Raw genomic sequence first — 270674 nt, forward strand, 5'->3', positions numbered from 1 at the left:
ACCTGTATCCCTAGGTCACCTGTCACCATCAATATGGCACTTTTAAATGTTCGTTCCCTTTTGAACAAATCGTTTATTATCAATGACCTGATTTTAGATAACAAGGTTGACTGTTTATTTTTAACTGAAACATGGCTGGGCACAGACGCGCCAATTATTCTCACTGAGGCCTCCCCACCTAATTTTAACTTCTCATTTTCTTTAAGAAGTGGTAGGAAAGGTGGTGGTACTGCATCTATAACTAATAACTCATTACAGACTAAATAAATCCCTTTTGATCAGTACACCACCTTTGAGCATCATGCAGTTGTTTTTAACAGTCCCTCAATTCTGTGCATCACTGTCTACAGACCACCAAAGCATGATGCTGCTTTTATCAGTGAATTTTCTGAATTTTTATCTATAATTCATGCCACTTATAATTTTATCATTATATCTGGTGATTTTAATCTGCATATTGATAATCCATCCGACTCCTTGGCAAAAGAATTTTTAAATCTACTAAGTTACTTGGACTTCACACAACATGTTACTCAGCCGACTCACAACAGAGGACACACTCTGGATTTAGTTCTTAGCTATGGCTTGTCAGCTACTGTGTCCTCTGTTGTTGATTTGGCTGTGTCGGACCATTACTGTGTGTTTTTTAATGTCACCAGTTTTATTCAGCGGGAGACTTCAGTGAGAACTGTCAGGAAACGCTATATTACCCCTGAAGTGGCTGCAAATTTTATTGACAATTTTGGTAAACATTCTCCAGCTACTCTACCTGCATCCTGTGATTTTATCGTTGAACATTTTATGTCAAATCTCAAATCTACACTTGATCTCGTAGCTCCACTATCTACAAAAAAGATACTGCCTAAGCGCACAGCCCCGTGGAGAAATGAAGAGATCAAAAAACTGAAAAGAAATTGCAGGGTAGCAGAACGGAAATGGAGAAAAAACAAATTAACAGTTAATTATGAACTGTACTGTGAACAATTAAAAAACTATAATAACGCTCTCAGGCATGCAAGAAATTCCTATTTTACCAGCATAATCACTAATCATAAAAATAATCCAAAAATACTCTTTAATACTATTGATCTGTTAATCAACCCTGTTTTTAACAGACATCAACACACTCCTACAGACTCCCTTTGCGAGGACTTTGCAGACCACTTCAGGGGTAAAACTGATTTTATAAGATCTTCTATTTTATCGAGTCAAAATACTGTTCTTAATACATTAGAAAGCTTGCTTTTACCCGAGGAAACACTGGACAGTTTTGTTCTGGTTGAAGCTGAGATGCTTGGTAGAGTTTTCTCCCAAGTAAAACCAACAACCTGCCTTTTAGACCCAATTCCAACATCACTTTTTAAAACGTTTTATGGATCCTTTGAAGTTGAGCTCTTGAATATTGTGAATTGTTCCCTTCAGACGGGCACTTTTCCTGCTGCCCTTAAAACGGCAGTAGTGAGGCCGCTTCTGAAGAAAAACAATTTGGACCCGGATGTTCTTAATAACTACAGACCAGTGTCCAACTTACCATTTTTAAGCAAAATTTTAGAAAAACTTGTTTTTATTCAGTTGAATGATTTTTTAAATAGTCGTTCTATCTTTGAGAAATTCCAATCTGGATTTAGAACAAACCACAGTACCGAGACAGCACTATTGAAGATCGTCAATGATCTTAGGTGCAACTTGGACTTAAACAAACTTACAGTCCTTGTGCTTCTTGACCTAAGTGCTGCTTTTGATACGGTAGATCACCCAATTCTTTTAAACAGACTAAAACATCTTGTTGGTGTCTCTGGTACTGCCCTTCAATGGTTTAGTTCTTATCTCAGGGATAGAAATTATCTGGTAAGTTTGGACACATGCTCCTCAAGGATACATGAAATTAAATGTGGTGTGCCCCAAGGCTCAATTTTAGGCCCCGTACTTTTTAACCTATACATGCTCCCACTGGGAAATGTCATCAAGAGGCATGGTGTCAATTTCCATAGCTATGCGGATGACACACAACTGTACATATCTATGTCTCCTGATGACACAGGGCCTATTGATGCCCTTTTTAAATGTATCTTAGACATCAAATCCTGGATGGCAGAAAATTTTTTACAGCTCAACCAGAGCAAGACTGAGGTTTTAATTATCGATCCTAAGGCCCAGGGAGAGAACCTTTTATCAAAACTGCAAACAATATCTTTAACTCCATCCAATCAGGTAAAGAATCTGGGCGTCATCTTCGACTCTGAGCTCAATTTTATTCCACACATTAAACAGGTTACAAAAACAGGATTTTATCATTTAAAAAACTTAGCCAGAGTCCGCCCCCTTCTCTCCCGTGCTAACACAGAGACGCTAATGCATGCTTTTATTTCCAGCCGTATTGACTACTGTAATGCCCTGCTTTCTGGTCTTCCAAAAAGAAACATCTTAAGTCTACAACTTTTACAGAACTCAGCAGCACGTGTTCTGACGAAGACCAGAAGGCGGGCTCATATTACACCGGTTTTAAAATCACTGCATTGGCTCCCTGTGTGTTTTAGGATCGATTTTAAGGTCCTTTTGATGGTTTTTAAATGTCTTAGGGGTTTGGGACCTTCTTATCTTTCAGAACTGCTTTTACCATATGAACCCTCGCGGACCCTGAGATCCTCCGGCACTGGCCTTTTGATAATCTCTAAAGCTAGAACACGAACGTACGGTGAGGCAGCTTTCCAGCACTACGGCCCCCGTCTGTGGAATAGCCTGCCGGAGGACCTGAGGGCCGCAGAGAATGTTAATATTTTTAAAAGCAGGCTCAAGACCCACCTATTTAACCTGGCTTTTAACTAATGTTTTATTCTCTTAGCCAATTTATATTTTAGTCCTCGCTATTTATTTACTTTTATTTATTTATTTATTTAGTTACTTTTACTGTTTACTTACTTATTTATTCTTATAGCAGAGCTGATTTGAGCTACTTTTAGTGTTTTATTTATTTAACTTTCTTATTCCATATAGTTTTATGTAGTTTTTAGGTAGTTTTATGTTTGATGTTTTATGCTTTTATTGTCTCTAGTTCTTTTATGCTCTTATTCAATATCTCCAGTGTTTCCTCGGTGGGGGCTGTCTGCGCTGGGGGCTGCTTTCGGCCGTGTCTGGGATGTCTCTGTCTCGTGGCGAAAATCATCTGGGCTTGGTGGGGGGCCTATGGCAGTGCTTAGCCGCGCTGCTGTGGGGCCCTCGCTGGCCTGTAGCTGGGTGGGCGCCCGAGTGGAGGTGTCCTGGCCTGGGCTGTGGGCGGCCCCTGGTGCAGACGGCCTCCTGTGACAGCGCTTCCTGACTTGGCTCCTCTGTGTTCAGCCACATGTTTTTAAGATCAATTTTATTTGTGTGTGTGTGTGTGTGTGTGTGCATGTGCATGTGTGCATGTGTGTACGTTTATATGTGCTGGGGTTGGGGCCTTGGGTGGGGTAGGGCGGGATGAGGGTTGTTTTTAAAACATGTAAAGCACTTTGTGCTACATTTTTAATGTATGAAAAGTGCTTTAAAAATAAAGTTATTATTAACATTAGCACCTGTGATGAGAAATTACAGGAGCTGACCCGATGACACTTGACGGCTATTTAGCACCACCAAGGGCCTGCTTGGTGGACACAGGTGCCCCACCCCAGCGTAGGGGGTCTCTTTTCAGCCGGACCACCATATGCTGTGACACTGTAATTCCACCCCAAAGGGAGCAGGGTTACCACTGTGTCTGGAACAGCATTACTGGTTCTGGACCCCATTCACAGCCGAGCTGTATGCACATTGCAGCTCGCGCCCGCTTCTTGAACGGACTTCATCCCCACCGTGAAGGGGGGATCACCGTTCTGATCGCTTTAGCGATATGAGGGACTCTAGCAGTTCAGATGAGTCAGACAGCACAGGTCCAACCTGGGAACATGGCCTGCACATTCATAAGATCGAGTCCCTCGCAAGAGACATTGAACGCTTTGACCCAGACAGCCCCGAGTCAAACATTGTTGACTATCTTCAGGAGGTTGAGCGTTGTCTCTTCAATCTTCCTCACGCCTCAACACATGAGAAACTTAAGCTGGTCTGGAAGACAACCAGGAGCGTCCATGTCTTCATGGAGACACTCCCACCAGGAGCCCGAGACCACTATTCTGCCTTTTGCCATGCTCTGTGGGATGAGTATTTCTTGTACACTGATCCTGCCTCTGCCACCATTCCTGCCTTAGACGTCATGCAAAAGAAGCATGAATCTCCCAAAGAATACTATAGGCGCCTGAGGGCCGCATATTTCCAGGGATATAATGCACCAGGACTGGAGGAGGAACCCGCTTTCAAGTCGTTGTTCCTACATAACCTCCACAAAACCGTACGCTATGGCGTCAATGTGCACTGCAAACCGAGAAACCTCAACATGCAGGAAATCCAAAAGTATGGGAGATACACGTGGGCTGGGCCAGAGAGCCTGTGGACAGCGCTAGAGTTTAGTGATTGAAACATTAGAAACTCAAACCAACCCCAGAGCAAAGTAAGACAAAGGCTACAGAACTGCTCTCATCCACAAAGGGGACACCTCCCCTCTTGTTCCACACAGTCTTCTTCCCCTCTTGACCGCTTTCTTGAAGTCAGCACCTGCCACACACCTCAGCAGTGGTAAGGGGGGTGCGCTAGCACCCTCATTCTTGATGTCAGTCTGCTAGTCCCAGACGGACCAGTCACCTTGCCCAGGAGTCCTGAGGACTCCCACCAAGGTCCTTGTCTCTTTCAGAGTCTGATTCCAGCTCTGATCTTTCTGTACTGTCTGTAAGCACACAGCCTCCACCGGCTGGCAGCCAGAAGTCTTTTGACCACTCCAGGTCTTTCTTGTGCTCTTTTCTAGAGCTGAACACTCGTTCAGCCTACTTCTTAACTGTGGATGTAATCTACAGTTTTCTGGACCATAACGGTCATCCCAACTTGTCAGCCCAGGCCGGCCTCCTCATTGGCAACTGCCAGTAACAACATGAGGATATCTGCATGCCAAGTCACCACATCGGCATGTACTAACACCCCTTTTCCTCCCTAGAATGATAGACTCTTTTTGCATGCCTAAGAGATCCAGTCAGCAGTTAGGAGAAGATGTAACTTGAGTGCAAGTAGCTTAGAGATCTTCTATAGGACCCCTTAGGAATACTAGCTTCTAGGTTAAAAACCTGAATAGGATTCAACTTGGTCCCTTTTGCCCCAATAGAGCAACCCTTAGATCTGCTACTACCACTATTTTACAATCTTCCGATACATCTGACATCAGGTCCTGGCAACGCAATAACAAACTCTGAAATCCTCAGAATTAACCCATCTATCAGACAGGTAAAAGGCACACAGACTTGCATGTCTGTTAGGTGTTAGTTTTGTTTTTGTTTTGTGTTTCTTTTGAGTCAGCACATGTGCATTTCACATTACAACATTGCACACGTTCTGCACACCAGTCCACAACCATATCAATGGCTAGCTCTAATCCTCTCGGGGATGAGGAGAAGCCTACTAAACCTTTCCTCTAACCACCCTCCTTTTCTTCTCTCTCTTTGTTTCTTTCCATTTAAATTTGATGTTTTTGTTTTGGTGGTTTTGAAAACAGCAAAGGAATGAACAAAGGTTAATGGTTGATAATGACTGTATGATGGTTGTAACTAGATGTAGTTAGTAATCATCTGCCCAGACGTGCCTCAATGTGAATGTTTAGTGCCCAGACACAAAAGCCCTTTTATTTCTTTGAACTGTTGAACTGTATGGACTTTTACAACCTTTCCTTTTCCTCAAGGACATGTGGATTATTCAACCTGCCCCCTGTTTTTAGGAACACAAATGGACTGTTTGAACACCTTCCCTGTTCAGAGAATACATGGACTGTGTAACCCCACAGGTTACCACCTACGTGTTCGACCCGTAGTTGCTCCAAAGACTGCGGACTGCACCTCACTCTTTGGACCAAAGGGGGGATGTTGGGACCGTCCACATGGTTCTGACATCGGATTGGCCTGCGTGCAGCTCAGTGCTTAAACATGGCTTTCCTTGCACCATAAAAGGCTGGTAAACAAAGGAAAGTGCAACGACCCTTATGTCCTGTAGGTGGCGCCTGCTTGTCACAGCCCCCAGGTTGGAAATTCCCATCTCCCATTGTCTGCGTGCGCACCTGAACGCGTCACATCTGCCGACACCGGAGGAGATAAATACAGCGACAGACCCTTTTCAACTCAGTGTTTTTCAAGTCTTATAGTCTTAGGAGTCCCAGAGTTACGAGTTGCGGGAAGCATCGGCTTCCCCTACGCAGCTATTACTGAGAAAGGGGCCTACAGATTTCTGGACTTATTTTTCCCGCCTAGGCCGCAGTCTTTCATCTCGCCGGACGAGCCAAAACTGCGCCCTTTTTTTACCGAACACGCTCCGGATCCTGAAAAGAGCCTCTCTTTACCTGCCTGCAGAGGGAGGATACTTTTATTTTTCCTCAGAAAACGCCCGCTTTTGCCCGTTTTCTTATTGTCCGTCGACTATGCTGTCTCAACAGCCAACGCAGAAACTGCAACCCGCCTTTAATCCACGCCGAGGAAGCGAGCTGGATTAAGGAAGACACGACTACAATTGAGGCTTAATTAGTGTCTGGGCAGATACTAGAAGCTAGCGTGTATTGTATGCTTGTGAGCTACATTGTTCTCTGTGAGTTTGTGGACCGCCATGTCCCTCTTTCTATTGCCGTTTGTTTTACGTTGTTGTTTGATTTCCCTTTTCGCTCATTACGAGCTGATTTGAGCCCCTCCACGCCGTGGAGCGCGAGTGTTAGCCTAGCCGCCGCTAAGGGCGTTGGCCCTTTGTCTTTGTCTCTCTCTCTCTCCCTCTTTTTAACTAACCCACATGTACACACATTAGGGGTTACGCATGCACACACATAATCTTATGAGCGACCTGTTGGAGACTTATGGTTGATGACCTCGCTATAACATAAGATAAGTGTGTCTTGTGATATCTCCCTTTTTATGACTTAAGAGACAGAAGCCTCGTGGTAGCACGTCCACCTTTTGTTTTCCAAATTTATCTCCTGTGCAATCAAAGTGCACACTAGTCCAACAGTGGTGTAACCATTGCCATTGTTCAAATCTCGCGCGTTCGTTCAATTGACTAGCTTTAGGTGACGTATTCACGTGCACCATTTTTGGAATTCCAGACATATGATTCAGCAAAATCTATTGTCCTTTTGAATTTGTATCCACGCGTTGTAATAACCTTATGATGACCGGGTGGTGTATATCTGGACACCGTAACTTCAGGCTCTGGTTTAACAACAGCAAGCTTTATTGTTGACTCGCATGACACTGCATACTGCCTAGTCGACTTCCACGTTCCAGTCACTCATAGACTTCCGGCCACACATACCTCACTCCGCTCCAGCCTCATCACACTAGTATAAGTGCGCGGCACTATATACTACATCCCTCTTTCTTAACATGAAAGCTATACTTCAGCACTGCAGAATGTAACTGCAAACTATGACTTAAGTTGTATCAACACTGTAATCTTACAGCTTGCACAATTACTTATAAACACAGACTCATGAACTTACTGTTCACTGGAATTACAAATTATATTTCAGTTCCCGTTCCTAATACCAACATGGCCCTGACTACGCAGCAGCATAAGAACACATTACCTTTTCTATGCTAAGAACAGACTAACTTGTTCAAGATGTTCAAACATTACATTTCAAATACCTCTGATTACAACGTATCATCCACATTCTTTTCTTTTTTTTTTTTTATACAACAGAACAGAACATCTCAAAATCTTCCATCATAACCGTCCACTATACTTCACTGTTGTGTCACAATGAAGTCTTTGAACCTCACAGGTGGTCGAACAATTCGACCACTCTTGGTTTGAACAGGTTTGGGTGTGGATGGCTGAATATCAGTGTCCACTACTGTATCCGCGCCAGGTGTGCTGGTGTGCTCATCATCCAGCATGTCTGATTGTGAGTCCATCTGGGTGACGAGTGGTATTTTCCTCAGATGGCGCCTGTTGCGTCTGTATTTCTGTCCAGAAGATGTCACTATGTCGTAGGAGCATGGTTTCTCTTTGTGTAGTGACAACAGCCGGACGCCACCCATGCGTCGTTTCCATGTGAACAGTGCTACCTGGTTGCAACACTGGAAGCGTCTTTGTTCCCCTGTTATAGTACTGTTGTTGCTTCTTGTGTAGAAGTTGTAGAGTCGAGTGTGCATCCTGTGGAACAGCTGGTTGCAGCATCGTGCTGGAACTTGGCAGAGTGCTTCTGAGGACTCTGCCCATGAGCAGTTGTGCCGGGGAATACTGCAAACCTGTCACAGGAGTGTTTCTCAAGGTGAGGAGTGCAAGATGAGGGTCAGTGTTTGTCAGTTGAGCTTTCTTTAGCATGTGTTTCACTGTCTTTACTGTTCTCTCGGCGAGTCCATTAGACTGTGCATAGCCTGGACTGGAGTGAGTGATTTTTATGCCCCATAATGATGCAAAGTTTCTCATTTCCTGACTTGCAAATGGAACATGGTCACACACAATCTCTTTTGGTATTCCAAATCTGGAAAACACTGCTTTCATCTTGTTGATGACCGTGTGTGATGATTTGTCCTTAATGTTCAGAACCTCTGGATATTTTGAGAGGTAGTCCACTATCAACAGGAACGACTGACCTTTAATTTCAAAGATGTCTGCGCCAACTTTGAGCCAAGGGATCTCAGGGATGTCGTGGGGAATCAGTGGCTCTTTCTGGTTTCTGGGCTGAAACTGTTGGCATGTTCCACAGGCTTCGACCATTTGTTCTATTTCTCTTGTCATCCCTGGCCAGTAAAAGTGCTTTCTGGCCAGTGCTTTGGTCCGCTGCATCCCTTGATGTGCTACGTGTAGCTTCTGTAGCATTTCTTCCCTCATTGTGCCTGGAAGTATAATCCTGTCCCCTGCAAACATCACTCCTTCTCTCACTGCCACTGTGTGTCTGATTGGCCAGTACTTCATCAGGCGCACATTAAACTGTTTCCTGTGTCGTGGCCAGCCGCGTCTGTGTGTGTCTTGTAATAGCTGTAGTACCTCATCTTTCTGTGTTTCATTCTTAAGTCTCTCAAGAGTCTCAGTGCTAAGGGTCTCTGTGGGCTCCAAAACATAAACAACCTTCTCATCAGTGACGTCATCTGCTGATGAGTGTTGTTCTTGTGTGACTGCTCGTGAGAGTGTGTCTGCAATCAGGAGTTCTTTACCTGGTGTGTAGATGACATTTAAATCATACCGCTGAAGCTGAAGTAGCATCCACTGCAATCTGGAGGGAGCTGCTCCAAGCGGCTTTCTGAGGATATTTTCCAGCGGCTTGTGATCTGACTGAACATCGACTCTCACACCATACACGTACTGATGAAACTTCCTGACAGAGAAGACTATGGCCAAAAGTTCTTTTTCAATTTGTGCATAGTTCTTTTCCGTCTCTGTCAATGCTCTCGAGGCATATGCTATTGGGCGGCCCTCCTGTAAAAGACACGCCCCCAAACCATCCTTGGATGCATCAGTCTGTATGACGAGTTGTTTCCCCGGATCAAAGAACCTGAGCACAAGTGCGTTTACGAGAGCATCCTTGAGTTTCCTCACTGCTTCATCATGCTCATGGTGCCATTGCCACACACTGTCCTTTCGTAGCAATTGTCTCAGTGGTGCTGTAATCGTGGCTACGCTGGGGATATACTGTGCTAGGTATTTTGTCATGCCCAGCATTCTCTGCAGCCCTGCTTTATCAGTGGGTGGGGGCATCTCAGCGATGGCTTTGACTTTTGAACTGTCAGCTTTGACACCCTCTGCGGTGACCACGTGCCCCATGTAGTTCACACTGCTGACCTTGTACTGTAGTTTTTCTCTGTTGAATTTGACGTTGGCCTCTTTTGCTCGAGCCATCACCTTCTGCAGTATCTCGTCATGCTCCATCTCCGTGGAGGCAGCGATGATCATGTCGTCAGCTATGATGTAAACACCTAAAAAGGCCCCAAAAGTCTCACAGTTGCGTTGCTGGAAAACCTTGCTTGCAGACCTGATCCCAAATGGCAGACGCTTGAGCCGGTATCTCCCCCATGGAGTGTTGAATGTGCAGAGCAGAGATGACTCCTTATCTAGCTTTATTTGCCAGTAGCCATCCTTTTCATCTAGCACAGTGAAAATCTTTTTACCAGCAAGTCTGCTCAAGACCTCATCTGTTGTAGGTATGGAGTAATGTTGTCTCAGAATGGCTTTATTTAGATCACTGGGATCCAAACAAACTCGTAGTTTCTTTTTATCCTTTTTTTCTGTTACAACCAAGCTGTTCACCCATGGCGTTGGTTCTGTCACTTTTGCTATCACATCAGCCTGTAGTAGGTCTTCAAGAGCAGTTTTAAGTCTGTCAGTTACAGCCAGGGGTATCTTCCTGCATCCATGAATGACTGGCGTGACAGTGGGGTCTGTGTGGATGTGATATTCACCAGCAAACTCACCTAGTCCTTCAAAAACTGTAGGGTGTTGAGCAATCAGCTCCTCTTTCGTTGTTGGACTGCTCACGTCCACTGTGTCCATGTCCATCCTCTTAACCAGACCCAGGACTTCACACGCCTCCTTCCCCAAGATAGGTACAGAAGAGTGCCTGGATACAAAGAATGTTAGATTTGCTTGGGCCTTAGGTGTGGAGCATTTGAGTGTAAGTGTGCCTTCTGGCTTTAGCTTCATCCCTCCATATGCTACCAACACTGTCTTTGTCGGTTCAAGCTGCAGACATGTTCTTGTGTTTTGTCTAGCTTTTCTTTTCATGGTCATGAAAATCTTCAGTGGCAGGACGTTCGCCTGTGCACCGGTGTCCAACTTGAACTCAACAGTCACATTGTTCACACATATCTTTGAGTACCAGGACTTTTCTTCTTTTGAGTCCAGCTGATCAATGTCTACTGTGCCCATAAACAGTGTATCTATTCCAAGATCCAACTCATGCACTTTTTTGTTTACTTGTGTTTTGTTTGATCTACACACCTTTGCGTAGTGGTTTAGCTTACCACAATTGTTGCAGGTTGCTCCATATGCTGGACACTGCTGCGGCTGGTGCGATTTTCCACACTTACAGCACGTGTTCTTTTGCCCGTTGCTTTGAGAATATTGAGGAGATTGTTTCCGTCCTTTACTCCACTGTTGACTGTCTTTTTGTCTCTGTTTGTGTACAGCATGTACAGCTCTCTCCTGGTTAGCTGCACCCATGGCTTGAATTTGAGCCTTGGCAGTCTCAGTAGCACGACATGTGTCTATGGCCTTTTCCAATGTGAGATTTGGTTCTCTTAAAAGTCTCTCTTTGAGTCGTTGGTCATACATGCTGAACACGATCTTGTCTCTAATCATGTCATTTTCATGAGATCCAAATTCACAGTCTTTGCTCTTTTGTCTGAGCTCAATCACATATTTCTCTATAGTGATGCATTCTGCCATTGGGTGGGCCCAAAACTGATATCTTTCAAAAACTGTATTTTTCTTAGGCAAACAATAGGATCTGAAAGCATCTAGGATGTCTTCTACTGTTGCTTCATCATCCTGTGAGATATCAAATGTATTGTACGCGTCGAGAGCATCTTCTCCCAGTGCGTGCAGCAGAATGGCTACTTGGACCTTCTCATCCTTACCATCTGCGCCACTCGCGGTCATGTAGATCTGGAAGCGCTGTTCCCATCGTCTCCAGTTCTCTCCCAAGTTGCCCGTCAGCACCAGAGGTGACGGCAATCTGAACTGATCCATGCTGAGCCGCGATAACTCCCCCGCCGATGTCCGCCGTAGCTTAGCTTTTGTTAGCTTTAGCACCGTGGCTAGCGGTAGCTCCGACGGTCGTCAGCTTCGGCAGAAAGATGAACCGGACCGACTTCTGACACCATGTAATAACCTTATGATGACCGGGTGGTGTATATCTGGACACCGTAACTTCAGCCTCTGGTTTAACAACAGCAAGCTTTATTGTTGACTCGCATGAAACTGCATACTGCCTAGTCAACTTCCACGTTCCAGTCACTCATAGACTTCCGGCCACACATACCTCACTCTGCTCCAGCCTCATCACACTAGTATAAGTGCGCGGCACTATATACTACACGCGTGACTTCTCCAAGTCACGTGTCGGCCATTTTTGTAGTCGAACGAACGTGAGTTCCCCATTTCCTGTTCGGCCATTTTTGTAGTCCTTTCAACGGAACACTCTGTGACGTCACCCTCCAAGGGAGCGTGACCACCATTTTGGCTTTCCGCCATCTTGTTTCTTTGACTACAACCGCCATCTTGGCTCCTCTTTCTTTGTCTCTGATTTGTGCTTGAGTTTGTCTTAGTTTAGTTTCATAGTTTAGCTGCTTTGGTTGAGTAATTGATTTGCATTTATTGAAAGTATTATTGATTTAATCAAGTCTATTATATTGTACATAGCAGTTTTCTGTGATTATTTTGTGCATATGTTTTGTAGCATTTATTGGTTGTGATGGTCAGTGCTCGGATTCATTTCCTTCACTGTTCCTTTAATTGTAAATATTTTACAAATATTTACATTTAAACTGAACCCTTCTTATGAGACTAATTTTGGTCTGGTTTTTGGTCCCTGATTTCAGGGTGGTGCCCCGTTTTTAACAATTTGAAAATTAATTTTATTAATTTTTATTTTATTAATTTTAATAATTATTTAGGGGCAGCTGTAGCTCAGTGGGTAGAGCAGGTGACCAGCCACCAGAAGGTCGCTGGTTCAAACCCTGGCTCCCCTGGGCGGAACTGAGCTACATGCCGAAGCATCCTTGAGCAAGATGCTGAACCCCTAAACTGCTCCTGATGCGCAGTTGGCACCTTGCAAGGCAGCCTCTGCCATCAGAGGGCCCTGGATGAACTGGCGTCTCATCCAGGGGTGTACCCTGGCCTTCGCCCTGTGAGAGCTGGATTTGGCCCCAGTAGCCCCGCAACCCCCCAAAAGGGGGGGATAAAAGCAGCAACACCCCGCGACCCCAATAGGGATATAGCGGAAAGACAATGAGATGAGATGAGATGAGATGAATAATTATTTTCAGTAATTATTAATTCCTAATAACCACACCTGCCCTACCATCCATTCCCAACAGTAGATGTGAAGGTGCTAGCAAAAATCCTGGCCCATAGGCTGGAGACTGTTATGCCTAGCATTATATCGGAGGATAATTCATCAAGAACCGCCATTCCTTTTCAAATGTACGCCGTCTCCTAAATGTTATGCTCTCCTCATCAACCTCTCCGGTCCCTGAAGCAGTTATATCATTGGACGCGGAGAAGGCTTTTGACCAAGTGGAATGGGACTCCCTTTTCACCTGCCTCAATAAATTTGGTTTTGGAGAGGTTTTCATTTCCTGGGTACGGTTACTATACACTTCCTCACAAGATCTCCCCAATCCTTTTTGCAATAGCCATTGAACCTCTATCGGTGGCATTAAAAGCCGAGGGGAATTCATCTGGTATTTGGAGGGGGGGGTCGAATATAAAGTTTCCCTGTATGCGGATGACCTATTGGTTTATGTTTCGGACCCAGTGAGGTCGCTACCACATATCCTAAAGACCCTGAACCTCTTCAGAATTTTCTCTGGATATAAACTTAATATCGATAAAAGTGTGTATTTCCCTATGAACCAGCTAGCAGAGAACTTACTGCAGTACAACTATCCATTAAATTTGTCCCCAGCCGGGTTTAAATATTTAGGGGTTAATATTGCTCGCACAATTTGCACGATAATAACTTCACTGTCTTGACAGCGAAAGTAAAAGAAGACCTTCAGAGGTGGAATAGCTTGCCTTTAGCAGGAAGGATACAATGCATCAAAATGAACATTGTCCCGAAGTATCTTTATCTGTTTCAATGTCTACCCCTTTTCCTTCCTAAATCCTTCTTTCGTAAGATTGACTCTGTGTTTTCTGCTTTTGTATGGGAAGGAAAACCAGGGTGTCCAGGGCACCTAACACTATAAATTTGTTTATATGGTGTTGTGTTGTATTAAACACATAGTTTATTTAGTATCCTTTAGATGTCAGTCTAGTGAGAAAAATAGTAATTCATAACATTTCTCACAATACAAACTGTGTAAAACTTTAAATGAATACAATAATATGGAAGATGGCGGAGTGAACCAATGAACTGTTTACTGATGAGCCGCAGTAAACACAGGTAGCCGAGCACTTCAGGTCATATCTCAAACAACACTTAATGCAACAAGGAGAAATATGCACCTGACCAATTTGTGTATTTTTTTGTGGTATAAATAATTATTTACAATACCAACCAAGAGAACAGGACTCTACATGCAGCTAGCTAATGTCACCGTAGCTGTAAGTATGAGGAATATATATTGCCTGTGATCTGTCTTCTGAGAAGAAGAAATATGAAATATGGCCGGAATTCATAGGTTGCTCCAAAAACCTACAGTGGGGGGCATCATATTACCACAGTAATCTACAACTGCTGCTCTTTGCCTTTATCAGGTGTAATTCTACTTAGCTAATGGCTGAATTAGCCGTGGAGCCAGAGTTAAGGGAGCTGATAAAACTAATGTACCTTTGAATGTATTGACTCTACCATCACTTTGTAGCCTTTTTCATGGCCCACAGTCAGTAACTCTGCAGCCTGATAAAAGTAATGACAGACACAATGTAACATTTACAGCTCATTATTTAGCTAGCTGACAGGGAACTGGGCATAGGCACAGCTGTTTCAATGAAAACAATGCAACATGGGCTCTTATCGCAAGTATATGATGTTTAAAAATGCAACTAATGAACCTGTAAACTATTAGTTTACATAGAAATGCTAAAAGCACAAATATGATGGTGAATGGGCTTTTTTTTTTTTCAAAAACACATACCTACAAACAATTACAATTAAACTTTAATTTCACCTTGATATTGTTTTTGTCCTTTTCGCCCAAAAATTCAAAATAATGTGAATATTTCCATGAAGTTAATGCTGTCCTCTCTGCCATCATGCTACACTGAATTAGCTAGCTACGCATGTACACTGACACAACTGAAGGTTGGCCACCTGCTGAGCAGCAGCAGAGAAACAAACAGAGACAATGCTTCAGGGACTTTATTTTATTTTTGTGGTGACAAAAGGAAAAGAGTTTTCTCCAGTAACCAAATGGCCTCGTCAGTTCAAGAGTGTTATGTTGTATGTGCCAGTCCTGAGCAGTGAACATGAGCCAGCCATGATGGATTGGAAATTGAAGACAGTTGAAGCTATATTTAATGATTTGATTTTTTTTATCTGCATTGTTGATAATTAAATACAAAGACTGCTGATGGAGTCCTATCATATGTAATGAACATATTATAGTAATGAGATTAGCTCCATCTTCAGCTGTCCATTTGTCCGTCCATCTGTCCATCTATCCATCTGCCAGTCACTCATCCATCCATCATCCCTCTCTCGCTCAGCCAATCGATACCTGATGTCAGGATGAGGTAAGTGATGACTTCAGAGTCATTAAGCGATATGATAGGCTGACACAGTACCATCAGCAGCCGCTGTTGGAAATGGACAGACCCCAGACACCCTGTGTCGTATTTCACTGGTCACACACAGACACACGCATACAAACACACACAGGCACACACACATGCACACACCCACACACCCTGACCCAGTGAGGATCACGTATCTCCTGCCACAGAAATGGATTTTTCCCCCTGTAGACCACAAAGGGCTGATTCATATCTCTATTGATTTAGGAGAGGAGATTAACTGAATGCGATAAATTGAGATCTGCCTCCAAAATAAATGAGAAATGAATCATATTAATCTATTCAAGATACACACATAGAAACAGTTACATATATAGCATTCAATTGTGACAGAGGGACATTGCAATAGCGTGAAGCTTTGATCTGAAATGAATTATGAGATAATACTATTGAAATTGTCATGAGTCACCTCAGAGAGCTGAAGGTCATCACAATAAAAACTGCAGTAATGCAGCAGCTGAATGTTTCCAGGAAAGCACTCAGCTGTGTCTGCTGCTGACTGGTTTGGCTGCTCATCTTTCCAGTCAGTTACTGGAATTTCAGGTTGCAGTTCAGGGAACACGAGGAAGAACACAAACTGTTCTGATCAAATTTAGAGTACAAAGCAGAACGAGACAGAAACACTGCTCTCTGGTGTCTGACATGTACCAAATTCAATTTAAAAAAAAATTCAAAGGGGGCTTTATTGGCATGAAAGTTTACCATCCATCCACCTACACCTCCACATGTTTTAACATCACGTTGGTATTGAATGTCAAATATGTAATAAAAACATTCTGGGGGTCCTTTCAACATTGTTTTGTACTGTAGCCTGTTTATTACAAATCATGTACATTATACTCTATATTAATGCACTGTTGTGTTTGTTTCAGATTTTTACATACATTTTCCTTTTCATGAAACCATTTGCAGCCATTCATACATGACTATCAATACAGCTAGAAGATATAATGTTTAACATATCTGCATTAAAATGTCTGAGCATTTTTGGAAACATATTGAGTTGCTCTCAAACACAGAAATATGTCATTTTATTCAAGGTAACGGTGCGTTTCATTTTGTCACCTGTCGCCAGTGTTCTGGGAGGTCAGAGAGTGAGAGAGGATGTTGGGAACGTTACTAAACGTAACGTGAATAAATCATTAGTACATTACCTTGTTCATTAACATTTCTGCTGGAGTCATGTAGATAAACTTTCATCAGCGATGGTGTTTTTTAACACTGAAGGCAACAACTCATCTCATTATTTACATCTTTTTTTTTATTGACAGACCCCTTGTGGTCAGTGTGTCAGAAGTTACATACTGTGTGTTTAATGCAAATTGAAATAAAGCCAAATCTTTACATTTCACTTAAAAAAGTTTCATAGCTTGGAGCTCCACTGTAGTGAGATCAGTGCTGGTTGGTCCACCACTTTCCTTCAGACTGACATGACATGAAATTTTAATTAATGATTCATGTTCCCAAAGCAATAACTTTGTTAATAACGTCAATTTTCCTCGAGTGCGCTCATTCGGTCAAGACCAAATACCTGTATCATTGTGACTTTATTAGCATGCTAACATTAGCATTTAGCTCAAATCACTGCACACCACAGTACTGCAGTTATTATGAGTGTTGGGGGCAACACATTACAAAAGTAACATGTTACAGTAATATATTTCTTTCAGCCGCAGCAGAGTAATATAACGCGTCGCTATTTCAGTAATATATCATGTATATATATCACTACAGTTATGTCATGTGACGCATTACAATCCAGCATTTATTGTTCATTTTCTAAGAACCCATCCACACCAACATCACCATGTTAATATAAGCTCTGTGTGTTTAATACAGCCGAGCCTATAAGTTCTGTGTTCAGTCTCCGTGTGTCTGAAATGAGCCTAATGATGAGCCCCTGATCCTCTGAGCGCATTTTAACTTGCATTGTTGAATCACACCATGTGTTCCTTGTTCTGTGGACTAAAATAAAAAGGCAGAGAAGAAGATATGTTTGTCTTGTCATGTCTTTATAAGCTACATTATAGAAGCTATAGGTCTGCTGTGTTTCATATGACTGAGCCTACAATTAAAAATATTCATTCCTATCGCATCATATATCAAACTGTGATCCTCTGTCTGCTCATCACTGAGTCCAAGACCATCATTTATTTAAACAGATCTCGGCTGTTACATTGTTTTATTGAGGTTATTTGGGCATTTTGTTGAAAGTAACTAAAAAGTAGTGTAATAAGTAATAAACAGCAGACAAAAAGTTACTGTGAAAGAGGAGACAGAGGTGCAGGAGACAGAGGTGCAGGTGGAGACAGAGTTGCAGGGGGCTGGAAACAGAGGTGCAGGCTGGAGACAGAGGTGCAGGAGGCTGGAGACAGAGGTGCAGGTGGCTGGAAACAGCGGTGCAGGTGGCTGGAGACAGAGGTGCAGGTGGCTGGAGACAGAGGTGCAGGGGGCTGGAGACAGAGGTGCAGGGGGCTGGAGCAGGCTGGAGACAGAGGTGCAGGTGGCTGGAGACGGAGGTGCAGGTGGCTGGAAACAGAGGTGCAGGGGGCTGGAGACAGAGGTGCAGGGGACTGGAGACAGAGGTGCAGGGGGCTGGAGCAGGCTGGAGACAGAGGTGCAGGTGGCTGGAGACAGGTGCAGGCTGGAGACAGAGGTGCAGGTGGCTGGAGACAGAGGTACAGGTGGCTGGAGACAGAGGTGCAGGTGGAGACAGAGGTGCAGGGGGCTGGAGACAGAGGTGCAGGGGGCTGGAGACAGAGGTGCAGGTGGCTGGAGACAGAGGTGCAGGGGGCTGGAGACAGAGGTGCAGGTGGCTGGAGACATAGGTGAAGGGGACTGGAGACAGAGGTGCAGGGGGCTGGAGACAGACGAGAAGGGGGCTGGAGACATAGGTGCAGGTGGTAGCAGGTTGGCTGAGCACTTTTCCAGGGAGCATGAGTTCACTGAAGGAGACACAAGATTAAGATAAAAAACGATTCACAGTTGCTAACGAGTATGCACGAGCTAACTGTGTGGACCATATAAACCATATATATACTACCTCAAACTGATGACATCATCTGTCCAGGAGTCGAGAGAGGACCCGGGTATTTCAGTCGGAGCTGATGACTACAATGCGCTGTAGGTCAGATCCCTTTAAGACTTGTTTTAACATTCTTTTTTAAAAATATTACTTTTCATGGGCACAGTGATATGACTCTCGAAATGTAAAGTGTTACTTCAGAACATAGGGCTTAGTTCTTGAGCATAATTTGAATCTTTTTCTTTTTTTGGCCTTTCATGGCTTTATTTGATAGGACAGCTGAGAGACGACAGGAGGCGGATGAGAGAGGGGGGTGTGTGGGAGCCAAATTGTGTTTTATATGTTTCAGTTAAATAAATAAGTACAGTTTGGATTGTGTTTAAAAGTTCATGTGAATGGAAATAAATAATTGATTTAATTGAATAATAAGTTAATTATAAATATGTAAAAGGTCAGCTAAATTCATTTGATTTAATTCATGTTTGGTAAGAATGATGTTTTTGGTAGGAAAACAGTATTTTTAAGGTTTCTGTTAGGAGAGTCATCTTACGTTACTGTCACTTTAAGAGAGTAGGTCTCTTGAGTGCACAGAGGTGTTTAGTGCAGTTGAGGCTCAATTGAGGACCGAGCCACACAGTTTTCTTACCGTAGTACCTTTGCTGATTAGAAAGGCTTAATTTGGATCACTCCTGTAATAAGACACCGCAAAACCTTGGAATAAATATATTTTGTTTTATCTTTTTACATCGGAGTCCTGTGGAAGTTTTTTCCTGCTCAAGCGAATGTACATGAGTCAAGTTAACACTATGGATGAGCTTCAGCTCCCAAATTTGTAAGAAAACTCTGCTCCCCTTGGATGAATGGACAAACAAAGGATTCGTAACCACAAGGGAAGAGGAATTACAACTAATACAGGATACAGTGGTCGTGAGTAAAGTGAAACTCTCAACTTTGCAAAGAAAATGTGCTGAGTCATATGCTAGTTAGCAGCCTAGCCGCAACATCATCGTTAAGGGACACATATGGGCAGTGTCAGCTATCTTTGTGTACTGTAATTATCAGACTTCAAGCAATAGACCCCATCCAAACTAGGTTGCTGAAAGAAACTTTACCTTTAATTAGCTCATCTCTACTAGAAATGATCAACCTGTCTCTATTAACAGGATACGTACCACAGTCCTTTAAACTAGCTGTAATTAGACCGCTTCTTAAAAAGCCTAATCTTGATCCAGAAGCTTTAGCCAACTATAGAACTATATCCAACCTCCCGTTCCTCTCCAAGATCCTTGAGAAAGCAGTCGCCAACCAGCTATGTGACTTTCTTCATAACAATAGTTTATATGAGGATTTTCAATCAGGTTTTAGAGCACATCATAGCACAGAGACGGCACTGGTGAAAGTTACAAATGACCTCCTAATCGCTTCTGACAAAGGACTTGTCTCTGTCCTGGTCTTGCTAGATCTTAGTGCTGCATTTGATACCATTGATCATCACATTCTACTACAGAGACTGGAACACTTAATTGGCATTAAAGGACCCTCATTAAACTGGTTTAAGTCCTATTTATCGGATCGATTTCAGTTTGTACATGTTAATGATGAGTCATCCCTGTATACCAAGGTTAGTCATGGTGTTCCTCAAGGCTCCGTGCTTGGACCCATACTATTCACCTTATATATGCTCCCTCTAGGAAATATAATTCGGGAACACTCCATAAACTTTCATTGTTACGCAGATGATACCCAGTTATACTTATCAATAAAGCCAGATGAAACTAATCAGCTAACTAAACTCCATGCATGTCTCAAGGACATTAAGACCTGGATGACCTGCAATTTTCTGCTGTTAAATTCAGATAAAACCAAAGTTATAGTACTTGGTCCTAAACACCTTAGAGATGCATTATCTAATGATATAGCTAGTTTAGATGGCATTAACTTGGCCTCCAGCACCACCGTCAGGAATCTGGGAGTTACCTTTGATCAAGATATGTCCTTCAACTCCCACATAAAACAAATTTCAAGGTCTGCATTTTTTCATCTACGTAACATTGCAAAAATCAGGCCCATCCTGTCTCAAAAAGACGCAGAAAAGCTAGTCCATGCATTTGTTACTTCCAGGCTGGACTATTGTAATTCTCTATTATCAGGCTGCCCGAACAAGTCTCTGAAGAGTCTCCAGCTGGTCCAGAATGCTGCAGCACGTGTACTGACAGGAACTAAGAAAAGAGATCATATTACTCCTGTATTGGCCTCTCTGCACTGGCTCCCTGTAAAATCAAGAATAGAGTTTAAAATCCTTCTCCTCACTTACAAAGCTGTTAATGGTCAGGCACCATCATATCTCAAGGAGCTCATACTACCCTATTACCCAACTAGAGCATTACGCTCCCAGAACGCAGGATTACTTGTAGTTCCTAAAGTCTCCAAAAGCAGAATGGGAGCCAGAGCCTTCAGTTACCAAGCTCCTCTTCTGTGGAACCATCTTCCTGTTTTGGTCCGGGAGGCGGACACCCTCTCTACCTTTAAGAGTAGACTTAAGACCTTCCTTTTTGATATAGCTTATAGTTAGGGCTGGCCCAGGCCTGTCTTGGACCAGCTCTTAGTTATGTTGCTATAGGCCCAGTCCGGGGGACAAATGATACACTGAGCTTCTCTCTCCTCCTCTCCTCTCCATCTGTATACATTATGCCTGTATACATGCCCCATCTCTGCACGTCACTGACTTCACTTCTTCCCCGGAGTCCTTGTGCTTTCTAGTCCTACAGGCTCTCATGGATCCTGGCCGCGCCCGGGTCGTGGATCGTGGATTACATACGTTTCACTACTATTATTGTAATGCATTACTACATACTATCCTTACCATTAACCACTACTACTGTTATTACTAGTAGTCACATTTCCATTATGTGCATTTCATTATTATTGCTGTAATACCTCTTTATGTACTTTCATTCCTGTCAACCATCTATTATAATTGTATACATTGTGATCTCGTTGATCTGCTCTGTACATGCGACATCTATTGCACGTCTGTCCGTCCTGGGAGAGGGATCCCTCCTCTGTGGCTCTTCCTGAGGTTTTTTCCGCATTTTTTCCCTGTTAAAAGGGTTTTTTTGGGGGCAAGTTTTTCCTCACTCGAATCGAGGGTCGAAGGACAGAGGGTGTCGTCTCTGTACAGATTGTAAAGCCCTCTGAGGCAAACTGTGATTTGTGAATTTGGGCTATACAAATAAAATTTGATTTGATTTGATTTGATTTGATTTGAATTCACATCGGCTAGTGTGTAGTTTTGCACATAAGGCATGGAGCACGGAGATGAGGATTTGGCTACAGTTGTGGATGCTAGGGCAGGGAAGGTCTCAGCTAAGGCAATGGAGGAAAGGCTGCAATGTGCCATTAGCACACGAAAGGCCAAGCTGGCTAAGCTAACAGGTAAAATGAACCAGATACGTCAAGCAATGGATGAAAGTGGTGATGGCTGCTTAACAGTAATTCAAACCAAAATGGTGGAGTTTAAAAAGCTACTTGGAGAGTTCTGTGACTTGAATATCAGTGCTAAGGAGATATTTCACCAACTTTCTGAAGAAGACATGATCAGGGATCAAGCTAACTGGTTTGAACCTAAGCTTTATGGCTTTAAAGATTTTGCAGAGAAGGCTGAGGCTTGGATTAAAGGAGCTCAGCTATGCATTGAAGAAGCTACAGAATACAATGAAGCGGTTCAGCCATCTGATAGCATATCTAGCGCATCCTTCCCATCATTGAAGCAAGGTTCCAAGGCGGCTTCTGGGCATTCTTCTCGTGCATCGTCTTCTGCTTCATCTACTCGTCTGAAGGCAGAATTGGAGAGAGCTACATTGTTAGCCAAGGCATCCACTCTGAAAAGGAAACAGAACTTGGAGGAGCAGGAAGCTAAGCTTAAAAGAGAAAAGGAGGAATTAGAGATTCAAACTGCTTTAGCAGCATCTGATGCTAAAATTAAGATCTTGGATGAGTTTGAAGGGTTGCGTATCTCATCCAGAGCATCAAGTCGTGATGGCATGGACTCCTACGTAGGTTTAAAGCCCCCCTCACACATAGACAGGCAAGCAGCGCAAGGTAAAGATATTCAACCCAATGTCCAAAGAACAGCCGCTGCAACTGCCCAGACACAACTACAGGCACCGGAAACATTGCAAGGTGTTGCTGAAATGCTAACGAAGCAGCAAAGACTTGCTACGCTGCCTCCTCAGAGCATTCCTGTGTTCAAAGGAGACCCCCTAGAATATCTGCTGTTCAAAAGAGCGTTTGAACATGGAGTGGAGAACAAGACAGAGAGCAGCAAAGATCGGCTCTATTTTATGGAGCAGTATACTGCAGGACAGCCTAGGGAGCTGGTAAGGAGTTGTCTCCATATGGAACCTGAACATGGCTACTGTGAAGCTTAGAGACTTCTGGAAGAACACTTCGGAAACGCCTACAAGATTTCAGTGGCATATATTAACAAAGCTTTGAACTGGCCTACTATCAAGTCTGATGACGGAGAAGCTCTTCAGTCTTTCGGCCTCTATCTCACAGGATGTCGTAATGCTATGACCGATGTGGAGTATATGGTGGAGCTGGATAGCGCAGTTAACATGCGCGCTATCATTGCCAAGCTCCCATATAAGCTGAGGGAAAGATGGAGAAGCGTGGTCTGTAGTATTCATGACCATGGAAATCACAGAGCCAAGTGTCTTGTGGATTTTATTAACAAGCAAGCGAAAGAAATGTTACACCCACTGTTCGATGACATTAAGGACTTCTCTACAAAGAGCTCAGCTAAAGGTCAACTGGATGAGAGGTTGCATAGGAAAAGTGATAACAAGAGAGGTTTCATCACAGCTGCAACTATCACAAGCAATGAAGCAAAGAGTCCCATGCTTAAGCCGGGAAGTAAGGCTACTGGCAGCCAAGTACATGCATTTTCCAAACCTTGTCTTTTCTGTCGTGGTGCAGAACATTCTATGGAACAGTGCAAGAAAATGAAGAAGTCTCTTCATAAGGAGAAGATTGACTTCCTACGAGCCAAAGGTCTGTGCTTCAACTGTCTTAAACAGGGCCACATGAGTAACTCATGTAACGAGAAGATGACCTGCCAAGTCTGCACACAGTTGCATCCTACAGTGTTACACATGAAGGCCAAAAGTGGCATTGTGAACAAAGACATAAGGCCTGAACATGAGTCATGCGAAGGCGAGGAAAGGCCATCAGAGTCAGTCATAAGTGGGTTTGTGGGCACCAGTGCTGTGACCTACGGAGCTACAAGTGCTGAGAACACAGAGAGCATTTTAGCTATAGTTCCAGTTCAAGTAAAGAGCAGCAAGGGCCAAAAGGTGACAACGACTTATGCTTTCCTTGACCCTGGCAGTACTGCCTGCTTTTGTACTGAGGGTCTAATGAAAGAGCTCAACCTCACAGGCAGAAAGACACACATCTTATTAAAGACCATGGGAGAGAAAAGGATTGTGAGCAGTCACATATTGTCTGAATTGGAAGTGAGCAGCTTGGACTGCAATGACTTTCTGGAGCTCCCAGATACATTTTCCCAGAAAACCATTCCTGCAACCAAAGGTAATATTCCTTTACAAGAGGACGTTGACAAGTGGCCACACCTACGGGAGGTGTTGCTTCCAAATATAGAGGCAGAGATAGGACTGCTTATTGGGACTAATGCACCCAAGGCCATTGAACCCTGGCAAGTTATTGCCAGTATAGAGGACGGTCCATATGCTGTAAGAACACGGCTTGGCTGGACAATCAATGGACCTCTCCGGGAAGACATTAGCCACAGCACAACACGTGGGCTGATACAGGTTCAGGCAAACCGAATTGCAGTTACTAGACTGGAGGAACTCTGGAATCAGCAGTTCCAGTGTGACTTTCCTGAGTGCAATCAGTATGAGAGGCTGGAGATGTCTAGGGAAAATTGTCAGTTCCTTGACATGGTTACACAGTCAGCTAGACTTGTGGATGGACATTACAGCATTGCCCTGCCACTAAGGAACAAGGACCTGAAGATGCCCAACAATCGAAAGGTAGCTGAACAACGTGCTCTGAACTTAAGGCGAAAGTTTGTAAAGAATCCAACATTCCACACAGAGTACTCAGCGTTCATGGACGGGATTATCGAAAAGGGCTACGCTGTGAGGGTACCCAGCAAAGATCTCAGCCGTGAAGATGGTAGAGTTTGGTACCTGCCGCATCATGGGGTTTATCACCCGAGGAAGAAAACGCTCAGAGTGGTTTTTGATTGCGGAGCATCATACCAGGGCATCACTCTGAATGAACAGCTGCTACAGGGACCAAATCTCAGCAGCACTCTTCTTGGTGTTATCACCAGGTTCAGACAAGAGGAAGTGGCAGTCATGGCCAATGTGGAAGCAATGTTCCACCAAGTGAAGGTGCCTGACAAAGACGCAGACCTTCTCCGGTTCCTTTGGTGGACATTAGGTGACACAAGTCAAGAGATGGTGGAGTATAAGATGATGGTGCACTTGTTCGGTGCTACCTCATCTCCAAGCTGCGCCAGTTTCGCCCTGCGGAAATGTGCAGAAGACAGCAGAACTCAGTCCAACACCCAAGTAGTCGACACAGTGCTCCACAACTTCTATGTGGACAACTGTCTCAAATCAGTCCATTCAGAAGAAGAGGCAGTGTCATTGTACAATAGCCTGCGAGCTGTATGTGAAAAGGGTGGATTCAGGATCAGTGGGTAAGCAACAACAGGGCCGTGCTGTCTGCTATTTCAGAAGAGGACAGGGCGACCGAGGTTAAAGACCTTGACCTGGATCAGGATGCACTTCCCATAGAGTGAGCTTTGGGAGTTCATTGGTGTATCGAGTCTGATAGCTTCAGGTTTAAGATCATCATGCCTGACAAAGCACCCACCAGGAGAAACATCCTATCCCTTGTAAGCTCAGTTTATGATCCATTGGGTATCTTGGCACCAGTGGTGCTCTCAGCTAAGAAAGTCCTGCAACAGCTCTGCAGACTAAAGATAGGCTGGGATGTCCTAATACCTGAATAGCTTGCTCATGAGTGGTCTGCTTAGAAGACTGCACTGAAACAGCTAGCGAATGTCAGTGTTCCTAGGTGTTTCAAGCCTGCAGGTTTTGGTGACGCAGTAATCAACCAACTGCATCATTTTGCTGATGCCAGTGAAGAAGGTTATGGGACGGTTAGCTACTTGTTAAAGAAGAACAGCAGCGACAAAGCCCACTGCGCGTTTGTCATGGGGAAAGCCAGAGTGGCTCCGCTTCAGCCCATGACTATCCCTCGCATGGAGCTCACCGCAGCCACCATGGCTGCCCACATGGACCAGATGTTGAGATCTGAATTGCAGCTGCAACTCCAAGAGTCTGTATTCTGGACAGACAGCACAACTGTACAGAAGTACATCAAAAACGGAACAAGCAGACTCTGCACCTTTGTCGCTAACCGTGTGGAGACCATCTTGAGGATCTCTGAACCTTGTCAGTGGAGGTACGTTAACACCTCACTGAACCCTGCAGATTACGCATCTAGGGGTCTCAAGGCAGAGAAATTCATCCAGAGCCATACTTGGTTACAGGGGCCGGAATTTCTCACCAAACCCACTGAAGATTGGCCCAAGAACCCAGAACACCCTGGGGATCTAACCACGGAGGACCCAGAGGTAAGGAATGCCGTGGTTGGTGCTACTGCAACTGAAGATCAAGGGGATGCAGTACTGGAGTTAATGCAGTATTTCTCTTCATGGATTCGTCTTAAGAAGGCCGTCACTTGGATGCTTAAGGTTAAGAGTACTCTGCTGAGTTTGTGTCAAAAGAGGAAGGAGTTGAACAATACTCTTGCTCCACCTGAAGTTGACAAGGAGATGAGGAACTTCAAAGCAGGTCTTTTGAGAGCAGATGTTTGTAAACTCACAGTGGAGAACCTTATGGAAGCAGAGCAAGAGATCATTTGCTATTGTCAAGGAAAGGCCTCTCGCCAAAGATGCCTGCTATGCCTGAGGAGTCGAAGCAGCCAGCAAATTTTACACAAAGACCATCATGTCGCAATGCTGATCCTCAGAGAAATCCATGAGAACCTGGGTCACAGTGGTCGCAATCATGTGCTCTCCAAGTTGCGGTCCAAGTATTGGATCCCTGGTGCAAACTCGGCTACAAGGAGAATCCTATCCAAGTGTCAGGTTTGTCGGCGCTCTCATGGAGCTGCAGGGCAACAACAGATGGCCGCTCTACCTCGAGACAGAGTTCTGCCAGATGAGCCTCCGTTTACTAACACTGGAGTGGACTACTTCGGCCCGTTCGAGGTAAAACGCGGAAGAAGTTTGGTGAAAAGGTATGGATCTCTGGATACAGATTCATTCATAGCTGCTCTTCGTCGATTCATCGCTAGAAGAGGCCAGGTGAAGATCCTCCGTTCAGACAATGGAACTAGCTTCGTTGGAGCCGAGCGTGAGTTAAAGAGAGCCATCCAGGAGTGGAATAGCTCCAAGATTGAAAACACTCTACTCCAGAGTGGCATCCAGTGGATATTCAATCCTCCTACTGGCTCCCACCATGGAGGAGTTTGGGAGAGGATGATCAAGTCCGTGAGGAAGATCCTGAACGTCACCTTGAGACTACAGAAACTTGATGAGGGGGCCTGCATACCCTGCTATGCAAAGCAGAGGCCATCATCAACAGTCGGCCTATAACCAAGGCGTCTAGTGATCCAAACGATCTGGAGGCGCTTACACCAAACCATCTCTTGCTCCTCAAGAGCAAGCCATCTCTACCCCCAGGTCTGTTTGACAACCAGGATCTCTACTCACGCAGGAGATGGAAACAGATCCAGTATATGGCAGACATATTCTGGAAGAGATGGACAAGAGAATATCTACCACAGCTTCAAGAGTGCCACAAGTAGTCGCACCCATCTCGCAACTTTGCCATAGGAGACATCGTGTTGGTCGTAGACGACTCTGCACCACGCAACTCCTGGGTAGTGGGAAAGGTCATCCAGACAGTCCCGGACAGGTTTGGACTGATACGTCAGGTTCGCATAAAGACCAAGACCAGCACGTTGGATAGGCCCATCACAAAGATTTGCCTCCTCCAGGAAGTTGAATGAGGCATATGGTAACTCATGCAATGAAAAAGAAGACTACTTATTTCGAAATACTTTAATTTCTTTGGCTCCACATGTTATATAATTTGGTAATTGTCTCCAGTCAAGAGTACAATTAGGGGCCGGTATGTGGGAGCCAAATTGTGTTTTATATGTTTCAGTTAAATAAATAAGTACAGTTTGGATTGTGTTTAAAAGTTCACGTGAATGGAAATAAATAATTGATTTAATTGAATAATAAGTTAATTATAAATATGTAAAAGGTCAGCTAAAGTCATTTGATTTAATTCATGTTTGGTAAGAATGATGTTTTTGGTAGGAAAACAGTATTTTTAAGGTTTCTGTTAGGAGAGTCATCTTACGTTACTGTCACTTTATGAGAGTAGGTCTCTTGAGTGCACAGAGGTGTTTAGTGCAGTTGAGGCTCAATTGAGGACCGAGCCACACAGTTTATTTACCGTAGTACCTTTGCTGATTAGAAAGGCTTAATTTAGATCACTCCTGTAATAAGACACCGCAAAACCTTGGAATAAATATATTTTGTTTTATCTTTTTACATCGGAGTCCTGTGTAAGTTTTTTCCTGCTCAAGCGAATGTACACGAGTCAAGTTAACACTATGGATGAGCTTCAGCTCCCACAGGGTGGCATGCAGTGAATGGCCGGGGGTCGGACTGGAGCCCTGGGCCTCTGCAGCAAGGACACAGCCTCTATCAACTGAGTCACTGTGGTACCCTTGTCCACTTCTGTGAATTTGTTTGTGATACTGTGCTTGTACATAGAAGTTTCATGAACGCAGTATTTTGTAAAGGTCTTGTACAAGACTACATTGTGTAAAATGTCTCCATTTTTCAAATATCCTCTGTGTACATTGTTACTAATAGCACTTGTTAATCCCAGTTCAAGATCAGTTCAGTCTGTCATAAATACTAAAAAATAATATATATTAATTTTATTAATAATAAGACCAAAGACAAATAAATGGCATAAGTAACTAACTGATGTCATGTGTTTTTTTCATTCTTGTGTCAGGACACATCTTGAATAGTGGCACAGATGAGCACTCTGCTACATAATCGAACCTGAGCACCAGGAGGAGGTGGTGTACACAGTGGAGTTCATTCAGAGGTAAGAACTGAAGAAGGACGTCTCAAACCACAGGATGCCTCCACTCTATAGACTGATGGACTACCAGGGGCACAAGAGTTTCTAAAATGGTAAGAAGAAGCATAGACACACACACACACACACACACACACACACGTGTGACATGTCCATCTCTTTCAAATCAAATCAAATCAAATCAAATTTTATTTGTATAGCCCAAATTCACAAATCACAGTTTGCCTCAGAGGGCTTTACAATCTGTACAGAGACGACACCCTCTGTCCTTCGACCCTCGATTCGAGTGAGGAAAAACTTGCCCCAAAAAAGGCCCTTTTAACAGGGAAAAAATGCGGAAGAAACCTCAGGGAGAGCCACAGAGGAGGGATCCCTCTCCCAGGACGGACAGACGTGCAATAGATGTCGCATGTACAGAGCAGATCAACGAGATCACAATGTATTCAATTATAAGCGATGGTTGACAGGAGTGAAAGTACACAAAGATGTATTACAGCAATAATGATGAAATGCACATGGAAATGTGATTACTAGTGATAACAGTAGTAATGATCAATGGCAAGGATGGTATGTAGCAATGCAGTACGATAATAGTAGTGGAACGTATGTAACAGAGATGTGACTAATATTAGCGACAGTAGTGGTGGGTGTCAGGCAGGGTCATGGCAGTAGGTGCATCCACGATCAGGCAGGGCCATAGCAGTAGGCGCATCCACGATCAGGCAGGGCCATAGCAGTGGGCGCGTCCACGATCAGGCAGGGCCATCTTTCACATCTATTGTTTTGTCAGCCCACTTTAGATGAAGCCACGCCCACTTCCATATGATGAAATCCCTAATAGCTGTGTCCTCATTAAGTCAGCATCACTGAGGCCATTGAACTGAATTCATTCCACAATTAGGAAATATCATGCTAGCTAGCTAATTCTTGTCTAATTTTTTTTATCTAATAAACAGTAAATTCAATAAATGTAGCTCCACATATCACTTATATATTTTCTAATATACTGTAGCGTTCATGTTTTACAGGAATGGTGTTAGCATAGTTTCCGAGGGAACACAGACGTCAAGGCCTTCATGGTATGGATATGGATCTAAAGTGGGTTGGAAAATACATATATATTAGAAATACATTTTACATTTGTATTATTTATTTATTTATTAGTTATTATTTATTTTTATTTTCTGCAATATATATGGACATGGACTTCACAACGTGATGTGATGCCGAGGTTAAAGTTGTCACATCTCTCCTCCACTGACCTAACATCACTGTCTGCTCTGTGACTCTCTCTCTGTGCAGTCAGAGCTTGAATGCTCACTTTAAATACTCTTAACTCTTAAATCAGAGTAGATGATGTTGAAGCAGACAGACTTCCCTCTTAGATGAGTAAAATGAAGCCGGACAATAAACTGGAGCAAGATATGTTTGTAGGATGTGTGATGCCAAGTTAGGCAAATGAACTCCTGTACTACTTACTGTACAGTATATGTGTACATTGGTGTGTTGGTGTTAGTGCCGTTGTGGGTAGGCGAGCCTAACACACCGTCCTCTCTGCTCTTTTAAATACATCTGGCTGCTCCTTGAAACCTGGACGCTGCTGGATCGGTATCTGGACCTGAGGTACTGTTCATGTTCAGAAGGTTAACAGAGACCCACTTGGTGCCTTGCTGTTTACTTAAGCCGTGTTGGCCAGTTCATGAAGTGTTGAAATATCTTCAGTGCCCCTGTGGCTTTGTGCTGTGTACGATCACGTCAGTCAACTGATGTAGTTAAAAAATAATATGCTTTGTGTATCCTTGTGTTGTTTCCTTCCTCAATGACATGCTTTTATTTCTTAACGTGTCGTATGAGGTTACAAGCAATTCAACCTCACTCAGTGTTTTCTTTTCTGTCAGACTCATTTTTATATGTGAATATACAGTATGAATATACAGTATGTATGTATGTGTGTACAGGATGTACATTTTAGAGATCTTTTGATTTGAACAGCTGTGACTGTAATTTCTATATTTAAATACACATTGAGCAGTTTGTTTAAGATATCCACATATTGCAATTGAGTTGTTGATATATGTTAAGTTAAAGGTCCCATATTATACTGTTTTTCATCAATGTCACACAGCTGTCAGAGGTCCAACAACACTGTATTTGAAATGTATTGCCCCAAACCCATCCGTGGTCCTGAATTTCAGCTGTCTAAAAGTTGCTCAAGTGAGCTCTGCTGAGAGCAGCTGTTTCAGTGCCTGCACCTTTAATGCTAATGAGCTCCGTCCTGCTACACGCCCCTCTCAGGGAGAGGATGCCGTTCACGCTAGCGGTAGCATGTGCTAATGTTTAGGTGGATGTATCACTATGGCTCGCCGAGATGCTGTCGTTCAACCACACCAGTTTGACCCAGAATCGGACCCAGAAGGAGAGGCTCAGAAAAATACAGACTCTGCGGCTGCAGCAGGACTCCCCAACACAACCACCCGGCTCCCACTGACCTGCAACAGGTAACATCTAAAAACAGCTAGCGAAAGCTGTGTTTTGTCTCTAACACAGTCTCCAAACTCTTGGACACTGTTTGCATAGTCTCTGTCTCCAGTCTGCACATGTTTCCAGACTTTTTACTGTGACAACCAAGCTCCCTCGTAATATTAATAACATTAAACTCGCTTCAAACGCCGTTGCATAGCGGACCGAAGCGGAGCTAACTAGTTAGGCGAGTAGTGAAAACGCTTTTCTGGTCCGAGTTTGATTCATGATAAATCCGTGGTATATTACTGAGATGATCAGTCGGTCTTCCTGTCAGCGTGAAGAGCAGTAGCTAATGGTGCCTTGTTGTAGGCCTAATGTTGGATGGTTGTCATGTTAATATGCTGCTTGACTCAGCAATAAAAAGGATTTGAAATTATTTTTCTGCCTTTAATTCTTTGTAGAAGTGTCTGAAAGGCTCAAAAGCAGCCATTTGTTAAAAAAAAAAAAAGTAAATATGTAGATATATTACTTAAATTAATAACATTTTAAAACTTTATAAAAGAAAAAAAATCGGCCGATTAATCGGTTATCGGATTTTTTCCCCCCTAATAATCGGTATCGGCATCGGCCCCAAAAAATCCATATTGGTCGGGCCCTAATAATAAGTGATGAATTGACTTATATGCATTATAAAACCTAGTTACAGTATTTTATTCATAATTAACTGTTACCTGCAAAATCAGCTAAATATACTGGATATGCAGTATTTCCTCCAAATACAGCAAATTCACACAACTGGGTAATTTACACATGTGCATCTGGTGAATTACTGTATTGTTAAAAAATACAGTATTTTTAGTTACAGTACTAGGAAATGACTGCATTTTATTTTACAGTTTAAATACTATTACCTCAGACAAAAATATGGCACTTTGAAATTACTGTATTTTATCTACCACTTTAACAAAAAAACATTACATACTAATTACTGTTTTATTTTACAATGACTTAATTGTTACTGTAAATGAAAATACAGTAATAATACTGTGATTTATTCTACAGTAAGTTACCTGTCAGTGGCTGCCAGTGAGTTACGAAAAGTAAATTTAAGTGAATTTCACGGTAAGTTTCTTACAGTGTAGGTTTTAACAGAACTGTCAAAAACAAAAAAGAAAAGAAAAACAACCTTTGCTTTGGCAGGTGTGATGTCTCCGGTGGTACAAATGAAAACTCTCAACTTCTGCATTAAAAGACAAACTGATTGCAGAACACTGATCAAAGCTCAGTGTTAGTTCACCCAAGTCATACTGTCAGCTGACAGCCTGCCCACTGAATCATCGTGACCAATCACAAGGTGGTCCTCACTCATAACTGCTCCTACTCAATGCTGCCACATACTACTGCTGCTACTGCTGCTGCTGCTGCTGCCTCCACCCTTTTTAGTAGAGTCCTTTAATGACTGCAGGTTAAAATCCTGGCTGCTTGGTGCTTGGCCAGTTCAGGGAGCATCAGCACCTAGCAGAACTGTTACATGTGTTAAAATAAATGGATAAACCTATGACGAACATGTTCCTGAATTAACTATTGTTACGTGTGCAGAACAGACATGTTGTGCACTAACTGCAAATTGCGACCATAATTTTAGCTTTTTAAAAATGGCAGCAGGTAAAACCATTGTGTGGTCAAATGACAGAGTAGAGACGCTCCTCTGAAATGATATCCACCATTGTTACTGTGTGCTAGTGACATGAGATGATGTCACAGTTGTTTCACCCAGCGTCACCATGACAGTTAACAGTCAAGAATCTGGTCTACATTAAAGGGGCACCTGCTGCAGTAATGGGTTGTTTTTTGTTTTGTTTTTTCAAAATTATGTCAAATCTGATCAGAAACTCCGTGGTGTGTGAAGTGTTCATTTGTTCTATCAAAGTCTTATTATGACAGGAACACACATCCTCCCCTCAGCCTGAAGAGGAGGAGCAGTCGCATGAATGACCATTATAGTCTGTGTGTGGGTGTGTGTGTGTGTGTGTGTGTGTGTGTGTGCGCACTGGCTCTCAATGTCATGTTTCCGCCATTTGTCTCCCTTGGAAACACGGAGAGACTTAAAACCCAGACAAACAGGAGGACATCTGGACCTGTCCTCTCTTCTTCCTCCTCCTCTCCTGCCTTATTCTCCTCCTTTATTCTCCTCTCCTTCAAACCTCCTCTGTCTTCCGCCTCTCTCCACCTCCTCTGTGCCTCCTTCGTTTCTCTCTAATCCCTTCTTATCATGCTCTCTCTGTCACTCTCTGGGGGCCATCCATCACGGCTGTCGTGACAGCGGCCGGGCTGTATGTGGTCATGCCGACGGCAGATGGCTCTTTATCGCTGGAGCCCTGGCCTCTCCATGACGACTGCAGAGACAGGTAGTGACACACCCAGCTGAGTGTAGAGAGATTCATCTGGACAGGAGACCTGCACACACACACACACACACACACACACACACACACACACACACACACACACACACACACACACACACACACACACACACACACACACAAAGAGTAACAGAGGGTGAGGAGAAGATGGAGGCGACAGAGCCTCCAGTGTTTGTTGTTGAAGATCGTCTAATTTCTCTTTTTTTTGTATTTTTCAGATTTATTGTGTTTGTTAATTTTCATGCTGCAGATTCACATCATTGGTTTTAAGTTTTCATTCAGCTCCAGTGTTTTGTCTAATTTTAATGGTTCTGTGTCTTGATTAAATAACTGCTTTGTATTCTGGTTTATACATCCTAAATCTGAAAATAATACAAAAAAAGAAATAGTTCACAATGTGACTATTTTTATGCTGAAGCTATAGTCACTCAACACAGGTTGTGTTTCTCTCTGCCATCAAGCTGTTAAGTGAAAGTTGAGTGAAATGCTACTTGGAGTTCTTCTCATGTCTCGTCTCATTTTTTCAGTTCTGTTTCCTGTTTTATTTTGATGTCTAATGCCTCTTTCCCACTGGTCAAAAATCCACTTAAACCCACTAAGATCAGGCTTTTGTGTGCAATGTGAATGTGTTACTCTGCATTGACACCCGGGTCAGTTGACTCTGCAGTAGACAGTTTTTATCACCTCGGCTCGGCTTGGCTCGTATCTAAATGTAAGACCCATGTGAAGTGATGACACGTTATCAACCATATTATTATCTTCCTGCCCACTTTTCCACCACTTTGATTGGCTGCCCTTCCCTGATGTGTTTCACCTGTGCCCAGTTATCCCTGCCTCCCTTGAAAATATTCAGTTTTTTGACCCTGTTTTTGCCTCAGCCTGGCCTTCTGTGTCTTACCTGACTGAACCTGCCTTCACTAAAGACTGCTTACTGAGTCGAGCGTTTGGGTCTACTCCTAGGGCTCTATCTTACGCTTGGCGCAAGGCGGCAAACAGCGCAGCACAAGTGTCACCAGCCATGTTTCCATGAAATGTCAAGTAAATTTTAAGCAAACTTAACATAAAGCGTCATTTCATCAGAGGAGACGCGGTGTAGGCTACATGGCTACGTCATGCGTGGATGTGGAAGTAAACAGAGGTCAACAAACCAGGGACAACATGGAGAGAGGTCTTCATATCAGGAATTACTTTAAATAGGGCGAGTTGTAATTGTTCTTGCATGTCAGTTAGCATCAGCCGTGTTGCACGCCGTCTGGAGACAACGAAGAAATGCAATGATTATAATGCAGACATGTTTGCAGACAGCTGAAGTCATGTGAGGTGAATGTTCACTATGTCAAAGTTTATTCAGCAAATCTGTTTCCATCAAACATTTTGTGCATTAACTCTGATTCTCAAAAGACAAAAAACACCTCGAGTATGGAGAGAATTTTGTTCCTTTATTATTCAATCAAATAGAATAGATTTGAAACCAAAAAAGAGATTTGAGAGCAAAAGAGAGTAAGTGGCAATCAAATTTTTTTTTTTGAGATCGAAAGAGAACAGGTTGCAATTGAAAAAAAAATATGAGAGAGCATATTTCTTCAACTTCAATCAAAACTAATGTTTGTAAGTAAAAACATACGACCATTTTGCTTATAAATCAGTCCTCTTTGCTTTCAAGTTAAAAACCTTTGCCTGCAAATCAGTCCTCTTTGGTTGCAAATTCTAAAGTTCTGCTTGTGAATTCAACTGCACTTGATGGGCGGGGCCTACGCTGGTGGATGAGTGAAGAGTTTCTATTGGCTGGTTTGACCTGGCTCCAGCGCCAGCTACGCCTTCCGCATTACACACACTTCCCCCTTGTGCTGTGCTGCTTGGAGGCAAGTTGATAGCCTGTTGCTCTTGAAACGTTTCCCATAAGTAATGAATTGCGCTATATATCGTTGGCTACAGCCTGCCGTACATTCACAACAACAACAACAACAACAACAACAATAACAAGTAATGAATTATAATGCCCTGCTGCTGTAAGCACACTGATTAGCAGCATCATGGTTGTCTCTGCTAGTCACGGCCTGAGCAGAGCAGCCTAATGAGTGAGTGAATTACAGGGAGGCGTATACAACGTAGGGCTGTGATTTAAACATTTAGTGTTGCATGGTACTCGCGGTGCCAAAACGTCACGGTTCCTACACAACAGTACTACCGTGGATTACTAAACTACCGCTGAACGCGGTGCCAGTTTCCACTGTGTAGCGGGCTGCTGCTACTCCTCCCGGCTCCGTTCTCACTACAGCTGTTCTAATGTCAACAAACACACGTGGCGAATAATTTAACAAATTCACGCACATATTTCTAACCAGCCAGCATTACTGGTCTATACAGGAGCAGCTGCGTCAGACGGTCCAACTTAAATGACACTGAATGATGCTTTTGACCTCCGAGATGTAGAATGTGTAGGCTACAGAAGAGAAACGCAAATTTCAACACCACTGTTTGTTGACATTAAATAGCTGTAGTGAGAACGGAGCCGGGAGGAGTTTAGTTGAGGTAGTTTAGTAATCCACGGTAGTACTGTTGTGTAGGAACCGTGACGTTTTGGCACCGCGAGTACCATGCAACACTAAATGTTTAAATCACAGCCCTACGTTGTATACGCCTCCCTGTAATTCACTCACTCATTAGGCTACTCTGCTCAGGCCGTGACTAGCAGAGACAACCATGATGCTGCTAATCAGTGTGCTTGCAGCAGCAGGGCATTATAATTCATTACTTGTTGTTGTTGTTGTTGTTGTGAATGTACAGCAGGCTGTAGCCAGCGATATATAGCGCAATTCATTACTTATGGGAAACGTTTCAAGAGCAACAGGCTATCAACTTACCTCCAAGTAGAGCTTAGATCAGGCCCAAAAATCAAGCCCGACCCTACCCGAGCCTGTTGTGTCCGAGCCCGGCCCGGCCCGACACATTAACTGTAATTATGAGCCCGAGCCCGATTTAAACCCGACAATTTTTTAATACGTGGTGTAACAGTCAGAGTTATTCAATGTAGCCTCCTTTTGTTTAGTGGGTGATGTAACCTGTACGATGAGGAAGAGCAGGTGTACTTCCGCTCCCCGTGAGAAAGGATACTGCTGACAGAGCGAAGACTCCCCATTTTATTTTGTCTATATTTAGTAAAGTGTTGGTGCAAGAACCTCGGCCTGGATCGTTTGCATGTATGCCTGTAACATCTAGTGCCGTAGAGACCTGGCATGGTGTGGTCAGTATTATGAATAAAAGTGCCGTGTGGAAACCCCCACATGTTGCCTGCCGTCTCTTGAGTAACCGGAGGCACCGCACTAAAGTGGACCATCACCTTCCCCTTCACCAGCCTACGTTACAGTGGGCTGTTATAACTGACGCTCTCGACTACAACTCCGAGTTGTTTGAACTACAGAAGTCTGTTTACAATTATCTTAATGAATAATGCAACAAGGACGAAGCATGTACACTGCGTTGTTTGTTTATTCAGAACGGAATGGATCGCAAACAAATAAAGTAATGATTAAAAAAAAAAAAACATACACAAATGCTTGATCAAGGGCCCAGCCCGAGGATAGTGGGCAGAGAATCTAAACTCTACCTCCAAGCAGCACAGCACAAGGGAGAAGTGGGTGTAATGCGGAAGGCGTAGCTGGCGCTGGAGCCAGGTCAAACCAGCCAATAGAAACTCTTCTCTCATCCACCAGCGTAGGCCCCGCCCATCAAGTGCAGTTGAATTCACAAGCAAAACTTTAGAACTTGCAACCAAAGAGGACTGATTTATAAGCAAAATGGTCGTATGTTTTTACTTACAAACATTAGTTTTGATTGAAGTTGAAGAAATATGCTCTCTCATATTTTTTTTTCAATTGCAACCTGTTCTCTTTCGATCTCAAAAAAAAAAATGTGATTGCCACTTACTCTCTTTTGCTCTCAAATCTCTTTTTTGGTTTCAAATCTATCTATTATTGATTGAATAATAAAGGAACAAAATTCTCTCCATACTCGAGCGAGCGTAGAAACCTTTTGTGCGAATTAAGGGAAGTTTTGCAAATTTTGCCGTTTCTATGGAATTTCTAATGTGATATTCTTCAAAATGCATATAAAAATTATTTATGGAAACACGGCAACTGCTAGCTTCAGACTGATGCAGTTGTCATTTTGATGCCCACATTGTGTAAATAGCAAATGTACCTGCACCCACTTGTGCTCCCCTGTGCATAGCATCCTACATGTCCTGCAATGCAACTTGATAGCTTCTATGATTGGACCCTCCCCTGCATCATCAACACCAACATCTTTCAAACCCAACACACTCAGTTTGTAATGTCGGCTCTCTATTGAACATATTAAGTCTCAAGCATGACAGGGTTCAATGAAGTCTACTTGTGAAAGTCAGTTTTAGCTTGTTCTATTTATTAGCAGTTATCAAGTAACAACAAAGACTAAAGTTAAAGGGGAACTACCGTTTTTTACAACCTGGACCTTAGATAATCTGTTATATAGAGGCTGCGCTTCAGTGCCTGGATCACTCGCATTATATGGATATACGCGGCGCTCCACTGGATCTAATTTTGTCCGAACGACTCCAAATGACACCAAAGTTATCTGGGTGAGTAAATGATCATATTTTATGCTAGAAATAAGGTCCAGGTTGTAAAAAACGGTAGTTCCCCTTTAAGTGTCATGTTTAATCTTTAATCTTTCATACTTGAGGCAAACTGCACAATATATAGTTGAAGTTCTGTCTGTATTTTCACAAGCTGGGTAAAACTCTTAATCCCCAGTTCACCACTGTGTTCACCACTGTGTTCACCACCGTGACTTGTTGAGGCAAACTGAGACAATTGATAAAGTATCAGCGGCATTAATCCACAGGAAAAACATTTGCTTGCTTCAGTGTATTTAAAATCAATAAAACTATTATAGTCAGAGCTTCAGATATCCTGTATGAAAGACATTCATAATTCATGTCTATGTAGATGCCCTGTGATGAACCAGTGACGTGTTCAGAGTGTACCCTGCCACTTACCCAATGTCTGCTGGGACCCCCCCCCCCCCAACCCTGTTATGGATAAGTGGTCAGAGTCGATGGATAGATGAACATGTATAAGGATATGTACTGTACATAACTGGACCAATCAGTTTTTCTTTTATAAATTCCTGGAAGGAGAAACGAGGGTAGAAGACGAGACACTGTATGCATGCGTGAGTCAGTTGTGTGGGGTGGCTGGTGGATTTCACGTCCCACTTCCTCCAACAAGGCGATTAGGCCAGACGTCTGTAACACGCACACGCACGCGCGCGCGCGCGCGCGCACACACGCACACACACACACACACACACACACAAAACCTCTACTGTCTGCTCGAGTAAACACACCCTCACTCACACACACACGTATGTTTGTAGTTCTATACATATGAGGACATTATATTCAGTACATGCTCTTGGGGGTGTGTGTGCGTGTGTGCGTGTGTGTGATCACCTCATTAGAATATTAAGAGACGTGATGTCTGGAAACAGATTATCACTCAGCAGACAGACGGCCTCGTCACTTAACTGTTCACATCTAAAATATTGTTGTTATAATTTTCATCCTTCACACTAATGTTGTTGGTTACTGACACAGTGAACGTCTCCTGACAGCACCATGCTTTGTTCTTTTGACATTCCTAAGGAGAAAAAAATGAATGAATTAGAAAATGAATGACAAAGTCCATGGGCTTATTTTCAAATGAATACTGTACATCATAATTAACATGATAAAACAGAACCTCAATTGATTTCACAAAGTAGCCAACCAGAAACTAGCTATCAAGCTAGCTACATCACCAAGTAGTAAGCTACCAAGCTAACCTGTTAGTTAGCTTAGTAAACTAAAACAAAACACAATTTTAAACCCACGAAGCTGCAGAGAGTTTTACAAACCAACCGCAAGAAACACACGAGTATCAACACCAGAGTGATGAAATGAGGCTGATCAGAGCGATCAGCTCGCCGTTATGACAGTACTTTTATTTGTGCGTTTTTCATTTTTGTGTTGACATAATTATAACCTGTGTGCCTTTATAAAGTGGTTGAATTCAAAATAAATATTTCACCGGGTCTTCACAAATGATAAAAATTGGACAGGTCATTAAAAATGATCAATAATTATCAATACTGACTGGCATCACTATCCTGGTAGGCTTTTTAGCCATATTAGCCGAGACAGGTCCCTCCTTCAGACACACACACACAGAGACACACAGAGACGCACACAGTGGAGTCTAGCTGTCAGTTTGTGTTTTGTCAGTAGCTCCAGTGGGAGAGGCCATTTCTGACAGCTGGCTAGTGCGCATGCACACACACACACACACTTCATCTTTCACCTCCATGTGACCTGACATGTTAGTTCACTCTCACTGTTCTCCTCTTCAATGCTGACACTTACTGTTCTATGACCACAGCATCCATATTGGACAACGTTGAATGCACAACTTAAAACCCAAAACAGAACATCAGATCTTCATGAACAAATTATTCAAGTTGAAAATCTTTGCTGATGTACATTGTTTAATTTGTTGAGAACAAAATGACGTTACAACGGTCAGTGGAAACCAAAATCATCAACCCACTGAGGGCTGGATTCAAAATAACACTGAAAATCAAAGTAAAAAATTGAAATCACAGTCTAACCATCCTGGAGGAGCTGGACTACCTGTGCAACCTGATTGGGCTGCAGGTACCACCTCATGCTACCAGAAGTGACAAGGACACTAGCAGAACAGAAAACTAGAGAAGAATCAGTCAAGAAGGATAAGGAAAGAGCAATTGTCTGTGGCCACCACATACAAAACCATTCCCTTTTTGAGGGTTGTCTAGAGAACTTATTAAGGACTTTGTGGACTGGTGCCAGCGGAACCACCTCCAGCTCAACGCCGGGGAGACCAAATAGCTGGTGGTGGATTTCCGCAGGCACAACCGGTACAACAGGTGAACATCCTGGAAATGGACATTGAGATGGTGACATCTTACAAGTACCTGGGAGTTCACCTGAACAATAAACTGGACTGGACTCATCACACTGCAGCAACATACAAGAAAGGTCAGAGCAGACCCCATCTGCTGAGGAAGCTCAGGTCCTTTGGAGTGCAGGTGGCACTCCTGACAACTTTCTATGACTCTGTGGTGGCATCAGCCATTTTCTATGGTGTAGTCTGCTGGAGCAGCATCATCCCGGCAGCAGGTAGGAAGAGACTTGATAAACTTATCAAGAAGGCCAGCTCCATCCTGGGATGCCCTCTTGACCCAGTGCAGGTGGTGGGAGAGAGCAGGATGATGGACAAGCTGTCATCGCTGCTGGTGAAGGAGTCCCACCCCCTGCAGGTCGCTATCACCGCACTGGTCAGCTCCTTCAGCAACAGACTGATACACCCTAAGTGTGTGAAGGAGAGGTATCGCAGGTCCTTCCTTCCTGCTGCTGTCCGACTGTACAACCAGCACTGCTCCCAGTAGACCTCACATGTGCACTCAAACTCCACACATATCCCATTCTCATTCTCACTTTCACTGGACAATTTTTAATACCCATATTTATTATTTGTAAATAAAAGTACACTGCCCACACCGTTTATAATTACACTGTTCATATTGAAAATATTATGTATATACAAGTCTATTCTATTTCTTATCTTTTTATTATATCGTTTATTTTTTACTTTTATTATTGTTTATTGTAATATTCCTGTCCTGACTGCTGTAACACAGAAATTTCCACATTTGCTGGATAAATAAAGGAATTCTGATTCTTGCTTTTGCCTCTCCATTGCACCTGTCATGTTGTCACTTTCATTTGCACCAAAGCAGGTGAAACTGATTCACAATCACTTGTGCTTCCTAAATGGACAGATTGATATCCTTGAAGTTGGTGAGTTGAGTTGGTGTAATACTGTAAGTGTTCCCTTAATGTTTTTGAGCAGTGTAGTTTACTCACAGCAGTCTGCTCTGGTCCAGTTTAACATAATGACTACTGAGGCCTATAGGGGCTGTAAACAAACTCCTGCAACATACATTTTTCTATGAACGCATCGTTCTTTATCATTCTCCTAAATAACTGAAGTAGATGGGGACTTGTTTTTAAAAGTTAAAGATCAACCGAAAAACCCCGTGGCTGCTGTGCTAAAAGTGTTCTTGTGTATCCAGTCTAAAGCTCGATCACATGTTGAGGGTGTAAATTACGTCTCTAATCACGGGCCGTCCGGAGACTTTTTTTTTCTCCAGATGTTTTTCCATTTTAAATCAAGTCTCCAGTTGCTCAGTTGTTTAGCAGAATGCTGCAACTCTGTTTTACTGTGAAGCTCCATGGAGGGAGGAGATGATGACTGGGTTTTCATTATTGGGTGAACTGATCCTCTCAACTCCTCCCTCACTTCAGGCCGTATTCCAGCTCCTTTCAAGACAGATACAGTAAAGCCACTCCTAAAGAAACCCACCCTAGACTTGGCTAACAGCCAAAACTACAGACTTGTATCTCTTCTCTCGTTCCTCTCTAAAACCCTGGAACATGCCGTCTACAACCAACTGTCCTCCTACCTTTCACGAAACGACCTCCTTGACCCTAATCAGTCAGGCTTCAGGACTGCTCACTCCACTGAGACAGCCCTCCTCAACCACCAAATCCTCCTCTCCACTTTGGCTGAACTTGGCATCGCTGACTCTGCTCTAACCTGGTTCACATCATACCTGACAAATCGCACCTCTCAAGTCATGTGGAATGGCTCCTTGTCCAAACCCTGCTCCCTGGAAACTGGTGTCCTTCAAGGCTCAGTACTAGGACCGCTTCTGTTTTCACTATACACTAGATCACTAGGCTCTGCAATCACATCACATGGATTCTCTTACCACTTTTATGCTGACGACACCCGACTGTTCCTCTCTTTCCCCCATCCTCCTCCAACACCCACGTTGCCATGCGCATCTCGGAATGTCTGGCAAACATCTCCGCTTGGACAACTGCGCATCATCTCAAGCTCAACCTTAGTAAAACTGAACTCCTCTTCATCCCGGGGAAAGATTGCTCTCACATGGACCTGTCGTTCACTGTCGAGGACGTCACGGTATCGCCTTTATCGACTGCAAGGAACCTGGGTGTAATCCTCGACGACGGACTATCCTGCACCCCCAACATCACCGCGGTGGCCCAATCCTGCAGATTTCCCCTCTACAACATCCGCAGGATCCGGTCTTTCCTCACAAAGGATGCAACGCAACTCCTGGTTCAATTGCTGGTCATCTCCCGCCTGGACTACTGCAATTCGCTCTTGGCTGGACTCCCAGCCTCTGCGACTAAACCGTTGCAACGTTCCAGAATGCTGCAGCGCGCCTTTTTTTCAATCTACCCAAATTCTCCCACGTGACCCCCCTCCTCCATGACCTCCACTGACTTCCTGTTGTGGCCCACATCAGATTCAAGACCATGGTGTTGGCCAATACTGACCGAGCACTTCGCTCTACTACATCAGCTGGCCGATGGTACTGCCATCGCTAAGAGACAACAAAGGTTGCTCAGCAAAGTCACGACTCTTCTCTGTTCTGGCGCCTCAGTGGTGGAACGAACTCCTGACCAATGTCAGGACGCGAAAGATGGCGAGTCACTCGCCATCTTTCCCAAAGACTCACTTGTTCAGACTTCACCTCGACCCCGCATAGCATGACTCCCTCCCCACCCCCAAAAAATAAATAAAAATCATATACACTTGTATGTTCCTACCTTAACACTTGCATCATAGCACTTATGTACTTAAGGTAACCTTGACACCACTGTGGGCTATGGGATGTTATGGTTGTTTTTCACCATTTTATAGACAGAACAGTTTGAGAAATTGGTTTGGTTTGATTGGTTTTAATGGAAATAATCTTTAGTTACAGCATTTATTTCTGTTAAAAACCAATAGTTGCAATTCAAATCTGACTCTAAACCAGAGTGAATCCCAGTAGGTGAGCTGTGAGCTACAACTTGAGCTCTGTCTTTTCGGTTTGCAAACATTTTGGCAGAATGGCATCATTAGAAGTAAATTGAATGAGCTATTAGCAATTTCTGATTCTCAGGCTAGTTCTGAATCTATTGAAGATAATATTCATGATAAGTGCAAGTTGCAAAACTAAAAATACACCTGGAGTGGGCTCCTATGTCGTTCACACATTCTGCTGTTCAAACGGTGGAGGTGATATTCAGTCCTGATAATGGAAGGAAATGTGGATTTCATATTCTCACATTTGTCAGGCCTCAGTGTCAAAGTGCTGACTGTGTTCATCTCCACAGGGAACCTCTGATTCTTAAGTCCACTTACCAGCTTTTTGGAGTTCTCATCTGGTTTTCACTCCAGCAGACTCAGTAAGTTGAGCTGCTTGAGTCGGATGTCATGGAAAGCAAATACTTCACAGAGTGGCATCAGAAAATGTTCCTAAAAGTGGGCTGAAGGTAAATAATGACATGCAGGCTGAGGTTTGGTTTCCTAGGCGAATATCATGATTCACTTTTATTAAAAGCATCATAGCTACAATTCATCATACATGATGTCTCCAAAAAACAAAACAAAACAATAAACACCAAAAAAAAAACAAAAACAAAAAAAAAAAGAGGGAAAAAAACAAAACATTTACATGGTATGTCTGTAAACTTCAAGGCTAGATAAGAATTTTGAGGTAATGCTCTTCAGCTTGCTGGCTAAAAGTAACAAAAAGTCCATTTTTTCAAGAAACGTAGCTAAGTAATAAAGGTACCTGATTATTTTAACTCTTTAACACCAGTGCATCAACAGGAACAGAGTGAGACAAAATTGATTGCAGTACTTATTTGTCATCATTTACAGTTTTAGTTTTGTTTTTCTATTCATACGACACTTGTGGTTATTCATATAGTGTGTGTGTGTGTGTGTGTGTGTGTGTGTGTGTGTGTGTGTGTGTGTGTGTGTTGGGAGAGTGATGTTGGAACATTCAAAAGCTGCCTTGGTTATTGCTGTCTCAGCATTAGAGAGGAGAATGAGGGGCTCTGACAGGGAGGGAGATCTCTCCCCCTCTCCCTCTCCCACTTCTCCCACTCTGCATCTGCTGGGCTGGCTGTGATAGCAAATGTTAATAAGACCTGGCCACAGTGTGTTCGAATGTACTTTCAAATGTTTTAGCTACTCGCGGCACTTGATTTATTTCAGACACTTGAACTGGCCTTTGAAATAGAAACGCATCAAGCACCACTCGCACTTTTCAAGTATTCAACACTTACTCAACGACCAGAGTTGAACTTCATATAGAAACTTGTGAATTTCCAACTCTGTTGAAAATGTGTGTCAGTCCTGTTTAGGCCAGGCCTGGTGTCAGTGTGTGTGACTAGAGAAACAGTCTTTAAAGAGAGGGTCACTAGGGAGCAGCACTTGGTCTGAAGCTACCGGGATATGAAGGAAAACAATACAAATAAAGATTAAAAAAAGGATTCAACGTGGCAGTGACCGGGAAAATCAACCATCTCATGTGCCCCCTTTAAAGAATAAACCTGAAACAACACATCCCTGTGTGGACCACAGCTCCAAACCCATTCACAGAAACCTCCAAACAGCGACGGCTGGTTCTGGTGGCATGAAGCGGACCAATCAGAAGGCCTGATTGGGGGCAGACCCAGCCCTCCTGCCACCCATGAGCCAAAACCAGCTGCCCCGCAAAGAGGGAGAGGGACAGGATTCAGATGTGGCAGTGGAAAGATTCAAGACTGGTATTCAAACAGTGTGGGACTGGGTTAACAGTATGGATTCAGCATGCATGCTCACACGCACAAGCACACACACATACCCTCAAAGGAAAACAGCTGCAGAGACGAGTCCACCCAGAAACAGTCACAAAACAGAGAGGGTTAGGGGGGTTAGTGTGTGTGGTGGTGGACTGGAAAAACTAAAGGTGTGAGTGTGTGTGTGCAGCTGATGATGGAGCATGTGTTGGGATATGCGTGTGTTGTGGTTGTCAGTGTGTGAGACTGAGTTTTAGGCCAGTCTGGTTTCATTTTCCTCCGTAGAGTCAACCTGGTCTGATATGTGAGAACTAAAAACCTGCTCTGAAACAGAACAGCTCAATCAACTCCATTACCCACAATCCCTTTTGCAGCAGCTTTGTCAGACAGACAGCTGGATTAGCTGTAATGCTGTTTTATGAGAACTGATGTTTGAAAAAAAGCTACTAGTGGGCATTTCTCCTCTTCAGATGAGATGCTGCCAATAACCAACAACAAAACAGTCCAGACGAAGAAGGAGGAAGCAGAAATATAAAATAAAGATCTGAGAGCTGAAAGCAGCAATAATAATAATAATAATAGTAGTAATAATAATAATAATAATAATAGCACTATTGGAACCTCGTGAAGTCCTATTTGAGGGATTGTGGGAGAGAAAAGTGAGGGTGCACGTTCACAGTGCACTCAGGCCAACCAGAGAGAAAGAAACAGTCTTTGAAGAGTTGAGGATTTTCCCTGACTACAGTTTCCATCAGAGAGATTTAACTTAACGCACACACCTCGTCCTCTGACTTAATATAGCTGGCCAAAAAAAACGAAACAAGAGTGAGAAAGAAATCACCAACAACAATGTAAAGGAAAGAAATTCATACTAGTTTGGATATTTGTGGTGGTGGTGTGTAAACGTGGTGAGGGGGAGGAGCGGGGGAGATCAGAGGTGAGGAAATGTCCAAGGCCAGTCAGTCCTGTGTTTGATTCAGTCACTCTTGTCCTTCTGTGGAGATGACGCTGCCTCCTCCTCCTCTCCTCCGTCCTCCAGGGCTGAAACCTCGCCTCTCATCTCCTCCGCTCCGCCCTCCTTTTCCTCAGCCAAGTCACTCTCTCCACCTTCCTCCTCCTCCTCGTCCTCCTCTTCCTCATCCTCTTCCTCCTCCTCCTCCTCTCCTGTAGCTTTCAGCCCTCCCTTCTTCTCCTCTTCTCTCTGGGGGTTCATGGTCACGATGTTGCCCCCCAGCGCTCCGGCCATGGCGCTTTGCAGCTCGGCGAGGGTGGCAGCGGTAGGGAAGCCAGGCAGACTGAGCCCCCCGAGGGCCGGAGGTAGGAACATGGAGGGGTATAGGAGGCCAGGAGCCATGGTGGAGAGGAGGAAGGGGTTGAACGCCAGAGAATTGGCGGACATGCCGGCTGCAGCTAACAGGGCTGCTGCGTCACCGTTGATGTTTGCCTCAGCTGACGAATCAGCAGTTGGGATCTGTGGAGCTGCAGCAGCATCATCATGAACTGCTTTCTCCATTTTCTCTGCTCTTCCCTCCTTCTTCTTCTTCTTTGACTTCTTCACTTCTCCCTCCTCCACAGCCTCCCCCTGCTCCTCCTCCTCCTCATTCAACACTTCCTCACAATTCTCTCCATCCTTTTTTTCTTCTCCCTCTCTCTTCCTCTTTGCCGTCACCGTCTCGTCACTCTCCCCCTCCATTGTTCCATTGGTGTTCCCTGATGCAATGGCGACAGCTGAGTTGGATGGCGCTGCAGCAGCCGTCGCCAAGCCACCACCAAACAGTCCGCCTAGGCTGAACATGCTGGGGAGGGCGGCGGCCATGTTAGGCAGGCCTCCCATGCCAGGCAGCATGAGAGGCAGCATGGAGGCGGCAGCGGCGGCACTGGCAGCAGCCTGCTTGGGGTCAGTGGGTGGAGGGAAGGCCATCAGACCAGCAGCCAACTGGAGAGACTGGAGGCTCTGAAGGGACGACAGGTCCATCCCTCCGAACAGACTGTTCAACAGCAGAGGGTTGATGCCTCCTACACACACACACACACACACACACACACACACACACAGTCAAAATTAAGCTTTTACAGCACAAACACAAACTGCTAGAAAATAGCCCCCATTTCATATTGTTATTATTATTATTGACTGTGTTTTCTTTAACAAAATAATATGGCATAAATAAAGTGACACACTCCTGACAGTACCAATTGTCCCTAATATTATTACTGTGTGATGACTTTGTACCTGCAGATGAAGCAGCAGAGGCCAGTGATGCCTGGGCAGCCTGAGCTGCTGCTGCCTGGGCAGCGGCCGCTGCCTTGGCAATCTCAGATTTGGGTCGTCGTCCCCGACGACGGACACCCTCCTCCCTTACTACAGGACCGGTCAGAAGGCGGTCGAACATGGCTTCTGGGAGGAAACCCTGTGGAGGAGGACTTCAGTTAGAAAACAAGTTCAAATCACAAGGGAACTATGAGCCCCAAGGAGCCGTGAGGAAGCAATGTGTAAGCACCAGTTCATTTAGAGAACAGGACAGTACAGGAGCAGTGATATGTATTAAAAACAAGTTGCAGACCTGCCAACCTTGAAGAAATTTTATGTGTACAGTTTTGTCTGTAGCAGTAATGGATTCGGGGAAGCGTTACGGTTAGCCTACTATTTGCAACACACACACACACACACAACATCGTTGAACGGTAACTTTGACGAGTGGTTAACAACACTGTCGGGTAAACTCAACGCATTAATTTTACCTTTTCAATGCTGTTTGCATTGGCTGAGAACTAAAGGGATGCAGGCGATTAGCAGTGACAGCAAGTGGGTGAAGAGGGATCAGTTATCCGGCCACCCTGACTTGCTTGAGGCACTGAATTGAATTGAACGTGCGAAGCATTTGGCTAGGAGGGGCAGGTGGGCGAGGGTGTTAAAATGTAGGGCTCTGATTGGCCAAAAGCTTTTCACTCCACTTACAAGCAGATTGTTGTGGCTCAGCGGCAGAATCAAAAACTTGCATAGAAACTGAAACTGGCGAACTGCGAGATGCAACAAAATGCGTATGTGGAGAGCAGCAATTCGTACAAGCGTACTTAAGGGTCAAAATGCATGCTGAGTATGAAAAATGCGTACATGTTGGCAGGTCTGAAGTTGTTACAAATGTCAGACTGTTCTTAGGATTTGCCTCGGCAACTAACCGACTGTTTGACGATATCTGTCCAATCAGGGGCAATAGAAAACTCTGGATTCTCCAGTAACCATCTGGGAAGCTCTTTCATTGGTGGAGCCATGGCCCCGCCCATCTGAGAAACAGGAAGATATAATTAGAATAAGTTTTATTGGAAAATCGATAGATGTAGAAAGACACAGTTTCAACATGTTGAGAGCCTCTTGTCCTTAGACGACGTCTACTACACACTGTGTACTACAGTGAATGGAGCTGTTACCTTGCGTCCGTTGCGTCTGTTGACCACAGGCACCCTCTCTTCTCCAGTCAGGGTGTTGATGTCAATCTTGTTGGGGTTTCGACAGCGGTGGCGCTTCTGTTTGGGCTTAGAAAACTGAGACAGCAGTAAGTCCTCGCTCTTCTGTAGAAGGAAGACAAAATGTAGAGAGGTTGTGAGAATAACTTGTGCCTCAGAGAGACTGATTACATAGATGAAGAAGAAAGAATGAATAAACTGGAGAAAAGCTCCTATAAGAGATCAGTCTGCTTGTGCTTTAGTAGTTCACACTAACAAGGGACTTAAGGTGAAGAGTAATATAATAAATAAATGACATACTGGTGCAAATCCAGCCATGTCCATGGTGTATGTCGGATGCCGTCTCAGCCACTCTCCCAGCTCTTTGTTAGAAACCGCTGCCCCGTCCTCCTCCACACTGCTGGAGGCCAGAGATCTGGCACTGGGGCTCTGCTCAGGGACGGTGAGGGGTCTCTGGGCACGGGCAGGACCCTGAACATGCCCCACCCCTGACATCTTTGTCTCCTCAGTATCATCCTGAATGTAGCACAGAATGGTGGAGAAGGGGAAACACATTTCATTTAGATACTCAGACAGTAAACACTGGTAACTTTCCTGCCCATGAAAACATAGGAACACACACTCCGTACCCCTCCTGCTCTCTTGTTGCCCATGAACAGCAGCTCCAGGCCCTCTACATTTTTCCTGCGGCCCCGCCTCCGCCTCATGATTGGCAGGTCAGCCTCCAATGAGCCGTTGGCTCTGTGTACGGAAGGCGGGGCTTGCTGCAGCAAGTCCATCTGAGCTTTGAGGGAGGGGCTTGCCACCAGGGCACTTGGGAAGCCAGTTAATGAGGGAGAGGCCTTGTGGTGATGATGCATACCCTAAACAACAAACCACATCAGTTTTTGTTAATAAACACATTTTTGGCTGTTTGTTATCACAATTTCTGATGAAGCATCCTACTACTGGAACGAGTATGTTAGGTGTGAGCACCTTGGTGAGGTCTATCGCCTGGCTCTGGGACTCTGTAGCAGCATGGGTCTCTCTCAGCTGAGCCACCATCTCCATCAAATTACGTCTCTTGGCTGCCCTCTCCGCCTCAATCTCAATCTTCCTCCTCCTCCTCCTCCTCTGTCGAGGCACCGTCAGGCTCAGAGCGTCCTCCTGCAACATCAGGTCACCAATTACACCTGTAAGTGCCCTAATGACACCAACTTACCAAGGAGCTTGTAACATTGTTATTTGTAACACATCGACAGTATCTTTATCTCCAAAAGCACAATGCTTACAGGCTAATGATAGGGTTTCAAGAGGTAAAACTGCAGTTTACCCAAAAATGCATTTCTAGAGCTTAAAACTAGATCTGTTTTTTGGACAACTGAATACTAATTACTAAATTACTTTCTGTCAGAAAAATGACCAAAAATCAACCATAGTGAAAACGTGTGTTTCTGTACAGAGACACTCACATGAACCTGTGGGGATAGTGTTTTATCTTCACTCCCACTGTACGGTGTATGGATGCCAGCCATCGTCAGCTCGGCCAGGCTCCGTCTCTGCAGCGGGCTCTCAGTCGCTGTGGCTACGGTCGCTGCGGTTACCGTGGAGCCATGTCCTGGCAACAAGTTGCTGGGGAAGTCAAAGATGTGGCGTCTGTTGACAGGCCACTTGCCCTTAAGGACGGCCTCGCAGATGTTATCCATCCTGTTGATCATCACTCGATCCTGGGGGGGGAGAAATGGAGAGAGGTGATGGACTCCTCGAAAGGTTTTTAGAAATATAAACCAGCGTCGGCTACTGATTGAGACTCACCTTAGGCCAGAAAGAGAAGCCATAGGAGCGCTCCTGTAAGGCCTGCAGTGTAGACGTTTCGGGCAGGTCGTCGGGGCAGAACCCATCTCTGGTTTCATTTTGGGCAGACGTGCTCACAGATGCCAAACTCTCCTCATCAAAGTTCTTCTGCTCCAATGCAGCACTCGCTGTGTGGAGAGAGGAAAGGTCATACGGCCACTCAGATTATTACAGAGGGATTCAAACTCATTATATTCTCTCGTCCCTTGAACATGACTCACACTGCTGAGTCATGAGGGGAAATAGCGGAAATAAGCCTGTGACCGAGTGCCATGTCAGCAATGATGATAACTGACAACCAGAACAAATATATAGTTAACAAGAAGGATTATAATAAACAAGAGCACAATTAAAGTATTGGGTAGAGTACATTTCATGTCATCGTCTCTCTGATAACAGTTTAATATCAAAGCAATAAGCACTTCTTACTTTCAGCCTGAGAAGATTTCTCTGATTTGTCATCTTCATCTATCCTCTCCTCGTCTTGCTCCTCTGGGCTTTTTTCTGTGTCAGCTGACTTGAGAGATTTGGGAGACTCAGGGTTCTCCTTCCCTTCTCCGTCTTCCTCCACTGTGGTCTTGTGGCCTGGCTGTGCTTTAGGAGAGGAGTCAGGATGTTCTGGGAGCTCAGTCTTTATCTCTTTCTGGTCCCCGAAAGACTCACCGGGAAAAGACTTCTCTTCAGTAAAGTCTTTGTCTTGGTCATCCGCTGGCTTGGAAGTCTTCTCTCCTTCTGTACTATGCTCCTCTTTATTTTCTTCCTGCTCCTCTTTTTCTACTTTGGGCTGGACCTCCTCCTCTGTCTTCACCTCCTCCTTCGGTGAAGAAGTGGTTTTGTCTTCCCCTTCTCTAACCTCTTCCTCGTTTGCCTCCGGTTCTTCAGGAGTTTCAGACTTGGTGCATGGAATGTCGTTGGCGTCTCCTCCTTCTGTATCCATTTTTTCCTCTATCTCTGGCTTCCCTTCCTCAGTTTTTACCTCCTTCCCTTCTCCCTCCTCCTCTTTAGCTGCTTTAACAGCAATCTTAGCAGCAGTGGCAGCACTCGCCAGCTCTGTGGGGGTGAGGAGGGCTGTAGCGGTACTTTCTGCTGCTCCCATCCCAGCTTTTCGGATCTCTCCCTGGGCTCCCATGCAAACCCCAGCCCCTCGCTGATTGGTAAAGCGCTGGTGGGCCTCCAGAAAGGCTAAGGTAGGGTCGTTTAAGATGTGATAATCTGTCCGGCTTACACCATGCTTAGAGGCTCCCAGGAGGAGGTCCTGGTCGTGGAGGCCACACTCCCACCACTCCGGGAGATCAGGGGAGGGCTGGCAGAGCTTGAGTCGCTCAGAGAGCTGCGGATGAGGGAGAACCTGCTCTCGGATGCGGCGGAGCAGCTCGATGCGGTACAGTGTACGAGAAGCACGCTCCTCCGTGATGGGGTCGATGATCAGAGTTGGGTCAGGAAGTTCTGATGAAGTAAAAGACAGGGACAGTCCTTAGTAAGAAAGTCAACAAAATGTCAGACACTCCCAGAGTTGTTACTTCAGCGACTGAACAACAGAACAATACATAATGATGAAAAGATGTCATTCTGCCATGCAGTGACCTCAAGCGACACACATTTGCTCTTACCTGTTTCAGTCTTGACCTGCATTCTGCACACACGTTTACACATGGCAATGAATGAGAAGTAATATTTCTCCAAGCTCTCATCCGTTTTCTTGTCAAGTCGAGCAAAGGCTCTAAACTGTGTCCAATCAAATTTCTGACGCTGGGTGTCAAAGACGACTCCGAAGGTTGACACCACACGGTAGAAATCAGCCTCCTCGCGACGAGTCCATCTGTCAGAGGAACAAACAAAAGTGAGTAGATTGAACTACCAACAGAACCATGATATCAGATCACGATAATGTCTGCTATATGTGAAGGCTGGTTTGTAGGATGGAGATACTGTAGGGTAAATCTTTAATCACATATTCCTCTGTTAAAGTGTTGGATAAACTTTGTGTGACGTTGAGTGCAATACTACCTTTGTCTTCTCTCCTTGTAGTACATGGCTCCATCAGCCATCAGAGAGCTGGCAGTAATCACTGGTGACGCCTCGGCCATGAACTGTCCACCTTTGGCAAAGTAAGCACCTCCTTTAGCCAGATATGGGTTTGCTTCTGCCATGAACACCCCTTGTCCATCTTGGATGTATGTTGCCCCTCCTCCTGTATCAGTAACCATGGTGATGGAGGGCAGGAACTCCCTGCGTCGTCGCCTGCGACCATCGGGCCGGTTGAGGGCCTCTTGACGGAGCTGCTCTCTGCGGTTGGAGCGCTGGTAGGCTGTGATGAGGCGACGCAGACGGGCAGTCAGAGCTGAGGCTGCTGGCCAATACAGACGCTCGTTGGAGCCTGAAGCTCCGTCCACAGCGGGACCACTCTGACCGTTTTCACCTGATTTAGCTACAAGGGAGGAGAGAGGGAAGGGAATGAGGAACAAAAGAGGAAGATATGTTATTTCACCTCTTGCTCCTTATATTGGAGTAAAGGTTTGAGGTGATTGTCAAGTATGTAGTATTTTACACACAGTCAGTAATGTCATGTAACTATACTGACGTTCTACATATTGGACCTTGTTGAGATTTTCACAACTGTAACAGACCTTTAGCACCGACAGTCTCCAAATTGTATCACTTGACATTTTTATGTCAGCTTTCATTTCATCTGTCATTCTTGTAAATTTCAACAGGTTTAGTTGGTTGGTGAGATTCTGCAGGGTTGTACAGGGCTATTGTTTTGGATGGTGCTTCCAGACTAAGACATATTTTCCCACAGAAGGGGGTTCACATTCAGTTAAATGGCTTTTAAATTAAATTCTACTTTTCAAGCACCTTTCAATTTGTGTGAATTTGAGTTTACCTTCGGCTTCACCTTCCACAGTTTCATCTTTGTCATCCAGTGGAGAGTTGGTGAAGTCGTCCATGTCATCTTTGAAAGGCATCCGCAGGGGTTTGTACTCTGGATCCTCATCCTCACTGTAGAGGTTGAAGGGACAGACAAGGAATTGAAGATTTTTATTTCATGAAGGTGCTAACAGATCGCAAACTGACCATTTTTCAGCTATAAAATTTAAAGAAGCAACAACATAATTCACAAAGAGATAAGAAGATTAAAAGAAGGTGAAAAGGAAGAAATTAAGAGACAAAACCAAGTAGAACAACTTTGATTCAAAGAGTTTTCACCATCACATTTTTTGTTGATATTAAATCACTTTAATTTGGCAGCGGTATAAACGATCAATAAAAGGTACATCAGATACACAAACATGTGGACCCATTTCAATTCACATCTTTTGGACAAACTGGACTGTTCATGGCATTTGCTTTATTTGCTTGAAATCACAGTCAGACTCGACAGAGCTCCATGAATTCTGAGCTCTGCTTGAATGAAGTGTTGACAGTAAAGAATGCAAATACAAAAAGGAAGAGAAATACAAGGTATTAAACTAAAAACAGCAAAATGCTACTAGAATAAATGGGGCAGCTGAGAACCTGCTTTTTGGTGAGTGACGCCTGCTTTCTTACCCCTCGACGCCATCTGCCATCATGTCAGAACCCCTCTGCTCAGCGGCGATAGCCTTGGCGTCCGGCATGCCCACCCTCTCCAAGAAACACAGGGTGGGGTCTGCTCGCATCGAGTTGTACTTCTCATAGCCTGCAGAGGAAGGAAAAAAGACATGAGAAATATACAAGCCATGTGTGGAGGTGTCGAGTGGATTTCAATCAGTAAAGAGTCAACGAAGCTTCAAACAGTACAACTAATTGGTCCACACACACACACACACACCTCGAAAGGTAAACTCCTAGAAAGAGTGGTGAGAAAAAGTTGTGCTTTCTTGCTTACTTTGAGACAGACTGCTCAATTTTACATACACATTAACATATGTGCACACACACACACACACACACACGCACACACACGCACACACACGCACACACACCAATATTAAAGGAGGGAATAGACAAAAACAGCAGCAGAAGGGCAGACCCCAGGAGCCAGCTGCTGACAAGACACACAGCCTGTGTGTGTGTGTGTGTGTACACACTCTCCTCCGTCCTGTATGTGTGTGTGGTTAGTGAAGTGAGCCTGCAGGTGCTCATTTGTGTCAGAGAGAGAGGGGAGAGAGAGAGACAGAGAGAGAGACACAGAGAGAGACAGAGAGAAAGAGAGTATATAATGTATACAATATAATATATATATATATATATATACACACACAATATGGAATTGGGGGTAAAATGTATGATTTAATCAAATCCAAATATTCTGACAACCAGTGCTGTGTTAAAATTGGAAACAAAAGAACAGAGTTCTTCAAACAAGGAAAAGGAGTGCATCAGGGCTGCAACCTGTCTCCCACTCTGTTCAACATTTACATCAATAAACTGGCCACTCTTCTTGAACAGTCCTCAAGCCCAGGATTACATCTACAAGGCAAAGACATCAAATTCCTCATGTATGCAGATGACCTGGTTCTACTGTCCCCAACAGAACAGGGCCTACAGCAGAACCTCTCTCTGCTGGAGACGTTCTGTCAAAACTGGGCGGTAGATATCAACCTTGACAAAACCAAAGTCATGGTATTCCAGAAAAAGGCAAGGCTACAGGAGTCCAAACATGTTTTCAGGGTAAGAGGGACCACACTTCAGCATACAGTGGAATATAATTACCTGGGCATCACCATCAGTTCATCAGGCAGCTTTGACAAAGCAATAAACTCCCTCACAGAAAAGGCACGCAGCGCGACTATAGCATCAAAAGCTCACTATATAAACTCAATCCTCCAGTTACAATTTGGCTAAAACTATTTAACAGTGTAATAAAACCGATCCTTATGTATGGAAGTGAAGTGTGGGGCCCTCTAATGACCCAGAGGCACACCTCATGGGACACAACACCCACTGAGAAACTCAACCTTCAATTCTGCAAGGAAATCCTCAAGGTCCACAGAAACTGTCCAAACCATGCACGTAGAGCAGAGCTGGGACACTTTCCTCTCTCTCTACACATGATCAAAAGGTCAATTAAGTTCCAGGTTCACTTAGCACAAGCTGATCCTGATTCCTATCACCACAGAGCCTTCCTCAGTAACAGCCTCTGTCCAGAGACAGACCCTCTGAGAAACACCAGAGAAACCTGCCACCTCAAAATCCAAGACCTCCAAACTCTCTCCAAAACTCACCTGATATCTATAGACAAAGAGAATAAAAAGACTTACATTGACAATTGGAAAAATCAAATCAAATCCATCAATAAATTGGAGTGCTATCGCTCACTGGACAGAGAGTATTCTCCAGCACAATATCTGGTCAGCATACATAACCCCAAACAAAGACAAACACTAACAATGTACAGACTCAGACCATCAGCTGCAGGTTGAAACAGGTCGGCATAAGAAAGAGTGGAAGCCCAGAGAATTAAGAATCTGTAAACACTGCTCTTCAGGAGAAATAGAAACTGAGGCCCATTTCCTCCTCTCCTGCCCCCTGTACCAAACAGAGAGAGGTTTTCCTCCAGCAGATCACTGCAGCAGATCCATCATATCAGGGAAAAACATGTGATGAGCTGTTAAAAGTCTGTCTGGGAGAAGATCCACCATTTGTAAAATTAGCTGCACAATACGTAACACTCTGCCATGAGACTAGAGAAACACACAAATGCTAACCACAACCATTATTGCTATGGTATAATATTGTTGTTGTTTTTCATTTCTTTATTTTATATATTATTATTATTATTATCATCATCATTTAATATGAACTGTATATATATTTTTTAATTATACATAAGAACTTGCAACTGTCTGATGACACCCAATCTGTGTATAAGAGAGAGACAGCACTTCATCAACACACACACACACACACACACACACACACACACACACACGGTATACAGTATAAATGTATATATATTTTTTTATTGTATTATATTTGTGTATATTTGATTCTGTGAGTTGTATTTGTTTTGTTTTCATTGACTCTTGATGCTTTGGCAACATAGTTCTTGTAACATTCATGCCAATAAAGCGAATTTGAATTTGAGAGAGAGGGGGGAGAGAGAGAGAGACAGAGGGAGGGAGAGAGGGAGGGAGAGAGACGGAGAGAGAACGAGAGAGAGAGCGGTCACTGTCACTTATTCATCTGTTTATTTTTATTATTTATTAATATTATTTTATTGTTATATGCTTTGGCAATATAAGCACTGTCTTGTCATGCCAATAAAGCTTTTGAAATTGAAAACTTGAAATTGAGAGGGGGGAGAGAGAGAGGGAGAGACAGAGAATATTGGTGTTGTGTTTGTGTTGTTATTTGTTATGTTCTGTCCGAAAGTGTGTGGACAAGTTGTGTTTTGATGCTTTGGCAACATTGTTGTAAAACTTTCATGCAAATAAAGCCCCTTTGAATTGAACTGAATTGAATTGAATTGACAGAGAGATAGGGGGAGAGAGAGAGAGAGGGAGGGAGGGAGGGAGGGGAAAAGTGTGTGTCATGGTGTGAAAGTGAAATAGTGGGTGTGAGAAACTCTTTGCATGTCTGTGTGTGTGTGTGTGTGTGTGTGTGTGTGTGTGTGTGTGTGTGTGTGTGTGTGTGTGTGTGTGTGTGTGTGCGTGCGTGCGTGCGTGTGTGTGCGTGTGCGTGTTTTTGTGTTTGTCCGTTAATGGCATTCAGGCAGAACAGATTAAAATGTGCAGATTCTACTGAGACACATCGGGAGGGCGAGAAGAGAGAAGGAAGGAAGGAAGGAAGGAGAGGACGAGAGGAGAGGAGAGCACAAGAGGAGAGGAGGGGAGAGGAGAGGAGAGGAGAGGAGGGGAGGGGAGAGGAGAGGAGAGGAGAGCACAAGAGGAGAGGAGAGGAGAGGAGAGGAGAGGAGGGGAGGGGAGAGGAGAGCACAAGAGGAGAGGAGAGGAGAGGAGAGCACAAGAGGAGAGGAGAGGAGAGGAGAGGAGAGGAGGGGAGGGGAGAGGAGAGCACAAGAGGAGAGGAGGGGAGAGCACAAGAGGAGAGGAGAGGAGGGGAGAGCACAAGAGGAGAGGAGGGGAGAGGAGAGCACAAGAGGAGAGGAGGGGAGGGGAGAGGAGAGCACGAGAGGAGAGGAGAGGAGAGGAGAGGAGAGGAGAGCACAAGAGGAGAGGAGAGGAGAGGAGAGCACGAGAGGAGAGGAGAGGAGAGGAGAGGAGAGGAGAGGAGAGGAGAGGAGAGGAGAGGAGAGCACGAGAGGAGAGGAGAGGAGAGGAGAGGAGAGCACGAGAAGAGGAGAGCACGAGAGGAGAGGAGAGGAGAGGAGAGGAGAGGAGAGGAGAGGAGAGCACGAGAGGAGAGGAGAGGAGAGCACGAGAGGAGAGGAGAGGAGAGCACGAGAGGAGAGGAGAGGAGAGGAGAGGAGAGCACGAGAGGAGAGGAGAGGAGAGCACGAGAGGAGAGGAGAGGAGAGCACGAGAGGAGAGGAGAGGAGAGCACGAGAGGAGAGGAGAGCACGAGAGGAGAGGAGAGCACGAGAGGAGAGGAGAGGAGAGGAGAGGAGAGGAGAGGAGAGGAGAGCACGAGAGGAGAGGAGAGGAGAGGAGTGAAGAGGAGAGGAGAGGAGAGCACGAGAGGAGAGGAGAGCACGAGAGGAGAGGAGAGGAGAGGAGAGGAGAGGAGAGCACGAGAGGAGAGGAGAGGAGAGGAGTGAAGAGGAGAGGAGAGGAGAGCACGAGAGGAGAGGAGAGGAGAGCACGAGAAGAGGAGAGCACGAGAGGAGAGGAGAGGAGAGGAGAGGAGAGGAGAGCACGAGAGGAGAGGAGAGGAGAGGAGAGGAGAGCACGAGAGGAGAGGAGAGCACGAGAGGAGAGGAGAGGAGAGGAGAGCACGAGAGGAGAGGAGAGGAGAGGAGAGGAGAGGAGAGCACGAGAGGAGAGGAGAGGAGAGGAGAGGAGAGCACGAGAGGAGAGGAGAGCACGAGAGGAGAGGAGAGGAGAGGAGAGGAGAGCACGAGAGGAGAGGAGAGGAGAGCACGAGAGGAGAGGAGAGGAGAGGAGAGCACGAGAGGAGAGGAGAGGAGAGGAGAGGAGAGGAGAGGAGAGGAGAGCACGAGAGGAGAGGAGAGGAGAGGAGAGGAGAGGAGAGCACGAGAGGAGAGGAGAGGAGAGCACGAGAGGAGAGGAGAGGAGAGGAGAGCACGAGAGGAGAGGAGAGGAGAGGAGAGGAGAGGAGAGGAGAGGAGAGGAGAGCACGAGAGGAGAGGAGAGGAGAGGAGAGGAGAGGAGAGGAGAGCACGAGAGGAGAGGAGAGGAGAGGAGAGCACGAGAGGAGAGGAGAGGAGAGGAGAGGAGAGCACGAGAGGAGAGGAGAGCACGAGAGGAGAGGAGAGGAGAGGAGAGGAGAGCACGAGAGGAGAGGAGAGGAGAGGAGAGGAGAGCACGAGAGGAGAGGAGAGGAGAGCACGAGAGGAGAGGAGAGGAGAGGAGAGGAGAGGAGAGCACGAGAGGAGAGGAGAGGAGAGCACGAGAGGAGAGGAGAGGAGAGGAGAGGAGAGGAGAGCACGAGAGGAGAGGAGAGGAGAGGAGAGGAGAGGAGAGCACGAGAGGAGAGGAGAGGAGAGCACGAGAGGAGAGGAGAGGAGAGGAGAGGAGAGGAGAGCACGAGAGGAGAGGAGAGGAGAGGAGAGGAGAGGAGAGGAGAGGAGAGGAGAGGAGAGCACGAGAGGAGAGGAGAGGAGAGGAGAGGAGAGCACGAGAGGAGAGGAGAGGAGAGGAGAGCACGAGAGGAGAGGAGAGGAGAGGAGAGGAGAGCACGAGAGGAGAGGAGAGGAGAGGAGAGGAGAGCACGAGAGGAGAGGAGAGGAGAGGAGAGGAGAGCACGAGAGGAGAGGAGAGGAGAGGAGAGGAGAGCACGAGAGGAGAGGAGAGGAGAGCACGAGAGGAGAGGAGAGGAGAGGAGAGCACGAGAGGAGAGGAGAGGAGAGGAGAGGAGAGGAGAGGAGAGGAGAGGAGAGGAGAGGAGAGGAGAGCACGAGAGGAGAGGAGAGGAGAGGAGAGGAGAGGAGAGGAGAGCACGAGAGGAGAGGAGAGGAGAGCACGAGAGGAGAGGAGAGGAGAGGAGAGCACGAGAGGAGAGGAGAGGAGAGGAGAGGAGAGGAGAGGAGAGGAGAGGAGAGCACGAGAGGAGAGGAGAGGAGAGGAGAGGAGAGGAGAGGAGAGCACCAGGAGAGGAGAGGAGAGGAGAGGAGAGGAGAGCACCAGGAGAGGAGAGGAGAGGAGAGGAGAGGAGAGGAGAGCACGAGAGGAGAGGAGAGGAGAGGAGAGGAGAGGAGAGGACAAGAGGAGAGGAGAGGAGAGGAGAGGAGAGGAGAGGAGAGCACGAGAGGAGAGGAGAGGAGAGGAGAGGAGAGGACAAGAGGAGAGGACAAGAGGAGAGGAGAGGAGAGGAGAGGAGAGGAGAGGAGAGGAGAGGAGATAACCATAACAGAACCACACCGCCTCTTCTTCAACCCTTCATTCATCACGCCTTCCCTCCTTCTCTCTCCGTCACATTTCAATCGTCTCTGTCACACACACACACACACACACACACACACACACACACACACACACACACACACACACACACACACACACACACACCATCATCATCATAAACGTTAATCATCAGGGCCTTTATAGGACATCACTTTTCAGTGTCTGTGTCTGACGCATTGTTTTGTCTGTGTGTGTGTGTGTGTGTGTGTGTGTGTGTGTGTCTCTCTACATACAAAGCTCACTGTGTGTATGTGTGTGTCAGTCCCCCCCAGGGCCTCCCTGGTGAATGAGGATTATGATTAACCATGGGAGAGCCCTTTTGTATTTGTGTGAGTGTGTGAGAGTGTGTGTATGTCCTAATTGAATGATAGAGGGTGGAAATGATGGAAAAATTATGACAATTATGCCAAATTAATATGAATGAGGGTCTCCATCCACAGCACACACAACCACACTGTGCCTCATCGGGCTGTCACTGTGAGTCACATTCAGTCAACCAGGCACTCAGAGGTGGGTCACTAGGAGATTAACACAACTACACCAAACAATAATCTAAAAAAGAAAGTTAACAGCTAAACAGAGAGAAAGATTTTGTGAATTTAACTCGGGGATCAGCTTTGTTTACAACATTAACACCAGCAACCCAATGCGCACACACACTACACACACACACACACTACACACATATGTAGCCAGTAGTGACACCAGCCATCAATCACACTCCCAATAGCACACTGAGCCTGTCAGCTGTGTGCCGCTATCGCCATAGCAACACCAATCAACCGGTGGCAGCAGTCGTGGGTGTTTGTGTGTGTATCTCAGCCCTCACCCAGTTTGGGTATGGTGTGTGTGTGTGTGTGTGTGTGTGTGTGTGTGTGTGTGTGTGCGTGCACGTCTGTGACGGCCTGATGCTTACTGGGTTGGAAACCGCTGGAATGTATCTGCGAGTGTGTCTGAAGGTGATGACATGTTATCTCTGTGTGTGTGATCTTCATTTTGTATTACTGTGTTTTGGCTGCGCAGGGAGTGTGAGGTGCTGGTGTGTGTTTGTTACCGTGTTTGAAGACACCGATGAGCAGGGCTTTGTCTGCGTCGCTGTCCCACCAGTCAGCTGGGACCTCGGCATGGAATGGCTGGGGGATCCAGATATCCAGCTCACTTTGGCAGAGAAACATACCAAATCAGTGATGATCAAAATACAACTGTTTGTGTTTAATCTACTTCAGTTCAGCATCAGTGTTGTATTTTAATTCAGAGCAGGAAAAAGAGAAAAGTAAATCAGATTATGAGCCATTTTTGTTGTAATATGATTGTAAGATGTCCAACCAGAGATAACAACAAATATCCCAAATATTAATGTGTAAGCAGTTGTGTTGTCTTCTTCTTATGTCTCTTATACTTCTTGTCTTCAATATCCTCCAAGTGTCTCCATGTTATGAATGAAGTAAGTTACGGAAACAGTAAAAAGGAATAATTAGCAAGAAATTTTGCATGAAAATGTCAATCTGGAATCTGGATCATTTTACAAAATAAAAACTGAAACTGATGAGAACATGAAATTGTTGTGTTTAAAAGTGGATACAAAATACTGCAAAAGTCAGTTTTAATGCCTCAAAATGGAATCGCTGACTAAAATAATTTCAGTAAATAACAATAGATTTTGGTTTCAAGCCATTAAGGCTCAGAACTGGCTAATGTCAGTGTGAACAAGTCATGACTTCATGACACAACAACACATTTAGAGGTGCTACATGGTAGGTGCTCCAGAGGAGGCTGTGCGAGTCTGATATGTTGCCTTAATAGACTTCTGCAGTGCTCTTCATGCAGCTCAAAGCTACATTAGCCTCTTCTAGTACAAATCTCTAACCGAATCGCCAGCAGTTGAGTTGCACTGTCGGTAATAGAGGCGTTTTGACAAGGAAGAGGAATGTGTGGCATCGAATATGATGCTTTTATTAAACTTCCCAAAGGTAATAGGAGCTAAATCAGTCCAATGCTCTTTTAAGTGCACCTACTTGTACATACTGACATTTTGTTTCAATCCCAGCCTTAAATTTAGTAACACTAATGGTCACGTACCTAAATTAAGACTATGGGAACTTAAGTGTTGCACCGAGCAATTTTTACGTTGGCAAGAGTCCAACCAAAACCAGTTATCTGGTTAAGAACAGAACTCTTTGTTCACATAAATGACAAGCTGAGAATAGTTTTATGGTTTAAGGTTTTTGCAGGTTCAATTCTGTGGTGCCACAACCCTCCACCCAAAATCCATTATGGAAAATAGAAGGTAGAAAATTGTGTTTGCAGCTAGTTATGGAGAAAAAGGGTTCAATAAACAATGGAAGCAGAAAGACAGAGGGTGACAGGAAGAAAGAAGAAACCAGGGAAACGGTCCCTTATCTCTGCAAACAGCAGCATGCCTGGCCTTGGCAACACACACACACATATGCGTGCGCGCCAAGACTGGCATGCTAAATCCCCCTGGCATATGTTGGCATGATGGCACCCCGTATGCCACACACACACACACACACACACACACACACACACACACACACACACACACACACACGAGAGAGGAGGGGAGGCAGTGGGAGAGATCAACATGAAGAGCACGTGCTCCACATTATAAATGCATCCACATCTGGGTGAAAGGATGATGAGAGGGGGATGGGACATGATAAGAGTCTAAAGTACACTGCAGAGAGAGAGGGAGAGGGAGAGATGGACAGATGGCAAGAAAAGTGTGGTGTGACAGAGTAAATGAAGGAGGAAGCGTGAGGGATTTGTCACAATGAGAAAAACAGTCAAGGTGAGCAGTACAGTTAACCTTCACATCAACAACCTGCACTGTGACGCTTCCAACTACAAGCTAGCAATCAGTGTCTTGTCAGAATGTTAAAAAACCTAACTGGGTCACATTTGTGCTAAAAAGCTAATTTTCCCCTGATAAAGTAAGTGTGTGTTGTATCTGTGAGAATAGGAAGAACTCTGCCAAAGAGGCCACTAGAACAGACAGAAATACACCCCAGTAATAATTCATCACACGTTCATCTAAATATCCATGTCTCAACTCTCTTTCATGATGCATCCAATACATGAAAGCCTTTCCATTGACTGCAAACACTCTCAAATACACAGGGTGTTGATGTGGCTTCTGGTGGTTTGGAGTCGGCTTGCTAAACCTATGGACATTTAAGGATGTTTCAAATTATGACCAGAAAAAGCCAGAGGGCAACCATTACGAGTTTACGATTATCATTTATCTAACAAGAAAAGGACTGTTGGAATCAGCCCTCTGTACGGTGGGAAGAATTGGTTAAAAAGACAATAAATAAAGACAGAAAGTTACTAACCTGGAGTCGGCTAATTCCAGGATGCGCTCAGCCTGGTCGCCGATGACTTCCTGTCGCAGATAATACAGCATCCTCACCCTCAGCAGCACCCTGCAAGACAAAATAATGTTAGTTACACTGTCCTTTGGAAGATTTGGCTAATTTATTTCAACACAGACAAAACATTACCAGGGCGACAATTATTAATAATTTTCTTTATGAATTAACTGAATATAATCAAACTATTTTTGTTTGTAATCAATTAAAAATTTACTCTATTAGAAATCAGAAATCAGATGCCTGTCAAAGACTCCCAGAGATGTGACAACGTGTTTGTTTTGTCTGAGCAGCAGTCAAAGACCCAAAGATGAAGACAAAGATTCAGCATTATAAAAAACTATCTGGTATTGTTGCTCCATAAATGTCTTGGATGATTTATCAATGACATTCATTGTAGCTGAATTATCTTCTGTTGAATGACTAATTGTTTCAGCTGTGAAGGTTACACTGACCCAGGCCGTTAAGGTTTTATTCACAGGATAGCTGAGAGAGGTGACAGGATTATGTCAACCATCTAATTCAATTCATTTGTAAAAACACATTGGAATATATATTCTGTTGTGTTCCTGTTGTTTGTGAAATACTTCTTACATCATATCTTCATTACCAGGGTGGAAATATTGACACTGGACTTATTCTACTGGAGAATATACTAGGAGTCAGGAATGAAAGGTGCTGAACAGGATTCTGATGTAAAACCCTTCAGATGGAAAAAGTCCAAAGGTTTTGTTCTGCTGAAACAGGGCTGGGTGAGATGGACACAATCACAATATTTTGGACTAAATACCTTGATATTAATATTTTGACAACATTGTAAGGGTGGCCATTTGTACTTTGACAAAATATTAACTACAAGATTTTTGATAAATAATTAGCAGTAATGTGTATATAATGAATAAGTGGGTAAAAGCAAGTATTGGAACGAGTAGAACAGTCTGCTCAGTTTAAAATAGTTAATCACTTTGTTATCATGATAATATAAAATCAATATATTGCCCAGCTTTGTTGAAATACTAGTCATTACTGTAACTCAGCATGGTCTACTAGAGTGTCAGAAACACTGTCGATGGTCATCTTCTCTGGATACAAATCACAGACTTTCATAGTCAGAATATTTTGTTCCAGCATTTCTTCCAGTAAAATGAATCACTTCAGTCACAGCTCAAGTAAAGATTTGATCTCCTGACATTAGAACTGCTGCTATCTGGGAGATCTGCTCCACTGTAAACATTTGTCACCAGGAATTTAATGCCAATAACAGCGTTTGGAGCAGAAGAGCGAGGGGGAGAGTTGGGGGTTAGGAGGAGGAGATGAGTGGGAGGAGCAGAGAGGAGAAGAACTGAAAAGACAGAGCTGTGCTGGTAGGGAGGAAACAAAGTTTGGAGAGGCTGCACAGAGGAGGGGGTGAGTGAGGGTATAAAGACAGTCATTTGCAACTCATCCTGCAGTGTGTGTGTTTATGCATCAATGGCATCGCAAGTTGCAGTATGTGTGTGTGTTTGTTGGCAGGCTGTGTGTGCTCATCCATCAATGTGCCAGGCCTGATTAGCCACACAACGCTGTGCTCCAGCCTAGCAGATGGCACAACATAATCACCCCCAAGTGTGTGTGTGTTGTGTTTGTGTGTATGTGTGCGTCTTTCACCCACTTCCAACAGGTCTGCCTGCCTAGCACCTGGCCTGGCACATAGCCAGCCAGCCAGCCAGACACAAACTTCCCCCTCAACAGGAAAGGAGGGCAAGGAAGCAAATCTCCCTGACAGGAGGGAGAGCTGACCACAAAGCAAACCAGTGAGTGTGTGTGTGTGTGTGTGTGTGTGTGTGTGTGTGTGTGTGTGTGTGTGTGTGTGTGTGTGTGTGCGTGCGTGCGTGCGTGCGCACGGAGAAAGACGGGGAGACTGCTGTGTCTGAGTGTCAGACTCAGAAACCATCACTCCTGACACTTCTATCCATGTCTGGGTTTTAAAGTCACATTTGTTTGGTGTCCATGAATTCCTTGATTTCCTGCATGTGATCACTAATTTAACCAATAAACTGTTAATGGCCCCTAAAATGTATAAAAGCAACTTGTTAGCCACTAGTCTAGATACCACGTTTCATGTGTGTGTGTGTGTGTGTGTGTGTGTGTGTGTGAGAATGAGAAGGTCTTACTTGTTACAGTGATGTTTCAGGTGTCTCTTGTAGCTATCCTCTTGCAGCAAGTGGTCGGGGTTGCAGCTGTGCAGCCAATCAGCTCGTGGAGTCTGTGGAGGTGGGGCCTGGGGCTTCCCCTTCTTGCCCTTCCTGCCTCGAGGGACTGGGGTAGAGAGACCTGGAGGGAGGGAGGTATGGGGGGGGGGGGAGAGAGAGAGAGAGAGAGAGAGAGAGAGAGGTGATGGTCAGGTGCTTCTACAGAAAACAGGTGCAAACCCTAATCAAACATTTCCAGGGACATTTTAACATTTTGTCAATTTATACAGCATCTAAAAATGAATTCAAAACGTTGCTGGCTTCAGTTATCTAAAGGTGCGTTCACACCGGACCTTTTATTTTTGTCGCTGTCGCTCATGTCGCTCCAAAAAAATCGCTCGGTTGCTCAGCTGCAGTCGCTCGTCGGCACAATTCAACAGATCGCTCTGATAACGTCATTCAAGCGATTCCAGTGAATTTCACGTCGCTCGGAGGCGCTCATTTCTTCCCGTTTTCAACGGTATACGCGGTTGACAACGGCCCAGTTTGACGAGCTGTTGGCGAGAATCGGAGGCAGGAATTGCCCGGTTGGACACCAACTACAGGCGCTCCATCCCAGAGCGCCTGGCCATTTGTCTCCGGTGTTTGTGTGTGTCAACGTAAAGCCGGCTTTGCTCTTCCGGACCGGTGGAGTTGTATTACGTTTACATGGTTTCAGTAGTTGTCATAATTAGGCCTACATATAGATTACGGCAGCCAGTCAGCGCTGAGCGACAAGCGACTGACAGCCAGAGAGTTGGGGTTTCTCAACTCGAGCGACAGAGCGTTTTTTCGCTCCGTCGCTATCGCTCAGAGCCCCAGCGACATTTCGCCTGAGCGATTAATCGCTCAGTCGCTCGTTTGCATTAACTTAATATGTAAACTTGTCGCCAGCGACAAAAATAAAAGGTCCGGTGTGAACGCACCTTTAGTGAGGCAGCACAGCCTGGAACTGAACCTCACCTGTGCCTGAGGTAGTACAGAGTGTTAGAAGATGTCAAGGACCCAAAATGTCTGGTCAGAATCAACTCTTGTTTAACCTGCATTTATATTGGCAAGGTCTTAGTGCAGCTTCTTATGTTACACATTTGACAACTTTGATTTCTCTAAAAAGCATCAAGAAGAGAGGCAGGCAGTTCAGTGTACAGGGCTCCTGTGTGATCATCTCACTGAAGCTGTGCATCACAGTAATTGTTTACTTTCAAATTCCCTCGAATACTGGACCCTATTCCTCTAATTGCCACTTATACCCCCGCAAGGCGACCTGATTTAATATAATAGCAAGTTAATATATTAAAATTAAGATTAATATCACTAATTAATTAGTCCATTACTTTTCAGATTCTCAAATCAAGTTACGTAAATGTAACATGTTCTGTTGGTACAGTCCCAGATAGTGTTAGTGATTATATGTTACAATGCTCATACAATATATAAAAGGTGTGTCTATAGTGTAATCGGGTGTGTGTGTTTTACCAGAGTGGTTTGTCAGCGTCTTGGTGGTCCCGTCTGCAGTCGGGGCGATCAGGTCCCAGATGAAGCTCTTGATGTTCTCATCACCACGGTAATGCAGCAGGCAGTAGGCCAGGAGGGCTCGGCAGATTGTTTCCACGTCAGCCTCCTTCAGGGGGCGTTTGAAGCGACCGTGAGCCAGGATGTCACTCCATCTACCCCACCTATAGACAGACATGGAGAAAACAGGTAGGGGCGACCCCGTCAGCCTCAAACATAATGTTACACATTTGTTTAACAGTACACAGCATTCTCCCTCTAGAAAATCTCTCCAAACTAATGTACTCTGTGCTGAAGTGTAAATTTGATGTTTAATCAAGGGAACATAAATACTGTAGCAAAAACTAGTAGCTCACTCCATGTCAACACTGTATATCATATGCTGAATTAACTGATATGACTGACAAGCACATTTTAAAGAAAAAAAATAAAAATAAATTGCAATATAACACTTTAATGTTCTTGATATAATGGACAAATTGTCAGCCCTACAAACCTGTCACAATATCGATGGAGGTATTCGGTCAAAAATAATGTGATATTTGATTTTGTTGCCAATCTGAGTATTTATGAAGCGCTTTAGAGGAGATTTTCAAATATCAAGAAATACAGCATTATGTTAAGGCCATATCACTCATCCCACAACTTAAACGTTTTCTTCACTAAAATGTCCATTGTCTTCAGATGCTTTCAAACACTAACCACACGAGACAGTTTGTTTCTGTGCTACTTTACTTTCATGGCTCAGATAAAACTGATATTATGACCACCCACCCACACCCACACACACCCACCCACCCACCCACACCCACACACACCCACACACACACACCCACACACACACCCACACACACACACCCACACCCACACCCACCCACCCACACACACACCCACACACACACACACACCCACACCCACCCACACACCCACACACCCACACACAAATCATTGTCTTGCAGTGAAGACATCTCACACACACAAACACCGGTGCGTGCCAGGCTCTCATTATACCATATACCAGCCTGTTGATCTAACCATTACTGTGGTCCTAACTAGTGCCACCCATGCATCCCTCTGTGTGTTTCACGGATCAAAGCCCGATGCCCCCAACCACTTCCAGAGAGTGAGCGGATGTGGTGGGCAGCATCTCTAACACTGTCTTGTTCTCCACCAAAATTATTACACTACTGCTTCCCAGTCTTCACTGAACCATGTGAACCAGTCTTACTCTGAATGATTTCAGACAGTGTAGAGTGGTGGACGAGGATGAGAGTGTGTGTGTGTGTGTGTGTGTGTGTGTGTGTGTGTGTGTGTGTGTGTGTGTGTGAGTGAGTGAGTGAGTGAGTGAGTGAGTGAGAGAGAGAGAGAGAGAGAGAGATGGATGATGGGAAAAGACAACAGAGCGCTGAGCAGAGAGGAGGCCAGTCAGACAGTGTGTTTTTGTGTCCTACAGCCTCGGGCCACGAGACGAGACTGTAACAATAACAACGCTGACATCTCACCACCACTATTCGTTCTTACACACACGCGCACACACACAGTCACGCCAAGTCAGCCATGAAAATGGACGGGCTCACCCGATCATCACTATCCGTGGTAAGTGTGTCAATTTGCCTTTCTGTGTGCAGTAAAAAGAACTCATCTTTGTGACTGTAAAGGCTGGTATTGTGTTCACGTAGAGGTCTGCAGACGTTCTGTCACAGTAATATATCTTTTTTATTTATTTTCAATAAATGGAAAAACATAGGTGCCTAAAGAGTGAATTTCAGATGAATTTGTTTTACAGAAGTGTGTGTGTGTAAGTATCTATCTATCAAAATTAGTAGCTAGGTGCTGATGGCCTTGAGAGCAACGATTGTTGTGTACTCTATCACTCTATCACAAGTTATTTATAAAAGGTTGTATGATCTCTACACAAGTATTACTTAAGAACACTTAAGAAGCTGAGATGATTGGTACCAATCTCATGTCTGTTTTGGCTACAAATATGAAGCAACTGCCAGCAGCCAGTTAGCTTAGCTTTGAATAAAGAATGAAAATAGGAGAAAATAAGCCAGATTGGCTCGACCCGATGGTAACAATACCTGCATCTCTTAAGCTAATTAATTAACACATTATATATTGTTTGTTTAAACTGTCCAAAATCTGTGTATATTCATCACTGTGAGGCTGCTAGGTGTCTACTGTAGGCTCCAGGAAGTCACTGCATCCAGACATCCAGTCTGACACATGAACATACTATGTGTTGTGAGTTTCAGAGGTGCTGATAAGTTAAATAACAGTTGAAGTTAGAGTCACAATACTGGAATTTCTAGCTTTGGCCAGCCACATTTGGGGCATAAAATAAGATTCTTATTAAAAGATAAATATAAGAAGGCTTCTGCACTGTGTTAATAACAGGAGGCTATGTAGGCACTGCAGCGGTGCATCTGTCAACTCTGACAATACTGCAAAAAATAAGTATTGAAAGCATTTCAAATTTTCAGTATTGATACGCATCGATATTTAGAAACTTTTGATAACGGTAGTTTGAGTCTGAATTGAATTATTGCATAACATTTTTTTTGTAAATAAGCCAGTGGTCAACATTAGCAGAAAACATGAATATGTGACTGACCCATAGACCAGCAGGTTCTTCTCCACTCTGAAGCACTCAGATCGGGGGTAGCCCTGGGCTTTGTCTTGGGGTCGTCGTGGTTTGGAGGAGGGTTTGCTTGGCTCGTCGTCGTCGCTCTCCAGCTCAGAGAACTCCAGCATCTCGTCCTCTTTGACGCTGCTGTAGTGCCGCGTCTGCTTCCTCACCCTCGGCGTGTCAATCACCAGTGTGTTCTGAGACAGATTCAATGAAAACGCTAGTCAGCATACTTTAATGGTCTACGATGGTATTTTATTCTGAAAGCTGATTTCCTATTTACTAAGAACCTGGTTTCAATTAGAGATGGCCTTCTATAACACTATGCAAAGCACCTTCTGCTTTACTCCAGTGAACTGGTCCATTTGTTTCTTGTATATTCTGACTCTCAGTATACAAAATGTGATTAATTGGATATCTGGCCCCATGTTTAAACCCTGATGCTGAGAAAATTGGTGCCCAGCTCAAACAGAAACTGGCATTAATTATGTTGTCTAATGAATTACATTTTTGTTCAATTAATTTGATTTTTTCCCCCTTGCAAACCTATTCATATGCGCAAACAGGGCAGTAGTTAGTTCCACAATTATTACAGAGCGCTGCAGCCATTTCCATTTTAATGTCACACAATAAGAAATCCCAGGGGAGAGGCCGTGTTTTCACCCGTCGAGCTGGATTAAGTGTTCCAGTGAAGGGCCCTCCGGAAGAGAGGCAGTGAGGGAGAGGAGCGATGAAGAAATCAGGAGGGCTGAATATACTCATGAAAAAGTAAACAAATATGGAGGGAAGGAACGCAAAAATATAAAGATGCCTGTCAGCAGAGTGCTCAGTGTGTGTGTAAGAATGAGACTGAGCTTGGGTGTGTGTGTCTGTGAGCACTAGCCTAAGTGATATCTCTGTACCCTCCAGGCATCTGCGCTGTTAAGTGGAGCTAAGCAGCTTACTCTCTCTCGCTCAAACACACACACGAGAGCAGGGAAACATGGGTAATTAAGGAAGAGAGGAGATTCCCAACTGTCAATATTAATCTCTCTCTCTCTCTCTCTCTCTCTCCTTCCCTCATGATATTCTGTCTCTCTCTCAGTCTGTCTCACTTTCCTCCTCCTAAACTTGTGGTGATAGTGATGACTAATTACAACCGCTAGTCCCCTCTCCATATGGAGACTCTACCGTATGTGTGCGTGTGTGTGTGTGTGTGTGTGTGTTAGTGTGAGTGAGTAAGACTACTTGGAAGCATAGTGTGATTGTTCTGTCTCTATGGCAGCATCATCTTCTGTGTTTGTTTTGTGGAGGGTTTTTAAGTTGCAGGTACTTATATTATACAGGTGTTTATATTATGAACGTGCAGTTGTACATGTGGTGTGTGTGTGTGTGTGTGTGTGTGTGTGTGTGTGTGTGTGTGTGTGTGTGTGTGTGTGTGTGTGTGTCTGTGCGCACTATCTAGTACCCGTCCATTGATGGCATCCAGGTCCAGCTCGGCCTTCTTGGCCCATTTCTGCCAGAAGTCTGGATCCTCAAGAGAAATGTCTGTCCGGTTACCTGTTGCAACAAAACTGGCCTGCAAACGAAGGCAAACACGGGGGTCTGGTGATTCCACTATTTCAAAGACTATTTTGACACACAATCAAGACTTTAAATACAATTTGAACAGACATTAAGTGAGTAAAGGAGAAGTTCTTAGAGTAACATTTGCACCTTAGCAAAGGTGGAGCCCTTGCCCTCAGACTCAATGGTGATGGTGTGTGTTCGTCTCTGGAGGATCTGGTCGATGTCCTCCTCACAGAATTTGGAGCCTTCGTCTTCCTCATCCATCAGAGCTCCGTATGCTCCCTTTCTTAGAAGGTCCTCGATCTCCTTTTTGGATAACTGTTGGACCTGGACCAGACGCAAAAACATTTGATTTCCATGACAAACATTTTGTGTTGTGAGTGTACAAATACTGTCTGAAAACACGTCAGAGCAATCATCAATGCTTTATGTTGTTTAAGATAATCTCCCTGATAGTGTGACCACAGGGCACCCAGACCCACTAACAAAAGGGATCGGGGATGTACCCAAAGAGGGGTCTGACAACATTGTGTTTGTGTTAACCATGAGGACTTACCCCGCTGTTGGCGTTCTCTCGTCCACTCATGCTCTGCAGGACAGCCTTGTCGAGCCCCAGCTTCAGACTGGCCTTGTCAAACATCTCCCTCTCATAGCTGTTCCTGGTGATCAGACGGTAGATCTTGACGGCCTTGGACTGGCCAATACGATGACACCTGGCCTGAGCCTGGAGAAGGATGCATTCGGACAGTCAGACACATTTCATTTACTTATCCGTTCAGTCCAATGGGCTACATTTAGCTGGAGATGTGAGTTAAAGCACAGGACTAATGATACGGCCCAGTGAACCAGAGCTAAATGCAGCCAGTAGAGTTCATCCAGCACACAGTCCCCACTCCAGGGCTTCCACCCTAAAGCTGATAGGAACGCTATAGTACAATGGCCTCAATAGTTACATGCTATAGTGAATCAAATGTCCTGTAAGTACTACTTGAATCATTATACACCAAAAACACTGCAGACAAAGCGTGGTGGGGTCTGTACCTGCAGGTCGTTCTGAGGATTCCAGTCAGAGTCAAAGATGATGCAGGTATCTGCTGCAGTCAGGTTGATGCCCAGTCCTCCAGCTCTCGTACACAGCAGGAAGACAAAGCGGTCTGAATCTGGTCTGGAGAAGCGGTCGATGGCTGCCTGCCGCAGGTTTCCACGAACTCTGCCGTCAATACGTTCATAGGGATATCTGGACACAGAGCGGTTAGACAGGTGTGAATGACTGTCAGTAACATAATGTTTCAACACTGTAGGAGAGATGTGAAAACTTGAAATGTCTCATTGTCCGAATTAATAATTCTTATAAATTATTATTAACTATATAATTTGAAATATTTGTTTAAAGTAGCTGTGAAATAAGGTGTGTCACGTTTAGTTTTTTTTTTTAATTCAGTGTGTCAGACATGTGTCAGTGAATCAATGTTGCACGTCTTCTGCTGCCAAGTAAATGTGTATTTTTAACATGTACGCTCACATTTACTAAATGAATCAACCATTTTGACAATCAATCAGTTTGAGTATTTTTTAAATTCTTTTTAAGTGTGAATTTATTTGGATTCCTCCACCCCTCAATCACAGTAAACTGGATATCTTTAGGTTGTGGACAGAACAAGACATTCAGCATCTTGTGGACATTTTTCACAATTTTCTGGCATTTTACAGACCAAACAAATAATTGATTACTTGAGAAAATGATTGCAAGATTAATCAACAATGAAAATAATCATTAATCTACACTAAGCAACTTTGGCACAAACAATGGCAGCTGTGCCATTCATGTCAAACATCATGTAAACATCACCACACCTCAAGAGGTGAAGTGATGTCTTCTCCTCTCACCGTTTCTGGATGAGGTAGTCCTCCAGGATGTCCAGACAGCGGACCATCTGACTGAACACCAGGACTCTGTGTCCGCCAGCCTTCAGTTTGGGCAGCAGCTTGTCAATGAGCACCAGCTTGCCAGCGGCCTGGATCATGGCTTGGAGTGCCATATCCGCTACGTCTGTCCCGTGGGAGTCCCTAAACTCCTCTGCGATCTTCTCCTCTGCTCCTGGGTGAGGAAAAACAATTCAAACATCAGGAAACCAAATGATTTTGGAACATTAAAGGTTTGTGGAATCATAATACTTTATTATCTAATTTTGGAAGTGTGTGTATACCATTAATGAGGTAGGGGTGGTTGCAGCATTTCCTCAGCTCCATCATGGTGTTGAGGAGGTTTGGGACACTGGATCCTCCACCTCCTCCTCCTCCTCCTCCTCCTCCTCCTCCTCCTGTACCTCCTTTGGACAGGAAGCTGAAATTCTTCTCCAGAATGGCCCGATAGTATTTCTTCTGGATGTTGGTCAGCTCCACCTGACAACAACAACAGATGATCCAGTTATTTTTCATTTCCTGAACCAGCACTACACACAGGAGGATGGGACATGACGTCAGTCCTACCTCAATGATGGTCTCTTCTTTAGGGGCCAGGTTCTTCTCCACATCCTCCTTCAGTCGTCTCAACATCATGGGCTTCAGAATGCCTTGCAGTTTCTGAACCTGAGACAGACACAATGTTAACACTTAATTCTGTGTGGAATTAAAATTACATGTTAGATGACACAGATGAGTCTCCCATTTACCTGTTCTTCAGTCTTTAGGTCTCCAAATTCAGTCATGAAAGTCTGCTCAGATGGGAACCGCTCAGGCTCCAGGAAGTTGAGTAAGCTGAAGAGCTCTTCCACCGTGTTCTGGAGAGGAGTTCCTGTCAACAGAACTTTGTGCTCCTGCAGGTGGAGGGAGAGACAGGAAAGATATATTTAGAGTCTCTAAAATGGAAAGCAGGATGTCTTCAGAACTTTAACCTTCTAAAGAGAGATATTGTAATAACATGGCACAGATACTAGGCAAGGTCCGACTCTCTATAAAGATCTTTGAAGAACTACAAACTCCTGCTAAATAAAACATGTTTATTTGCATCAAACTGTACTCAGTGTGTCAAGAAACTGCAAACATACCATAAACTCTTATTTTAGGCTTTTAAAAGCCTTGAGCACCACTCACCATGTCCATCATCTTGAGTCCTTCCAGTAGTTTGCAGTTTCGGTTTTTGAGGCGGTGGGCCTCATCTATCACCACACAGCGCCACGGCACGCTGCGAAGCTCTGGACAGTCAGTCAGAATCATCTCAAAGGTTGTTATGACCGCATGGAACCGATACACTCCCTTAATTATCTTACCCTGCAGGCACGAAGAGAGAAAGACAAAGAAAGAGGAAGAGAATGAAGGTCAGTAAGAATAATCCATGATGTCTTTGTTTTCCTCCCAGATCCACAGTGTAAGATGATGGAGTCAGAGACAGTTTTTACTTTTAGACCAAAAGTAAAAAAGGCATTGATTGTGGGCCACAACAGCTCTATACATTTATGAGAAAACGCTGTAGCTAAGAAATGGAGACCTAAAATGGCAGTACTGCCATCTATAGTGCTATGATATGTTCACCTCAGAAAGTGAGCCCCTTTTCTTTATTCAAACCAGGTCAAATACACCACATCACCTTATTATCAAAATCTGTAAGACATAGCAGAAATAAACAATGTAGACGGAGACACCATGTAGCTATTGTATGTCCTTTCTCTTTGTAGAGAAGCAGGCAGTCCAGGACAAAAGGACACAATGTCCATTGCAACCTTGAGGATTACTTCAGCCTGGATTAGAAACAAGCAGCTAACAAGGGCACTGCTACTACGGCTTATTTTCTTCACAGACTTGTTGTGGCAGGGTTACACTGAAAGATGTTAGCAGCATTGTACAATAAGAGCTTACAGTATATGGCTTACAGCTAGAGGACTGTAAAGAGCTTATACAGCAGAGGAGCACTGTCAATCCCCAGCTGGATGAGGAGGTGTTCAGATCTGCTGACTGTCTCCCAGCAGCATCTCATTTCTTCAGTCTACTGCGCAGCTACATCATCCACACATACTGGTTTGTTTCTCATTCAGCTGCTGAGAGGATGCAGCAAGTATGACAACAAGCCACATTCTGTTTGGGTCTTCAGTATATTTCATGAGTTGGCCCACTAGATATTTATAGCTTAACAAAAAAGAAAAGTTTTAAAAATGATAATACTTTTTTTAAAATATTTTGTTAAAATGCTCTTTAAATATGAAGGATCCCTGATCAATTATCATATTCATACTCTGAATTCCTGTGCAATGAGTCTCTACTCGCCATGCTCAGTCATTTTAAGAAACTTGGGGTCCTAGTACCATTTTGCATCTTAAGTATATAACACTACAGGCATTTGCTTTTGGCCCACAGCCAACCATTAGGTTTCAGTTCTGGCTCCCTGGCCTATTTCTAATGTAAACTTAACAAGCTCCTGTTGGCACTATTTAGGTTAAGCTACCATGTAGGCTGCAGAAATGCAAAAAAAACCTACTGATTGATGTTAACCGGGCAACTTTTTTGACTTAAAAAAAAAAAAAAGTGGACAACGGTAAATTCACTTATAGTGAAAGCCTGGATAAGACATTCTTAAGTTGGCAACATCCCCTACAGATGTGTTCTGGTAGCTCTAATCCAAGGGGGCCAAAATTAAAAACTGGGTCTACGTCGAGGGCAGAAGAGGGTCAATATTTATCAACAAACAGACTTAAATTGACCAAGTTTTTTCAGATATTATAACAAATTATTTAAGTTTAATACGTTTAACAATGTTTGGGCTTCTGAGCTGTGGAAACTCTCAGGATAGAGTGAAGGTGTGCATCAGTGAGACAACTCCTGTGTAATGTGTTGTTCATCACCATCACAGAGAAAAGCATTTGGGCAGCTTGTAGGTGGAGTCAGGGCATCGCTTCGGGGATGAAAAGTTGGAACTGTGCAGCGCTTTGCCTGGAGTGTGTCACTACATTAGAGTTAGATCAGCTCCATTTGCAGGTTTATAACCATGTGAACCATATTAGGGTTTTCAGCGACAACTATTATACTACTGATCATCTCCTCATTTACACTGTAACTATAAAATTCTTTTTTAAAGCAACACCAGCTAATAGAGTGCTGCAGGAATGATGTATTTTTGTATGCTAACCCAGCCTTGGTTCCATTGACGAAAAACCTGAGAAAGCTAACATTTGGCTTTAGCTTTAGATGAACTAGAACTCGGTCACACGACTTCGTCACCCTTATATATACACACTTTACTATAAATGTATCGGTGTGTAAGTTGGGAAGTTGGACCTTATTTCGGGCATCTGATTGAAAACCCATTTAAAAAAACAACTGACTTCAAGACAAGGGAACCAGAAATGTAAAAACACACTAAAACCCACGAAACTCTACATCATCTCATATAAGGACAGCTAGCAGCTCCGTCTTGTCCCATTTACCTGTGCCTCCCTGTAGTACATCTCGTAGGCCTGGATGGTCTTGCGGCTGGCCTGGCTGCCGTGGTAGACGACCGCATTGAGCTCGGTCCAGGTCCTGAACTCCCTCTCCCAGTTGGGGATGGTGGAGAGTGGGGCAATGACCAGGAATGGCCCCTCAATGCCCTTCATGTAAATCTCATAGAGGAATGTAATGGACTGGATGGTCTTTCCTAGACCCATCTCATCGGCCAAGATACAGTTACGTCTGTGGAGAACAAATGAGTGAATGAGAGGCTGAAAACAGGCAGACTGCATTTTACATGATTTGTATTTCAGTGTCACTGAATGGGTAAATGCCCACGTGCCATTTAGCAAAGACAACTCCCCACAGTGGCCCTGATGTAATCTTACATCTTAATAAGACTTTAACATGACTACGTCAATCTACTTCCATGATCTAAGCAGCTTTTCCCTTTTGATTTATTAAGGTTGCTTTTTAAAAAAAGGCCCCTTTTCCACTCCAGTGATCTGATGCAAAAAAATGTGCGAGATGACTTGGAAAATACTTGCTGGAAAAACAACCTGTCAAATTCAGAAGTTTGATCAGATCCTTTTCATTGACCCACAAACAGGAAGATTTGGGCCACATGCAAGCAAAACAAATGGAAAATGCACATGTACATGAAGTCAAATCTTCTTTTTGTGCTAATGAATGAAGCGGTTTGTACTATCGGAGCATACATTTCCTGAAGGGATGGCACCAGTGGGAAAACTTAAACCACGCTACACTACAGGGCCACTTAATGTCCACTTAAGACTATTAAATGAGGTGCTATCTCATGTTCAGGCTGGCAGCAGCAGTTAGGGACTCATTCTAATAAAATAAAGTTAATGGTGACTTACGAGTTGTACCAATTGAAGGTTAGCCAGTTGAGGCCTTCCAGCTGGTATTCCCTGAGTGCGTTGCTGTTCCTGTAATCCCTGGAGCCTTCCAGCTTTTTCCAGTCAGCTGCTGGAGGCCGATCCTAGACACAAATAATACCATTAGGGCTTATCAAACGACACTGAGGCTTACCAATCCTGATCTAATCATTAGTGATAAAGATGTCGATCACTGAAAGATTTCAAATGCCAGCCACATGTCGTTCCACATGAAAGACTCTTGACTCTGTGGTTTAGTTTTCAAGGAGCCTTGTAATGCATTAAACTGTTGACAGGCTGAATTGTTGACCAACAAGTCATCTGGATTCACCCTCCGGGGATATGAATCACAGCCACAAACGGCCCAAATGTTGTGGAGGTCTTAATCAAGCCACACTGCTAGCAAGGGATAAAATAAAAATCTCTCAAGATAAATCAGAAAAATCCAAATCCTGCCTCTGCATGATGGAGCATTTCTAAGATAGTCCTTAAGGAGAAACAGTAGGCAGTAGTTAAATAGATGGACACGGGGAGAAGGGAGTGATGAATGGAATGACCACAGCCAGTCAGCTGCTTCTGTTCAGCATTAAACACACTGTTAGTGGTTTGGCCGGGCCACAAGAGCAGCGCTTGTATGTGTGTGTGAGAGAGAGAGAGAGAATCGGTAAGACCACAAAAACGTGGCCCTGTGGAGAGCAGTTAAGGGAGCTGTAAATCTGGAGGAGGAAGGAGCAGGCAGCAAGCCAACACACACAAACACACACATGCACACAACTGCCTACTGGGAGACAGATTGCAACCGAGTATTCACAGACAGACAAACACGTGCGGAGCTACTTGCCACTCTCTTAGTGTTGGGTGTGCGTGCTGCGATGTGTTCGTATTCCTCTATCTTGGACTGGTCGATGTCGGCCTTCAGCTCCCAGGTGGAGTCTTCGTAAGGCAGACTGCACCATTTCACCAAATATAACGTCACCGTCTGCACACAAACCGACACACACACAGAAATAGGAGGGAGGGTTTGTTGACTGTGTGGAGAAGGAGAGGCTCAAACCCATGAAAGATGACCAGAAGATATCAAAGCACCTCTCCGTTTTCATCTGTGCTCTCTGAGACGTCCAGGACACGGTCAACCTCCACATAGTCCGGGTTAAAAGGCTCATCATCCATCTGGAGAGAAACAAAGTGGAGTTCTAGTGTCAGAAGCACGGAGAAGGTTTTACGATAAGTTGGCTTACAGCTAAGCTGTTATGAATCAAATTTAGTAAGACGATAAATAAGACTAGAAACACATGTCTATAAATGTTTGCTTATAGCATGAGAAAGATTTTCACACCTGCTGTGAGCAGTTTTAAATCCAGAACAATTACTGCTGGTCAGCTGGTTTGACCCTTGTATGTAGTTACAGAGCTGTGCAAGGTGAGTAGTAGTGGACTAATCGTAGTGTAGATGTCAGGGCTCACCTCAGTTATGAAGCTGTTGAGTTGTTGCTTGGCCCTAAACCTCTTGACCTTCTGGTGTATTCTCTTGTCCTTCTCCAGCTCCTCCAGATCTGCCCAGCGACAGTGGAGGTATGAACTGTGACACAAGAAACACAGTGAATTATATCACACATAGCAAAGCCTGGAGGAAATGCTACAAAAGACTCAACACAGGTCATCATTCTTTACTGGAGGTAAATGTTGGTTTTCAGTAATCTAAAGAGTGTGTTATGTGCAATATCAGGCTGCTTTCAAAATAAGGCTGTTGCAGAGATTTAGAAGACACTCTTGTAAAAAACAACTAAGAAGCAGTTCATAGTCCAGATCTAGTGCAGCAGCACTACTGTCTACAGGTCCCTCTACTAGATAGTGAATGAAACTCAAGAGTGTGTCTAAAGTCATTTTAAGACTTGAGGTCTCATAAAATGTCAGCAGGTCAAAATTTTGCCTTATATGTTCATTTGTACCATTGAATGATAATCATCCTCTATATAAAAAGAGCTAGTAGACTTTGTTGAGACTTCAAGCTAACGCCCTGGTTTCTCAGATATGTTAAGAATGTAAGCACACATTTATTTGCAAGTCATGTGGTCAAATTTGTGTATTTGACATGAAGCTTAAAACTCATTTGCTAAAGGCCTTTTCATGCCGTCCACACTTCAAACTCATTGGAATCCCTGGAGGCACAAAAATGAGATGTATGCAAGCTGAATAAATGACTTCTACAGTTAAAGCTGCACAAAAATTCCACATGTGTTTAGCAATATGACAGGATGTGGCTGTACTAATAACACAGTGTTAGTGATGTAAGAGTGGATCTACAGGACAGATCAATGAATCATCTCATGGTAAAACAAAGTGAAGACAGCTTTCAGGTTCAATAAACTGAGCTTTCCATACATATGGATCCACATATAGCATGGCGTGTGTGTTGAAAATAAATCTGAAAGAGGTTGCCCTGCTGTGAAAGACAAAAGAGGCGGAGAGGAAAAAAAACCTGCCGTGTTACTCACAAGCCCTTGAACTTGACGTAGAACTCCTCCACCTCCACTTCATTCCCCGACTCCAGCTGAAAAGGAAAAAAAAGGTTCGTAATCACTGCAAATATAGCAATTGTATGGTGAAAGTGCAGAAGTGGCTTGTGATTGTTATGCAACATGTTGTTGAATTAGTGAAGTGGCACAGAAGGAGCCTGAAAACCAGTTTCACACTGACATGTCAGCCAACACTGAATCTCTGCTTGACTTCCTCACAGCGAAGGAAACTATTGTTTGATTCAGAGCTCGGCAGCCTGTTGGTTCAGCTACCACATACAGGCCAAATGTGAATGAAGGTTCAGGAGACCGTATACATTTTAAAAAACATTTAAATTTATTTATTATTTTATTTTGGGAGGGGGGGTATGAACAAATTCAACTTTAAATCTAGAAACAGATTAACAGTCATATTGTTTACCATTACTACTGCAACACACACCCTCCACCATACTTCTACTACTACAGTAGTGCCATGAATCCACACACACACACACACACACACACACACACACACACACACACACACACACACACACACACACACACACACACACACACACACACACACACACACACACACACACACACACACACACACACACACACACACACACACACACACACACACACACACACACAGGAAACGCGAAGTTGGTGTCTGGCATAGCTAGCATTGTGGTTTTGGCTGTTTGCCAAGCCCAGGGTCAACTGTGAATGGATTTGAGGGGGTGTGTGTGTGGTACGTGGGGGGTAACCCATCGGCAGCTGGCTAGCAAAGGAAAGTTGGCTAGAGACGATATGTGCGTGCATGTGTTGGCTCATGGATAAGCTTTTTTTAGATGAGCCGTCAAAAACAAAGCCGGGTACACACACATACACACACACACCCTCTTGCATTCTCAGAGCTCCAAGCACACACTCATAATGGAAAAACAAGAACTCTTGTCTCAGCTTACCAAGTGAATACACGCCGTCTGAGCTGTGTGTGTGTGTGTGTGTGTGTGTGTGTGTGTGTATATATATAATCTGCTTAGGCCAGCTGTGGAGCGGCTAATCAGATGACGTAAACCATGACTCGGGCCAGTGTGTCCTTGTGTGTGTGTGTGTGTGTGTGTGTGTGTGTGTGTGCGCGTGTCTCACCTGCTTCTTTGCAGGGCGCATGCCCATGATCTTCTCCACAACAGGCCCCTCAGCCTCAGCCACATCCTGGAAACACACAGAACAAGTAAAGTGTTGGAGCTTCATGCAGCCTGATCCAGTGACTGTCACTGAATGTGCCTTTATAAAACCTGAGCACAAGCATGACTGACACTCTTCTGGTAAAAGTGACAATGGAAATGATCAGGTGACATAAAGGGCCGTCCTTTATCTACTAACATTCTTCTAAATGCAACCATATATGTTTATTAATCAGTTGTTTTTATATTGTTTTGCATTTTCATCATCATTGGATGTCAATGGACAAAGCAAAATGATGGTAAATCAGACTGTATCAACTGATTTTCTTTTAATATTTTTATATTGCAGAACACCAAACTAAATCTGACCAGAAATTTGATGCCAGCCTCTGGTCTTGACCGTGTTTGATGATTAGTGTTACAGACACATTTCAGTTGGTGCCAAAAAGGTATTAATTTAATCAGACTTGAAAAATGTGAGGACAACAACTATAACTAAGGTGAGGCAACCAAGGGCAGAAACAAAATGAAAGGTACACCACTACCATGTACCGTTTTTACTTCAGTACTTTTTATATTGTCACATTCATATACATTGTGATACAGTAAGTTATGTAGAAATTTTATTGAGGAAATATTAAGGATACAATTAACAGGAAGAAATGTCTGCAGGCAGAAATAAACACAAAATAGTTTAGAAGGTCAAGGTACCTCAGTCCTCAAAACAATCCAGCCTGATGTAACCACAGGTGGTTTAGAGAGCAGGTGTGTCACAATTTAACCTCTAAATCGAAAATCAAAAATAAAGCCCGATGGCAATCAATCATCAAAATCAAAAGTATGATTCTTTCCACCCCTGCCTACTTACTGGTAGCCTGCAGCTTGACTTCCAGACACTTGTTCTGTGTGCACCAAGGCCATCAACTAATTGGTACCAGAGGTTGTGTATAATTTATTTTTCAGATAACCTTTATTGATTTGTTTGGCAAGAGGGTTTCCTCTGGTCAGATTTGAGAAAACAAGCTGAATTCCATCTTTTGTTATGACTGTATCACCGACACAATACTGGTGGCATTTTTTGTTGTACTACTTTTTATTTTTGGTGAATATTATTTAAACTTCTCTAACCCTAACCTACAAAAAAACCATTAGGATAAAGTCAAGTTGTTGTTGTAAAATACCACTATCCTTTTAAAGAAGACTTTGAAAATGTAAATTACAGCTGTCAAGACATAAAAACAATGATCTGATGATCTCAATGATTTTTACAGATCCAGATGCAAGTCTAACAACGGCACACCTGTCAGTGTTGAAAAAAGAACATTTCTAAAGCAAGAATCAAATTGAATTGTGGAAACAGATAATCGGACACCCTATCAGAGATGAACATCAGTATGAGCTGTTTGGCAAAATCTGATGGACAAATTTAGGGCTTCTTTCTGTAAACATAATATTATTCAATTCTACCATGTCTTAAAATCTTTAATGTTGAACTTTGGCCATACACACTTATTACAGCTAAACCCATAACAGAAACCCAGCTATACCTGTTGGTGTGATGATGGGGACTTAGGTGCTGGTGAGTCATTGGCGCTGTCATCGTCCTCTGAGATCCTGAACTCCAGATCCTCTGTGTACCTCTTTCTCTTCACCTGACGGCTGGAACGACGCTTCTGTTGGCAGAGAGGTGGAGATGTTTTGTTCATTCGCTCTGTTAGTAGTTAGCTAGTTTGTAACCCTTACAGAAATTCTGAGCACAGCATGTGGACGACTTGTAACCATATCCTTGTCACTTCACTCAAAGAAATTGTATTATGTATAAATGTGTAGTGACACTTAATATCAAACTGCATATTATAATAGACTTTATTACAATCAGAGGAAACTACAGGACTGTGTATGCTTATCATTCCCCAGGCTGTCCTCTTCTAAGAAACAAACTTCATTTTCATTATTCTGCTCCATATGGTGCAGTGTGTTATCCATATTGACTTTGAAGAAAACATCACCCAATTTGTTTAGCTAAAAATGTTGCCAAAATAACAGAATAAGAAAGTGCTGCAGCAGGCTGTAGTGAGCAGGCTACAGAGGACTGCTGCTGAGGTGCTTTCCTGTTTGAATAAGAGCCACAAGTCTTTATGTAGCTAATAGCCAAATGCTAGTCTGTTCACTTGGCCCTCATAATTAAATTAAAAACGGATCTGTTTGAGTAGGGATACAATGGCGTTTTGCTTGTTCCTCCAAAAAGCACCTTTCTTACAAAACCAGCAATTATAAAAGTAAACATTTTCATGCAGACACTTCCTGCTAAATTACATGCTGCTAAAACACTTAAACTGTATAAATACAAAAAAGCATGAAGTAGCTGAAAAGTTGCTGATGGTGCATCAGGTGAATTTGGCAGTGGGACCTGTCTGGTTGGTCTGTCTACGAGGCTACTCTGCTCCAACACAATATTATCAAAGTTTTGATAATATTTTTCTTTAAACTGAATCAAGCTTCACAACTACCTCTTTTCTTATATGCAGCTCATACCTGTACACCATCATCATCTTCATCTTCAGGAGGTGAGGGGGGTGGAGACTTCACCTCCACCTCATCGCTGACAGAGGACTCTCTCTTCCTCTTGGGATCCTTCTTAGCAATGCTAGCCCCGCCCTCAGCCTCAACCTTCTTACTGCTGTAGGAAGAGAAAAGAGAAGGGGAAAACTTAATATTCACTAAAAAAACAACAGAAGACCAGATAGCATTTCCTTTTTAACAGTTTGCATACTATAAGGCATTTGTGTATATGTGAGAGATAAAGGGTGTGTGTGTGTGACAGTGTGTGCGAGTGTGCGCGCGCATGTGCTTGTCTGTCCCAGGGCAGTCGCCATGTTTGATTTATCCATTTAGAAATCATTAGTGTGCCTAAGGCTCTGGCACACAGGGGGTTAATATGATGAAAGACTGCAAGGGGTGGAGGGAGGGAGATAGACAGATACAGGCCCAGAGAAGGGGGGGGGGGAGAGAGAGAGACAGGCAGAGGGAGAAGGGGACAGAAAGAGAGAGGCCCCAGAGAGAGGAGGGGGAGGGGTTGAAAGGCCCCCAGGCTTCCTGTAATCTCTGGCATGGAATAAAAGAAAGGAGCGGGCTCTATTTGTGACTGGTGCAGCACACCACAGAGAGAAGCAAGAGGCTACCCAGCACCAGCACCCCCCTTCAGCCTCACACAGTCTCTGTCAGTACACGTTGATCCAGTAACAAGGGTCGCCTTACATTTTAATGCTACTTGCTCGAAATACCAAAAAGCCACAATACATAACTATTAAGTTGATAAGACACGCTGACAGATTTTAGTGGCCCTGGTCATGCACTGGACAAGAGGCAGGGAGATCAGTTGGACCCACGCATGGCCGAGTGCCTGTTCTCCAGTGTACACACCCGCCTGGGTGACCTGGTTGTACGATGTACATCCAGAGAGAGGGAGGGGGCTCAGTGGGCCACAATGAATGTAACGCTAATGTTTAATCAGACTACAAAAGAGACAAGAATTAGTTATCCAACGTGCCATTTTCTTACTGTATGTTAATTATTTGATGGGAATTAAATACAATTTAACTTTAAAATAAAACCGTTTCTCATCAATTAAATATATCTAATTTTAAAAAAATATTTCAATACATGGGAATTAAATGCTATTTAACTTTTAATATAAAACTATAACTCATTATTTAAATGTTTTTAATTTTAATTAATTTTTTTCATTGCATCATTTATGTTGATATATTGCAATCAAAACTTCATTCTGTGGACACTGTGGAGCTTTTATCTTAGTGCCTCGCAGTTCAATTCACCGTCATCTTCATTTAATAAGCTTTTTAAGCTATGGCAATACATTTTTTTTTTCTTTTTAATATAATCAAGTATGTGATAAGGAAAATAAGGAAAGGAAACTTCAGTTAAAATACACCAGAATACATGATACAACAAATACACTTTATACAAATACACAAAGATTTGGTAGAATTCTCCTGCCCTCATTCAAAATGCTTCTTACACCCATGTCTGGAGCTCCTTTCCACTGTCAACTGATATAAACCTAGCATAGAAGTAGCCATTGAGACAGATTTTGCTGTATTCTCCACTGTTCTCTGCCCACTTTTGGGAACAATTTTTTTGTTGCATTTTTTTTAACCTTTAACAAATGTCACCTGCTGGAATTGAACTAGCTATGTTGCAGAGGACATGAGCCATGTCAGTGCTCAAAAAATAAGATTCATCTGATTGCAGGTAATATTTACTCATGGTGGAAAAGAATGACATTCATTATTGTAAAGTAAAAAATTGGCTACGAGCAAGAAAACTTCTGACCCACTTACCCGACCTAGCAAGTAAAAGAATAAAAACCAAAAAAGCATCAACACAGAACCCAGGGTGTCTGTCCAGCATCTTACTTTTCCACTTTCTACTTTCAACATCTTCTATCTGAGACCTCTTCATTTGTCTAATACAAAGAAAACAGATGGCAAAACAGTGGTGTTACAATAGAGAGTGGTGTTTGCCCTGTGAAGTAAACACACCTGCTTTCATTGAAGTCATAAACCAGACAACAGAAAAGATTTGTAAAGGCCTTTGGTTACCTATATAGGCTACTTGAGGAATTAACACTGATCAGCTAAAGCTAAGCCACCAGTGATGTCACTCAAACAGGCGAAAATGATGGTCAGCTACAAATGAGAAGTTGCTACCTGAATGTTTTGTACACTGCACTTCCCTTAAAAAAAATAACAGAGATTAAGGAAGAGATTTGTAAGCATTGGAGCTTTACAAATCTTGGCATTTTGCAAACCTGGAACTGGATCCCAGATGGATGGGGCTATCCCAACCCAACTATACCGTTTACAAAATGTTTGCTTGTGTTTTTGTTTGTTTACAAAAAAACATCATATAATGATATGTGCTCTACTAAGTTAGGATACAACCGGATGTACAACAGTTGTATGTGTGCTGTGTTCTTTTCCTCGTCTTAGCTCGTGTGTGTTACCTCTTCCCCCATGTTGCCCTCTGCAGTACTGTATGCCTGGATCTCTCTCTCTCTCTCTCTCTCTCTGAGCCTATGCCGCTCAGCCTCTCTCTCCTGCTCTGTGCCTCTCTCCATCCTTCCCTCCTGCTTGCTTGCTCGCTCTCTCTCTCTCTCTCGCTCGCTCGCCCCCTCTCTGTCCCTGGGGCCCTTCTCCTTTCATCCTCACGCCAAGAGCAATCACCATCTCCGTGGTAACGGCTGGTCATGTGACCTGCACCTGTTCCTCTGGCTGGTCGCCACACGCTGGAGCCATCTGGCCACACACACACACACACACACACACACACACACACACACACACACACACACACTTAGCTGCCTTCTCCCCTCTCTTCCTACTAGCTTCTTCATGGCCTCACATTTCTCCTCCCCTTTCAACTTGACAACTCTTTTCCAACAATCTTTCCTTTTATTTTCTAGTTTCCCAAAATGCTTAAGACGTGTGAATGAATCAACTTTCTCCGAACAACTTTGTTGCCTTGTGTCAAAAACTGTTTTGACACACAGTTCTGCTCCTGTGTCATGGTAACACATTGTGTTCATTCTGAAAAAGCCATATGTACAAAATTTGCCAAAACTGTGGGTGTATAGAGTGGGTGGTTCCTGGGCAGGGTATCACTTCAAAGCGGCTCCAAATTGATATTTTCATAATAATCTATCTAATGCCAGTGTGAAAACAATGCAACAATGTGACAGAGGTTGCTTGTTGTAATGAATCTAAAGAGAATTACCACTGGAATCTGCAGCTTGAGTTCACCTAATGGTTTTGGTTCACCCTCAATGCTCTCATAGTGTTCAGTGTGTTTTTGAAGTTTTTTCTGTGAAAACCGCTGCCTGCTGTGGCTGAAAACAACGCTATCTGCTCAGCACCAAACAGCAGACAGACACAGGTAGAGACTCACAGGTGAACATTTAGCGGCTAAAGAGACAGATATTTTCCTCTGGAGTTGGCAGAGACCAAAAACGTAGCAAAAAGAGAATGAATGGTGGACACAAAGATGAGTCCAAAAATTTACAAATAGGCAACTACTGCTAACAAGTTCACAGTCCTCAACAAAAATAGACCTAAAAAGGACCTGTAGACAGTCATAGACATCACACCATCTGTATGAATGTCTGTAAATGTATCTGTAGAATATGTTACAGACATGAAGAATAAACACAACAGGTGAATGGCAGTTTTTTCCCCCCCTGTGCATTCTTTTTCTATCTCTCCCTCTCTTCTCCATCCCGTTTGCTCGCGCTTTCAATGGGGGTAAAGGAAGATCACATAATTTTTATTGATAATCAGCAAAGGCAAACTCAATGAAAAAAGATGGAGCTGGTAATAGCCGTGCTGCAGCAGCAAAGCTGCCTGTGTGGACACACAAGTTCAGCAACACAGAGGTCAATGCAGTACACAAGTAGGCAGTGTGTGCCACCGATTTGACTTCTCCTTATAAAGCTAGTCCTGCCCAGGTGTAGACATAAGCTCCTCCCCCGACATCCTCAATGTGTTATTCCCTCTGCTCCATACTCATGAGCTTATAACCTAGCACTGACACATCATGCTGTCCAATTGTGGTACACTGTGTGTGTGTGTCAGTGCAAGTGAGAGGAGATGATGCTCCTTTCAGATAGGTGGCAGCAGGGGCTGGAAGCAGAGCCGTGGAGAAAAATATGGGAAGAGAAAGGAAAAGGGGTAAAGAAGAAGACCAGAAAAGAAAACAACAGGGGAGGGTGGGGTGTAAGGGACACCTGCTTACGTGATGAGTCATACCACCGAGCCCCCGTGCACACGCTCGACCAATGGCAACAAAAAACCAACACCAGTGGCCAGAAGGCAACACACACACCTCCTGCGTGTGTTCAAAAAGTGCTGTATTTGCACACACATCTGCAGACAAAGCCAGGTGCCTGCATGCATGTCTGACTTCTTTGTGTGTACTGCAAACAAAATACACACACACACACACACACACACACACACACACACACACACACACACACACACACACACACACACACACACACACACACACACACACACACACACACACACACACACGGGTGTGGCAGCTGAGTGCTGGGTTATTTATAGATGTGCTTCCTCAGAGAGAGGTAGACGGAGCGAGGGAGCACAAGCTCAAGAGCGAAAGAAAGGAGAGAGAAAGCAAGGTCAAAGGAGAGGAGTGAGCTGACTGGACAAGTGAACCACCTGATTCTCTCCACAACACTCACACATGCACAACTTCATAGACAGCTGAAACTAACAGTGATGAATGCATCTGATTTTCATTTATTGTCACTTTATTAGGATCAAGTCAAGACGCACATACTATCCTTGTCTTTAATTCACACTGTAACCCTTTGAACCAGTCAAACCTTTTACTTTTTCTCAGAGTCAGAGCTCAAGTCAAAACATCTGCTGCTGGAATCAGATTCTTTCCTGTAGTATCTCCAGTGTCCATCACAAATACATATATGAATCAACTTAGAAGAAATCATATAAACTATACTCGATATAGCTTTAAGTATTACCTCATAATCACCAAAATCAGTGCCAACAGGAACTGCTAGAAGCTAATGCAGCTAAGAAAAACAGGCCAAAAAGCAGGCTAGCTCATGGTCAGGATCACTGCAACATTTTACTCGATGCTTACAACAACAAAAGCGTTATGGGAACCATGGGGGCAAAATATCTTCATATGTATCCCAAATTCAAATTAGATGAGAAAAAACAGAACAGAAAAACATGAATGGAAATGATACTACCGCTGATGATTTTGTTTTTTTAAAGAGAAGAAAGAAGAGGAGAGGGGAGGAGGAGTGGAACGGGCAGCGTTTTGGTCAGCCTATATCATTTTGCACTATGGATGCTTCATATCTAGGTCAATTACTACACCCGCCAGTAAAGCATATAAGCGGAGAGGAAAGGACGCCTTCTTACACACACACACACACACACACACACACACACACACACACACACACACACACACACACACACACACACACACACACACACACACACACACACACACACACACACACACACACACACACACACACACACACACACACACACACACACACACACACACACACCATTAAGCATATAAACGAGGAACTTAATGATTTAAAAACACAAGCACTGGGTAAATGTCAACACTGAAGCAAGCAATGCTGAACACACACTTTACAACACTTGTCACATTCACCCATTCATCACATACTGATGGCAGAGGCTGCCATGCATGGTGCTCATCAGGAGCAATTTGGGGTTCAGTATCTTGCTCAAGGATACTTCAACATGCATTTGGGGGAGTCAGGGATTCGAACGAGTGACCTTCCAATTACTGGATGACCCGCTCTACTTCTTGAGCTACAGCCAACTGCGAAATAAGCAACATCTGGTTGAACCATGTTGATACAAAGACAGTAGGTATTCCACATGATCTGACTGTTCCAGATCCTGGAGACCGTCCCACCATTGGCGAGGGGCACCGAGACGAGCAACAGTTGTCAATCAACAACAGTTGACAAATTCCCTCCAATATATTAATAGCAGGATTCATTAAAGATCGTCATAAATGTAAGTTATTTTATCACTGAAAATGTTGTTCAAGTAAATTAACAGTTTGATAATACTATATTGTGGTGATGCAAGTTAATTCTAGAGAGAAACAGTTGAATTACTGGAAAAAGGAATGACCGTTAGTTGCTAGCCAGAACCAAGTGGATAGAAACGGTCACCGAGTGGTTAATATGGGCCACACAAGCCAAAAGCTTGTTTGTCAAATCTCCAAAGGTGATTTTGACCCTGCATGTTTGAATTTTCAGATGAGTTTAAAAAACTGGCTCATCACACATCATATGTGCTTTATGTACTTAGAGCCCTTATGCTGCCGACAAGACACATAGAAACCTCCCGGACGGCTTGCTTTACGAATGAATAAAAAAAATTAATGCGCATGCGTGACACCTCTGCTGCTACAACTCAATCCTAGGGGAAACACTGCAGTTTGTTTAACGCGACTTGTAGTCACAATGCCACAAACCTGTGTATACAGGGAGTGAAGACTGAAAGAAAGCCTGTACTCAAAGGGGTAACAGCACATCCCAACAGACTGGCTGCACCATTTAAGCAAAGGCCTCAGTCTGTTCTGTTGTGGCTTATTTGTTCATACAGAGATGCAAATACACTGAATGACAATACTGTAGCCTGGTGTTGCACTTTGAGGATTATTTCCCCACCCACTAGTGGAAATCTCACAAATCCCCCCAAAATGCAATGCAACATATGCCCTTGAAGAGGATTTTTTCATAGAGAGGTTTTTCAAAGATCATTTCAAAGCTTTTAAAGTCAAGCATGTAGTCTAATAAATAAGAAAAGTAAAAAAAAAAAAAAAAAGGGATGAATGGGATAATGGGATAAAGTCTTCACTAGAAAAGCAGCAAACAGAAAATCAATACTGTTCACTGCATAAAGGCATACAGATATGGCATTAAAAGCAAACCCTTCATACAGACCAGATATACTATGTGACTTTTTACAGGGAATGAATCATGACAAATGAAGAGATTCATGAGTACCGTGCCAAACTTCATTTAAAAATGTGGCACCTTAATATGCTTATGTGCCAAAGACAACATAGGACAGGAGAAGAGAAAAGAAAAATGTCAATCCTCAACCCTGTGCTTCAGTCAGAATGTCAGAGAGGAAGAGGGATGATGGGGGGTGGAGGAGAGGAAAAGATGAAAGGATACACTCCTCTTCAGCAGGAAGAGGTTGGATTGGAGGGAGGGGAAAGGAAGAGAAAGAATGAAAGAGAAGATAGTTGGGTGATTGCAGTCGTCCACCATTTTAGATTAGCAAGTGAATGGCTGGCAGCCATTATTATGCGAAATTAACCTGTGAGCTCCAGGCTGCCACTCAAGATGGAGGAAAGCCTGACAACAGATAAGAGCTAGTTTACCCACACACACACACACACACACACACACACACACACACACACACACACACACACACACACACACACACACACACACACACAGGGTGAGAGAGGACTCCCCCCTCCCCCACATTTCCTCTGCCCTCACACAGGGTGGTGGCTGTGGAGTGGTCAGCAGTGTGGCCTTCATTATCATTAGACGGCATTTTCTGCCACAAAGATTACTAAAAACCCTCCCCCAACACTAACCACCCCCCACCCCCCCAACACAGCCCCCGACTTTTCCAGTGGACGGACACACACACACACACACACACACACACACACACACACACACACACCTCCCCCAGCAGTGACCCTGCCTGCTGCTCTGGCCCGCCCTCTTCCTCAGGATAAAAGGGGCCGAGGGGGAAGAGAGAGAGGGGGAAGAGAGACTGAAGCCTGGGACAGGGAGAGAGAGAGATGGGGGCCGTCCTGACACATTCCTCAGTCTGATCAGATTTCCACCTTCACAATGAAACCGCCTCCGACTCTCTCAGACACAAATGCTCTCAACTCTTTGCCTCTGCCCATCTCTCTGATCTGACAGTTTGCAAGAGAGAGTGTCCACATCAGGAAGCACTGCACACTACAGATGAAGAACATGGTAAGACCTGGACAAGTCTTGCAAAAAAATATTGAGAGAAAGCGAGAAGTGATAAAGCAAGCAAGAAAATAAGGGAGAGAAAGCGGAGTGATAAGACCAGAGCAGTGTAAACAAAGTAAACCAAGACTGATAGACAAACACTGATATGTGCTCAATGATTGATCTAGTAACAAAACAAGTTTGGGAGCAGGTAGACTAACTTGGTATAGAAAATAAGCAAAAATTATTTAATGAAAAAGAGGGTGCTAAATAGCCGAATTGTGAGGGATAGAGCTGACAATATTCTGTATCAAATCCCAAGAAAAGACTAAAACCAACCATGACTCCATCAGATTTGAGATATAGGGATATATTGTATTTAACAATCCATTTGATTTGATTTTGTAAAGCTTTATATTATAGTTATACAAAGAATAAGGTCTGTTTCTCTCAGTGAACTTACACACTAATGTGTTCACATGCCTAAAGCTTATTCTGGTAGAACACAAAGCTGTAGCCATGACAGCAGACAATGCTTCATGAATGTTGTATGGATGTTGCTGCAGCTTCTTACAGCTTCTAAAACATGGATGCTTCACACACATGTTGATCTCAGCAGTACAAAACATCTCATCGGCACAGTTTCAAGGTGAGCACCCAAGATTAGTGTCACCAATTCAGTATCTGACCAAATATGAAATATGACCACAATCTCCCCATCTGTTCCTGAGTTGAGGTGTTGTATAATCAGCCAAATTGTTTTTTACAGAACATTATAATACCACAGTGAAGTTGACCTTTTGGATAGAAAATGTCATCATGTAATCCTTCTATACATTTGTGTGAAATGTTGTGATAATTAGCTTCTGAATACTTCAGGTCACAGTGACTTTCGACCATCAAAATTTTGTCAGTTCATCCTTCAGCCCGAACAGACATTTATGACAAATTTGAAGAAATTCCACTGAGGTGTTCGCGAGAATGGGACAGACATACGGATGGACAACCTGAAAACATAATGCCTATAGCTGCAGCTGACGTGGAGGCATGGAAACTGGAGGACTAATCCTTTAAAGAAAAATATTCTCTTTTAATACCTGTATTACATCTTTGTATTACCTCACAGCAAAAAACATACTAACTGGCAAAAGCAGCTACTGTTTCTTGGAGGGAGAAACTCCTGTTTGACTTGGTTGATAAAAAAGATATTTGAAGTGTGTTAATGAGGAGCTGACTGAAGAGGGTGAATAATGTTACTTTCCACCTGACCTGCAAAACTAAGCTGACAGTAGTTTTAACCCTGCTGACCAGCATCTATAGAAGAAATGTGATTGATTCACAGATCTGCCTGTTCTCACAGACACACTGTCTGGTGTTTCACAGCTCAGAGGTTGTGACCCCTCAGTTCCCCCTGGTTGGTTGCTTGAGTGATAGATCTAGTGACTGTGCGTCTGTCTTTGTGTGCACGCCTGTTTTTTTGCATATACAGTCTCACCAGGAGTTCTTCAGTTACTGACATCAAAATGTAGGCTACACATTTAGTATATTTCATGCACCAAATAGATTGCAGTACTTGGAATATTTACGAGACATTGTACATATTGCTAAGAATGTGCAGTTGAGAGTCAACATATTCCCTTTGTTGTTATCCATCTGCTGGTGCCCACTCTTTACCACCTGACCAGCCTGCCTTTGGGGTTTGATGCGTTTCTGTTTCCATGTGTACATGTGGAACGGAGACCATCACACTTACAGGTTAATAGTGCCAAATGCATGTTTAGAACTTTATACAGAAATTGAGTGTACATATGTTTAGACAGCTTTTCACACTGGTACTTCAGAAAAAAACAAATGCATTCGGTATTGCACATGTAATGCTGCTCCTACCTGGTTTTCTTGGGGGTCTTGGTCTTTGAGCTCTTGGTTTTCTTCTCCTTGGGCTCTTTGGGGGTCCTGGGTGTTTTGGACGTCTTGGGGGTCTTGGGCTCCTTGGCCTCTGTCTTCTCCTTTGGTTTCTTTTTTCGTTTTTTCTTCTCCTCCACTGGCGGTGAACTCCCCTCTACAATTCCTGTGCCAGTAACCTGTTCACCTGCATCACTTCCTGTCCCAGGGAATTCAGACTTGTCTTCCTCTCCTTCAGCCTTCTTTCCTCCCTCTTCTTCCTCTTTGTCCACTACTTTCGCCTTCTTCTTCCTCTTCTTTTTTGGCTTGGTCTCCTGGTCGCTGGGCTGCTCTGTGCTGATAGGCTGGCCGGGGGCACCAGCGCCAACTGTCAGCCTGTCAGGAACCATCATTGAGGCATCGCCTGACGGGTCAGTGGGGGAATGCTGTGGATGTGGGGGAGAAAGACATCAGTTTAAGTTTTTCCAGCAGCTTTAAGTTTTGCTTAAACACATTCTATAATATTTATAAAATATGGAAAATACATTGACATCACCAATTTAAAGCCATCTTCCCCACAAACATAACAGTAGTCACTTGGCTTTCAGCAGGGAAACTTTTTAAAAGATTTGGTTTTATGGGCTGCGTTTGAGGAGATTTCAAAATATCAAAAGTTATATCAGCAGCTAGTGCTGCTTTAACAGTTCTGCAAAACTAGGCACCAAACCCTTTCAAATACACACTGATATGATATGGATCAACAAATGGATCAACAGAAAAATAGCAGCTAAAAATATTGTGATATTTTAGGGATTCATCATCCAGCCCTAATTTACAGCTCAAGATTTTTGTTCCAAAAAAAAAAAAAAAAAAAGCTAAATTGGTGAAGCTGGAACTTGAGATTTTTTGGATTTGCTTAAAAAATATGACAAATGATTTCTCAATATTCAAAATTACTGCTGATCAGTTTTGTATTGACCAACTAGTAAATTCAGTCATTTCAGCTTTAAAATGAATAACATCAAATATGGATCAGTGTGAGCACATGCGCCATGAAATGTTTTGCTTGCCATGTCAGCCTGTCAGTCAATACTGCCATATTTTTGCAGGGTAGGGGTTGAATTTTTCAGCAGTGGCAGACTACAGAGCAGCGGGGGAAAGAAGAGATCCATCCATGCATGCACACCTCCTACCACCTCCTCCCTCTCTTCGTCCTCTCTCCTCGACTCCCTGTTGCTACACCCCCCACCCCCCTCCTGCAGGGTAACCTTAGTAAACAAACTGGCTGACACCTCATTTTTCCTCCTACTTTGCTCTCCTGCAGACTAAACCTTCTCTTCTTTCTCCTTCTCCCTTCACCTCCTCCTCATTGCTCCCAAGTAAGCTTTCTGTGACAGGCAACTGGTTACCAGCTGTTGGGAGCCTCTCCAGCTGCCTCTCCTCCCTCTCCCTCTCTTCCATCTCTCCCTCATTCTCTCTCTCTCCAGCTGCTCAGGGTCCCAGTAGCAGATGGGAAATCAGGCATCATGACACGAATAAATTATCTCCATACTTCAAAAAGGCACAGCGAGGGAGTGTGTGTGTGTCATATGAGAGCAAGAGAGAGTATGCCTTTGAGAGAGTGTGTATGTGTAATGTACATGTGCACTTCGGTGTGTCTCAAAGTGTGTCAACGAGGTGTGTGTGTGTGTAAGCATCAGCAGGTTTATAGCAAAATGCCCCGGCAGCGCGCACACGCACGCGCACGCACGTGCACACAGGCGCACACACGGGTGTGTTCATGTGGAGGAGTTGGGGTGCAATCACTGGAAGTCCATTTCCATCAGGAGAATGTTAATGTACACACGCACATACAATTTCACACCAAACTACTGCAAGGTCACGCATCACACATATCTCTGCACACAAACACCTGCTGACACACACGTAAACTGAGCCATTAGACATGCAAAAAGGGGGAAGAGAGGAAAAGGGGGAGATAGCTGGGGGAGAGAAAGAAATAGCGAGACAACCACAAAGAGAAAGAGAGAGAGAGAGATGGGGGAACGCGGTGCCAAGAGATAAATCTGTCCTCCTGCCAAGCCTCCAAGATAATCAATCACACGAATGACAATGGAGACACAGACAGTACACACACACCCGCACACACACGAGTCCTGTGTCAGGTCTTGTGATCTGCAAGGTGAATTTAGCTTGCTGGTGTGCTGACTTGCACTGGTTTAAATCAAGTTCTCCATCAAGAATGGAAAAATCAGCCCTTTCTACTGAAGCACCATCATAATCCACTTCCAAAACAGGTTGGAACACTCAAAATAACTGAATTTAATAAAAAATATCCATGAAGAACTCAACGAATCACTCACACCAACAGAATGGCTGCAGCGCTAATATGACAGACTCAGGAGAGATGAAGAGGGTTGGGTTTCATCTCTCAGAGGACAGAGGGGAGGGATGGAGGGGGAAGGTGAGTGAAGAGGGGTAAGGAAGCTGAAGGGGGAAGGACAGACAGCTGTAAGAAGAGTGACATGAAGGGTTAAATCCAGCAGGCAGAAACACTTAAGATTCCCAAAGGACTGTAGTGAAAGGAAATCCTGTTCTCATCCTTCAGCCTCTCCCCTGACTCTGTCCATTCATCCATCCATTAACTTCACCCTCCATCGATACGAAACTGCGGTTAACTATCTCCCACCATTCAGCAAGTTTAGTGTGGTCAGTCACACTGTTAAAAGAGGAAAGACCCATCCAATAAAATCAGAGCAGTTTGCTTTGAGTTCTCTCTGCTCTGTATTTGTTTTGCCTTTTCCTATTGCATAAACACTCTGATGCAAGACCCATGATTCTTCCCACGATTCCTATCAAATCCTGATTTGATCAGGATCAGTTACTAGTCATGTTGAAAGAAAAAACACTTTGTTTCACAGCTGGTTCTCTGTTTGATATCTTGCGATTTTCTTGGTAAACAAAAGATTTGACTTTTCTTTCTTTCTGAAAATTCACTCATGACCATGCTGCTGTTAGACTTCCTCCTTGCATGAAATTATTTTTGCATAGTTTTTACATTACTGTATCATTACTGTTCTTTGTTAGGTGTGGCTGCACTTTTGAGCACTGGCTTTGGTTCAGTCATAGGCTGACGAATACAGAGCTGTCAATGTAGAGAAACTTCCATCTCTTTCTATAAATACAGTAGAAATCATAACAACATAGGACTATGGGCATGGTAGCATGATGTGGCCCTTATGTTCTCGATCAGCTCTTTACTATGAGTGATGGGTGCCTACATGAAGCAGTGCGGAGCTTAGCTGGAAAAAGATGATGTCAATTAGTTCTGAACATAAAATCAGGTTTTAGAAAAATTTAAATCTGATGAAAAATTTTGTATGAGTGCAATATTAACTTTTTGTCTACTGGCCAAATGGCTAACAGATGTGAAAATCTTACCAAATAATCTACCATCCATTTGCATATTTTACCAGCATTTGGTTGGTGGCTGATGCTAGTTTGGAGCCATGGATGTTGGGCTATTTGGTCACTGTCAATCAAAAATCACATCAAGATAATAATACCTAAACATGCGTTTTTACTTTGGTTGCTTCAGGAGTTTTAACAAATGTCCATTTCTCCATTTTCTTAAATGCACTGCCTTTATTTTGCCATCATCGCCACCTAGGCCTAACACCTGATTTGTAGGTGCACTGTACTGCAGTGTAGCTACATAGTATATATGAATATAGACTTAAACCTGCAGGGTGGGACTTTTAACAAAGGTTACATTCAAGCCCTTGCCAAACAAGTTCACACAAAGCTGATTAAGCCCATCACTGCTGATTAATCTCTCTGCATTTCCCAGTACGTCCCAGTTCATAAATCTGGAGTCTGTGGTGACTTTCCTGCGCTGGCACACTGGTAGTGATGTGTTTTACTTCAACCAGCAATGTTTGGTTTGTTGCAGCTGAAGGGAGGAGCAACCGTAGTGACAAAGTAGGCTAAAGCAACTAGGAGCATGGCGGAGACTATGGTGTCAAAAACATGTCGACAGTGTTTGTGTAATTACTGACTGCCAGAAGGGGGAGACGTCTTATTGTGACCTAAAGCACAAAACAATCTACATTTAAAAGTCTAAATTAAGGCCTAAAATTCATCAGTTAGTAGTAGTGGTAATTTTTGGATTTTGAGAACATGAACATTGGGTAGTACAAATACCTAAAACCCATTTGACAGCTCACAGTTAAAGGTTATGTAACTGTGCAATACCAAGAGTTGTGTTGTTTCATCTCTCGATGAGAAAAGATGCAAGAATCATTCAAAATATACAGAGAAGGAAGCACATCCTCTTGCATGTCCCACCTCTTCAAAAGTGAAATAGGTTTCCAATAAAATTCACTCAACTACCAAAACCAAGATGAATCGGCTCACAGAGAACTAGCTTGGCAAGGTGGCCGCACTCGTGCTCGTATTATCTTTCCTCAAAGAATATAAAGTGTGTCATCTTTCCAAACCAAGATGCAGCCAAACTGGTCTGCTGTGGCTCTCCATGGAGGATTTTCATATAATTTGCAATTAGGTGTCCATTGTTCTGACGGGACTGATTAGATGTCCACGTCAACAACATTTCTATACACCTGTTTTGATGGTCGAATCAGTCAAGTGGGCTAAAGTTGAACTTTACAAAAACAGCTTGGGAGAAAAAGATGGGCTAAAACAAGTCGCAATTGAGTGTTGAATATGTTTAGGGACACTCTTTTGAACAACGTTCTTATGAGTGAATGTTTTTTCTAATGAAAGCCACCAAGCATTCTGTCAACCAATAAAAAGCGGTTTCAATTTGCTGAAATCCACACAAGCAGAGAGACAAGTAAAAATTAGAGAAGCACTTCCTCGAAGCTACAGAGCCACGGTGAGCTCAATGGTATAGCAGCTTGCCGACAGCATGCATGAGCGGGGGAGGGGCGAGGCGAGACAGGCATGTTATATGTCAACTAGAGTGCTGCACGCAACACTGTGTGTGTGTGTGTGTGTGTGTGTGTGTGTGTGTGTGTGTGTGTGTGTGTGTGTGTGTGTGTGTGTGTGTGTGTGTGTGTGTGTGTGTGTGTGTGTGTGTGTGAGAGAGAGAGAGAGAGAGAGAGAGATGTAGAATAAAGGTCACAGCACAGCACTCTGATAGAGCTGTGACCTTGAGCTGCTGAAGGCAAGCGTGTGTGCGTGTGTGTGCATGTGTAATAACCATGCTTTGAGAACAGATGGAGCTTAGAGAACCAGACATACAGTCATCATGACTGACTGACCAGCTTGATGTGTGTGGCTCTTTCTAACAAGTCATCATGAGGCACTGAGAGAACTCCCTCCCTGTGCCGGACACACGCACCACTCTGAGTCGTCTTCTAGCTTAGGCAATCCTATTTCCCCAGGCACATTTGCCATCCCATACCAGACCACACTATCCCAAGCCACACTGTCTGTCTGAGTATGTCTTAGTGTGTAATGACAGGGGCTGCTGGACCTGCAGCCCAGGCAAGGACCAGGGCTCACCAGCCAACCTGGCAGCTAGGTGAGGAGTGCTGGATGAATTAAGTGTGATGGCTGAAATGTCAACCACAAAATGCAGTGACGCAGGCCTGGATATGGGGTGGGGGTGGGTGGTAGTAGGTGTGGAGAGGGGAGTAGTGTGAACGAAAATGGAAGGGGAAAAAAGGGACTAGATCTGTATGGGTGTGTGTTTGGCCACAGGGCTGCTATTGTGTGTGAATGGGTCAGTGGAGAAAGGGGGCTTTGAGCAACAAAACAAGCTAATGGAAGCCGAGGGCACGTGATGCAGGCAGCGGCAATGGTGCGCGAGCGTGCACACACAAACACACACACACACACACGGCCTTTTTCCACCAGCAATTTTGGTTGCGCTGAATCAAACCAAACTGCTTCAATTTGCTTTTCCATGCCAGTTTTACGGCGGAGCGTTATGCCGAGCTGTGCCCGCGATGGTCTTGCTCCAGAGTAGTGACAACCCACGCGTGACCGACCTCCAAGCTGACAGCAGTGATGTCTGGAGACTGCGGCCAACCCGTAAAATCTCCTGCGTCACCCTCAAACAATTGTGTTCCAATCGATACTCAACTCATGTCTGTGCTACAAACCTGAGAGAAAGATGTTTTGAAGAGTCAGTGTGTTCAGCTCTCAGTATTTTTGTAGCTTCTAACTTCTAACTATCTCTTTAGTTTCTCACGTCCTGTTTGTTTCAGCCATCTGCTGTGTTTTACTGTATAGTTCACAATAAACGCTTTTAAATGATTAAATGACAGGGAATTGTATTGTGAATAATTTATAGGACATAAAACGTGTTTGTAACTGAATTTAACAGAGCCACTTTGTGAGCGGCGATTCTTCAATAGTATTGGGTGATCAGGACAAGCGCATCATTAGTTTAAGACACACCTTCAAGCAGGTGGCCCAGTTGTGGTGAAAATGCAAATCCTTGCCTCATGGAGTCCAACAGTAGAGCTAGTCTGGCAGATGTAATGGAAAAACGCCACCAGAGATCCTTGACTCCCTCTCCTGAGATCTTTGCTTGTTTTCCCAACTTCTTTCCTCTTAGTGTTTTCCCCTCCCCCAGTCCCTTAATCAACCTCCAGCTTGTTTTCCTCCTCACTGTCTACCCCTTTTCAAAAAAGTCTGTCTCTCTGCACATCCGGCTACACAACATTAACTTAGAGATGACACCCCTGAAATGTATAAGACAAAAAGTGAGACAGACAGACAGGCAGAGTGAGAGCGGAAAGAGAGGAGACGGGGAGGAGGGAGAGACAGGAAGGGAAGTTTCCTCTACAGAGGAGGGGGACATGTGGGAGCAAGAGGGAGGACAGATTATGCTGGTGGCGCCTGTGTGTGAGCACTTGTGTGTGTATTGCGCACATGTCTCAGGATATGCAACTCACAGGAAACAAACAGCTGCAATAATCCACCCCCCCACAACACACACGGAAACAACCACACACAAGGCAGACAGCACAAGACATTAAAAGCAAAACACACATTGATATGAAGGCATACACACACACGCGCACACAAAACCCCACGGAACCAGTGCCCAATGCACCACTGTGTTCTCAAATGTCATGTACACACACTTACACACACACACACCGCACACTTCCCTTACACTCCAAACAAACACATTCCCCCACCCACATGAAAAATAAACACTCACATGAAATACACCCACACATGAAAACAAACGCACAGAGTCTTGATCTCTCTCACACTCACAGCACTGCTACCACATCAAAGCATCTGCTCCACGGAGACTCACCTGTATGTGAGGCACTTTCTGTGGGGTAAGAGGGGGTGAGGAGACTAGATGGGAGGCCGGCGGCGGAGGCGCCCATGGGTGGGAGGCCTGGTTTGGGGTAGGAGTGAGGTGTTGGGAGGGCAGGTGTGTATGCTGCGTCTGAGCATTCTGGGCCGGTGGTGCTAGGCCCTGGTTTGGGGCTGGAACACCATGTTGAGTTGCAGTTGGACCCTGGAAAACCATGGGAGTGGGCTGCTGGGGCTGCCCGCTTCGAGAGGCCTGCTGCTGGGCCTGGAGATGACGCTGTTCTCCCACCTGGCTGACTGGAGCTTCATGAGGCCCTGGGAGCAGAGACCAGCAGCATCATTACTGACTGTACGGATGTATGTTTTACCTCCTGTCCATCACAAAGACACTGAAATGAAGCCAATGCTATGCTTTTCTTGTTCTGTGTTGGTTTCAATCACCAAAACCATCAAAAACATTGCAGACTACAGTAATAGAGACTCATGTGCTACTTGGCTGCTGTAAGTCAGTTTATTGTAGAAGTACAAAGATTATAATGCTCTTTACAAGCATTGAAAAGTATTATTCAATCAGAAACAAATAGTAACGTCAGCTTGAAGCAGCTATGAAGTCATAGTGAGCCAATTTAGATATAATGACAGATATAAGTAAATAAAAGAATATTACAACTATCAAGTTGAATGTAGAGTTTTCTGAATCACTTAAATAATTTGCATATTTCAGTTGTGCACTAGCAACTGGGTGATTGCTGGTACTATATCTACGAGCCTATCATCTCTGCCACTGGGAAAGATCAACTTAAAACAGTTTTTAAAAAATGATTTTGTATATTTTTGTGATGTAGCACTGTTTCAAAAATGTTACTTGTAACTCTAAGATTCCACTGGATGCATGTGCGTTGCTGGCGTTTTGAGTCCGGCACGGTGCAGCACTGCCAGACAGCTGGAGTTTTGAGACCGAGGAGTTCCCGCAATAATTACATAATCAAGCGCGACCGCAGTTATACCTACGTGTTATAAACACAACAACACAAAGTGTTCCCAACCGAAGGATTAGAAGAAGCGCTTGTATTTGTCTCTTTTTTGAGGTTTTTGTGCTGGCGTCAACACGGACGTTTTATTTAGAAAATTAACGGGGGTGTTATGTTGTTGTTTCTGTGTGTGACTTCCTGCTCTGTGCTGAATTCGGCTGAATTGTTGCGCCGTGCTCCGGCATCCGGCAGAAATGGAAGCCCTGGGTATCTGCTGGGACGGAGTAGATACGTAACGCAGCGGAGCCAGTGAAAGTAAACACATAGACTAGATTGAAACCTATCAGATTTGCTGCCGTGGCAGAGCCATGACGGACCGGACACATATCTGGTGGAATCTAGCCATAAGATTCTGTATCAGTCCTGGAACTCAAACAACTTTGTGACACCCCAAAAAATACACATTTCAATAATTAAAATAAAATCAGAAGTGTACAAAGACTCGTTGGCTACTGGCTTGAACCAATTATGTAGTTGTCTAGGAAAATCTGTGGTTGGGGAAAGCCCTACTAGGGAATGTGTGTATTTCGTAAGGAAGAGGCATACAAGACAACTTTTTCGTCCCCAGATGTACTCTTACTTTGTACCCATTTCAACTGCTATGAAAATGTTGCAGAAACAGTGTTCAGACAAATTTACACTGGAAGCGACATGCTGGTGTTAGTTCACAACCATCTAACTCTAAGAAGAAGCTCGGTTCAGTATTTACACACTACATGTAGGGTATGAGCACAGCAAAGATTAAGAGAGCTATTCTTTGTTACAATATCTCAGTATTTGCTCACCCAATTTATAATTTGATTGTTATTTTAAAATGGTTATGGTGGGAGTACACAAAATACTTGAATGGGTACCAATAAAGCCAACGTCAAAGCAAAATGGGACAACACCATCAGTTCTGTGCTTACCTTGCTGCGGCTGGAGCTGAGGCCTGTTTGGACCCAATTGTGGACCACGCTGCAGCCCCATGCCAGGATACATCTGTCCTGCATTGGGGGGCAGGTTGTGGGGCTGCTGGTGTTGGGTAGACAGAGGAGCTTGGGGAGTTCTCTGTGGATGGGCCAAAGCATTGGGTGGAGACTGCATGGATGTGTATCCTGCAACCTCTGGGGGTCCAGCTAGTCCTGCGCTAGGAGGTCTGCCCTGTTGGGGAGGAGGAGTTTGGGTTCCCATAACCCGCATGGGGGACATGGATGAGGGGGAGGGGTAAGATCCCTGAGCTGGGGGGGCAAGGTGTGACGGGGGCTGGTTTTGAGGCTGGTTTAGGGGGTGCATAGGCTGGCCCTGCTGCCCTGCCTGCTGCTGCAGAGGGGCAGAATGGGTCTGATGCGACTGGGGTTGGTGTGGTGGTCCAGGGGGATATCGCTGCCCCTGTTGCCCAGCTCCCTGGCCTGATCCCTGGTTAAACCTCTGGCCAAGTTGCCCTGGTCCCATGGCCTGGCTGGTGTTAGCATTGACAGTCGCGTTAGCACCCTGGCCCATCCCAGGTCCCATGGCTGCATACTGGCCCTGATAGCCTGGGTATTGGCCGCCACCAAATCCCCCCATGCCCTGTTGGTGCTGGTGGGGGTGTGGAGGCTGTTGGGAAGGGGAGGGTGGGTATCTGGGTGTGTGGCCCATGTTGGGATAACCCTGGGGTTGCTGCTGTGGCTGTGGCTGTCTCATCTGGGCCCCCCCAATTCCAACATGCCCCAGGTAGTGAGATGCATCCTGAGCAGGGGGGGGTGCCATGCTCTGTGGAGGGTAGTGTTGGTTCATGCGAGCTGCATTGGATGTAGGTGGGCCTTGCATCCCACCATAGTTGCCTTGAGACATCTGGTAGCCCCCCATCTGGTTGGGGCCGCCTCCTGGTTGTGCTGGAGGCTGCTGATAAGCTGATCTGTTCTGCTGCTGCTGCTGGCCCCAAACGCCACCCCCACCCCCACTGCCTGCTCCTGCAGCATCACCTGGGTACCCATGGTGGGGGTTGCTAGAGTTAGCTGGGTTACTATGGTAGTGGGAAGCCATGCCATTCATGGCTGTGTTCACATTTGGCGACGCCTGGCTGGGACCATTCTGAGCCATCATGCGTCCTCCGGGGGCACCAGGTTGATCGTAGCCAGTGAAGGGGCCGTGATCGTACATTTGCCCCAATTTAGGCTGCCCTGGGCCAGGCCCAGTGCCATGGATCATCCCCTGGTGGAAACCCCGGTTTCCCTGGTGCTCGTGGTTCAGAGAGGGATTAGTCTGCTGGGCCAGAGGGTTGGACTGGGCAGGAGTAGGCTGCTGAGGAAAGCAGTCTCCTAAACCATCTAATCCATCTGAGAACAGCCCTGCATCGTCCCCAAATAAACTCAACATCCCAGGGTCCGCCATGGCTGGGTGGGAGGCCCACAGATGGAGGGGACTGGATGAAGGAAGGTATATTGTGCAGTGAGGAGCTAATCAGCTAGCTGCTAATTTTAAGCCTGCTACTCCATGGTCCTCATTAAGGTTCCTGGAGAGAAAGAGAGCGAGGGAGGAGGGAATAAAGAAAAGCGCAGGAAAGAGGGAGGGGGACAAGAAAGACAACCATTGTTATAGTGCAGGTAGACAGTGCAGGTAGACATAAAACCAAAAGGCTGCAGTACGCTTCAAATGAGGAGCTTTTCTAAAAGCTGCACTGTGTCGAATGAAGTTAGAATGCGCTGTGAAGACTGTTCCTCAATTACAACACATTTACCTTTCTGCAACTGTCCAAGTCTGCTTATTCCCTTCACAACTTCTGGAAACAAGTTCAAACAAAGCGTTTACTGTTAATTTGACAGAATTTTGTCTTAGGCATCCTTGCTTGAATAAGGGGTTGATAACATAATTGCGATGAATCTGTTAGAGTAATTTTACAGCTCAAACACAGCAATATGCCAAGTTTACCCACTGGCAAAAAATTGCTTTACTGTTACTGGCATGCATAGTAAAACCCTCTTAGTTGACTACATGAATGTCAGCAGTCTTGCCCAGTACTCGATTTTTGGGGCCATTGCCCATAGCGATATTGGGAAACAAACAATACCGATATTGATATATCAGTTGATATATACACATTTTTGGCAATGATCACACAGATGCATTTTTTCATAAGTTTTCATATCTGCACATATCGGGCACCTTAGATGTCGATACCAATTAGGGATGCAATAATATTCAATATTTTATCGAACCGTTCAATACGCCCTGTTAGGTTCAATACACAAAGGCAAACAATACAATACTACAATAATGTTTGCTGTTTAACTTGATTGGATACTGCATATGTTTTTTATGGAAGGGAATTAAGATAAGTGTTAAATTTTTACAATAAGGTTTGTGGTTTGACTATATCTGCTTTTAATTATTTTTACATGCAATATTGCCTTTGCTAGTGTGAGTAGTTTTATATTAAGATATCGAAACAGTACCGTTACCGTGGCCCAAAAACTGATGCATACAGAACTGTGGGAAAACTCTACCGTTGCGTCCCTAATAACAATACATCTGTGACGGGCCAATATTGGCTGATAATATTGGTCAGGCAATATATTAGTCAGGCTCTACTCAGCAGTACTGGTGGTGATTTGTCAAAGATCAAACCTGTTACTCTGTCAGATGTGATTAAGCAGCAGTTTGTCATTGTTATCTTATATGGTCAACCATGTAGCTATAGTACACCACTTCAAAATGGCTTTGTTATTTTGAAAACTGATTTAGTTTTGAGTCTTTATATTATGGAATATCTTACAATATGTCTCCTAATAATCCAAAGCTGGAACTAGTAGTTAAAGGTTGAGTGTGACCCAAACAGCTGGTTTAAAACCCCTGGGAAGCATCTCAACACCAAGCAACTAATTTATCTCAGTTCAGAACCACATTTCATGTAGATAAGAAGAGTCCATACATTTGATGTTATGCTACACAAGAAAAAGTTTGAACAATGTAAACCCCCAATACAGGCCTTCAAAAGGAAATTATTAGAATTTAAATTCCAATACTGGCCGTAAAGTATATAGTTTCCTCAAAGTAACCAGCCCTCTTTTTAACAGTGTTTCTGCAGGTTTGAACAAGTCAAATTTAAGACTTTTTAAAACCTTTTTGAACTACATTTAAGACCTACCCGAGGTACGAAACAGTAAGGAAAAATAAAGTCCCAGAATTACTTTCAAAAATAACTACATTTATCGCCATTCACAGAGCAACTCAAACAATCAGGAATGGAGTGAGTGTGTGCCAAGGTTATTATAGTTTTTAATTTTCATTAGTTTTTATTTTAATTTGGTTTTTCAGTTTGCTTTTTATTTCAGTTGAGTTTTAATTAATTTAAGAAGTGATTAATAGTTGTAACACACACAAACACACGCTTTCAACGTCGGAGTTGAAACGAAGATGATTAGAATGTTGCTCGACTGCGAGACGGCAGAGGCGGCGCAGGAGTTCGGGTCGAGCAGAACTGGACGAACTTGGACCGGGAACTGGTGACAAAGGCGTACAAAAGTGTGTGATAGCGTGACTTCGCTGGAGACTTTTGGAAGCTAACTTGTGTTTATCCGATATTGTGTGTGACACCAGCGCTTTTACACCAAATGTGCCCAATTTGAGGGTCCTCTTGCAGAGCGAACACTGCGCTTCAGATTCATTATTATGCAGCTTTTAACCAACGGAATTCTGGTTGTTCAAGCCAACACACTAAATTTACACTTTCCCATAGTTGTAGCGGATTCCGCCGTCGAAGTCGTTCTAGAACTGGCAAGTGTACGGCAATAAATTCTGACCGGGCTGTTGGCAAAATGCCACTTACGTTCCTGGATATTTCAAAAAGAAGTACAACACACGGAGCTAACTGTGAATCTCACCAACACGTTTCCCAAAAACGAAAAACAAAAAAGGCAATGACGGAAGCGGTAAATGACCGTTCATATTTAAGACCTAACTAAATGTAATTTAAGACCTATATGCAAAATATGGACGTATTTAAGACTTTTTAAGGCCTTAATTTTAGATCCATGAATTTAAGACTTTTTAAGGATGCGCGGACACCCTGTTTAATTGGTATAAACTCATTTGAGAATATGTATAAGCAGCATTATTACCTGCTGAGCAGAGGTGCAATTGATTAACTTGCAGGTTTAGCAGGTTAATCAGTTGTAACCACCCCAGAAAAAAAAAACAACATGCACTCATTGAAAAATAAAATCCTTCACATTCACACACCCGGAAACACACACACTTCACATTAGCAAAGCCCCAAAACCCTCCCCCGACTCCATTTTACTACCAAACAAAAGAACTTCTTTATTTTCCAACACACACTCAGAGTCATTGATAGTGTGTGTCAGTGAGTATTAGAACAAAAGGGCCCAGCAGATGCAACTCTGTTTGAACAGCAACAGCTGCCATCCAGCCAACAGGCCAGAGAGCTTTTCTGTACACCATGCAGTAGTTAGCTACGTGGTCCACAAGCAATTCAACTGGCTAACTAACCAGTCACTCCTGGCAGATGTGTGAAGACAAGGGTGTTGGCGACCTGCTAGTTTCTAGCCTCTGTGTGTGTCTTTTGATCTCCAAGGATATAAAAAGGAAAATAAAATTGCATAACAGTGTACTTTATTATCAACAAATGTGCCATATTTTTGTGTAGAAATCCGAAAACCCGAGGAGGTGTGTAAAAATAATTAACAACGGTGGATCTGGGTGGTCAAGGCAACAGTCCACTCTGCATGAGTGAGAGGATGAAGGTAGGTGGATCTAAGCATGCATGAATGAGTGTGTGCAGGCCATGTTGGAGGCCAGGACAGGGAGGAAATGGGGGAGGTTTGCTAGTTACTTCGATGCACTGCAAAAAACACCCAAGCCAACTTCCATCGCTACAGAGTTCCCCTCCCCCTTCACCTTATTTCTTTCCTCCCCCACAATCCACTCCTCCCTCCCACTAATTTCCCTCATCCACTTAATGGCTCATACACAGCTTGACAAGTATCAGGAATAAAACCTGTCATATTTGCTCGAATTAGTTACTCTCCCCTTCTAATAAATATTTATACAGTTAAAATGAATAAATTGTGCCCCCAAATTACCAATTCCTTTCAAAAAAAGGTTAAAAATGTTAAATTATTGTAGCACCAGGAACTGAAGCCACAGGTTGTTCAGCGGGCATTTCATTAAACCATCTTTGGCTTCCCAGGGATTAAAGCAAAAAACAAATCATCTGACTGAAAAATGTTTTTTAAGCAATCGCTTCCCACTCATAACACTGCAGTTATCCAGCAAAACGGACACAACCTGATTCCAGTTTAGATTGTAGGAGTGAAGGATTTCGGTCATTGTATTTGTGATGGTTGAGGCATCTGCAATGTTCACTTTCCTTGAGCCAAGATGCTTTCCCCATATCCTCATCAAAGTAGCGAACAAGTACATTCAAAATCCTGTACATATTTACATCAGTTGCCTCATCTGCATTTAAAGAGAACATCTTTGTTTGCAGTTTCACAGACAACTCCGTTTTACAATGAGCTGCAATCTCCCGATCAAATCAGTTTGACAAGTGGTTGTGATATGGTCAGGGACAGGTCATGCTCCGTTATGAAAGTGCATATGCGTAATTTCTGCACGCAGACACGGTCAGCCATAGATGCACCTACCTCTGTTGTGGTGGTGGTGGTTGCACCAGGCATTGAGGATGTGTGCTGAAAAGCTCTTACATTAGCATTATGGCTAGCTTCAAACTGATGGCGTGAAAGGACTTTTTTGCCATTGCTCCCATACAGTATTTTCTTATGGCAAACCACACAAAAGTAAACGCCTGGCATTTTCATTTTTTAGCACAAGGACTAAGTGGCTTGCCATTATCACCTATATCGCATAGCCAAGCCCACCTCCTCCTTATTTTTTACTGTTTTATCAATTTCAGACACATCAGTTCCTTCCTTTAGTAGAATCGCGTCCATGCTGGCAAAACCGAACGCAACATACGCGCTCCTCTGATAGGCTACTAACATGTTCGGATTTTACAAAATAAAGGGCCAGACTAATTTTCAAGTTGTAACGTGTTACCCCTTCACTAGCATGTAGGAGCTTACAATCCATCAAATGCAATCCTCAAGGAGATGAGAGGCGAGGAGGCTTCTGGATGAGCTTAGAGCATGGAAACACAGGTGTCTCTTCGCCTCCCTCGCTCATCTCTCTGTCTCGCATATCTCTTAAAACCCTGTTGGAAGGAGCGAAGATGCAATGAAGAGATATCGACATCAAAAGCAGCTGGAGTGTACAGCCCGCTAAAGCCCATCCCAGCATGCATTGGGCAAGTGGTGGGGTATGTCATGGAGAGCTAGCTAGTCTATCACAGAAACATAAGTATCTCACAGTCATTAACTGTTTAATTAAAACAGCAATCGGTAGATTGTGTATGGCAGCAGTGTAAGTGCTTGTGTTCACATAAACCACTTCCTGTCACAATGCAGATGTTCTCTCTTCAGATTTACTCAAAAAGGATAAAAATTTATAATAATGTAAAATAAAACCTTATTTGTCCACTAGCTGCTCAGTTTGTCCACCATCTGCTATAGCCAGGACCACTAAAAGCTTTACATTTAAAACCTAACCTGCTCTCTTAACACATATTGATTGCCTTCCATAAAAAACATATGCAGTATCCAATCAAGTTAAACATCACATGACAACATGATTAAAATTGTAGTATTGTACTGTATTGTATTGTTTGCCTTTGTGTGTTGAACCTAACAGGGCGTATTGAACGGTTCGATAAAATATTGAATATTGTTGCATCCCTAGTAAAAACCAAAAGCAAACACTGACAAATTAATTTAAAACCAGACCATGACCTTTTCTAAAACCTAACCAAGTAGCTTTATTGCCTAAACCTAACCAAGTAGCTTATTGCCCAAACATAGCCAAAGTGCAGCTGAAAATTAAAAAACAAAACTCTTGTTCCATGCCGAAGGGAAACTGGTCACCCACAAAAAAAACCAAAAAAAAAACGTTTACTTGTCCACTCGGACAATGCATCATTTCACTTAGTTTCAGCATTATTGAGTAATTTTATACTATAGTACCTAAACGCCTACCTTTCCTAAAAGTTTTCCAGCAGAAAATGTCTCATAAAGCCACCCAAAAAATCTTGCAAGGCAGAATGTCACCTTCCATGAGTTTAAATAAACAAAATATTGGAAAACAATATGCACTCAGAGCCTGGGCTGAGACGTCACAGAGCTCATTGAAGCGTGCACTTCTACGTCCTGCAAAACCACGCCCATTCGAGCGAAATATCAATTTTTGAGGGGGTCCCGTGTGCTAATAGCTAAGGAAATCAAAAATGCCAACATCACTGTATTAAGCAGCACTTTAATCAAATGAAGAACTGGTTCAATCACCAATTAAATCCATAATTGGTTCTGTAAATCTATGAATACACAAACCAAACAACAACATTTGCGCTTATTTCAAATCACATCATTTAACAATTTGATTTACAGAGTGTGGCAGTTCATTTAATCGCTGCACTACAAACTAGATTAGCAGAGGGACCTGCTGCATCAAATTACACACTCCCAATGTATCTACAAGCTCTGCTGCTGGCTAATTTTTAACTCTGGATAAGGTTGGTTCTATATAAATAGAGCAAATGCAGCAATAGAGGCTCTTCATTTGGTCATTTGATCACCCTTTGAAAAGCTTAGCTACATTTATGAGTGCTACTTTAAGTATACCATATACAGGGTTTCCCCCAGTGTATTATAAGCTTGGCGGGCCGCCAGGTCTTACTTGCCCCCCGCCAGGCAAAGCATCAGTTTTTGCGCTCCATCAACACGTGATCAGGTGCCTTTTTCATCACCTGACAACGTCACAACTTCGTCGCACATAACGGGACATGTCACGGACATCATGCTCATCAGACCGCAGCTTCACCAGCTGACCGAGAGGAACGCACCAAGTCGACTCGACCTCGTAGCAGTTAACGTGAGCCGAGCTCTAGAGGCTCAGCCAGCTGCTGCAGCGACTAGTAGCTGTTAGCTGTTAGCACATCGTCCCCTGCAGCGTCAGAGCTCTGGACTTCTGTGAGCCAAGCTGCTTTCACCAGATGTGAAAATGACCCAACGTTTCATTTTTCAGCTCATACAGTTGGCGTTTACACACGTTTGTTTTCTCTGGTCCAAACAGTAGATTACAGAGTATCTTTGGTAGATCCGTGATTGTCACGTTTCCATGACGACTGACCGGAAAAAGATACATGGTCATGTTTACGTGACTCCAGATTGTAAAAATCTCTGAGGAAAAAAATAAGAATCTCTGGAGACACCAGGCAGTTGTTTTTTAGTTTTTAGTGCAGACAGTTGATATTATTTATCAAAATTATATTTTTATTATTTATTTATTTTTGTGGTTGTTTGAACAGCATTTCAAGAGTGCAATCTGTAAGACCTGGTGTTACATAAATGTCTTATAATAACACATGATAATGATAATATTTTCTAATTTCCAGTCAACTTTTAACATTGATCTTAAAGCCTTATGGAATCACTCCTTCTAAATTCTACTACTCCATTAATGAATCTGTTACCTATAGGGCCCTGCCATCAGTCAATGGTCAGGGTCACGCCCCTGACAAAAAAAAAAAAACACACTTGGGCACCGGAGGGCCGCTGGTGGGCCACCCTACCACCGGGCTTAACCAGTTTTCTGGGGGAAACCCTGCATATAGTAAAACAATACATGTGTGTCATGTAGATGAAAGCACAGCAGGTTCAAACTTTATGTTCAGGAGTCAAAAAGCATGTTTTTAAAAGAACCCCAACTGTTCTAACTCGATTTAAACCCCACCCTTACACCTAACTGTAAGAAATTGATAATAAATGCCTGCTGCACATTCCCAGAAAGCCAGGATACATTGACAATGGCATAAAAACATAAAAACAGCAAATGCTCAAATCTGAGAAGCCAGAATCAATGCCTCTTTCAGAGCGCTACCCTAATTCATGAATGATATCTGTAGAACTCATTCAAGCACTCACAGCTCAACACACACTCTACATTTGATGTACTAAAGCTGTTGCCACTAGAGAACTTGTTTGGCTACTACATCACTGTGGTGTAAGAAAAAGCACTGTTGAGTTACATCACTTCCTGTGCATTTCAATCACTACAGGAAGAAAAAAGTTTCTGCATGTGAGCATGAGGCAGGTGAGGGTAATTGTGTGTAATTTCACATCCTTTGCAGCAAGCTACTGTGAACACAACTGATTTCCTGTCAGCGCAGCCAGATGCACACTACATCAGAGCATAAAGTCTAGAATATAGAATAGTTGTAGCTGTAGAAGTGAAAGTTGGATATTTTGTGTGTGTGTCAGGCTCAAGCCTTTTATCAGGTCACAGCTCTAGTTGTGCCCAAGTAAGTAGGCAACAGAATCTGTCCTCCGCATCGTTTTCTGTAGAAGTTCACATCTCACAAGATAGCACTCTGCACACATTTCACGTCTATCCTCATGTACTTCTCTCCCCTATCTAGTGTTGATCATGTCTCCAATTTCTGGGTTAAACCTTCTTCATGGAAGAGACAAGTGTTCTGCTCTCCTCAGCTTTGGTTGTTGGACTTTTTGTAGCACTTCATGTGCAGTTTCAGCCAAGCTCCCCACCCCCCCACCCCCCGCCACACACACACACACACACACACACACACACACACACACACACACACACACACACACACACACACACACACACACACACACACACACACACACACACACACACACACACACACACACACACACACACACACACACACACACACTGCAGAGGGAATTAGGTGAACGGTCAGTGTGCCACTTTAGACGCCAAATCTCATAAAAGGATGAGGCATATAGTCTGAATCTCCATGAGCAGGGTCTCTTTGAGCTGGATCTGTCTACATTGGACCTCTCTGAACTGGGTGTCCCAAACTGTCTGTATCCTCTGCTTCTTAATAATAACCAGTGTATAAACTCAGACCTATGATTAACAATCAGACAAATGTTTACTACTGATAACCAACTCAAAAGTTGGATTAACTTAACAGTGCACTGTATAGTAACTGTCAGTAGACAGTAAACAGTGTGCAGTATGGTTTAATAGCAGTACATAATGTCAGTAGACAGTTAACAGTGTGCAGTATGGTTTAATGCAGTACATAATGTCAGTAGACAATGACAGTTAACAGTGTGCAGTACTACCAGCAGTCAGAATACAGCTAATGACAGCAATACGTTCAAAAGCAGACGAGTCGTAAGTCCTTAACAATAAAACGTGCTATAGATGCTGTGATTACCTTTGACCTGCCGAGTTGCGGCTAAGTTATGGCTGGAAACATTTGTGTGTGTTCTTGCTAGTGCTAGCTTTACTAGCATCCTCGTCGTCTGCACAGGTTTCACCAAGCTGTCTCACCAGGTGAACACCAACATTTGGTGTGCTACCACTGTACTTAAACGCTGCTCTACAGAACTTACAAATGGCGTGCTTTTTGTCCAACTTTCTGTCCAAATCTCTTTCCAAACTTTTGATTTTAGATTTGATGGTCGGCGTTGTCTGACATGTTGCTTTTGTTTCCTTGGCAATGCTACACTAACGTTCCTGTATCACATCTCAGAGTCTCGCACGATGGACCCAGCCAACAGTACAGCAGAAAGGCCTTATTTTGTAATCCACATACAGACATGCATGCTTTCCAATTATTTCAGTCATTAATTAATGCTGTTAACTTTTTAACATACTCCTTACTCCAGTAGGGGTCTAAAGACACAATGTCGTTCAATGTAATTGTGAAGCACACTGATGCAATGTGATTGAGATGTTTTGGCTATATAAATAAAACTGATTTGATTTAGATTGTTTTTCAAATTTCATCATTCAATCATGATGCAATCTGGATTGAGAATTTGATTCTCGATCGAATCAGAAAACCTGGAATCATAATAAGATCGAATAGTGAGGTTCCCAAAGATTCACACACCTAATCATTTATTATATTTATTATCTATTAGCTGCAGCTAAATCACCATTTCATATTTCTGCAGGTGATTGACAACATAAATAGTCAATCGACTGGTAGTGACAGAAAGTGAAACTGATTAATCGTTTAACTCGTTTTAAGCAAAAATGGTTGTTCACTGGTCCCAGCTTCTCAAATGTGAATACGTTCCGGTTTTCTTAGTCTTCAATGATATCAAACCATACATTTATATATTGGTTTTTGACTATTGGTCTTACAATCTAAATAGGTCACTTTTTTCTTTGTCATTTTTTAATGAAATAAGAAAGTTTATTGACGGATTAGTTGCAGCCCTTCACCCAAGTATGACTGCTAATTCATCTGCCTCTTAACCTTCAGCATGGGCTACAATACAAGGTGGTTAACATAGGTATGTATTATTAGCAGCACAGCAGGCCCTAAGGCTCCTATTCTACAGTCCAACACAAATTCAGTTAACTACCTAGTGACATTATGAAAAGATTAAGTAACACAACTGAGAAGTTGTGATCACTTATGTGGTTTCACAAGACCACACTGATGTTTATCAGTGTTTCCAGATATGACAGCCTGTACAGACACAAGTTTTAAACAACATTGGTCAACTTGAAAGAAGATTTAAAATGAACAAAAAATCGCCATCGCCTGTGTGAGAAGGCCTTTCCACCTCTCCATTATTAGTGGTGCACCAATAGCATTTTCCCACGAGTGATTCCAAGCACATCATGAAGTGGATTGCCCTCTGCTGCATAATGATACATAACATACAACATAGTAGTCATTAATGTTGTTGTCATGGCATGAAAACTTACATAGTGTCCGTATCAGAGTACAGAGTATTGGACTGTTTATCTGAAACAGATTAATTGCAGATGGGTGTTTCAAGACATACCACAATAGACTTTTTTTCACAGCAGCCATTTTGACATAAAACAGTACAGTAAACACAGGTATTACCAATGATACTAATTAAGATTCTGTTCCATTCAGGTCAAACAGAGTCATGGTGCTGCTATTGTGCATGTTGGCTCACTAGTAAGTCTCCGCTACACTAAATGGAACGGCACCTTCATTAATTGTCATTAATTAAACCTGTGTCTACCTTCTATTTCATGTCAATATGGCTTCCGTGAAAAAGGTCTATATCAGAGTTGAGGGAATCTGTACACATTTAGATAAAGTATGCCTGAAATGTCATATAATACAAAAAGATAGAGGAATACAAGAAGATGTTTCTTAACAAAAGGAAACTATTAAAGCTGAAACAAAGAACTTTCATTTTTTGTAGAGTCTGGTGGCCTCTTTGGACAAAAGTGAATCCAAGTAAACTTCTTTTTAGTGTTGTACTATGCCACCAGACCACAGAGCAGTTTCTTACCTCAATTTATCCTCAGCACTCCGGCATGAATACATTTTCTCATCTATTACTCATTGAACCCGTATAAGTTGTAATTGGACCCCATGACTGGCATTAAGAATAACTGTTTTAGTTATACATAAATAGCTAATCTTCTAGCTGATTGGGCTGTCACTTTTTATTCGAAATTCGAAAATTTGTTGAATGTGGGGGGAAAATGACTTATTCTTATTTGTTCTTATTGGAATGTAATGACCTGTTCGAAATCAAAATTTACAGTCTATAAGTGCAACAGACCGTTTGAAGTAGTTTGCCTTGTGATCCAGCAGAGGGCGCTCTAAAACTTCCCTATCAGCTTGACCTATTGCACGCCCTATTGACCCTTGACCTATCAATTCAGCTAGTAATATTATGTTTTTTGCTATGAAAATGGAGGACATTAGCGAGCAAAGCCGTCCTGAGCGGTACAAAGCAGCTACAATGACAACAAATCTGCGGACTCACCTGCTAGCTTGCCACCCACGTTAGGCAGCGGAGACCGAGGCACCACAGACGAGCGGAGCTGCCGGAGCAACATCAAGTGTACAACCCCGTCTGACTGCCTACTAGGCACACTCAGCTTCAGCAGCCCATTGGTATCGTTTCGGGATCTCATAAAATAATGTTGTGTGGTGTTGTCGGGGGGGAGGGATTATTCGAATAAATTGCTTGTCACTTCAAATTCGTTCGAACTTGTTCCTGCACTATGAAACTTAGAATGAGCAGGTACGATGATCTACCGCAATGAGTGTGTAAGACTTTACTGCATCACACACACGAGCAAGTGTCCAGGTAGTCACAACAAGAAGCTAGGTCGCATTTCAGTACAGACTTGTGACAGGGGCAAAGAGATGGAGGGGACATTATTGGAAGATGCAGAAGACAGAAAGAGTGTTTTAAAATTCAAGAGTTCATATTATTGTTTAGTGTGTTCTGTCCAAATGTTTGGACAAATTGTATTTTGATGCTTTGGCAACATTGTTATTGAAACTTTCATGCCAATAAAGCCCCTTTGAATTGAATTGAGTGTGATGGAGCAAGTGCCCGGACAAGAGTAAATCTTTAGAGGGGCACCAAGTCGCCAAAAATACCAATTCTTGCATAATGTTACCTTAACCTGCAGATTATTTTCTCAATTAATTGATAAATGCTTTGGTCTATAAAACATCATAAACCTGTGAGAAACTCCCTCCAGAACATGCTAGAGCTCAAGGTGATGTCTTCAAATGTTTCTTAATCTTACTACATAACAGTAAAGAAAAGCAGTGAATTCTCACATTTAAGACTGAAACCATGCTGTTGCTTGAAAAACATTCAATTTTCAAAACAGATACAGATGTAACAAAAGCACTTAACAGTTTCAGGATGAGAGGGACAAGCCCCGTCCTTCTCTTTCCTGTGTTTTGTAACCCCAAGCAAACCATGTTTCTAAATAAAACCTGAGATAATGTATCAGGACTTTGACCTCTGGGTGGTCGACAGTTTTATTACCTCATTTAAACAAAGTCAGAAAAAATATGAAAAGGGTTTGGTTCTGACACTGCTGGAGGCAGGCACATGTGTCTGTGTGTTTAACAAAATAATTTACAGCTCTACATGTTCCACCTCACCTGAAACCATAAGTAATCACTGAGTGGCTTTAACACGTATAGTTTTTGTAGTTTCTGACTTGATAAGTGAGCCAGCTAGGCTGTGGAATTCACACCAACTGTGCAGCTCTGTCAAACCACCATTATCAGGGCCAAGCATTCAGCCGAGCCGAAACCACAGAATATCACTGCCAAGTTAGACCCACTGAATGGCTTTTCTGGCAGCCAGTGGCATTACACAGTCATTCACTGTAGTGCAGTAGAGATGGGTCTTCATTTAACTGAAACCCAAAGAGGAACTCTAATGAAAACACTCATAATTTCCAACCCCATCAACATAAGTCTTATGCTGAAACTTACACAAGGTGTCTGTTCAGAGTACTGGACAGCTGATCACAGTACTGTGTAGCTGGAATATTGATGTGTGACATATCTGACTATATATCTTTATCAGTGAAATTATAGCCTATAATGTGAAGCCAAATTGCTTTATTGACTTAGATGTGCAGAATGTGCGGTACTCCAATACAGTAGGGAGTAATATGCACCTTTTAAAGTTCATCTGTGATCAACCAATAAAAACTGGAGGAAAAGAAAAACAAGCACAGCATGCTGTTGTCACACTCTTGACGTCAGACTGCTGCACCTGGGTGGGGAGACTAATTTGTTGCATCATGCTTGACCAAATGGCTCACAGTGTGTATGCAGTGTGTATGCAGTGTGTTTGCAATGTGTTTGCAGTGTGTTAGTGTGAGGTGAAAGGAGGAAGAGAGATTAGCCAACAGCAGCTCAATGCAGTCCTGTCTGTGCTGTTTAAAGTTTGGCAGCTAAACTGTCTGTAGCCTCCAGGCTTTACTACAGGAAATCTCTGCCATGTCAACAACACCATGTTTCCACAGAGAGACAGACAGAGAGAGACACAGACACAGAGAGAGACATATCTTGCTGCCCAATACATGCCACAACCTGATGGACAGTGAATGACCCACACACACACGCACGCAGGCGCACACACATAGTATATACTGTATATATAATTAATGTAAATCAATCTTGGTGTTGTGTTTGTGTTGTTATTTGTTATGTTTTGTCCGAATGTTTGAACAAGTTGTGTTTTGATGCTTTGGCAACATTGTTGTAAAACTTTCATGCCAATAAAGCCCCTTTGTCTCTCTGTCGCTGTCTCAATTCAATTTTTCAATTCAGAGAGAGAGAGACACACGCGCGCACACACACACACGCGCGCACACGCACACACACACACACACACACACACACACACACACACACACACACACACACACACACACACACACACACACACACACACACACACACACACACACACAGAGAGAGACAGGGAGAGATGGACAGAGAGACAGACAGAGACACACTGTATAAGCTGTATATATAAATTAATGTAATGTGTTGTGTTGATGTTGTTGTTTGTTGTGTTCTGTCCGAGTGTTTGGACAGATGCTTTGGCAACATTGTTGTTAAAACTTTCAAGCCAATAAAGCCTCTTTGAATTGAATTGAGAGACAGGCAGAGACAGAGACAGAGACAGACATAGAGAGACCGACAGACAGACATACAGAGACAGAATGCAGCCAAAGTGACAAACTCCACCAGAAGCTCTGAACAACCTCAACAGGCTCCTGAGGAAGTGAGTGATCTCCCTCTTCCTCTGGTAGCACGTGTGCATCCACCCACCTCCCGTTGCCACCAGGATCTAAACCGCTATAATTTATACCTTTGTTCCCAAATGGAGGACAGCACGCAGGAGCTGGCTAGCTGTGTGGGTAATTACGCTCAAGTGAGGGGATGCAGGGCCGTGTGTGTTTGGGGCTGGATTTGAGGCCCGGAAGGAAGGAAGCGAGGGGCGGGGGGGGGGGAAGAAAGCAAGAGAAAAAAAGAGTGAAGCAGTGAAGCTGGAGAAAATCTGGTTATTTTACGCACGGCTGCTTCGTTAATGGACAGTGTGTGTTAGTGTGTGTGTGTGTGTGTATAGTGCGCATGTTGGGCTATGTGCGTGTGTTTCGGGGAGGAGTTGGTCAGCAGGGAAAGGCTGTGTTTATCCAATCTGTTCCCTGCCTTTACCATGTGGTAGGAAAACCACTGGCCGGCTCCCAGTCTGATCCCAGAGGACACAGAGGCCGACCCAGAGACAGACACAGCAGAGGAAGAGGGAGAGAAGTAGGCCACAGGGGGTGAAGGAACCTGTTCGTGGGGAGAGGGAGAGGGAGAGCGAGAGAGAGACAGAGACAGAGAGACAGAGAGAGTGTGTATATGCATGTGCTCACTCAGCTAAAGAACCTGTTATAGGGTCGAGTCTAAAAGAAATTTTTTTTAAAAATCATTTGCATCTGAAAGTGTGTTTCAAGCTGAGGTGCAGATGCAGATGTGTATGTGTACAACAAGGATAAGAGACTAAATAAATACTTTTACACAATCTGTTATTGTGTGAATTCTCTGCCTTACTGATGGGACTCAAGTTTTCTGCAATTTTTTTAAAACATTTCAAATAAGGCCAGCCCTTCAAAGTCTGAAGAATGAATGCAGTTTAAATTTTTGCACACCACCATGGAAAATCTATTCATACTGACCCATCTTGAAAGTCAAACAGTATTGAGGTTGTTTTGAACCAGGACTATGTTTGATATATTGCTTAGAGCTGCAACAATTAATCATACTGTCATAACTAAACTGATTATTGTCGGGTTTTGGACAAAACAAAACAAGCACTTGAGATAGTCATCTTGGGCTTTGGAAAACAATTCTCACCATTTTCTTACATTTTATAGAGCAAACAAATCGATTAGTCAACATATTATGACAATGAAAATAAAAGTTAGTTGCAGCCCTAGGTAAATTACACTGCTGTGGTTCTTGAAAAGCTGTCACATATCCAACCGACTCAAGGCTCTCCACTGAACTTGATGATGATGATAGAACGAAAGGATTTACTGCCCTTCAAATAGCTGTGAAATGCCATATGAAAACACCCTTGTGACCAGCTGACTGGTCTCCTCTACACATCTACTCGACGTCACCAGATAGTGATGGACAAAAAATGTACAGGCTTAATAGGCAGCAAAGTCCATGAAAATGTTTTAATTCTAAGACGCTCATGACTTAAATGTATAGCTTTAGCTAGAGTGATGCCTCTCACACCTCTCTAGAACTGTGGGGGATCTATTTTTTTGCTGCACTTTGGGTCCAAGAATTCACTGCATGTTTGGCTTCATCACCAGTTCAAAATCCCTACACTATTAAATATTTTGAGTAGGCATTGACCAATATGGCTTTTTCTCATCCGATATCAATTTTTAGAAATCAAGGAGACTGAAATAATTTTCTCAAGTACTGTTCTTAAGTGCAATTTTGAGGTACTTAACTTGAGTATTTCCTTTTTCTTCTGCTTTATACTTCCTTACCACTACATTTATTTGATACATTTAGCTACTAGTTACTTTGCAGATTTAGATTATTCAGTTTATATGCTATTAATCGTGATGTGTTCCCAATCAGATATTGTTGTGGGCAGAATATTGTGAGAGGATGTTGCATCGCAGCCAAAGTAGCACATTTTTTAATCACATTAGTTTATTTTATCTGCAATCTGACAGAAAAATCCCTGATAATTGGAAAATGCTGAATATCGGCCCTGATTGGTCAAACCCCTCATTTTTTGATTATTTTGTCTAGACAAAATATCAGAATTTTCTGAGCACTGACACTTGTGCTCTCGGCCTTGAAACAAAAGGTTTTTGGTCAGAGCTATATACTATATCTATAACTCAACTCCACTCATACAAGAGATCTGTTCAACCTCTGTTTAACTCATTGGAGACTGCTGTAGCGTGTGACCCAAATTCAGCTCAGGTCAGATGACGTACACTGACCCCTTCAGGATGACAACCAATGAAGGTTGAACTCTTGTCGATAAACCATTAATGTTTGTACATATTGCCGAGGTGAGGAGGATCGTAAAGTGTGCGATTTCATTTCATGAATGGATGGATGTTACGTGGCTGGAATATTTGGTAAGTACAGTATGAAGTAACGTAACGTTAACAGAATGGTTTCTGTTCCTGCCTGGCTGCCTTCAGTGTGATGGCGTTTTATCTGTTAAGACTAGATAACTTTTGGGGAGAATAAACTGAAAACAGGTCAGATGAGAGGGGTCTGGCCATGTGAGACTAGATATGACTTGAATGCCACACTCGTCAGCCTCCGGTAAAATCAGCCGATCCACATTTAGCATTACCCCGGGACCACAAAGATTTAATGTTAGCCCATATTTTCTAACTCTATCGCCAGAGTTATGTGTGCAAGTGGAGAATTACTTTATAAACAAAAATATCTCTGATGTAACGTTGGTTAGATATATTTCTGATGGGGCTATTGACATGAAATTGTCACCAGATGTCGGTAATAACCTAAGTAAACCAAACATACAAAGAAGTCAAAACATGTATATCCATAAATTAAGTAATGTGTAATAATTGAAATGACACAGGGAATAACTATTGAACACGAAGAAAAGGAGGTGCAAAAATGCAGGGACAGCCAAGAAACCAGCTGAAATCTGTCAGTATTTAGAAAGCAATCCTGCCCCCTATCAGTGCAAATTAATATCAGCTGGATTAGTCCTAATTCTAATTGATGGCCTATAAAAAGGTTTCTCATTACCATGGTGTCACACAATGGGCATCTCATGATGGGTAAAGCAAAGAGCTCTCTCAAGACCTTTGCAACCTTATTGTTGCATTGTCTTAGTGAGCACTGTTGGGGCCCTTATCTGAAAGTGGAAAGAACATCATTTCACCATAAACCGGCCACGACCAGGTTCTCCTCGCAAGATTTCTGACAGAGGAGTCAAAAGAATAATCACAATAATTGTCCAAGAGCCAAGGACCACTCACAGAGAGCTACAGAAAGACCTGAAATTAGCAGGTACAGTTGTTTAAAAGAAAACAATAAGTAATGCACTCAACCACCATGGCCTCTATGCACGCTCACCATGCAAGACTCCATTGTTGAAGAAAAAGCATGTTGAAGCTCGTTTAAAGTTTGCTGCACAACATTTGGACAAGCCTATGAAATACTTGGAGAATATAGTCCAGTCAGATGAGACCAAAATTGAACTCTGTGGATGTCATAGCACACACCATGTTTGGAGGACAAATGGCACTGCACATCACCCCAAAAACACTATACCAACAGTGAGGTTTGGAGGTGGGAACATCATGGTGTGGGGCTGTTTTTCAGCATATGGTTCTGGCAGACTTCATATAATTGAAAGGAAGGATGAATGGAGAAATGTACCGAGACATTTTTGATAAGAATCTGCTGCCATCTACCAGGATGCTGAAGATGAAACGAGGGTGGACATTTCAGCAAGACAATGATCCCAAACACACAGCCAAGGAACCTCAATTGGTTTCAGAGAAAGAAAATAAAGCTGCTAGAATGGCCCAGTCAATCACCCGACCTGAATCCAATTGAAAATCTATGGAAAGAACTGAAGATCAGAGTTCATAGAAGAAGCCCCCGGAACCTTCAAGATTTGAAGACAGTTTGTGTGGAAGAATGGGCCAAAATCACACCTGAGCAATGCATGCGACTAGTTTCTCCATACAGGAGGCGTCTTGAAGTCATTACCAACAAAAGGCTTTTCTACTAAGTATTAAATACATTTCAGTAAGCGTGTTCAATACTTTTTCCCTGTGTCATTCCACTTTATTACACATAACTTAATTTATGGATATACATGTTTTGATTTCTTTGTATGTGTGGATTACTTGGGTTGTTACCAACATCTGGTGACAATTTCATGTCAATAGCCCCATCAGATATATATTTACTGAGAAAAATGCTGTATTTTCAGCATGCGTGGCCCTCAAATGATGATGATTGACTCAGCGTATCCTTCCTGCAAAATGGTAAAGTACTCAGCTGTGCGGTCGGTGGAGCCTGCGCAGCCATCGGCAGCTATCGGAGCCAAGTTCAGCTGATAACAATGATTTGTAAAAAGGTCCTATCTGCACTAATTAATCGGCCAAACCAATTAATCGGTCAACCTCTACTGACCAACATACCAAAACTCAAACACTCTTCATTTAATGCCAGAAGTGATGAAGGAAAGCAACAACTCCTCATATTTAAGATGCTGGAATCAGCAAATGTTTGACATTTTTGCTTTAAAAATAACTTAAATGGGGCGCCACAATGGCTCAGTTGGTAGAGCACACATCTCGTATACAGAGGCTGTGTTCCAAAAAAAATTATGAAAAGAAATATCTTAAATGATTAAATCGATTATCAAAATAGTTGGCAAATTAATTTTCTTTTATTGCATAATCGCTACAGCTCTAGTCCCATTCATTTAAGACGGTTAGGGTCATATCATCAGATCATATGTCTCTGGATTTTTTTCACTGCTCTTTGTTCATGTGAATATTTCAACAGTTATGTTTGAACATAAAAAATTGGATGCAGTGTGAACCTAAATGCAGGTGAGGGGAAACCGTTGCTCTGTGATGCACATGGGTTATCACAGAGGCACATTACCACCGTCTTTGCCTTTGGGGAAACCCCTACATCTCCTGACAAACTATCAAAAGGGGGAAGACTTCTCCAAAACTACAGGTTTCATTACATGCTGGAGTCCAAACCCACCAGTGGTTTGGGGCTGTTGAGAGATTTGTCATCCCTGTGCAGAGAAGAAACTTTGTGATGTTCTTGTTTCTCAGATATGTTTCCAGAGACTTCTTGGCCTTCATTTGCATTTTTAGATCAGAAAGAGTCTCCAAATAAAGTTTTCATAATCAATCTCCCCGAAAACACTGAACCATCCCTTTATGTCACACACACACACACACACACACACACACACACACACACACACACACACACACACACACACACACACACACACACACACACACACACACACACACACACACACACACACACACACACACACACACACACACACACACACACACACACACACACACACACACACACACACACACACACACACACACACACACACACACACACACACACACACACACACACACACGTTAACCCAGCATCTCCCTGATCAATCACTGCTTTTGACATGCCCTTTTAGCCCAGTGGGACAAACAGGTGTGGGCCGTCTCCCAAGAGATCATCTTCCTAACGGGATGTTGATTCCACGAGCAAACAGCTCTAACCTTTCATCAGCCATGTGAATCACTCGACAAGAGAAATGGTGATAGAAAATGAGGGGAGGTGGAAGGATGCACGCATGCCACAACAGTGCCATTAAACCACGGCGTGCTCAGGGAAGCTGATGAGATTTTCGTGGTGACACTTTTCAGCGATTTAATTCATCAGCAGCTGATGGCACAAAACTCCCACATATTTCAAGTGGAGTGTCCTGGGTTTTTAGCTTTGCTTATTCGTTTCTCAGCAGCAGTAAGGTCCTATCGTGGAAGAGAGCTGAAGGATGAAGAGGAACAACAGGACATATTACACATCAGCACCGGGAGGAGGTCATGCATAGATTAAAAGGTATGCACACGTATGGGTCAGAGATGTACTTGACAGGCCGTCTCCTCTATCACAGCACAGAAAACACATACAGCCCACACACAGACATTTGAGAGCTGTATTAATGCCAGCCTCTCTTCTAGGCACAGCACTTGGTCCAGAAGGCCCTCGCTGCAGGAGGAGGATGGGGGGGGGCAAGTGCAGAGGAGGGGGCAGAAGGAGAGACAGGTATGAGGGAGGGATGAGAGAGAGTGAGAGCAACAGTGATGGCACTCAGCTTTGAATGTCACCACGGTGCTAAAGACCCCCAGTAACCTTTTGGCTGGAAATGAGAGGATTCGAGGGAGGGGAGGTGAAGAGAGGAAAGGAAACAGACAGGCAGGCAAAGATGGAGAGAGAGAAAAAGATAGAAAGGGTGAGAATGAAGAGTAGAAAGAAGAGGAGGGAGCACATGCATGGGCGTGGGGAGAGGGGTGGGCGAGTGGGTGAGGGGTGGAGGTGGAGAGATAGGTGGCAAGATGAAAGAGATGGAGACAAACAACAGCACCACTTCTCATCCCTGCTAACAGGGCTGCCATCCACGACACATGATGACAGGAGACAAAATGGCCACCCTAACAAAGACCAGTCCTCTGGCTCAGATACCCAACACCAGCCTTTCACCACGTAACTGTATAACAGAAGCAGAGAAGCATCAGGTGCTATATACCTTACACCGGGAACAAAAAGTCAGGTCAGTATTGGGCTTTAAGCCTGTTGTCAGAGTCACCACTGCTAAAACACACAATGTTTGTGAATACTTTTCAAATCAGATATCCGACCAGAAAACTAACGGCCATGTGGAAAGGCTTCAGGAAAGTCTAGTTGGTCAAATCTGCAGTGACCTCATAGAAATATTGTCACAATTCCTCCCAAGTATGTAAATGTTAATGTTATATCACTGAAAGCTGTTCTGATACCATCTTTTTCTTCCAGATACTGTGACCTGAACTTGCGGTTTGGCAGATACCGAGTACCAATCTTATACAAGTACATAAAAAAAAACATATTATAATTCAAATAAATAAATAAACGGCTGTATACGAGTAACCCTTTATGTATGTGATATGATGCTATTGTGTGGCCTGGCCTATATCTGGCCTGGTCATAGGGCTGCACGATTATGGCCAAAATGATAATCACGATTATTTATCACGATTATTCATTATGTTAGGTAAAACATATATTTTTATTGCACTCTTTTTTTAAACAAACCGTATGTGAACAAGGCTTCAAATTGAAACTTAAAATAATAATAAATCATAAATAATAAAATAAAATGTACCCAAGACAAAGGGCAAAAAATAAACATGCCATTGCAGAGTGCAATCATAAAGTGCCTGGGTTGGCGCTGGACACGGACGGGGATTTAGTGGACCAGCGTTAGCTTTGGCCTTCATGCATTCATCATATTTGGGTTTGTGGTGTAATTTTAGGTGGTTGAATAAGTTAGTTGTGTTGCCCTGTGGTGCAGACACAACTCTGAAAAGAGAAGGAGTTAAGGAAGTTAGAAGTTTTAGAAGCGTTAGGGGTGGGACACCGCCTCGAAATGTCGTCTAGATAGAGACAGAGTGAGCGATTTTTTCAGGGTTGAGCGACATCGCTGGACGGAGTGATATCGCTCACGGCACATCAGGACAGGCTGATTGAAAAGTACACATTCTAATCACTTCCTCGCTCGCTCGCTGTCGCGTCGCTGTATGTCAGGAATGGGGTGTCACACTGTTGAATATAATTTGAGGCTGCCGCTGCTGCAGGGTGCGCTCGCTTGCCATTTATGCAGCTTAATGAAGCCCTAACCTTTCGTTCGCCCCCTGGTGGTTGGCTGAATATTGGGTTGAGAAAGTGCTTGATTTGATATGCAACAGAGCCCGCTTTTTAAATGATCATCTTAATTTAATCGTGGCAGCCAAAATCGTGATCATGATTAAAATTCGATTAATTGTGCAGCCCTACCTGGTCATTGTGCTTTTTCTAACCAATTTCAGTGTTGACGATATAGAATGTGTTTGCAACTTTAAACGTATAATGACAGAACTCAATAAAGATTGATCAGCTTTCGATTTCTATATCAGGAGACTTCCAAGTTGGCTTTTATTAAATATCAGCAGTTGTGTCTTTTAAGGAATGTCACATGCAACTCTGAAAATACCATAAATATACATTGCATGGTTGGATTCTTTATGTTGCTAAAAAAGTACAACCGAGTGCTGCAGCCTCTGAAGACCTCTACAAATCAGCTGCTTATGGCAGCACAGCCTGAGAAAAAGAGCTAAGAACAAGTATTCACAATGAAAAATACCGAAAGGTGAAGGTGCTGCTCAGCTTTCGCTTTGAGCACAGTTTACTGTAAAATTTGAGGACAACATTACAAGACATTTTAGTAATTGACCAAAAACTGGCTTGTGATGAAACAGATTATAGAAGATTTCAGGACAATTCGCTGGAAATTCTGCCCTTCAACCATTTAAAGCAACTTATTTTAGAAAGTTAAAATATATTACTTTGAGGTGCCAGGGCTTTTACTTTTTGTTTGGCAATTCCATTTATTGAGCAGCATTGTTCATGGAAAGCAATTTGTCCAGTAAAAATGTGCTTTTGATATGAACATCCCATCAGTCTCCGGAGAAAAACAAATCAAAGCCCTGATCACAGAGCTACAGCTTCCCTTCAGATAAATCCACATCGACATATACACTCAACTGTTTTTAATGTGACTGGTTTTGAGAAATTTGAACTAATAATTCAATAAGAGGAAGTGTAATTTCATTAAGATTTAGAAGAAATAAGGGAGATAGAGATGCCTCCAAAACCAATATTATTAAAACGTATGCTCTGAAGAAGTTGAAGATGTTAACAGCCACAAAACTACAACAGTGAACTGACAGGGGATTTTAAATAAATGGAAACTGAGGGGAAAACAATAGTTTGCAAAGTCATATGAGCAAAGTCAGTTTATAAAGGGAGTTTGAATATGTACAAAAGATAACCAGCAGAGTAAACTAAGATGGGATGGACACAGACGTTAACAATGGGCATTTTCACAAGCAGAGTACGACAACATCTCTCACACTCTCACACACACACACTCTCTCACACACACACACACACACACTCTCTCTCTCACACACACACACACACACACACACACACACCAGTAGAGAGTGCCACATAATGAGTGAAAGGTTTAGATAACCAAGGCTGGTCACACTAATGATGCATTGGTCAAAATAGCAGGGAACAGCTTATTCAAACACATGACACATTGATGGACACCTGTTCAAAATCAAGTGTTTCTTTCATTCTTCCAAAAGCTAAACTGCCTGAAGGACCAAGGCCTATATACAGTGAATGGTTGAATCTTTATGGTCGTAAATGTTATTTTAAATGTGTTTAGATAAGATAGTGGTGACATACTAATAATAACAGTAATACATTTAACTTACAGTGCTTTTCATGATACGCAAAGACACTTTACATTTTATATATGTGGTGACGAGCATCACTGAATGGATGCTACACTAAAAACTGAATTGCCCCATCCTGTGAAATCTCAATTAACTGTCAAATCTAAATGTTGAATTTTGTAGGGTACGAGTTTCTAGCACGTGTCTCCCTGCAACTTAACAGGGTAAGGTGGCCGGGATTTCCCTGGCTGTGTTTGAGGCCATGTCAGGGGACTGAGCTGAAAATGGGAAACGGCATGACAGAAATCTACATATTGTAGGTTTTTGTGGTCTGGAGCATACAGGACGAACAAAACGTTGTAATATTTTCAAAAAAAGGAACCAGCTTTTGTTTCAGGCAGTTAAATTGACCTACTTACATCCAAAGAGTACCGTATGGCAACGTGATTGTTCTTTAAACTATTTAGCAACATTTACACTTCGTCCTCTAGTTTCAAATGGTAATGCCTGTTTTACTTTGCACCCGTATTTCTTTATTCCTCAAAATGATTTTCTGACTCGAAGACCAACCAGTCAAAGCTTAGACAAGCAACTCCAAGGTCACAACGTCCAGGAAAGCCCTGTTTAGTTTGGACTCAAAACCAGGCTTCACTCCTGAAAAGATTAAAAACAGCACTAATCTGCCAGCATGAAATACACATTAAGTACATAAAATACAAACGTTTGAACAGAGTTGTTAATGCAATTCAAATGAGGGAACATTTAACTTTGTGCCCAAGCTTCAGCTCAGACCAACTGCCTCCCCACCAAACCACAAGAAAAGACAGAAACAAATGGGAGAGAGACCAAGTATTGCTGAACATCTGGTGTGTGTGTGTGTGTGTGTGTGTGTGTGTGTGTGTGTGTGTGTGTGTGTGTGTGTGTGTGTGTGGTCGGGGCCTCTTATCTCTAGCTCAGTGGCCCGCTAAACATTACTAGCTGCCATCTTGGCTCACAAACACAAGGTGGTGGGAGTAGCAGCTCCTGGCTCCACGGCAGACAGGAGGAAGAATAACGATCCTCACTCAACATGTCAGACTGTGAATAACGCACCGTGTGAGAATCAACGGCAGCTTTGTGTTTTAGGGATTTTTCTCCCCTGAGGCAGAGCATCCAAAGTTTGGTGAGAGTAGCAGGGTGACCAGTATACAAGCTGACCAATTACAGTACACATAATGGGGGAAAGAGGACATAAGCACAAGAAACACGGACAGAAAAGTCAGACTGTAAACAAGGAAAATACAAACGTTTGTTGTGTCGTGTAAAAGATGTGTTGCTGTAACTATGGATCAGTACACGGACCCGGCAGGTGTTCTGAGCCGTATTTTGTCCTCATCGAGAATCAAGTGGATCCGTAGTGGCTGCAAAACTTCGGTCACCGGATACAATGAAACACACAAACCTGCTTTCTTAACAAAAGCTAAAACGCGGAAAAGACGTGGCGATACTTTGCTCGCTAACATCGACAAAAAGTGAAGAGAAAGATTTGTAAAGTTAATTTTCTTGGCCAGGAGCTTCGCACCGACTGATAACCGCCCCGAGCAGATTAATAGCTAGCTCGGGGGTAATGGTGGGGGTGGGCAATAAGTGGTCTTCGCCAGTACACAATAGGGATGAGAAGTGGCTAACAGGCTAGCTGAACTTCTGTGTCCTAGCGCTGGGCTAACCTCCAGCCGCTAGCACGGCTAATTAGCCTATCAGCGGTATTTCGCACGTCGTTCCGAACCAAGGAACGATTCGCTCATCTCGGTTTTTATTCAAGTTAAACACTTTTCTCTCTACTCCAAAGCTGTATGTAACATCCACAGTCTTTTTCGTACATATTAAAGAGGGTTTGGTAATTTAAAATATGAAAAACAACGTGAAAAACACGGTTGTATGGAATGACCGCCTGGCCTCACAGCTCCCCCCTCTCCTCCACTGATCTGTCCCTTCCGTCCAATAAAACTAGCGTCTACTACGGACACTATCCCCCTTCAATAAAAACACAAGTATTCAATGGAAATACAACTATTATGCATACTTTTGAGTGGAAACATCTGATTTCAACACAGTCGAAGCGTTTTTGGCGATATATGCCCAGTATTCTCCTCTGGGAATCTCCCTCAGAGAGCTCCGCTCATTCAGTCGGCCAGTGACTCACCTCTACGCTCGAGCCACCTCGTGTCTCACAGAAGCCTCAACACAATTAGCTAACTGGGCTAACACTCACTCTTATAAAGTCCATGTTTCATACCACAAAATTCAACAAGTTGTCGGGGGAATGGACTCAGAACAGCAGAGAGGGGCTCTGTTTGTGTCGGGCTGCAAATTTTTCTTTCCACTTTTCAACTAACTAGTGGGACTGTTGTGCGTGTGTGTGTGTGTGTGTGTTTGTGTGTGTGTGTCTGTGCGATGCAGCGAGTGGCAAAGCTAAATTTGCTATTGTTAGCATGTCGGCATGGCAGCTAACGTTACATGGACCTTCAATGACTTTCTGCTGAAATGAGAAAATAAAACACGAGCGAGAGAAACTGGCAGTCCTGACCGGCAGCTTTCCAGCGAGTTAGCCATGAATGAAGTGCCCATCGGGCTGAAAACACAACTCAGTCGCCGGATTACAGTCCGATTGCGTTGAAAAAGTATGGAAAACTTACTATTAAGAAAGGATATAAGTTAAACGGGTTTCATTCTCATTTAGCGGCCACAATAAACTATCACACAGACACTCAGTTCTGCTGGATAACATTTAAAATGCACTCAGTCAAAGGAGGATTTGTTAGCTTACCCAACAAGCTCGGTCACTTCGGGCTTTTTATCAAATCAACTCCTCGTTAGTGGGCTCGTATCTCCGCTCGCTTGAAAAAAAAAAAATCCACCGTGGTCCTTTTACGTTGGAAATAAAAATAAAAGAGGAAAAAAGTTCAAGTTTGTATTTCATTAAATATTTCTCCGGCGTGTTTCGCATCTGCGACCTCGCCGACAAGTGTGCGTGTCTCTTCTCTCCTTTGTGTTAATTTCACTCAAATCGAGTTTAATCCGATCGATCCCTCGGCTGGTCGCGCTCCCGAGTCCTCCCCTCCAGACACTCGCTCACCTTCCTCGGCCAGGGGGGGCGCGCTCCCGAGGACCTCTCATACAGATAAACAAGCGGCGTGCGCGGTCACTGACCCCGTCGTGCCCGCGTGACGCTCTCTGTGACTTCTTATGTGGGGATGGTACGGATCCACATGGCCGTCAAATGGACTGTGGTTCGGTGTTTAAATATGTGGGTCCAAATTCAATTTCTTTGTTTATTTTAAAATTGCATTGATGTAAACACTTTATGACACAAGACAGGAACCTGTGTGGAAGCCCAGTATGAACCAGTATAGACAGAACACCGTTCCTGACCAGGGAAATGTACATTAATCACGGTTCAGTTTGAAAATGATCTCAAAAAATGAATACATTAATAAATACATAAATTAATACAAAAAATAAAGTTTGGGTCTAATTGTTTTGTTTTACCCATCTGTCCTGTTGCTTTAAGTTTCTATTCCTCATGTTGAGGATGATGGTAAAGAAAAAGTTCAGTCTTTGTCGTGTCAGGGAACAGACTCATGTATACACAGTATGGATGTATGTATTGATGATCAATTGTTAAAGAGTTTGTTAAAAGTTTATGCTGTGGGTGGAATGTTTGCAGTCAGACCAACATTAATGATGAAGTATAAGTAATAGAGCCTTGTGACCAGCGGCTCAAACACTGTTCATGTCCATAACTGTTCAAACAGGAAAAGTGTGAAGCTGACAGGACATGGAAGCTTCATTTGAACGTGTGTGAGACATTAGTATGAGGTATGTAGTTTGAATACATTGGGATATGCCTCTTTTTGCCGTGTTGTGAACATAATGACATACATACATATATCTATACAGAATGTAGCATATAAAGTGAACCCGCTGTAAACTCAACTGGGCGACTGGCAGAATATTTAGAACAGAGGATTTACTTAGTTCCAGTTCTGCCAACAGAACTTGAGTGTTTTGTTCTTACATTAATTAAAGGACATGGTCACATTTGTTCTCCACTAAATTCACATATGACAGTGTGTTAACAGGTCTCTGTGGAGTTCAACTGAATATGTGAAAAAAGTTGTATAAAGCCATTTGTTGCTGTGGAGGGAGCTGAACACAGTCTGCTAATGACCTCAAGTGTGGTCTGACTCAGCAGATGTAGACAGTGGGTATAAGTCTGCACCTGTTCCAGGCTGCCTTCTCCTCCCTGTGTATGTGTGTTGCTTTCAAAATCCCTGTCACTACAGGAAACAACAACCTGGAAGCTAGTAGCAGCCTACACGCTGCAAAGGGCAAGTTGTGCTAACCTGGTCGCTCACGGTACAAACGTAAAAACAAGGAAGTAGCGTTTTAGTAATTTTAATGCCAGGGCTCATCTCCCCATGTGTAACTTCCACCTGACATTATTCTGCAGGGATACCCTCGCTGCATCCTGGATTAACTCAAGTGGTGTCACTTCAGTCAGCTGAAGTTGGGCTCAACACTACAAGTTTGAAAATGAAACAGATATGGGGCTGTGGAATTAGAAATAAATGACCAGAGCAGACTCGTCCAGACCTCTGTAGCCCAGCGGTCAACTCTGCTGCACACTACAGGCTTGAGGAAACTCTAGCTAACATAACCCTCCCAGTGTCACGTGCCAGTGTTACTGATATTTATTGAAAGTAATGATAGTTGTTGTGAGGCAGGGGTTAACACCTGTAGGCTCTGCAGCAGCACTTTGTTTCAGTAAGGGTAAAAATCATACACTTAATGATGCTTCACTAATACATGACTCATGATGATTTAATGCATGAAGTACTGCAGGATGTGTCATGGATTCCCGTTGCTCACAATTACATCAAGTCATTATGACTTTATCTGATTGGTTCACACTTAACAGCTGTATTTCAGTTATGTTAAAGGTCCTGTTTGTAAGAGAAGTTGATCTTTGCGTCTCGTTCCCAGCTGATCAGATACTGACGCTTTGAATCCCAACACAAGCTTCAGGATGGTCGCCAATCTCAAAGCATCAGTATTTGACAAGTTGGGACTGAGACCCAAAAATCTACAAAAATAGGACCTTTAAAGTTTTTTATGCAACTTTATTTTTGTATTTATGTTTATTTCATCTGATGACAAGTATGATTCAAAGACAGCTTCACGTTTATGTCAGAGAGGGAACTGCTTTGCTTTCAGAGAGGCTGAGCAGATAATGAAATCTGAACCGATCGATCACCTGCACTGTGATAAAGTCATACATCTAAAAGACTATTTTCATTTCACTCTCAGCTGGATCTCTCTCAGATGTTTTTATTTTTTATTTAAATGAATGAATCTTGACTCCATTGCTTTGGCCTTGGAAGGTCAAAGACTTAGAGAATACATTACATTTTCATTTGTTCTCAAATTAAAATTGGTGAAAACAATTCACTGATAATGAATCAGAGATGCCTACAATTTATATACAGCAGCAACTGTGTCCTGAAGCACCGGGCCAGAGGAAGGAGACTCTGGTCGGCCCGGATGTTTTTCTGTACAACATGGATACTCCTTATTGCTCTGGATTATTTACTGTAGCTGAAATAAAAAAAATGTAATTAGTAACATTTCATTACTATGATCCAATACCTTAGATTGAGGTAGAAATGTAATATTTCAAAGACTAAACTCATGTAGTTGTTGCTAACACTAACTCTTACCTGAGAGTCATGGTAACATTAGAACGTACAACCATCAAGAGACTTCTGTCAATATTTTACATTTTCTATGTCACTATGTTTTACAGCAGAAATAGTCCCTGTAACACCTGTGTGGTCTATAAGTTCATCTATAGGAGTAACTGATAAAAGCTTCTGGAAATATATCTAAGCAGGGTTTTTTTTTAAAAAAAAGAGTCATTTTCCACTTGACATTGCCAACTTAATAATGTTGATAAGTGTTGCACTCTCTTTATCTGCACTTGTTTCAGGAGCCAGCCATCATACACTACTCAAAGTTAGTTCTGGATATTGGGATATGGATGCATATATTTTGCCAAACAGTATTTATATTTGTTGCTTCCAAGATTTTACTCATGAAGACTCATGTGTATCTGAGTTATGAAAAATAGTTGTGTTTGTTCATTTGTGGAACTGTTTCAGCTCAGTTACAGATCAGAGGTCAAACTCAAAACTCAAACAAATATAGTGGAAGCTGTTATTGAGCAAACATGTTTGGGGGCTATAAAAGGCACTGGATAATGAGTGAGTGTCCACTGTGGCCATGTGAAATAGTCATGGTTAACCGACATTAGCTGACTGAGCACCTCCTGGCTTTGGCCTGTATCCAGACAGGAAGTAGGGAAACTGATGTTGCTAATGAACTCCACAAGTGTCTCAGAGTGTCATTAGCAGACTGGTCTCTCTACATCGGAATACTGGTTCAGTGTGTGAAAAGCCTCGTAGTCGAGCCCCAAGAGTCACAGACAGGGCAGATGACCAGTATCTGAGGACCTAGGCCTTTCGCCACCAGGATGCCACTGCAACACAACTCCAGATACGTCTGAGGGCTGTCAGAGGAACCAATGTGTCTGATCACAGTCTGCAGAAGAGAAGAGATCACAACCTGATCTGAAAAGGTTTCTAACACCCTTTTCAAGCCAAAATCTTCACAGCTGCTGCAAACCAAAAATACAAACAAACAAAAAAACAACGTTAGTGTGCAGCCGGTCTGAAGCGGGCAGACAAGCAATTCAATTCAGAACCTCAAGGCTTAAAGGGACATTTAGTTTGTTCTGTTGTTCTCAGTGGTTTGGGAGAATGCTGCAGTTCTGTTTGCTGTGAAGCTCCAGAAATGATTTGTGGATTTACACTCCATCAGCATCAAGGGAGGATTTTTAGGTGAATTTTCCTTTCACATGTTGTCAGTAAATGAGTTGTGATCCAGATGCTCTGCAGGTTTAGCCTCACTAGCAGTTTGGTTCATGTTGGTCATTAGCAGGGTTGGGGTTAACTCGTTAAAGTTCATTGTTACAACAAAAAAGTAACCCGACACTCTAATGTTACATGTTAGTTCTGCAAACCGTTATTTAGTTACTTTTTTATAAAAGTAAACCGTTACTGGAAAAAACTTCCTTTTCCTTTTGTCACCATAAAAATAAAATAAAGTCCCTTAAGCATTGTCTCTGTTTGTTTCTCTGCTGCTGCTCAGCAGGTGGCCAACCTTCAGTTGTGTCAGTGTGCATGCGTAGCTAGCTAATTCAATGTACCATTATGGCAGAGAGGACAGCATTAACTTCATGGAAATATTCACATTATTTTGAATTTTTGGGCGAAAAGGACAAAAACAATATCAAGGTGAAATGAGCTTGTTGTATTGTTTCCATGTGAACAGCTGTGCCTCATACTGTCTTCACTGTCACATTGTTAGCAAAAGTATATGTCATTATTTTATCAGGCTGCAGAGTTACTGACTGTGGGCTGTAAAGAGGTCAATACATTCAAAGGTTCAAGAGGTTTTACCGTCATTTTTGGTAACTAAAGTACTCTAAAGCACGTTACTGTTCTCAGTGGATAGCACAGTAACGTAACAAGTTTCTTTTAAAAAAAGCATCACCCAGCACTGGTTGTCAGTGTGTACTAGATGAACTGCCATTAAAATTTAGTAGAAACCCTCGTTAGCACCTTATGAAGACTTGTGATCACAGTGGCGAGTTAGCTCTGTGATCAGGTCGTGTGTACAATTACTTCATACTTTGGTTTATGGTACAAATACTTGCAAAATAATGACATTCCTATCAACCTGAGCTTTTCGCGTTGTGCTCTAATATCATCATGTTAAAATGCTGAACTAAGATGGTTGGTAAACAGGCCCTGCTAAATATAAAGTATTAGCATGTTAGCATGTAACTGAAACTGCCACCTTCCAGAGCTGCTAGCATGGCTGCAGTGAATGGTTAGTGTCAATTGGATGGATTCTCCAGATAAACTAATGCAAAGCTAGAACTAGAAGAGAATAAACACCACACTTCAATACCCAAGAGTCATTCTTATCAATGAGTCATAATTGATCTGTAAAGCATTAATAAACCATTAGTTAGAAAAATAATATAAATCCTTCATAAAACGTGGTGAATGAGAAAGCGGTACCAAATTAAGTAACAGTTCACTGGCTTCATGTTATCATCACACTGTGGGTTATCTTATGATTAGCATCCCAGCTAACACATTTACATACACTGATGTCTCAGAACCGTGGTGGACTCCTGCAAACGTAGGAACTTCATGTAGGGCACTGCTAAAAAGCTCATGACCACACACTGAACATGCAAACCTTTCCTGACTACAGAGTTCAAAAATGTTTCATTCATTAAGCGGGCTCTCCGTCTCGCTGACCTTCATCAGGGAATACAATCTACATCAATGCTGAAGGTCGAACGGCACGGGTCCAAGAGCTCACCAGTCCTCCTTGCTCATTTCAATGGATCAGTCAGATAGAGCAGAACAGCTTGTGGTACTGTTATGATTCATTCATTCATTCATACATTTATACAGTGAACAGTCACCATGTGCAGGCTTGTGTCAAACACAACAAGACAGAAATACAAATGCAGAGGGGTTTTTTTGTATTTTTTTTTTTTGAACACTTTTCCAGCTCCACATAACCATCAAAATGACATGTTTAGAGTTTAGAATGTTTTATTATAGTTTATTGTGATAGCATCTTCTTTTTTCTTTTTTAAAGTTTTATTTTTTCCAAAGAACAAACACAGCAAATAACGTTGAGGGGGAGGAGGAGAGGCAGGAAGAGCGAGGGGGGGGGGGGGTTAGGGGGGGGCACATAGATAAGATAGATAGATCGATCCATAGATAGATAGATAGATGCGTCAGGTTTGGCTTGATCCTCCCCCCTCTGGGTCCACACACACACACACACACTCACTCACTCACTCACGCACGCACGCACGCACGCACGCACACACCACATTTTGCTTTACAAAGAATAATCATCATCAGAATAAGATTAATAACTGTCTGAATATATCTAAGAATAAAAAAAGAAAGAAAATAAAGAGAACACTGCAGAGGAAAACAGATTCACTCACACTGCTGTGAAATCAAAAACTCCCTACAGAGTTAGCTGGAGAGAAAACAGCTAGGCATATATGTATGCATCGTCTATGTATGCATGCATATACCGTATGCAGGCTGGGTGTGTGTGCACATGGAGGGGATGACATGAAACAAATGTTAACATGTGGGTTTGGATTCATTTCAAATGCCCCAATTTATACAGAAAATTCAAACTAGGCCTTTTTCTGTGACTCTACGTGTCTCTAAGTGTGCGTCAATGCATGCGTAATGCATCGTCAACTAGCTGGTCAGTGGTAAAATGCCGATCTGCAGATAAAGGGTCAGTGTGATTCATTGTAGCAGCTGTTCAAATCTCTCAGGGCGATGGAGTTAAGGCAGACAGCTGATCTCAGGACAGATTAGAGTGGCTTTGTTGATTTTTTCCCTCATTTTTTTTCTTTGACAAAACAGGTAAACAATAATTTGGCAGTAAAACAGGTACAGAGCTAATGTTAGCACACAGTCTGAGAGAAAGAAGGAGGAGCAATGAATAACTAAAGTAGTAAAATATGATCATAACAGTAAAATGGTGCCTTTTACATTGGGCAAAAAAACATTGCAGCAGTCATCAAGCTCTAAACAGTACACATTATCTATCTGCCAGCTAATTCATGTAGCTTGCTGAAAAGGGAGACGCCTTGACATTTTCAGTTGGAGTCTGATCTCCACCAGGGACTTCCAATGCCTGGACACGGTCCTGTTAACAGCCAGTCCTACTCGTCATTTAAAAGAACGGGCAGCACCGACCCTAATGTGACAGGGTGGTCCAGAACCTTTGGGTTTAAATGCGCGTTGTTAAAAATGCTAAAAAGCTGTCGAGCCCAAAATGGCCTCTTTTCCAGCCCCTGGTAGGACATTACAAGACCACAACAGCATGCTCAGCTTCACCTTTAACAGCCACAACAGCTACAGAAACCTGAATAGCCATATATACACAGAAGTGTGCACGATAAATACAAATAACAAAAAGAAGTCTTGAGTTCCAATTTTCCATTCCATTTTTTTTAACTTTATAATGGCAGCCACTGCTCTACACCTCTTTAACGGTTCTTTACATCTCCTGTTTTTCTCTGCTGTCGTTCCAAAAAGGATCAATTTTCACACTCAACAGTTTGGTCTTTTATTCTCTCCCCAGACAACTTAAAACACTTTTTTAAGCCACAACCAGTTTGTAGTGTTAATTAAATACAAATCATCTGCAAGTCAACAAAAAGGACACAAAGACAGAGCTAACAGCATGACGGAAAATAGGGAAAGGAAGCACAAACTAACATAATTTGCACTTTGTATGGACAGAAGATACAGGGTGACCTCACAAAGTGACATACTGGAATACCGATATCATCCCTTTACACACAGGCACAGGATGAAGACTGACTCAAAATGTAGAAACATGTCCTGCTATCAATGTGCTGCGTCATTTTCTTTAAAAACATGTACAGATGTGTGTATAGGCACAACACAGCCCGTGGTATATTCCACATAGTCAATTGTTAAGAGTGTGTTAAATTTCTACCCACAGTCCTGCCTCTGTCTGAACAAAGTCACCTCACTGTCACCGCTGATATATTTGTTTTATGATTCAACAACATCCTCATGAATTAAGAGGAATGTGTAAATTTAACTGCTGGAACAGAGTTCTTCATATTCCAGCTCTGGTGTTTTTTAAATAAAAAGATTAAAATCACTTATCTAACAGAAAAGGTGCAGAACTTGAGAATATGCTGGCTAAATCTACGAGTAAAGCTGACTCTGTCCTCGTAAGCCTGTGGGAAGTCAGGTTGATTTATGGGAACATGTCCCCAAGAACTTCAGGTACGGTCGAGAGACTTAGAAAAGACATGGCTGAAAGACACAGAGAGGGAGGGATGGATGGATGAAAGACTGGAGCAGTAGAGAGAGAGAGAGAGAGGTTAACAAACTGTTTGTGAGTCTGGACAGTTTTGTAGAAACGCAAGGGAGGGTCGGAGAGGGTGAGGAGGAGGAGGAGGAGGAGGAGAAGGAGGAGGAGAAGGAGGAGGAGGGGTTGAAGGGGGGGAGGTGTGTTTAGAGGCTTCAGCAGCAGCCTCCTCCAGCCTGTTGGCCTCCCTGGCTGCCAGACAGTGTGGAGTTGGTGGTGGGATGCTGGGGTCCAATTTTAATTCCATTAGCCTGGAAACAGACAGAAAACCACAAAGAAGACAGAATTAGGTCTGAGAAAAATCTGCTTACAGAATAATGAACGCCTCAACTGTCCGCAACAATATTCCTTTATTACGATTATAAAGAAAATACAGATTGCGACAGGTGAGGAGTGGCTTAATATTTTGGTATGTAAAGGAAACCTGGACAAATATTTATTTTTCATACCACAATGTTTTCTACAGTTCTTCATAAAATGTTCCTCCTACAAAAAGTTCTGCTACAATTGCGACTGGTTCTAATTATTTTTCAGAAATACTGCAAAATGGTAAAAATGCTGTTGTCTGGTCTTCGGTCTTCAAAGGGTAATTCCACCAATTTTAAACATTAAAGTGTGTTTACAGGAGAGTACTGCTTCATATGTGAAAACAGTATAATGAAGACTCTTGTGGCTCCAGAGGAAGCTGTATGTAATCTGATGAACTGCCTCCAGTCATGTTCCTCAGTGGTTACATTGCATTGTGGGTAGTGTAGGCACCAGGTTTTGGAAGGGAAGAAGAATGTGTGGAATAAAAGAAGTGGTATCTCTGTTTCTGCTCCGTCCATTTTGATCATGTGTTTTTTAAACTGTCCATAATGAGTCCAACAGTGTTACAGGAGTCAATGATAGATCAGTAATGATAGATCAGTGGATCGTTGTGTAATTCTTGGTCAAATGGAAGTTCTCACTATGTTGACATGTTTGATTCCAGTGAATGATTTGAGAAACACGCCGTCTGAACTTAGAGAGAGCAGCGGACTGATACAGAGCACCATCACATGGTGCAACAACAACTACCCACAGCTCAGTACCAGCAGTTAGCTTGTAGTGGGCCACTGCTGCCTATTAGTGTTTGAGTTCACTGAGAGAAACAGTCAAACTCCTTGTACCTGTTCACATGTTGGATCAATAAAGTTGAGTCTGATAGAACGTGGATGCTTCACACATGTTAAACCCGGCAGCACAGAACATCTCACCTTCAGAACAGTTTGTACTGGGCCCGGTGTCACCAATTCTGAATCTGACCACATGTGAAATATGGTAACAATCTCCCTTCTGTTCCTGAGTTATGGTGTTGAATAATGGACAGAAAAGTGTTATTGTGGAATATTAAGATGTTACAGTGAAGTTGACCTTTTGGATATAAATGTCATCATTCATGGTTTTATCCTGATAGATTTGTCATTATTAGTGTATGAATTATTGAGTTTTGTGAGGTCACAGTGAACCCTGACCTTCATCCTTTGACCATCAGATTATAATCCGTTCTTTAAGTCAAAGTGGATGTTTATGCAAAATTTGCAGAAATTCCCTCAAGGTGTTACTGACATGTTGCATTCAGGAGAATTGGATGGATGGACAACTCAGAAACATAATGCTGTGACTACTGCTGTCGCCAGCACAGAGACATAAAACCACTGAAGAATGAGTGTGTCATTGCTTTCATGGTGAGATTAACATTGCACAGTGCCTGCAGGGGCTCCTATTAGATCACATCATAGAGGAAGCAACAGGTGCTGCTGTGCTGCACAAAGGCAAAGGAAACACCAGCAGCACTGAAGGACACGAGGAGAAAAAAAGAGTAAATATAAAAGAAGAGAAGCAGAGAGCGAGAGGCAGGCAGGTGGGTGGTGGAGAGACACAGCTCTTTCATCTCTCTCTCTGTGTTTCATCTCTCTCTCTCTGTATATATTCATCTCTCTCGCTCTCTCTCAGTGAAACTCCCCCTCATACACTCAGTAGAAGTAGTGCCTCTGGGAAACACTGTACGCCTTTAAATCACATTTATTGAGCTAAGGCCATGTGCGTGTGTGTGTGTGAGTATGTGTGTAAGTGTTTTCTCATAGTGGCTGCCAACATTTCTAGTGGGGCTTCCCCCAGCTCTCTCTCCCTCTCTCTCTCAGTCAGCTGATGAGCCTTGGCCGGCCGGCCTGCCTTCACTTCATCTTACTGTTACTAAACACAGAAACTTTCAGTGTCTGGCTGCCTCCAGACCTGCCTGACTAACACTTGTACTTGCTGGCTGGCTGGCTTAAGGGCCAGATACACTCCAAAACAGATGTCAACACAGACAGGCGACGCACACATGGTTCTGTTTATGTACTACAGTGGCTGCCAGAATTCATGGACGTGTTAACATGTTGCTGGCGCTTATGGTACACATGTACAGGCCCAAATTTGGGGCTGGATGAGGATGGTCTGTGTGGACCGTGATACGGTTTACGTCACAGTTTCTGACTGGATAACAGTTTTCTTCCAAAGATAACCATCTGGATGACTGGATCATAATTCCACACTAAAGGTGACTTTAGCCTGGCCCTAGTTCAGACGTCTGAATCACTGCTCACATTTCAGATGTGTTCAGTATTTCAGGTGCTATGCCCTACGTCTGCTAATTCAACCTGTTGAAGAAACAGTTCAACATTAAGAGATTAGTAATTGTGATTATGCTATCTAGCTAGCTACTAACAAATACATGTTTAGCAGTCAGCACTTATGATGTGTAGGGTCATACATTTTAGGCAACATATGCAAAGACATAAGCAAATTGTTTTAACCAGCGAGCACATAAAAACCAACTGCATGCACATGATCTGCACATGCAAGTATCTGCAAGTGGAAAATCATCATCTGGAGGCAGCATGTCTGCGGGGCTGTGATGAGTGTTTAGCTCCACTCTACCTACCTGCGTGCAGCTGATCAACATTTGCTTGCTTGTCAAGTTGACTTTTGACATTTTTGAGGTGGGGACAGAATTGACAATGGCTAATGTCTCCCCTCCTTTGACTGGTGACTTTAAATACTGACCATGACCACTGATTGGCTGTTTGTTTTGATAACTGACACAGTCACAGGCAGGCAGCTGCCTGAGAAAACACAATTTTTATGCAAGCAAGTCTGTAAGTTAACATCTTCCAGAAATCATATTTTAATATTGTTTGCAGGTACTGATTTAGTTTACTGCAGAAACTATAATGCTCTGCTATAGCTAGCAAAATAGCGCCGTTTATGCTAGAAAAGCTGAAATCATCTTGCAGAAGTGATATTGATTTTGCAAATCATAAAATGTGTTTGTTGACCAAAGCAGGATGACAGAAGAGATTCAGCCTTGTTCCTACTGTTCAGGCCTGTCTGTGTGGACAGACTTCTTTGTTTCTATGAAACCAAGATGTTATTGCAGATGTACTTTGTTTTCACATGAAAAATGTGCTTCCGGATATTTTAATGTGGAAATAATATGACTAACAGTTGCTGACAATTGCATACTTGCTGACAGGCCTGGTGTCTTGACTCTCCTGCCTACATAACTGTTTCACTGAGTTGGTAATCATCTGGTTGACTGGATAACAAATCCACTGACTGGTTGTTGATGAAGGTTCTCAGTCATCCAGGTCATGGTAAATCTAAGTGCTGTATCGTAGGCAACTGGACTTGTTTCAGTTTTCTTGACGACGTTTCACCTCTCATCCAAGAGGCTTCTTCAGTTCTAACTAACTGGAGGAGCTGCAGGCTCTTAAACCCTGTGTGGGAGTGTCCTTACAAAGTCGTTAAGGACACGTGTGAGCTCTGAGTTTCAGAGTCGTTAGGGCCACTTGTGGGTCGCTGACCGAACCGGCCTTCATGTGGGTTGCTAAGGCTAGGTGAGCCCAGGTGTGAATGGTTGTTACTGACTGGTTGGATAGACGGCTTACAGACTGGCTGGCTGGCTGGCTGAGAGTTTGTTTTCTTGCCGAATGACTGAGACCTTGTGGGATGTGAGGAATTTATGAGCTGGCAAGATGCCGAAAGTCAGAGAGACAGTGAGATAAGGAGAGAGAGAGAGAGAGAGAGAGAGAGAGAGAGAGAGAGAGAGAGAGAGAGAGGGAGAGACGTGAGGAGTGACGGGAGAATGAGTGGAAAATAGAGCAGGGAGAGAAGGAAAGCAGGGAGTTTTGCTTGGCTGGAGTCAAAGGAAGCAGAGAAGAGGGTTTTTCCCTTCTTTCTGAGGAGCGAGGGAGTGTGGCAAACCACACACACTGCTGCAAAACCACACTGAGGAGAAAGAGGAAAGGAAAAGAGGAGAACAAAGACAGGAATACTAGAGAGGATAGCCAAAAAAAGAGAACAAGAATGGAGAGGTTTGAGGAGGAAGGAAAAGGAGAGAGAGCAATGTGTCTCACCTCATTGTTGATATCAAACACTCCTTCCTGGATCTTCTCATAGATCTCCTTGGCTGTGTTGATGAAAGCCTAACATAGAGACAGGAAGTAGAAAAGACAGAGAGAGAAAAGGAGATTCAATTCACATTTACATGATGACCTTGATGAGAAGAGACTGGTCAGCTCTTATGAAAGTGTTTTTACAAAAGAAGCCACACATCATTAAGAATGCAAAACAATTCCAATGCAAGTTCAAGATGTTGAAGAAGAACACAACCAGGCTAAACCATGACTCTGTTTTACTACAAACACCTTCAATTTTGAGATTTTTTATGTATTCAATGTAACTATTAGCCATTTTCAGATGGCGCATTATCGCCAATTCGCCGCCGTTGGTTGTTCACACAGAGCCAAGCAGCTCCGGCGTAAAAGACAAACCAGAGGGTAATTCACACAGAAAGCCGGCGCCGCGGCTCCAAAGGAGGCGTGACGGTACACGTCATGAAGATGTGTTTTTCAACGTGTTTCCCCCGGTGTCCTCCTGTTAAAGCTGGAGTTTGTAGAATACGTGAAAAACGAGACTGGGATGGAAACAACTGCGCTCCCCCCTCCTGTCCCTGTTTCGACTCCGTAGCTCCACACTTTCACTTTCCACTCTCGTGGACGTGCGCTAGCACTAGGAATATTTACATCGGAGCTTTTCTGTCATACACTAGCCGTGGCCGAATTACAGGTAAGAAAGGACTTTACCCTTCTCTCGTGAACAAATTGAACGCATGAACAAACAAACATTACTTTTGCATCGTTTAGAAGAGCGATAGAGACCGACGACAATTATTTCTTGCTAACGTCTCAGCATGACATAGCCTACATGTCTGGCACTAATAACACTACGATATTTGTCATACTGACATGATACTTATACAGCATAATCTAATGACAACAGCAACACTTATATATCACGGGAAAGAGGTGTGAATGCTAAGAATAATAAAACATATAACGCTGAAGTAAACAATTACCCCCACATGCACAGACTATCGGAGACAACCACTATTCAGACACTTCTTTCTTTTCACCGCAACCTGAAAATAAATAATAACTGTCACATCCATATCTACACGACACACGTCCTCTGTATGTTGTGTATATATAACGCTACTGACAATACATTTGACGTTGACTTTGGCTCTGACTTGCCTGTAGCTGTCGTGAGCCTTTGGCTACGGTTAGCATAGAGCTAATCAACTCACAACATTACTCGTCAATTCACCGCAACCTGAAAATAAATAATAACTGTCACATCCATATCTACACGACACACGTCCTCTGTATGTTGTGTATATATAACGCTACTGACAATACATTTGACGTTGACTTTGGCTCTGACTTGCCTGTAGCTGTCGTGAGCCTTTGGCTATGGTTAGCATAAAGCTAATCAACTCACAACATTGCTTGTCAAGTGTGACCACAAACCGCCTGCTTTATTAGATTCACGGTCATTTCAACTACACAGCCAATTACTACCACACATTTAGATTATCAGCTACTAAAACTTACATTGGAGGATCACCTGTCCAGGAGAAGAACAGCAAGCTCAGTATCCCAACTTCAGCCCGATGCTATCGCTCAGCTCTCTCCACCTCGGATATGCTTGTCCAATATTTACATACGATTTATTCCGTCTATTGTTACTCTCCCTCTTAGACTCTCGTTTCTCTACATCGGTCTTCCTTTTTTTGGCTTGCTTAGCCGTGTACGCTTTTGTTGGTAATGTCGGGATAGTGGCTTTTCCTGCTGGGACGTCCGCCATTGCATCTTCACCACCGATGGAAGGTGAACGCGCATTGACTTTGGTCGAACAATCAATTGCAGTTAAGATGCCAAGATATAACACATTTAAGAATTCGGGCCTGAACAGCACTGCATGAACAATTTGTGCCAATGGAAATACACAGCCTGCAGACAGACGACAACTAAACATGGGCATTGTGAAACAGGTGTGTGTGTGTGTGTGTGTGTGTGTGTGTGTGTATACATAAGTCTTACCACAAGCACTTGAAGACCACAAAATGTTAATGTAAGTACAACTAAAAGAAACAAAGCGCCATTCATTGCATATTAAGATAACTAGAATAGAATAGATAATTAATGAACTTGGAGACTAACTATACTACTATAATTTAGGACTTCGGATATGTATGCCATTATTTTGAGTGTGAAATGAAATGTAGTCACTGGCAAATGACTCACTAAACTGAGCACTAAGTACAACTAAGCGTGTTTTCTCATGCCGTTACTATAGATATTGTCATGGGCCGGTCAGTGCAAGACCAACTTTTTCCCTGATGATGTTGCGTTGTTAACAACAAATCCGCGTAAGCAGCAGGGGAGCGCTAGTGTTGTGTTTGGCTTAGGATCTATTCAGACCAAATCTGGCTGTGTGGCGAAACGCTGCAGGTTTGTGCAGCAGTGTGGGAGTGTCACTCCGTGGTCCGTGTGTGTGACCAGTTGGGAACCCCCGCCGATCAGTTTACTGAAAGGCGAGGCTGCTATGTTGTTGTGCTACTAGCATACTGGTCCTACTAGTGATCGCTTGTCCACATCGACGGATTAAAAATAATAGTTAACAATCAGGATGAGAGGCGGATCACTACTATACGTTTTAAAAACTGGGGCACAAGACCAAACCGAGTGATCACAAGTATAACACAAAGAAACCTCTGTTGTGTTCCCACTGTATGCTAAATAAGAGCCCAGCTACTGACCCGTTCTGCTCCGTTTAGAATCTGCCTCTGCCACAGTAGATGAAGCATGCCGGTCCTACAGTGATCGTTGGCATCCACAGATTTGTGTCAAACTGGTGCACAGTGCCAAACTTGAGTGAATAGACATGACACACTACCTTACAATCCACTGTGATTTCATGTGCGTTGTAATTCATGTGTGTTGTAATTCATGCTGCGAGTCTGATGGCCAGTTTAGGTCATTGGCCACTGCAACAAGACGCCGGGCTGCGTTTCTCCAAAAGTTGAGTGTGTCTCAACCGCTGTCTGTGGACACGGACTGCCGCCATTAAAATGAATGGGAAACCTGATTGTTCACAGCAGCGCTGGATTTGGTCTGAAACCAGCCTAATGGAGCCATCAGATCACAGGGGTGATCGAACTAACAGCTAATGGAGTTAATAGAGCTCAGAGACAACAGAACTAAAAGTTTCTGTTTAGACGAACATGAAGTGATAAACAGTGAACTGGTATTTAATGTGACAAAACAAGTTTACACTAAATAAATGTACTCAAGTACATCAACTGAGTACCGTTTGAATGTTAAAGTACTTTGTATGCAAGTACTTCAAACTAGAGTTGTCAAGATACCAAAATGAGTAACCACGATACTATACCAGACAAAGTATCACGGTTCCGGGTATTATCACGATACTGCAGCCTTTTTTTATTATTAATATTTTTATGAACTGCAATGTATTTGTACAAGTTATGAATACTTATTAATTACTTATAATGTTGTTTGTTGCATGATAAACATAACACTGGTGAAGTAGGAATTAGACTGAAACAAATATTTTTATGAATAACATTTATTAAAAAGTTAAAATTGAAAAAAAAACCAAACAGATCCACTGGCCTTTTCTCTGCGTGTTTGTGTGTCTAGTCATACTTTGACATCCTTTAACTCTTCATTCCTCAGCCTGTAGACGGATCATATAGCCTAATATTAGCCAATGAGAAAATAAACAGGGCATACTAACCTGGTATTCGACATATAAATCTGGGTGACCACACTGCAGGTGTTTTATGAGGTTGGATGTGTTCCCTCCTTTGGCTCCTATCCACCTTATTCCTGGGGTCGTTGCTGTAGAAACGATTATGGGTGCAGTGAGCCATTGTTTGCTAGCGGTTTTCGTTTCCTGTAGCGGTTTATTTGAAAGTTGTCTCTTACTGTTTTCTTTTCTAAACGATGATCAGCTCCGGTGGCATTTAAAAATGTCCTTGCGCAGCTCGGGAACATGTTGCACTGTTCATGGTTGTACTAATAACCACACAAAGTTAAATCTGTGGCTACAAGAGCAACGTTTTGAACATGCACCCCGGACTAAGAGAATGTTGTTGTGAGAATCGGTACAGTTTTCACCGCCTACCGAAGGGTGAGGAACCCAGAAGGATGTGGCTGAAAAATCTTAACTTGAAAAGACCACCTAAAACGTTATACATGTGCTCTTTTCACTTTGTTGACAAAAAATATTACTACTTACTTACTTATAAAATTATTATAATATATATTATAATATTCTAGTATATATTATGTCATATATAATATTATAGTATATATTATATTATATTATATAATATATAAAATATTATATAATATTATTATGAATTATTAATACTTACTTATTACTGTGCAGGCACTGATACGCCTCAGAGCTTTTCAGATTATTCATTGCCTCCCCGTCCGAAGCGACAGAGTTAAGAAAGTCGCTAAAAATGCAGCTGTATGTTATCTTAGGCCACTTCTTCATGTCATCCTCCCACCCCTCTATATGAGTAGGCAACGGGATTGTAATGTTGTCTCGTTTAAGCTCTGACAACTGATGTTCCCACATGTTTTACCTCTCTAACCCTGAAAACCGGATTAGCGTCTACCGTTACCATGTAAACAAACGCGACCGGAAGTCACGCCCATAATTCACGCAAGGCATCATGGGGGCTAGGAATAAGGTGGATAGCTTGGTGGCAGCGCCTGCACAGTGGACGGCCATCGTCTATTGCTTTACCCTCTGTGCCTTGTTTAAAGCAAAAATAGTTCCAAATGTGACTTTTGGAGTTTGGTTTTTTGAGCAAAATTAGTGGTGCCACTGACGACGACGCCGCGGCAGACTCCCCGCTCGGGCCCGGTGCTTCTGCCGTGGTGAGAGTGTTTTTGAAGCGAATTTCTATCGAAGCGGAGCTGTCTTCATGGAGTTCGTTCTTGCCGGCAGAAACACACGAACAGCCAATCAGCTAACAGACGGGCGGACCCAGCATGCGGAAGCAGCCTATCATATTCCCGGACGTCACCAGTAACAGGCTAATATGTCTCCTGGAACAGTCTGTTAGCATTTGTCTCCTGGAACAGTCTCTTAAGCCTAATTTATACTACTGCGTAAAGTGCTGTACACCGACACGGAGAGCCCTCTCCGTCGCCGGAGAGCCTGTCGGAGACCCTCTCCGTACTCTCCGGGCGCATGAAAGATTTTTTAAGTGTCCGTCACTCCGTTGAGGGGAAACGGAGATGGCAAGGGCTATGATTGGTCCTCTAAAAACATCATTTCCGGAATTACTTTCGAAAGAGTTTGACCGGTTCGCAATCAAGACGAGAATGAATCCAATCGAAGAACGCCTAGCCGAAGAAATTAGAAAATACGAGAACCTTTATGTAACCTCCTTAAAGACATACAAGGACGCTTGTATCGGGGGGGAAATTGCATTGCGTATCCGGCACCACAACGGAAAACTGCGAAGGCTCGAGTGGTCTCCGTGGTTATGGAGTTGGATTACGTATTACATAGTCGGAGTAGTATATCCGACCCTTTACTATTTGCCTCCTGGAACAGTCTGTTAGTATTTGCCTCCTGGAACAGTCTCTTAGCATTTGTCTCCTGGAACAGTCTCTTAGCATTTGTCTCCTGGAACAGTCTCTTAGCATTTGTCTCCTGGAACAGTCTCTTAGCATTTGTCTCCTGGAACAGTCTGTTAGTATTTGCCTCCTGGAACAGTCTCAGTATTTGTGTCTCAAGGGTCTAAACTGGAGAGTTTATGAGATCAAGTAAAGATCTGACACAACAGATCTCAAACAGTGGAGGCCTTTAAGAACTGAAAGTATGTCCTGAACTTCTACCTGACACCCAGTCTGAAATAGATTGAGGAGCCCAGGGGTGCTCTCCAGTGCTCTCCAGTGCACTCTGTCCTACTCACTTCTGTCCTCTTTCCTTACTTCAACACTTCACAATGCCTCGTTCCTTCACATCACTCAACACTTCCTTCGCATGATTTTTTAAAAAATATTTAGGCATAAGAAAGATTAAATAAAACAAAACCACATAAAGAAACAAGACCAGAAATGAGTGGCAGCTCAGTAACAGATCTGAAGGAAGGAGGGATGCATGGAAAGAAGAAAGGATGAAGAAAGACTATGCGTACAGGAATTTCTCTCCATCTCTCTCTCTCTGAGGACCATCCAATCAACCCAGTGTCCACCCACAGACCCTGACGACAAACCCAGCACCCTGATTGGCTGCTGGATGTCGTTGAGGGGAGGTGGGGTGGAGGTTATGAATATGTATGAACTATAACTGGTTGATATACTGCTGGTGAGAGAAAGTAAGATCATGGAGAAGAGGAAGGGAGGAGGGCTGAGGAAGAAATGAATGAAAGAGGGCAGGAAGATACAGAGGAGAAGGGGGCGGAAGAAATACTGGAGGGGGAGGAAAAAATTGATAGAGAGTGGGAGGGGGGAGGTGAAGGAGGTTGGAAGGGAGGTAAAGACCAAATAATGGACGTCAAGGGATGAGGAGGGATGGAGTGAGGAGAAATGAAGGGGAGGGAGGAGAGGAGCAGTATCAGGAGGATACAGAGGACACTAATGAGACAAATTAATCATACCACACACACACACACACACACACCCCTCCCCCTCATCTTAACCCCACAGAGAGCTACTCGACAGTGGTTGTGTGTGTGTGTGTTTGCATGATATAGGCCAGGCAATAGAGGGTAGGGAAAAAAATCAATGTAAACAAACACACACATACACACTCTCTGCAGTGCCCCTGGCTGTCATGCTGTGCAGTGTAGGATGGGATTATTTATGTGATTGGATAAGTGAGAAAGGGGTCCCCGAGGACAAGGCCGTGCATTCATTACACTCAACAACACCAGGGGTGCGTCTCTGCGAGGGTTGGAGCAGTGAGCTCCCTGTGCTTCATGATGCTAATGTGGAGCGGGCAAGGTTAGGCTCCAGCACGGTGGTCCATCATGCTACTGATAAAAAGTCGAGTCAACTGAGAGGGAAGCGGTTTAACACAGAACTACTACAATGGATAAGATGAACGTTTACAAAAAAGATTCATTTGATTTTTATCATTTAAGATGCCACTGTTCATTTATCTTTCAATGTGCACGGACTAATATTTCATTCATAATACACAACCAGCAACACACTGGACTGATGTTGTTATTGTGTGCTTTGTTGTTGGTTAATCATTCAGTTTCCCTGATGACAGACAGCACGTCAGTGGTGGTAACGAGGAGGGCAGGGCTACTGCCACCATTGAGGAAACCAACTGTCATTACCTTGGTTTTCTTTAGGAATTTGGGGTTTCGGACAGTTTCCTATCTACAGTTACACACAATGTTTTTTAAAAAAAGCATTTCCTATGAATCCAGCATGGTAATGGTTGTGTCACAAATGGGGTCTAATTACATGAACATCTTATAACTTATAATGATTTTAACTTTAGGATGTTTAAGAGCTTTGAGCTTAATGCTATCATTGGTGTGCCAACGTGCTACATATCTGTACAGATTTGTCAAAGTCACTAAATTTAAGCTGTTGCTAATATGGAATGATGATGTATGACTATAGTCATCCTCCATTAGTGGTTATAGAAGCAATGTGGTTCCTTTAACAGGACAGTGTATAGTATGTGAGTGGTCGAGCAAGAGAAGGAGAGATAGCTACAGTGACTGTGTTCAGAACAGACCGATGTTAGCAGTTAACGAGTAGAGGGGAAAGTTTAGCAGAGAAGTTGTCAAGTGGCAGTAAAAGTACAATTCAGGTTACAGTTTGATCATGAATACCTCTACAGCTCCTCAATACACAAGAAGAACTGTTTGAGTGACAGCTATCACTATACCTGGTAATATTCATGCTATTGTTCGTCCGTGCTAATACTGATGCTATCGCTTATCCATGCTGGTGCTGTTGATCTTGCCTGAATGGCAGCCTAGTTGCGATGGTATTAAAGATGTATGACTATTAACCATGCCCCCATTCTCTGTTTGAGAGAGGACGTTGACCATTAGACAGGAAGAAAAACTTACTGGAGGTGTGTTTAAGGCTTTAAAGACAATCATATGAGGACATATACAGAAAATATGACTGAATGGTTAGATGAATATTCAAATTAAATAAATTCAATTAAACATTAGTTTTTTGGTAGCTAGTAAAAAATGTATTGTGGGTTGGGGTTTGCTTGCAAGAGTTGGGAGTCATGACCATAGTATTGCTAAAAGGGCTATGGCCCCAGAGGAGGGGGTCAGAACCTTTCTTCTCAAACCTGAAGGCCACCACTGCTCTCTATAATGTATCAATGTGACACTGTTTTGTTCATTTTCTTGTATTTTTTCATCTTATTGCATTTTCTTGAACTTAATCTATACAGAAGAAGATAACTTGTTGTTATAAGCATTTTCATGCAAAACAATTTATATGGCAACAATGCTTTTTAGTATTAAGAAGAGTTGTAATAGTTCGTTGATTAATCAATTAGTTGATTAATTGCCAACTATTTTGATAATTGATAAATCATTTAATATTTGAAGCAAAAATGTTTGCTAGTTCCAGCTTCTTAAAAGTAAGGATTCTGCTTTCCTTTGTTATTTATGACAGTAAATGACGACAATCTGGGAAATTGTGATTCGCAATCGTTTTGTTTTTTTTATTACATTTTTATAGATTAAACTACTTGTCAATTAATTGTGAAAATAATCAGCAAATTAATTCGTAATGAAAATAATCTTAAATTACAGCCTTAATATCCGCCATGCCTTTTTATTACTTGTCATTCCATACCAATACACCCAACAGCCTGAGTTCATGTCATGTAAAAAAAAAAAATCATGTTGAAGCATCTAATAAATTCATGGGACCTTGGAAAATCCTATAGCTGTACTCCATATACTTAAATTGATCAATATTACTTAGCTACTTTTCTGTTCATGCATAATAGGCTTACATGTCTTCTTTTGTGAGGGTTGAGCAGTCCAGTTTTTCTGTATTCCCTCCATTTCTATTTCCAGATAGTGCAGGTTGATGCTCAACATGTATTGTCAAAGAAAAAAGGTATATGATCAGTGGTTCTAATCAGCTATGCTAATGCAGTGGTCTAACCATGAGGTCGTGTGCCAGGCCTTTGCTTGACAAAATAAAATTACTATCTTGACAGAACTGAGCCATGTGATATCCACATTCATATCCCCAATAACATAAATACTAGATGAAGTACTGTCTTGAAAAAAGGCTTGGTAAAGGCAATCCTATTCAGATATTCATCATCATTCTGATGGCACTCATAGGGTGTATACACATTCAAAATAATGAATTCCTTGTATTTTTGAGTAAACTGTATTGCAACGCACCAAGCGCACAGCCTGATTGCATTCATCAGTGAGTCCAGCTTCTTATGCCACAGAATTCTACCTCCACCTATGCCCATCCCAAGGTCAGTTGTAGACTCCCCAGTACCAAGAAAATCATCATTAAAGGGCTCAGTTTCTCCAAGTCTCCAATGTCTCTTGCATATATAGTCACAGTTCTCCAAAAGGCTGTCAACAACCATGCTGCGAGCTTTATCCCCTGAACTCTGGCCCATATGCAGGCCACGACAGTTGAAGGATGACACCCGAATGGATATTTAATGAGATTAGTGAGTGCCCATAGCACCAACTGGCACACTCATTCCCCCTGACGCGAGTGCAGAGTTAGATTGTTGACGTTGAGTTTGATTTGCATTGTTGCTAAGTGTTGGGACCCACAGATGAAGTCATTCATTGTGGATTTCAAAATGGACTCTGAACTGAACTCAGTGTCCCAGAATTCCCCTTCCTTCACACCTAGGTGCAAAATTCAGCTTTGAGCTACTATTGGTCAGAGAGTCAAAACTCCAGCGCCTTCCTTTGTTCTCTCTCTTCTCCTCAAGCTCTCTTCTCCTCAAGCCTCTCTTGCTCCTCCAACTTCTTATCCTCAAGGGCTCCTCTCCATCTCCCCCCACGGAGCTGCCTGCCCTCAAGATCTCTTCTTCTGGGCCTAACAGCTGCGGAGAGCTGCAAGCTTCATTTGCAGCATGCCCAAAGAACTTCTCCTCACTGCAGCGACACGAGGTCCTGTCAGTATTCCGATCAGTTAGCACCAGCAGCTGCGACGCAAAGCTTGCCAGCTAACTTCACAATCTGAGGAACACCAAGCAAGTTAGCACTGAGCTGCTATCCCTGCAAAGGAACGGAGCGAACCGTTTCCTCCTCTGCCGACTCATCAGTCCTTGCACAGCAAGAACAGCATTCAACATTGGAATCCCAACGTTCTCCTGCAACCACCAGCACCTTTTCTTCAAAGACTGGTAACGTTGAACTGGGCTTAGATAGCATAGCATAGCACGGCTAAGCACAGGACTTTAAACTCTGGTTGATGTAATGCATATGTGTTCAATTTATGTGTGTCCACTGTTTGAGTGTTATTGTGATCTCAGGTCAGGTTATTGGTAGTTTGCTTTTGTAGATGGCTAATTCAACGTTAGTCGAATGATGCTTCACACAGACTCAGGGCCTTTGCATGCAACTAACCATCTTCTATAACCTGGCATCACGTCACTCACACACACACACACACACACACACACACACGCACACGCACACGCACACACACACACCTGTATATAGTACATGTTAGTTAGTGTGTTTTCATCTTTGTGTTGAATAAAATACTTTTTAACCCACATGTTGTCTATTTAATATTGTACAAGAGTGAATGTTGCCAACCTCTACTCTGTCAAGAGCTCCAAAATCCTTCGACCATTACTAGCTGTTATGGTAATATTGGTTGTAGTTATTAAATTAATTATTAATCAGAGTTACAAACAGTTTAGTACCTTTTCTGAGACTGATTTGGTGAATTGGCTATATTTTCCCTTCTTCAAGGGTGGTGCCCCAAGGTGATCTAATGTAAATTGGATCTTATTAGTAATCATAATTAATAATTGTCCCTGATAATCATTAATTATTATTGATAGCCAAATTTAACCCAAAACTCTTGCATAAAGCACTACATTATGGTGCCTCCTGTGATGTGAGCACAAGGCGCAAGTTCGAACGTCAGTTTCCACACTCGAATCTTCTCATTTTTTTAAAAATTCGAATTGTATTCGAATAGCGAAGTTCGTTTTGACAGCCCTACACTGGGACAAATCCTGGTGGGCCACTGCATTGTTGAGTCTTAAAAAGGCCCTACCTTTTTATCGATCATTATCATATAACCAGGTTAAAAGATCCACACGCGTCAACCTCTCATGTAGCGTTCAAGCTAGCAGCTATATATTCTACTTTCCCTGGTTGTACTTCCCTATTACGGCCACCAACTGTTTGGCCATCATGATTACAAAACAACCCCACTGAAAGACAAGTTGGTACTAGCCTACTATTTGATGCATGTGTTTTACAAGTTTCCTTTTCAGTGCCTAATGAAATGTGTGCTGTAATACAAGGTAGACTTTCCAAACTCTCCCTTCCAAAAACCCGACTTGATGTCAGAATCACCTGTCATTATAAGACCAGCAACCAGCAAGTACTACAGTGCTGAAGCTAGAGGGCTATGCTATGTCCTTTAGAGTCTGTAAGCCTCTAAGTATTAATAAAGGCTACGTATGAATAAATCCAAATAATGCAATCTTACTGAAAAATTCTGTCGGAATGTCCATATGGCCCTGAAGTCACATTCACATTTTTCATATTCATTCATGTAAATGTAACAACAAAGATATAATAATGATAACAATAATAATAATAATAATACATTGAGATTCTACATTAAATGTTGTAGGTCTATATTGCGTACCTCTGTAGTCTGCCCATATCATGCTATCCAATATATATATATATATATATATACACACACACACACACACACACACACACATACATATATACATATATATATACATATACACATATACACATATATACATATATACACATATATACATACACATTTATATACATACATATATACACATATACATACATATATACACATATACATATATATATATATATATATATGTGTAGATATATGTATTATATCTAAGTTATATCTAAGTTTATGTACTGCGTGAGTGTGTATTGTTACCTCCTCTACATTAGAGGCAGTCTTGGCTGAGGTCTCCATGAATATGAGGCCGTGTTCTCTGGCAAATGCTTCACCTTCCTCTTTCTTCACCTCTCTCCTCGACTCTAGGTCACTAAAACACACAAACACAGATGTAGTCCAGAAGAAATTGAAAGACAATTAAGTGATCTGCATACTCCTCTGAACTCAGACCCTACTATGAAGTTGGGGGATGAAATCAAGACAGTCTGAAACAGGCCTCACGAGAGGGTCAAATTAGTGATGATGAATAAAAACATGGTGGAACAAGTTGAAAGATTGTCATGTGGACATGTGTAACATCTTTTCCTTTATTTGGTTTCACATCTTGACAACAATTCCATATTCATCTTTAGATATGTCCTTTCATAGAGAAACAGAACAGACAGAACATGGGGTGTCTTTAGTTTGAGAAAATGAATAAAATATAGACAAGTCATACAGAGATGAATACTTTTTTTTTTTTTTTTTTAACAAAAGAAGGGTGTTTCGGGGAAATATGCATTTTCCACTTTTTCCAAAATTCCTCGAATTTGTGTTCCTGGAGCCTCATTGAAAAGGTAATTCTTTCCATTATGAAGATTTCCTGAATAATATCGTACCAGTTCTCTGTAGATGGGGCATCTGGCTGGAGCCATTTCATTGTAATTGCTTTTCTAGTAGCAATATTTAGGATTCAATAAGTGTCTTGTTTTTAATATTTGTATTTAATTTTTGTCACAAATATAGTAACTAATTCTGAATAAATCTTACGCCAAAGCGCATTTACTTTTGGACTGGCCCAAAACAAGTGGTAATGGTCGACTTCCAGGGAGCCACAGTTCCTCCAGCAGCTGGAGCTGCCTGAGTGATGGTGGAGCTTGTTAACTTTACCTCCTGAGGAGCTCTGCATAGTCTTCAAATTACTTTAAGCCCTGAATCTGATTTACAGGCACTAATAAGAACCTTCAATAAGATATTTTCAAATGCCCTTTGACTCTGTGACATAAGGCTGTTTATATGGCGACATACCTGAAGAAATCTAAAAAAGTCACTATTATTTAATCCGTGTCGTCTTTTCAGTCCCTGAAAGTCACTCAGTGTCCCCCGATTGAAAAAGGTACAAATACATTTAGCCAAATTTTCAGAGATAAATTAATCCATTTAATTACCTATTTCCATTTAATTCTTAAAAAGTCTTGTATCCCCTAAACGAGCCTGAATTGGATCAGCTCCAGACATCTTCTCTTCAACTTCTTTCCATCTCGTCTGGTCATCACGATTGCACCAACAATACAAAATCTTCAGTTGGGCCGATATATAATAGTCCTTCAGGCAGACCTTCAGACCGACTCAATCCGTGACTCAAAACCTAATACTTGGATTAAATCCCACCTCCTTATGTCTTCCTTTATCTTTTGGCTTAACAAGTTAAACTTTAAAATCATACAAATTGGTTAGCTCTTATGGGATGTTTACTCCTAGATATTTAATATAATCCAGATCCCAATTTTATTTGATCTTGGAGCTGATGATCTGGCTAGGTCTATAATTGAAACTTAGTATTTGGGACTGTGAAATATTCAGTTTGTATCCTGATACAGAGCTAAAGGCGTCTAAAAATGACAACAATTTCAAAACTGAACACTATGGGTGAGACAAGTAGAGTAACGCACAAATAAGGAAATTTTGTTTTCTTGCCCTAGCATTTTAATGCCTGTAATATTATCGTGAGTAATCCCCTGACTGAATGCTTCGATAAAAATTGCAAACAGTAACGGACTCAGTGGACGGCCCTGCCTGGTCCCTCTTTCCAGGCCAAATGAGTTTGATACGGCTCCGTTTTCTGATGACCTTCTATGTACTATGGATGTTTCCAGCTTGTACCCCAGTATACCTCACAAAAATGGTCTTGAAGCTCTGAACTATTTTTTTTAATCAAAGAGCAGAATATCGTAAATATATCAAAGAGTCTTTGTTATCTTTAACCGATGAGGTTAAAGATATTTTATGTTTCAAGATCAATACTATCTTCAACTTCGAGGCTCTGCCATGGGATCACCAGAAGCTCCAAATAATACAAATTCATATATGGGGAGTTTGAGTTGGACTTGATTTATAATTTCTACAATTTCTACTCTAAGTTCAGCAAAAGCTATTGGACGTACACGGATGACTTATTTTTCATCTGGAGTGGAAATACCAAAGATTTAAAGGAAGTCATACTCTCATTCAATTAAGAATGGCGTCTATATTATTCACATTGTGTTATGATCTTGATATTTTGATATTTTCATTTTTGGATGTTTTGGTGAAAAAAGAGGGTACTCGTTTTTAGACTGAAGTGTATAAAAAGGAGACTGGCAGAAATACTTTTCTACAGTTTAGTAGCTATAGAAGTATTCAATATAGTCAGCTATTAAGAATAAGACGTATTTGCAATTCTGACTTATCTTCTGAGTGGCACACTCAAGAAGATCTTAAGATCTTTGTGAAAATTTTAAAGTAAGGGTTAAAAAATAAATTACCTATATATTTATTTATAATTATAAATAACTTGCAATTTGAAGGATTATTCAGTGAAATCAGATTTCCCTCAGAGGCCTACTCATCATTTTTTGTCTCAGATCCCCAGTGGTAATTTTCCTTGCCATAATTGTGTACATTGTTATTCAATGATTAAGGGGAATCATTTCAACCATCCCAAGTCAGGTGTCAACATTAAGGTCAGGGTGGGAGAATACATGTAATACAACATCTGTGGTTTACCTGTTAAAATGCCCATGTAATGTAATGTACTACGTAGGCACAACAAAACTAAAAACCAGAATCTGTGAGCACGTATTCTATTCGTAATTTCGATGTTAAATCATTGGTGGTTAGGCACTTTTATAGTCATAACCATAGTTTGAGTGAACTTCATTATATGGACATTGAGGCAGTGAGGACGCCTTGGAGTGGTGGTAACACGAACACAATCCTTCTCTGGAGAGAAGTGTATTGGAATCTCGACACACCCTTATTCCAAAAGGAATGAATGAGGAGATTCTTGTGATACAAAACATGTGCCATTTTGTTGTAATCATTTGTATGAGACCCTGTGTGGACCTGTGCTCTCCTTGAAAAGTATGCAGCTCCCCCTATTGGGGTGTACGTATTGTGCAGATTGTTGTTACCTATAATTAACACACCTGCATAGTGTGATCGTGAATTTGGCAGGTATTGTGAATAACCAAATACAGCTCTGGGTTCCTCATTTAAATCTGACTAAATGGTGTATTTAAATCAGTGTAGAACTAAGTGATTGATTTAGACGCACGCACACACACACACACACACACACACACACACACACACACACACACACACACACACACACACACACACACACACACACACACACACACACACACACACACACACACACACACACACACACACACACACACACACACACGCTATGACGGTAGAATCGTATGAAGGTATATCAATGTCAAAACAACCAGAGAGATGCGCAGCAACGGGTGTGTGCACGCATGAGAATTTTGTTATGCGTGCGTGCGTTGTTACGTGCAGACTGTATTTCACGCGTAACAAGAAGCTGCGTGCGTACGAAGCAGCGTGCGCACGTCTGTCTGTCACTGTTTGACAAATGTTGTCACGCGTTCACACACGCGTGCGGTCGCAGTTTCTGATGTGCGACCGGAAGTTGATCTGCAGCGTGCGCAACACACCGCGTACTTGGACGCCTCGCGTGGTTGTTCTGTGTTCCATGTTCATCCAGTAGATGGAGCCATCGATCCAATACGAGATACAGACATACAGACTTTTACATGACATGATTCATTTGTTCCATGAAGACAGAGAAAGAGTTCTGTTGCTGTTTCTTTTACTTTGTTTCTCACATAAGACACAAAATCAATGACAAACATTTGTAAGTTAACCACGCCCCCCGCAGGTAATCACTTCATTGAGAACTGCTGGGACCGCTGGAGAGGTGCGTTAGGTTTGTGCACCTGAACAGCTGCAACACACTCCCAGGACTTTTGTTGGGAGGGGCGGGGGAAGCACGCACTTTTATCAATGATCCACCGTCCTGGTCCCACTGAGGACTCGAGCAGCAGCGTTTTTTATACATACATACATATATATAACAAAAAAAACACTTCTCCTCCTTCTCATTCTTCTTTTATAATTCTGGCAGCAGTGTCTGGCTCACTGCTGCCTCCCCTGGTTGACTACACTTCAATAAAATGAAAAGGCCGACTACGCGAGGCGTCTACGTACGCGGTGTGTTGCGCACGGTGCAGATCAACTTCCGGTCGCACATCAGAAACTGCGACCGCACGCGTGTGTGAACGCGTGACAACATTTGTCAAACAGTGACAGACAGACGTGCGCACGCTGCTTCATACGCACGCAGCATCTTGTTACGCGTGACATAGTTTGCGCACGTCATTTCCGCCTACATGTGAGCGTGTGACAAAAATGTTCAATTATCTTCATGCGAGCGTTAATGCGTGCGTTCGCATAAAAACGCATGAATGTTACACGTAGTCACTACGCGTAGTGTGATTACCGGCGTGCAGCAGTCATACGCGTGAACGTGCGTGTGAACGGGGGACCATTATAAGTCAATGGGGAAACTACATTACACGTCAGGCGCTGCTTGCTGCACAGGCGTCAAAGCACGCGCGTGTGACACGTTCAGTTGATAGGTGCGCACGCATTATGACACGATTCTACCGCCATAGAATCGTGTCATAATGCGTGCGCACGTATCAACTGAACGTGTCACACGCGTGTGCTTTTGTGCTTGACTGCTGCACGCCGGTAATCACACGACGTGTAGTGACTACGCGTAACATTCAAGCGTTTTTTTGTGAACGCACGCATTAACGCTCACATGAAGATAATTGAACATTTTTGTCACGCGCTCACACGTAGGCGGAAATGACGTGCGCAAACTATGTCACGCGTAACAAGAAGCTGCGTGCGCATGAAGCAGCGTGCGCACGTCTGTCTGTCACTGTTTGACAAATGTTGTTACGCGTTCATACACACGTGCGGTCGCAGATTCTGATGTGCGACCGGAAGTTGATCTGCACCGTGCACAAAACTCCGCGTACTTTGACGCCTCGCGTAGTTGTTCTGTGTTCCATTTTCATCCAGTAGATGGTGCCATCGATCCAATATGAGATACAGACATACAGACTTCTGCATGACATGATTCATGCGTTCAGTGAAGACAGAGAAAGAGTTCTGTTGCTGTTTCTTTTACTTTGCTTTCACACATAAGACACAAAATCAATGACAAACATTTGTAAGTTAACCACGCCCCCCGCAGGTGATCAGTTCATTGAGAACTGCTGGGACCGCTGGAGAGGTGCGTTAGGTTTGTATTATTAGATGTAGCCTAATTGGGAAAACACGGGCAGAAACTTAGTAACCTTGATACTGTTTTTTGTTTTTTTTTGTTAGGCTAGTTGTGCACGTCCCGTGACGGGCATGCAGTTCTTAGCAGGCAGGCACTTCTCGGCATAACAAGTCTGAAGCCTAATTTTGTATTTACTTCAATATCAGCCATTTTTAAAGAAAATATTTGAGTGATAAATTATGGTAAAGCTCACTAGGCAAGACACGTTTATTTGTATAGTACATTTCAACAACAAGGCAATTCAAAGTGCATTACATAAAATATACAGCAAGTAAAAGCAATAGGCATCATAAAAAAAACATTAATCACATTAATGTAAGTACAATTAAGTATATGGGATAGGAGACATATAAAAACTAAACAAGGCAGATAAAACTGAATAAAAGTTACAGTGCAGTGTGAGAAGAAGGCTCAGATTTGATTTAATCAAAGGCAGCAGCAAACAGAAAAGTCTTCATCCCTGATTTAAGGAAACTGTGAGTTGCAGCAGACCTACGGTTTTCAGGGAGTTCGTTCCAATGTGGAACATAAAAACGAAATGCTGCTTCTCCATGTTTAGTTTTGACAGAGAGCAGATCCGTCCCAAATGACCTGAGAGGTCTGGACGTCGGGGTCTGGACTATTTTCTGAGAGGGGGGGGGGAAGCACGCACTTTTATCAATGATTAAGGATTTGATTTGAAGTTATTTTATAATGGCATGCAGTTATAAGAGAACTAGAATGGATGAGCACGGCATCTTTATTGTTAAGAAAATGAAACTTTGATAACTACATCAGGCCATTTAAGGAACATAACAGCATTATTTGTACCCTTGAATGAAAAAAAAGAAAAAAAAGAAAAGTCTGGGCTCCTGACTCAGGGCTTTCATGCATTTCCAAAAGTGGACCTTCTCTCAGTTGACCTACTGATGAAGATTTTAAGCAGGGTGGAGACATCGCTTTCATCCATAAGGTCACTGTGAACGTTCATAATGGTCAAATGTGTTAGTCTCTCCTGCGTCATGGTGCGCAACCAGGTTTTCAGCCTGCGCAAGGCTGAGAAAGAGCGCTCAGATGCCGCGACAGATATTGGCAGGGCCAGACACAGCTTAATGAGCTTCTCCACCTGCGACAGCATGGAGCGGGGTGGGGCTGCAAGGTATGCAGGATGGACACAACAGCTTAGCCGCTCTGGTGGAAAGGGGGTCAGTTCCGGGGAACCCACATCCACTCATTTCCACTGAGCCGCCTCAAGAACTGCCTGCTCTCGCCCTGCAGCTATGCGGAGTCCTTCCTGATCAAAACGCTGCTCCACCTCGGAGCGCACCAGGTCCAGATGCAGCCTGACTCCTATGCCAGATGCATAGGACACTACTAGTATGTAGTCAGGCAGGCTGCATGTCACATCAAAAGCATAGATCTATGCATCAATTATATGAAAGAGATAAATGTAAGTCAGAGTCTTTATTGTTTTTAAAGCGTAATGCAGTGGGTAGGGAGGCTGATGGGGTGCGGGGGGCGGATGCGGCCGGCAGACAGGGAGACAGTCCAAAGATCTGATGACTGGAGAGACACGATCCACCCTCCTGGTCCCACTGAGGACTCGAGCAGCAGCGTTTATATATATATATATATATATATATATATATATATATACAGTCATGGAAAAAATTATTAGACCACCCTTGTTTTCTTCAATTTCTTGTTCATTTTAATGCCTGGTACCACTAAAGGTACATTTGTTTGGACAAATATAATGATAACAACAAAAATAGCTCATAAGAGTTTAATTGAAGAGCTGATATCTAGCCATTTTCCATGGTTTTCTTGATAATAACCAAAATCACTTAAGTTCTTACATCAATAGCTATGGCACTGTACTGCCAAAAACAGTGCTTTTAGGCATTCCATGTTTTCTTTTCTGTCTCTTTTAGTCACATGATACACACAGGAGTTAGTACTTGATTGCATAACCATTGTTTTTGATGACTGCAGCCATGCGTCTTGGCATGCTCTCCACCAGCTTCTGACATTGTTCTGCTGTCACAGCAGCCCATTCCTGTTGCACAAATTCAAACACATTTGCTTTGTTTTTGGGCTTGTGGTTCTCCATTTTGAGTTTGATGATTTTCCACAGGTTTTCCATTGGATTTAGATCTGGTGATTGAGCAGGCCAAGGCATGGTTCGAATGTTCTGGTTCTCCATCCAGGCTTTAACTGACCTTGCCGTGTGGCAAGGGGCATTGTCTTGTTGGAAAATCCAGTCATTCGAGGCAGGAAAGCGTTTTCCAGCTGATGGAAGAAGACTGTTTTCAAGAGTAGCCCTGTACATGACCTGGTTCATTCGCCCTTCACACAATTGCATTTGCCCTGTTCCACCCATACTGAAACAACCCCAGATCATTACTGATCCACCCCCATGTTTTACTGTAGGGGCAAGACAGTCTGGTTTGTAGGCTTCTCCAGGCCTCCTCCTAACCAGTAAGTTGGCTGGAGTGGGCATCAACTCAAAATTGGATTCATCACTGAAGAGAACCTTAACCCATTCATCGACAGTCCAATCCTTGTGATCCCTAGCAAAGAGTAACCGGGTCTTCCGCTGCCTTTCGTTGATGAAGGGCTTCTTCCGTGCCCTGTGTGACTTCAGACCAGCTTCAAGAAGTCGGTTTCGAACTGTCCTTGCCGAACAAGTCACATTTCTCGACAGTGCCCACTCATTTTTAAGGTCCCTGGAGGTCTGACGACGATTCCTGACACAGGAACGGATGAGTGCACGGTCATCTCGTGGGGTAGAAAGACGTTTCCTGCCTCGACCAGCTAGCAATTTGGTAGTACCATGTTTGGCTTGTTTTTTCTTGGTGTAATGAACGGCTGTCTTGGAGATCTTCAGTTTTTTGGCTACCTGTCTCTCACTCATGCCACTTTCCAGCAGTGCCAAGATGGCTCCCTTTGTGGCTTCACATAATTCTTTTGTTTTAGGCATTATGTGAGAGCTGACAACTTCTGAGTTGTGCTACGGCTTAAATGTAAGCAGGAAACCACTCCAGGCCTTTGCATGTGCAGTGCTGCTTATGACATGAAATGGCCTCTTATATACCCTGGGAATACAATTCAGCTTAAGCATGTCAAATAGGACAAAGTATTATGTAATCAGCTGCATTTTTTGTCGTGTTCATTGTATTCTTCAGGTAATATACCTTTAGTGGTACCAGGAATTAAAATGAAAAAGAAATTGAAGAAAACAAGGGTGGTCTAATAATTTTTTCCATGACTGTATATATATACAAAAATCAAACTCTGCTTCTTTGATCTTCTTCTCCTCCTTCTCATTCTTCTTTTGGCAGGCAGTGTATGGCTCACTGCTGCCTCCTCTGGTTGACTACACTTCAATAAAATGAAAAGGCCAACTATGTGAGGCGTCAAAGTACGCGGAGTGTCGCGCACGGTGCAGATCAACTTCCGGTCGCACATCAGAATCTGCGACCGCACGTGTGTGTGAACGCGTAACAACACTTATCAAACAGTGACAGACAGACGTGCGCACGCTGCTTCATGCGTACGCAGCTTCTTGTTACGCGTGAAATAGAATCTGCACGTAACAACGCAAGCACGCATAACAAAGTTATCATGCATGCACACACACGTTGCTGCGCATCTCTCTAGTTGTTTTGACACACACACACACACACACACACACACACACACACACACACACACACACACACACACACACACACACACACACACACACACACACACACACACACACACACACACACACACACACATTCCTAACCAGCACTACTGATGGCTGCCACACACTGCATAATGATGGTTACGTCCTGTCATACAAAAGTACATCAACAATGTGTCCTGCTCCTAAAGGATCTCACCTCTTGTTGCCAATAAGCATGATGACCATATTGGAGTTGGAATGTTGGCGAGCATCCTCTAACCAGGTTGTCAAGTGGTTGAAGGTGTCCCTTCTGTCAAAACAAGCACACAATGTAGTTTTACACTGATAACACAGAAAATATCAGCGATCAAAGAAGCACCTGTTCCCTCTACACATCATCAGATTTTACTCTCCCTTGTTTGATGGTTAATGATGTGCTGGTTGCTTCCTCTTGCGATGTTAACAACATACAAAAATAACTATCTGACCCGTTTCTCCAACAATCATCAGAATTCAGATTTGACGAGTTTGTTACTCTCTCTCAGAAATCTCCCAAAAATGACTTCAACTTCAGTAAATTTATTTGAAGAATACATTTGGCCTCAATAACACTTGCTTTGTTTTTAATACAATATACAGGGTGACAACTTATGCAAAACAACTGTGACTTGTGGGATATGCAGGAATATAAAAGTACACCCAGAGGGATTAAAACAAACACTTGGTTACTCTTGGTTCTAAGCTACTGATATCATGAACCTTTGCCTTAATTTATACAATATTACTGCAGATTAGGGGTGTTCCAACAAGGGTACCTCACGATTCGATTCGATTTCGATTATGGGAGCTTCAATTCGATTATTGGCCACGATTCTTCGATTATAGCAATTTTTAATGCTTTTTTCCGTACAAGATTGATTTTGTCTTCATCTGTGGCTATATTTGTAAATAAATAGCCTATCAATTAACTCAGTTCCTCTAAAACTACACTCATAAAGTAAATAACAAGGTTTTTTGAACATTTGACTTGTATTTTTCAAAGACACAAAATATTTTATTTTATGACTATGTAAACATTTGCACTTTGACCTACTTAACTTTGACCAGGGAAAGCTCCACTTGCAGGAGAGCCCCCTCTATTGGCGGAAAACACTGAAAACAGTCAAGCCCTGGATTTAATGAGGCGTAAACATGTGACGTGACGTGGCGTGAAGCACGAAGTTGGGCAGTGATCAGTGACAACAAAGTTGTCTTCAAAATAAGAGCTTTACATTGCACCCCATTGATTGGATTTTAGCACTAGGTTCTTAGCGGGGGGCTTTTAATTTGAAAGTAGCGACCGTTCGTAGCTTGCCGCTACACAACAGCTGACAGTCAGCAGCTACTAGCTGTTTCGTTGTGTCCGCTAGCTGTCAGCTACAGAGACCGAGGAGACGGTAGCATCTCCCAGATCTCAGCGGCTTTCCAGTTGCTCATCTTGACATCCGCAGATGAAGTGATGAACTGACTGCTGTGATCAGCTGTTTCCTGGTTTTAAAACTCCCGGCTGCGGGTCGCACAACAGTGCACGTTATCGACACCTCCGCCCATGTCCCGCAATTGCTGGGACATCGACGCCTTGGATTTACATGGCAATGGAGGTGGCAGTAAGTGTACCCTCAGAGGCGTCAAATTGGCGGACCAAAACAGATCGCCAATTTGTCGCCTTCCGTCTAAATGCGCGGACCTAGCAAAGCATCGACGTTAATTAATCGATGCCGAATCGTCATGTGACGCATCGCGATGCATCGCCACATCGATGAATTGCACCCACCTCTACTGCAGATCAGGAAGTTTTTATTAGCTCATATTAGCACTGTCCTTTATTACCTACGTTACAGTCCCTGAGTGGCAGTTCTAATTTTCACTGTGCCCCGCAATAATCATATTAAGTTGACCTAGTCAACTGAGTGCATTTACAGATTAGGTAGATTTAGGTAAGTCCCCCAGGATCCTTCTTCTGGGGAACATGAATATCCACAGAAAATTTGCATTTGTTTTTTGACAAAGTGGAAGCTGGTGCAGGGGACATTTTGACCTGATGGCAGTGCTGGACAAAGGTTCAGGGTCATGAACATCACTAATCAACCTCTCATGAAGATCAATAACAAATTTCATGTCAATCTGTGCTGTGGTCATCAATATATTTTTCTGTGGACCATAGCATTGAATGGATTGAGAGACTGACCTGGTGCTAGTGGGGTTTTGGAAGACAGGCTGCTGATACCTCATACCCTAAAGTCTAAAGTCTTTACACCTAGTCACTTCATGCATCTTGTGCAGCTATCCTATCCCAAAGAAGCTAGCTATATATGTATCCAAAATCCATTCCACCTCTGGAGGTGGCATTTAAACCTATTCAACAAGACGCACATGTAAGCTTTACTCCTCCCATAACGTAACTATGTCACTATGTCTGTGGAAAAAGCCACTCACTGTGTGTTCTTCTGAATACATCTATGGGCTGTCTTCTCTGTCCTTGTGGTAACAGCAGCCTAAATTACATTAAAATTAGCTGTTTGTCCTCTCTCTCATGAAAGCAACAAAGTAAAACGGCTCCCGCTATTTCTGTACATGAGATTGAATACATGCTTCTCAGAGGATAAACTCAAATGACTTTAGTGATCCCCAGACTTTTCCCCTAGCCTCCTCCTGCCATGAATTTCCCAACTACTGGGTGGATTGCCACAAAACTATGTTCACACATCATGCTTTTCAAGATCAACTGTGAACACTTGGGTGGTTCCTAACTTTAGGTCTAGTTCCATCATCTTAACTTAATGTTACAGCCTAAGTTGTAACATTAGCATGCTAACATTAGAGCTGCTACGATTTATCGATTAATGAATTAGTTGTCAACAATTATATTAATTGCCAGATTCATAGATGTGATTATTTTCTGCTTTATTTCCTCCATTTGTGGATGTTATCTTGGCATTTGGGAGACACTGTTTAACATTTTTCAACATTTTCTGAAATTTTATAGACATCACAACAACTCCGATTACTCAACAACAATGACATTAATTGTTAGGTGCAGCCCTAGCTAGCATGCTAAACTAAGATGTTGAAAACTATAAACATTATACCTGCTCAACATCAGCAAGTTAGCATTGTTACTGTTAGCATGCTGTATGTTGGCACACTGCAGTTCAATGCAGCGCTGTGCCTAAGTACAGAGCCACTGAATTACTAAAAACTCAAAAACATCATGCTAATCTACACTACTGTGCTTTTACAATATAGTTACAACTTGCAAGTGGAAACGGTTCATTGTAAGGGAAGGATGCTGGTAATCGGACAAGTTGAATTAGGGGTATTTATAAGTTCTTAAATGAACAGTTCAGTCATTATCTATGCACCCTCATGGTGATGGAAACTTTGATGAAGTTTCTTAGTCCACAAAACATTTCTGGGGTTTTACAGTAAATTCACCTGACTCTCCACCACCATCGGATGAGTAGATAATGATTGCATTTACATTTTGGGGTGAACTGTTCCTTTTAACTTTGGTCAGGTCAGTCTGATTGGATGTTACCTTGTGATGTCATAGACTAGCAGTGCTCCTGCTGCTCCTCTGTAGTAAGATCTGGTGATGGACCGGAATGACTCCTGACCAGCCTGCAGAAACACATACATATATAAATAAACAGAACTTGAAATTGAATAATTAAAATGATCATTGACAATTCTTTGGTTTTCTAACAGCACCAATTCTGCTGGAGTTTGAGTCAGGCCTTAAAAGCCTCATCTTTCTACAGGTCATCCCCTGCCGGTCCTGTAATGTAGTCTAGTCCCATCCATGATCTGTACCAGTCCTGATTCTCTGGCAGAGCCTGGCTCCTGGTTTTCACTCAGCTATGGTAAGGACAGGACAGAGCAGAGCCTGTAATTGGATACAATGGAGTTATCTCTCTCCTTCTCCATCTATCTGTCACAATCCCTTTCTCTCTCTCTCCTTATGTGTCAAACTTCCCAGTTTCTCTATCTATTAAGATGGCATCAGCTGTGGCATATGGATTAAAGCTGTGTGTTTAGCCCACTAGGTCACCTTGTTCATTCACTCCCCCCTTCAAGTATTACCCCTCATTGTCTCACCTTCACTGTCTCTTCCTTGCATCAGTCATCTTTGAATTCTTTCTCTATGAAACCCTGGCCGTCCTCTCTTTCCATCACTACTTTCACCATCTATCACTCTTACCCCCACCCCGCCATGTCTATTCATCCTCTGTCTCCGTCCAATGTACAGCAACAATGTTGTCTGTGTTTGGTCCTGGCAAGAGTAGAAAACAAAACAGCACTCTATCCTAGCAGCTGCAGCCCTGCACTGCTCTGACCTCATCTGAAACACCAGACAGTCCGTCAGTGAATCATTCAGTATTCAGAGGCCGGCAGTTTGTCACCCAGGAACCCAGTCTGTTGGCCGATGAAGCGGTTGGCCACTAAGTCACCAAGCCAGTCAGCCAGGTAGTTGGTCAGCTAGATACCCATTTAGATGGCCAGTCAGTCAGCCATTGAGATGGCCTCTGGAGCAGCCAATCAGTCATTCATGGAGCAGTCAAGCAGTCAGTAATTCTATTAGTGAAACAATGATAAATAAGGGTGAAGAGAGGGACCACTGTGTCTGTCTGCCATCTGGCCTACAGTACATGCTTGTGTGCAGGAACACACACACACACACACACACACACACACACACACACACACACACACACACACACACACACACACACACACACACACACACACACACACACAGGTTTGTCCACCCATGTGGTGATGGTGGTGTATTGTACGAGTCCTGTATGCATCAATGAGCCCTGCTGGTTTTCATTGTGACCATCTAACCAGGGACTATATACCATCTGGACAACCAGGTAAACAGTTAACTAGCTGGTGGGATGCAAAAACCTGCAGAGGTCTGAGTTTTAAGAAGCAGCGCTGACATCACTGTTGTAGGCCTTTTTCCTCTTGCTCTGTCTTTGCACGGAGCGCTAACTCCACCTGCTGGTTATCTGGATAACTGCATGTGCAGAAATCCCAGTATTCAGAATATTACATCCTTTTTCTGGGTCTGTCCCAACATCTACATGTGAGGTCTCAAGCAATTAGGTGCTTTTATGTATCAGCAGGTAATGGGTGTGTATCAAACATGGCAACTAGGGAAGTTAATGAATAATCACTGTTAAGAATTTAGTCAAATAAAAATGTATTAACTGACAATCAGGGATGGAAACAAATACATCAACAAGAATCTTGTTAAAAATTACAAATGCTAGCTCATGAAATATATCAAAATAAAAAACAAAATACTTGTATGAGAAATGCATTTCATTAAAATAAAAGTAATTTGTTATTTAAAAAACACATTCTATACAAACTAATATCAGTACATTTCAAGCAAAGAATGGCCTCAATATGTGGTGGATTTTGTTCGACCAGATATTGAATAGTGCCAGATGAGAGCTCTGCAATTAAAATGAAGTCATTATTTAATATTATTTAGTTTATCATTTAAGTAACTTGGAGTTTACTTTATCTGTTTTTAAAGTCCTAATGTAGCCTACTCTGATTTTGTACTGAACATCATGTTAGTGGTTAAATATTAAGCTGAATTAATGCTGAATATTATAAATAATGTTCAAACATGACACAATTATGGCAGAACTGCCACAGATGGTGAAATCGTTTTCTTCCCTGAAAAAATAAACTAGCCTCTTTTATGTACAGTATACCTGTGTTTTAAGATAAGTCCATGTAATCGCTTTATTAACTCATCTCAGCTCCTGACTGAGGCAATTTTATAATGGTCATCTGATTGTAACTGTAATATTGTATTCTTGATCCAACTATTTTATTTTTTTTTAAAGCCATTAAGTTATTTAAAGTATATTTGAGAGCGGGATGGGATGTCCTTATTAATAAAGTGTGTCCCAGCGAGTAACTGTGGCAGTTACTGGAAACACACCATGTAAGTTAGTTAATTTGCATACAAATACTGCAGCTGTGAGAATTGGGAAAGACACACATTTCTCCAAACCACTTTTCTTGGTCTGTATGAAAAAGGTGACAAGGCTGAGAAAAGATGTAATACAGAAGTCATAAGGAAATCTGCTGGGTCAAAAATATATAAAAAGCATCTTGAACGACCAAAATCTGTGATTACAGAAAGTTGTGTGAATCAAATGTTCTTTGTAGCACCTTAACTTCTTCTGAGTGATTCTGATTGATACCAGCTGGTGACTTTTCTGGGTCCATTTCAATAGGGCTTGTTTGACACAGCCATTAGACTCAGCCACAAACACTATAATGGGGGAAAGTCACTTAGAGCCAGTTACAGGTCCCAAGATCAACTGTACAACTGTTTGTAAGTATAAAGTGCATGGCACAGTTGTGTCACTGCCATGATCAGGAAGAAAAATGCAAAAGATCACCTGCTGCTTGGTTTTGGTCACATTTTCAGAAGCCCCATAATAAATTCATTACCCCATATAAACATCATAAGAACTCAAGACTCAACTGGGCTTTATCAGAAAATCTGTGCAGTATTTGTTTTCAATAGTGTTGATGGAGATAGAAAAGCTGAAATTTTAAAAGGGTTTAATGTAACCTAAAATATGTTGCCAAAATCAGTACATCACATTTAAGTCATCATGTCAGGCTCCAAATATTGTGTTTTTAATGTAATTATTTTATTCATTCCAGATCCCTTTTTTTAATCAGAGGATTTAATAATGTTTTATGTTCAAGCTCAAATATTTCTATTAAATTTCACTCGCATTCATTATAATACTACTAATCAATATATTATAATATAATATACTAATATACTACTAATCAAAATGAGCTTTCTAAAGACTATTTCAGATTATATTTACATCAAAATTCAAAATAAGGTCATTAAAAAAAATCACAAGTCAACATTTATGACCTCTAATGCTTGTATTTCAAAGACTTCCATACATTTACATTTCCTTTAAGAAAATATTAAACAAATACATTACCGTATCCCAGATCTGCAGTTTGATCTGTTTGCCATCTATAGTGATCATCCTTGCTCCAAACTCCACACCTATACGCACACGCGCACGCACACACACACGCGCGCGCGCACACACACACACACACACACACACACACACACACAATGTGAATTATATACAGTTTGGTACTGACTCAATTAAGAACTCTTATTTATGAATCTTTAATGAACTATTTATTTTCTCAGGTGTCACAAAGCTATATTAGACGAGGGTGGAACTGTGTATATGATAAATTGTAAAGAACAGACAGAAACAGGACTAAAGGAAGCGTTTTGTACTATCTGTGTTTTGTTTCCAGATTTTCAAAATAATCTTGCATGAATATAGGCACCACATTACTTACACTGATCAGGAGATTGTGCTCTAAACAGCTCACGATCAACAGATTAACAGCCATTTAATTTATACTATTTCTGACTATCACACACCTCCTCTCACAAAGTCCTGAGGTTGGTCTGCTTTGCTTTCACTAGGATGGAGTCCCCACGAAGGTGGACTCAGACCCTCTTTTCACATGCTTTTCAAGTGTACTAAAAGGTGTGAAACATGTGAAAGAACCCAAAATGACCTCAAACATATGACATTTTTCTCCAGAATTATTATCACTTAATGGCTGACATATGCCCCGAAAAAGTTTGAGCCTTGAAAAGCAAATGTCAAAAAAGAAAATTGGCTCATCCTATTTTTCAGAGATGCTCTACACTGCCACATCAGGAAGACCACACCCGCTAACACAGTGTGTTTGAGCAGGTGTGGTCTTCCTGATGTGGTGGCTTTGCTAAGCACACATTTTACAGCTCTTTCACTCATTGTACACAGTTCACACAGACGAGCTGGCAAGAAAAAGATTCTGTGCTGTAATATGTGACCACTTACAGATGCTTTTTAATCATGTGTAAAAAATATTATCCAGATACTACACAGCAGTTGAAATGATTAAAAATGATCAACTAAAGGTATGATTTTAATTGTTATTTTGATATCTCGTGATGGCTGTTAATACTTGTCTGGTCAATTATTTTACCCCAACATAATGTTTTCCTATGTGTGACTATAAAGTTTGTTTCAATTATAATCTATTTAGTTTCTATAAGAATCTGTTCATTTTTGAACAATGGACAGCTAACTCAACCCCCCAAAAACAGAACATAGGTTTCAGTGATACCACTCCTGAGTTGCATGATTGAAATTGAAAGCTTAATTCAATCAACTGTCAATTTTAGAATTTAAATTGTGACGCCCCTAGTAAGTAATATTACTAGGGGTGTAACAATACATGGATTCGTATTGAATTGTTTCGGTACAGGACGTTCGGTTCGGTACAGGGCTGTGCACGGGTGAGTTTCCAGAACAGAAGTTGCGTGTGTTTAAATTCTGCCTGCAGCTACACGTGCAGCCCGTTTACGTCATGCCTAACGCTAGCACGAAACCAGAGCTTGAAGACCCTCCCTTGTCGCTTAAGTCTCCTGCTTGGGAACACTTCGGATCCTGGTTAAATATTGCAACGGAGAAAGACGAGTCCGGCACGGCGCAGTTCCGCCGAACAGCTGGAGAAACGAAACCGAGGAATTCCCTTGATAATTACATAATCACACACGACTGCAGTTATACGTGTTATAAACATAACACGAAGTGTTCCCGACTGAAGGATTAGAAGAAGAGCGCGTATTTGTCTCTTTTTTGAGGTTTGTGTGCTTGTATCAACGTGGAGTGTTTTATTTTGAAAATCAACCGGATGTATTGTTGTTGTTTCGTGTCAGACTTCCTGTCTGCTCTGTGCTAAATTTGGCTGAATTTCTGTGTTGTGCCGCGGCACTTGAAACGGCACCACCTGAGTGTGAATATCACTGCTACAAGTAAAAAAAATGACCTTAGTGCAAACGCAGCTGACTTTGGCAATCAAGCAGCCGCTCCCTAGCAACTCAGCCCGTATGAACAACACACCAGTGCAAACCTGGCAGAAGGACTTAAAGAGGCAGTGACAATAATTTATTTAACTTATTACCAGGCAGCACTTTACAACAGTATTCTATTTTTTTCATTTTATTTTCATATTTTGTATAATGTTACAATAAATTGTTGGTTTACAAAAGTTCCGAATAAACAACAAGCAAAACTAACCCTTTTTTTCCCCGTACTGTACCGAAAATGAACCGAACCGTGACCTCAGAACCGGGGTACGTATCGAACCGTGATTTTTGTGTATTGTTACACCCCTAATGGTGCCTTCATGTGCTATGGTATTTATGGTAAATACCAAAAGACGACGTGAAAAGTGCACATGAACACCCTCTCGTGGTATTTTCCACTGGGCAACTCGTAGAATTTTTTGATGCCCGAGTTGCCGAGATGAGATAACCTTTCACCGTTTCAACATGGCGGCGAGCAACGGAAGATTCGTGAATAGTAAGCAATGTACACTACTAAACGTGTTTTGCTACTGTTAGTGGATAGTTTTTGTAGCCTATAAAGTGTTGCTCCATTGACAATTGTAATATGACACATTAACACGGTGTCAGTTTTTAAAATACCGTTATGGTTTGGTTTTACCTCCCCAGAGCAGATGCTAACAAGCCTGAATCTGTGTGTCCACCATCTTTATTTTCTCTGTACAACAACAAAAGCACATGAACACAACGCACTGGTAAATACCAGATCACAAGTGGAAAATACCATCTGTACCATAGCACATGAAGGCAGCATAAATATTACACTTTTCATACTGGCCTGCCATATTTCACATACCTTGTGCTTTTTCAAGTTAACAAACGCATATATCATTTCCTATGAGGGAGAATTTTAAGATTGAGATTGGTCAACTTATTTTAAGACGGATGTTGCGATTCTCCTCAGAGTTAAATGTGATAAGATCTGTGTGAATGCTAGAGCTATGGTGAGCTCAACTTTGCCTTTCTGCATTAACATTAGCTTTTACCGTGATGAAGGTTCTTTGTATTAGGAACTTTTAATTACTCCTAATCAGTTCCACCTTTGCAGCCTGTAAGCACCTCCTGTAATAATGTTGCCCTGCTTTCTAACTAGCGGTGTCTTTGTAATCAGTAAATGCCTAGTTAGGACGATATCTTATACATTTAAATGAATTATTTCTAGGGATGATGTTGCTGAGTGTATAGTGTGCAGTGGACAGGCACTCTTACCAATAGTGAGGTCGTGAACTGGCTGAAACCTCTTGTCTGTGAACTGAAGTAATAGACATGACTTCCCCACACCTGAAAATGAAACACACAGACACAACATTAAGGCAGGTCGAATGCAGCACTGCTGGAACTGTGATTATAGAGTCACACAACTATAAGCATGAACACACACCAGATTCATTTTCAGAGGTGTCACCACACATACCACCATCATTATAAAATCTATGACTGTTCCTCACTCTGAACTCCCACACAGCATACATACTGTTTGTAGGTGACAGTACCCTGCAAACAATAATTACAACAATAATTAATGTCTAATGATGCAATAATTCATTAAAATTTAATGAGAAGTCACCAGGTAGGTCAAACAGTCTCGGTGGGGAGGTTTATACTGTTTTTCCAAACTTGACTCAGTCAATCCATCAATCAGTCTTTATTTGTATAGTGCCAACTCACAACAAAAGTCATCTAATGGCACTTTTTAAATTGAATTCACTTACAGAGACCCAACATTTCCCAGTCAGTCACCTGAGCCAACTGTTAGCGAGCTAATACTTGACTACAGGGAACATGTGCCACACCAAATTAATCTTTAAGCGATGGATTACATCACTTACACTTAAAGGATGAGTTTGCATTCTTTCAAATCCATCTTAATGTAATACTCAAATGCCCATATTGAGATGATTTCAGATATTGGTCGATGTGATTATTTTTCTTGTTTGTACTGGGGGTAAAAAGATCCCTTTCTAATGTGCTGTAAATCGGACATCAGAGACAGGAAATCAACATAGCTTATCTGTAAAGCTCAGTCTAAGCCAATATGAGCATTCAGCAGTTTGAGTTAGTTAGATCAAGCGGGTATCTTCTTAAGTATTCTCAGAACAAAACCAGTGGGGGATAGAGCTGAAACGATTAGTCTATCGATAGAGAATTAATTAGCAACCACTTTGACAATTGTTTTAGTAATTTGTTGAGCAAAAACCCAAATATTCTCTGGTTTTTAAACCATCTTCATCAACTATTAACGGCCTGGTCCAGGAAACTGGCCTTCACCTGGTAGTAATCTACAGACCTCCAGGGCCTTACTCCCAATTCTTAGAAGAATTTGGTGAATTTATTGCAGATCTTGGGACTCATTCCAGTGGAAACACTTTGGACTTGATCCTTTCCCATGGATTAGATGTGTCAGCCCTGAATGTCTCTTCTGCCTTGTCGGACCACTTTCTTATTAAACTACTACACTACTTTCTTATTTGAAGCATCATTAGCCTGTCTCTGTACCGGTGACACAAATGTTTTTACTTCTCGTCATATCAGCCTGACAATCATAGCGACACTCAGTGATAATTGCCTTTGGGTCTTGGCTCCAATTGCGATAGTGACAGAGCCTGTGGAAAAGTTCACTAATGAAGTTAACTCGGTCCGTTTTTCTGTCCTTGATTCTGTGGCACCTGTCTCTACCAAGACAAGACAACCAAAGAAATCTACTCCCTGGTTTACTGATGAAACCTGAGATCTCAAGCAGGCCTGCAGGAAAATGGAACGTGCATGGCGAAAATCTAAATGGGACATTTTTTATCTTAAATGGCGTGATAGTGTACTTAATTACAAGCGTGCTCTTAATGCTGATAGAACAGCATATTTCTCTGGCCTAATAAACAATGATAAACACAACCCTAGATTTCTCTTCGACACTGTGGCTAAACTTACTCAAAAAACAGTCTGTGAGCTGTGCACCTTGTACTGCAAATGATTTCTTAGATTTCTTTTGCAATAGAATTGATGAGATTAGAATCAAAATTAATTCTTCATCTCTGGCTCCCTCAGCAAAGTTGACTATAAAACATCCTTCTGCTGATTCTCAGTTAGTCTCAGCGCTTAACAGTTTTGAAAGTATCTCTCCAAGTGAGAGCCAGGCCAGAGACGCCAAGTTAACTTCTCGAATGTGAGGATTTGCTGCCTTTCTCTGTTAATCCGTTGTAAACTGAATATCTTTGAGATTTTTACTTCGTCAGATGAACAATCAGATCAGATTTGACCTTAAACTCAGAGAATGAAATATACATATTTGGTTATTTTCTGACATTTTATATACTCAATGACAGGGATTGGGAGTGATAAGATTTTATTGATATCAGTGCCACTATTTATTCTGCTTATCGGTCCAATTCTTTGTTGCTTGCCTTATTGATTCCTGATTAATAGGCTTTACACGATCAGGATTTTTGGGGCCGATCACCGATTAGTGAGTTTAAATAAACTGATCACCTATCACGATCCGATCACGTGAGGGAGCAATATTTGTATCTAAATAACTTGTTAATTTACTGTATATACTTATGTACTGTTTACTGAGTATCAACAAAAGTATTCTCAAGCATTTTTGCCAATGTTTAACAATCTTTGCCATGCCCCAAACTGACAGAGATTCAAGGGTAAAACATCAATGACCTCTAGAGCATTCAAGGACTGGCCAGACATAAGTTCAAAGTATGGATCAAAGTATGCCAGCAAGCGTTGAAATGCGGGGTTCTCCACAATATTAAATGGCAGGTCGGCCAACACGATAAACTCCATAAGTTTCCTTGTGCCACCCCTTGCCTTCTCACTGTCACGGCTATACAGATGGGTACTGTCTAAAGTAGTTTGGTTTAGCATCCGTTTCGGTGTTTGTTTTTCTTTTTCAAAGCTCCATTTCTTGAACTCGACATGCTCCTCCTTGTGTTCCTTAGCCAGGTGCCTGATTAAATTTGTCGTGTTGAAACATTTTGCAGATGCTCCCCCACGAGGTACTCTAGTGTTGCACAGATTGTAAATAGCTTGAGTTGTATCTGTCTCTTTCACTTTGAAGAAGTCCCACACCACCGACATGTTCGTTTGAATCCGACAGCTAATGATTCAAGATTCAAAAAACTTTATTGTCCGTCACATCGTGACAGGGCTCAAAACTAGCTGTCGGATTCAAACAAACATGTCGGTGGTGTGGAACTTCTTCGGAGTAAATGAGACAGATAGAAAACAAGCCATCTGCAATCTATGCAACGGGAGCATCTGCAAAAAGTTTCAACACGACAATGAAGTCATAGGCGTAAACATGTGACATGATGTGACGTGAAGCACGAAGTTGGGCGTGAACAGTGTCGTACAACAGTCCCCGTGATCTGGTTATGGACGATTCTCTCAGCTGTGATGGTTAGCATCTCCTGGATCTCATCGGCTTTCCAGTTGCTCATCTTGACGTCCGCGGATGAAGTGATGAACTGACTGCTGTGATCAGCCGTTTCCTGCTTTCAAAACTCCCGGCTGTGGGTCACACAACAGTGCACGTCATCGACACCTCTGCCCATGTCACACAATTGCTGGCACATCGACGTATTGGATTTACATAGTAATGGAGGTGGCAAAAAGCGTACCCTCCGAGGCGTCATATTGGCGGACCAAAACAGACCCCCAATATAACGCGGTCTGTCTAAATTCGCGGACCTAGCAGCAAAAAGGACAGCCAAATTGGCGGTTGCTGTCCAGTATAAAAACGGCTAGAGGTAGTGTCAGAGCTAGTGTCAGAGGTAGCGTCAGAGGTAGGGTTGTCAAAAGTATCGAAATTCAAAAAAGTATCGATACTAAAATGTTGTATCCGGATACGATACTCATTTTCAAAAGTATCGATACCCCCCCCCCCCCCCCCCCCCGGCCGCCGACGCTGCGTCCTTCTCCCTCTCTGCCTTCACACACACACAGCAGCAGCTCCCTCCCCCTCACCGTGACGTGCACAATAACAACAGAGCATGGCCAGTGCTGCTGCAGGAGGGCCAAATCGACCAGTTTTGGTTGAAAATGAAAGAGGGAAAAGTGTTTGGAGGTATTTTGCCTTCGAGTCTAACGAGCACCGAAAGCCGAAGGACGTGGATAAGCCTGTGTGCAAACAGTGCTACAAGGCGGTGGCGACCAAGTCAAGTAATACTTCCAACTTCGCGAAACATCTTAAGGACCGACACCCTGGCCTTTACAGTGAATTTCGACAAGTTAGTGTCTTTCGTTTCAAACTTATTACTGATGTTATCGTGGCCGGTGGCCCACATTAATGTTGGCCGTGTTATTATTAGCCATTAGCCGCAGCTAGCGATTAAAGGCTGACGTCACGTTAATGATTATAAACAACGTAAAATGAATCGGGCATGCCCATATTACGTTAATAGACACAGTGTCAGTATACTAAGTTTACATAGATGTTGGTGACTGAAAAGTGTTATTTTCTCTGTTAAAGTCCCAGAATGAAGCAGAGAAAACTCGACCTGCAACCAAACAGCAACACACACAGCCGACTCTACCATCTGTGTTAGACCAACAACGAAAATATGATGCCAAGTCCCCAGAATATTTAACGTGTGGTTCTGTTAATTGTTACATGTTGTAACAGAGGTTATTTTTGCATTTTTCTCGTTAATAAAAGTATTTCTTTTAAATTTTGGGGTCTTTTTTTTTATCCTTGTGGTATCGAAAATGGTATCGAGTATCGAATATTTTCCTAAGTATCGGTATCGAGTTGAAAATTTTAGTATTGTGACAACCCTAGTCAGAGGTGCAGCAGAGGAGAGCCGGCGGCACGGAGCCGATCTGATGGTGTTCACAGTCTGACAGCTAAACAGATCCTTCACTCAACAAATAAAAGAGAAATGTCCAACAAAGCAACGTTACAGGAACAAACAAAAGTAACATAGTAACTGGTCGTGTCTTTGGCAACTTGTATGAGGAAAAAAATACCACAGTTATACGTGGAGAAGTGTCTGTCATCCTGTCTGTCCTCCTGTGTTTGTCTCCTTCACTATTGTGTTGTTGTAGCTACTGTCTCATGGTGACGGTCAGCCCTCCCGACCGAGACTTCAGTGAACTTTCCCCCAGAAAACAGCCTCCCTCCCAGTGAGTGAAAGAGTCAGACAGTGTCCCGTTTACTGATGGCGATTATATAATTATGTAATTTAGAGCGAAAAACATAAATTTGTAATTTTCCAGGATGTTTGGTGGGCCAGGATCTCAATCACAACACAGTATAACAGCATCCATATGAGTATAAACATAATGATAATATGATGTGTACCGTCATTTTGGTTTCGCAGCTGCTTGGTTCAGTGAACAAACAAAGGCTGCGTATAGGATAGCCTTTGTGTGTCTCGAATCTCTGTGTGAACTAAGGAGGGGCTATAAGAGTTAGGTTAGGGAGCCCATTTAAGTATACAACATGTTAGGGTGGGTCAGAGGAGAGGAGAATGATGCTAATGAGATGGCAGGAAGGAGAAAGAGGGATATGATCTAACTCCTTCATGGTTTCCAAGGGTTACCATTGCCAGGCAGCAGCGTTGCTGGACAGGGATTGTGATGTTGATGATGATGATGATGGTAAGAGATGTAGGGATCATGAGAACGGCAGCTATATGGTCACCTCCATCACAGTTACAGTGTGTGTGCAGTCAACAGACAGCAGCTTACACACTCTTCTACTACCAAGGCTAACATGGAGAAACAACCAACAATTTAGCTTCTTTTTGCATCATGTTTCCAATTACAGAATTGAGTCACAATACAATTCCCACAGCCCATCAGACTGTGTAACTCAAGCACTACCTGAACAATCACTGTCCACTCACTATTTATTTTCTATTTAACTTTATGTGCATTTGTCTGACTCTTTTTCCTGTACTTGTAGCATCTTGAGCTGTTGTACCAAGTTAGTTTCCCCGTTGTGGGGTAAATAAGGTCTATCTAATCTAATTAACAGATCATTGTAACATAGCACGACTTCATATTTCCAGCCAACAGGTAACAGCATTACACCTGTGGTTCATAGCAGAAGCAAACGGCAAACTGATGATTGACAGGTGATTAATTTAGCTGCTCTGGCTGAGCAAACATGTGATTCAATAGACATGGACTGGTAAGCACTGACCAACGTCCTGCTTCCATCCACTCCACTGCAAATATTAATCTACACACTGTGTGTGACATACTAATATTGACCATTTAAAATGCTTACATTTACCAGGTATAGCAGGTCACTACCACAGTTTCGCATTTTAGCATGCTCAGATTTGCTAATAAGCACTTAACACACAGTACAATCGAGAATGTTGCGAGTATCACATACTCATTACATAACATTTTATTATGAAACAATGTATTCAATACACTGAAATTATGACCTGCAGTAGACATAAACTGAGTAGCCATAGGCCAAGGGTCACCAAAATGATTCACCTTTAAATGTCTAAACAGAATTTTAAAGTAATCCATCCATTTGTCGAGGTACTAAAATGGTAAGCTGACCAACCAATTGACTGTCACTGCCATCCCTATGTAGAAGTAAAAATGAAATGAAAGTCAATATAATGGTAATCAATACAATTAAAGGGTTAAACCCCCTGTATGTGAAAAGTAGTACTATAAAGCCTTTTATGGCTCCAGAAGGAGCTGCATGTAATCTGATAATTTCCTTTAGTGATGTCACTCAGTGGCTAAGTTGCATTGTGGGTATTCAGGGTTTTTCCTGGGACCAAATACGGTGGTGGTGGTAGATGGTAAAAATTTTTGATTGGTCATTTTTTATTTTTTTTAAGCATATTTTTGGCCTTTATGTGGCTTTGTTGATAGAACGGATCAGGACATGGCGGGGGGCAGGATGGTGGAGGGGGGAGGCGAGGGGCAGCTGGGGGCCCCAGGCCGGGACTCTAACCCAGGGCCACTGCAGCGAGGATAAAGCCTCTGTACATGGGACGCCAGCTCTACCAACTGAGCTAAACGGCGCCCCTTGGTTGGTCATTTTCATAACATTTTAACCCATGCCGATTAACCTCAATGTCAGATACTTTTGGCTAATCAGTTTATAACAACTCAAAAAGATGGCAAAATTAGTCCTTTCAGTAAGTACATTACATTTAAGTGTGTTCTGGTGGTTCTTTAAATAAAATATATCAAATTAAAAATATACTAATTTACAGCTGAAGTGCAAGAAATGTGAACTATCCCTTTTAAAGTAGCAAAGTTGGATTGGTTGATGATAGCATGATATGGGCAGACTACAGAGATACGCAATATTGACCAACATCTAACATTTGATGTAGAATCACAATTCATTACTGTTGTTATTATTATCATATTATCATGATCATCATTATTATATTTTTGTTGTTTCATTAACATGAACGAATGGGGGAAAAAAAGTGACTTCAGGGCCATATGGATGTTCCGACAGAATTTTTCAGTAAGATTGCATTATTTGGATTTATTCATACGTAGCCTTTATTAATACTTAGAGGCTTACAGACTCTAAAGGACATAGCATAGCCCACTAGCTTCAGCACTGTAGTACTTGCTGGTTGCTTGTCTTATAATGACAGGTGATTCTGACATTAAGTCGGGTTTTTGGAAGGGAAAGTTTGGAAAGTCTACCTTGTATTACAGGACACTTTTCATTAGGCACTGAAAAGGAAACTTGTAAAACACATCAATATGCATCAAATAATAGGCCAATACCAACTTGTCTTTCAGTGGGGTCGTTTTGTAATCATGATGGCCAAACAGTTGGTGGCCATATTAGGGAAGTACAACCAGGGAAAGTAGAATATATAGCTGCTAGCTTGAACGCTACATTAGAGGTTGACGCGTGTGGATCTTTTAACCTGGTTATATGATAATGATCGATAAAAAGGTAGGGCCTTTGAGAGTTAAGATGGGCTGGTGTAAGCAAAAGCGTCTCACCGGTTCAACAAAATGAGGCGGCCCACCAGGATTTGTCCCAGTGTGGCAGACGGTCAGTCCACCACGGCACCTGTTCAAATATCAGGACACAGCCTGACACCGAAAGCTCTTCGGACTGGATGAGATTTCTTTGTTTATTTCCTTCCTCTGCTTCCATGCTGGGATGTGGACATGGACAGGCACAGTGACAGCGCCGCGATGGACAACTGCGGTCATTGCATGTTAAAAAAACTGATGAAGACGTGGAATGATTATATTGTGTTCCAAAAGTAATGTGCAGGATAAACCCTGGTAATGTAAGCGCCAGGTTTTGAAAAAGGAAGAGGAATGTGTGGAATAAAAAAAGGTGATTTCTCTGGATCTACTGTATCAATCATTTGTTTTAAAAATGTCCATAATGAGTTCAACAGTGATATAAGAGTGCAATGCCAGACCAGTGGACTACACTACATTACCCACAACTCAACCACTGAATGACATCACTGGAGGCAATCTATCAGATGACATGCAGCTTTCTCTGGAGCCACAAAAGGCTTTGTACTGCTTTTTTCACACATGTAGTAGTACTCCACAAGACCTGTAAACAGCCCTTAATGTGTAAAAAATGGTAGTTACCCTTTAACACAAGAACCAATTCCTTTTGTTGGATCAGGTGTAGGCCTGCACGATATGAGGAAAATCTGCGATGTGCGACAACACTTTTCAATATTGCGATGACGATATAACTTGCGATAAATAAACAAATATTGAAGTTTGCATATTATTAACTATACAGTTAATAATAGTGTTTCCGCATTAATATGTAGACAGCTAACATAGACCCGAAACACTGAATAGCCAATGCCCACTGAATAAAGAATGAAATAAATTATTTTGAATATGCTTTTATCGAACAAACTGCACATGAATACCCAACCAATTAAGCAGAACATTAATTTAAATAAGACATTATAATTATATGAAATTAAAGTTTAATTTCCCCTGCTCCCTTTAAACTAATTTCTTGTAAACTCAACAAAACATCTCTTACCATGCAGAGTTGAAATAAATAAAAAAAATCCAGGGGGAAACAACTTACATAATTAAATAAATATAAATTAAACATGGCACTTTATATTAACTGTAATGTCTCTCATCACAGTCATCAAGGCCCTTGACTCTGCCTAACAAGGTGCAGAGATCTATAGTATGAACTGAAATAGAGTAGGGCCAGCCCACTAAATCAAGAGAAAATAAAATCAGGAAAAAATATCTACCCTTTAGGTCAAGTTACAACCTTAGTTATTCCCTTAACACAAGTTCTTGGCCAAGAAAACCAGCATGTTAACTTTGTTAGGTTTCAGACATGTACCACATTCCCTGATGTGCTGAAGATGTGCTGATGTGCTTACACAGTACCTGTCTTTGTAACACGTTGTAACAGTCAGAGGTATTTAATGTAGCGCCACTAGGTGGCGCCTCCTTTTGTTTAATGGGTAATGTAACCTGTACAATGAAGAAGAGCAGGTGTACTTCCGCTCCTCATGAGAAAGGATACTGCTAACAGAGCGAAGACTTCCCTTTTAATGTGTTTTTATTTTGTAAACTGTCGGTAGAAGAACCTCGGTGTGTCCGTTTGCACGGATGCCTGTAACATTAGTGCCTTAGAGACCTGGCATGGCCAGTGTTATGAATAAAAGTGCCGTGCGGAAACCCCCAATGTTGCATGCCGTCTCTTGAGTAACCGGAGCTACCCGGCGTTGCCGCACTAAAGTGGACCATCACCTTCCCCTTCACCAGCCCACGTTACAACGTCGTCTCTCCTGAATCCAAAATAACTCCATATAGCAGAAGTGCTGTTCTTCGTCGACCATTTTCATCGCTTTTCTCTCCTCCCTCAGCCATCATAACCTGGCAATCACCACCAAACTGATGCCGATTAATTTTGTCAGGGTAGCTAACGGCTAGCTGGGGCTTCATCTGATTGGCCCTTGTATCCAGGGCTCCGTCTGATAGGCTAAATGTTAGCATGCTCACGGTGCATGCATGCCGCATGTAAACAAAATGATTTTTCTTATTCATCGCGTGTCAGGCAGTCTTTTGCGATGTGTTTATCGCACATGTTCATATCGCGATGACGATGACAATTCGATTTATCGGGCAGCCCTAATCAGGTGTGTCTCTTTGTGCCTTAAATCACAGTGGTGAATTAAGAGACAGAGCCCTTTTTAGATGAGGCTTTCAGGGTGGAGAGTCAATGAGAATAATCTAGCCTTATCAATTAAAAGAATGAGGCATCAATAAAAGACTAATTCTAACGGTTTTTCCTAATGGTTTTACCCCATTTATGTCTTTCCACTAACAACTTGTGCTGCATGTGTTAAAGTGCTCAGGCCAGTGGGCCTCTACTCACTTGCAGCAGTAACATCAAGCTTAGCAAGGTAGATTTCACTGCAATCCCTGCTGAGGAATCTGACAGGAAGTCTGCCCATTTGAACTATCCTCTGTAGCCACCTCTAGCCACTATACTGGAGCTGCCTAATGACAGCTGTCCCCGTGGCCATCATCAGGAGACTGCAGCCTTGTAGTACCTCAATTTTCAGTCTCAAAAATACATTTAAGATCAAGATTTCATAGTGCTGAAAGTGACATTTCCATGTCTTTTTAAAAAAAAGCAGGTCTGGGTGTCATATTAATATATAAATAAATATATTCAGAAACCGTGCCTTCAAACTAGCTGTCAGGACATTTGTAAGGTTGTGATGTCACAACTATACAATTATCGCCCTAAGTCACGTCCCCAGCACTACTTCGGTTGCAAAAACACCAGAAGAGCCGACATGCAAATATACTGGCCGGCGCCAGCTCAGGCCTGTGAGAGCTGACCAATCAGAGCAAACCGGACTTCTCACGACAGGGGCCTTAAAGAGACATCATCAATTTTACCTAAAAGCTTTATTTAGGAATTTTAGGTAGAGCACCGGCAGGAAATAAATACAACTTTAAATACAAAACCACAGCAAATTAAATTAAAATCTTTTTAAAAAGAACACCCTTCCTTTTCTTCCTCATTCCCTGAGTGCAATGGTGAGACTGATCACATATCTAAGCCAAGTGGATGAGTCAAATGATAGAATCTTCCTCCAACTGGTCTTGTGGGACCACTAACTAGCAGAAATCACGACAGCCTATGTGTACAGCATGTCACATGGGAGCCCGGTTTTTCTGACAGAATCTTGAAAACAACTGATTTTTGAAATGCATCTCTTGCTACACAGATTGACCAGTTTGGATACCAGAGCTCAGGTTTTTCTGGACAAAGCTACTGGTCTTGTTAAATGGGAGATATTGGTGTATTTGGACTCATCATGGTAGTTAATAGGGTACAAAAGACAAACCAACTAAAACACTTCAAACTACAGTAGTCCATGAATAGCCTCAGTTATACCATGGTCTGGGTGAATACACGACACATGATTGGCTGGGAGGTGTGAATTAACTTTTGATATATGGACACCTCTGGATCTCCAAGCAGTTCTGAGCTGAGCGGACTAGTTTATGTCCTGTTGCTAAGTCATATCTAAGGTCCGTCCTATTTACTGGAGTAGTGAACAATGTTTCCTTTGCATAATAACCTTATGGGATTGTAATGACTGTTTCAGCTATTAGTCTTTCAGGTGTTGCCAGGGAAACTAAGTTACTGCTTGTGAAAAACGTTATATTTTGATTGCAAAACACAAAAATACATGCAAATTATCTTAATGTTTTTTTCTTTGGAAGGTGACCATGGTATAAGCAGGTAAATGCCCTTTGAAGTGTCCATAATCAGGAATTAATGGACTTTGCGGAGCCAACAGTCCGACACGTGCCTCCATGTCATCCATTTATTCCTGATAATGGACACCTTGTCGGGCATTATCCCTTACATAATAAAGGGCCGAACACCTGGCTGGATAAAGTAACAAACAGTGAATTTCCATCTGCCTGCAAGATGTCGAGATTAGGACCTGACAGGTTAGATTATAATGTAGGGATGCAAAATTATGGCTGAATAAAAATAGATACAAAATAAAAGAAATTACTTAAAGGGGAACTACCGTTTTTTACAACCTGGACCTTATTTCTAGCATAAAATACGATGATTTACTCACCCAGATAACTTTGGTGTCATTTGGTGTCGTTCGGACGAAATTAGATCCAGTGGAGCGCCGCGTATATCCATATGTTGCGAGTGTTCGGGGCACTGAAGCGCAGCCTCTATGAGCATTATCTGTCGCGAAACTAGTTCATTTCACCAATATTTTGTGATGATACGCTAGTGCTATTCCCCTCTGAGTCCAGGCTTGTCTGTTATCAACATCCGGGGTCTGTAGGTTGACCTACTACCTCTGACCTGGATGATGTCATCTCTGAGCTGCGCGCACCCGCGACAGCCGGCTTGTTTACCTGTAGCTGCTACTGCTAGTTTGACCCCGGGTGTTGATAACAGACAAGCCCGGACTCAGAGGGGAATAGCACTAGCGTATCATGACAAAATATTGGTGAAATGAACTAGTTTCATGGCAGATAATGCGTTATATAGAGGCTGTGTTTCAGAGCCCTTTCCTCTCAAAAGGGTCTTTCAAGAAAAACAATAATTCTGTTTACTGATGCTAACATATATGACGGAACAATGATAAAATAATTCCTTTATAGTAAATTATTAGTAAACTATAACACTAGTAACATTCATTAACCCAGTACCATTTTCTAGACTTAACAAAAAACATTAACAGAAAAAACTTTTTTCTGAATAGTGTCAACTCACTTTAACATTTGGAAAAAAGAAAACCTGTCAAATTAAGTCTCCTTCTCTAGCTCATGGTCTTCAATATGAGGCAGGATTTCATCAAATTAGGGGACTAGTCCAATGTTTACCAGAACCTGACTGACTACTTTTTCCGGCTTGAATTACTCTTAGCAAACAAACACAATTCATCAACAGAAGCAGCTCTCATCATGAATAGTCATAACACAGAATCATGAATGTAAGCACACTCTGAGGCTAGTTTCCTTTCCTAATATCGTGTGAGTTTATCATCTCCATGTGTAATGTCAACCAGATGTCCGTCTCTTTGACAGAAATCACATGATCCAGTATCAGCAAACATCCTCCAACAAAACTTCCGATGTTTAGGCCTGCAGCTCTGGGAACTGAAAGACTGAAAAGTCTTTGAATTTGTTGAGACATGGACGGTTTATTCCCCTTTGAAAGAAATTAATCTGATCTGGACTGTAACTGGAAAGATTCTGTTACAGCTGTGACAAATTGTTTCTCTTTTATCTATCGTGCTTTTTCAGACTTACTTTTCAGTTACAGTATATCTCAATGTACATTGATGTGTCCCTTGATTCAATGGGAGTCTGGGTATGGCCAGACACATAGTGTTGGATCATCAAAAACACCCATTCGAATGCAAAGCGATTCTCGATGCATCTCAGTGTATGGCATCCTCAAGATCTATGTCACTGCACATGGCTATATATATATATATATATATATATAACGTATTATAAAGATGCAGCTTTTATTGTGTAGACTGCTGTAGTCTGGTTGTTGGAAGGACTTTCTGAATAAAAGGGGAATGTAAATGATGAAAAAGTAGCCATGTGCATTTATAATTTATAATTATAATTGATATAGATCATCGAGGATGCACCGAGAATACAATAAATGTCCCTCATTATTTAGTTATTTAAAAGCTTTAAGAATAAACAGCACAACTTGGCACACGCAGCATGGTTTGACTTAGTGCTGCCGACAGTGCCAATGGAAATGCCAGGGCAGCAACTAACAATTTTTTTTCATTGTTGATTAATTTCTGGATTAACTAATTAGTTCTTTGATCTGAAAAATGTCAGAAGATGTGAAAAATGTCAATCAATGTTTTCCAAAGCCCAAGATGAAATCCTCAAATGTTTTCTTTGGGCCACGACCCAAAGATATTCAGTTTACTTTCATAGAGGACTAAAGAAACCAGAAAATATTCACATTTAAGAAGATGGAATCAGAGTTTTGACTTAATTTCAACTTGATGAATCAATTATCGAAATAGTTGATGATTGATCTAATAGATGACAACTAATCAACTGATCAATTAATCGTTGTAGCTCTATTCCCCAGGCAATATCAGAATCCCCGTCACCTGTACTGTGCCACTGTTTCCAGCTGTACATCAGAACAAAGTTCTGTCTCTCCTTTCTTTTATTCTCCTTTTTCTTTCCATTCAACATATGACACAAGGTAAACATGTTGCCAGTACAGGAGAGTTGGGACGATGTGTTTTTTTCCCAGCTGATATCAATAACAACTAATTACCTGCTTCTCGTGATAATGATAATATACAGGACGTTCACAAAATAACATGTAAACCAGTACAACAGAAGACATCAGCTCTGAAATTAAAATAGTCTTTGTGAAAAATAACATATATATATGTATATATAACATAAAGGCGATTCTGAAATGGATCATGTCATCGATACTAAAACATTTTATAATATTTTTTACCCATGTCACATTATCAAACATGTATAGGGGTAGTTAATAACTCTGAAACAAAAACTTGGTGTTGCAATGATCATTAGTGTGGTCTCATTTTGCTGTAGATTCTGTGAAACCCATCAAACGCCCTCATCACACACAACTTGGTGAGAAAAATAAACACCGTTTTAAATGTGAGCACCGCCCGGGGGACTTTACAGCCTATTTCTGGTGTAGATGTACATGTAATGAAGCTCAGAGCTTGGCTGCAGGTCTCATCATCACTCACTACTGGAGATGAACAACAACAGCAGGCAGAACATGAACCTGTTTCGCAATAACACTGTAGTAAGCTCTCGGCCAACCACAGGAAGAGTCTGATGTAAACAAAGTCCTGAATAAAAAAAATCATAGGAACTATTAGGATCATTTCACACCTGTTTGGGTCTTGGCTGTATATTTGGCCCCAGTCTTTGGTTTCCTGTACTGATTAAACGAACACATTTCTCACTCTAAAGCAGGTGTCTGCTGGTAATACTTTCAGTTTCTCTAACACTGGTACTACATCACTAACAGAGCAGTATTACAAATGCACCTGCTGCCATACTGCATGATAACTGAGCAGGCCCATCATCGGTTCAGCCAGCTGACAGTAAACAGTTGAAAACAATGAGGACTGTTCTGCTGGTTTTCTACACAAACGACAGAAAATCCTACAATCTTGTTAAAAAAGAAAAACAGAAGAGGAAAGCCAACGAGTCCAAGTCCTGCAACAGACATTTGGTGAGTATTAACAAGTGCTCTACGCCATTTTAAGGAATATTATAGCTTGACGTTCTGGCCTCCTGTGAGAAGAAGCTAACCTGATGATTACTGTGTTATTTCACATCCACGACTTAAATAAATGAACAGTATGATTACCTGTTTAATGTAACAAGATCTCGTGTACTGTTAATTTGCTGCCGTGACAGCTATTTGCTAAATATTTAGATCAGCTAATGCTAGCTAGGCAGTCAGCTGGACTAGCAGGCTGTGGCTAACACCCCCACCCTCGACGCAAACGGACAAAAGGCCCAACATCTCTCTGTGAGTGTCAACAACTGCTCCGCCAACGTATTGTAGGAGCAACTTATGTTGGGGTGCCTGTATACGTTTATGGCACGGTCAGGTTTTTTTTATTTAATTTAATTTAAAAAAAATCTTGTCTAAACATGTGAACAGTGTGGAATATGAGCTGTCATCCCCACCGCTTGCGTCTCTGCCTTTTCCACGTCATTGGACTATCCAACACTGCGGAAATCCAGCGCTAGCTACCCGCTAACAGCTAGCTGATTGCTAAGTGGCAGTCGAGCTGGCGCTTACTGCAGCTTACCCGTGTCTCCGATGATGATATATTTGAAGAGGTACGCGTACGCCATGGCCCCTGGTTTGTGCAGTCAGCTGTCTCGACCGTTACACCTTCGTTAAACCAACCGTGAACCGTGTGAAAAGGGTAGTTGACAGCTTGAGAGCCTGCTTTTCTCTGTCGGTGCTGAAAAAGGAACAATAAACAGCCAGAGCCTCACTACTACGTCACACGGCCCGCCCTCGCCACGCTACAGGATGATGTGTTCAGGTCTCCTCGGAAACTTCATATGTCTCTACTCACTGTTCTGCCTGACAGAAATGTGTTAGAGTCAGTTGATTTTACATTTCACATTTAAAAACACAGTGCTTATCATCTCAGACAGAAAACATAAAACAAATAGTCATTAAATTATTGGGAAACTGTCATAAGACAAGTCTGAACGCACTTTGGCGGCCCGCGGTGGCTTCAGTGTCCACTGCATCGACAACATGACAGCTGAAATTACAAAAGATTTTAAAAAATGTTTAAAAAGCAATGCAATCATATGACCGAGTTCTGCAGCTTGAACAGTAACATCGTAATTGTGAATGAGCCACTGCACAGATCTGGAGCTCTTAGAAAATCTTCAACAGTAGTTAACAGCTTCGTATCACATCAGATATATCTGAGACTGGGACATAGTTTATGGCTTTTGTGTTGTTGTACCTGTGTCAGATGATCATATCTACGTCAGCCTTTCAGTCTACATCTCTAGTTTCATTTCATGATACTAATGTCATTTAATGTATACAACACTATCCTGTTCTTCTCTGTGGTAGAAGGTTTAGTCTGAATAAGTATTTTAAAGGATGAAGCTGTCATTGCACCATATAGTTTTATTATTACCAATAATTCCCTTGGGAAGACAATAAATTGATCCTGCTGGTGTGTTCCACTAGAGGTAGGCCACTGGTGATCGAAAGCAGGATATGTTTCATCCTGATGACATTTCCATGGCGGACCCTCATTGGTTGCGCAAAGGAACGCTGTGTGGGAGAAAATCGGTGAAAAAGTTAATGCTGTTGGAAAAAACAGGCGAACAGTGGATGAAGTGAAAAGGAGATACCAAGACATCAGAAGAAGAACAAAAGAAAAATTGGCGTATAATAATATAAATATAATACTAACTTGCAAGGAATTTTGTTATTGCAGGTATTGCGTGACTCTTTCTCGTAGCTGGCTCCGAGTTCCTCCAACAGCTCCAAAATGGCAAGGCTGGATAGGCGATATGTTCTAATGATAGTTTCCTCATTCATCCCAAAAATGTTCACACGAGGGTGAAAAATGCGTTCTCGGCGTCTCCTTCCATTGTTTCGGCGACTCCTTGCAACAATAACGGCAGATATGTGTGCGCAATTACGCATACAAACCGTTTGCACCTCCCTTTGAGACGTGTTAAATATAGACGCAGTTTCTATGAGAAAATTGCTTTCCGGTTTGATAAATCACTTTGCGTGTGCTAAATTAATATATTTACATTTTCTCCACCCACAACACGCACAATTGCGTGTAAACGCCCCATGTTGCATATTCATTGCTGCAAACATACTAACTGAATGCAGACGCGCTATTTTGCACCTTTGACAGACGCAACCCTTTTTGCGCACTGTTAGTAAATCAGTTTGTAAATTTTTTTGCGTGCGCAAGCAGTTTGCATACGTTTTAATAGACGCAAACCTTTAGTAGATCCGGCCCATAGTCTACTATCATGGAACATAATACTGCCTCAAGGGGGACAGGAAAACCAATACGACACAATGTTGCTTTTAGTAAAAGTTCTAATAACACACTCCACTATTCCCTTTTTAGTAAAAGTCCTGCACTGAGTATAATCAGGAAAATTTACTTGAAGTTTTAAAAGTAAAAGTACCCAATGCAAAAAAGACACCCCTCCGACTGTTGATCAGATATTATATCATAATATATTATATGTATTTTATCAGATACTGTATATATAATATAGATACATAGATTATCATTGTTGTCCATTAATGGTAAAAGTAGCATTTTCCCATTGTAGTCTGTTGAGGTGGAGCTCACTTGGACTATTTTGTATAGGACTGCAACTAATGATTATTTTAATTGTGGATTAATTTGCTGATACCTCCTCTGATTGATTGATTGATTGATTGATTGATTAGGAATTCTAAAAACAATGTGAGTGAAAAAGAGAATTTCCCCATTGTGGGATTAGAAGGGGAAAAACATAAATAAATAAATAAATAAATAATGTAAATTAGGCTGTCAAATAGATGTAGTGGAGTAAAAAAGGACAATATTTGCCTCTAAAATGTAGTGGTGTATAAGTATATAGTTTCATGAAAAGAAAATACTCTACTACAAATCTATACTTAGTTAATTGTTATTTCTGTGTCATGCCAATATCTGGTCCATCCCACATCTGAGTACAAGACACCATGGTAATGGTAAATAACAGGAAGTGGTATTCTTCTGCAGGAAACAGGTTAGGTTTTTCACCTAATCACCTTACCAACAACTGAAAAAGAAAAGAAGGAAAAAGAAAATGAAAGTTTGGTCATTGAGATGTCCCTCTCTTTCAAGTGGAGACTGCCCAAAACGTAAATAACTTGACAAACCTGCTAGATGATAATGTTTTAAAAACAACATCTGTCCATATCACTGTACAGTGAATTACAGTGACTAGTGAGTGTAAGAAGTTATCGCAACATCTGTAGTAAGTACAAAAAACCATAAAACATATAACCATAGGAAGAAGAGTGATCAGTCAGTTAAACTGACTCAGCTGTAGTGGCTGAACATTTCCTGAAGAGAGAGGCAAAGTGCTATATTTTGGAGGTGTGTGTGTGTGTGTGTGTGTGTGAATGCCCATCAATAAACATTGCATTTACATTTACATTTATGGCATTTAGCAGATGCTTTTGTCCAAAGTGACTTACAATAAGTACATTTGTCACAAGAAAGAAACCACAACATATCACCGCAGATAAAGTAGAAAAGAAAAGATAGAAACAATTTTCAAGCCCTCATCTGAGCAAAGTAGCTGCTATTTATCAAGGTTACCACAAGTACAAAAGTGCTATGATGTAAGTGCTAAGGGTAAGAACATACACGTGCATATAATAATAATAATACATTTTATTTGTAACGCACTTTATATTTAACAAAAAATCTCAAAGTGCTACAACAGCAACAAAAAAAGAAAAATAAGTTAAAATAAGAGTTAAAAGCAGTTATCAAAGTAACACAAGCAAGATTACAGATTAAAAGATTTTTTAAAAAGGTACGTTTTAAGGCCCTTTTTAAAACAATCAATCGACTGTGGAACCCTCAGGTGTTCTGGGAGGGTGTTCCACAGTCGAGGAGCAGAGGGCTCGGGCTGTGTCCGAAATCACTCACTCATTCACTACTCCCTACTCCCTACATGGGGAGCTAAATGTAGTGGACTATATAGTGAGCTCAACTTAAAATCTTTCGGACACTACTCTTGGCGCCGTTAATTACGTCATCGCTGTCCCACAATTAAAACGTACCACATTAATGTCGTCTCACACAATACTTTTCCGTTTACTACTGCATTTTGTTAAATTAGAGGCTTTTTGATTACTGTCCTGTATTTCTTTATTTTCGTATTTTGTTTTCTATTTAAGTATATTTTATTCTCTTGGCTCTTTAGTAACAGCATGTTACATTGTAACCTATATGGAATTATGTTTAATTATATGCTGTTCGTTTTACACTTTTTTTTTTTTTTTAATGAATGTAGGAAACCATTTTAATTGCCTTGTTTTGAACTGTGGGATAAACTTGCCTTGTGACTGTTGTACTGCTCCACAACTCATGAATTTGTCTCGCGCCTGTCATCCATCTTCCACTGCCCATCTTCAACTACGAGCAATTCACCGGAAAAGACTTACCGTTATTAAGAAAACAGCTCCTGTATCGCTATCGATATGCTGTCCAATATAAATCTGGCCGTGTTTCTGTTAACTATCATTCAATTATTGATGCTACGGAGGAAAATTAGAATTGCGAGAGAGAGAGAAAGAAGACGACGTGCTGCTCTTGTAAGACTAGCAAGACGTCGTCAAATTGTAAGTGATAGCCTACTTTTTAGTGCCTTTTTATTTAGAATAGATATATCATTTTTGAATTCTCTGAACAGTAAACTATCCTACGTCAAACTACACCCCCTGCTGCGAAAACTTTTACACACAGCATAATTGGTTTTCATAGCCTACCACAGTGCTTTTGTCAAATCAGAGGTCACTTTTCACTCAGCTTTTAGTCACACACTGTACTAGCCATCATTAATAAATGGCAAATTAAGCTTTACTTATTAAACAATCTATGTACATTTTCTAGATAAAGCTGCATCCATCTCTATTACTTAAGTTCAAATATTTACCATTTATCAATGATAGTTGCATCTTTCTACAAGCAGCCAAATAATGTTTATAGATGATTTACAAAACAATTATCATTGATAAACAGGAAAGCCTTTTGTCATCACTTTTATCAATAAAATATAATTTTTAATGATGGTTATTATAAACAGTTAGTCAACAGAATGATTGTATTGTCATATAGCTTTAATACACTTAATTTCATGACACCATGTTATCAGTTTTAATTATTCTTTACAGCGTGGTCACCCATCTCAGTATTGCCGACTGAACCGCCACGTGCCTGTCTTGGTCATTTACTTTGATGGTGAAAGTGATCTGCGCCCAGACTTCCGCCTTTCCAGACCAACTGTCACCCATCTCATCCGGCTCCTTCGCTCTCCACTGGACCATGGCTGGGGTCATGACCTGGAGGTTCTGGTCTTCCTCTTCTGGATGGCAAGCGCAACATCTTACCGTGTTGTGTCAAGAGCATTTGCGATCCCACGATCCACTGTGCATGACATAATTCACAGGGTCACCGAACAAGTACTCCGGCTGAAAAACAGGCTCATCTGTTTCCCCTCACCTGATCAGCTTGAGACAACTGGTGCTGGCTTTGAACGTTTGGCTGGATCTGCAGCGTTTGCCAGGGTTGTGGGCAGTATTGACGGCTGCCATATCCGTATTAAGCCGCCAAGTGCAGATGCCCAGTGATACTTCAACAGAAAATTATTCCACTCCATTCAGCTTCAAGCAGTGTGTGACCACCAGGGCCAGTTTCTGGACATATTTGTTGGCTAAACTGGCTCTGTCCATGATGCCAGAGTTTTAAAAAACAGCCCCCTTTATGTCCAGCAGTTATGCCCACCTGAAGGCTTGGTGGTGATGGATGGTGGTTATCCCTGTACGTCCCAACCCATCGCGCTCATCACCCCGTACAGGGAGCCAGTGAGGCTCCCTGTACGGGAGGGCATTTGGTATCATGAAAGCCAGGTGGCGCTCAGTTTTTTTCAAGACCTTAGAAGTGAAGCCGCACTTTGCTGTCAAAGTCATCGCTTGTTGTGCCATTTTACACAATCTCTGCCTCAAAGATGCTGATGTTCTGGAGCCTGTGGAGGAGGCACTGGGGCCAGATGATGGCAGCGATCAGTTCCAGCCAGATTTGGCATGTGGAGAACAGCTGCGTGGTCGCATTGCTGCTGCAGTTTCAGCGCCAAACAACAATCCTCCAGCTCTGCAGGATCATGATTATTGAAGAGAGATAAAGACATAAAGAAATCAAGTGTCAAATATAATATCAAACAAGTGTTAATAGGTTAAGCTTAGAATAGATTAGATGTTCTCTCTTCTCACAAATTTAAGTCTCTTCTCTCTAACCTAATTTCACCTGTCACTCTCCTCTACCCTCTTCTCTTCTCTTGGTTGAAGTTGCAATTCATGTAAAAATAGTTTCAGTAGCTGTTGATAGTTAATAACACAGCCTTTGATCTGTTTTATATGCTCTCTGTTTTATATGCTCTCTGTAATTTTGTTTAACCCAGTGGAAAGAAATGTTCATATGTCATAATTTACAAGTAGTTCCATCCAGTCAGTGTTCACCCATGTTTGATAAAGAATTGTATTTCAATTGAAAACAAATTTGTGAGACATGTATTTACTTATCTGTTATTTATTCATTTAATTTATATTTTCTCAACTATTTTTTCGAGGAGGCTCAATAGCCTCTCCTCCCTGGCCTCCTCCCTTTTCTCCCTCTCCTCTGCCCTCTTCTCCTGCCTCTCCAACAGCTCTAAGACAGGGTCACGCCGCTGTCTCTTGGGTTGAGCTGGCTCCTCAGACTCTGAATCCTGCTCCTGCTCTCTCTCACCCTGACCCTCTGGCTCTGGTGGCACTGACTCAGAGGAGGCTGATGCTGAGACTGGAGGGTTCTCCCCCCAGGCTGAGGCAATGAGGCAAGGAGGCTGAATAGAAGGCCTCCCACCTATTGCCTCATCCATGAGGGAGAACCACTTCCAAGTCCCGGCAGTGGACTCCCCCGATTCAGTGCCACTCCCAGTTGGTGGCTTCCTCAGCTCCTGCACACATTGCAATATACACACATTTGATGTGTGCAATTAGTGCAGTTTTCGTTTATAATGCTAAACACAGCAAAGAAAATATACAAAGACAAAAGTCACTGTACTTTCATCTATGTCGGGCACGTCCAATCTATTCCACAGTGGGCCGAGTGGCTGCAGATTTTCTTTCCAACCAAGCAGCAGCACACCAGACCTGACTCATTTAATCAGCTGATCTCAGTCTTCAGACAGCTGATCGGTCAAAGTGTGTGCTCTTGGGTGGTTGGAACGAAAGCCTGCAGCCACATGGCCCTTTGCGGAATAGTTTGGACATGCCTGGTCTATGCTTTCACAAAATAGAGCTGTAGTTAATTATAATGCATCCTAACCTTGTATGTCTTCTTGAGGTTCTCCCACTTTTGGGGCGCCCGGCCAGGAGTCACCACCCCAGTCAGCCCCATCTCTTTCAGTACAGCTCTACAAAATGCAATAACAAGTATAGGATGATAAAAACAACAACAATTAACCTATCATTAATGATGTCAGTATCAAATGCTGATGATAAACAGTAATTTAGTCAAAAGTCTGTGTCATTTTACTGTTGTTCTCAGATTTCATCTTAATAACATAACGTTACTGCTTCACAAGAATATGACATAACTCACTCCCAACCGGCTGCGGAGGCGAAACGTTTGCCTGAAAAAAGGCGATCATTGTCCTTCCTCAGCCGAATCAAGGCTTCCACATCGTCGTCGGTCCCTGAGAGATTAAAGTAAATTGACAAGCTTCTCCCCTGCTTATTTGACACTTGAATGTTATTTCGCTAACGTTACTTAGTAGTTATAATAGGCTGTAGTCCATTTTTACTCTAGCTTAACATGAAAAATAGCATTACCTGTAGTACTGAGCTCGGTCGCTAGCCATGATTGGTGCCGTAATGGCTTTATACGTACCCGCCAGTAATTTTTTAAATATTTAAAAGTATTGCATATTACGAAACTGTTTTGAACTTCGGAATCAAACGTTAAACGGAAAAATACTTAAATTTATACATCAACTTTTCCTCCCGTCCGTCCGCCATTTTCCCATCAGAGCAATTCTGGCAATGCATGATGGGATATCTTGCTTCGGTTAGTGACCATCGGATGTTCACTACATTTCGCGGTGCATTGTGGATCACAATGAGTGCACTATATAGTGACTATCAATAATCACTAAACATTCGGACACCACTACAAAATGGCGAAGTCACTATATAGTGCACTATATAGTGAGTAGGGGGTGATTTCGGACACAGCCTCGGTCTCCCAGTGTGCGGCTCTTAGTCCTTGGGGGGAGAAGTCTGTGGCTGTTGGTGGAGCGGAGTGAGCGTGCTGAGGTCTGGGGGGTGAGGAGTTCTTTGAGGTACTGGGGGGCATTGCCATGGATGCACTGGAATGTGAGGAGGGAGACTTTGTAGTTGATCCGAGCGGAGATGGGTGGCCAGTGTAGTGAGTGGAGAATGGATGTGATGTGCTCATATTTGCGTACTCTCAGCAGGATTCTAGCGGCGCTGTTTTGAATGTGTTGTAATTTCTGTATGCTCTTGCTGGGAATCCCGCTGAGAAGTGAGTTACAGTAATCGAGTCTGGAGGAGACAAAGGCGTGGACGAGCTTCTCTGCATCTCTCAAGGTGAGTGTGGGACGAAGTCTGGCTATATTCCTTAGGTGGAAAAATGATATTTTGCAGAGGTGATTGATGTGGGCCACAAAGGTTAGCTGGGGGTCAAACCTGACACCAAGGTTAGTAACTGTTGATGACAGAGGGATGTCCTTGCCAGAGAAAGTAATGCAGGTTATGGAGGAGTTTCGAATCTGATGAGGGGAACCAATGAGGATGGCTTCAGTTTTTGAGCTGTTCAGCTGGAGAAAATTATGTCTCATCCACGCCCTTATCTCCTCCAGACATGCAGTGAGCATGGAGGGAGGTGATGCTGCTGATGGTGGCGAATAAGTGTCCGTTTTAATGTATAATTGCGTGTCATCTGCATAGCAGTGAAAAGATATCCCAAAGCGTCTGATGACTTTACCGAGGGGGAGCATATAGAGTATAAACAAGATGGGTCCAAGCACCGACCCCTGTGGAACCCCGCAACCAACAGCATGTGAGCGAGACCTTGATCCTCCCATGGCAACGTATTCTGACCTGCCAGTGAGGTAGGACTCAAACCAGCTCAATGCTGTGCCTCTGAGGCCAACAGAGTCATGTAGTCATAGGCATGAGTCATGCATATACATTTTCATTATTTTTGGGGGGGGGGGTTGGGGGGTTGGGGAGGGAGTCATGCTATGCGAGGTCGAGGTGAAGCCTGAACAAGTGAGTCTTGAGTCTTTTCTGGAAGATGGTGAGTGACTCTGCTGTCCTGACATTGTCCAGGCGGGAGATGACCAGCAATTGAACCAGGTGTTGCGTTGCGTCCTTTGTGAGGAAAGACCAGATCCTGCGGATGTTGTAGAGGGCAAATCTGCAGGATCAGGCCACCACGGTGATGTTGTGGATGCAGGATAGTCTGTCGTCAAGGATTACGCCCAGGTTCCTCGCAATCAATGAAGGTGATACCGTGACGTCCTCGACAGTGACTGACAGGTCCATGTGAGGGCAGTCTTTCCTCGGGATGAAGAGGAGTTCAGTTTTACTGAGCTTGAGATGATGCGCAGTTGTCCAAGCGGAGATGTCTGCCAGACATTCCGAGATGTGCGTGGCAACATGGGTATTGGAGGATGGGGGAAAGGAGAGGAACAGTTGGGTGTCGTCAGCATAAAAGTGGTAAGAGAATCCATGTAATGTGATTGCAGAGCCTAGTGATCTAATATATAGTGAAAACAGAAGCGGTCCTAGTACTGAGCCTTGAGGGACACCAGTTTCCAGGGAGCAGGGTTTGGACAAGGAGCCGCTCCGCGTGACCTGAAAGGTGCGATTTGTCAGGTATGATGCGAACCAGGTTAGAGCAGAGTCAGCGATGCCAAGTTCAGCCAAAGTGGAGAGGAGGATTTGGTGGTTGACTATGTCAAACGCAGAGGATGAGGACTGACGAGTGGGACGAGACTCTGGTGGCATGGAACGACTCAGTCACTGTGAGGAGGGCCGTCTTAGTGGAGTGAGCAGTCCTGAAGCCTGACTGATTAGGGTCAAGGAGGTCGTTTTGTTAAAGGTAGGAGGACAGTTGGTTGTAGACGGCCCGTTCCAGGGTTTTAGAGAGGAACGAGAGAAGAGATACAGGTCTGTAGTTTTGGATGTCAGCCGAGTCTAGGGTGGGTTTCTTTAGGAGTGGCTTTATTGTAGCTGTCTTGAAAGGAGCTGGAATACGGCCTGAAGTGAGGGAGGAGTTGATCAGAGTGGTGAGGAAAGGCAAGATGTTGTGTGAGATGTTTTGGAGAAGACCCTAACCCTAGTGATTGTGCTGGTCGGGTGGTGAGGGGACAGAGAGCATTTAAAGAGGAGGAGAGGGAGGATAGCAGAGTGGAGGAGGCTTCCTCGGTGGACATTAGAGAGAATTGTTCTGTGGATGGTAGTGAGGAGAGAACAGTTGATGAGAGAGCGGAGGGAGAGAGGGATTACAGGTTGCGGTGGGTGGTGACCGTGCAAGGCACAGGGGCGAGGAAAGAGGTGGACTTCAAGGGGAGAGAGAAAGTGACAAAGTGGTGGTCGGACACGGTGAGCGGGGTGTAAATGAGCCATCCTGTCCGGATGGCTCCTATTGGATCAATTTTCCGATCCAATCCTCTCTCACTCTCCTGCTCCTGCTCACGTCTGGTCCCGACCCACTTCCGCATTTGAAACTACAAGCGGACAAGAGGTTTGTTTTGCCCTGAGCAGTTCAGCTGCCTCTGCTCGCCCCACCGACAAAGAGTCAAAGAAAGAAAGTCTGTCACTGAAAAGACACAAAGCGGAGATGTGAAACAAAGAGGGCTCAAACCGAATAAACATCGTCATCATTTGAACGTCGGCGAAAGGTCCGTGAAGATATGGACCCGATGCTGATACAGCGGCGTTTCTGTTGAGCAGGTAATCTTTCGTCTTTATTGTGGATGTTGTGACACAGATAACTTTCATGCCGATGCTGGCTTATGACTGTGAAAGCTGCCGTGTCTGTCTCTGCAGTATTGTCAACACTTGTTTACTTGTTCGACGGAGACGTTAGCCTCTATGCTAGCATTGTAAGCTAACAACAAGCTAACATTGCTAACATGTTTACACCAAATCAGCCTATGTATTTGCTCGTGGCAGCTAAATGAAGCAGCAAGTAAGATGAATGAAGGGATGAATGAAATCCGAACGCGAAGCGGAAGGGTTTCGGATTTATTTCTGGATTTTTATTTTATTTGTCCGGATTTATTTCTCCATAACAACCTCTCGCCCGGTCACTACTCAACTGTTTTGCTAACCCTCCTCCCGGTCTTGTCCGTTTGTTTTCAACGAAGCCTTTGCTAAATCAATATGATCGATTATCATATAGGCATTACGATGTGTGTATTTGTGTGTCTTGTCTGTCATAAACAAGAGATTACGGTTTACGGACACGTTTGTGTCGCCGTCTGTGTGAGTCTCGGACCAGCTGTGTGTGTCCCAGCTGCTGTCTGAGCAGCTGGGACACACACAGCTGGTCCAAGACTCACACAGGTTTGTTTTTCAGCCACAATGTGGAAGCGATCGTTGTGATGAAAGCTGACAGCAGCATCTGTTAGTCTCTTGGCCCGCAATAACTTTTAGAAGTGGCTAACTTAGCTGTTGTAACTTATTACGTAGCTGTAAGGTAACGTAGCTGTAGAATGCTAATGACGTTACGCTAGCTTGGCTGTGGAGCTTAGCTGTGGACATTGTAATGACTTACAAGAGTTACGTGAGTTTCAACGGGCATTGTAATAACTTTACCTGTGAATCCGACATCGTTACTCGGCATTCAAAGCTGGGCTGTATTTGGTTTCTGCCGGCTTGTTGCTCTTGGTGCTGGTTGCAGGAGGTATAAAGTTTGTTGAAGAGAGAAAAAAAAAAAAAGCTTGTTGCGGGAGGGGGTGTGTTGCGGGGCTCCGAGGGGAGAGCGATACAAGCTCGGAGGGGAGGGGTTAAGGAGTACAGAGGGGAGGGGTGTGTGGATGCTTTTTTCAAACCTTTCTCAGATCGTAGACCAGTGCTTTAAAGCAGTGGTTCTCAACCATACCATGATCCTCATTGAGACGCTGACATGAACCAAGGAAAAAAAGAAGAAAAAAAAGCCTATTTTAAAGAAGGGAACTATGTAGGACTGTACGTGCTTTATTTATTGAAAGCAACCTAGTGAGAGCCCTGTGCTTGGTGGGCTGCTGCCAGCTTTTTCACGTCTGGACACTGGGATGTTAGTTTCAGTCTGAGAGCGCCAGAGCTAATCAGGTTCAGATGGTTGCGGTATTTCATCTGCATGTGGAGAGCTTGGCTGAATTCCTGTTTGACGAGATACGACGTGGGGAAAGCAAGGAGCAGGGGATGGACCCTCTCCCACAACGGGAGAAAAAGCTGATCTTGCGTTACCCACATCGCACGCCAACCAGAGGTCCGGAACGTTGCTTTTGCCTCTTCGTCGTTCTGGAGATCAATGAGGCTCTCCTGGATATCGGGATCACAGCTGACAGCATCTGCTTGCCATGGCCCGTTCCTGCTCAGCTCGTCCGATCGTGGTCAGGGAGCAGAGAGGATATCTCTTCCCTTTTACCCAGCAGTGGAAGCAGCAGACTCGGGTTCTTGGTCTCAGCTTTATTTTTATGAAACTATATATGAACGTTAAGATACACTTTTTCCTCTCGACCACTTCTACTCTCGCTCGCTCACCTCTCTCGACCACACACACACACACACACACACCGCTCTCGCTCTTAAAAGGACACACACCGATCTCATAGCTCAGTAGAATTTATTGAAACACCCATAAAGTAGACTATTTAGGTTGGTTATTTGCACTACAAAAGTTGGGAAAGCATGGAAAGTTTAAAATATAGAGTTCAAATGAACTTTGTAGCTACAAGCCAAGTTGTGGCGCCCCCCATTCATGCCTGAGCGCCCCCCTCTCAGCCCTCACGCTCCCAGCGCCCCCCACAATGTTTAGAACGCCCCCTGGGGGGCGGTACCGCCCCCGTTGAGAAACCCTAGTTTAAAGGATCATTTACAGTGGCAATACAGAGTGGAAAGAAACCAGCAGCCCCCTCCCTCTGTGCAGCTTTGCAGACAATACTCAATAGTGTCTTTTATAGAGTTGTGATTGCATTATGGGAACAGTCGGCTCCAAGGAAATCTTTAAGACAGTGCTGGACTGATTGATGACAGTAACAGGTAACGCTTTACTTTATCACTGCTTTTAAGTAACTTGCCCAACAGTGTCAATCACTGATCATGTAGCAATGACACATCTGGTCACTGATCACTGAGACCTGTTTAGAGTCAACAGCATGTGAGGCTTGGGAGTTGGCAGGCTTGTCAGTTTGGAGATCGGTCACACCTCTAAATGTCTTTGTGGCTCAATCTCTTTAACCATATATTCATGTGGAGTCTGAGGACTTTCAGTTAGCTAGCCTTCCCACAGTCAACTTACATGTAATTGTTTATTTTGACGTAATCTCTATAAACAGATATCTGCATATGTAGGCAAAGGACAAGATTTTGGTATCGAAAGCATTCTGATTTCCATTTAAAGTCCAACTATAGTCTGACTAGAATTCACATTTTAGAGGTAAGTCAGGTAAACAGTCTCTGTGGATCTTAAGGAGGTAGAACACGTTGGAGCAAGTGAAATCTCTGAATCCATGTGCATATGCAGATTTCCCATCTCAATTTGCTAACCAGACTGTTAACAATCTCCGGTGCACAGAAAAGCAAGTCTTGATCCAGATATCTGTTATCCGGATATCCGCTGACCACAATTAAAGCTATGGTCTACGATTTGAAAGATTTGTCATTATTATTAACATTATTTAGATGGTGGTTATGGCCCAATAGTAAGACCTACACAATGTGAAGAGTAACAGGAACCAAATAAATCCATTCTCTCTAGTGCCTGTAAAACTATAAAGAAGTTGACCAATAGGAGCATTCGGTCCGAGTGCTCGTATTGGGTCAATTTTCCGATCCAATCCTCGCTCACTCTCCTGCTCCTGGTCACGTCTTGTCCCGACCCACTTCCGCGTTTGGAACTACAAGCGGACAAGAGGTGTGTTTTGCCCTGAGCAGTTCAGGTATGGAGGGAAAGCAGAGCAGCACCAAGCTACCCCTGCTTGCCCCACCGGCAAAAAGTCAAGTAAAGGGAAAGTCTGTCACTGAAAAGGCAGACACAAAGCGGAGATGTGACAGAAAGAGGGCTCAAACCCGAATAAACATCGGGTCATCATTTGAACGGTGGCGAAAGCTCCGTGAAGATCTGGACCTGAAAAGCGATGCTGATGTAACTGAGTGGTTGTAATTGCGCCTATACTTGGATATAATAAAATAAAGAGACGGAAAACTCCATTCACTGAACGGGTCGCACTTTATTCTCCAGCGCTTCAGCCTTGAACAACATAGCCAACATTCAGATCACTCACACTTCCGTTCTGTCCCTTCAAATTAAAAGTACTTGGCCGGAAATAGGTTACATACCTCCCCACCTCCAAAAAGAAACGTCCCCGTTTCTATACAACAGAAGTGCAAATAAGAATAACGAAACCATTCACAGCAATATGCTGCCATAACAAAGAGAGAAAAAACAACAACAAAACAAAACAAAAAAAACATTCCAATGCACAGTCCCATAGAACATGAATCAATGCACATGAAATAATGCTGACAACCATAGCATCCAGAAAACATGTGCCACAACTGAGTGGAGAAGGTCCGAACCAGAATGTGTGGGACTTGATTACAACAGAGCAGTGTTCCGAAACGGTTGATACATCTGTGAAGAGTTTTTTTTTTCACATTTAACAAAAAAAACAAAAACAAGCAACAAACAGTATGTCGCACTGAATTCGCACACAAAACATAAACAATACAAAATAGTGTTAGACACCCTGCCCACACATCGAAACACATTGGCTAACCATAACCAACAAAGTCCTTGAAACGCACTGGCTGTCTCACAGCTCTTCCTGAACGGGACACAGTCCCTGCTCCAGCAGCAACGGGAAGCTCTTCAGTCGCCCAGTCCCCATAGGATAGTTGTTCCTCCTGCTGCGAGTCAACCAGAAGAGGCGAAGCCGGGAGGCAACTTGAAGAACCAGGGATCAGTGGCAGCGTATAAGGTTTCAGCCTGTCATAATGGACTATCTGCCCCTGTCCGTCAGAGTCAAAGGGACCGGTAATATGATATGTGAGCCCAGGTTCTCCCTGAGAGCCCAACACAGCCAGGACCCTGTATGGCCCCTTCCAGTGAGGGGCAAGCTTCACACGGTCCTCTGTGGGGTTAAGAAGCCACACCAGATCTCCTTCCACATATGGTTTGTGACGGGCTGCTCCATCATAGTACAGCTTCTGTTTCTCTCGAGCCTGGGCGCCGCCCTGTCTGGCACCACCAAAAGCAGTCTCCAGCTTCTCTGCCAGAGAGGTCACAAAGTCAACATGAGAAGAAGTTAAGTCCGAGCACACCAGTGATGGCACCAACACATCCACTGGGACCCGAGCTTCTCGTCCATGAGTCAAATAGTAGGGAGTGTAGTTGGTACTTGAATGAACAGATGTGTTATAGGCAAAAGCCACATGTTTCAGATAATCATCCCATTCACCACCACCAGCAAGCAGTGATTTGGCAAGCTGGTCAATGAGGGTCCGATTAAAACGTTCAACCATGCCATCCGATTTGGGATTATATGGGGTGGTGCGTGTTTTTTAATCCCTAAAAGGAGACACAGTCTCTGCACAACCTCGGCTTCAAACTGCCGACCCTGACCACTGTGAAGTGTCTCTGGAATACCATGTACTAACACATAGTCCTCAAACAAACACTGTGCTACAGACCGAGCTGTTTGGTTAGGAAGAGCATACAGATTCACAAACTTTGTAAAGTAGTCTTCTACCACTAACACATATCTGTTACCCTTAGAAGTCATAGGCAGTTCAAGAATGTCAGTCGCCACTCTCTGAAATGGCAGAGTCGCTTGAGACCCCCCCATAGGCGCTCGATGCTTGGGTGCAGGGGCTCTGCGTGTTTGGCACGGGACGCACTGCTCGCACCACTGTTGAATATCTTTGAACATAGAGGGCCAATAACAGGTTTGCCTTGCCCATTCCCACACTCGCTCCGCAGAAAAGTGTGCTGAGGCAGGGCCTCCATGTAGGTGCTGCAGCACATCAGGAACCAGTGAGGAGGGCACGACCACTTGACTTAGATCACTCCCCGTGCGGGAAGATTTCACTGTTCGGTGGAGCAGTCCATCTTTAACCGAAAGACGGGGATATTCAGTCCATAATTTCCAACATCGACGAGAGCTACCTTTCATGTGCCCCCGGAGAGGTCGAGAACCGCTCCCCTCCATCCATTGCAACACTGCACTTATGTCAGGATCGGACCTTTGCAGCTCTTTCATTCCGGTCCCATCATGTGAAAGTGCATGTATGAAAGACACGTCATCGACCTCACGCTCTGTATCTGCTTGCAAACCCCCTGTGGTGAGGTCCGAGGTGCAGGGGTCCGCAGCTGTTGGTTGAGATCGGGGAACGTTTGCTTCCCTGTCCGAGCCTACAGCATTCACCTGAGCAGCTGTCTCCTGAGAGGTGTTATTGTCTACACAAGGCTCGGGGTCCTGAGGCCGCCTTGAGAGAGCGTCGGCGTTGATATGCTGCCGACTCTCTTTGTGCTGCATGACCCAATTAAAAGGGTCCAGTTCTAATAACCATCTCGCTCTCCTTCCTGTGGGGTCTTTGTCAATTGACATGGTGCGAAGGCCCAGCAGAGGCTTATGATCAGTTATGATGGTGAAGGCCGCCGAACCAATGTAATGTCTGAACTGACGTACAGCCCACACCACAGCCCACAGCTCTCTGTCGAAAGTGGACCAGCGTTTCTCTGTGGGAGCCAGTGACTGACTAGCGTACACCACCACTCTTTCTAGCCCTTCTTTGTCCTGAGCCAGCACATCCCCACAGCGTCCCTGGAGGCGTCGGTGTACACTTTAAAGGGAATGTGGAAGACAGGCATCACGACAACTGGGGCAGATGAGAGTACTCCCTTCAGATAATGAAAGGCTGCCTCAGCTTCAGCTGTCCACTGGAACTTTATGTCTTTGCATGTTAAGTGGTGCAGGGGAGCTGCACACTGGGCAAAGTCCTTAATAAAACGTCTGTAGTAGGAGCAAAGGCACACAAATGCTCTCACCTCGGTTGGATTCTGAGGGGTGGGCCAGGTTCTGACTTTGTCGGTGTTTCGAGGGTCCGGCTGCAGGCCATGGCGAGACACAACATGGCCGAGGAACACTACATGATCCTGGGCCAAATGACACTTTTTAGGGTTTAGCCTGAGGCCTGCTGCCTGAATCCTGGAGAAAACTTCACACAGAGAGGACAGGTGATCCTCAAAGGTGGGGCTGTAGATCAGCACATCGTCCAGATAGACCATGCACACCTGCCAGGGAAGCCCCCTGAGCACTAGTTCCAGCATACGCTGAAAGGTTGCAGGTGAGTTAGTCAGGCCCATAGGCATCGACCGCCACTGGTAGAGGCCTCTGCTGGTGGTGAAGGCAGTTTTCTCCCTGTCTCCCTCAGAGACCTCCACCTGCCAGTAACCATTAGAGAAGTCCAGGGTGCTGAACCACATGGAGCCAGCTAACGCGTCCAAAGTGTCATCCACCCTGGGGAGAGGATGTGAGTCTTTGACGGTTATACTGTTCAAGCGACGATAGTCAATGCAAAACCGCCCAGCCCAGGGGCTGCTGCTTTCCTCAATCACCCCATCAGCTAACAGGGCTTCCACCTGCTTGTCTATTTCCTCTCGCTTGTCTGGTGAGGTCCAGTAGGCACGCTGTCGCAGGGGAGGATGGTTGTTGGTTTTGATGTGATGTTCGACAAGTGTGCATTTGCCTGTCACCTTTTTTGATGTGCTGAAAATCTCCCTGTGTTTTACTAGTAAAGCACCCAATCGTGATTTCTGTTGCTGATTAGCGGGCGAATCCTCTAGTGACACGGGGCAGTTCAGTAGGTGAAATAGCAGAGACCGTCTCGGCTGCAATCTGTGGGAGCGATACTAGCTCGGACTCGTCCACCGAGAAAAACTCCCCCAGGTGCATGCCCTCTCTGAGCACAATGTCTTGATCTGTAGGGTTTAACACGCGGGCAGTGGTGACCCCATCTTTCACTGACGTCACTGTGTGAGCCACAACACACCCACATCTGCTTTGGAGGTTAGGTGCCAAGTAGCCCACAAAGGCAGGGAGATGGCCAATAAGCCCGGCTGGGGACACATTTACTGGAACCAGCATCTCGCTGAGGGGGGGCAGTGTTGTAGCAGTGGTAATAGACACATTGCAACACTCTGGAATCAAGTCTTTGCTACACAAAAGGGGAATTACAGTGTCCCATAATTGTAGTTTGCCCCGAGCATAGTCCAGGAGTGCATGGTTAGCGATAAGAAAGTCAAGTCCCAATAGTGCTGTTTGTGTAGACCCCCTAAGCACATGAAATACTTGCTGCCATGAGTCATTACCTAGATGTAGGTTGGCTGTTATGGTGCCCAATGTGTCAAGCACCTGGCCATTCACAGCACGTGCAGCAATGAAGTTTGGATTTGGGGGCGTTTACGCAGTGCTGGAACGGAAATGTGGAAATCAGCACTGATGAATGACTCAGTTGCTCCAGAGTCCACCAATATATTGATTTCTGCGGTGTCATGTATTTTGGTGTCACCTGTTGATATGGGGAGCATTTCCCGCTCCAAAGGGCCCCCAAGTGCGGTAGCTGATGTTTGGGCCGCAACATCAGCTACATCTCTTTTCCGACAGGTTTGCCGGGTCCTCCCTCTTGGGAGAAAGAAAACGCACTCCTCGTCTTTGCTGTGAGTCATCATGAAAGGAGCCTCTGGCAGGTCTAGGGCCCCGTCAATTTGGAGAGTCTGGCGTACCAGAGTGTTACCACAGTCCATCTTTAAAGCCTCACGGGCCATCTCACATCGACTGGCAATGACCAGGGCCTCCTCCAGATCAGTAGCCCCTTGCTCGTGACATTTAGCTCTCAGGATTGGGTCGAGCCCCGCCAGAAACCTACGAAACTTCTCTTCTCTCTGAGCTACGTCACCATAGCCTGGGAATGCTTCCTGAACTAGCTTACTTATTTCTGCTGCATAAACATCCAAGCTCTCACCTGGGGCACGAAGGCGGGCAAAAATGTTTGCTCTGAAACAGTCTAGAAAATGTCTTTGTCCAAATGCCTCCTGCAATTTCTCCTTTACTGCAGTGTAGTCGGCCTGAACGGCTGCAGACAGGCTATCCCATAGCAGAAAAGCAGCCTTGGTCAGTCGCGTTGGCAAAATCCTGACCAGTTCATAGTCATAGTCACCTCCATCCACTAACGCCTTTACAGCCACCTCATATTGTCTGGCCCAGCAGGGGAAACTTTGCTTTTCGTCTCCCGCGAAGGGCGGTGGAAGTTCAATCTTTATGTTGCTGGCAGACGGTCTTTCCCCGCGCCGCTCCCTGTAGCTCAGCGGGTCCTCCTCAAACTTCCACATTTTGCTGATCCTTTGTTGTTTCTTTCTTTATGCTGATTTCACTCTTTAACTAAACTAATAACGATGATGAGAAGAAGAGCGAAGTCCTCAGGCGAGTCGTTACACGGTCTAGCTAGACTGTGCAAAGCTAACCTAACGACGCTAGTAGTGGCTACTTGCTTAGCTAACTTTTTCATGAACTGCTTCGTCTGTTTTACACAATACACTTATCTGACAATGGGCGTCCAAGCAGCAGATAATCCCACCGCTGCCACCAATGTAACCGAGCGGTTGTAATTGCGCCTATACTTGGATATAATAAAATAAAGAGACGGAAAACTCCATTCACTGAACGGGTCGCACTTTATTCTCCAGCGCTTCAGCCTTGAACAACATAGCCAACATTCAGATCACTCACACTTCCTTTCTGTCCCTTCAAATTAAAAGTACTCGGCCGGAAATAGGTTACACTGATACAGCAGAGTTTTTGTTGAACAGATAATCTTTCGTCTTTATTGTGGATGTTGTGACACAGATGACTTTCATGCCAATTGCTGGCTTATGACTGTGAAAGCTGCCGTTAGTTTGTTTCTGTGTTATTAGACGGTGTCGAGACAATTTCTTGTCTCTGCAGTGTTGTTTATTTGTTCGACGCTATGTTAGCATTGACAGCTAACAACAAGCTAACATTACTATCATGTTTACACCAATTCAGCCCATTTATTTGCTCGTGGCAGCTAAATGAAGCAGCAAGTAAGATGAATGAAGGGATGAATGAAACCCCAACGCAAAGCGAAGGGGTTTCGGATTTATTTCCGGATTTTGATTTTATTTGTCCAGATTTATTTCTCCATAACAACCTCTCGCCCGGTCACTACTCAACTGTTTTGCTAACCCTCCTCCCAGTCTTGTCCATTTGTTTTCAACGAAGCCTTTACTAAATCAATATGATGGATTATCATATACACGCTACGATGTGTGTATTTGAGTGTCTTATCTGTCATAAACACTTGATTACGGTTTACGGGCACGTTTGTGTTGTGGTCTGGTGCAATGTGGAAGCGATCGTTGTGATTAAAGCTGACGGCAGCATCTGTTAGTCTCTTGGCCCTCAATAACTTTTAGAAGTGGCTAACTTAGCTGTTGATAAATAGTAACTTATTACGTAGCTGTGACGTAACGTAGCTGTAACATGCTAATGACGTTACGCTAGCTTGGCTGTGGAGCTTAGCTGTGGACATTGTAATGACTTACAAGATTTACGTGAGTTTCAACGTGCTTTGTAATAACTTTACCTGTGAATCCGACATCGTTACTCCGCATTCAAAGCTGGCACCGTATTTGGTTTCTGCCGGCTTGTTGCTCTTGGTGCTTGTTGCAGGAGGGGGTGTGTCGCGGGAGGCTCCGAGGGGAGAGCCATACGAGCTCGGAGGGGAGGGGTTAAGGAGCACAGAGGGGAGGGGTGTGTGTGGGGGGGGATGCTTTTTTCAAACCTTTCTCAGATCATAGACCAGAGCTTTAAAGCCCTGAAATATGGGCTGTTGAGTCTTACAGGCTATTGTCAGATAATAGCTAATGGGTTCTGAGATGGGACTTCATGTGACCTTTAGTCACCGCTGGCTGAGTGTGCCCTCTACTTTACTTTATTCATACATTTTATTAATTCACCCATCTTTGAAATGGGTGACACTTGCACAAATGAGGTGTCCAAGGCCCTCAGTCCCTGTGCGTATGATCTGCAGTCAATGTTCTGCTTTTAGACCCACAGTGTGGAAACAGGGGAGCTCGCCTGCATTCAGATGGCTCCAAGGCCAATATCCTGATAAGGAATGTGGGTCAATTAACATCAGCAGCCTGGAGGATAGGAATTAACAAAGAAAGAAATTAAGACAGGAGGAATAGGGACCATGAACTATTAATCGCTCTTGACTTTTTGCACAAATAACCCAAATAACAAAATACATCTTGTCCAGCCATCTTTTTGGATCAACACAATGGAAATTCAAGAGCTCTGAAGTATAACAATCCCCTTTGAAAAGCTTCAGGGTCTGACCACTGAGCCTCATGAGAACCTGTGCCAAATGTGGGTGTGCTGAATTGTTTCAGTATCCAGTGATTCAGAGTTTTTCTTTCCATCTTGAAGTCATCAAGGCTGGAGAACAGTTTGGCTTTCACTCTCTTTGTCCTGCTGCTCTTTCTGTTTTCTCAACCGCTGCTGTTTCCTTCAGCCGAGGCTGGCTCTGTGGCCTCCAACAGAAACACCAGCATGACCTTCCTGCTGACATTTCAACACACACACACACACACACACACACACACACACACACACACACACACACACCAGCAGGCTGCCCGCAGCAGCAGAGAGGTGAACAGAAAATAACATACAAGTCTGGAACCTGGAACCTAGAAAGGCTAAAATACAAGATAGAAAACATTATTAAAGCTTCTACAGTCTAAAGTTTATTGTGAGTCAGCGATCATGAATGAAGTGGGTGTGGATGGATGAGAAATTATAATTCATATATAAATGATATATTTGGAAGAAAGCTGAGGTAAGAGGGCACACCTGCACACCTGCAGAGAGAGACTCAGACACAATCTGACCAGCCTCACAACAACACTGCTCTCCAAGCCAAAGTAGATCAGAATGTTATCTAGCCCTAAAAAGAGATGATGAATGAGCAGAATATCTCTCTACTGTCAGAGATAGAAAGCAGAGACAGATCCTCACCAAGTACAGGCTCAGTGACCACAAACTGACAATCCAAACAGGAAGACACAAAAAATCATGGCAAACAAAACAGAACATGTGGTCACTGCTCGACAGGTGAGGTTGAGACAGAGATGCACTTTCTCCTACAATGTAAAACATTAAATGAAACGAGGAACATTTATTTTAACAAGTTCAACTCTGTAATCTCAGATTTCAAAGAGCTGAATGACCTCTCAAAATTAAACATATGCCTGGGAGAAGGAGACAGGGCATATCTTGCTGCCCAATATGTGTCAACATGCCACAACCTGAGGGACAGTGAGTGACCGACACACACACACACACACACACACACACACACACACACACACACACACACACTGTATATACTGTATATATAATTAATGTAAATCAATCTTGGTGTTGTGTTTGTGTTGTTATTTGTTGTGTTATGTCCGAGTGTTCGGACAGATGCTTTGGCAACATTGTTGTTAAACTTTCATGCCAATAAAGCCCCTTTGAATTTGAATTTGAATTTGAGAGAGAGAGAGAGAGAGAGGGCCTTAGAGAGCGGCCGGCTCTGTCCACACAGACAGGTGGAGACAGCAGCACTTCCTGCTGCACTGTGACACATACACAGACATCAGAACCTAGCTCTACACCAAAATTACATGCATAACCCCAAACTTCGACAAACTCTCAGACCAAGAAAAACTACATCATTTACTGGGAGAAAAAAGTACTGCTGTAGATGCAACAAAATATGTGAGTGCTGCCACAGGAGAAGAGAAAAGCTGCACAACACCTGACATGATCTCCTCCACATGAGCCAGCTGCTCCTGACTGGGTTCTTACCTGCACATTGATATATTGTTAATTAGTTGACTATTGTTCTGTAACTATTATCTTTATATGATACACACACACACACACACACACACACACACACACACACATACACTTTCCTTTCTTTTCTTTTTTTAAAAATTATTATTAACTATTAATTATCTATGTATTCTTTTTCAGTAGTCCTAACGCTTTGGCAATATTGTAAAACACAGTCATGACAATAAAGCTTGTTGAATTGAATTGAATTGAATTGAGAGGGAGTTGGAGAGAGAAAGAGAAAGAGAGAAGGAGAGCTGGCAGCAGCAGCAGCGGCAGCCAGCCCAGACTCAGATCCAGTCTCCAGCTCAGAGAGACAGTTACGATGCTGCAGCCGCCAGACTCAACACCTCACCCACTGAACTGAGTCTAAAACAGATAAGAGACATTGCAACGCTACTCTATACTAAATTACTGAGCTAATAGAAAGTAGAACAACACTGAATAATTCATAATCACTTAACATTTAACATATACTTAACTTTTTATTTTTTGTTTTTATTTTTATTTTTATTTATTTGTTCATTTTGATCACATTACGTTTGTTTTTGCTTGTAAATTGGATATTAAGTGGTACAAGATTCTGTTAAGGTAAAGAAAATAGCATCTTTTTCAATAAGTAGCTGGAACATTCAGGGCATATGCTCTTCAGTTTTTGGTTTGAAATCAACAAACCCTGACTTTCTGAAAAATATTAGAAATGTAGATATAATAATATTGAATGAAACTTGGAATCAAAACCAAAATCAATCTAACTGTCCAAACGATTATATAGAACTTATTATACCCTCTGTAAAACACAAGCATATTAAGAATGGCAGAGATTCAGGTGGTTTACTCATATGGTACAAAGGAGAATATAAAGATTACATCTCACCAGTTAAAAAAGGTACAAATCACATTTGGATTAAAATTCACTCAAATATTCTAGAAAACAACAGAGATGTCTATCTATGTGCAATATATATTCAACCCTCAAACTCCCCCTATTATGCAGAGGAGGTTTTTGAGGAACTCCAGAAGGAAATTTCCTTCTACCAAAGTTTAGGATCAGTCTTAATATGTGGCGATCTTAATGCCAGAACTGGTAGAGAGCCAGACTTCATTAACTATGAAGGAAACAAACATATTTTCAAATGTCCCCCTTTGTACCAGACCTGCATAAACACACAAAGACAAAGCTATGATAACACGGTTAACAAAACTGGCAAACAGGTACTACAACTGTGTAAAGGTTTGGGTCTGTACATTGTTAATGGCAGAGTCAGAGGAGACTCTCTGGGCAGACTCACAAAATGCTCTGTGTTAGGTAGCAGTGTTGTAGATTATGCCATTACTGACATTGACCCACAATATATAAATGCATTCACTGTATCACCACTACAGCCCTTTTCAGACCATAGCCAGATCAGTATGGAAGTATGGAAAAACATTAACAGAAACCCACGTACAGAGACCAACCCAATTCAAAATGGCAAAATCTGGAAAGATTACTTTGATGACCTCTATAAAAATCCAGAGTGTCAGGGTCTGAATCATAACCAAATTTTAACAATAGACAAACTGAAAGAACTAGAAAGGACAGTGAAGGACAACCAATGTGCCCTTGATTACCCCATCACCATTAAAGAAATACAGCACAAAATCAAAACCCTTAAAAATGGAAAAGCTTGCGGTATAGACAGCATTAACTCAGAGATGCTGAAACACAGTAACTTAAAACTCCAACTTGCCGTGCAAAAACACTTCAACATGGTGTTGGCCTCTGGATATTACCCCAGTGTTTGGAATAAAGGTCTCATTTCTCCTGTATTTAAAAATGGAGACAGGTATAACCCCAGCAATTACAAGGGCATCTGTGTTAACAGCAACCTGAGTAAACTCTTCTGCAGCATCCTCAACTCCAGATTAATCTCTTATCTCACCGAACATAATATTCTGTCTAGAAGCCAAACTGGCTTTTTACCCAAACATCAAACATCTGACCACATATACACTCTGCATACACTCATCCAACAGCATGTTCACAGAAAACACAAAGGAAAGATATTTGCATGTGTTGTAGATCTAAAAAAGGCTTTTGACACAATTTGGCACAACGGGTTATTTTTACAACTTCTCCAATATGGAATTGGGGGTAAAATGTATGATTTAATCAAATCCAAATATTCTGACAACCAGTGCTGTGTTAAAATTGGAAACAAAAGAACAGAGTTCTTCAAACAAGGAAAAGGAGTGCATCAGGGCTGCAACCTGTCTCCCACTCTGTTCAACATTTACATCAATAAACTGGCCACTCTTCTTGAACAGTCCTCAAGCCCAGGATTACATCTACAAGGCAAAGACATCACATTCCTCATGTATGCAGATGACCTGGTTCTACTGTCCCCAACAGAACAGGGCCTACAGCAGAACCTCTCTCTGCTGGAGACGTTCTGTCAAAACTGGGCGGTAGATATCAACCTTGACAAAACCAAAGTCATGGTATTCCAGAAAAAGGCCAGGTTACAGGAGTCCAAACATGTTTTCAGGGTAAGAGGGACCACACTTCAGCATACAGTGGAATATAATTACCTGGGCATCACCATCAGTTCATCAGGCAGCTTTGACAAAGCAATAAACTCCCTCACAGAAAAGGCACGCAGCGCGACTATAGCATCAAAAGCTCACTATATAAACTCAATCCTCCAGTTACAATTTGGCTAAAACTATTTAACAGTGTAATAAAACCGATCCTTATGTATGGAAGTGAAGTGTGGGGCCCTCTAATGACCCAGAGGCACACCTCATGGGACACAACACCCACTGAGAAACTCAACCTTCAATTCTGCAAGGAAATCCTCAAGGTCCACAGAAACTGTCCAAACCATGCACGTAGAGCAGAGCTGGGACACTTTCCTCTCTCTCTACACATGATCAAAAGGTCAATTAAGTTCCAGGTTCACTTAGCACAAGCTGATCCTGATTCCTATCACCACAGAGCCTTCCTCAGTAACAGCCTCTGTCCAGAGACAGACCCTCTGAGAAACACCAGAGAAACCTGCCACCTCAAAATCCAAGACCTCCAAACTCTCTCCAAAACTCACCTGATATCTATAGACAAAGAGAATAAAAAGACTTACATTGACAATTGGAAAAATCAAATCAAATCCATCAATAAATTGGAGTGCTATCGCTCACTGGACAGAGAGTATTCTCCAGCACAATATCTGGTCAGCATACATAACCCCAAACAAAGACAAACACTAACAATGTACAGACTCAGACCATCAGCTGCAGGTTGAAACAGGTCGGCATAAGAAAGAGTGGAAGCCAAGAGAATTAAGAATCTGTAAACACTGCTCTTCAGGAGAAATAGAAACTGAGGCCCATTTCCTCCTCTCCTGCCCCCTGTACCAAACAGAGAGAGGTTTTCCTCCAGCAGATCACTGCAGCAGATCCATCATATCAGGGAAAAACATGTGATGAGCTGTTAAAAGTCTGTCTGGGAGAAGATCCACCATTTGTAAAATTAGCTGCACAATACGTAACACTCTGCCATGAGACTAGAGAAACACACGAATGCTAACCACAACCATTATTGCTATGGTATAATATTGTTGTTGTTTTTCATTTCTTTATTTTATATATTATTATTATTATTATCATCATCATTTAATATGAACTGTATATATATTTTTTAATTATACATAAGAACTTGCAACTGTCTAATGACACCCAATCTGTGTATAAGAGAGAGACAGCACTTCATCAACACACACACACACACACACACACACACACACACACACACACACACACACACACACACACACACACATACACACACACACACACACACACACACACACATAAGGTATACAGTATAAATATATATATTTTTTATTTATTTTTATTTCTATTTTTTATTGTATTATATTTGTATATATTTGATTCTGTGAGTTGTATTTGTTTTGTTTTCATTGACTCTTGATGCTTTGGCAACATAGTTCTTGTAACAGTCATGCCAATAAAGCAAAATGAATTGAATGAATTGAATTGAATTGAGAGAGAGAGAGAGAGAGAGAGAGAGAGAGAGGGGTGGAGAGAGAGAGAGAGAGAGAGGGAGGGGTGGAGAGAGAGAGAGAGGTGGAGAGAGATACCAGTGAAGTGGAGGGAGAGGAAGAGGAGGAGCAACAGAGTGAAGAGAAACAAAGCGAGCAGAGAGCTCCACACACATCATACAGTAGCTGTAAGAAGACAGGAGCAAGAGAGGACATCAAGGAAGACGGGACCAATAGAAACAGAGAGAGAGAGAAGAAAAAACAAGAAGAAAGTAAAGAAAAGAAGGAGACTTAAGGAAGAAAGTGAAGACTGAGTGAGTTGTTGCCCAGCTGGACCCAGCAGCCTGCAGAGACTTCAGTTTGTGCCCAAGTGAACAGACAAAACCAGTGTGACTGGGAGTGTACTGGGAAGACGGACTGGTTTCTACCCACAGTGAGCAGACTGCCAAGCACCATGGCTGACAATGTGAATGAGGAGTCGGATTATATCCCGGGGAAGGATGAGCTGGACTGGGGCTATGAAGAAGGTAAACTGGTCTTCATCAGTATGTTTGGTTAGCTGGTATAAAAAGTTTGAATTGGTCTGAATCCAAAACTTAGTGGGCTGTTTAGTCTTTAGTCAATGTGTCAGCCTGTTCATTCTATGAATGGAGTTCTGCAGTGTTTACACATATTGTAGATTTGTATTGATACACAGTAAAAATACTAAATCCAAAATGGAAAAGATGCATATGTTTTTCAGATAATAATTGCCTTCTTTGCTCCCCTCTCTTGCAGATTACTCAAATGCATCTAGGTTTTTTTATTAATGAAAGCTTTGCAATGTGCTGGCTGGTAAAAATGCCCTTCTAAATGCCTTGTAAGATGCCTATTAACGTTAATAAGACTATATAAATATGAATTATAGCATGATAAACACATCTATTGATACGTTTTAAGCACATATCGGAAACTTGTAAACAGTTTTTTATACAGCTTAAGAATGTTAATAAGGGCTTTGCTTTACCTTTGGTAACAGCTAAATGCATATGGTACATATGTGTTAATATTAATAAAGCAACAAAGGAAGCTTAGTAAAAGTTTAGCATTAGTTAGTTAAACTCGAACAATATGAACAATAAACAACAACAAGAAACTCATAAGGCCTTTTTTATGTTCTTAATCAGTCTATAAACTGATACGTTTGTTATGAGTGCTGATAAATGTCTTTTCATCTAACAATAAACATATTTATTATGCTATTATTAACACTTATATAGTCTCAGTAATGTTGATAATCAACTTATAAGGACCTGTTAACTAATGCTTATTACAAGGACCTTTAAGAAACAGTTCACCTGAAAATGAAAATTCAGTTATTATCGATTCACTCCATGCTGATGGAAAGTCAGGTGATGTTTTGTGGTCCACGAAACATTTCTGGAGCTATACAGCAAAACAGCACTGCAGCATTCTGCTAAACAACTGAAGTAGAGCGACTTGTATTAAAACCTGATAAACTAACTGAAACATAAAATGCCTCTTTACAGCTCATCCAGCATAATCCAAGTCGCTGGGAGCTCCAAGAGCCGAAATTGAGTTTAATTAGGACGTTATTTACACCCTTGATATGCAGTCTTGTTTGTACATAGACTTCATATTGGGTGAGAGCTAACACTTTTAGCTTAGCAGCTGCACTGAAGATTTTAGCTTTAAAAAGGGCTTAAATGATGTCTTGTCAAATCAATTTGATATTCATTTTGATGCTGACTATTAATCTGTGATGAGAGGGGGTAGGGGGATACTCCAGCAATTTAAAATTGCGCTTCTATAAAATCTGGGCGATTCACAATAATGCAGCAGAGGCCTATAGATTTCCTTGGATCTGACTATCCCCATAATGTAATCACAACTCTATAAAAGACACTATTGAGTACTGTCTTTTGCAAAATTGCAAAGAGGGAGGGGCTGCTGGTTTTCTTTCCACTCTGTATTGCCATTTTAAATATTCCTTTAAACAATATATTACGTAACACAGTAACAGAGGATAACTCATTTGTGTTACTTTTTGGAAGATTTTCACTGACACATGGATATATTTAAATTCACTGTCATCGTTACAGTATGTGATGAAGTTATGATGTAATGAGTTCATTTAGTATGTGTTGTTTCACTCTGTCTTCTTTTAATGCAACCTTTACTGAGCATCGAGGGATGCACTGTGATACTGAACAGTAAAATTCTTACCGTAAGTGTGTGAAACCATGTAAACATGAATTAGACACTAATGTATGGCTTGCAAATTCCATTTGTGTCTTGTGGAAAACTTTTTGTCCAAAAAGTGGTGTTTTCAGAAGCAGAGAAAAATGTAATTGGATGTCCCATTGGCACAGGTAATATGTTTAAACTGTTTAAAAAGTATTTTAATTGGTTACTCTTGACATGCCATCATCCAGACAACATATTTTGTGTATGTGAGATAAAAGACTTTCTGCAGGACACTTGTTATGTTATAACGTTTTAATTAGAATTAACTCTATTGGAAGTACTTGCTTCTAAATTGAACATAAAAGTTTCAAAGCATTAACCACAATGAAACAAATAATTCTTCCAAAACACTTAAGAAAGTTTGTAAACACCTTCATGCTACACAAATAACAGACCATATATACAGTTATTAATATACAAATATGCATAAACACGTAGTGCAAGTTTTGAATCTGCAGCAGGATGTATGTAAACAGCAGCAACAAGATGGTGATGATAATGTGGTCGGTATTTTCATATTCAAAGTTCGACATCTGGGAAACACTGTCCAACTTTGCCTGCGTGTGAGCACCAAGGATCAATGTAAGTCCACCTCCCCTTGTCCTACTATAGTCCTGCAGAGCGCAGGACTACAGTTGGCTCAGAACAAGGTCCGTCTGTCGAGTGCAACAGCTTGATCTGAGATGTTGTAGTGGAGACAGGTCTCTGTGGGCACAACAGTGTCTAATTTCACGTTGTTTGGCCAGCCTGTGTCCCATTTTGTCCTTGACCTTTTTCCTGTGACCAGATGGAAGCATCCTTAAACCAAGCTGGATTGGCAGAGGTCTTATTCCAACTCTCTTCCTCCCTGGGGCACTTCAGCTGGTCAGGCTCCCGGCCGCTGCATCTTCATGCACTGCCGTTGCCATAGCATTAACATACAGCAACAGAGAAGTTAAAAAGAAGGACAGGGCTTCCCCATGGCTGGACAAGCCTCTAAATTTTCTGTTTTAGTAACAAAATATCTGGAAGTGTTTGTTGTAATCTGCACATGGATCTGAATCAAAATAACAAAATGCTTTTCAGAAGAAATGAGAGATACACAAACAGGCATGAGGTAACAAGGTAATGTTGTATACATCCTCTACAACATAATTGTTGTCCATCAACTGCATGGGTTTGATCATAGATAAAGCTATGTATAAGTGCTTAACTGAGGCGACTAGACTTGGTTGGATTGGGTTGAGATCTCTACGACTGTCAAGGCATTAATGACCCCACACATAACAAGACATGTTATTGCCAGAGACACCCTACTTTCCTTTAACCCTTTATGTCCTATTTCCTTTGTGTTTGTACCACCTGGAGAATGCGTGTGATGCAGTGTCAGACTCGCAGTTTTTGTCAAAAAACATCCAATGAGAGAGAGAGTTTGACTGTTCACTGTTGCCGGTACTTTGTTGTAAATTAAATAAAATACAAAATAAAATGCAGGTTTAAAGCAGGTTTCACAGGCGCAGACACGATGCACAGCAAGCTCACAGACTGAAGTCAATGACGGTATCTGCCGGCTCCCCGTCATGCTCTACCAGCAGCCTGTTTTAAAGGTGGCACCATCACCACCTGTTGAGGGTGCACACTCAAAAAAGAAAAGATGTCACAAAAATAGAACAACTATAAGTAAATCACGTAACACATAAAAAACTTAAATGCGGCTCCTACAGTTACACTATACCGTACGTTTGCATTACTCGTTTGCAACGAACAATCTGTCTTTTTACCTTTCTGACTGAAAAAAAACAAGAACCTGCTTGAATGGCCTACGGACTGTATTTAATGAGCCAAATGCAATATATGACGCATATATACCATATACTTGGTGTTATGGAGTAGAGGGATCCAAAAGTGGATTCCAGAAGCTGGGATGAAGTTAGAATATGGTTTATTAAGCACAGTAATGAATGTAGCAGTGGACAGCTGAGGAGAAGGCTGGAAGCTCCGCTGAGTAGGTGGTGCAGCTCATGGAGGAGAAAACTGAGGCTCGAGGGGGGAACGTGGCACTGGGAGTCCTGGGTGGAGCTGGCTGGTGGCAGGGGTGCGGGAGGCTGGGTTGTGGCAGGTCAGAGGAAATCCAGGAGTGAGGTGATCACTGGAGGAGGCGAAAAGAGACATGAGTTAGTCCATTGGAGGTCACAAGAAAACCACACTAGAAATACTGGTTGACACTAGAGTAGCACTGAGAAGCCGTATATACCATGTCTGCTGGATGAAATAATCTGGCAGCGAGTGGAGAGGAGGCCAGGGCTTTTATCCAGGTGCTGATTGCCTCAATACGCTGCAGGTGTGAGATTGGTGTCAGCTCTAGCCAATCAGGAAACCACGGCCAGCAACTCCACAGCATCCCTGAAACACACAAACACAGCACCACACAAAAAAGGCAAGAAAATAGTCCAACCCCAACAAAACCATTGCTTTATAGTGGATTAGTCCAGTTTATTTGACAGGTTAACCACTAAAGCAGGGTTTGTACCTCATGAGGGGGAGTCTCTTAAACTGTCTATTCCTCCTCGGAGTTAGCATGTACTGTCCAGACTGAAGAGTCTGTCCATTGGTGCACTTCCCGGTGTTGCTGTCTTGAAGAGTTTTGAATCTTAAGAGGTCCAGGTCTGGTGATTGTTTTAGAGAGTGTTGGCCATGTTGGTGTTGGTGACGTACATATATTGTGTTCAATGGTAGTTAATCTTTACTTCAAACTACAACTTTTTTCTAATAAATTAACAAGAATTATATTTTTAAATAGTGGCACAATTCAAACAGGATCAAAATTCATTTGTCTTTTGCCATTAACCACCATACACATTTCCTTCTGAAATAGGGTCCCATGAGAGAAACTAGAGGTGGAGGGACTTCACTACCGTATTATATCTGTGATGCAGCTATGACACAGCAACAACATGGTGGCAAACAGATTTACTAACTGACTACAATCAGTCAGTCAACCAGATAGTAAGCTGGTCAGTAGTATCACAGATGAATTAGCAATGTGATCTAGCCATCCAAACCCAAACTCATTTACAGCCCTCTACAGCCCTAAAAGCACAAACACAGCTTGTAGAGTCCTTTTATGTGTATTGTGGCTGACTGGCTTCAGTAAATTGTTCTCAAGGCTTTAGTTGCTGAGGAAAGAGGGAATGTGACTGGGCCCCTCAGCCCTCATTTGCCATGGATTGGATAGTCAGCCAGTGTGGAGTGTGTCTCTGCTGTAGTTGCAGTAGAAATGCAAAATGCAAGGAGGACATGGGTGTACTGGGCTTTCCTGAACACGATGCTCACTTTGTGTCCTCCTTTTAAGAACACACTGGGCTCCACACGTCTTACAATGTTCTCATTGTACTGTAAGAGTGATTGTGGTCAGCAAAAAGCTGGAGTGAATCTTGACCAGTCTGAACCTTTTTTGTTACTTTCTCCATTCTGTGTTTCTTCACTCTGTGCCAGTGCAAGAGAAGGTAAACTGATAGCAACAGTATTACTCTCTTTACCAAAGACAATTTCCACCTTCTGTCGTTTGGTCAAAAGTTAATATATAACAATGTCTCTTTTACAAGAATACATGGTTATACAATCGTTTTCAAGTTTTCTGTCCCACTTAGTCTGACAGGCTGACCCTCTTTCTGTGACCACAACCTACTTCAATCTGTTTTGAAGAACTTAGATTACCCCCTTCCCCTCTCTCCCTTTGCCTTTTTCTCTCCTGCAAATCTCTCACTGGCCCTTTTCACACAGAGACTCTGCATTATCGGATATTGCTAGGAAAGAGGAAATTTCTATAACTCCGACGTACAGTCGAATCTGCCCCAAACTTCACGTTTGATAAGAGTCCCAGCCTGAAGACATTGACATGCCAATATTCTGTTACAGTCATAGCGCCACCAAGTGGCAACAGGAAATTAAATTTTTCTATGCTTCTTTTCACACAGAGACTCTGCATTATCGGTTCGCTATATTCTCTGCATTTGTTTGTTCACACAGAACCAAGCAGCTCCGGTGTAAAGCTGCACCAGTGTGTAATTCACACAGAAAGCCGGCGCTACGGATCCAAAAGAGACGTAACGGTACACGTCATAATGATGACATCTGTGTGTTTTTTTCAACGTGTTTCGCCCAGTTTCCACCTTTTTATCTAAACATGTACCCACTGACTGTTTATAATCATATGGATGCTGTTTTAATGTGTTGTGATTGAGAGCCTGACCCACCAAACATCCTGGAAAGTGACAAAGCTACTTTTTTTGCTCTAAATTACATAATTACATAATCGCCATCAGTAAACGGAACGCTGTATGCTGTGAGAAAGTTCACTGAAGTCTCGGTCGGTAGGGCTGACACACATTAGGGAAGGAGACAAACACAGGATGACAGACAGGATGACAGACAGGAGGACAGACAGGATGACAGACACTTCTCTACAAATAACTGTGTCGTTTTTTTCCTCATATAAGTTGCCAAAGACACGATCAGTTACTACGTTACTGTTGTTTGGTCCTGTAACGTTTCTTTGTGGGGCATTTATTTTGTTGAGTGAAGGATCTGTTTAGCTGTCAGACTGTGATCACCATCAGACTGACACACCCCTGCGCATCAGAGCTGCAGCGAAACTGTCCTCCCCTCTCCGCATTTGAAACTTGAGACTGTGCAGAGAATTGGCGCATGATTCCTGCACTAAAAGGGCAGTGTGAATGTTACTGTCACAATAAAAGAAAGAAAATTTCACAACCTGAAGCAGATAGTGGAGGGATAGATGGAGGAAGAGACAAAAGGCCCATCTCAACCAGTCTAGACTTAAGTGACACACACACACACACATACACAGTCACTCACACACTCACACTCACACACACACACACAGAGAGAGAGAGAGAGAGAGAGAGAGAGAGAGAGAGAGAGAGAGAGAGAGGAACTGGCCTCGATATGAATTTGTTCCTTGATAGGATGATGAAAATAGCAAAAAATGAAGAATGAGGTTGAGGGTAATGCAGTGACTGACTGAAAAGCATTTTTTAAAATACCTCAAATCCCACTTAAGAATTGTCAAGAGTTTTCACCAACTTATGGTCGTCATCACTTCATCGTGTCAAACTTTTTTTCCTTTTTTCAGGGTCAAAATTGGATGTACACGGTCATTATCACTTCACAGGAAACTCAAATGTACAACAACCCAGAATTTTCACATGACATGAAAACTGCAATTGAGTTTTGCTATTATTGACTGAAAATATCACAATTATTGCTTCAACTGTGATGCATTTTATTTTTTCCGTTAATTTGGAGTAAGTAAAGGAATCAACCCAGCCATTAAACAAAGAAAGGGGGACCACTTGCATAAACCCAGGAGTTAACTGGAAATATTTTAGGAGTACTGTGGCTTTTTTAAAATGTATTTTATTACTGTCTTTCTTAGAGTGAGAATAATAGAACCAGCTCTGCAATATGCTTAGACTAGCTGTGGAATTAGCTGGCATAGCTTTGTTAGCAACTGCAAAAGCTGTTTTTATAAACGTTTGACAGAAGCTAGCTGTTTCGCCTGCTCATCAGTCTTTCTGGTTAGCTAAAAACACAATGAACTCATAGAGCTATCTCTTGATTAAACACAGAATTTGACATCAACCTTTTTCATTGTAGTCAAAGTGTAACTCAGTGCTCATTTTATGGAAGCCAGGTCCATGTCTATAGTATTTAGGGCCTGAACATGAACCATGCAAGGACCCTATTGAAACTGAAGGAGTTATTAGGGCCTGAGCACTGACTGTTGCCCCATAAAACACAGCCCGTCGGCTACTTACATGTACACATTTAGTGGCAATTTGTTGCATGGCATGTGTTGAACTTTAACAAACTCCTCCTACAGCTTTGACCAGATCAACTTAAAATTTTGTCGGGGCAATTTTGCTATCAAAAGCTTGAGTTTTCGTTGAAGGGCATGGCAGGGCAGTGAATATCGATTGTTTGCTAGGAAAGAGGAAATTTCTATAACTCCGACGTACAGTCGAATCTGCCCCAAACTTCACATGTTTGATAAGAGTCCCAGCCTGAAGACATTGACATGCCAATATTCTGTTACAGTCATAGCGCCACCAAGTGGCAACAGGAAATTACATTTTTCTATGCTTCAGACAACAGCCCTTGCGGGCATACATGTATGTCAACATACATGCTTGCATGGCTTATAAGGCACCTTAACGGTATCGGCCTTTTTCCACACAACACATTTTAACATGTCACAGTTGGATAATCAAAAGTAATAATCAGAATTATGATGAATTCCATTTAGCTGCTTGTTCATGCTGGTGACTGGCACACGTTAATGGCTTAATGGGACATGAACAGAAAACAATGCAATCAACATCAATATCAACATTGATAATGTTATTAGTAACACATGTGACAGGTAAACATGTCTGCTGTGGAAAGGGCCTGCTGCTCTGATGTGTTAGGTTATTAGTAGCTTAATGAAGGGAGGAACACCAACAATCTCTATATGATATCTTGCAAATATTCATATGAAATGTCTCTTTGTTTATGTTTTGGCTCAGTGTTACTGTAAGATAATGCTAAATAATATTGATTAAGTGTATGAATTTTATGCATATTGTTAAAGCAACAAAATAGATTTACCATGTTTATTGTAGAGCTGCTCAATGATGACATAATCATGTATGGTACATGTAATGTGTTTTGTATTTGTTTTCACTCAGGTGTAGAATGGGGGCTCCATTTCCCAGCAGCCAATGGCGAGTACCAGTCTCCCATTAACTTAAACTCCAGGGAGGCCCAGTATGACCCGTCCCTCCTGGATGTTGGCTTATCACCGAACTACGTGGTGTGTCGAGACTGTGAGGTCATCAACGACGGACACACTGTCCGCATCATTCTAAAATCCAAGTCAGGTTAGTCCCAGGATTGGAAACATGTCAAGACCAGCACTTACTGATTTAAGAAGTGGTGACAAAGCAGAATGCACGTTTAGTTTTGTGTTGTCAGCTACTGTTGTTTAGTGGTGACTGACACATTAATGTAGTATGCAAATAAATCTAGGCCACTGTTAATGACCCCTTTTTCTCACTTTCACTTTAACTGGGACGGCTTTGATGTGTCTTCTACATCCTGTCTGCACTTGTCCACGTTGCCCGGGTTTCCTGTGGTGCTGCCAGTGGTTACCGGGGGTCCTTTGCCTAGTGATCATGAGTATGAGCTTCATGAGGTTAGATTCCACTGGGGCAAAGAAAACCAGAGGGGATCTGAGCACACTGTGAACTTCAAGGCTTTCCCTATGGAGGTAGTGCACTCACTCTCTCTCTCTCTCTCTCTCTCACACACACACACACACACACATACACACACACACACACACACACACACACACACACACACACACACAAACAGAAATAAGGCCATGACCTGAGTGGAGTGCACTTTCAGATGAGACTAACAGCCTCTAAAAGCCTAAAGAAACACAGTGTTCACATGTTTAAACCATTGTAGCTCGTGGATACCTTGAACACAAAACCTTTCCAACATGTAACACTTCTGACATCTGAAGGTGACAGCTGAAGATTTCACAGGCTGAAATCGATGTGTTTGTGTGAGTGTGTGTGTCCAGGAAACCTTTTGTAAATTTCACACTGATGGCCTGAAAAAAGCTAAAATTAAGTAAAAAAGTTTAAAAGTTAAAATTTGTTAGGTTAGGTTCAATTTGGTATAGTCAAAAGATTTCATAAACATTTGTAATATTTTGTTCAAAATTAGTTCACAGAGTAGATTAATACCATTCTCATGTCATGTCATGTCATGCAGTCGGTATGGAGGTTGAGGTGGGAGGCAATTAGCCTTGCTGAGCATAAAGATTGGAAGCAGGAAGAAAAAGCTAGCTTAGTATCTCCAAAATTGAAAACTACACATGCCTCACAATACACCTCTGAAGCTCACTCATTAACATGAGTATCTTAATTGTAAAATTCAATTTTATGGTTCATGTTTAGTAACTATTTCTGATCAAACCACCATTTGGCCATCTCACCAGAACTTCTGCGCAGCGCATAGCCAGACACAGACGGAGTGCAAGGATTTTAGAATAAGCATGATGGTACCAAATTCAGCAACGACACAGTGCCAAGTGTCCCCTTGGCTGTTGTTAGAGGTCTTTTCAGTCTGACTCACTAGATATAGACTGGTGGTATATGCCCACCACTAGCCACCTATGTCAGGTAACCAAAGCGGGCTGGGTGTTATCGTTTTCCAAATCCTAACAGCAACCTGCCCGCCAGCAACAAACACATGGGTGAGTTTTTTCCAGCTCTAACCTGATCACCAACGGCATGAACCTAAAAAAGCTGGCAGCAGTTGCCTTTTCTTTTGCAGGAATTTAGCCATTTTAATGCCAGTGCTCATCTCGACATGTGCAAAACAAGTTCCATGCAACACTATTTTGCAGGCTTATAGACTGATTCATCCTGAGCTCAACACCACCCAAGACAAAAGGAATCTGCTTAAAGGAATACAAACAAGCCAGAGCATTTTCCCCTATACCAGAGTGAGACTTGGGCTATGTTATTTATTAGTAGGACTGGTTGTTACAATCCCTGAAGTTTCAGCACAGCTTGTACCTGGTAGGGGTTGTTCTTTGCAGTGACCATTCGACGTTGCTACCAGTTTGACACGTACATGTAGACATGTCTACCTCGACATTGTTGGATGTTTCAGCCTTTTATCACAAGGCACCCTCAGTCTAGGGAGTGCACCACAGGCTGATCAGACCAGGGTGTGTGTGTAGTGGTTCGCTGGTCACTTGGGAGCCCAGACGGGATCTCTTTGCTTTAGTGACTGCTGCTTTCCGCAACGTTAGCGAGGGCTTTGACTGCCTTTCTATGGGCCTGCCCCCAGATGCCAACCTCCCTCAGGAGCCTTGCTGTGGAACCGGCAACAAAGCCTCTGCATCCCACCTCCACTGGCCGCACTTCTTCTTTCCAGCCTCGCTCCTCAGCTTCAGCTGCCAGGTCAGCGTAACCTATTTTTTTTTCACTTGTAGGCCTCTTCCCTGGCTGCATTCAGTGTATCTCCTGAATCATCTAGTTGTAAAGTTTTATAAATGTTAGATATATACTAGGGCTGTCAATCGATTAAAATATTTGTCGTGATTAATCACATGATCGTACATAGTTAACTTGCGATTAATCACATAGTAATCACACATTTTTCACTAGGGTGAAAAGGTTCACTAAACAATGTTAATCAGCCTGCAGGCTGTAGCCACCCATTAGCGAGGGGGAGGAGGGCTCTCTGCATCAGCTGTGTGCTCGGCCAGCAAGTGGCCCCAGTTCACATTGACGGGAAATGAAAATAACTTTGTTCTTGTGGAGAGAACCATCTGGCTTTGAAGCTGAACTTTCCATTCACCCTTCTCTTTATCTATTTTCTTAAACAAATATATTTATTGGTATTTTGCTTTCGGCAACAGAGATTATGACGAAAAGGACAATCAAAATAAAACAAACAAAACACATTTAACATTATACATAACAGAAAATACATGTAAAATGTTCCAACAATGTATAAGAACTGAAGATTTGTTTAGTTGCTAAGTGCAGGTCCCAGAGGATTATTTTCCATAAAATATAAGAAATGTCCCCATATTTCTCTAAAGACCTCAGGTCACAAGTACAAGTTAGTTTCTCCAAAGCAAGGCAATTAGATAGATCCCTGAACCATTGACAGACATTCAGTTTGTCTGGGTTTTTCCAAAAGAGAGCAATTGTATGTTTAGCTTGGAGAAGACAGTAGGCCCTATTTAAATGTTCTGTAGCGCATAGTCTAAAGCGCAGCGCACTAGTGTGTTTAGGGCGTATCCAAGTCCATTTTGGTAGGTAAACGGCGGAGAGGTGGTATTTAGACTCTGAATTAGCCATGGGCAAGGGGAACTATGCACGTTTGCTGTTCATTGATTTCAGCTTGGCGTTTAACACCATAGTTCCCCTCATACTCAAGCTCAGGGATCTGGGGCTGAGCTCTTCACTCTGCTCCTGGGTCTTGAACTTTCTGTCCACAGGTGGTGAAGATCGGAAATTGCACCTCCAGCACCCGCACCCTCAACACCGGCGCCCCCCAAGGCTGCATCCTGAGCCCCCTGCTCTACTCCCTGTACACCCACGATTGTACAGCCACACACAGCACCAACACCATCTTAAAATTCGTGGATGACACAGTGGTGATTGGCCTGATCTCCAACAACATGGAGACGGCTTATTTGGAAGAGGTGGAGTTGCTGACATCATGTTGCAAGACCAACAACCCGGACCTGAACGTCACCAAGACCATGGAGATGGTGGTAGATTTCAGGAGAGAGAAGCAGAGGTCTTTCTCCATATTACATTTTACACAGCAGTCTGGGATGTTGGGGTTGAAACGGTGGAATAGAGACAGTGTGATATAGGTACGCGTAATCCACATGTTACTGTAATAATTTAAATCTTGTATTAATCGTATGAACCTGAGCTTTATGGCAAATTCCCTCCCATTCTTCAACTGTTATATTTGTGTTCAAATCATTCCTCCAAGCCCGTCCTTTACCTTCCAAGGATTCTTCACACATCCCAACAAATGTATCATATATCAGAGATATCTGACCTCAGCCTTTGGAGTATTTTATCATTAATATTATAAAGAGTTGGCATTTGGAGTTTGGGCCTCGGATATAAAACTCTTTATCTGCAAGTACTTGAAGAAATGTTTTGAAGGGGTTGTCAGTTTTTTTGCGCAGGTCTTCAAAAGTCAGAAATACCTTGTCATTATAATACAGATCCATAATTCTGCCAATGCCCTTTGCTGCCCAAATCTTGAACCCTAGATCATGAGTCCCTGGACTAAAACTTCTATTCTCCCATATAGGAGAAAAGCTTGAGAGCTTTGAATCTGAATCAAAGTACTTCTGTGCTTTAAACCAAACCTCCACTGTGTGTTTTACAAAGGGGTTCTGTGGGGTTTTTTTAGGAGAGTCAAGAGTACAGGTAAATATTTAGGGGCACGAGGGCATAGAGATTTTATTTAAAAACCAGAGCATTGCTGCTCTTATTTGAGCAGCGATGAAATACCAATAGAGATTGGGGAGTCTAAACCCCCCTCTTTTCTATGGAAGATATAGTTGGGTCAGGCGTTTATTCTTCCAGAGAAAATTGGTTAGAATTCTATTCATTTTGGGTAAAAACATGGGAGGAGGGTTCAGGGGTAGAGATTGAAATAAGTATAGAAATTTAGGTAAAATGTTCATTTTAATAATACTAATGTGGCCAATTAGGGACATGGGGAGTAACACCATCTGTGAGGCTATTATTCACTCATAATTTGATGGTATTGCATTTTTATGATTTTAGGAGTGATCTTTATTCCTAGATATGTGAATCCTTGTGGTGAATTATGGAAAACCGTATTGATAGGCGGAGTGAGTCTTTCAAAATTTTTCAGAAAGTGAATATTAGATTTGGAGTTCTTAGATTTTTCAAAAACAAAATGATATCATCAGCAAATAGAGCCAAATGATTTTCGACGATTTTGCCACCTATTGTGGTTCCTCTGATTACAGGGTGGGCTCTGATGACAATGGCAAGCAGCTCAATTGCATGTGTAAACAACATCGGTGAAAGAAGGCATCCTTGGCGTGTGGACCTTGATATTTTGAAAGAGTCAGATATTATGACAATGGTAAAGACTTCTGCCGTTGGGTTCCCATATAGGATCTGGATCCATTTACAAAAGTTCTCACCAACCCAAACCAGGATAATATTTCAAAAAGATACGGCCATTCTACCCTGTAAAAGGCTTTTTCGGCGTCTAGAGATGGAATGACCGTATCTGAAACATCTTTTCCTTCATGTAGAATATTGATTATTCTTCTAATGTTATGAAAGGATTGTCGGCCCTTAACAAAGCCCTGTTGGTCCAGGCTAATCAAGGATGGCAAGTATTCCATAAGTCTCAAGGTTTGTGTTTTTGCTATCAGTTTTGTGTTGGAAGTAAGAAGTGATATCAGCCCATAACTAGTGCAGCTTGATGGCGTTTTTCCTGGTTTTAATAATACTGTTGTTAGTGTACTCTGTAGTGTTGGGGGAAGACCTGTTTCAAATGCTTCACCTATCATCTCTAGGATTGTGGGCAGGAGTTTTTTCTTAAAGATTTTATAGATGTCAATGGGAATTCTGTCTTCAAATGGCTCCGAGAACTGTTGATTGGTTGAGTTTGTCTCTCCCCTCTTCAGATAGAGAGGGAAATTTGAGCGCATCTAGGAACTTTGTTTGCAAATCGTGGTCAGACGGAGGTTGCATTACAAGTGAATTTTTATTAGGATGTTTGATCTTTGGGAATATCTTACTTGACTGTGTTTTACGGAGCTGGAATGCCAAGAGCTTGCTTGCCCTGTTGGACATCTCATATTAAGTCAGACCAGTAAATCTAAGGGCCCTTTCCACTTCCACTTCCACAGCTCATCTAGTTTTTGTGTACAATTTGGTAGAGCTTTAATATCTTCCTCCCTCATAAATTGTTTTCTTTCTAAGATTTTAATCCCATTTTCTAGATTCTGCTGTTTCCTTAAAGGATAACTACCGTTTTTTACAACCTGGACCTTATTTCTAGCAAAATATATGATCATGTACTCACCCAGATAACTTTGGTGTCATTTGGCGTCGTTCGGACGAAATTAGATCCAGTGTAGCGCCGTGTATATCCATATAATGCGAGTGATCCGGGCACCGAAGCGCAGCCTCTATGAGCATTATCTGCCACGAAACTAGTTCATTTCACCAATATTTTGTTATGATACGCTAGTGCTATTCCCCTCTGAGTCCGGGCTCGTCTGTTGTCAACATCCGGGGTATGTAGGTTGACCTACTACCTCTGACCTGGAAGATGTCGTCTCTGAGCTGCGTGCGCGCCCGCGACAGCCGGCTTGTTTACCTGTAGCTGCTACTGCTAGTTTGACCCCGAGGCTGTGTTTCGGTGCCCCGTCACTCGCATTATATGGATATACCGGCGCTACACGGGATCTTATTTCGTCCGAACGACTTCAAATGACACCAAAGTTATCTGGGTGAGTAAATGATCATATATTTTGCTAGAAATAAGGTCCAGGTATTTCAAGTACAATATTTAGCAGTTAAGACTGATTGCGATCTCTTTTTTTTTTTGCAAATAACAAAGACACTTCTCAATGGGTAGTCTCATCTAAAAGTAATGATAACAAGGTTGACAGTTCAGAGTAGGGCTGGGCGATATGGCCAAAACTGTTATCACGATATGATTTTTTATATTGATCGATGTCGATAATTATCACGATATATTTAACAATACTTATGTTAAATTGACAGTTTTAAGTAGTATTTTCTACTTAGGTCTAGTATTTTCCTTAGGACAGAACCCAAAATAAACCAGGTTAATTATGGTTTGTAAAATACAATTATTTATTGTCAGAATGAGTAGGTGACAAACATTCAGCAGAACCAACCAACCAAATGGTTTTATGTTAAACACTGAATAAATAAAATGATGAGTATGTACAACAAATTGCTTGTTTCAAACTTGTCTCTAACATTTATTATAATTGTATACATTGTGATCTCGTTGATCTGCTCTGTACATGTGACATCTATTGCACGTCTGTCCGTCCTGGGAGAGGGATCCCTCCTCTGTGGCTCTTCCTGAGGTTTCTTCCGCATTTTTTTTTACCCTGTTAAAAGAGCTTTTTTTTGGGGGCAAGTTTTTCCTCACTCGAATCGAGGGTCAAAGGACAGAGGGTGTCGTCTCTGTACAGATTGTAAAGCCCTCTGAGGCAAACTGTGATTTGTGAATTTGGGCTATACAAATAAAACTTGATTTGATTTGATTTGATTTGATTTTAGAGGTAATACTGAACTGAACATTGATTAAACAAAATAAAATAAAAAGGTAAATACTGAGGATGACTATGCTACTGTATTCTTTGAATATTGCACATGCTTGAGCTTGCAGGTAGTTGTTCAGTTCAGCTTTAATGCCTCCTGTTCTGTAAGACTTGTTGTGCTTTGGACATGTGACCAGACCACATATCAGCGGTGACATCTCTGAGCTGCTCCTCCAACTTTACCCTTCACTCTGCATAGAGCTGATTTTTCAACTGTGCTTATAGGCATCATATCTTTAGCGATACAGTACATAATTGCGCTGGTTATGTCTTTGTGTCGCTTTGGTTCTTCTCATATGGGGTAATGGCTGAAAAAGCAGCGGCAATTGTTGGTTGTCAAACTGAAGTTTGACTAGTAGAAGCAGTGGGGCCGGGCTGTTGGCTATTTGAGGGGACGCTAGCATGATAGCGCTAACTCATGCTTTCGGAGTACTCTTTGGGACAGTACCTTTTGAGATGATAGAAGAGGTTGGTGGTGTTTCCAGTTCCGCTGAGGACTGGTCGCCGCCACATTTTGCACCTAATGGTGGTCTGTCCTTTGTCAGACTTCAGGTAGCCAAAGTGTTTGGTATGACCTTTCTTTGGTACAATTTCTTTGTCTTTCGCAGTTTCCTCACACTCAGTTTCGCTAGTCGGACCGCTCATTTTCTTGTGTCAGTTAAACACACAGGTGGTCACCATCATTCTTCATCATTCAGTTGTTGTGAGTGGGAGGGGCCGGAAACATGTATCAACCACATGCATTTGTTTCTCTGCTGTGCTGGCTGTTGGTGTAGTGTTTTCTAGGTAGAGGAAAACGAACTCAAAAATAACTATCGAAAATAAATGTCATAAATTTATCATCGTTATCGTGGAAGATTTTATCATAAAATGATTTAAATTCGTTTTATCGCCCAGCCCTAGTTCAGAGATCACGTATGTTTTAATTAAATCTAAACTATCACTATTTCTATACAGTAAGACAAGTACCCTGGTCTTATAGGATCTGTGGTCTGGTCTGATATTTACTAGTTCCGAGCTGAAGTTTTGCACTCATTTCTCCCTGTTCACATTAAGTTGAGATAAGAGCCCTCAGTCAGCCCCAGCTGATGGTTTCGTCCTCTCTTACTATCCACTGTTCCCTACACCTGTTTATAACAATGGCCTTTCAAATGCAGGTTGTGTTCTGTCTGTCTGTCTGTCTGTCTGTAGCTCCATCTGATTCACTGGAACAGCACTCTGTTTAACACTTTGGAAGATGCTCTTGGGAAGAAGAACGGGATCCTCGTCATCGCTCTCTTTGTGCAGGTAAAAATCCACATGAAGAACAAGAAGGCTGCCATAGTGGCCAGATAATGGATTGTTTTCCCTCAAAATATTACTATTGAACAGAGATCAAAATTAGTTTAATACATGCATTTGACCAAATATATAATTGAACTGTTTTTAGGACAAAGATCATTAGTTTTATTTGTTTTATTTAAACTGTGTTTTTATTGTTTTCATGGAAATAAGAACACAAGAGATACAGAGTTGATATGTACAAGATTTGACATATAATAATCCCATCCCCCCTCACACTGCCCTGATACTATAATTTTATTATTATTATTACTACAGAAAAGGAGGTAGAGCGGGTTGTCTAGTAATCAGAAGGTCGGTGGTTTGAATCCCCGGCTCCCCCAGCTGCATGTCGATGAGCAGTGGGCACCTCACATTGCAGCCTCTGCATCAGTGTATGAACGTGTGTGTGAATGTGACAAGTGTTGCAAAGCGCTTTGAGCAGGCAGAACACTGGAAAAGCGATGTAGGAAGTCCATTTGCCATAAAAACACGATTCTATTAAAAAAAACACAAGTTGACTTTTATTTTGATGGAGACTAGTCACAGGAAATGCAATGTCTTCAGTTAGCACCACTGACGTTCATCAAAAATGCATCTACAGAGGTAACAACTCTTTTTCCTCATTAACCAATATCAGGTTACCTAATATGAGTTGAAACTCGACATATTACCAAACAGGCGTGTTGGCTTTTCTCTTTGACAACAAATCCTCCGCCATAGTCCAGTCCGCCATAGTCCAGTCCGTTGTAAATAATGTAATTGCCGTAAGCCCGACCACAGAGTAACACCATAAACCGACTACCACGGCAAGCCTAGTGCAAGTTTTAAAAAAGTTATTTATGAGGAAAAAAGATTTGCACTGTTAAAACACTAATGTGCATACAGATGTTGACTTCTATTAGAATTTTTCTAAATATGAACAAAATATGAGCAGAAGAGCTGCCAGGTGTCTGGCAAGAAATAAAGTACAAATCCCTATTATAAATGTCATTATTATTTAAGTCATTTAAGAGTAGGGGGAAGAGATTTGTACTAACTGTTAAAAACTAATCATATACAAATGTATACAAACTGTTGTTTGCATTTTTTTATTATTATGTTAATAATGGAAATAAAAAGTAAATTTTCAGAAATGCTGCGCCTTCTTATAGTACTTGAATGCTGCCCTCCTACGAGATCACAATGCTGGCAGTGGCCTCAAGCTAATTTGAGTTTGATAACCCTGGTTTAACTGGTTCCACAAGTACTAATAGTCACTAATCAACAAGCCCTCTGATATGAGAAACTTTTCATTAATCACGTCCCTGACCTGCCTTACTAAAATAAAACAAAATTGCTTCTATTTGTGACTGCAAGTGTTCAGCCAAGTCTACAGGTTGATCAGTCAGACAGCCTCTCAGTAACTAGTGTTGGTTGAGTTTGAGCCCATGATACTGAGAAGGCTCAACAGTGTGTCCCAGCGCATACGGTTATGTGTTCATTCAGTTTGACAGGTAAAACAGGCTGAATACATAGACTGTTTCAATATGTAGAGAATTTGGATTAGATATTTATTTTCAAAGGGGGAAGACAATCCCCACTTTGACTAATTTATAATATACATTTTACATATTGAGATATAAAAACTGTATCAGATAAAATGTTCTAAAACATGTCTATTGCTGATCACATAGAAAGTCTCCAGCCGACCCCATGGGACCTTATTTTGCAAAAAATATGCATGATAGACAATTCAGACAATGTATTTCACTGAGCAGTTTAACACAAAACTAGATGGTATTTTACCTTATTTATGACAAAGTAACTTTATTGACTCGGAAAATGAGCTTTAAAATTGACAAGCATCATATGTGTGATTCATGGCACAACTAAGATGGGGTAAAAAATGTATTTGTCTCTCCCCGTGGACTACTGTACAATGTTCTTCAGAAATAAGGTCCCATGAGGTCCACTGGGAGGGTCGTGACTTTGGCAATCTTTTTTATTCAATGTCAGTGTAAAATAATTTCATGCAGTGTAATTTCATGAAGCCCTACAATTAATCCTTATCAATTTTGAAAAATATTATTACTACTGTAAGTCTAAACCAGGATTGGAAGTACCGATTTGCTAATCAAATAACTGTATTAAAGTCTTTCAGTTTATCTATGTTTTTGGGTATTGTACTTTTATTTTATTTTTTCAAGTCTGCAATTTTACTCAATGTAAATTGTACTTAACTTTACACCATGTAATGCACTTAGTTACTTTTAAAATCATAATTGAGTACTGAGTACAATTTGAATTGATATCCAAACCTTTCATGTGTATTTTTGTAGCTAAAAAATCTGATCACAAATGAACCAATGAAAACACTGACACAGGCCGATACGGACGAAGGCAAAGAAACAATGAAACAAACACTCTGCAGCAGGCTGAGGTCTGGAGACGTGGCCACGACCACTGAGCAGAACAGTGCAGGAGTCATTTAGACTGAAGATTTACAGAGACACAAACTCCTCTGACTGAACGCCTGCTATTGATCAGGCATTAAACATCAGTGGATAAAAAGTAACTAATACTCTGAGTACGGCTTAGAAGAATACTTTGTACTTTTATTTAAATATTATTTAATACCTGTTGTTTTACTTGTAATTGAGTAATACTTCAGTGATAGAACTGTACTTGTACTTGAGTAGATATTTTCAGTACTGGTCCAAATACAGTATAACAAAAGATAATTCAATAACAGCGGAAACTCCAAAATTACAATCAAGTTAAATTAACAGCTGAAAGTATTTCAACATTTCAGTCTACATGAAGGTAGGATTTATTGTTGGGCTGTTGTATTACACTGCATTAGTTTTAGCTAGGTGTAACTAATAAGCTGCAACTGAGTATAATACTATGGAGCAGAACTTCCCATATTGTAAATGGACTGTACTTAAATTACACCTCTCTAGTTTTAGCGACCACTCAAAGCACTTTACAAAACAAGTCAGCATTCACAAACACACTCATGCACTGGTGACAGAGGCTACCATGCAAAGTGCCATCTGCTCATCAGGAGCATTTTAGGGTTCAGTATCTTGCCCAAGGATACTTCGACATGTAGACTGCAGGGGCTAAGAATCGAACCATTGACCTTCTGATTGGTGGGCGACTGCTCTACCTCCTGAGCAACAGTGTTGAAAACGTATTTTTATAATAAAAAAAAGAAAACTCCATAGACCTAATTTTTCAAAAATATTGACTTCTTCAATAGCCCAGATGCCTGAAAGTATTTTTCCTTCCTGGGATTGTAAGTGCTGTTTTTCTAAATGAGTGAACAGGTTCATTCCAGATTAGATGAACCTTCCTGTGTACAGTAACAGTATGTTGCTCTGTTCCTATGAAATGACTTTCTCATTGAATTTGTCCTAGTTTCCCTACTGGGAAACACTCTTAAAAAACTAAGATTATTGTTGACATCTTTACGATAATCACTGATTGTCTGTAGAAGATACATTGATAAGTCCTTTAGCCACCGACTGACCTCCCACTGAAACCTGCAATGTGTTGCATATTCATCAGATCGGGAAGGAGCATCTGGGTCTGAAGGCCATTACTGAAGTTCTGCAGGACCTGCAGTACAAGGTGAGAGCAAGACTGAAAAAAATCAGATGGATTAGATAATAATCTACTACATCAGAAGAAAATAAAAAAACTGATAAACTGCATACATGATGACAATAATAATTATTGTTGTGTTGCTATATTTCCATCAGGGGAAGAACAAGATCATCCCCTGCTTCAACCCAAACACTCTGCTACCTGGTGAGCACAACACTGTCTGAGTTCACACTCATAATGAATATATGAAATGAAAAATGACTATAGATTGAATTTTAGGTTATACCACCATAGTTGACTCAAGATGGGAGTCTGTTGGTTCACTATCATCCTCTCATCAGTCCATTCATTCTTAATGCCAGCATATTATCATAGGTGTTATCTACACTGGGGATGCTGGACATGTCCCCACCACTTTTTAAAATGGCTCATTTTGTCAACTTCACTTTTTAGAAATATAATTTGTAAAAAATGTTCTGAGAAATGAGAAATGTTAGTTTTTCTTGATTGTTTACACACATTTTCTGAAAGCATGCCTCGTACTCTCAGAACTCTACACACACATCAAAAACACACACACACAATGGGCAAACCCCTCAATTCTCCTGCAAAATGAAACTTTACATTCAAAACAATGTTATTTCTTCTCAAAATGGTATTTTGTTTTCAAATGACACACACAAACCATCATATGAATAAACATTTATAAGAACCAGTTGAACACTGATGTGCTCAATGTAAAACACTATGATGAATGGAAAACACTTCTCCATTCTTCATAATAACTTAGGCCTTTTTTTGTTCAGTGTTACACTTACTACAGACAGTACATACATAAGTGTGTTGTAAAGTATTTGAGAATATTGTTTTTATACTCAGAACACACAAATACACGGTAACAAATGTACAATGTAAACTGTGTACATCCCAACCAACACAAAGTTGCACATACAGTGGTCTACATACAAAACAGAAGAATTTACTGTATACAGCTACAGTTAAAAAAAATCTCTTCTGTTTCGGTCTGGCCACAGCACCTCATCCACATCAAGCAATGTTTTACCTAGCCAAGCAGTGGAGGAAATATCGCCTAGCATGGCGAATCCAGCCATGAAAAGCATCAACTGCTATATCTCCACATGCGTCTTCCATAGCTTGGAGAAGGGGTATACTCGTTTGTGGATTTCAGTCATACACTTTCCATCTCAAGGCAGAAAAAAAAAATTCTCAATAGGATTGAGGAATGGAGAATATGGAGGGAGGTAAACAACTAAAAAGCCTGTCCCAAATGACAACGTACCTGAGCTGCTCTGGGCCATCTATCTGATCTGGTGGAATGAGTGTGTTGTGTAGGGTGTCCAGGAATGTGATCAGATGGGCAGTGTTGTAGGGGCCAAGGGTAGCATGGTGATGGATGACACCGTGGTGGGTAATCGCTGCACACATTGTGATGTTCCCTCCGCACTGGCCAGGGACTTCGACAATGGCACGCTGGCTGATGATATTCCTTCCCCTCCTTCGTCTTTTTGTGAGGTTGAATCCAACCTCATCAATGAAGATGAACTGGTGCTCCACTGCAGCCACCTCTAGCTCAAGGACTCTCTGAAACACACATGACAATATCAGAAATAGACATGGAGTGGTCACTATTGTGAAGCACAATCATTATGATTACAATACTGAAATATGTATAATTTATACAGTGTTGAGAGTATGCATCAATTGTGGGATTGTATAGGACTCACTTGCACATAGTTATATCGCAATTATTTGACTCTTTCTGAATTGTGTTCAAATGGCACCCTGTAGACCTGCGTCATCAGATTATTTCTGCGCAAGACACGGTCCAGTGTTGATAAGCTTACCCTATCAATATTTTGAAATATCTTATTGTTTTCTATTGTTTTTTTTTGTATTTGCCGTTTTATGCTAAAGCTCTGATTGCTAATTGTAAAACTGTGTGACAGGTGTTTGCCCATGTGATGAGTCAGTGTGCATAGTAGGGCAATTAACTTTAGAATTTTGAATGACAGTGTGTTCCTTGTGAAAACAAGATATTTCCTTCATGAAAATTGTGCCAAATGTAGAGAATTGTGTGTAGTCTTTTGAAAAAAGTGTGTTTTAGAACTGCACTTTGAGTGTAAAGCAGGAATTGTGCTTGTAGTTTAGCAGAATTGGTTCAGTGTGTTGGTGCATGAGTTACATGTTGTGGTCATTGTGTCTCAAGTACCAGTATTTGTGTGTAAACAATTGAGAAAAACTGTAACTTACAAATGAGAACACTTTGCAGTTTATTCAGACGAAGGACTAAATACTTTAGACAAAGGACTAAATACTATAGACAAAGGACTGTGTACATACATCTACTGATGCCTCTGGACACATCGTCAGTTGTGTACCAGAAATCATCGGACATTTCGGGTCTTTCAACATAATACGCCCTCCTCCAGGTGACCCAGCCGGGGCTGATCAGGCCCCCGCTTGTGTCCAGATGACTGACTAACTACCATGACTCCATGGCTTTCCTCTTTTGAGCCACAGCCATCTTGAGGCCTTCTCTGCCACATCGGTGGTACTGCGGATGGCTCTCCTCCTTCTCTCTCTCTCGATGCCCAAACAGCTGAAGGCTCTGGTTAGGTAATGGGCTGCAAAACCCCTGCATCCAACCTCCACTGGGAGACACCTTGCTCTCCATCCAGCCAGCTGACAGTCGCTGACCAATCCCGCATACTTGGAGAGCTTCCTTTCAAAAGCTTCTTCCAGGCGGTCTTCCCAAGGGATGGTCGCAGGGTGGTAACTGCAATGTGGCTGGGAAACTTCAGCTGATGTTCAAGGTCCACCAACAGCTGCCAGTCTTTTGCAGAGGTTAGGATTCCTGCAGATGTTCTTCTGGCAGGGGTTGGCCACTCCCCAGCTCTGACAAAGGCAATGGTTTCCTTGGAAGGTCGGAGCTGCTTTGCCCACACCAGTCCTTTGCTGATAACTTCAGCGATGGTCTTCTGAACCTGGTCATGCCTCCAACGGTACCGCCCATCTCCAAGTGCCCTGGTGTAGCAGCCGAGGATGTGTTCCAGGGTTCCTCGCTTGGAGCACAGTGGGCATGCTGGTGTCTCAGCTATGCCCCATGTGTGCAGGTTTGATGGGCTTGGAAGCACGTTGTATACTGCCTGGATGAGGAACTTGATGCAGAGAGGCTCGGCTTTCCACAACTCGGCCCAGGTCACTTTCCTCTCGACCGCATGCTCCCATCTTGTCCAAGCTCCCTGTTGCTTCATTCCCACAGCCTTGACGGTTCTTAATTCCTCCACTGCAGCTCCCACCTCCTCCTGGACAAGGCGGCACCCTTCCTTCCCGCTGGTGTTTGTTTGGGGAGTTGGAAAGGAGCCTAGCCCAGCTCTGCCTCGTGTGACCACTCCCACCAGGCTCCTTTGACGCACCCTTGCCTCTGCCTCTTGAACTGCGTCCTCTGCCCTCCACTTCCTTCCAGTCCTCACTTGGATCCCTGCTTTAGCCACCTTTGGATCACCTGAGAAAAGACTAAATACTATAGACAAAGGACTAAATACTTCAGACAATGGACTAAATACTTGATACGCTGACATGAACCAAGGAAAAAAAGAAGGAAAAAAGCCTATTTTAAAGAAGGGAACTATATAGGACTGTACGTGCTTTATTTATTGAAAGCAACCTAGTGAGAGCCCTGTGCTTGGTGGGCCGCTGCCAGCTTTTTCACGTCTGGAGACTGGGATGTTAGTTTCAGTCTGAGAGCGCCAGAGCTAACCAGGTTCAGACGGTTGCGGTATTTCGTCTGCATGTGGAGAGCTTGGCTGAATCCCTGTTCGACGAGATACGACGTGGGGAAAGCGAGGAGGAGGAGATGGACCCTGACCCACAACGGAGGAAAACGCTGACCTTGCGTAACCCACATCGCACGCCAACCAGAGGTCCGGAACGTTGCTTTTGCCTCTTCGTCGTTCTGGAGTTCAATGAGCCTCTCCTGGATATCGGGATCACAGCTGACAGCATCTGCTTGCCATGGCCCGTTCCTGCTCGGCTCGTCCGATCGTGGTCAGGGAGCAGAGAGGATATCTCTTCCCTTTTACCCAGCAGTGGAAGCAGCAGACTCAGGTTCTTGGTCTCAGACAGCAGCTTTATTTTTATGAAACTATATATGAACGTTAAGATACACTTTTTCCTCTCGACCGCTTCTACTCTCGCTCGCTCACCTCTCTCGACCACACACACACACACACACACACACACACACACACACACACACACACACACACACACCGCTCTCGCTCTTAAAAGGACACACACCGATCTCATAACATGTAGCTCAGTAGAATTTATCGAAACACCCATAAAGTAGACTATTTAGGTCGGTTATTTGCACTACAAAAGTTAGGAAAGCATGAAAGTTTAAAATGTAGAGTTCAAATGAACTTTGTAGCTACAAGCCAAGTTGTGGCGCCCCCCATTCGTGCCTGAGCGCCCCCCTCTCAGCCCTCACGCTCCCAGCGCCCCTTACAATGTTTAGAACGCCCCCTGGGGGGCGGTACCGCCCCCGTTGAGAAACCCTTCTTTAGACAAAGGACGAAATACTATAGACAAAGGACTAAATAGACAAAGGACTAAATACTTCAGACAAAGGACTAAATACTATAGACAAAGGACCAAATACTATAGACAAAGGACTAAATACTTCAGACAAAGGACTAGATACTTTAGACAAAGGACTAAATACTATAGACAAAGGACTAAATAGACGAAGGACTAAATACTTTAGACAAAGGACTAAATACTATAGACAAAGGACTTAATACAAAGGACTAAATACTTTAGACAAAGGACTAAATACTATAGACAAAGGACTAAATACTTTAGACAAATGACTAAATACTTTAGGCAAAGGACTAAATACTATAGACAACGTAGACTTATAGACAACAATAGTGGCTCATTTCTAAACAAAGAAAACAAAAAAACAGTCACAGTAACTTCAACAAAGTGCATTATTTATTACAGTGCAAATATTTTTACATGAGTCCAAAATAAAGTTAATCAGAAAATCATAAACTCACTTTTACTCCAGTGTGAAGCCTGTGAGCAAAGACACACACACCTGGAACTCAACACGGCATGTCTCCCCTCTAAATTAGGCAAAAGCACACAAAATACATACATTTCAATGAAACAGTTAGCACGCAATACCATATAATTGGATTTTCATCCACAAGTGTAATAGATCAGCACGTATGCAGCCCAACTGTTCAGTCTTTCCCTCAGTGTGGTGAAGAGATGCGTTGCTTCAGCGTCATCAGCGTTGCTCAGCAAAGGTTAATGAGTAAAAGCAGCTTTTACAGTAATAATGCCTGAAGTTTGTCGAATTATGAACTAAAAAACCTTATTAACAGTCTCTAGTTAACCTGGCTACATTTATCTTCACCAGGACAAAAGGGATATGAACCACCTGACAAGCCCGATGATAATATTACAAAAGTATGCATTTCTGGAGCTTTAATAATTTCTGTATCTTGTGCTGCCCTATATTTCTTACTGCCTATTCATCCCTGTGAATATATAAGGTTATTCTTGCAATTTCAGCAAAGTGTATCTTTTATTATCATGTCAGAGAATAAAAGCTGCTGACACACTTTGCTTTGACACATGAACTGTTTAATCTGCCCTCAGATCCTTTACTGAGAGACTACTGGGTGTACGAGGGATCTCTGACCACACCACCTTGTAGTGAAAATGTGACCTGGATCCTCTACCGCTATCCTCTCACCATCTCACAGTTACAGGTAAAACATAAACCAAAATCTGCTGCCATTTAAAGATGTTTGGGTGTTTTTCGCTGATCTCTGCAATTCACCTCAGCCTTGTGGACTTTTCAGTGTCTTTCAGTGCGTAGTTTTGAATTAGTGGCAGGCAGCAGTTTGAGCAGAAAGCTTTAATAAACTGTATATGACTTGTTCAGAACCAAACAGCTGACAAGATGTTGTCATGTCAACGTTGCCCCACATAACGTGAACATAACGTTTTGTAAAGCACACCCATTTAAAAAGCCCCAACACACCACCAGCTACAAGATAAGTTAACGTCATTAAAATCAAAGATTAATGTTACACAGGAAAAATTAGCACAACTAATGTTAGCCAGCTATCTACATGTCCACCTACAACAGGCTGTGCAATTTACAGTTTTTAAAAGCGGGGATCTCAGTGTTTTTCAGGCACACTGGCGCCACAGGAATTGGCGCTGGAAGCCTCTTGTTCAGATTTTAGCTTCGTCATCATTGTGCCATGGTCAAAAAAAGTGTGAGCTTCTCTTTCTTCCAGCAGACTGGTTGTAACGAAGGTCTACATAACGATGAGGCCAAGTAAAAAGCAGATTACTGGCTCTAATATATACTGCAGTACAGAGCAGAGGAACAGTTTTAAAAAGAGGAACATGAAAAGTACTCCTTAAGAAAACTACTTTTTTAAGCCTTACCTGTCACACGAACTGCAGTACTACCCAGCCTTTTTGACGCATGCAGTCATCTGACACATGAAACTGGAAACTATATAGCTGACAACACCTTCATTGTTCCTGCTTTTCCTCTGTTATCTCCTTTTCTGAATCCCATCCAAGATATGCATGTAATCACTGTCCAAACTCAGGCCCACTAACCTGAGGCTCTCTGACATTCATAGTGCAGGAAGCTTTTACACCCACTGCCAATCGCTGAGCCCGTCACACTATTTAATAGATTGAATGAATTGCTTTAATCCAGACTTTGCCTGACTAATGGCTCTTTTCAGGCAGTTTGTTGTGGTAATCTTCAGACTTCATTGCTAATCTCTGGCCTGCTGACCTTTTGAAATGCTGTGTCCATACTAATGTGGTTGACTTAATGTGTACCAATTCAACCATGACACTTTTTACAGAGACGATGCGATCTGTAAATGTGCCTGTTAGTCAAAAGAATAACTTTAAACTGACAATGTTAGATTAGCCATTAAAAGAACAGTCAGTTATAAAAAACATTAAAATAAATGTGTGAGACTTGTGGCAAGTAGAATGTCATCACTTATGTTCACAGAATACAATTATTCAAGTATTTACTAACATAGTATGATTGCACTAGTCTAAGTATCATCATACTATTATAGCTCCCATCTCACTGAGACATCATCCTCATCTGGATATATGAATACACAAAATAAGTGAACTTCAAGACAACAGAGGTGAAGAGAAGTTAGCTTTTTAATGTCATGGGATTTATTTTGAGAACTGGATTCCATGCTCGAAAATATCACCCAGTTATTGGACTTAAGTACATATACCAATAATGATTTTTTTATTTACCTATAGTAATTTATAGTAAGTATTTATGGGAGCACTGGATGCTAAAATGGAAAGAAACAGATGCCTCTTAAGATAATGAATTTTAATTTAAGAATTGTCTAATTCAAACCATTTTTTAGGTAAACCTATACAGTAATTAACAAGAACGGAAAGAATATCACAGAAAGGTCTGAAAAATGTTCTTCTGACCCAGTGATAACACCCAGGTTGGGAAACAATGGGTCAGAGTAGGATCGACACCATGACCCCACCGTCAGACAAACCTGAGCAGTTACCTACTTAATTGCCTCCATGAGCTGTGTGTCACTGCACCTGCTGCAGCTGCTGCAGCTGCTGTAGCTGCTGACCAAATTCATAAATGAACCAAACCAGCAAGTCAAACAACAATAATTACTGTCCTGTTGTTTTTACACACGTCTCTTTCACCTGAGGCAGTATCACTGCCGCACCTGTCTGTCTCTCTGTACACCACCCTCATCACACACCTCTAACACCTCTGAATTAGAGGAGTCAAAGCTGAGCTTCTAGGAGCTGATGGAAGTTATTCTTGAATATGTCAACAAAAATTAGAAGAGGCTGATGTTTGGGAAGCGAGTCACAGAAGAAGTAATACAACACCATATGAACATCACAAACACTTTAAACTATGCGCTGCATATATTACTATATTTGATTTATTATTGAGTACTGTGGGAGCCTGTTGTTGTCCCACTGCTCATGAAGTGTCCTGCTGACCTAGAATACACACCTCTAAAATCAGTCTATTATTGATCATTATCGACCGGTCTTATAGCAGTAGTAGCCAGTGCAATAGCGTGTGTGCGCGGTGCATATGTGCATGCAGAAGTGTGTGTATCATTGAACAGTTGCTATGCCGACACATTGTGCACTTTGACATTGGACAATAAATCCTCCTTTTGTAAACCAATAGCAGGACAGGAGCTGCTGTCATGTTTGTTTTGGACGGTGGAACCGGCCACTCTGCAGAACATGAGTGTAGAAGTGAAAGCATCTGCAGCGGCAACATTTCCTCATGAACAGGAAGTCAGATTCTGGATCCTCTTTGTCACAGTTCTGATCTTTACATTTTGGTGTGAGCACGAGACAACGTCTGTGAGATGTTGTTTCTTGCAGATGAGCAGATCTGTCTAAATGGAAACAAACTCTATTTGTGCACTCGTCTGCCATTCTTTCTTCAGGCAACTGTTGTACTTGTAAATAACTGAAATGACCATAAATAATAGGTAAGAACACTGTTACAACACTGTTGTAGTCACTGAGTTTCCACAACAATGAATCTGTCAGCTGTCTTCACATGATTTCATTTCATTCCCACATCATTTTATTATTACAGGATCTTTCTCTGAGGTTAGAGACTCCACATGGGCCCCAGTCTTCTAATCTCTCCCCAGCCAGGTTGCTTTTGCTCAGTACTGACAGTGACTAACAGCAAAAGGAAACCCTAAGTGTAGAGCAAATATTTGAAGTCATATGGAGTGTTTGAAGCATCCTGTGTGTCTGTAGAGAGCCAAAGGGCAAAAGCAGTGAGTTCTGCCTACCTACCTACTTAATTACCTACCTACCTACTTAATTACCTACCTACCTACCTACCTACCTACCTACCTAATTACCTACCTACCTACCTACCTACCGACCTACTTAATTACCTACCTACCTACCTACCTACCTACTTAATTACCTACCTACCTACCTACCTACCTACCTACCTACTTAATTACCTACCTACCTACCTACCTACTTAATTACCCACCTACCTACCTACCTACCTACTTACCTACTTAATTACCTGCCTACCTACCTACCTACCTACTTACCTACTTAATTACCCACCTACCTACCTACCTACCTACTTACCTACTTAATTACCTGCCTACCTACCTACCTACCTACTTACCTACTTAATTACCTACCTACCTACCTAACTACCTACTTAATTACTTACCTACCTACCTACCTACCTACCTACCTAACTACCTAACTACTTAATTACCTACCTACCTACTTAATTACCTGCCTACCTACCTACCTACCTACTTACCTACTTAATTACCTACCTACCTACCTAACTACCTACTTAATTACTTACCTACCTACCTACCTAGCTACCTACCTACTTAATTGCCTACCTAACTACTTAATTACCTACCTACCTACCTACCTACTACCTACCTACCTACTTAATTACCTACCTACCTACCTACCTACCTACCTAACTACCTAACTGCTTAATTACCTTTCTACCTGCCTACCTACCTACCTACTTAATTACCTACCTACCTACCTACCTACCTAACTACCTAACTACTTAATTACCTTCCTACCTGCCTACCTACCTACCTACTTAATTACTTACCTACCTACTTAATTACCTACCTACCAACCTACCTACCTACTAACCTACTCAAGTACCAACCTACCTACCTTGCAGAAAATAAGCCATCAGGACCTCCATAAAGTTGTGATGTCACAAGTTTACACCACCCTCAGAAACACGGTAGTTAGTGCCTGCAGGTTTGAGAAAAAAGTGTGTGTTTGAACTTGAAGCATGAACTCATTTTCTATTAAACATCCAAGTATTGACCTGAATAGGCAATAAAAGAGACCCTTAAAGTGTGACCGTATTGTTAAAAGCTTTTATATGTGGTGCCCTGGGAGAAATGAAGCTGTGAACTAGTTTAACCTTTAAAATATGTTTTTTGTCTTCCGTCTGTGCAGATTGAGGAGTTTCGGCGGCTGCGGTCTCATGTCAAAGGGGCGGAGCTGTTAGAAGGGAATGACGGGTTGTTGGGGGACAACTTCCGTCCCACCCAGCCGCTCAGTGACCGGATGGTTCGTGCCGCCTTCCAGTGACCCTCACTGAACACTGCAAACTCAGACAAACTATAGGACCTACAGATACACGTATAGAAGGTAACAGTGTTACAGTGAGCCCTTCTTTATATACAGTACACCACATGTAGCTGCATCTACATGAAGAAAAATCTCATAAGTGAAGTCAATGCATAAATAATGAAAGCAGACCATAATATGTTGAATTTGTTCTCTGTATTTTTAGTTAGTTCAGCACATTTCCTCATGAGGGACGGACTGTTAATGGAAGTAGGCATGCTGTCCCTGAGGTATCTGGGTCCTCTGAAACTACAGTGTAGTGGATCAAGCCCTGACAGAACTAACCCAGTTCAGTTACTAATCTGAGACTAGCCTATATACAGTATGTAGTGTATGAAGGGATCCCAGATTTAGCTCAGCAGCACTGTGGCGGAAGGACAGGGCAGAACATTTGGAGCTTAGAGTGGATGAGGACGATAAAAAAGACAGAAGAGACTTTTCCACTGAAGGTCCAACTTTGAACAAATGAGGACACGGAGGCTCTGAACTTTGGGATTATTATATTTTTGTGTTTATTTCTACATGTAAGCATATTAAGATAATGTTATGATGTTTTTCCTGCAACTTATCTTCATAATAAAATATTCTTCTCACAGTGTGATGCCTTCATATCACCATCAGTCAGCCTCAGCACATAACACAGTGTCAGGATCAGGAGGAGCAACATGCAGTAAATGATCTATTCTGACCGTAGTGTAGCACCAGTAGACATATATCTCATACTACACGTCTGTATCTATCTGTATCACTCCAGGGATGTTTAAATGCACAGTATGTAATTTCCTCTCAATCCAACATGACATAGTGAAGTAGCCTGGGATCACAGGGGCAGTATCTGTATCAGAGTGGCCATGCAGTCTTAGTATCTTAAGAGTCATGATCACATAATGAAATGCAGTTGTTTAGCCAACTGGTTTTATTTTCAATGAATCATCTTACTGAATACATTTTCAAAACCAAACTTTTTACTTTTTACAGAGACATAGTTTCTATAATGCTGTGATCGCCAGTGAAGGTCTGAACTAACTTCACTGTATTTCATATACGGGGAACAGATAGATGAGTGTAACAGGAGGCTGGTGGAGGGAAAACAAAGTGAGGAGGCAGATAAAGGTGTCCTGTGGTGACGAGTGCTGAGAATGACAAAGGGATGAAAGAGGAGGAGACAGAGGGAGTGCAGAGGAAGAGAAGAGAAAGAACATAGAGCAGTTGTTTGTGGTATAAACAGACTGATCTGGTCCCAGCTGATCTGGTCCCAGCAGCACAAACCCACCTGAGACCAGACCTGTGAACCAGAGAGAGGTAGAGAAGAGAGGCTGATGAATGACGGTCACACAAAACAGTGTAAAGATGACATTTAGTGTAAAAGTGCTGCTGGAACATTCTCACCTGTTCTTTTTATTTCACGCCTGCCAGAATATATAGAAACCAAACCAGCTGCCTGCTGCCTGCATACATCTGCTGTCACCTGCATGTATGTGAATATGAAAATACACCTGGCTATCATCAGATGAAAACAGCACATGTTGTGGATATAAAGATCCTTCTCACAAGCTCACAATCACAGTGTGAACATGCTGATGCTGAGCAGGTATAATGTCACCACATTAGTTTAGTGTGTTAGCATGCTAACATATACTAATTAGCAATAAACACAGTATAGTTGAGGCTGATGAGAATGACTTTTGGAATAGAATAGAATAATAGTGTTAGTAGTTTTAACTCGATGAAGTCTCTAACCTACATCTTCATGAATGAATGATAAGAATCAGGATTAATGTCCTGTTAAGTGATAGGACAGGCTGCAAGCTGTGCACATCATTTGTATCATCGGGGCTGGAAGAAGGTGGACTATTGTAGAGTGTGTGATCATCTGACAGATCAACATTTTAACCATCCACAGAACCAAAATGTTCTCTACAAACAGTGACATCATCTGAGGGAGCTGAACCCAGTTCATATGTGTGTAACTGATTTAACATGTGAAGTTGATTCTTGAACTCTGTGAAGCTGACCTCACCCCTTCAGACCTGAATCTTTACTTCACATCTACACACTGGCTAACACATCTGAGACAGAGACACATTTATCATGTCAAATATTTTATATAAATCTTAAGGTTCTTTACCTTTTGAAGAAAATGTCCCACTATGTCTCGTCTCAAGCTCCTCTATATGAGTCTGGTTCTGCACTGAGACCACTCATTCACATTATTGTAGACAAATTATTTTTTACAGATATGAAAACAGACAAAATTCCTCAAAGGACTTTTTAAAATAACAACACTAAGAGTATAAAACATGTGTGAATGCTTCAGACATACATGCTTAAAACAACTATTTGTCAGTGGTCTGTTCAGTTGACTGGTGGTCATTTTGTGGCCACCATGGCAGGTTATGTATGGCAGGCTATATATGGCAGGTTATATTAGGCACTGCAGATGGAAATATCATCAACTTTACTCTCACTTCTCCAGAGAAACACCTTCCCTGTAGTAGTTGCAGTCTGATGGAGGTAGAGAAGTTCTTAAACTATGTTAACACAGGAGCACTAAAAGCTCTCTGTCTTTTCTCAGTGTTTCCCTCACTGTGAAGTTTGATTCAGTGGTAGAGAACATTTGGTTTCTCCTTTCTGTTAATCTGATTCATATTTCTGTCTCTTTACAGCAGAGGAGGAAGAAGAGGTGTGAAAACAGGAGTGGAGATCGAGGCAGAGAGGGAAAGTTGATGTGGTTGTGGATCAGCTGCAGACTGAAGGTGGACACTGAAGGTGGACAAAGAAACTATTGATCTCACACCCTCACTGTGTCTCCTGTATGTGCGTGTGTGTTTGTGTGTGTGCGAAGGTGTGTCCTTTTCTGCACAGCCTCTCTCTCCCCGTGTCATTCTTACTGTATATGTGTCTATAAGTGTTACAGCCTCCCTGTGTCTGTATGTATACTGTAGGTGTCTGCCTGAGTGTGTGTGTGTGTGTGTCTCTGCTGTCAAAACAAGAGGAAACATGAACCACAGATGTACCTGCACACACGCACACACGCACACACGCACAGGATACGCACATTAGGCTGCTGAGGCTGCTCATGTATAGAATGAATGTACACACATTACAAACTGTTCTTCTAACTTAATATTTGTTTTGAATTAAGTGACTGTGAAAATAATAATAAAATAATGTCAAAATGTCAACATTAAGGGAAATATTTTCAACAGAACCAACTTCCTGTTAATTTTTTACAGCTCAGATTCATCTACAGTGTAGATGGATCTGAGCTGTAAAATTTGAAATGTAGTCCATGTTGTGTTTTCTGGGCTGTTATCAGGATTTTTGCTCCACAGAGTCTTTGGAAACAAACATAAAAGAAAAGTTCTGCTCTGCTTCAGGAAATCTATTTTACTTTCCTGAATCTCTGTTATTGTTTTATCCTCATGTTTCATTCACATTATGAGCGTGCACCTCTACATGTCTCTTTCTAGCTTGGTACTTTGTTTCTCGCTGAAATGTTTCAGATTTGTATTAAATGTTGTTAAATGTCTTTCAGTGACAAAGCAAAGAGTCATGAGGTTTGATGATTTAAATCATAAGCTAGCTCAGACCTTTCACATCCAGGCTGTGGTGGTTGTTATTTTGTTTATTTTACTGAAGTCATCATTTAATTTCCATTCTGACATTACAACAATGCTAGAGGTGCTTGAGAGTGGAGCATATTTGCTTTGCCATGGCTTGCTTTATCACCCTGTTCAGCCCTGGCTTTACCATCTGTCCTGAGTGATCCAATCACAAGTGGACAGCTCTAAGTACAGGTCTGAATGCAATCACTCGTTCTCTTCATCCCAGTTTAAAATCAGACAGCATGTTTCCTGAGTGCCCCCTCCTTGAGAATCCATTTTGCCTGTTTTTGTGCCTACTTCTTCCTTTTTTGTGGTTGTTAGGACTTTTTCCTCTGTAGTCTTGGCTCTCTCTTACTACGACAAATGAGTACATATTTCTGCTAGGCTGAAGTGTCAGCTAAGTAGGCAGTCCTTTAATGTGGCCCAGGACACATATGCGTACACACTGCTAAATGAATGAGGTCACATGTGGCCTAGACCACCGTTGAATGTGGTCTGAGTGATCACATCTCAAGTGCGTCCTCATGCATTCACACCTGTGCTTTGAGCTGTCCACTAGTGACTGTATCACTCAGGATGGATAAATGTAAAAAGGACCACATTCATTTAGTAGTGTGTACGCACATATTCTGTCCTGAGCCACACTGAAGGACCACCTGGTCACCTGACACCTCAAGAGGAAGAAGGGATTATATGTATATATTTGTGCTCTGCCTCTTCCTGCTGATCAACAAGCCCATCAAAAGCTAGAAGGAGCAGCAAGAGTTATTTTGCATATTGAAATCGGGTTCATTCCAGTTTTGAATGCAAGGATCCATAGATCAGATATCAATATCAAGATACAGATCACTTGTCAATACCAGATGTAAATGGTCTCTCCCTCCCTCTCCCTCTCTCTCTCTCTCTCTCTCTCTCTCTCCCTCCGTGTGTGTGTGTGTGTGTGTGTGTGTGTGTGTGTGTGTGGTCTTTAAAGGTACTGTATCTGACAAGCTGAAATAAACTGTGAAAACTGATGACTGTTATTGTTAAGCAACTATAGACTTCACTGACACTGACTTAATAAAATGCTGAATTGAAACAGTGATTGTTTTCCAACTTTTTCACTTTACCAAGAGAAACAGTAGCCCGTTTCTAACAGTAGCCCGTTTCTCATGAACACTAACCAGTCTGTTCCTTTTAAAGAGAAGTCTGCTGATATTCTATATTTTTTTTTAGAGGAAATAAATCTCACAAAAAAGACCAAACCAACAATTAATTGACAAGACGAATTAACTCGATTGTGGACAATAAACTATAAAAATCACATCAATGATCACATCTACTGCACTGGGTGACGTGTTCCTTCATCACCACACTGTATATTATTTTACTCACTCCTACATACATTGTCCTTCTGGCCTGAATACTCACTGAGGCACCAAATGTGGATTATCCACTCCTGAAAGTAGTCCCCCCAAAATACACACTTTACTCCTGTGTGAGTAACGTTTATCAAAAAATACAGTGTCCAGCTGAAGTTATCTATCTGTAGGACCCAGTATGCTCTGGGCCATAGACAGGACAGGGAGATCAGACAGTGTTGAGAGATGAACTATTCCATTGTTGTTTTGGGTCTTTTCATTGAATTACTTGACAAAAACAAAGGATACAGTATAACACCCGTGTTATCCTTTGAGTAAATACATATTATATGGATTAGCTGGTTGAATACATGTGCTCTTCAGTCAGCTGTGTCTGGCAAAGTAGATCAAACACACCACAGGCTTGTTCAAATATTTGAAGCTAAATTCTAGTAGATGACTAGTAGGGTGTGGCTGCTCGGTGTCAGGACGACAGTCGCTGCTGTTTACTCTGTTTAATCTACTGGGACAAAGCTGTTGCTTTATTACAAGTCAAGTCGATTTTATCTATGTAGCTCACAAATACAAATGATGAATTGCCTCAAGGAGCTTTACAAGTCTGTACAGCATATGAAACCGTCTGTTCTTAGACAGTCATAACAGGTATCAGTTATCTTGCGCTCTGTTTTGCTTGAAAATTCAGGAGTGAAACAGACAGGTCTCAGTGTCACACACAGTTTTAATTGATCTGACTGAGCTGTGCTCACAGGAGACCTAGTACAGCATAATGAACAGAATTACTGCCCTCATGCATGTCAGGAAAATGGCCTTAAGATGATCAAAAACCTGCTATCATCAATAACTGCTAATGGTACAACCATCAAAACAACAATATTAAGATAACAGGAGCCTTTTTCCATCCCCAGGGCTGATTCACATTTCCACCAGCACAAAGACAGACTCAGACATATCAAGAACTCTTTAAATGAAAAAAAGAGTGATCAAAGAAATTATAGAGGTAAAAAAAAAAAAAAACATGCTCCGTCCAATAAAAACATTTCAATACCTTCAAATATCTGTGCTAAGTAAGTACATTCATGCACCACCAAAAGCCATTACTGTCATGGTACTGTCTATTCTGTCTTCTTATATTTTTGTTTTGTGGGTTTTTTGCCCTGTTTCCATCCAGGGCTCCTCCCCAGTCTGCTTTCCTTCCACGCCTGCACTGCATCTCCTTCATCAGACCAGCCCTGTTCCTAGTGTTTTTCCAGCCTACCAGCTCTTTCCCTGTTCCTAGTGTTCTGTATTTTAGCCCAGTGTTTGGTTCAGTCTTTGTCAATTCATCTGTTGAGTTTCCCTGATCCTGCTGTTGTGTTTTCCATTTCCTGATGTTCCTTGTGTTTTCCTGCTCCTTGTTTTGCCGGTATCCTGAATAAAACTTCATCGATGGCACTTCAAGACTGCCATCTCCTGCATTTGGATCCATGTTCTCTGCTCTGACGTGACAGTATGACTCGATCAGCCATGAACCAGCCCATGAGACTTCCCTCCCTGTGTTCATTCATCCTAATGACTCTGATGGTGAGTCAATCATCACCAAGTTTCTTCTGTCTGTCCATGAGGAGGATCCAGCTCCAACCACAAGGCTGATGGCAGCTCATCTCCAGCTCTTGATGTTCCTTGTGTTGCCATTATCCTGAATAAAACTTCATCCATTGTCTTTTATCTGTTCTTAATTCCTCTGATGTGATGTCGTCTTCTTAACGTCCTCTATTGACTCTATTCTTTTATTTATTTCTATTTTTGCATTACTTATTTTTTCTCTCTTTCTTTTTCTGTGATTTTGCCTATTTTATCACTTTTATTCCTTTTACTGGGAATGACTCATATTGACTTTTTGTGTTTTTACATTTTCTGTTCTGCTATATAGATACAGTTTATTATTATTATTATTATTATTATAGTAACACCTGTGCTTACTACAGTCCAAGTCTAAAGCATATAATGTAATATGTGATATATATGCACTATATGTAATATACACACTGTAGTGAAATACTGGGCTATATTATAATATAACGATATGTAAGCACAATAATAACAATGTAGTAATACAGTATTGTTAGATATTGGTATAAGTAAAAGAATGAAATTAAATCAGAATAGTATTATCACTAATATAAGTGTGTAATACAAATATTTCACTTTATGTTTTGTCACAATGAATGATTTTGTTAAACTGACCCCAGCTGACTGATAACTATTAAACTCTGCTGCCCTCTGCTGTTACACAGTGACATCACAACACACACCTCAACACTCTCAACTCCCTTCTGCTAGTTAATGGACTTAATAATCAGGGCACACAGTAAAGTGTGAGGCACAAAGGGGTTGTATATTAATCTCTCAATTAATCATAGCTGTGTTTTGGGCGTAACATGAATTAAACCAAGACTGACTGAACTGAAGCTTCACTCTGCCTGCAGGTTCTCATCATGGAGGAACATGGGAATCATTGATTGGTCTAGATAGGATTGATTGGATTGATAGGTGCTCTACTCTGTTATTCAGCAGCAACATGTGGATGATAAGAGTTTGAACATTATCATGTGTGAAAGTGAGGCCATTTTAAATGATCACCATATCACCATGGTCTCAGTTGATCCACGTGATTTTGAAGGCACCTTATCATGTACTGCTTTTGAAGAAGAAACCATGACTGCCAGTTCAATGTGTGTTCAACCTATTTGGAAAAGGTGGTTGAAGGAATAAATCATTCTGTTACAAGAGAAACTAAAAAAAAAAGGCTTCACTACTGGAGGATTGGTCATCATGTGGGTATGGATCCCTCTACATCGAGAGGCTCATGGCTGATGAGGAAGATTTGTAGTATTGACACTTCACCTGATAAGAGAGGTTTGGTGGTCAGTGAGGTTGAAGACAAAGATTGCACAGTTGGACAGACCATCCTCCAAGATCTGCCTACTGCAACAAGCTGCACAGTGTTCAGATGGCACGAAAATATGACTTTAGTGTTGGTTCCTTAGAGTTTAGTATTTTGCTTCAGTAATTGTTTATCACAATTAAGTGGCCAGTGTGTTTTGAAAGTCATTTATATTTGTAGGTGTTACAGATGTTACCACACCACAAGGGGGCTGTACTAAGATGACAGTCAAAAGGATGTGACTTTGGGCATGCTCTCAGTGCCTTGTCTTGTCTCTCTCTGCTCTGCCAACGGGAGCTAACGTTATTTTAGAAATGGAGTCGGACACAACAGAGAAGCTCCACAGAGCACCTTTAAAGGATAACTACTTTTTTTTACAACCTGGACCTTATTTCTAGCAAAATATATGATCATTTACTCACCCAGATAACTTTGGTGTCATTTGAAGTTGTTCGGACGAAATTAGATCCAGTGTAGCGCCGATATATCCATATAATGCGAGTGACGGGGCATCGACACACAGCCTCTATATAACACATTATCTGCCACGAAACTAGTACATTTGACTAATATTTTGTTACGATATGCTAGTGCTATTCCCCTCTGAGTCCGGGCTTGTCTGTTATCAACATCCGGGGTCAAACTAGCAGTAGCAGCTACAGGTAAACAAGCCGGGCTGTCGCGGGTGCGCGCAGCTCAGAGATGACATCTTCCAGGTCAGAGGTAGTAGGTCAACCTACAGACCCCGGATGTTGACAACAGACGAGCCCGGACTCAGAGGGGAATAGCACTAGCGTATCGTAACAAAATATTGGTGAAATGAACTAGTTTCGTGGCAGATAATGCGTTATATAGAGGCTGTGTGTCGATGCCCCGTCACTCGCATTATATGGATATACGCAGCGCTCCACTGGATCTAATTTCGTCCAAACGACGCCAAATGACACCAAAGTTATCTGGGTGAGTAAATGATCATATATTTTGCTAGAAATAAGGTCCAGGTTGTAAAAAATGGTAGTTATCCTTAAAGTTTATACGTTGCTTTCATGGTGCATATTATGAAACAAAGAAATGTATAATCAATTTTCTGTAAAGAAAAAATCTTTGGGAGAAACCCTCATTATAGTAAAAGTCAGGTGACCATGATACCTCTCTGTAGGAATATTACAGGAACTGTATGAGGCTGGGTTTTACCAGGGACGTTGTAAAGTACAAGCTATCAAGTATTATTAAATGAAATTAATAATTAATACATTGCTAGGTTTTTTCCTGTTACAAAGTGTCCCTGAGTTTTTGATTTGATGGATAACAATCAAAGACTTCCTGTTATTGTGCTGACATCAGCCCTGACGTGCGTTCCATTGTACTTTATCTGCTCTGTTGAACACTGTCTGCAGCACATGTGGGGACTTCCACCGTCACGAACCATATCTGCAGGCACTAACAGTGACGTTGTGGTCAGTGTTATCTGCAGAAAGAGTCTCTGCTATGGTTATCTCAGCCTTTATTGGCTCAAAAATGCAAAGATGTACATCCTGTCTTGGGCTTGAGATCTTCAGCTTCTGTCGGTCAGACGGTCTGTCAGTTCTTATCAGTTTGAAATACAGCGACACTGACAGCAGACACATCCTCAGTCAGATGTGACAGGTGAGTGACAGAAGATGAGAAAAGAATCAGACATGTTGTTTCTGGTGATGATCTTGTTGTACTGGACTCAAACTGAAGGTGAGATACTTTTTGTAAATTACAAAAGTATTCATATTAGTTGTAGTAGTAGTACATATCATCATGTTAATATGTTATATATATATATACATATATATATAAAAATTATTGTCTGATTTAGTTGTTTTTGTTATTATTGCTATTATATTGTTTAATTATTTGTTGTCCAAGCACCATAATGGTAAAAGATATGAAGTATTAATGTATAAAGAAAAAAAGGACTACGTATTCATTAATAAAAAATAAGTAAGAAGTGGATTTATAAACCTCGGAAATGTGTTTGGAAGAACTCAGAATGTATCATGTACTAATAACCCAAACAATAAAAGCATTTTTTTAAAAATATACAAATATTCACCAAATAAAAATGTCCATGTGCACACGGCTTCATTTTGAGTGGACTGATATTGGATCTGATTGTGTATTGTGCCCAAAATGTATTTTAATAGGTTCTGTTCTATGAATGCATATATTGTTTGATCCGTATATGTGATATGTATATTTATGTTTTTACATGAACACTAATTGCAGCTTCCATGAAGTACCATCTTCGTGGAAGCTTTTACAGGTGATGTAAATATATACATTGTAAAAACATCTATTAAATACAGAGTAAGTTATTTAGAAACTGTCCACCATTTAGGGTCAGCGTTAGGGTTAGGTGTTAGGCCTGATGTTAATTATCAGTGGTCACTGCTAAGAACTAAACCAAGGACAGTTAATGGTTAATATTTATATTTATTTATTTTTCAAAGAAGTTTTTTTGACATATCACAGGTGTAAATAATAAAAATGAGTAATGTAATTTAGCTGCTTCAGTTTCAGGCCCTGCTGCTGCTCATGCTGGTTCATAGTCGTACTGTCATGACTTATGAAAAGAACACATTGTTAATGTTACTAGAAGCTTAACATCCTATTATTCTAATTTAATTTATCAAACTATTCTAACCCTATTTTATTTAAAGTTTTAGACTCTGTCATTGCCCCCTCACACAAATAAGCACTGTGTTAACACAGCAGGAGGCACATCTCTAATTATTTGAGCACTTTGGAACCTGTTTCATTGTCACGTTTATCAGAAATGACTTTACACATGAAGTCGACTATGTGCAACCTCGACCCCAAATCCCCACCAAATTTTTCAAAGAGGTTTTTGACACAGTTGGGCCCAGTATTTTATTGATTATTAGAAGCTCACTCTCTAATGGTCATTTTCCATCTATTTAAAAGAAACCCAACCCTGATCACACTGTTCTTCATAATTTCAGGCCAATTTCTAAACTTCCATTTTTAACCAAAATTTAAGAGAAAGTGGTTTCAACCCAGCTTTTAGCTTTTATGTGTCATAATTACATATTTGAGGAGTTCCAGTCAGGTTTTAGAGCATTACATAGCACAGAAACCAAAACTAGGTGACTGTGCTTTTGCCGTCAGGGCCCCTCTGCTTTGGAACGACCTACCTGAGGAGATAAAGCTCACAGAATCAGTAACTTCTTTTAAATCACTTTCTTAAAACCCACTTTTATAGACTTGCTTTTATGTGAGGTCACCCTTTTTAACTGAATTTTCATCTTTCCATCTTTCATGCCTTTTACTAGTCTTAGATTATTTATCTGTTTTTAACTCCTCTCTTGTGATGTATTTTTTCTTACTGTCCTTTACTGTTTTACTTTGTTATCTTAATCTATTTATTGTCCTTTATTCTTTTTACTGCCCATAATCTTTTATCTGTTCTTAATTCCTCTGATGTGATGTTCAGCGTCCTTTTGCTGGGAATGACTGATACTGACTTTTTGTGTTTTTACATTTTCTCATGTAATAATGTACTAAGGACTACTGAGTACTCATGTATTAATATAGTAAGGACTACTGAGTACTCATGTAAAAATGTGGTAATGACTACTGAGTACTCATGTAATAATGTTTTAAGGACTACTGAATACTCATGTATTAATATAGTAAGGACTACCGAGTACTCATATAATGCTCTGGTAAGGACTACTGAGTACTCATGTAATAATGTAGTAAGGACTACTGAGTACTCATGTAATAATGTGGTAGGAACTACTAAGTACTCATGTATTAATGTGGTAAGGACTACTGAGTAATCATGTAATAATGTAGTAAGGACTACTGAGTACTCATGTAATGCTGTGGTAATGACTACTGAGTACTCATGTAATAATGTGGTAATGACTACTGAGTACTCATGTATTAATGTAGTAAGGACTACTGAGTACTCATGTAATGGGTAATGACTACTGAGTACTCATGTATTAATGTAGTAAGGACTACTGAGTACTCACGTATTAATGTAGTAAGGACTACTGAGTACTCATGCAATAATGTGGTAGGAACTACTGAGTACTCATGTATTAATGTGGTAAGGACTACTGAGTACTCATGTAATAATGTAGTAAGGACTACTGAGTACTCATGTAATAATGTGGTAAGGACTACTGAGTACTCATGTAATAATGTAGTAAGGACTACTGAGTACTCATGTAATAATGTGGTAATGACTACTGAGTACTCATGTATTAATGTGGTAATGACTACTGAGTACTCATGTATTAATGTAGTAAGGACTACTGAGTACTCATGTAATAATGTAGTAAGGACTACTGAGTACTCATGTAATGCTGTGGTAAGGACTACTGAGTACTCATGTAATAATGTGGTAATGACTACTGAGTACTCATGTATTAATGTAGTAAGGACTACTGAGTACTCATGTAATGGGTAATGACTACTGAGTACTCATGTATTAATGTAGTAAGGACTACTGAGTACTCATGTATTAATGTGGTAATGACTACTGAGTACTCATGTATTAATGTGGTAAGGACTACTGAGTACTCATGTATTAATGTAGTAAGGACTACTGAGTACTCATGTAATAATGTGGTAAGGAATACTGAGTACTCATGTATTAATGTGGTAAGGACTACTGAGTACTCATGTAATAATGTAGAAAGGACTGCTGAGTGCTCATGTATTAATGTAGTAAGGACTACTGAGTACTCATGTAATAATGTAGTAAGGCCTACTGAGTACTTACTGGCTGGTAAATATCCTGACAGTTGCATTTCAATAGAATGTCTTTTGACATAATTGGGGATCCTACTGACCTCAAAATCTTTTGACAGACAACACTGCAATTAAAGGAATAGTTCACTCTAGAATGAAATTCAGTCATTATCGACTCATCCTCATGCTGATGAGAAGTCCAGTGTAGTTTCTTATTCCTCAAAGTGCAGCTGGAGACCCGCGGGGGTACCGTCCTGCAGCAAAAATCCATTTAACAGGCGTAAATGGTGCCCGAGATGAAAAGGTCCATAAAACTACAGAAAAACTTTGTAATATTCCTCCATACTGCTCGTCCACTGCAATCCAAGTGTGCTGAAGTGGCGACATCCAGAGTTTACTCGAAATGACGTCATTTAGTACATTTTTCTAGCCTAAACAGTCACTATACTATATTTGCCCTGAGGCACGCTGCCGCGTCTCCCTCACAGTCGCTTGCACTACGGAAGCCGCGCCAGACAAGATCAACGAGAACTCGCGATAGATACACACCGGTATTTACATCCTGCTGTGAGTTTCAAAGTTTCAAATCACTAGTGCAGGCAGATCCCTCTTGTGTTTGTGTGTCGCTCACAGCTGGATGTAAATACCGGTGTGTATCTATCGCGAGTTCTTGTTGATCTTGTCTGGCGCGGCTTCCGTAGTGGCTGTGAGGGAGACTCCGTGCACGTGGGAGCGTGCCTCCAGGCAGATATAGTATAGTAGTATAAATACAGTATGACTGTTTAGGCTAGAAAAATTTACGAAATGACGACGTTTGGAGTAAACTCTGGATGTTGCCACTTCAGGACACTTGGATTACAGTGGATGAGCAGTATGGAGGAATATTACAAAGTTTTTCTGTAGTTTTATGGACCTTTTCGCCTCGGACACGATTGACGCCCGTTATATGGATTTTTGCTGCAGGAGGGTACCCCCGTGGGTCTCCAGCTGCACTTTGAAGAATAAAAAACTACACCGGACTTCTCATCAGCATGAGGGTGAGTCGATAATGACTATGACTATTCCTTTAATGTGTATTTATGTATTTATGATTCATGCACACACGCTTCCTCTGTTAGCAAAGTGAATCAAACCAAATGAGACCCAGTAAACAGTCAACATTTCTTTAGAAAGAAGTCAAGAGAATTGTTGTGTGGATTATATTTTTAAATGGAGTGACTTTGTCTTTTAATTCCTGCCTGCTTTCACTGAATCTTCTGCAGGTGTTTGCAGTCAAACCACTGTGAGAATTTATGGAAAAAACAACAATGTCCCGGCTGGAAAAGACTTCAACCTGAGCTGCGAGTTCACATGTTTAAAACCCCAACATGTGATACAGCTGTGGAGGAGGAGTGGAGATGAGGTGATATTTAAAAAAATGGTTTAATGGTTTTCTGACATGAATAACTTCTTACGTCATAGTTGAAGGTCTTTGAGTTTGAGATTGAGTGTACACTGATCATGCAAGGCTGAAATGTTACAATAACTAAGTAAGATCATTACACACTTTAGGAAGGTGTTCTGGTTACAATGTGATGTAATAGCCGGTGGTGATCTGGTGCCAGGAAATTATATTTCAATGAAATGTCATTTTATTTCAATGTAATTCTGGCATTTTTCTTCCTGTCTGCTGGATTCAAATTATATGAGAGTTCTAATCCATGAATAGATTTGCACCTTGATGGATCCAGCCCCTGATTGGCACAATACCACAGACACATCTTTAGTCTAAAGCATTTCAATAAAAACATTTCAGGAAAAAAGCCTTTGTGAAGATTCAATCAGGTGTTCAGAAAGTCAGCTGATGCTGGTACCAAAGTGTATCATCACAGTAGCTGTTTCGTCTCCTAGAACAAAGTGTCCCTTGTCAATATCACTTCCATCCTCACCAACATGACTGTGGTCCTGAGCATCAGTTCTGCTACGAAGGAACACACTGGTTATTACTACTGCAAGACCCAGCCGCCGGATGTCATCAGCCCTGACTTCTTGATTCAGATATCAGGTAAGGTGTTGATGAACAGTAATAGAAGAGACCTTTTGAAATTACACTTTAGTTTCATTTCAAGTTCTACTACAAAATATGACATTTTATTTCATGGTGTCACTTTTAATGAAACAAGTGTGTTGTCGCTGGTCTCTCACTTTTCAGCCAATCACATGCTGCCTGCCTCTAAACCTAGCAAGCCATCAGCTTCTTTTAATTTTAGCCAGTCAGCTTCTGTTATCTAGAACAAAAACATCAAAATAATTCTGCATCAACCAAAGAGAGCCTGCTGCTGTAAATACCCAGCAACAAGAGTCCAACCCATCTCCTCTCTGTACGTTCATCAAGTATATTTACCTCCATTCAGCAGTCAAATACAAGAGAATTACAGTAGTTTACAGTGGATTTCAGCACTTCTGTGGCAAGTGAAGATAAATTCACTCTATAATCCCAAAAGTTCAAAATAAACTCTGGGTGTTTCTTCCTCCTGAAGCTGGGGCTCTGACCACGGCTGTCTCCTCCAGAGCTCTCCAGCTCTAGCAGCTGTCTGCAGGTTAACACTAACAGGGTCGCTCATTAATCCAGAACATCATGTGTCCCTCCCATCCAGCCTGTTAGTACAGTTACCTGCACAGAAAGACAGATGAGCCTGTTTGTCAGATATTTGAATTAAAACAGCAGAAACATGTCTGAGAAGTAAAGATCAGTGACTGGAAGTATCTGAGCAGCAGACAGTCTGCCCAGCAGACAGCTCGCTGCTACCTGTCACTCAAAGAGGCCACGCCCCAAATTATGCATCATTTTAAGCCTTAATATAATTTAATCGAGTGAGTTATATAAAAATTCACCCCCCGTGCAGTTGTCATGAGCGGGACAGTTAGCTCTAGAGACCAAGGCTGTAAACATGTTTATTTCTGCTGTAGCTGGACATTTTAACATGAACTGCTGTAGCCTCACGTGGACATTTGTGGAACTGCATGTTGCTTAATTTTTCAGCTCTGGAGGTTTACAGCCTCTCGGGCTCAACCATCAGCTCACCTGCCTAAGAGTCAGTGTGCATGTGATGAGCTGAGCGTTGAGGTGGATGTGACAATGAGACGGCCCTGAAAAGTGACATGAGATAAAAAGTTGCATGAAGTAAAAGTTGAAATCCCATCATGAAATAAAAACAGACTAAAGGCAATTTGCATAAAATTCTTTATATATTTTATATTATATATTTTTTTTAAATATTATTATTATATTTTATATTTTACACAATTTGTTCATAAGAATATTTTATATTAACGTATTTATTTATTTAATGTTGAACACTGAGGGGCTCTATAAATGATGATTAACTGTCCCCTCTCCAGATCACCTGATGATGTCCACCCCGACAACAGCGAGCACCCCACAGCTCATCAGCACCCAAAAGCACAGCAATGCAGCAGGTGAGAGCTCACAGTCTGGACCTGGAGAAGCACTCTATCAATAAAAGTCCATTACCATTTCACCATGAAGGAGACCAGTGTGTCCAAGAAAATCACACATAAGATATTAGGGTCAAACCACTGCTGCATGTCCCTCACATTCTGCAGCTTTATAACCAGGAAATGGGACAATAACAAATAATTGTCATTTGTCCTTAAAAACCTTCACTTGTATCTGTTATAAACACAGACATTCATTATAAATTGATACCTTATGGCACTGTGCTGTGACACCATCCACAGCTGAGAGTACTGTGTTGTAAGTGTAGTAGTGCTACTGGACCCTGGAGGGACTGATTAATGTAGACTGGATTCATTATTGTCACCTCATGTTGCTTCTAATTTGACTTTACAGTCCTACAATAAATAAAGTAGGTGGATGAAAAATACATGAATAATCTTGAATTGAATTGTCTTTTCTTCACTGCTCCCTCTACCTCTGCCTCCTGTCAGCTCTGTGTATGTTGCTGCAGCTTTGCTTCTAACAGATTTCATGGAACTAAAAGTCCAGTCTGCATCCTTCTGTGTCCATGTAGGTCTGCCAGATCAGATGTGGTATTGGATTCTGCTTGGAAAGACTACCATCTGCCTCATCAGTTTGGCCAGCCTGGCTGTTGAATACAAGAGAAGATGAGAAGAGGAGGGTCCAGATCTCTCTCCACAACAATGCTTTGTCTCTACCATTCACTTTTAGGAAGTCATTCTGTATTTTAATTTCTGCAGAGATACAGATAATTCCCTGTAGAGATGTTAATGTTCATTGTGTTGTTTAATTTGTGTTACATCACAGAAACCTCGCATGTAAATGGTCCTTTAGCGTCTTGGGTCGGTGGTTTATCTTCTCTTTGGTATAAATATACTCTGTAACTTGGTGGTACTAATCTGTTAATGTTGACCACAAAAAAAATACTTTATTATTAAATGAAATTAAAGGATTTGTATTTTTGTTGTTGTATAATATAAACTATAACAATAAATGTAATTATTCTTGGTGATCTGAGGGTGGCGGCCAGAGTGACACTTTGTTCAGGAAGTCAGTCATTTAAGGGAACTTGAGGTTCTTCCTAGTACCATGACTCTTACAATACTTTTGGCCTTGGCCCTCCATTAATCTTAAGTTTTGGCCCTCCAAGGGAAAAGGTTTGGGCACCAATACAGCATCCATATGATGTACTTTGTGAGCCTGTTGCAGTAATGTTTGTAATGAAGAGTCAATGTTTAAAACAGGTGTGTTGTTAAATGGCATCATCATAAAGGAATAATGTATGTAACAACATTATACATTATATAACAAACACTGTTGATATCATTTGGACCTGTTGTTGCTGGGCTGTATTCATCAAAGGTGTCGGCGTGTAGTTTGGTGATAAAAGAATCTGTGGAAGCAAGGCTGGGTGGAATGATAGAGCAATCTTTATTGAAACAGATTTCAAGCCTGCGTCCGAACCAGTGCGGCCACACCCGGTGTTCCCAATATCTGACAAAGTTCTGCCTAAAGCTTTGCCCTCTGCTCTACCAGAAATCCTCTCGAACCTTCGATCTAGGAAATGTACAAGTACCCACCTAACTCTCTCTGCCTGTGCTGGCCTTTTTAAAGTCCATTCGCCCGCACCTACCTACTTCTTCTAATTGGTCACTTTGGTGGATTGAGGGTCCATCTATCCAATAGGCGAAAGGGGAGTTGATCTGCCTCCGATCCCTCTGGAATAGCTCATCCTCTGTAAATTACCTAACTCTGCAGATGTCACTCCTTGGGCTGGCAACCTAAAGTTGACCTAATTGTTTCTCTGTCCTTATATGGAAATGTATACGTTAAGCCAGCTCCGAACAATGGGTGTGAGAGCGGAACTCAGTTTAGTACCCTGTAGGGGCCTCATCCTTTAGCTAACCTTTAACGCAAACACAGAGCTGATTAATGACTCTGGGCCTCTGGACATGTCAACCCAAATATCAGCAACATTCCGTATCACACACAAGCAGAGGCAACATGTCACAATTAAATCATAGCTCAGAATGTGCAGTTACACAGACACCTCAGACCAACTGTAATAAATATTTTGAGCACAATAAAGTCAGTGAAGTGAATTTAAAATGATACATTTCACCAATCCAACTGTTTTCTAAACAAAATATAAAGTATATTCCTGGATCACATCTTTTCTGTGATGTTGTTTTGAGTTGATGTTTGTTGATGTTGATGATGAACATGTTTTTAATATATTATGTGGAGCTAAGATGAATTTACAGAAAGGAGATGTTTGTAATGAGACAAACGACCTGACATGGTTCTGTTTTATAGTAAATGTAAATGGGCTGAGAGGAAACCCAGTACTCTTCAGTCCAAGCAAGAAATGAAACAGTTCTTTGATCAGTTTTGGTGGATCAGGACTGTGGTGACCCACAATGCCTTACAAACCTCTTTTTAATTTAAATCTACGTACAGACCTTTCTAGTGTTTTGTCCTTTTTTCATTTTGTTTGTTTTCCATGTGAAGATACTTAGTGCAGACTATCCTCCTGTTGTATATATGACCTACATTTAATGAATGAATGGGTTAGAGTTAGACAATTTCATACTGTTTTACTTTGTTTATATGTGGCGGACCCTGCCACCTTTCTAACTTCAAACAGTGTTCTTGGACCTTATTTTCCTCTAAGAACAGCTTGTTTATTCACTGATGGAAACAGTTTGTGTTATTACCTCATTAATATTGTCAATATTAAAATTCTCAGTTTGAATTTTCTGCTGTGCCCCTTTAAGAGAAGCTACATCACAACAAACTGACTGTCTGTCGGTCTGTCCCAGGTCTGTCCTGTCAAATACAATGCATCACGGGAAATGTAAAATGCACCAGAAGGATGCAGTTGATGGCAAACTACTGGGTTAATCTGAAGGGACATGAGGATTCCCATCCTGCAAAGGAGGTGTTGCAGGAATGCTGGGAGAATGGGAAGTACTGGAGGGATAGTTTTGGCCGGGTAGGAAATAAAATTGCAAGAGAGTTTGGAGTGGCTGAGCTGAAGATCAGTCCCACGGTAATATATCCGGTGGTGGCCTCATGGAGATTAGAGTGGTAGATTGGTATTTGCTGGAGCAAAAGGAGAGGTAAAAGGAGAGGTAAAGGCAGAGTGGATTTGGTGGGGGCATGTAGATATTGCATAAGTAAAGAGTATAGTGATCGTCAGACATCCAACAATTAAGGGGTGTATACAGTGGAAATGGTGGCAGCAAAATGGGTAGAACAAACCAGACATGGGAAAGTACTGATTTGCTCACATTCTGCCTCAGTATTAGCAATTTTAAAACCTTTCCACTCAAATAGCCGTCCAGACATAATGTATGAAGTCTTGCAGTCATTTACAAGGATAGCAAATCAGGGACGTCAAGTTACATTTTTGTGGGTGCAAGCACATCTATAGGTGAGGGGGAATGAGAGGGTGGATGAACTGGCGAAGAGGGCTTTAAAGTGTAACTCTCGCCAAAATGCAACCTAGGCTTTTTTTGTGAATGTAACCGAGTCAAACCTTTGTGTAAAAGCATAATTACGACAATAAAGCCACTTTTAGGATTTACCGTATTTTATTTTTTGGGTCAAAATCATTTTCAATGGCTTGCTAGAGGCAACTATATGGTAACATGCGGCATAACATGGAGCTTTCCACCTTTACTCTCCTCCATGTTATGCCACACTCGGGGATCGACGCATCTCGACTGGCAGGACGGTGGCAAGCGGAACAAGCGACTGCTAACGTGAGTTGTTCAAAAACCTTCTTTTTAGTAAACTCTGTGTACACAAACAATGTTCTCAATGCTCATGTTCATGTGTAGAGAGCCTGGTGATACTACGTGCAAAGTTTCATGTTGTGTCGAGTCTTATTAGTTTTTTAAAAATAGCGATTTTGATGCTACCATACAGCTGCCCCTAGCACGCAATTAAAAATGATTTTGACCCGAAAACTAAAATACGGTAAATCTTAAAAGTGGCTTTTTTGTCGTAATTATGCTTTTACACAAAGGTTTGACTCGGGTACATTCACAAAAAAAAGCCTAGGTTGCATTTTGGCGAGAGTTACACTTTAAAGAAGGCAAGTATACAAATGCAGATTAGTATAAGTAAGTCAGAGGCTACGGGTATAATCTGGGGGGGGAAAAAACAACCAAATATGGCAAGGAAGGTGGGACAGTGAAAGGAAAGGAAGGCATTTATATCATATACAAAAGAGTGTAAAAGCAGATGGGGTTAGTAGTGGACGTAGGAGAGAGGAAACAATACTGACAAGGTTGAGGCTGGGACACTGTGCACTAAATAAAACGTTAAAAATGGTGGGGAAACACCAGGCAGGCTGGTGTGAGGGGTGTCAGGTGGAGGAGTTGGTGGAACATGTAATCCTGAGTCGAAGGGGGTGTGAGACACAGAGAGAGCTGATGAAGAGTAGGTTATTAGGGGTTCAGGAACTCACATTATGAGGGGTATTGAGTATGGGTGAGAGAGCAGAGGTCAGGGTGTTGTTGGAGTTTTTAAGGGAAACAGGGGTCTTTAATAGGTTGTGAAGGAGTAGCAGGGACGGGGTAGTAACAGGGCATAGATAGAGATAGTGAATTGGTATTAGATAAGGATAGGGTGTGTGTATAGGTGGGTTTTAGACTGTAAGTTTTACTGTCTGATTCACAATAGTGTGGTGACGTTCACGAACCAACCGATTCTTTTGAAGGGCTCGTTAACATGAACGATGGGAACCGAGTCGCAGCTGGGACCCGTTCTTTTTTTTTTTATATCACTTATATGTGTGTTTCACGCAGATACACACAAAAGCTCCTCCTTTGCCCCTCCCCTGAGTGGGACAGAGAACAGGAGGGAAAAAAAGTTACATGGGGAGCTGCACGGTGCTCATTAGATATGCAAATGTAGCATGACGCCACCTGAGTTGTGCACGCTACCTTTGCGTAAAAAAACCCCCCCAAAAAACAGAAACACGTGACTGCCCCTGCCTCGGAGAGCAGAGCAGCTGCAGCGGTCTTAATTAGGAGGAGGACAGTCAGTCAATTGTATACAAAGGGTAAATCCAAAATGGTGATGTCACTGTCAAAGCAGAGTGATCTGGCGCAACCTTGTGGAAAATTTACAATGAATCCAGATCAGACTTTAAAATCTAGTCCACACATGACAAATGAGGTTATAATCAATATTTCAGAATAATTCAAACTCAGATATTGGTGGGATATCTAATTTTGTATTATTTTGTTCCAAATCTCACCCCATCATACCTCCCAGTGATTATTTCCAAGATAAAATGAGTTACCACCAGGCTGGCTTCTTAAAACTGAATAAATATAAAAATCAGTCAAATGAGCC

The 270674-nt window shown here is 42.4% G+C and overlaps 4 protein-coding genes across 6 annotated transcripts; 2 read left to right on the top strand and 2 right to left on the bottom strand.

Annotated features, from left to right (window-relative positions):
- Nucleotides 1-44194: 44194 nt before the first annotated feature.
- chd7 (chromodomain helicase DNA binding protein 7) lies at nucleotides 44195-131536 on the bottom strand. Its single transcript, XM_084369231.1, has 41 exons — nucleotides 131237-131536; nucleotides 103353-104920; nucleotides 101409-101728; nucleotides 94112-94551; nucleotides 84133-84277; nucleotides 83145-83270; nucleotides 81560-81625; nucleotides 80396-80451; nucleotides 79365-79479; nucleotides 78988-79071; nucleotides 78743-78880; nucleotides 77884-78005; nucleotides 77002-77245; nucleotides 74678-74854; nucleotides 74257-74400; nucleotides 74075-74173; nucleotides 73792-73987; nucleotides 73472-73682; nucleotides 72626-72821; nucleotides 72141-72308; nucleotides 71732-71911; nucleotides 71484-71594; nucleotides 70022-70233; nucleotides 67369-67568; nucleotides 65836-65995; nucleotides 63647-63736; nucleotides 61345-61448; nucleotides 54313-54442; nucleotides 53648-53763; nucleotides 52771-53191; nucleotides 52374-52582; nucleotides 51193-52209; nucleotides 50725-50891; nucleotides 50382-50636; nucleotides 49906-50076; nucleotides 49560-49793; nucleotides 49231-49446; nucleotides 48895-49035; nucleotides 48646-48750; nucleotides 47699-47876; nucleotides 44195-47481 (listed from the first exon to the last, which is right to left on the bottom strand). The coding sequence occupies exons 2-41, from the start codon at nucleotides 104797-104799 to the stop codon at nucleotides 46442-46444; spliced, it is 9951 nt and encodes a 3316-aa protein (XP_084225357.1). The 5' UTR covers nucleotides 104800-104920; nucleotides 131237-131536; the 3' UTR covers nucleotides 44195-46441.
- Nucleotides 131537-137147: 5611 nt separating this feature from the next.
- rab2a (RAB2A, member RAS oncogene family) lies at nucleotides 137148-191238 on the bottom strand. The gene is made up of 8 exons (XM_084369239.1): nucleotides 191036-191238; nucleotides 175407-175478; nucleotides 172210-172277; nucleotides 168744-168826; nucleotides 165384-165476; nucleotides 156078-156189; nucleotides 143922-143990; nucleotides 137148-139751 (listed from the first exon to the last, which is right to left on the bottom strand). Exons 1-8 carry the CDS (start codon nucleotides 191079-191081, stop codon nucleotides 139656-139658), a joined length of 639 nt encoding a protein of 212 aa, XP_084225365.1. The 5' UTR covers nucleotides 191082-191238; the 3' UTR covers nucleotides 137148-139655.
- A 26669-nt stretch (nucleotides 191239-217907) lies between these two features.
- On the top strand, nucleotides 217908-253866 carry ca8 (carbonic anhydrase VIII). 3 transcript variants are annotated; one of them, XM_084369236.1, is made up of 9 exons: nucleotides 217908-218316; nucleotides 226768-226959; nucleotides 227224-227348; nucleotides 235188-235283; nucleotides 238872-238934; nucleotides 239066-239114; nucleotides 244605-244717; nucleotides 249003-249197; nucleotides 251843-253866. In XM_084369236.1, exons 1-8 carry the CDS (start codon nucleotides 218244-218246, stop codon nucleotides 249135-249137), a joined length of 846 nt encoding a protein of 281 aa, XP_084225362.1. In that variant the 5' UTR covers nucleotides 217908-218243; the 3' UTR covers nucleotides 249138-249197; nucleotides 251843-253866. The 3 variants fall into 3 exon arrangements, with proteins under 3 accessions (XP_084225362.1, XP_084225363.1, XP_084225364.1); XM_084369237.1 differs by having other exon boundaries at nucleotides 251846-253866; XM_084369238.1 differs by having other exon boundaries at nucleotides 226774-226959.
- Nucleotides 228878-231114, top strand: LOC311266724 (uncharacterized protein). Its single transcript, XM_084369240.1, has 2 exons — nucleotides 228878-229065; nucleotides 230115-231114. The coding sequence occupies exons 1-2, from the start codon at nucleotides 228937-228939 to the stop codon at nucleotides 230496-230498; spliced, it is 513 nt and encodes a 170-aa protein (XP_084225366.1). The 5' UTR covers nucleotides 228878-228936; the 3' UTR covers nucleotides 230499-231114.
- Nucleotides 253867-270674: the final 16808 nt, after the last annotated feature.

Source organism: Pagrus pagrus, assembly GCF_965226575.1.
Source record: "Pagrus pagrus genome assembly, chromosome: 12".
NCBI lineage: Eukaryota > Metazoa > Chordata > Actinopteri > Spariformes > Sparidae > Pagrus > Pagrus pagrus.

Bases quoted from the DNA above. Each gene is read 5' to 3' on its own strand.
- rab2a (XM_084369239.1), bottom strand. From the start codon at position 191,081: ATGGCGTACGCGTACCTCTTCAAATATATCATCATCGGAGACACGG. The intron at 165,477-168,743 runs GTAACATCCAAT...TTGTTTTGACAG, and splicing joins CTAGTCTATGACATCACAAG to AAGGGACACCTTCAACCACT. The intron at 139,752-143,921 runs GTGAGACACATT...GTCTGTTTCCAG, and splicing joins TGTTTGATATCAACAATGAG to GCTAATGGAATTAAAATTGG.
- LOC311266724 (XM_084369240.1), top strand. From the start codon at position 228,937: ATGGGCCTGCCCCCAGATGCCAACCTCCCTCAGGAGCCTTGCTGTGGA. The intron at 229,066-230,114 runs GTCAGCGTAACC...TTCTGTCCACAG, and splicing joins TCCTCAGCTTCAGCTGCCAG to GTGGTGAAGATCGGAAATTG.
- ca8 (XM_084369236.1), top strand. From the start codon at position 218,244: ATGGCTGACAATGTGAATGAGGAGTCGGATTATATCCCGGGGAAGGAT. The intron at 235,284-238,871 runs GTAAAAATCCAC...CATATTCATCAG, and splicing joins TCATCGCTCTCTTTGTGCAG to ATCGGGAAGGAGCATCTGGG. The intron at 244,718-249,002 runs GTAAAACATAAA...CCGTCTGTGCAG, and splicing joins TCACCATCTCACAGTTACAG to ATTGAGGAGTTTCGGCGGCT.
- chd7 (XM_084369231.1), bottom strand. From the start codon at position 104,799: ATGGCGGACCCTGGGATGTTGAGTTTATTTGGGGACGATGCAGGGCTG. The intron at 63,737-65,835 runs GTAAGACCTTCT...TTTGTCTTGCAG, and splicing joins CTGAAACATCACTGTAACAA to GGTGCTGCTGAGGGTGAGGA. The intron at 52,210-52,373 runs GTAAGAGCAAAT...TTACTTCATCAG, and splicing joins GCAGGTCAAGACTGAAACAG to AACTTCCTGACCCAACTCTG.